This window comes from Epinephelus fuscoguttatus, linkage group LG8, assembly GCF_011397635.1.
Source record: "Epinephelus fuscoguttatus linkage group LG8, E.fuscoguttatus.final_Chr_v1".
In the NCBI taxonomy this organism is placed as follows: domain Eukaryota; kingdom Metazoa; phylum Chordata; class Actinopteri; order Perciformes; family Serranidae; genus Epinephelus; species Epinephelus fuscoguttatus.
Window position 1 is genome coordinate 30,949,078 of NC_064759.1, and position 288,358 is coordinate 31,237,435.

The window sequence follows — 288,358 nt, forward strand, 5'->3', positions numbered from 1 at the left end:
CAGCCAAAGTTCCAAATAATGTGGTAAACATATGTAAAAAATAGTCCCTGTTACCAAGATCCTCAGGCCTCAGACTGTTTTAAATACTCTGCTTCCAGTGTTTTTTTGTTTTTCTACTTTCGTGATGTCAGCTCATGACAGATTTATATTGTCGTCACCTTCAGGCTAACATATCCTTATACAACAGTTTGTATGATATTTGAAGAATTAATAGTACCCCACGAATGACGTCACGTACTTAAAAAGTTACATAGGTTAGGTTTAGGAAAAGAGACATGGTGACAACGTATGTTAAAATAACTCAAAGTTGGTTCACACAGGGCAAAAACACCATTCTACTGGGGGAAAGTCCTGTTTTGTTTGACTCATTCACCAGCCAAACCTATGGATGTGTGACGTGTGCTTCGGTGTATGTGGAGGGAAGCAGCTCTCTGTCTCATGGTGAAGACCGCATGCAGCAAAGAGTGATGAAAGTCGGCAGAACTAAGTGTCTAGATAAGCTCAGGGCCACTGTTTGACCTCACGAGAAAGCCATGTTTATTGTTTTGTGGTGAAGACTGCAATAAAGCCATTGTTAATGACAGCGCCCAAACGCCTCACCATCCTTCCTGCTGCAGAGTGGTCCGCGTCACTAGAAGTGAGTTACCAGCTAATAAGGAGCCAATCTGAATTAATGCCAATAGGCCGGTTTGTTCCCAACTACAGTTCTGAGACGGTAAGCCATCACTGAGAGAGGTAACACAGTGCTTGAGAACAACCTGTTCATTCATGCTGCTGCAAGTGTTATTAGTTATATTAGGTCTACATAGCCTACACTGCTACATGTAGCTACATGCTAACATAAGTTAAACATATAACCTTGGATGCTGATGTTAATATCTCCCATATCAGAGCAGACTGGGCTTTTTGGGGAGGAGGGCTTAAAGAGACAGGCGCTAAAATACAAGTATTATAGGTCCCCTTTAAACAACGTTTTCAGTCTTACGTCAAATAGCTTTAAATGTATTTCTATGTTGCTCTTCACCTTCATCTGTCTTAACTTAAGCTTAACTTTCACAGTCAGCCTTGTTAACATCAGCTTGATGTGTCAAAAACACATCATTACCTCAATGTCATACCTGTGACTGTGGGCCAAAGGAGACTGTTTACCATGAGTGTTGCTCCCCATATGTGTTTGGCTAAAGTAAAACATGCTTTGACACGTCTTTAACAAACAAAATGTGATGATGTTAAACTTGCTGGTAGCTATTTGAAGACAGAGCTCAATACAAAATAATAACACATGCCCCTAATTGGGAAATTGTTGAGGAGAAGCTGTGGCTGCTTTCACATTGTTGACTGATGACTACTGAGACTGTGAGAGAGTGAGCTGATATTATTAAAAATTACAAAAATCTTAACTTCTTTGAACATTATCGATAGGCAGGTATATTGCAAAATATTGTTTTAATCTTTTAATATTGGTAATGCAACTTACAATTTTGAAATGTGACCTGAAATGACTGATTTATTTGTCATTTGTATTTATTGATTGATTTTTTTTTAATAACATTAGCTGACAGCTGATAGAAGTGGGTAACATGGATAAAATCCCCAACCACATCATAACAAATTTAAAATCTATTGAGAAACTTTTTATTATAACATAGATCTGAATCCCATCAGTTAAACCCTGACACATTAAGATATTCATCACACTGATGAATAAATGATATAAACCTCCAGTACCACAAAGCAGTGTGGCTCATTTTTTCCCTACTGTGTTCAGCATACCTCCAGATATATTTAAGTGATAGCCAGCATGGTACAAACACTATGACACTTACTGTTTTTATTTATTTTATTTTATTAATTTAACAGGTACAGTGCACCGCTACTTAGCTGCACCAGAGTTAGCTATAAGCTAATTTTCATCCGTAGTCCCTGGGCAGGAAACAGGGAATAATTTCTCTGCTGAAAGACAATATTATATAAAAACACAATTACAAAACAGAACATATTCTTGACACAATGGCTTCAGCAATAACAATAGCATGACAACACAACATCAAGTCATTGCAACAATAACAACAGCAACAACAACACAACTACAACACAAAGACACCACAACAACAACAATAAAACTGCAACATTAAAATATAACAAGATTTCATAATGTTAGATCAAGTGTTTGAGTCCACACGTGATGGGTGCAGGACTGGGTTGATTTTAGCCATGATTTCATCTTAAATATGAGAACAACAAAGCTGTTGTCTTATCTCACTTTGCACTGAGTTCAAATAGTTTGTAGCTCTAACAGAGAAGACTGATCTAAACTCAGTAGTAAACACAGTTGGAGACAAATTTAGATTATCTCCCGATATACTGTCATATCATCCACCTTCAGCAGCTGGTATTAGTGTCTAAATATTGTATATACAGTCTATGGTCTAAATGTTGTTCTTTTTTTTCTCTACAACAATTAATTAGTATGCATGGGAGAAACGTGTGCAGAAGCTTTGATTTCTAAGAGACTTGGTTTTTTTGTAATATTATGGAAAATGAGAAAGCCTTTTATTTTCTTTAACACAGAATGTTTTGAGTCTGAGAGGCAGCACTGCTTTGTCCGAGTTGGGGGAGCGATCGGCCCTCCATCTTTCGATGAGCATTTACTATGTACTAACCTCACTAGTTAAGAGAGACAGAGGGAGGGAGGGCGGGAGGGAGGGAGAGAGAGCGATGGATGTATCAAACAGCAGCCCCCTGCTGAGCGGGGAATGGAAAAGCTGCTGGCACCAACATGAATATTTCAGCAGATAGCTACAGCTCTCTGTACCCCCCTCTCTCTCTCTCTGTCTCTCACCTTTTCCTTCTCTCCACTTCCCTCCCTCTTAACCCTCCACCACCATCCACCCCCAGCTCCTCTCCCTTTACTCTCTTGTGGAGTGGACAGTGATAATGAAGCGAGTGATAGAGATGGAGAGAGCGAGACAGAGAGAAGAGAGAGACCGAGAGACCTGCTCGGACTGAATTCTGGGTAGCCAAATCAGAAAATGGCTCCTGAATATAAATCTGGGAAAGCAGCAGCAGCAGCAGTGTTGCCTCAACTTGGCTGCTTCCCCAACACACACACACCCCCCCTGCTAGACACTTGTGATGGTTTGGCCTGGGGTAGTTAGACAATAAAAACAGAACGAATGGAACAAAACAAATATCAGCAGGCAGGGAGTTTCTCTCGAGACCTAAATAGATTTTTAACTGCTATTTTTTTCAATAATTTAACAACCCCCTTCCTTATCTGCTCTTTATTTTTAGCAATCTTGTTATTTTCTCAATTTAGAGTGTGTACTTTGTGTTCATGTGCCTGTAGAGCTGGTCTGTGTGTTGGGACGATGATAAAGACTAATGATTGATCAATAGAAATCCCTTGATCAGTAATAAATAATGTTTCTGATAATTATTAAAAGCAACAATGCAAAATTTGGATGTGGAGCACACAATAAAGGTGAGCTGTTGCCTGGAGGAGCAGTCTGTGTGATCTGAAGTTGTTTTTGCAACAAAATAAATAAAAATAAAGCGCTGCTGTAAATTTGTCTAGAAAGTGTATGTTTTAAGTTTGAGTAAAACAAGTCACTTGAGATTGGCAAATTCATTTGAATAATATTCAGACTTGATCCGTGGAGCAGTGTCTAGCTCGTATTTTTGGCATCATACCCAAAATAAACAAAACCCCTGGGTTGCCAGGAGTTTGTCATCAGAAACTTTTAGGGAATAGGGGATTTAATGTGTCTCATGCATCACATTTAAAAAGCTTCTGCCACTGATTTGTTTAGTCCTATGAGTTAAACCATCGCCCCCAAAAATGTTAATAATAGAGTCAGTTGTTAAGGATATCCATCTGATTAACTGCTAGACAGCAAAACTGATATTTTTCCATTTGGAATCTTTCTATCTAAAGTTGGGTATAATGACACCTGCAATGCTTTAAACCTATAAGGAAATTGGAACAGCACTTTCGGCCATAATGGATCTATTCCCCTGCTCAGCTTGTTTTGTTATATCAGCCTATTGTATGGGCTAATTCACTCTGTTTCTGTTGGGGTTGTAACAGAGGCGTTGCTGATAGTGCCAATATTAGCAGCCAGCCAAATAGCCTCCAACCTCGATATACTGTACAGATACTGCCTCATTATTTCTATTTGTTTATCTTTCTCTACCAGTGTTTGAGCCAAGGCGTCAGAAGCTGGCTGACTGTTATTTGGATAACAATAAGTGGATCCTACACTTCCCATGATGGAAATAATAGCATCTTTTCTCTCACTGACCTTACATGTCTAGAAATGCCCACATCCTTCAAACTCCACACCAATAAATCTGTCGTCTCCACGCTTAAGGCAAGACAATGCTGATGATGTCATCTTTTCTCAGATTTTAGAAAGCACCAAAAAGTCACAGAGACAAATGGAGAGTCCCTTTAAATATCAACAGTATCAGTCGATCAAATTTGGCATGTGGATGAGCCTTTAAATAGTGTGTGTTACAGTGAGGAAAGCATGTATGAACTGTATGTGGATTTGAAGGAAAACCAGAGGCGTGAATATAGACAGTGCAGGCAGTGCGGTTGCACTAGGGCCTGTGGGTTTGGGGGCCCATAGAGAGTGCAGGCCCTCCAACAATGTGTTGGGCGAAGCACAAGCTGTTGTGAGTTACTGAGATTGCCACTGTGTTCTAAGAAGATCTCATTAAATAAAAAAAAAGTGCCGTTTGTTACACATTCCCTTCAAAAGGCAAACCCATCTCCATCATGATTTTCTTTCTTTCTTTCTTTCTTTCTTTTTCTTTTTTTTGTAAAACAACCAGTTGCAATCTATAACAAAGTCATATGTTTATTCTACATTAATGATACAACTATATGTTAACTATTTTTTTTTTAACTATTCAATTACATGAATAATTTCTTGTTTTCTTTGGTATTTTTGTCATAAACATGCAGTGATGACTGCTGGGTAAAATGTATGTTGACGCTGTACAATGTCAATTCTCTGTTTGATCGTGTGACGTGCTGATATGATACACAGTAGCATGTTAGGCACAAATCTGTCAAGACTGACAAGCTAAGCTGTGTGTCTGCTTTATAATAACTAGCATGCACTGGGTCCTGTCGTAACTACCTTACACCACTGAGGGAAACTGTACCTGTAAAATAATGAAAATAATGTATTTTTTTCACACACAAAAAATAAATAAAATGAAAAAAAAAAAAAGCTTTTGCAGTTGATTTGCACATCAGATTTGGAGCACAAATAAATTCTTCTTTTGAATATACCAAAACCGTGGCAAACACATAGAGAACACATTAAACATAATTGTTTATATTATTTTATGGTACAATGGTGACATCATCAAATCTTCAAATGAAAGTGTGAAAGTTTTATATCTGCTGTTTGGAAACTGGTGAAAACAGTCTACATCTGTGTGCATTATGTGCTTTAATTTGAACTATTCTTTAATTTTTATTCAAAACTCTTGATGATAAAAATGATTGTGAATGTTTTGAAATATAAGCCAGATTTTAAAAGCACAAGCATTCGCCCAACATGCCCTACCTTGCTCCTTCTTTCTATCTGCCTATTTTTAACGCACACCTACATGGAGGCAAAATAATTTCAGATTTAAGCAGCGTAGAAGTCTTTTTGTGGCCGTGCTGGCCTTGTTTTTGTTCGAATCGTCTGCCAGTTTTAATGAATATCGTTTAGAGTCTCCTCGCTTGTGTTCCCAGAGCGGTTCTCTGATTCATAGTTAATAACATGTTGAGTTTGCATCATGCAAAATGAAAAGGCCCACATTGCTTCTCGCATTAATACTGAACAAAAACATTCAAAGGATTCTGCAGATGTGCTGCAGAACTCACTCTTTAAATAATTAGTGCAAAGGCAATAATTAACTTTTGATAGAAACTAATCCAAAATTAAGAAGACGTGACAGCAAAGGGTGGAATCAGCTGAATTTGGGAGTACACTGATGAACAAATAGTTCCATAAGTATCCTCCTTATTGTTGTGCTGGACACTAGCTCCAGCTCCACAGTGCTGTCTGCAGTTGACCCTGCTCCTGACCTTCCTGCTGAAGGGTACAAGCTTAAAGAGAGTTTCTTCACAGAGCCATCATTGGGTCCCAACTTGGTATTAACAAAGTGCTGTGTGTTTGAGTGTGTGCTGTGTGAGGCTGAGTGGTGAGGCTCTGGCTGGTTAGTTTTCCATCTGCAGATATGCCTGACATCATACAGGCCCAAAGTGCTTGCCCCTGGCCAAGATATGGACCAATGGTGACCTCTGATAACACTGCTGCTAAATATGAGAACGTGTGCATGCATGTGTGTGTGTGTTGTGTGTAGAATAACAGATAAGAGTGAAAGTGTGTGTCTGTAACTGGAAAGGATGGCCATATGTGTCTGTTTCTGTGCGCGTGTGTGTATGTGTGTGTGTTTAATAGTCTGCTTAGTGTTTCATGGTGGTAAATCGTTCGTTCTGTCTCATCTCACACACCGCTGGACAGCAGAGTCTGCACTACCCTGATAACACACACATGCGCACACACACTGCATACACACACAAAGTCTCACATACGAGCAGTATAGCTTTCTCTCGCACTCTCTCAGACACACACACATATACAAACACACACATGCACCAAGGCCATGCACCGCCTCCCTCTCCCAACTTGACTTTACAGACCAGTAAATACTGCAGCGTGTAGAGTATCAGCCAGTCTATTTGTCTGTCTGGTTACTGCCCTGCCTGTCTATCCCCTGCTGCCAAGGTCAGTATTGTTAGGAGAAGCTTTTACATCGGTTAGGCAGTGAAGTTCTGTGCTGCAGTGGGGTTGTGCAAATATAATGTAAGGCTAATACTCTGTGCTTTAACCAGCTTTAACCCAGCAAAAGCTGGTGGTTTCTTTACCTGACATTCTGCACGTGGAACAAAAACTTACACACATACATGAGCATGACTTTTTTAAATGAATTTCTATAGCACTTTTCAAAACCACCATTACCAAGTTAAAAACAATAAAATCAAAGATACAGGAAAATCATGGCTGAAACCAATGAAACAGACAAGGCTAAATGTTTAAATGTGCTTAAAAAGGTGATTTAAAAGAAGATCACAGCCTGGAACAGGTAAAGAAAGATCAACTCTAAGCTGGAGCTGGACATACAAGAGCCTGAAAGGAATACTTGACCCGCAAACCATTTGTGCATCAATAAGTCATGCTGTGTTACCTTGAATTTGTGAAGAAAACTTTGTTTTTCTTGCATGCCTTCACAGAAAACAGTGAACATATTTATCAACCCTGTTTAACAACAGTAAAACTATATCAAAATTTCAAACAACTCATACAGTATAATCCAAGTCTCATTTACCCAGTATTTACCCAGTTGTATGCACAATATTTCTCAAACACATGTACTTTCACCAAAACCTTACCATTTTAAACTGAACCGAAAGTGAAATCTCTTGGACTCCAGTACAAAGTCTTATAGCATAGTCTTATGCATGTGTTTGGGAAGTACAGATGTACAACTTGATTAAAAAAAACTGATTATACTGCACAAGTTGTGTGAGAGTTTGTAAAAGGATGTTTTGATATAGTTTTGCTGTTGTTAAACAAGGTTCCCCAATCAGTCCCTAAACCAATATGTTTACCATTTTCTGCGGAGGCATGCGGAAAAAAACCCCCCAGTTTTTATCACAAATTCAAGGTAACACAGCATGACTAATTGATATGCAAATCGTCATTTTGTGGGTGAAGTGCTTCTCTAAAAATAATCAATAGAATCTGAAAATCACTCCTAAACCAAACAGGCAATCAGTGCAGTGATGCTACACATGGAGTAATGTAATCTGTTTTCCTGGTGTAGCAGCCACAGTTTGCTCTAGTTGGCACCTCTAGTTAAAAGCTTTTCAGTTTTTTTTTTTAAAGATCATTGTAGTGGTAAACCAAGGTATGTACTATATGACAACTTCTGTGTCTTAAAAACTTAATTTTGGTCTAATCCTGGTTAATTTTTAGATGGTAAAATAGGATGCTGTTGCTGATATGTCAAAACATGTCAAAAAAAGTAGGCTGTGATCAAGATATGTTATTAACATTGAGACACCAGGAAAGAAAGAAAGAAAGAAAGAAAGAAAGAAAGAAAGAAAGAAATGGGAAAGGAAACACATAAATGAAGAGGAGAGATGGGAGGATTGATAGGAGCAGGGGAGGTGGAGATGGAGGTGGAGAGTGGCCGGCTGCTCGGAGCAGACGATGGAGGCAGGAGCAGATGAGAGAGGGATAGATAGGTGGGCAGGGGAGAAAGAGAGAGCAATCAAATCTTTCCAACACAGAGGTTATTAAGCTATTGAAGTCACATAGAGCAGTAATAGGCGGCAATGAAGCGTGCGTGTGTATTGAGCGAGTGTGTGTTGTATGTATAATAGGGGGTTAATACTGCTGGCTCTTAATGGTAATTTTGGCCTGTCACTCTTCTAAAGGCCATCGCTGTGGGCCATCAGCCAGCCACACACAACCACTGGCAGCCTGCAAATGTCACCATTATCACAGTGGGCTGTGCATGAGCGTGTGTGTGCTTGTGTGTGTGCCAGTGCGTGCATGTTGAATTACTTTCCTATTTTCTGCCCAATAAGTCCTTGTTTCTCCGGGTTTCTCCACGTGTCTGTCTGTCTCTTTGTCCTTAACATTCTCTCCCCCCTCCTCTCACTGTATTGACGAGTCAGGCTGTAAATATTTACATGTACCGAAGCCCCGTCGATCGATCTCTGTCAATTTCTGTCTCAGATTGTCAGAGATCAGTTACATTCCCAGTGCTCTCGGTAATTGGCTTTTTTTTTTTTTTTTTCCTGGCCGGTGTTCATTATTTATATTGTCTATGTTTCCAAGAACCATGGCTGCAGTTTTAACATTTCTTTTAAGTAACTGACAGCCAACATTGTGTCTTATGTGTAGAAAATGTTTTATCACCATGGGGCCGAGCTAAACCATTGATAATGCATGGGAACATGCCTGTCAAGAGAGAATTCAGTTTTTCTCTCTGGGAAAACGTTGTTGTTTAAGGGTATTTTTGGAAACCCATGGTTTCTGCAGAAAATGTATGGCAGAAAGATATTTCAGATGTCTCCTTTTCCAACTTGAGATACATATTTTTGCCATTTTATGAAGCATTTTCAGTCGTCTGTTACCAGATAATAAAAAATATTCACATGGCAGACGTCTGTCTGGAGGTTTTGTTCTCTTTAGCCCACCTGATTTTCTGCCATTTATCATTCATCATAGAGCCTTGCCATGTGTCACGAACCTTGAACATACAAATAAAACATTTAAAACAGTGTGCATGGGTCTCACTTTGAGTGGTACATGGTCTGTATGGTGTTTTAAAAGAAGTTCTTTTTGAGGCTTTCTCACTTGGCTGAATCATAATATTATATTTCAGCTTGTACTCAAGAACACACTCCCACATAAGTGTCAAGATGTATCCTTGGATCAAGGTTGAAAAGGAAAGATTTTAATCAAACAAGTTTGTGCAGGTCCGCAACAAGTGGCTCGTGCTGTCTGTTTCTCCATAATCAGTGTTTCGTTTAAGTCGCTATGTCTGATATTTTTAACACAGACTGTAGGGAAATTAATTTGATGTTAGAGAGAACTTATATTTGAGTTATGTGTGTTTAAATTGGTATACATGACAGGAAAACACTGGAATCCAAATAGGAACAAATCAATGGTTTAGGTGCATTACAGTTTTATAACTGCAGGAAGATTATTTGTCCATTCTGTGATTGTCAGAAATTGCACAAAAGCTAATATACATACTGTTTAGGCAATGTATATTTCTGTGTTCAAAGGGGGATATAATAAAGATAGGAAGAGACATGATGACAAAAGTCAGAGGTTTTTGTTACAAAAGTTACCTTGTCAGACTTGAGAAAGTAAAATTGCTAAATAAAAATGTCACAACTACCCCTATGAGTGAGTCTGTGAAGAAAATGAAGAGGATGATACAAAAAATATAATTGCTTGCTTGCTGGATGACAATGTAGACTGCCTATTTGTGTTTAACTCAGAGAGGCCACTGGCTTAAAAATGTTAAAAACATTAAAAACTGCAGCCTTTTTGTTCACCCAGACTAGCCTATACATAAACTCTGCAAAGTGATTGTTTTAACTTTGCCTCCATAATTAAGCAATATCACACGAGAGGGAGTGCTGTTGTACTGATTATCAGCGCGGCCATGATTCATTCGTAAGCACAAGGCTGCAGATAATCACAGATGCGCTAATAATTAGCGTAACAGCACAACCTTGGGTATGATCCTCCTTTAATACAACAGTTGTACAAATGCCATTTATTAGTTAACAGTTATAAGAGACAACAGATTATAATTGGTTTGTTTATTGAATCATTTATTTGGCTCTGCCAACACATAAAGTTCTGCAACTGGACTGTTGCTGAACAACACATAAACTTTCCTGCACACTAGCTTGCTACGTAGTGTACGCTAGGTTGAGACATTACCACAGGCTTTGCAATTTTGTATAATGTAAATTTATCTGTATGTTTTATTTGTTGTGCACCAGTGATGTAAGAGTGTCAGCTGCTTTGGTGGCATATGTGCCATTTTGATGAGTTAGCAGCTCGATCAGACAGTACGCTGTGACATCGGCTAATGTCATATGCTTGTCATATGATCCCTGAAACCTGGAGGTTTCAGTGAAGTATCCAGGCTTCTTTCCTTCCAATCGTCCTCTTCTGATGACCATCCATAATTTAACAGAAATGTCATTTGTGAAAATATGTTCATATTTGCAGTGCAAAGTTTGATAGGACAACCCTTAATGTAGGCTAATTGATGGTTAATGTCATTAACAGTTAAACACCTGTAAAGCAGAGTGATACGTGCAGAGTTAAAACAGAATACCTCTTGTCTGACTATATTACTTGGCCGGAACTAACTGTTGTATAAATTTTAATACACGAACATGGAGTAGATGCTGACAACTTTGCAGTCTGTGTAATGAAATAGTCATGAAAATTGTGGCTTTTAAAAGCCAAAGGAACACATAGGGGTTATGTAGCCTGATGTGGTGTGTGGCATGCTGGGTAATGCTTCCTGACAATGACTCTCTATCTTCTATCTGACTGAATAGGAATTAGACTCTATTCACCACCACACCCAAAAGGTCTGACCCCGGTGCGTGTGTGTAGGGCTGGTGGAAGCGCTGCAGAGGGCCCAGTATTGTATTGTCCTCTGGGAGATCAATGACATTCCCCTCCTTTGAGTCCACAGATTATCTGTCTGCCCGCCTGACTGAAAGTCTTTCTGTCTCTCCGCCTGCTAAGCTTTCTCTCTTCTGCACTCTGGCCGTCTGTCCTTCATTCTGCTTTTCTGCTGGCAGTATTTGCCTTCCTGCGTGCTTCAGTGACAACATGCCCATATTTTCAGACCACTTGTCAATTTTGTGAGGATTGGAAAACTTTTTAAAAAGGTAAACAAGGCCAGCATTAAAGACAACTTTTAGATACCATAAAAATGATGCTAATGTGTAGATTTAAGCAAACAATGTACTCCTTGCAAGTTGCAGGTATTATAGTAATGTAATGTGCAAACACTGGCCTGCTGACAAGTATTTCTGGTTGATTTTTATTGTGTCTGAATTAAAGGTGTTCCTTTTGACTTGGCCAAGGTGCACACGGCAAAAGTTTCCCCTTGTGACTGCATGATAATAAAAACAACAGACAAGAATGGCTTCACCCCCATGGAATATCCAAATATGATCCAAACACCTTACAGACCTCAAGTCAGACAAGACTAAATCTATATCCACCATTTTACAGGGCAAAGATTCATGGGTGAAAGAGATCTAAAGTGGGTTGTTTTTTTTACTTTATTTTTCTACTGAGACGTTACTGTTTTGCTGGCACAGACTCAGTAAGTGATTGTAAAAGTTACTGACATGGGTGCTAAAAGATAGACGAGTGGTTTTGACCCCTGCTTCTGCAACCACATGTGTTCTCTTTCCGCCCCGAGGATCAAATCCCTGTTGCCCACCCCCTCTTCTCTCCTGCTGCCTGAGTTGAGAATACAAATACCAATAATGACAAAATAGCCCAATTTTGTGAGGAAAACAATTGTAAACAACAAGGTCTTGAGGTGTATTTAAGTCGCTGACATTCTGAATTGTAATGAAGCTGAAATGTGATGTCAGAAAACACTACATATGGACACATGCGGCTACTCTAAGACTCTAAGACATGCAGGCATGACATGGTACAGATATTCCTCACAAGCCTGAATACACGCTCATTATAATTGCCCAGTGATCTAATTCACATCCTCACTTTTCTCCCTGACAGACACGATCACTGTACAGGGGCATATGATTCAATTCAAGCAGCAGCCATTGATTTCCAATACACTCACTGGTCACTGTGTAGAACAATATAAAGTCTCTGCATGTTGGATGGGAGGTGGAGGGGCGATGATACTCAGCAGACTACAACAAATATGTAATAAAGATAATGATGTTTGTGTGTGATAAAGAGAATAACATCCTGTGTTTGGGAAACACCTAAAGGAAGGAAAATATTGTGCCCCAAATTGGTTCTAATGAAATGTAGCTTCAGAGTAAAGAGCAATTAATCATGACTGTTTGTGGGGTCTCTTTAAAATTTAGTCAAATTCAAGCTTAATGGAAGATCAAGAGCAGCTTAAATAACAGTCTAAAGGTCAAGATCCTATTTTTCTATCTGTAGTGTTGTGGAGACAGATAAAAAGGATCCTCACCTTTTACCATTTGGTAATGAAAGCACAAGGACTGTCCTTTATATAAGGGCATAATTTCATGGTTTCACAGTTTTATTAGGCTGCTGTAGAGAGAGGCAAGACTGTAAGAGTAGAGATGATGAGAGAAAAAATAAGGTTTAGAAATGGAGCCTTTACTGTTAATCTGATGTCATTTTGCCTGTGTGAATGAGGAATGTAATTAAGTACATTTACTTGAGTACTTTTCCCAAAGAGATACTTTGCTGATTTTCAACCAGCTATGTATCATAACAATTTGGGTAGTATGTGTAAATGAACTGTGGTAAACTTCCCTCCATCTAACCAGCACCCAGATCTCCCTGCTCATCTCTCAGCTCAGATCTGCTGGATGATGTGGAACGCATCATCCAGTGTATTTTCACTGGCTCTAAGGCTGTTGCCTAAACTACAGATTGTACTTTTGCGATCTAACATGCCCACCACTGCAGACACAAGACACAGATTGAGAGCCCCTCTCTCTCAAAGTCAGACCAAAGTCTGATCATACTGTAAAACTAACGAAGTGCCGATTAAATATAAACCAAGATTCTGTTACTGAACTGTCTATTTCTCACCTAGAATCACTGTAGAATCGTATTTTAGTGCACTGTTTAGCTGTAATATAAGAATTTGTGAACAGGATGTGGGTGTTATGTTTCCTGTGTTGTAAAAATGGAGGCTGAAAATACGGTAAAACTGCAGTGCTGATCAAACATGAACCAAGATTCTGTTACTGCGTTGCCTTTCTCTCAGGCTAATTTTTTTTTTTCAGAAACATATTTTTACTCACAGTTTTCTGTAATTTGAGATCATTTGTTAACAGTCAATTTCCATGTTGTTTTCTGTGGAAAACAGCCAACTTCCCATTACATCACCCACCAGCGGGAACGTTTATTGGTATGGTGCAGCGCAGTGCATTCTGGTAGTTGTAGGTTTTCTACCTCTTGAGCCATAGTCCTTTCCCTCTGTTTTCTCTGATCATGTAGCAACAATTTCAAATGTATTTGCATCTTTCCACTGTATAGACAGCCCAGTGTTTTTTGGTTTTTTTTTTAAAGACCACCTTTTCAGCAGTGAAATACTTCTTTAAGTACATTTTTGAGGGCTTGTACTTGAGTATTTCCATTTTATGCTACTTATACTTTTACTCCAGTACTGATTGTGGCAAATATTGTACTTTATACTGCACTACATTTGTTTGATAAGTTTACTTACTGGTTACTTTGGAGCTTTAGATTTGTCATACAAAGTACAAATCAGCTAATCCTCCTCTGGAATGTAGATGTTTACATCTGTATGTTTGTGGACAGATCTTGTCAATGCAACAGCATCTCAACCAGATTCAGTCACAAAACATTACTGGTGTGTAGCTGAGATCAAAATGAAGGCAGAAGATGGGTGTGGTCCAAAGGCCTCAACTTCACACCCCTGGCCAACATTTACTTTAAATGGTGGATCGCTGTATAGCAGCTGGAGTGATCCCATCGCAAGATGGTGTCTAATATTTAATATTTGTGGTCCTCTAATGGAGCCATTGAGTATCCACTGTAAACGGAGGATTTATTCACATGCAGCTAAGCAAACCATAATATTTTAAACATCATCATCTGTATGGCAAGTACAGAAATGTATCTCATCCATGTGTTTATTAACCAATCCAGCATGTGTCAACAGGGTTAAAGGAGGAGGTAGACTGATAGTTAGCCGGTTGGCTTTGGTAATTTTTGACTAACTCAAAATTATCAACCAATATCATGAGTGGACATTTGAGATGCTGTTATCAGAGCATGTTTATTCACATTCCTAACAGAGCTTTTGGTCAAGAACATTTCTGAATATCATTTTATTCCCATAAAAAATACAAAATGGTAATAAATGTTTTTGGGCAGTGCTATTTCATTCATTCATTCATTTTCCATAACCGCTTATCCTGTTGGGGGGGGGGGCTGGAGCCTTACTCAGCTGACACTGGGCGAGAGGCTGAGTACACCCTGGAAAGGTCGCCAGACTATCACAGGGCTGACACATAGAGACAGACAACCATTCACACTCACAGTACCCAGAGAAAACCCACGCTGACACGGGGAGAACATGCAAACTCCGCACAGAAGGGTTCCCCCACCCTAGGTTCGTACCCTTCACCCTGGGTTCAAACCAGTGACCCTCTCTCGCTGTGAGGCAATAAGCTAACCACAGTGTCACCGTGCCGCCAGATGCCATTTCAAATGGATTTTCAATACGTTTTTCTTATTTTCAACAAATTCCATGAAAGACCAAAACCAACAATGAACCTTTCCTACCAAACAAGTATTGTCTGTGTAGCGAAACCCTGATACAGCCTGTTCCTCTGTGCCATATAGCTCCATTGTTGTCCAAAAACAAATCAATGAACCACAACACTGCTCTGGTTCATGGGTTTCATTACGATGAACATGAACACTGGAGTTTATTTTGAGTCAGTACCACATCCTGCTGCCACAAATACTCACTAGCACACCACATTTGCAGCTCAAAATAGTCCCCCACAAATGCACCATTAACTCCTTTGAGTAACATTTACTAAAAACTGCACTCCACAGCTGTTTTGGTAAATTGTTTAGCATTTGTTTTAAAACTGAAAGTATAGATTTGTGTGGTGGTTTACATCTTCCGTAGAACAATTGGGCTCAGGGTAGTGAGACACAAACATGCTGGGGAAGTCAGAAATTATTGAGAGACTAACACAGTGCTGGTTTTGTTTTTTTCATGGGATATGTTGACAATAAGATAAATATAGAAGCATTATCCTTTAAGGTGTTGTTTGTATAAACAATAGCAGCTGCTGGCTTGGCTGAAACATGCAATTTATTCAGTTAATATTATGGAATATATGTTTGAGAGGACCTTAAGTGAGACAAAGGGAAGGATGGAGGGATGAAGGCGAGCTGAAGACAGGAAGACAGGGAGAAAATAAGGAGAAAAAGAGAAGGAGGAAAAGGAGGAAGGACAGAGGGCATCTCCACAGCTGATGCTAGTCTCAGCCAGAGGGTTCCAGAAAAACACACAAAGTAGCCTTCGCTATGCACATGTGCAAAGACACACACACACACACACACACACACACACACACACACACACACGAACACACATATTAGCCTCTTCTCTACACAGACACACACATAAACACACAAACACACGCAGGTGGGACTAAGGAGTATAGTGTGCCAATTTGTTGTGCCCCTGGTCCCCTCTCAGGAGGCTCACAGACAGGCATCCAGCCATGCCAAGACTGGCACTAGTCCCGCTAACACACACACACACACACACACACCTCCACTCTTACTACTACACTGTGGCTGCAGGCACTGCAGTATCAGCGCTTTGTATGTGTGTGTGTGTGTGTGTGTGTATGTGTGTGTGTGCTTCCACTTTTCTCCATTTTCATAGACCACAGGAGACAAATGCCGAAGAATTGGGAGCATGTGAAAGACACGGCAGCTCTTTTCACACATGGAAAATGGAATATTGCTTACATCAAATATCTGTGTATGGTTGTGGTTCACACTTTAGTCTCCCATACGTTCAATTTCGCCACTTTCACACATGGCTGTTGTGGATAGAGGGTTCTTTTTTTTGCTCCTGTCCATGGTAGCAGCACTGTCAGAGAGCGGCAGCGAGTTGGAAAATAATGCCATGCAGGAAAAAGGGTGCCTTAATTCTGTCACATGCTGCCCCAGGGACAAATTTTACAATTTATTCAGCAGTTGAATTACTCTTTATCTGCATGCATTCGTCAGTACTGAGAGGAGGCTCATCCGCAATTCAGTAAACGGGCGTTCAGACCGTCAACAGCCTTCGGATAGAAAAATACAAGTGGCTAAGCTGGTGGGGGCGTGCTGCTTTAGGTAACAGGGACATAGTTAACGCTACATAGTTACGTTTGGGCAGCACAGCAGCGTTTAGGCACCAAAACTACTTGGGTAGGCTTGAAATAGATCATGTTTTTAGTTAAAGTAACTCTGCTTGTTATGAATGGAAAGTAAGTGCATCGTAAAGTGAGGTAAGCATGGAAAGTGATGTAATTTCATAAATGATGTGAGTACATTATGTTAAAAGAAGTCCGCATTGACTTATAAATTCATACAGGACACGTACTGTGGTCTCCAGGGAAAAGTTGATGTTTGTTAATCAGTACACCACCCTGACCTCGTTTAAATCTAAATAGTGGTGCAGGAATGAGTTCCAACACGTGAAATTGAGTTAGCTTTTCTGTACTTCAGTTTCCCTTGTGTCTTTGGTTAGGTGCCAGTAATAAGGTCTACGGTTAACACAATGGCATTAAGGATAGTGCACAGAAAAATGAAAATTCAGCCATTATCTACTCACCCATATGCCGAGGGAGGCTCTGGTGAAGTGGTGAGTCCTCACATCACTTACGGAGATCCGAGGGAGAAGTGGCTAACAGCACAACTGTACACCTAATGGCTGTCCGCGACCCAGATTAAAACGTCCAAGAACACAGAATTGAAAACACAAAATATCTCCACACTGCTCGTCCATAGTGATCCAAGTGTCCTGAAGCCCCGACATAAAAAGTTGTTTGGAAAAACATCATTTGATATTTTATGGTTTCAATTCTGTGTTCTTGGACGTTTTAATCTGGGTGGCCGTCAGCCATTAGGTGTACAGTTGTGCTGCTACCCCCTCTCCCCTCGGATCTCTGTAAGTGTTGTGAGGACTCTAAAACTTTACCTGAGCCTCCCTCAGCATATGGGTGAGCAGATAATGGCTGAATTTTCATTTTTGGGTGCACTATCCCTTTAAGAGACTTTCATGTTTTGTTCTACGACATAAAATACGTCAATACGCCATTTGTGAATTTTGAAGCTTTTATGTATCTTAAAAAAGGTGGTTGTTAACAAGTGACTAAGTGAAAGTACAGAACATCATTACGCTAAACGCAGCTTTACAGCATTGTTGTGGTGGTGACGTTAAGTCATGCGACTGTAGTGTTTTAGTTAGACCATTTTTACTTTTGGCGATGGCATTTACACTTCACAAAATCATACAGGTGGAGTCCGTTCGTTGTGAAGATTATCTTACTGAACAAAACCTGTAACAAAATTTTTGTCACAAATCTTATTTTCTGCAATAATCCAAAATCCAGTGGAAAAATCCCGTAGGCTTTGAGAACCAGGGTGACACTAACTTTCATGTCAGCATACCATAAAAGGTAATTCTTGCAACACTATGGAATCGTAATATTGCGTCACATTATGAACCAGGAAATTCACGTCTAATACCACAAAGGATCCTAAGTGACTTTCTATTGGCATGTAATTTCAGCACAGTATGTGCTGCCACCACGTAATGCAGTGTTAAGCGGCCATGGTCATTTTAAGTATTTCTGAGACAAGTTTGATCCAGTGAGTCAGACCTGAGAAAGAGTTAGCACTTATTAAATGCAAAATTACAATACCATGACACAGGATTTTACATCTCTGGAGGGTTGTCATGGCAGCAATCTTTTCTCGTCACGATCACCTGGTAAACAGTAGGTATACTCAATATGAAAAAGAATATAATAGTAAGGATGACAGCATGTTTCTGTATGCACAACAATTGATTGGCTCATTTCACCATGTTTTATATTTCAAATCTGCAGCACTTGCCTGTCACATTGAGTTTGTCCTTCACAGGAGAGACTTGACAATTTTTCGGTGGAATATCCCAACTGACAGCCTCTCCATGCTCCAACTACAGGTTCAGCTCCATACTCCAAACGTTTCACCATTTTCTCCTTCAGGGACACTTCACCCTCTGAGGACGTGGTTTGCTGATCCAACAAGACAGGTTTTCTGCTGCTCAAACGTAATTTCTGAAACAAAAACCATGATCCGGCTCTTCTCTTCAGTTCTTTCTCACTGCGCTCTGTGCTGCTAATGTCATTGTCACTGTCCTCTGGGCCAATTATGAAGCATGCATTGTCTGATTGGACTACATATTGTTTCAGCAATCAGTACCACTGTGTGACTGTATGTGTAAGGGATTGTGTCTACGTGTGTAAGTGCGTGTGCATGTAATTTATTATCTGATGTGATAAGTATCTGTGCAGTGGAGAGTGGAGAGGATGGCAGAGATTGGGAGATTAAACAGAGAGAAAGAAAGACCTGACTCCTGCCTTTCTGTCTTTTCAGGGGCCCAGTCTAGCTCTAATCAGGGAGCCACAGGGCCGACTGCACTCAATTATTCACTCATTAGTCAGCAAACAGGAGAGGCCACTGAAGCTGTGTTCCCTGCGTGCTACTGTTCACAGAGCACATCCCTCTCTTTGTCTTTTCATCGCTCTGTCACTTTTCAGACATGCAGAGTACTTGTTGTTACATTTTATAGCTTTAGTTTCCAAACCATTGCGTCCCGGCTTGGACTTGAGCAGTACAATAGCTCAGGAGCCTCAGCGATTGTAAATGCCAAAACTGAAATGGATATTAGATGACACTGCCAGCTGAAAGCACAATCTGATGGCCCTAAATCTGAACAAAATCTGTTCCCCTTCTACACATATTTTACCAGGATGGGGAGACAGCCAAAAATCAAGTCCTATTTGTCTGTTTTTGTTTGTTGTGAGAGGCTTTTTTTTTGTTTGTTTGTTTGGGTTTTTTGTTGTGTTTTTGTTTTGGCTTTGACACCATCACAACTATTCAGGGGAATATAGCGAGACAGTATTGCCCTCAGCAAGGATGGGATTGGCAACTCAGACAAAATCAATGTCTATAACACAATGGGTTGTAAGGGAGCAAAGTATCATGGAAAAATACTCTTGGTCATAATCGTTGGCTAAATTGCCCGTCTACTTTGGCTCCAAATGTTGTCTGGGTGCCATAGCCTTGACTTACCGCCTGTGGAAATTGTTGCTAAGTTGGCATCTCTTTCGTGTCTGCCACTCATTTAGTTGGCATGGTTTACTGAACCCCATAGGATTCAGAGGATAGATGGACAACAGAGGATGTGTGCTGGGCCCTCTGAAGCACAGCCTCTTGAACTATGGCCCTGAAAAAATATGTCAGTGCCCCGATTGTGTTATTTATTTAGTTATTTATTTATTTATTAACTGTTGAACCCAGAGATTCACCCAAAGGAGCAGAGCAACAGAAAAACAAAACAAAAAGGCAGAGATTGCTTTGCTTTCTAGTATTTAGAATTCTAGTATTTTTCCTGTATAAATTTAGACCATGATAAAGGTATATTATACAGGAATTGTTGGTTTCTGTTTGTAAACAGTATTGCCTGTGAAAGGGAAAGAAAAAGCCAACTCAAGCTTTGTCTGCTCTGCATTTCTTCTAGCTATTTTTGCATTTTCCAGCTCGGTGTCTGCAGTTTTTGTAGCTTCCAGTTAGATGCATGCTGCTTACAGTTTGGGACCTGGTTGCTACCCTTTGATAATGTCCAGACCTCACCTGTGCACTCTGCCTTGAAACGTCCCGATCACAACAAAATAAGAAGAAAATATGAAAATAATAAATACTTAAATACTAATTGGAATTTTTTTTATTATAAACCTGTGCAAATGTGTCCACACTAACATATTCAGGTTTCTGTTGTAAACAACCTCAAAACTTAAAAATGACAGCAATCATCTTGGGCAAGTGGGATCGACGCAGCCCACAGAAGGCCATTTTATGCATTAAAATTACTCTGTCATCAAAACGATGTGTTACCCAACCATGCCCAAAGGTAAATGTGTTAACACCTGATTAAAAACTGCCACACTCAGGGTGAAGAGTCTGTTGTCATAGCCTCCTCCTGCGTAAATCCTAATGCCATTGTGATTTCTCTCCAAGAGCTCTGTGTCGTCTGTGTGTCTTTGTGGTTTTGACACAATTAATTATGCAAAAAGGGATAACAGCACACACCAGAAAACCTTGGTTGTCTGAAATTCTACCTACTCCTCAAACATTTGAAGGGTTGAGAAGGATAAAAACTGCATGTTGTCTCTAGACTAAGTAAATTTGCTTCAGTGCACTGAGTGAATTCTGCCTGGTTGCATTGTGTGTTTTTTCTGAGGCCAGCATTGCAATGGGACTCAGGAGCACAATGTATTTACAGAATGCAACACATGGCATTAGAATGACAAGGTGCCATTCTGTCCATTGTGCACTGAGCGCTGCATGTTTGGCAATTTTTTTTGGTCACCACAAGTTGAAAAATGGTCATTAGGTGAAATTCTGAGCTCGTCACTGTCACTTTTTACCTAGCCATTGAATCATAGTGGAGGAGGGGCGAGACAAATACCACAAAGACCAACCATCACATCATGTATGAGTGCTGAAAAATGATTACAGAGAAATTGATACTGCTGGCCATATAGACTAGTGGATCTGTCCTCTCTCCCTTCATGCTTCAGCCTTCTCTTCGGCAAGTATTCTAACTTGTCCACACATTTTCACTTCTGCAGATATTTTCTATCATAGCAACCAGACACAACGGACGTATCTCAGCTGGAAAAAACACCACACCTCAAAGTGCTCTGTCATGCTAAGCTAACGACTGGTGTTGATGAAGCTTTGATGAAGACACACCCTTATGAAAGTAACACAGTTGTCCTACCAGTAAGACTATAGTCAGACAAGAGCATATTGACCAACAAATCGACCAGCCAACAGGAAGGTGTTAGTCATACTGACCCAACATATAAGCCAAAAACATTTTCTTGCTCTCTGGTTCGATTCTGTGTCATGTGGTCCCACTGCACATGCCTGTCAGTGTTTTTTGTTTTTTTTTACCGGGTCCTGCCCTCGGCCCATAGGCTTTACATTGGACTGATGTCACACACATAAAATAACTTTTTTAGGCTCTGCAAAAGTGTTGCAAATAACATTTTCGGCTGACTGGACGTGCCAGATCCAACTCTCTTAATACATGTATGGGCTGTGCACATGAAAAGTGATACAAATAAATGTGTAAAGAATTCTTAAAATGAGAGCTTGAGAAAGGAAATAATAACCTGCCTACATTCACACCTCCATACATCTGGCCAATCACTGTGTAATGATCTGTATGATTGTTGATCATTGATTTTTGCACTTCATCTGAAGCATACTTCAGCCTATTCTTATGTTGATGTTAAAGTTTTAAGAAAATACAGCTGCTTTCTGACCTGTGTGTTGTTGCCTCATGAACTACAGTCACTGACAACATGTGTATTCATTGTTATTTTTAAAACAGCAAGTAGATTTTCGTCTGAGTTATGGTGATTTAGATTCATCATTCTTTTGATATTCAGATAAAGTATTTGTAATATACCTTTAAGGTGCTTACAGTAGGTGTGTGTACAGTTCAGCATGTTTTTTCTTTTTTATTTAGGATGGATATGTCTGCCTTCTTGAGCCAAATGTTGTCTGAATGAGTACATTGTGGTCCTACGTGTATTAATCATTATTATTCATCTTCATTCACCTGCATGATCCGTCTTCTCTGTCATCATGAATTAATCTCAACTCTCACTGTCAGGTCTCACAGACTCACTGTCTTTGTCTTTCTTAGTTTTCTGTCTCTCCACCCAGCGTTATCTCGCCCCTCTGCTTACTCTTTCAGTCTCTCGCTCCCTTCTGTGCATTCACCTGCACATCCTTCGCAGCAGAGCTGTCAGCAAGGTGTGTTTGTGTGTGTCTGTGCATATGCGTGTGTGTGTGTGTGTGTGTTAATGGAACTGACAAATCCATTCTTGCTACTCCACCCACTCCAAACCAGACCTGAAAAACAAATGAAATATGCATGCTCAGCAATTTGTTTCCTATCCTCCTGGCAGTGGCCTTCTGCAGAAGCTTTTCCAAAAAAAATTACACTTTAAGACAGTATGTTGCTGCGTGCCTTTCACATTGTACCACGCATTATCAGGGGTTTGCCTTCATTCCAGTGTCATGAAATGATATTTACATGTTACAGTGCTCATTTTTTATTATTTTTATGTAGCTTTTATTTTCTTTATAGGGAGATAATATTAACTTTCATCATGCAGAAATGAAAATGTAGACAGTGGAGTCTTTTCTGGATGGTTTGCAGACTTCTTTATCCTTTCAATTTCAAAAGACATGTGCTCATATTGAAAGTTTATCCATATACTGTGCAATATACACCAGTCAGTCAAAACATTTAACCACTGAGAGGTAAAGTAAATAACATTGACCATCTTGTTACAGTGCAATGTTCTGCTGGGAAACTGTTGGCTTTCATGTGGATGCCACTTGATGTGCTTCACCCACCCAAACACTGTTGTGGACAGTGGCCTCCAGGCAGGACAAGTCACCATGCCACACTACAGAAAGTGCTCAGGAATGGCCCGAGGAAGGTGAAAAAAAAAAAAACCCTGGTCTCCAAACACCCCAGATCCCAGTCTGATCTGTGGGATGTGCTGGTACACCACCTCACAACCCACAGGTCTCAAAGGGGAACCTCTGGGGTACTGGCACATCCCACGAATGCTTGATTAGATTTAGGTCTGGGGAATTTTGAGTCCAGGTGGATGCCTTAAGCTCTTTGCCACATTCCTAGGGCCTTTCCTGAGAAGTTTTTTGCAAATGACATGATACATTGTCCTGCTGGGGGGGCCATGGCCATCAGGGAGTGCCATTGGCATGAGGAGGTGTACTTGGTCTGCAACAGGGTTTGGGTGGGTGGAACATGTCAGGTGGCATCCACATGAATACCAGGACCAAAAGTTTCCCAGGAAAACATTGTACTGTCACAAGATGATCAATGTTACTTAAGTCATCTGTCAGTGGTTTTAATGTTTTGGCTGATTGATGTACTATATACTACCTTCAACATAAAGATATTCCTCTGGCTACAGGACACATCGTACTCTTATATTACTGTTGGAATTTTAGAGGTCACAGTCAGAGCTGGAAACTTTGTCAGGACCGGATCAGATGTCACCCATTGTAGCAGTTACACAAGTCCAGTCCAAAACTGACAGCAACTTTTCACTGACATTGCACTTTTCTACCTCCACCAGACACATGCCAAGTTCTCCATAGTTCATCTCAGCTGTTGGTTTTTACCCTTGGTGTATATCAATGTCGCGTTTGGAGGCTTATGGCTGATTTTTATTCTCCTGTTTTTATACAGACATACTGTATGTGCAGAGTCATTTTGCATTTTACAGTGGAAACAGGCATATTTTTTGTTTTAACATATCATAATGAAGTAAATGCTGATTGCACAATGTAATAGCTATAGAATAATGACATCATTACAATCAGTGTTGGCCGATATTCACCTTGTTGACTGCCATCAGCCTGTCGGTAAATAAAATGACTTTTACCTGTGTCTATCTGTTGTGTTGTGCAGGCTAAATGTTGTGTTAATTATTTGCGGGTGGACTTGTACAACAGTAGCTAACGTACCAAGCCTCTGATTCTCAGAAGAAGCCACTGACTCTGGCATGAGGTTAGAGGGCAACGGGTGTCACATGCACATGTGCTTTGTTTTCACGTTCTCACATGTTGAATGAGAAAGAAATAGACTGAACTGTAACCAGAGAGATATGTTCATCTTTGTGAAGGAAAACATGCATCTTACTAAGAAGTAGGTTATGGTACCAGTGAGTTTTTCTTGTAGTCATTAATATTCAGACTAGGAGGATATAATAAATAAACACCAAACAAAAAACACCGGTATTGACATCAGCTGTCAGCCAGAAATTGTTAAAGATTGGTATTTGTATTGGACCAGAATTTCACAGTCAATTTATCCCTTGTTAAGATTAGGTCCCTTCAAGTCTCACTTTAGTTGTTCTATCTGTTACAGGGTGCAATCTCCCGGGAAAGAAAAATGACGGCTCGATTGACGGTACAATGAAAGTTTGTCAACCATCACACCAACCAACCAAAACAAAAAGAGGATAGTGCTTTTGTTTTCCTCAGTAACTACCTGCAGTTACCAAAGAGTATCAATTTAAGTTCATCACAGCTACGATCCCCAGTAGTAGAAATGGTAGATGGTGGAACGACCAAAGTAACTGTGGAAACTTTACCTGTCAAGAGAAAATGAGCCTCATTGCTAGACTCTGAGGAAAATGGAAAGCAATGCGGTTGTCTTCGCAACACCAGCACCAACAATAATACCACTTAAAAACACAAATTGAAGTTATCCATCAGAAAAATGAGCAGGCTCATATTTCCAAGGAGAATGCAATCGCCAATGTCAGATACTCATTCACACAGCAGCACATAGATGCTTTCATTAGATTGCACTATAAATTTCTCGCCTAACAGATAAATAACAAATTGATTTATTGCTTTCGGTCATAAATATTCCACACTACACACACACCTTGTCCGTATCCAAACAAAAACACACACTTTCTCCCCTCAGCTATGCACTGTCAAACACCTGTGTGTTTGTTTGTGTGTGTGTGTGTATGTGTGTGTATGTGTAGAGGCAATGCGGAGGTCATGTCTAGCCCCACGGCAGTTCATTAAAATGCATGTGTTTTGGGGAATGTGTGTGTGTGTACGTGTGTGTGTGTGTGTTACTGCTCTGTTCACATAACTGTTTACATAATTGATGAATATGATAATGACACAAGCTGGCACTGCGCTCATGTGGGCATTTGTGTGCACGCTTGGGTGTAGGTCTGCATGTGTGTTTGTGTGTATATGTTTGTGTGTGTGTTGGATGTTCAGGGCTCAGGCAGAGGATGCCCTCGTCGCATCACACGCCCATCATCTTGGCACTGACAGTTTGACCATTGACAGCACTTTGTTCTGTTGGCAGACAGGCAGGGGGACAGACAGACAGGTAGACAGACATGCTGACAGCATATGGTGCAAGACAGGAGACCTGTGGACCCATGTGGTAGTTAGAAAACACTTCTCTCACTCTCTTTCTCTCTTTCTCACTCTCTCTCTCTCCCCTCCCCCTTGGCATATGTTGTGTGTGGTTGGCTGTGCGCCACATGCCGATCCGATGCCCTCGGCACTGCCGGGGCTCCGTGCCACCTGTGCCACTCTCTCCCACAGCAGCCCCCCAGCTCCCCATATACACACACACACACACAGATACACACACACAAACATATACACCCAAACACTAGCTCTCAGTTTGCACCTGTGTCTGTGGGAGAGGATTTCAGACAGGAGAAACACAGACATCATATTGTCCTCTTGGTGAGTTCAGCGGCCTTTCTGATGGATTTTTTGACATAAACTTGTCTTAAAAGATCTCAGATGGACCAGGTTCAATTTTGAACCCTTTCCACTTTTCAAAATTCTGTATAAAGGTGACATAAGACCTGGAAAGTTTTATAAAATAAAGCCAGAAAAGCACATTGTCTAAGACCAGAATATACAGTACAGTCCTTGCTCTTAGGGTGCTTTATTTTGGGTTTTATTCTTAACAAAAAAAAAAAAAAGTTAAGGATTTTGTCCATGTTGTCGTCAGTATTTAAAGGGTGTTTAAAAATAATGGATAATCCAGGTTAAATAATGATTTTAAAAAGTGAAATCTTTAGTTTTTTCTCCATTTTTCTTTTCACTTCCATTTATTAGAGGCAAGTTCTGAGTGATGACTTTAAATTTACATGGAAATGGAATATTTTACAAGAGGCTTTGATGATATGCACAGATTCCTGCATCAATAAATTACATTACATACTGTATCTCTGCCCTGATGCAGTATCTTTAGGTTATTCAACAAATACTGTATAAGTTCACTGAAGGCTGATGTTGTAGCTCAGCTGCATTCTCCATCTAAAAGCTAACAGCCAGTGCAATATGAGACAAGGTTGCATGGCAGTGCACTGATGCACAGAAAGTACTCCCTGTGCACTGTGTTTTGGATGATTACAACATCACATTGCATGCTGTGTTGTGGCCTGATTTGTTTTTGTTTTACACCCCTTTGTGCTGCAGCTCAGCGTGTTCTGACTAATCACAGGTTGGCTCGGAAATCTCAACCAAACTTATGCAGGACATTGCATCCATATTAATAGTGAGTAGAGCTCCAACTATTAATCAGTTAATTGATTAGTTGTCAAGTGTTAGAATAATCACCAACTATTTTGATAATCAATTAATCAGTTTGAGATATTTTTTTAAATGAAAATATTGTTTGGTTTCTTTTCTTCTCTCCTATAACAGTAAACTGAAAATCTTTGGACTGTGGACAAAACAAGACGTCATCTTGGACTTTTGAACATTTTCTGACATTTTATAGACCAAACAACTATTTGATTTATCAAGAACATGATTGACAGATTAATGACAATGAAAATAGCCATTAGTGAGGAGCTCATACCACTTCATCTCAACAAATACATCCTGTCTATTTGATATGATCACACCCTCCAGGAAAGGGCAGTTTTGTACATTTTACAGTTTGCCGAAGTGTGTTCAGGAAGCATGTTTCGCAAGGTTTTGTTAGAGAAACGTGTTTGTCAGTGTATGTGTGTGGTATGTCTTGTGGTGTGTGCATGTAACTGTTGGCATTGTAGAGGATAAGTCCAGTAAAGCCCACTGAGCCATGACTATGAAATTTTAAAAAATATCAAATCAACACAGTGGCATTAATATCTATGCTTTACCACTTCAATAACTTGTACCTTTTTTTATCAAGTAAACAATGATTCCACCACAAAACAGAATCCACAGCATTTATATTTGACTGTCCGTGGGGACTTTGAAAACCAACATATCTGGCCAAGAGTTTCGGTGTGGATTGTCCCTCGAGTTTCTGTGTCAGTCCAGATGTGCTGCCAACAGTACAGTGAGAGCATACAGTCAGATTATCAAGGATTTAGTGCGCACACATCTACACACAAACATGCATAGATATTCACACACGCTGACAAAGACACATATATTAGTGCGCTAGATGATGGAGATATTTCTTACTGGGTCATGATTTTCCGCTCATATCGTATAGATTAAAGCTGGTGACTTGTTTTTTTCTGGCGCTCCTCTTTTGCTGAATAAAAATTCAGCTCGAAAAGGCGGTTTGTTTAGGAAAGAGGAGTGTGTGTGTGTGTGTGTGTGTGTGTGTGTGTGTATGTGTGCGTCAGAGAGAGAGAGAGAGAGAGAGAAAGAGAAATAAAGGGAAAGATAAAGAGATAAAGCAACAGAGCTGCAGGTTGCAAACTGGGCAGCTTAACAGAAAGGAACAAAAAGACTTGTTATCTTGCAAGCACTGCGGTCTGTCAGACACACACATGCACACAGAGTAACTTCAGGCTACACCTTTGTTCAATCACTGTGTTGTAGAATAAACTCTGGTGGGCCCACATACGGCGTCACACAGCAGTCATGTTAGCCAGTCTTCAGTTGCAACATGATTCATCCGGCGAGCCTCAAGCAGTTGCACAGAATATGGTTATTATCACCTGCCTTGTCTTCGTACTCATCGACGGACTGAGATGGTCTGACCTGCCATTTTGTCATCATCTATCAATCCCACGCTGTAAACACTAAGTGTTCCAGATAAATCCAAGCTAATCCCCAAATTCTCAGGTCAGCTACCACAGCTGACCCACACACATATGCACACACACATTCCCGGCCAGGTTTGCTAGCTAGGCGGGAAGTAGCACACCTGACCCCACTCTGCTGTATCCCAGGCCATGCCATGCCAAGACTAAAGATTACCCCTTTACATGCGCTTGACCAAACACACACACATTTTCTCCCTCTCGGATTCAGTCAGAATCTATCAGGGCGGTTTAGCTAGCCTGGCACTACCACACCTGACACACTCAAACACACTCAGGTGTCTCTGCGATAGTCTCAGTTGGCCCGAGGAATCTGCAGAGAGTTAATTGCATCAGCTGCTAGGTGAGGAGACTGAGAGCAAGATGGACATGAGCCAGGATAGACTGAATGAATGAGGGCTGAATAGAAATGAGGTTGTTGAGAGAAAAACAAGCTAATAAGAGACACACAGGTTTGGAAATGGCAACACATAGAACTTTAATGTGTCAGCGTTGTTCCTAACTCCACCAATTTGTTGTTAGATGACTTTTCAGATCTGTTGGCAACAAAATGTATCACAGGGATGTTTTTTTTTCTTGTGTCTTTTCTTAAAAGCATCTACAATCAAATTGGTAATATGTTCATGGTCTGACTGATGACGATGATAAAAAAGCAATACTTTTCTGAGTAGAGTTTATGAGAAAGTTTCTTATGTCTTCAACTAGACACATGGCAGCTTCTCTTGTCACGTTTGACAGTTTCTCTAAACATTGCAGCAAGTTTTTACCTGAAACATGAGTCTTTATATAAAGCTTACTAACTGCCTAAGGACCATCACATTACATTAGGGAACCATGTCTCTGAGATATTGCATTTGTATGTTACTGAACTGCTTTCTTAATTATGTTGTTGTGGCAATGTACTCGCCTGCATTGTATTCAGAGAAATGTTCCTTTCAGGTAACGAAACACTACTTTCATGGATCACACAGGCTTCGCAAGGAGGTGTTTGAGGAGAATGGTAGGTGTACAAAATGCAGGACCTTGGCAGCTAAACTTTGGGTTAACATCCAGACTCCTGTCTTAGGTTTAGGCAACAGCAATTTTTTGACTAAGGTTGGGAAAAGATTGTGATTTCAGTTACATTCTCATAAAAACATAGTAGGAAAGACACTTGTCTTAGTTTAGGCAACAAATGCACTTTGTTAAGTTTAGGGAAAGACCATAATTTTGGTGAAATGTCAATTAAAAAAGTAATAAAAATGATGCTGTAGTCACTATGAGTGGAAACTGTATTGCAGATTGCCTATTTTGATGGAAAATAATTAGAATACGTTGTCAGTGAACATTTGGCTGATAAATTCATTATCAACATTTTTTCAGCTTGCCAGATGTGTTGATTAGCAACACCTCCTCATTATGTCAATAGAAAACATTCACCCGAAAAACATATTTGCTGTTTCAAATTAGTCGTCAATAAACATAATTTCTAGGAGACAGGGCTGCATTAAGTCAGTTAGTCAGTCAGTTTGTCAATCAAAACAACAGCAACAAAAAACAAATAATCAAACAACCACCAACCAAACTCAATACCAAAGTAAATAATCGGCACACAAAATCAACTAAGATACATACCTGATATTGTAAATAAGGTTACTGCACTTATAATACAATATAGTCATAAAAGAAAATAATTCAAAAATCCTAAAAAGATGGAGATGCTGTCTTTAAGAGGGAATCATCTGAGTGTCCATACAGACCACAGTCAAAAAAGTGCTAACTTTCTTTTTATGATTTATTTCTGTAAATTAAAAAAACAAGTGACGTGATGTGACATATAGAGAAGGTTTAGGATGGTTTTGCATTGTTAACCCTTGAGGCACTTGAAATCTAGGCTGTAGTGATACACTAGCCATGCTAACACTTTTAAGATTGTCTACACACACCTTTTCCTAAGAAATTAGACATAAGAAGGAGTTTATTGATGGCTCTTAATGCTATATATAGTGGACTATCATTAGAACAGGTGGCTACAGCTTTTTCATAATGCATAAAGGGACCTCAGTCTCGGGAAGTATAGTGAAACTTTCATTTGTAAAAGGATAAGACAGTATAACTTCAATAGTATTCAGGTATACAATAACAGTACACCTGAAGACAAACCAGAATTGTATCATTTTGAGGGCGAGTTGGAGCAGAAATGTACCTTTAACTGCAATGCACCATCACAACTGCAAATTCAGTTGCAAATCATTGTGTACTCATAATTAACTAACTCTTGTTATTTGATGGAAAGACTATTTATTTCAGTGTGGATGAAAATTCCTCATCATTCAGAAGAAATGATTTCAGCGTACGGCCCTCTTTCTTTTTTGAGTCACCTGCAATTACCTTGTTTAGAGAACCTCAATTCATTTCGACTGATGTTTAATTTCACAGTTGCTTGTTTGTATTTCTCGTGCCCTCGGGCCAGACTGCATTTCTTTTTACAGTCTGTATAATTGACAGCAGAGAATTATTGGGTTTAACCCTGATGTGTGTGCGTGAGCACATACATGAACGGACAAAATGCACAATACCAGGACCATGAAACTGACCATCATTCATTTTATTATTTACACTTGTGCTTTTCCTGCTGTGACATGTCAAAATGTGTGAAAAAGGGCTTATTGTGTAACAATAATCTCCTCTGGTCTTGCTGTGTTGTCTCATTTTATTCCTCCCTCACTTCAATCTGACTTCCCTATGCTGTCTTTAAAGTACAGTAAAGTGTAAAATCCTACACACACACACACAAGTTTAAACACACATCGACAAAGGTGGACACGCATGGAGAAGCATCACAGCTTCAAGGCACTGCTCAGCTCCTGCGAGCCACCATCCAATTAAATTACCCCGTTTCTGCTGCTGTGATTTATCAGCCAATTAGACAAGTGGACAGAAAAAACATTACGCTCATAAATAAAAGCTGAAAGTCTATCAAAATGTATCAATATAAAAAAATAAAATAATAAACTTTATATGTGGCAATAAAATTTATCGATGAAACAAATCTGTAGTCCGCTCCAGGCTGAGAGGGCAAAAGGAGAGAAGAAATAGAATGACATTGCACTGCTATATATCCATATACAGCAGCGTTAATCAAATTTGGAACCACTAGAGCAAAAAATACCCCAGCAATTGAGTCTTAGCATTGGATAATCAAGTCTTTATGGTTAACATGTTTGCAAACACCTCCCTATGCATCCAGTAAGATAAATAAGATGAAAATAGAGTGCTTTATTAATCCCACTGGGGAATATGAGCAACAACATGAAGATATGCCAAGAAAAAAACAGAATAACAAAAACATAAATAACTCAAGTCCTTACTAGAAACTAACACTTAAAACTGGGATCATATTATCGAAATATGTACAAAAATAATGCCTGGTTATATTCGGTAAAAGTCTGTGTAGTGTATGTTATTGATGTGCCAAACTGCTTCATTTGGATTGCATCAGTATTGGGACTAGCATAACTATAAAATAACTTTACAGTAATCTTAGAAGAACTCTGAATGTAAGTCAAGAATTTACTTGCATTTTAGCTCTAATTCAGTCTTCTCCTGGAAAATTATCTGAGTATTTAGTTTGCTACTTTCTCAACCCATTTTTGGGCCTCTAGTTGTGCAAACCATGGATGCATCAAGAGGACAGGAATACACTGCCCCTTTAATTTTAATAAACTTTTTCACCAGGCACATACTGCATGCAAAAAAGTTGTTAAGGCTTCTGCATTTTGGGGGGTCCATGCATTTAGGATGGGGACTTAGATAATGTGAAACTACCTGGAGGCCAACCGCTTCTTGCATGATTTTTTAAAAAAGAACAACAAAAGAAAGAAAGAAAACACAAAACACGCAAGATGAAGGCAACAGTATAATCCAGAGCATAAGTAAAGCAAACTAAGCGGCTGTTTAGGGCCCTGTGGTAAGTAGCACTTGAAATGTCCCACAAACGGAGCCGGGCGGCCGTGGTCGACGCTCACTACACACGTTGCGCACTCTTCGCAAATTACGCAAGTGCTCCTCCTCCCCCTCGTGTCAAAGCGAGTGTCGAGATAAAATCAACCATCCTTCTTGTCAAGAAAATAAAAAACACCATGAGAGTGAATTACGAAAAAGCAGTCAGGTAAACTGCGTTCTCTCATCTCTAACTTAAGTTTAATGTCAGTAACGAGTCACGTGAAGTTAGTGTGTTAGCCTGTCTGTCCTGCTAACCGCTGTGCAGTGACTCTCTCGGTCTGTCTGTATCTTGCTTGCTTGCCAGTCACATTTGGGCAGGTCTGTAACATTGTGCCTGACGGAAGTGAGAGTTTATTACAACTATTTATAACGTTTGATAAACGCCAACAGGCAAACTGCGTCACAAGTGAACACGCGCGTCCATGAAATTAAACTCATGCTCCCCAGCAGCAACCTCTGTGACCAGCGCAGACTAATATGAGGGTGATGGCACTCCTCATAGGAGCACATAAATTTAAAACAAGACAATGATAATCTTGTCTCTCAGTGAAGGGAGGAGACAATGGATTGACAGTGACTATTAATTAGATATTAAATTCAAACTGTTGATTATGTGTGCATACAGGGCAATATGGATGCACATCTCTCTGTTAATAATAACTATCAAGCATTTAGCCAAGCCATAGTATTGATAGTTTAATATTTAAAACTGTATTAAAAAATCTGGGGGAATAGTATTAGAATTTACAGCTGCTATGCTCCAGTTTATCAGTGGAGGAGATGCTGGATCATCAGCCAGTAGGCCTACTAACAGCCCAGTACAGCTGGCTTCAGCAAATACTAACACTATTATAATGTTTACTGTTGTATCTGTTTCTAGAAATGTTTGCTCTTTGTAAGCAATTTTATCTTAACATTTTATGTAAACAGTGCACCTTTTGTCTTTCATTTTGATTACTGCAGCAGATCTTACACAATATTGTTAGATATTTGTATTTATATATGTTCTTTACCATGTGGTTGGCCTGGCATCATGTCTTTTTGGTTGTATCATATAAGCCCTCTCTGATTAGAACATAATATTAAAATATGCATCAAACTTTAACCAGTTCAAGCAAAAGGCTCTGAGAGGGACCATTCATGGGGTTATAATTGACAATACTACAGTATTTACTGTACTAGATTTAAAGATAGTGCTGTGTCAGATAGGTCCCACTTTAGTCTTTACATGCCTATTTGTACAATTGCTACAATTACAAGTGCTTCAACTAATATTTACAATACACTTAGTGACATATGAAATGGAAACACGTTAGTTTGAGGAGGGCCCCCAAACCAAGATCTGTTCAGTTCCTCCGTCCATTCCAATGGACAGAACATGGATGTCTATAGCCATGTTTCCATCAGCCTGTTTAGATGCGCATCTAGAAGTATCGCATTGGAAAATTATGATGGAAACACCAAAATTCGAATTAAAATCCCCTGATTTGCACAAACTAAAATACGCTGGCTTTAGCTGGGTTTTGGTTGATTCGAAAAAATGTTGATTTGCAAAACGGGGGATGGAAACAGTTATGTTCGACTTAAGTCTGATGTAGCGCACCTCTCTCCATGGTGATATCCACACTCCGGGTCAGGAAGGTGGTAATGCATTTACAAACTAGTTGCCAACCGCCAGAAAACGTAGAAGAAGAAGAATGCGAGACTTGTTTTGTTTCTGGTTCTGCGGAAAACTCGCGGGAGTTCGTAGTTTTCACCAAAGTCCATACATTTAATGGAAACACACAGGATTCGTATTTCTTTTAATGCGCATTTCACGGTGATTCAAATCACTTTTGGAGGGAAACATAGCTTATGATTACTGTCATCTGACTCCATCCAATAAGCTCTGAGGCAAACAAACGTTTATGATACTTGTTTTGTTCAGCAAGACAGTCTTCACAATTGAACACATACGGTTTTTAAAGCCTAAATGCAATTGCTAAAAGAAAAAAGCTAACGTTAGGCTGTAAATGATAAACACTACAGTCGCATGACTTAACGTCGTTTCCACAGCATGTCTCATTTAGCCACTTGTTAGCAACCATCACAGAAAGCTTCAGAATTCATGAGTGGGCTATTTAACGACACATTTTATATCATAGAACAAAACATGGAGGTCTCGTTAGCTTGTATTAACCACGCCCTTATTTTAGGCATCTCACCAAAAACCGGTTAAAAAAAACCATTAACTATGAGACGAGGGAACAAGGAGGCAAAATGCTAACTTGTGCTAACTCATTTCTGGGTTTTAGGACTCATTCCTGGAGCACTCTATAGTTTGACCTAATTAAAAGTGAGCGACACAGTGTTTGGGTCTGGTTTCACTTGCTAACAAACTGCTAAAGCTAACGTTTTCTTTTTTTACCTTTTCCAGTTTGGTTACAATGCTAACGAATGTGGGTAAATCATCTTGGAATACTGCTTCAGTGTTCCCAAGCTGGAATAACAGAAGGTTTTCCTGTTCTTCCCACACTGCCAACATGGAGTGAACGCAGCATTGGTCAGGTAATTGCCTTTTTTGTTGTCTCAGTAGCTGTCATTTCAATGCTAATGCTAGAGGTGACTCAATGCAAGCTGGATAATGGCTGACTGCTATAGCTAATTCAAAAGAGTCCTTACATGCTACAGCTCGTTAGCAGAGGCAGGAAAACACAGGTGTAGCTTGTAACGTTAATGAAGGCTTGTTTCTACTTTTGTGCTGGCATGAGCAATACCAATGTTCCTGGGCCTTGAACAACAAAATAATGCAGCCTTTATTAAATGTTATTAGTTACCCTGCAGCTGAAACATCTTAATGTCTCCCATGAGAAAGGTCTGTTTCAACAAGCTCCTGAACAAATCGCTGTACAGAAAATTGTACACTACACTGCACTACACTACACTACACACACTAGCGAGCATGTCATCCTCCAGTGCAGTGAACATTTATTCAGAGATGATATTATTTGTTCAGGTGGACAGTTTTTACAGTGTAGAGGAGGAAGGAGAGTCCCGGGAAGAAAGAGTAGATTGAAGACCAAAAGCATAAAAGGGGAGGAAAGTGTTGGGGCAGAACCTTTTTATGTTGTACCATTTTTCAAGAAAATAAAAGCAGTGAGAGAGAGAGAGAGAGAGAGAGAGAGAGAGAGAGAAAGCTGCAACACAGACCAACACACAAACAAATCATCTACACTTCTACTTCAAAAAAATGTGCTGAATCATGAAAATGCTGAGATCAGTGCAGGTTTTGTTGTCAATCACTTGTTTACTTCCATGGACACAAACAATACAAAGATATGTGTCTGGAATAAGTAAGTACATTTTTCCAAGTGACTGTGGAAAATATCTGAACTCGACTACACTTCTCCACCTTTGCAGTCTTACCTCTCTCTCTCACTGTTACAATTTCTCTATTCATTTTCTTCTTCAAGCCTGTACATTTTTCTTAAATTCTACCCTTACTATTTAGTAAATCTAGAAATAAAGTTTGTAATTGCATAAGCCTTTTAGCAACCAACTGTCATGATTAATTTCCACTTGTAACAGGGCAGTAGCAGAGCAGCTGGTGTTGTGTTCCTCACTACATCCGAATATCCGTTTGACCAGACATTCAACCAGAAAACAGCAACAGCTGTGAGAGTGTGTTCTTTCCGGTGTTGGGGTTGTTGCTTAAATTAGTTGTTACTTAACAAAAAAACAAACAAACAAACAGTAATGCATTACTTAACTTATTTACTCCTTTTAGAAAGTAATTTGTGACATTACTTTTGCATTACTCCACAATATTACCAGAGAAGCATTGTCATGTGATTGCAAGTTAACAATATAACGTTAAACCTTATGCCCACATATCAGCACAAAACACTCAAGGCTATAACTGCCTCAAAATAAAACTACAGTTTATCCAAGAGGATTGGCCTTCCTAATACTCCTATTACTCATATTGATTGCATCCCTAACACCATTAGATGATGACTAAATGATGACTTAAAGGAAAAAAAATGTTTAATGACATATACACTGCATTTAACAGACCAACAATATATGAAACCATGGCCCTATAGCAGACTAGACCAGCTTATATGACGTGTTTATAACTAAAGCAGTGGTTATACTGTACCTAATGAGCAGGAGTCTCTTAAACCGTTTGTCAGATAACCTGTTCCTCCTTGAAGTCAGCACAAAAGTGCCCAGGCTGAAGAGCTTTTCCATGGGTGCAATGGACATCATAGCTGTTATCACCGCGTTTGATCATTTTTTTCTATCTGTAATGCGATTACAGAATTGAGGAACAGTAAGGCGCTATGTTACTATGTTACAGACAAATGTAATGTGATTACAGTAATGCGTGGATGCATTTTAAGAACTGGATACCGGATTCCAAGATGTTGCCTGTTAAATCTAAATAGAGTTTCTGGCCAGGGGCATATGTCAAATGAGTTTCTAGCTTTTGGGCTTACTTCTGGATTACGCAGCCCATTGAAAATGCACATGCAGTAATATTTCTCCAGCAGATGTCACAGATTTTCAAAAGTTTTACAAAAATAAAATATCCATGGTTAAAAAATTATAATAATAAGATTCATAATTGACCTAATTTGTGGGTCAAGGTGTCCTGACATCTTTTTTTTATAATGTTGGTCCATGGGGAAAATGGCAATGTGGCAAGATAAATAGTAGAAATATGGCATTCAGGTTACAAAGTAATCTACCCTTATCTACACTTTATTCCACTGGTTAGTGCAGCGACATGACAGATGACATTGCTTTGCAGCAAACTGACATCTTCAAAAAGCTTGTTATTTCGGACCAACAGTTAAAAATAGAGATTAATAAAAACATAATAAACAATAAAAAATTCTGTCAATTGACTAATTCATTGTTTGGAATTAATTGTTTCAGCCTAATTCCCACATCAAATGGCAACAAAATTAGTAACATTGCGGCCACTGGCATCATAACCAGGGTTTGTTCCCAGGCACCAGCAGAATGGTTATTATGGCAAAAAAAAATGCACAGGATGAATATTTCTATGTCTGATATAAACAGTAAAAGACACAGTTTGTGAAAAGACACAGTTTGTGAAAACACACACGTTGAACTAAAATCACGATGACAATCAGTGAGGCAATTAAAGAATGACAGGGTCTTATTCTGAATTTATAATGTTCACACAACGTGTCCGATAAGGCCCAGACGTATCATGACGTTCTCATTACTCACACATATCTCACACTCCGGGGTGCTCATTACCCTCTCAACATGCCTCTCTGTCTGCTCATTAGGTTTCTGTCTGTTTGTACCCATCACTGTTCAGTTTCTCCTCTTCCTCTCCCTCTCTTTTTATACAACATACCAGTGGAGTCAAAGTATCATACCAACACCTCAGCTGAGACACACTCAAGTCACACACACACGGCAAAGCACACACACAAAGACACACGCATGCACACACATACACACAACACCTTCTTTCAAGATAGTAATGGGTCTCTCTGATAGGCCAACCACTAGACTTAAAATAGACACACCTCTTACAGTGTATCAGCTGACAGCGAGCCAAGCTGACACTGAGCAGTAATTCACCATCACTAAACCAGGACTATGTGCTTTTTAGTCTTACAGCCGTAGAAACAGAAGGGAAAAGCTGTCAATACTTTGTAAGCTGTGAATTCAGACCTCTGCGTAGTCTGAAATCTGTATACAGGGTTTTCAGAAATCTCAGCAATAAAGCTTGTAATATGGAGAGTATATGAATTTTGAATTAAGATACATTTTTGATAACAAATCACTAATTAACTGGAAAAGTGCAATGGAAGAGATGCACTGTTTTGACACAAAGAAACTCGTGCTCATGGATACACACTGTAAATTGCTTTGTGTCTATTATCTGTTTATTAGTGCTATAACTACTGATGCATTGTCTAGGTGTTTCCATCTATTCAGAATAACGGCCATTATTGCTCCCCTCCCATTTTCCTCAGTGTTTCCTTCAGAACAGGTGCTTCACAAAGGAGCTAACAGTATTAGACCCCCCATTTGTTTTTCTGGGTTTTCTCTCTTGTATGGAAAACTAATTGAAAGGCAGGGCTCCTCTGTTAGAACATACGGTCTCACTTCAGCAACACGGTGGGCTGCGGTAATTACAACAAAAAAAAAAAACAACAATTTTGCTTGAGATATTTTTGGATTCTGACTTGTCTCTCAGTCCTACTCTCCTGTGGGAAAAAGACAGAAAACCAAACTGTTTCTAAATAAGAACATTTTCCAGACTGAGGTGTATAATAAATCCTGACCTTTAGGTAGAAAGGACATCCGTTTAATTATGCTATCTATGTAGAAAATTGTTCTTTATTTATTGGATTTTTTCAGGCACTAAAGAAGCTTTTAATACTGTCTGAACAGCAGTTCAACATGGCAATCTTGTGTTTCTAGCGCTTAATACAGTCATCTGTCCCTGACCTTTATTTAAACTGGTGTACCTTTTGTGAATTACAATAACAAAACCATTTGTAGCAGTTCCTGAACACTCAAACAGCATCAGTAAGCCTGACTGTGGTTGTCGAGATATTTTATCAACTATCATTTCCACACTCAGAACTGACTGCCATGATTGTGGTATTGCAGCAGCATGTAATAGACCACACACTTCCCAAAAAGAAATTAAACTTCTGACTGCAGACATTGTGGAGAACAAGATCTCAAATAGTAATGGATAATCAGTGTTGGATCTAAAAGGAGTAGATTATGTCTTTTGTGATCCTTGTATACACTTTTTGTTCTGCAGTTTGGTGCCATGCATGTTTCCTACTGACTCCTACTCTGCTAACTTAATCATTCTTGGACTTAGACTCCTGTTTGAACTGTATTTGTTAATCATATCAGTAGTTCTGCTTGAGTGGGCGTGTGGTCAGATAATATTTGTTAGTCTGATGTGGTGATTTCTTACAGCTAATGCATTTATGCATAGTTCAGTATAGAATTTAACCTCTTCATTGTCCTACCACCTCTGCAATAGATTGATGTGTTATGTATCAGCAGGCAGTGCTGTGCATTCATTATGCTGTGCATTTGTGATAGAGAACAACAGTTGGCCAGAAGCTGTGCAATGACTTTGCAAGCAGTTTCCACATAAGCCCCACAAGCTAGGCACTAGTCATTTTTCAGGACTTGTATGTCAGCTATGGCCAGAGCCTACATACCTGCAGAGCTACTAAATGTGTTGACCACAGCACTTTAAAGGGAAACTTTGGTATTTTCTAACCTTGACCTTATTTTTGCATGTTTTTGTGCCGAAGTGACTATTGGGAACAATTTTTGAAATTGGTCCAGTATTGGTCAAGAGCCCTGCAGCCGACAACAGCAAGATGGGCTACAATGTAATGCTCGGTGCACTAGTGGACCATCAGTGGACTATATGTCCATTAAAAGTGCGTGTTTTTCCACTGACAGGCTCAGATTGTTATTGAAAGTATTTGACAACATTATGGAAAGGATCCCTACAGAGAAATAAAATGTTTTTCTTGATTGTTTGCTTGATTTGTGTGTTTGTTATTGTCTTTCTGCAACAACTCGTCTTGGGAGACTTCAGAATGAGACTTCTCCTTTAGTGAGACTTGGACTTGGTTAGACACAATAACAAACAGACTAGATCAAGGGAAAGGGAAAGTAAATATGTTTTGTCTTCTTTTATAAAATAACAATCTGATCCTGTCAATGGCAAAAACAAGCACTTTTTGTGAACATGCATTGGCAGTGTGCTATATTGCCCCGAGTATTTCATTGCTGCAGCGCTCTAAATCAATATTAGACCAATTTTTAAAAAACTGTTGTTTCCATTAGTCACTTAAAACCTTTTCACACACAAAACGTGTTATACTGCTGCTTCGAAGTCACCTCTTCATGTCACCTCTGCATTTTTACTCAGAACTAAACAACAGTGGAATCATGCTGCTCCATCGTGTGATTTTAGACAGCATGCCGGCATGCAGAAGCAAAAGAGGCGTGATGGGCAAGACATGTAACACAATAGCATCAGCCTCTAGTGTGACATATAATTTACATGTTGGCAGTACTTTATAAACAATAACAATGGCTTGATAACAATTCTTTATCTTCTCTGTTGTATGGCAGGTGATCTCAATCTCTGCTCGGAGGTTAAGGAGCTCCTGGACCTCATTGTTTTCCCAATTTGCAGACATTATTGTTCACTGTTCTCCTTCTTTGAGTTAGCTGCTAACTGCTATTAGCTACTTTTTAAATCTTCTGTGGTTGGTTGCAACACCTTACTCGTGCTGCCTATGATCCTGTCCTGCCGGCTGTCCCTTTATGTAGCCATTGTTTCGGCGCTCTTACTACATCCAATGTAGGCTTAAAAGTGAGACAACTCTGTCCAGTCCATCCATTGTACCTTTTATACAGAGCCACGGGGCGGCTTAACGGCTTGAAATTCCCACCTTGAAGAGGCAGTGTAAAAATGGCTTTAGACAAAAACATGGAAAAACAGGGTCCAGGTTGAAAAATACCAACGTTTTAATTTAACATAGAAGAATAATTTATCTGTAGAAATAAGTATGGCTTTAAAGTATAACCATACAGTCCTACAAGCCATATAACATTGTTAGTAATTGCAGGTGATGTATTGGAGGGTGTTGAACTAGACTGCGCAAAAGTTTCATCAGGTTTGACTGATGAGCCTTTGCACACTTTGTCAGTGCTTCCTTATAGCCAAAACCCTGCCATTTTACTTGTATGCCAAATTTGAGTTTGATGTTTTGATTTGTTGTTTTGAGTGTACTGCCAGCCTGAGCAGGCTGCGTTTGTGCTTACTACAATCTAAAGCTTCTGGCTCTGGAAAGTTGCCTGTTTGCAGGGTAAACAGTGGAATTAGCACACTAACGCTACAAGCTACACACTACAGCGTAATCTACCTGGAATGGTCACATGCTCGTATTTTAATTGGCTAACAAAATGTGTTGCTGGAAGATGTTGCATTGCGAAAGCCTCAAAGGCTGAAGTGATATCAACTATATTGTCGAAGCACTGAGCAGCATCACCTTCGCTGTGCTACAGCAATGACGGAGGAGGCTGCGATCTGTGATGCAGGGCTGCTGCCGGTCTAAACATGGCCTGCAACAGAACAGAATGGGTGGTTTGTGTTTAACCTTGGTCTCAATGTCACTCACCAGCCTCATGCTTCTCCACAACCCAACAGCCCTCCCCTCTTCCTCCAGCCCACAACACCACCACCACCACCACCACCACCACCAGCCCCCACCATCAGTTGGTGTGTTTGAGCTTCTCAGCAGGGGGCCTGCAGTTCCAGAGATATGTGGGGGTGGTGTGCATGTGTGTGAGTGTGTGTGGGTGTGTGAATGTGTGTATACGTGCATATGTGAGTGTGTGTGTGTGCACAGGCGTGTGTGTGTAGCCTTTCGGCTTCTCCCTGGATGTGCTAATGTGATAATTGAGTATTCCAAGTTCTGCCTGCAACTGTGTCACCATGCACACAAACATACACGCACACACACACGCACGCAAACACACACACACTTCACACACACACACACACACGCGCGCACACTCTCACACACACACACACACACACACACACACACACACACACACACAAAACATCACATAGCTAGTTTGTCTCAGAATAGCTTCCACACTTCTTGATGACATTCTTCAGCCTCAGCTTGAGTGCTGAATAGTTAGTGATAATACGTGCAGAGATTAATCTGTTCTTTATTTGTTGGTTTAGTGTCTTAGATACATATGTCAGATATTAAACAAATAGCAATGTATTTATTTGCATTGCATTTCTTAAAACATGAACATAGATTGACGGACATTTTGATCCTTCTTATGTTAAAAAATAACAGGGATTTTATGCGATTTTTTTGCATTGTTAAATGTAATTATAAAGTCCAGAGAAACACGTAAGACAAGAGAGACAGCACAGAAAGTTTAAAGGAGACTGCTCGCCTGCAAATAGAACATAATGTGCTCTCTCCCTCTCTTTCTCCCATCTTCATGCACTGTCTCACTGCAGGAAAGATAAAGCAGAAAGATGTCTCAAGAATCCCTTTAAAGGAGCCACCAGTGTGCCCAGGGACCGATGAGCAGCATCCAGAGACCAGCACTCGTCCCCTGCCCGGAGTCTGAGGAGCAGTGAACTGAAGAGTTGATGTGTTCAGAAGCCAGTAGGTCATAGCTGTACTCGGAGGCTCCAGGCAACACACATCACAGACAAACCAGAAAGGCACTCTCTGGCTTTCAATATTGATCACTTCTCACACATTCACAAACACACACACACAGACACACATCACATGTCAGAGAAATCAATGAACAGACAAATTTACACTGGCTGTAAACCAAGTAATTCTAACAGTATTTGTGTTTTTAGCTTGTGTGAGATATAGTGTATATGCATGATGGAGAAACAAGAGGAGAGAGTTGAAAAGTTGAATCCAGAAAGTTCTGTGAAGATTTTTCACAAATGATTGTGGCGGGGGGTACTATATAAAGAGGAGGAGAGGAGGCGTTAAAGGAGGCGTTGACGAGGCGTTGTCGGAAGGAGAAGAGAGGAGGGGATTAGGGTTGGCGGTTCGCTGTCGAACCAGCATCGATACAACGGCAGCATTTGCCTAATCCCCTGGTAATGGGAGCTTAGCAGCCTCCTCGGACACACAAACACTCCCACTGCCTCCTCCTCCGCTCTGCTCCTCTCTTCTCCTTTCCTGCCCTCTTCCCTCCTCATTTACATAACATTAGAAACATTAAGGCGGCTCCAACAAGGCCCCATTATGTGCGTGTTGGTTTTGGGTCCCATTGCGTCGGCCCCAAGGCTTTGGAGAGGAGAGGAGCAGAATGAGTCAGGACATCACAGAGGCTTGTCCACTGTTTTGTCTGCTGGAGATGGTTTGTGTGCCTCTAAAAGACTTATTGAAAGGAGAGAGAGAGAAAGAGAGAAGGAGAAAGTGATTAATGCTTCTCTGAGAGTCCAGAGCTGGTGATCTGATTGCAGATGTGAGTTCGACACATCAGCTGCAACATCCTGAAAGAGCGCAGGCTTCAGTTTAGTCAGATGTTGTCTGTGTTTCTGATAATTAATTAGGCTGGAGTGACATAAAAAGCACCATGGCAATGATGTTTCATGGACGGTTCTTGGCAGCAGAGTTGTTTTTCAGAGCTGAAGTTCAGATATCAAGGTGACAGAACTGATAAACAGAACTGAGCCATTCACCTAACAAAGCCACTGTTTACTCACACACACCTTTATTACCATGAAACCATTCAGTTTTCTATTAAAGGCACCTTTCAAACTATGGCATTCTAGCTTTATGTTTGACATTGATAAATGTAAAGATAAATTGTGCAAAAGTGCTGCAAAAAACTCATTGAATAAAAGTGAAAAAAGACCATAAAGCTAAAACTTCCAACATGCTGTGATTAAAAAACACACCCATACATTATATATTTATGATCGTAAAAACAGAAGTCCTGTTAGTGGCATTCTCTATAGCCAATTAAGATATGTATAAGACTTGTACAAAATAATATAAGTACTACGTTATGTACACCACCATACTGGAGATTTATCTAGAAATAGATAAATGAACAATATATGAAAAAAGAAATCAGAATGACCTATTTCATAATCCTATTTCTACTGTTAACGTTCTCAGTAGCAAATGATAGAGGCCTTATGTAGAAAAGAACGTGGCCATCTGAGTCCAGAAATTAGGAGCCAACATTTTCTTTACTAAAAAGGCAAAATCCGGGGTGTCGGTGACTTAGTGGTAGAGCAGGCGCCCCATGTACAAGGCTGTTGCCGCAGCAGCCCCGGGTTCGAATCCAGCCTGTGGCCCTTTGCTGCATGTCATCCCCTCTCATTCTCCCCTCTTCACACTTACCTGTCCTGTCCATTAAAGGCAAAATGGCCCACAATATATATATATATATAAAAAAGGCAAAATTCACATGATTAACATTTGTTGGGGCAGCGGAAAGAGTTTCAGTGCAGCTGATACTCCCTTGTCATGTTAGAGTGATAGAATTTTCCCAAATACACCATAAATAACAGAAATAGACACACCGCTCTCACATTATGCACAACAGCATTTTCCCACGATCTTTTACTTCCCTTATCGGCCTGTCTACAGATTGTGATGCACGCAAATATCAGCCATGTAGATCATGATAAAATTATACAAATAATACACAGTCTATCACAGTCGTCAGCAAGCGAGAAAAGACATAATTCATAACGCGCACATTTTTCACCTTTAATCATCATTAAAAAAAGTAAAGAAAAATAGCAGCCAGGGTTTTCTTCTTAATATGTTTTACATAAAACATGTTAACAAATGATTAGTTGAAACAGTAGAGCTAACATGATTTAATAGGACATAATGTTATTAATTGATACTCTTAACTAGTAACTGGAACATGGTGACAATGAATTGTGTCTAAGATTAAAAAGTAAATATGCAATAACACAGACCCAACAAACTGCAGTGTCACAGTGTACGTGCTGACATCGTATCAAAGCCCTCACATATATTTGCAAAAATTACAAACAGCCTGCAATTAATCATCAAACTGCACACAAACTCAGAAGCATGAACCGGCAGAGCGAGAACAGCAACAGTGTTTCTTTGCTTTTTTATAACTTTCCCTTCTTCCTCGCTTTCATTTAGTCCCATAAAGCAGAGTTTTCAGTTGGCTTCAAAGCTCTGTGTAGAGCTCGGTTGGGGGCCTTCAAAGCCCCCTGTCTGTCGGCAGGTTTAGGCACAGAGAAAGCTTCTTGTTCTTTAAGGATTTGGCTCACAAATAACGCCCAGCCAGGGCCAAGGCAACTAGCTTGCACCCTGACAGGATAGTAGACAGATTTCTGCATTTTAGTGATGTGTTTTGGGGGCTATTCCTGCGTCTATATGAGTGAGTACCTACTCTGTTTGGTTTTGTTCTGCTCTGTTCTGATGTTTTCTGTGCTCTCCTCTTCTTAGAAATGTTGTCTACTTACAAGAAAAAAGATCTTGTGTTTATATTAACTGTAAGATGTTTTTTGGAGACTAAAGAAATACATCTAAAACCAGTCTCTAATTTCAAGATGTGATTTTCTCATTGCATTATTATTTTATGTTAATAACAAATGTAAAAAATAAAATCTGCAATTAAATTAGCTCTAAGTACATTTTAAATAACAAAACTATCTTTGAGGAATCATCACTACTACCTTGATGAATTTGAAAACATCACTTTAATGAGTGCATTGCATAAGCATTGGCCGATATTTAAATTTTTAGAGCAGTGCTTGGTGATAGGTTGTTCGATATGAGGGTTTTAAATAAGTCCCAAAGTAATTATAATACTTATGAGATCTTCTCCCAACGATGTAACAGTATGGTTTTATTTTTTACACTCTTAACTCCTTAATTAATACATGTGTGTAGCGCTGTGATGGCAGCTGATATTAGATGTAGACAGCATATTGCTAAAGTGATACATTACCATTTTAATACGCCATGGGTCAGAGTGCTTCTTCTATCTATCTATCATTCATTTCATGCTTCAGGTCTCAGCTTAATGGAAACTTGCACACAAACAAAACAACAGGTTTCTCAGCTATATGAAGAAGGGAGGAGACACAAACTTCCTCTGGCCAATCATTGACGGATTCAAGTTCGGCTAAGAAAATTATTTTTAACAGGGTGTTTTTTTTCTGCCAGGCAACGTGTGAAATCAAACTGTTGACATTTCTGCAGGAAAAAAGAAAGAGAAAAAAAAATTATGACTCATTTTACCTAGAAAATTGTTTGCGGTTATAATGTAAGTATTAATGCATTGACATTTAGTCAGTTAATCTGTTTTTTTCAGTAGTTTTCTATCACTCTGCAGAGTTTGTACATGAATGTCTTTATGAATTTGTTGGTGATGAAAAGATGTTCTTCATCACATGTAAGTGATTATTTTGCAGGCAGTGATTTCTGTGTGTGATGCATTTGAGTTTTAGTGGAGCTGTTACAGAGTGTTAGGTGTCTCATATTTGCATTCTTGTGCTGAGAGACTGCGTCACTCTTTGCTAGTGTACATTTACTGTATGACCGGCAGTCTTTGACGCAACAGAATTAAACAAATGAAAATTAAAACAGATAAACACGGATCACCACTTTTCTATTTAGAACAGTTTTTATGGCATCTGATCTGTTTGTTTTCACACGGTTTAGTGTGAATACTATATAGTAGAATGGTGGAGAGTGAATTAAGTGATACAGTTGGTGGAAAAATCTGTAAGTTTCTACTGTCACACATTAGCGCAGAATATTAGCAACAGCACATGCTTCGTATTAAGAATGACGTTTCCTCTGGTTGTGTTCTTGATGTTTAAAGATGGACTCAAAATGATATGCAGATTATAGTGAGTGCTTAGTGTTAATGCAGCTTGACCTTGACATAACCTTCAGCGTGAGTGTCATTATTTTCTAATTGCTAGCTTGAGAGAAAAGGTTGGTATATTTTGGCCAGCATCGGACTGATGTTATTTCTTGGACCAATATTATTCTGTGAAATCTGATTAGTATGTTTTACTATTAACATATATACCACTAATACTCTGTATATAAAACATGAATAAAATCAGTATATAGTGTATGTCACAACATCACGAACTGGTGCAGTAGGAGGCCCACACTTCTGTAAACATTTAAAATTATTTGTCAGGAATCATTTACATCTGAAAAAAATAAATGGAAGTCACTTTTTATGATATCATTATGCAAACACGAACACAGGACAACCCGTGCTGTTAATTGGAGCTGTTAGTTTGCTCTAGCCTGGCGAGGTTTTTATAAGATCAGTTCATTTGTTATTAAAATAAAGCAGCTGTATTAACAGTGTTTAAATGCAGTATCACTTTGCTTCCTCTATTCATGGGACATGTTGATACATACTTTTGTATTGTCCTGTTGTCTCGTTGTCGTCTCTGTGTTCCTTTCACTTGTTTGGCACTGCACCTGTTCTGAAGTTTCTACACATTGTGTGTTTACCAGGCTGCTAAGGATCACAGGATTCACAGACACTATGGCCGTCTCTACCGCTGCTCTTATTGTCAGTCGCTTTGGATAAGGGCGTCAGCTAAATGCCTAAATTGTAATTGTAAATGGTAGGCCTGCCCACATGTTAGCTCCCCAGTCACAGCACTCTTAAGAAAGCAGTGCTGAGAGGCTGACGGGACGAGATCGAAACAGGCAGCCATTATAATCAGTCATTCAGCCTTTTGGAGTAGACATTCACTGTTTGTGGTTTGTTCTAAATTCAAAGGGAACCTCTGTGACCTGCTGGCTTTCACATCGGCCCTAAAACCTCTCCGCTCTCCCTCCCTCTTGTCTTTTCCTGCATTCCCTCATTCTCTCTAAGTCTCTGTTTCTCTCCCTCACTCCCTGCCATTCTTTGTCTGTCTTTCTTTTTCTCATCTCATTTAGAAATACTCAATCTTCTTCTAAAGACGGACTTTTCTAAAGTTACATTGAAGTTATTTGAAGTTATGACTTGTGATTGCATCATCGGTTGATGATATTGTCATTGTCAATATTTGTTTTCTTTCATATCCAGTATAGTTTCTGAGTTGTGCTTTGTCAAAGATTCAGCAGTTTCATGATCACAATAGTCTTTAATTTAACATCGTTCTCAGTGGTCACTGAACTGTTGATTAGATTTTAAGCCCTTTTTTCTATCATTGTTTTTCCAATCACAGTTGTGTCTTTTTTCTTCTTGAGAGAAGGGTCCAACTTTGTTAATCTTTCCTTTAACATATTTGATAGTTGTTTGTATTGCTCCTTTTTTTATTACTGCAGTGTGCAGCTTTGTTAAACAGTCTGAGATGGAGATTGGAGCTGTGCACACAACGTGTTCCCCTGTTCAAATTTAAATATGGACAGGGGTTATGTGAGGAGAGTAGTGGGAGGTTGTGTTGTATGAATGCTAACCAATGAACGAAGCCCGGAACTACATGCACAGTATGTTAGGTGGAGCCATAAAAAAAACCATAACAACAACGTTCTGATGAAATATGATTGCAGTATTTAATGTTATTCAATTTTTACTGCAGAAGGAAAATTAGAAACATTGCTTACGGATCATTTTATAGTATTTTTGTCACCTGTATTACCTTCAAAATATATGCGTATTTCTGAATTTGCTGCTCAACAGATTTAAACACATTTTTCGCTTTGTGTGATGACACATTATTGCGATTACTGACTCTTTTGGTCGGTTTCATTCCTATTCACGGTCACAGTGGAGGGGGGCAGGGACTAGAGCTTTTCCCAGCATGCATTGAGCAAAGGATGGGGAAACTCCCAAAGCAGGTCACCAGTGCATCATATGGTGAATATGGATAGACAAACAGTCGCGCTAAGGGGCAATTTAGACTCTCCGATCCCCCTGATCTATGTATGTTTGGGCTGTGGGAGAAAACCTCCGCGAACACAAGGGGGGGATCGTACAAACACTGCACTTAAACTTACTAAATGAGCTAACCACTGAGTCGCTGTGCTGCCCTGGTATTATTATAGTCACACCCTGCCTCTCTGTCTCACCTTTCCTCTCAGCACCTTGCAGTGGGGGGAATATCGCCAGTATGTGTCACTTCTCCAGCAAACTGTGGTTCTCAGCTCTCCGCTGTGCTAATCATATTTCTTCTGGCAAGTTGTTAGCTCTAGCAGGAGGGAGAGAGGAGAAGGAGATGTGGTGGGGAAAGGAATAGGGAGAGGAGAGAAAGCACATGGGAAATGAAGAAAGAGAGACAGAGGAGGAGAGGGAGGATACAGAGTGCTGTAATTAGTCAAGTTTTGCAGTGGTTTATAACTCAGAAACATTGTAGAGATACTGTATGTTGTTGAAGGATACCTGAATCTCTCCCTCTCCCTCTCCCCCCGTCCTCTCCTCTCGTCCCCTCTCCCTCCCCTCCCGTCTGCGTCTCCCTCTCTACCTTTAAATAATGCAGTGTGAGAGATGGTTCTTACATACTGAGGAGGTGTCAGCAGACAGTTATGGGAACGTCAGCACCATTGCACCTACCCAAATGACACATACGCGCAAACACATGCACACATGCACACACCTCTGTCATCTCTGTTTAGTGTGTAGCTAAACTCTGCCACACTGAGTCAATAATTAGACGGGCTTATGCTGTTAACGTATAACATTAAGGCCCAGGAACATCAAATAAGTGGTAATGCCATACACTTATACACAAACACAGGCTGAAAAACACACTGGAAATGCCAAATTAATTTAGATGTATTGCATTTAAAACTAGGCTGTTACAGTAACATGTTTGCATTATTTGACAATTTAAATATTTACTGTTAAAATGAATTGTGGTTAATGGCATGATCAGTGACATTAATGTATTATAATATATAATATTATTATATATGCAGTGCTCTATTAAAAAGAAAGCAATGTATTAATGTATAAACCTGACAGCTTGGAATATTGAGTACCCTATAGTGTGTAGTATGATGTGTTTAAAATACGCTGAATGTCAAACTATTTTATACAGTATTACAAAACAGCATCTGATTGTCTTAATTGGATAAGTGCTGTATAATTGTCTTTACAGATACAGGATAATAAAAATAGTGAACCATCAGCCTGTTTTCACTCAACATTGTTAACACTGAAAATATTTTATACTTTAAAATAAATGTCATATTGTGATTTGACAGTAGAAATGCTCAGCAATGTTACAAACGAACGCCTACACCTATATGCACAACAGAGATGGAGCGGAGTCTGTGTAGAGAGATATGATCAACCGTACAGCTCACAGTAGTTAAATTTAATGTCAGTCTGAAGCATTCAGGAAGGCCATTTTATTCACAGCTGAAGATCTAAAAAGCTTTTGACATGGAAAGTTATTATCATCCAACCTGTGGAGAATTGGCTGAAAATGAAAACAAAACAAACAAACAAAAAAGAAAAATAAATTAAATTTGTCAGTGAGATATGTTTTTTTCATATTTGCAGGGCTCATGACCACAATGACAAGATATTTAAAAAGATAATGTGAATAATTATTAATAATATCAGATTATATGTGATGAGGGGTAAATTGCAGAAAATATTAAATCTCTAATTTTGTTTAATTAACAAAGATGAACTCAGAATAATGTGGTCATTTTTGCCTGCCGGGTGACTGGGATAAAAATGTTAACATCAGCCAGAATTTAATGTGATTTAATTTCTGTACAATTATAATATGGCTGGCTGCTGCCAAAATAAAACAGAACAGCCTTTGTTTCATTTTTAGAGTCATTATCAGCCATTTATCAATACCATAATGCCCACAGGCTGTTCTGCCCATTGGCTCACCTACTACCTACGATATGGAAAGTGCATGCAGCCATAATGTAACCCTCCAGTCAACCATGTTTAACTGAGCCTGTCGTACAGTACAGATTCCCCATGTATCTGAGCCTCTCTGGGCCTCCTCTGTTTTATTTTCACTTCTAGGAACTGCTTTTTTCTCGGCAAATATAGCCAGACACCTTTTTCTGTCTGCCTGTCAACACTGGAGCTGTTGCTACTTCAATAATCTCAATGTCAAATTTGTATTAGACAAATATCTAATAATAGCCAGTCTGTTAGATAGATGTCTCTTGCCAGGGTTTAGACGCAGAGAGCTGCTTCATACTGTCACACTGTCAAGATCCCTTGAATAGTGAGCTGATGAAATGGCTGCCTGTAATACAATTTGGACTCAATTTAATAAACAATAGACATCATATTGACATTGTGTTATATTTTTGCATGCCTATTATGCACTCTCTTTGTGGGGATGTTTAATTGCACCATGACCTTGGAGTGACACAGTGAGGAACATTAAGAAAAGCAAAGTCAGCATATTATAATTACATTCACCCCCACTGCAGTTTATTAAAGGGCAGTGCTGGAATTTGTTCTGTGTTTCTGTGATTAGGCTCGGAGTATGAATACAATGTTTCATCATTTATGCAAATGTTAATGTGAGGCACACAATGCACAAATGTTTTCTGAAATAAATTTGTTAATGGTTCCGTGTTCAGTGCGTACGGGGGGGGGGTTATTAAATGTGTGGAACACCTAGCAAATCACAAATCTCCGAGACGGTAATGCAGCAGAGAATAATGTGGTAGAATAGATTATTATATTATTAATACTAAGGGGATATTTCCCATATCATTTGAAAGGAGAATATCACCCACACGGCTTTGTACCCACAGCCGAGGCGAGGCTGCCTTTATGCATAATTCATATTTCCATATCGTCATGGTGATCATGTGCGATGAGTGTTTGCTCTCACAGCAGGGGAGCTGGTTGGTGGTGGTGGTGGTGGTGGTGGTGGTAGCGTGTGTGTGTGTGTGTGTGTGTGTGTGTGTGTGTGTGTGTATGAGGTGGGCTACAGGAAGGGTTTGTGTAAGGGGGGGATCAAGGTGTCAGGAGGGACAGAAAAGGAGTGGGGAAAGGAGAGGAAAAGTGTGACTGGTAAAAACACCGACTCCGTATTCGCCTTAATTATCCTCCATCTCAAAGCGGCCCATTTCCAGATTTTTCTAACTACAGTTATTTTTACACAGTGGAGATAGGCAGCAGGCAATGGGATGGGGAGGCTTCGAAACAGCTCGTAAATAGCTTGTGAGTCAGATTTATACTCACAAAGCTTCACACCTATGCCCTGGATTTGTAGCAGGCATATTAATTGATTGCAACCCACTGCTTTCTAATTATATCTGAAAAAGTCTTATAATTACAACTCCATCTTGAGCAAAAATTAAATATTCTATTAAAAAGCCTCTTTTAACATAAAAATACACTGTGTAATAACATTCAATATGAACATGTGTTTATATACCTCCCAATTACACAATACGTTTTATAAAAATGGAATTCCTTCAAAACAAAATCTCCAAATTGGATATCTCCACACTTTTAAATTTAGAATGTGTCGTGTTTTCATACTGTTCTTTAATTTTAGGTATGATTAGTTGTATTCACTTATCTACAGTCAACTCCATGAAACTGGTGTTCATTTTTTTTCTTGGTTAGCTTCACAGGCTGTTGCATTGCTTAATACACTCCGACAGACACGATAAAAAATGGGCATGCTGCAGTTTTTACAAATGTCAACTAAACAACAGTATGCAAAAGTGTTAAAAGACAAAAGAATTAAATCACATGTTCTGGATAAGACTTAACCGCAATACTCATAAGATTAAAAAAGAAAAGAGGAAGCAGAAATAGTGGTGAGGCTCAACTTCCTGTTTGGTTTGTGGTGTTTTCCCATAAGAATTATGTTCTTCAGCCTAGCAGCCACTCCACTGGACACTGGGATGTGCGTGTCTTTTTTACTTTTCTCAGAAAAAACAGCTCATGACCTTTGTTGCACAACACACCCCTCACTTCTGCATGATTCTTGCTGCCGGACACAAAAAAATGCAGAAATGCCGTACGAATCATACAGAAAACAACTGAAAACCTTCACTGACCTTCACATTGACATCTCGGGTACCATGAACCATCAGTTTAAATACACCAAAAGATATGTTAGTGTGTCTTTTCATTTCCAAAATATTAACCTTCAAAAGCGTAATTAAATGTTGAATCAGCTGTTGGAATTTAAAGGTTTCTTGGGCCTTGAGGTTCAAAATGTTCTCAGATGGAGTTTAGTGAAACAGCTGTGATTTCAATCCCATGACTGGACAGGAATATGTAGGAGGGAAAAGTGAATGAACAAGTCCTCCTTCCCTCAACAACTACTGGCCAAGTGCCTTTGAGCATTGCATTTAACCTTCAACTATTCCACCAAAGCTACTCAGAAGAGCAGAGAGAAGTAGTATGCAGGATTGTGGTCTTTATGTTGAAGTTAAATGTTCATGAAAAATAAATAGTAAAGGAGCGAAAACAAATGTTTATCATTAAATTATTAACATTATGAGGGAGACATGGTATTCTCACTCTCTTATTGTCTTTAGCTCTTGTCCGCCCCCCCCTTCTCTCCATCCTGGGTGAACTTGAATCAATCTGATCGCTGCTCTGAATCCTCTTGAGAAGCCTCCCTATACACACACACACACACACACACACATGCACACACACACACGCACGCACACACACACACTCTCACTCACATCTCTTGCTCAATCTTGGTATTCCTCTCTCCCAGTGGACAAGGTGGACTAGAATTAATTAGCCCCACCCGTTATGGACACACACTCACAAACAAAACAAAAAAAATGCACAAGTAAATACACACATTCACCCTTTATGTGTATGTGTGTGTGAGTAATGTGTGTGCACTGTTTATACACCGAGGAGGAGTGTGAAGTTGCTCATACTTAGTATTCCCTTGGTGTCTCACAGAAAGATATTGCAAGGCGTGTGTGTGTGTGTGTGTGTGTGTGTGTGTGTGCGTCAGTGCATGTGTGAAGGCTGGAATTCAGAATGGTATTGATTAAACACAGCAGGGGGTGAGTGTGTGAGCACTGCAGATAGCTCACTCACCTGCCACTCTGCAAACACACATCCACACCAAACACACACACAAACATCAAACTGTCCGCTGGCTTCATTAGAAAGAGGCTGCCTGGCTTTCGATATGATGAATAAAATAAATCAAGGAATTCAGATTCAGCTTTGAGGTACAAATATCAAATTTGTATTGAAAATGTGTTTGCGCACCGTTCTCTGTCCTTCTGATGGACAATGCTGTCGTGTGTGACGGGTAAACACTGACAAAGAGCAAGTTTTCCCTCAGACAATCAGTACCCCAAACAGCCAATGTGGTGATCTGTTGAAGGGTCTGTGAGCAAGGCATTGAATCAGTGTTCATTTAGCTGTTAGTCAGAAAAACCTTGTACCTTTACTTTTGGTGGTTTTCATTTTAAATGATTATAAGGTCCATTTTAGAGCTTCTCCTTCCTCTAAAGCTCATAAATATACACACAGATAGACTTTTTGTGTCTGAACAGTGAAAACGTTAAAGATAATAAAGACTTAAACCCAACACCAACAGTGCACTAACCAGTAAACTCACCCAAATTTAACAGCAGCCAACTAGAAAGAGGTGAGAAGATTTTTGCTGCAGTGTACTTTTTGTTTGCTCTTTATTGGATTCCTCAGCCACCTAGCTCAACTTTTAAAGGTGATGACATGACTGTTTTAACCAGTATTGTGCAAATTACTGAAAATCTGTGGTTACAGTTACTAGTTACTTATATCAAAAGTAACTGGCTTACTTTAGCAATTACTGCATATAAAAGTAACATGTTACGGGAAGTAACTGTTGTGTTACTTTTTTTCCACTTATCATACATACTTCATACATAGAGACAAATCCCAATGAGTTCGTCTTTACACTTCCAAATTCTTATTCAGCCACACCAGTTTTACTTCCTCAGTAGACTCCTCAATTAACAAATATTGAAACCAAAACTCCAGTAACATGCATCAACCAAAGGTAAAAAATAGTCAGGTCTGAGTTCCCAAATAACCCTCCCCCAATACAATTTTCAATAATTAAGACAAATAAATTGTTCTGTTTGTGATTTACCCTATCCTATTCTTACTATTATCTTTCCTCCCTTTAAATCATTGCTTTTTATAGTTGTAAAAATGTATATATGTGTATAGTAGTTGTCTGGAGAATGTCTCACACAGGTGGGATTTTTAGCAGAAAATGCTTGACTATATGCATAAAATGAAAAAACTTAAATAATGCAACAAAGGATGAACATAAGATGAACAGAGCCAGTGGGAGTAAACTAGTCCAAAATCAACAGAGACAGCGTTACTGTCTATATTGTTGTCTTTTCGTTTTGTAATTTAACCATTTCTTCCAGTCCGCCATTGTTTGTGATTGGAAAGCTAATCATTTCACAGTTTTTGTTTACTTTACATATGGCTATTATGCCCCTTTCTGCCCATTGCTTAAATCTGGTGTCAGTTCTTCATGGTTCAAATCTATCATCAAATGCAATCCATTTTAATAGGCCGAGTTGAATGTTTGTGTTATTTTTAAATATCTGCTTCAATTCTCCCATTAATGCACACATAGCTATATAATGTCAGTGTTGCTGAAGCACAGTTTGGGACAAGACACCTGTTAAATATGTCTATGATTGTACCCGTTATCATGATGATGAAAATGAGCTTACATTAGCTTTGAAGTGTGTTGTGTTGCTAGGTGCGTCATAAAATTAGTATTACTACTTTTTGATGTGGATTAGGGCTGGCACAGTATCAGATTTTCACTTCACAGTTGTCATGACCAAAAAAAGTTCACATTTATAATAATACTATCAGTTAAATTTAGCCTTAACTTTGTTAATGGTGCATTTTGTCTCTGTTTTAGCAAATGAATTACACTGAAAATACGAGTGTAGGAGAGGCAGAGAGAGTCTGTAACTATTAATGAACAAAAGTGTACAAAAAGAGCAATTACATTTAATAGAGAGTGAAAAGGGAACCAGATGGTTTTCGGTGAAGAAGACAAAGCAAGAATGGGAAGAAACATTTAAGAGGCAGTGCATTATTTACTCAGTATTATCATATGTGTATTATTAACATGATATCAATATGTAATTTTAGATATTGCAGTTATTGTCAGTACCACCGTATTGCAACACCACTAATGTGGATTAAGTCCTCAAAAATGCAAATAAACTACATTTCCTCACTATATTTTTGTCCTTGATCACGAGGGAAAAATAATGTCCATATTTTCAGGACAGCAGGCTCAGATTGCCTGAGCTGTGGGCCATTGTGTGCAGTGTCAGTCCAATGTTGATTGATTGATTCACGTCATTCATTGCGCCACTGTCAGGTCGGGTGACGTTAGATTGTAACCTAGGGAATAGGCAGCGTGTGTCTGCCACGATCAAGACAAAAGTAACGAGTAAGAAGCCCATTTAAATTTCAGTAACTGTAATTGTGTTTGTTTGTTTTTATTTGTAAAAGTAATTAGCTACATTTCTAGCCAAAAGTAGTGGAATTACAGTAGCGTGTTACGCCTAACACCAGTTTTAATGCACTCTGAAATGTTTGTGTCTAAGAAGGATGTTAACATTTAACGTCTAAACTTATCACTTGTGTTTGTTGACATAGGTTTTTGATTTTATGTTTTCATGTGCAGAATTACTCTCAGAATTTATACATGTGTTAACCTTGTTCTGTTTAGAATTTGAATTCAGCAATTTAAAACCCAACCTAGACAAAAGCAAAGGTTAAAAAACATACACTGAAGCAGATGTTGTCGCTTTAATAAATTTATTCTGTTACTGTGAAAGTAAGTAGTACTTTTAATTACTTGACGTGCAGCATGGGTGGATTTATTTCAGTGTTTGCATCCCATGTCAACATGTGTTTTCAATTTGTGATGCAAAGAAATTTCTAAGCCTGCAAAAATACCACATCATTCTCATGTAGGTACACCAGGAGGCTGATGTAAATGGTTCCTCTCAGTAGGAAGCATGTATTTATGGTAAATCTGACATGACACAAATGTGGCACGTGACTTCACGTCATGAATTGAGAAAAAAGTGGTGGCTGTATCATTTGCAGAGTAGACTGGTAACTGATTTTTTCCATTTCTTTGTGACATGACTTCATCACAGGTTATTTGGCTTGGTCATAGGAGTGTTTTGAATAGTCTTACATGGGTCAGCTAGAGGAATAATAGATGGATCTGCAGTTCTATGTGTGAACATGAACCGGGTTTCTTAAAGCTGAAAGAAAGAGACCATATACTCTAACCTGTGATGTCAGTGAGAAAAGCCTTTTCCTTTAGCATTGATAATAAATGAAGCATCATGTTTGTGCATCAGCAGGTGCATGCAAAGAATACTAACACTGAGACCAGTTCAGCCACAGCTTATGTGAACATAAAGGGGTGTACAAAGAGTGAAACATACACTTGTGTTACTTTTAATAATAATAATAATAATAATAATACATTTTATTTGAAAGCGCCTTTCAGGACACCCAAGGTCACTGTACAGAAAATATAAAAACCAAGATAAAAATGCAAGATAAAAAGACAACAAACAATAAAAGGGAGGGGGGACCGTGTGAAGCAGTTTAGAGAGAGTAAGCAAGTCTGAACAGATGAGTTTTGAGTTTAGATTTGAAGATGGGCAGGGTGGCAGAGTTATGAAGGTCAGGTGGCAGTGAGTTCCAGAGTTTGGTAAATTCTGTTACATTACTGTGATTAACATGTTATTAACACCTGTAATATCTGTGATGCTAATAATGCTAATGACTGAATTTGATCATCTAATTATTGTTGCTGTATTAGTAGTTGTACTTCCACATGTTCCTCCTCTACCTCTATCTCTTGCCCTTTATACCTATCCAGATTTGGAAATTAACTTTTTTTCACCTGCCTCTTTTTTGTTTGTTTTGTTTTGGCTGGTGAGTGAAGAAAATCTAGCAGCCACTTGGCTGGTGCTAATTTCCATCCCTGATCCTATCTTTACCTCACTCATTTGCTTCCTTTTCCACTTCATGTCTTCTCTCATCTAACACCCTCTTCTCATATCCCTACATACCTCTCCTCTTCTGCCAGCGAGGGGTAAGGAATCTTCGGGAATCTAGCGATTCGATGGGATAAGATTCTTTGGTGTCTGATGCAATTCAAACTCGATTTTCGATTGAATAAATAGCGAGAGTGAGACTTAATTTTCAGTCTCTTGCTCCAGTAGGCTATACTGTGTGCCAAACCATTCACTTGTGTCCTTATTCTTCCCAAGTACAACATGGAACATAACTGGCTTTTAAGATAAATGGCCTGCTGCTTTTTTTTTTTTTTTTTAAAAAAAAACCTCAACTGCATTGATTATTGAATTTATTAAGCACCCTACAGTCCTACTTGTATGAGAATAACAAAATGCTGAAGATGTTATGTCTCCAGCAGTGGAGAGCAGCATCTGTGCTGCACTATTAGCTCAGGCGACAGCCAAGACACTGAGCAGGCGCAGGGTTTTTAAAGTGAAACAAACTGAGCATTGGGTTATTTTCTTCAACTCAGAGTTGGTTAAAGTTGTTGAAGGCTGCAGAGTGTGTTGGCAGGCTGTTCTCATGCACTGTTTGTATGTTTTCCCATGAAAAGTAACACACCAAAATTTGTACATATCCTACGTACTCATGAGCCAGTAATTTGTCTCCCTGAAGACAGATGTTTGAATGTGTGAACGTGTGAGGGACGTCATCACCGCGTTTCTTTTCCTAAACACGGTAACTTTATTTGCCGAAATCTAAAGATGCCCAACCATGTTGCTTTTCCGAAAGAAAATGGTTGTAACTTAAGTACGTTAAGTACATAACTTTACGTTATTTGAACGTTACTGCTGACCACTGCTGACACTCCATTAACAATAATCTCTCTAAAAAGTACAATATACTTTATGTTTGTCTCAATATTGTTATTAGAAGACATGAAATTAAACATGCTTGCAACCACTGCCTTTTGTGAAGATGAATTATAGCTAACTCTAGCATGTCCACACCGTAGACTGCCTGGGTGCTCCACTGTCCTCGCAGTTGGGTTCCACCTTTTTGGTTCCGTCAACATCACATTAGTAAGTAACATTTAGAAAATCAATTTTTGATATTTGCGAATTGAAACCCAATCTTCCACGTCGGCATTGCAATGTGACTAAGAATCAATTATTCTCCCACCCCCACCCACAGCCCTCGCTCATGTGGTGAATGCATGCAGTTCATCGGCTCAGAGATGCAGCTGCCTGTGCTCCTTGATGCAAACAGTGAAATATCTTAAAAACAGTCCTGGTGAGAGAAAGATACATCGATGCCATTCCCTTGTTGTCGTTCAGCCCCTCTCTGTACTTTCTCTATTCACTCTTTATTATTTCCTTTTCTCTTTGCAACATGAGTCATGTGAACTCATTGTCCATGGTTAAGCCAGGTGAGGGGGGTGGGGGGGTGGGGGTCAGAGCTAAATGGAGGAGAAGTGGGAAATGCAGAGGACAAGAGGTTGCAATTTTGGGGCTGAGCACACACCCAGTGTCTGATTCTGTGTGATTATACCAGTGAGAGGGGAAAGAGGGTTTCAGTATGCATACTGTACATTCACATTAATCCCATGTCATGTCTTCCTCTCTATATATCTCCACTGAGCTTTACATGCAAAATATATCATGTTGTTGAGCAGAGGTAGCTGATGGCTGGTTTAGTCAAAATGGGCTTTGATGGACTATTTTTTTCTTAACGATGTGCACTTTGTTTATTATTATCTGGTATTATCCTACTTACAATAATGACGGTGGTTATTTTGAAGCAAATGCACTAATGTTTACAGAGACTGTGCTCGGGTTTCACATATAAAATTGCCAAAGCCCATTTCCTAAATTTTTGACTCAGGCTGTCCACAAATATCACAAGTACAATTCTGTAGCATTTATGGGAAGGGCTGTATGTGTAGGAACACGTTTGTGTCCTTGTTCATTGTTGCTCTGTCTGTCTGTCCATATCCCTTTCTTTTTCTCTCTTCCTCCCTCTCTCCCCTCCTCTTTCCCACTCTCTCTTTCCACACTACTGGGTTTTAATCACTGCTGTAATTGGCAACTCCCCGCTGTGCATGTGCACATACACACACAGACTCACACTTACGCTCTGCCTAGCTGCTGCAAATCCCTCTGGCAATGTATATGTGTGTGTGCGTGTGTTGTGGGGGCAGGAGAGAGAGATATGGAGAGATAAGGATAATGAAAGAAGGAGAGTTTCAGAACTGCAGGCCAACTCACCAACTCAACAATCTGTCTGCTGTGAAGCACTGTGAGGAAGTGGAGCTGTGCAGCCAAATTGTAATTATCTGAGAGAAAAAAGACATGGCTCAAGATTTATTACAGAACAAAACATTGTGTCGGAGTTACTGGAGAACCTGATGCTGCCTCAGCTTAGTCAAATAATTAGCCTTGTCATACTGAAAGTACGGTATGCCACATACTGTTTATATTGGAACAGAGACTTGAGGGTCTAATGATAGAGGGTGTCAGGTGTTGTACAGATTGTGAAGCCCCTTGAAGCACATTTTTGATTTGTGAAGTTGGGCTATATAGATAAAAACTGACTTCACTTGACTTGGCTTGCATTAATAGATTGCTATAAGGGTAGCAATCTATCACAGATGAACAAATAAATAGGAATATTACTGGGAGCAGACAGATTTCCCATGAGTTTGTTTGCATCACATAAAATGTTCAATGACTATTTCTCAGAGGTGAGTATTAACGCATTACAGTTAGTATTTTTTTAAGGAACGAGTTACATGTTACATCCCCTCGTTTTAATTCTTTACTCAGGTATATTTCTTAGCCAGTAATCTACTTTTTACTTTGCTACATTTGCCTTTCATACCTTCATTAAAACTGGTAAATTAATCAGTTGGTGCATTCATAAATCCAATCTGACACTCCACATTAAAATGAGAGCCCTGTTGTTTGAAGAAATACAGCATTCATCACATTCACTGCTCTTGGCGCTCTGCCGCTCTCAGAGTGTGGTGCTCTGAATAAACTAACAGTAGTAGCAGTGTCCATGTTGACGAACAGTCCAGTTTGTGCCATAGTGCGCTCATTATATCAACGATTGTCGTAATAAACTTTGCACCACAAACATGAATATATTTCTACAAACTTCACTGCAAACTGCCAGGTGTGCTCCTTCCTATAGCATCAGCTGATGTCGCAACCTACTGTCTGATCAGGCTGTTAACTCATCGGTATCACACGTATGTCACCCAAATGACTGTCAGCAGACTCTTATTGTACTGGTTGCACAATAGCTGGAAACATCCAGATAAATGTAGGATGATACAAAGTAGCTGGCCTGCAGTAACGTGTAGACCTACACTAAGTACCAAGCTAGTGTGCGGGAATATTCATGTGTTGCTTGGCAACAGTCCAGTCGCGGTCTAGCTGCCAAACTATGTGTGCTGTCGGAGCCAAATATATGATTAAATTAACAAACAAATCATAACCTGTTGTTGCTTATTACTGTTAACTGATAAATAGTGATTGTAGAACTGTTGTTTAAAAGCAATATCACAGTCTAGGTCATGCAGTTGTACGAATATCAGCACGGCTGTGATTAACTTTGGCGCTCAGCCAAACTTCATCTTGTATGATGATGCTTAATTGTTGTTAGATGTAGTGCAGCTTACCTGCTCTACTTCATCCAAAAAGATATAATATGTGACATGTTTTTTCAATGTTTTGCACTGGCCCACACACCCTAAAAATAGTAGAATAGAAAGTAACTTGTACTTTGAGTAATTTATTAAGTAATGGAAGTAATCGTACTTTTACTTGTGTATAGATTTTATAGCACTCTACCCACCATTGTTATTTCTACGCTGGAGCACTACAAGCTAATGATCAGATTTTTTCACCGCCAAAAAAAATCTAAAGTAGATACAGACAAGTGGACCCATTTACAGCCCCCTCAGTTATAAGTGCTTGAATTAGTAGCACTTATTTAACTTTAACTAATTTTCCATTTAAAAAATGAAGTGAAAAGCAAATAAAAAATACAGTTACATCACCAAGAGTCCCTGTTACGGTCCCAGTTTTGGGTGAAGTAAAGTAGTTAAGTTGTACTAAAACTATGTTGTAAATATAGAAACATCTGACATGGTACACCATATCAGAGCACTCCCAGTGTGGATTATTTGTATTCTGAATAAAAGCAGTGTATCAGGACAGTTCAGTTCTATTGTTCAGGGGGCTTCATTTTCAGAAACCTTAGGGCCTGGGGCTCAGACATTTCCCTGAGCTGTTATTCTGATTATATATGTCGCTTGACACAATGCGCCACATTTTCAAAACTTTTATTTTGCTATACTGCAAACAAGCCTGCGACAACAGCAGCATTTGGAGGAGGGCTTTCGTCATCAATAATGCATACTGCGGTTGGCTGATACTGACAGCATAGGAGTACTCTGCTGGTTTAGAGGTTTATGTTGTGACCAAATGTCCCTTATTCATGTGATTTTTAGTCTTCAGATTTTAAATTTCATTTAATTGAAAAAAGAACTGATCGGTGGCCAGTCTGGCTTTTAGGTGGGCCGACATTGGCCCACAGGCCACTGGTTGAATAGGCCTGCTGTGTATTGATTGCATTTGATGATATTCCTGGTTAGATAAGTCCATATTTTCTTCTTGCAGGGGTGCATGTTCTGGATGCACTGTGACCCATCATGGTTCTTGAACACTGGCTGTATTGATTTCCACAACAGCATTGTGCTTTTTATATAAGAGTCCTGCTGTGTATTATGTCTTCAATGAAAATATGCTGAACTGTCTGTCAAGTAATGCCACACAAAAATACACACATTAAAAGTCAGTTTGCAGTGACAACTGTAATTATTAAGGGACATTTAGAGATTACAGGAAAGACAGTAACCTTAGTTTTAGATGTTAATTGATATAAAATGTCATCAAAATGCCGCCATCAATCATTGTAGAGAGACAAATCACTTAGTGCACATGTAGAAAAAGGGAAAACTTGCTTCCCAACAGTTTTAACAAACTTTGAGATCAGTATGGGGGGAACAATAACAGGAATACCTGCTCAGTATTCAATGCAATGCAGTAATGCTTGCAAAAGAAAACCTCGCCTATTTCATGAACTCATTTTCTGTGGAGACTGTGTCAAAGAGGCCTTAATTAGTGATTTTTAAGGCTATAGTTTGTTGTGTTGTTGCCAGTTGCATGTGTCTGAATAAAGTCCATATTCCCAGCTCACCACATACTGTTCCTCCCCATCATATCACCACAAACCAATCAATGCTGACAGAAGTGCAGAAATGAGCATGTCATGTGTGACTTAATAGTGGTAACACGAGCTAAAGTACAGCAGAAAACACAGACACTGAGGAGTTTTCACTGCAAATGAGCAGGAATAATGTGTTTCGTCAGTGAAAAGAGTTTGTTGGATTTGTGCTCAATATATTGAGGCTTATTGGACCAGTGGTCGCCTACCAAATCCTACACTGTGAGAACCATGTGACAATGGCCATGCTAAACCCAATGCTAAAGAATCTCGGCTTTATGGTTATCATGCCACATTGGCCGCAAAAAGGAAAGTTTCATGCTTGTGTGTGTGTGTGTGTGTGTGTGTGTGTGTGTGTGTGTGTGTGTGTGTGTGCGTGCGTGCGTGCGTCTTTTATGTGGGTCACCCCACCATGTCTAATGGCCCCTTGCTGCGTGCAGCGTCCTGCGCTGAGCTGCTCCCTGCTGTCACACTCACACACACAAACAAACGCATACACGCAGCGGGGGAGATTTTGGGGTATCCCTCGCCCTAATACCCTCCACAATACACCACCACTGCATCTGTTGCTCCTGTTCTCAAAGTTGAAAGTTGATCAGGGAAGTGCTAGCATGTCTCTGCTCAGTCTTTCTTAGAATCCCCTTTCGTCATCACCTTCTATCTCTGTCTACTTTGTATCACTCTCTAATTTCAATCTACACCAAAGATTTTTTTTTTACCGTTTTTCTCAACATTTAGGCTCCTGTTTCTTTATTTTAACCCTCAGTTGACTAGGACGGGATTTTAAGGATTAGCTGATGACCCATTCTTTGTGTTTTGTCTGTGTGAAATAGATGTGAAGGCTCGGCCCTCTGCAGGCCTCCATCACAGACACACAGACAGTTCAAACTGCTAGCAATTGCCTCAAACAGGTGAGCATCTGCACCACACACACTTAAAACACCAATCTGACTTATGTATACTTCTTCTAGTATTCAGGTTTTGTAATCCATCAATTGGTGCATGATGGTAAATTATTTGGTGTATTTGTGTTGCTGTGTGTCAATGTATCAGTGTTAATGCTTTACTGTGAAGTAGCTCCTTAGCATTGTTAGCCAGTGGCTAATACCAGACTAACAAATGAAGCCATGGTGTCACTATAAACAGCTTATGTGGCATATTGTAATGATATGGGTATGTTTTATTAGAAGTATCATTACTGCTAGTTGCATGGAGACACGTTTTATGTGCATGTCTAAATGTATGCAGCCTGAATGTGTGTCGTTTCCCTACAAAGACGCCAGTGTTATTAGTTCCCTCTGTGTGTCTATCCAGGCTGTAACCAGACTGTAGGGAAGAAAAAGATCATCATTAAAATTCTAGCACTGCAATTTTATTTACATGAGGAGAGAAGAGGAGAGGAGAGGAGAGAAGAGGATGAGGTACATAGGGAGAAAGTGGCAACGAAAGAAGAGCGAACACTCAGATGCTGAAAATTCAGACTACAGCTAGAACCTGCCCATCCCCACCATACACTTGAAACACACACACACACACACACACACACACACACACACACATGAGCATATCAACCAAATGAAGACATACATGCAGAGACAATAAGTGCTCCTAACATTCATGGAGACAAACTTGCTGCATACTCAAAAGTAAAATCGCATGAAGCATCTGCACATGTGCTCCCAGAAGTACACTCTGAAATATAGCAAGCACATTTACTTCGATCCATAAAGCACGGAAACATGCTCATACACACACATACACACACACAGACTAAATCTCAGCCACAGAGAAGCCAGCTACGTCAGTATATTTTCACACTGCGGTAGTGTCTCTTTGTCTGCCTGTCGGCCAGCCAGCTGTAAGATGGAGGGCGAGAAATATGCTTTTAGCGGACGGCTTCGTAAGACAGAAGACACGGCTTTGTCATTATTGTTTCTATGCAGCATTGTTGTAATATTGATTTCTGTCACGCCATTATTTTAGTTTGGCGTTTGCTGTTGTTTTGTTTTTCTCCGTCAGCTAGTGTATGTCTGATTATGTGTACACCAGTTATGAGGGCGTGTGCATGTGTGTGTGTGTGTGTGTGTGTGTGTGTGTGCGCATGTCGAACAATGCATGTATTACAGCTACCAATTCTGCATTTTACAGTTATGTATGCTTAGTGTGTGAGATCTGTGTCCATACAATCCAGGTATGCGCCAACACATACCTGGTGTGTGTTAGAATATTTGTGTGCACATTAACGGGGGATGGCGACCCTCCTTCCACCTGTCCATGGCATCAGCTGGTGTTTGTGTTGATACACATGCACACACTCCCACAGAATTTGCTCTAATCCCATCCTTGTTGAAAAGAAGAGCTGCAAGTAGCCTAGCAGTTCATATGTACAGGGCACACAGAGACATGTACACACACATAGGACATGATTGCAATATAATGCATCCCAATAACATGGCCCTGCTGTAGCATGCCACCTTTGTGAAGTCTACAACATGATAAGCACTACATTTTGAGACAGCTGGATTCATCTATTTTCTCATTTTTGTTTTTTAGTATTTCGTATAATGTTCAGCAAAGTGCCATAGCAGTTACTCATCACCGCCGTCGAGTCCTCATATTCATATGAGCATATAAAAGCATACTTGTAAACATATATGTCATCACTTCTGCTCTGCTGTTTCCATTTTCAAGCTAGTCTCAACTACTTGACCCACCTCAACAAATATACAGCAATGTCACAACACTGTTAGATGCAAATACAATAAGTACTTTCCTGCAAACCAGCACGGCAGCGTAAAGGGTGAAGGTGCCTTTTTACCCAGTACAAGCCCTACAGTCATTTGTTGTGCAGTTGACAGTCATGCACTGCCTAAAGAGAAATCCACTTCAAGGGAAAAGCATCGATATGTAACACACACGGGCACCGAATGAAACCCCAGAAATGCATGGTGAGGCAGAGAGAGACACAGAGCCGTAGAGAATGATTCAGATGTATAGAAGGCCTCGGTGAGAGAAGGTTTGCCATTGTGTGATAAACACAAACACAGATGCATTTAGGCTTTGATTTCAGGTTGCTTTTCACTGCTCGCAGTGGGAGCTGTCCTAAAGAAACAACCCTCACACACACACACACACACACACACACACACACACACACTCTCACACACACACACACACACACACACCATGGGCCGGACTGATAGGATTAGAGACTGATGCTATAGTCACACTCTCTCTTTCTCTTCCTCTCTCACCCCCTCTCTCTCCCGAGCCTGCCAAGCCTTGATTATTCACAAGGTTAGTTCCTGATTGCCTATAGCAGTAGCAGACACAGGTTCATTATCTCTCCACCTCCTTCCCTCTCCCTCTCGCTCTCTGTCCTTCTTGCAGTATGTTAATGCACAGCAGTTGAGTGAAAAGGCTTGACTCGCGCAAAAAACTAAAATTTACAATCTCACAAAGGATCCACTGAAACGCGGCGTGGCTGAAATGTTATGTGTCAATTTTTTGCATTTTTCAGTTTTAACAGTGCAAAATTGAATAACAGAGCAAGCAAAAATAGAGCGTCTTGTCAATACAGTCTTCAGTTTTCTCCATCACTGTCACTATTCCTGCAGTCATTATTTTCCATTAGTGGATACACTAAATCACGCTTTTGATGTGATAATTAGGGAATTTGATCGAGGATGAAAAGAACGATTTTATTGTTCAAATAATTAAAACATTTATTCACCCTGCTATAGAAAAATCTATCTATCTATCTATCTATCTATCTAGCTATCTATCTATCTATCTATCTATGTCAATCAGACACACATTTATATTTTATCTTCATATTATCAGTGGTCTATGTTTTCTCCAGATCCACAGAATATTATTTATGCATTTGAGGATTGATGCCAGCTGTCAATTATCTCAATAATAAATACAGCACAACTGGAGACAGGCAGGTTTTGTAGACTACTGATGACACTGTATGTGTACGTGTGGTGGAGGATATCAGTGCTGTTGCAGCAGGCTTCAAAAGGTAGCCGTCGGCTAGTCCTCCGCTGTCACAGAGGAGCTGTCGTTAGAAAACCTCCACCAGTAGTTCAGATATTTTAATAAATACAGCGTACAAGGAATGATTTTAGTTAGACGTAGCTAAAATTAAAATTCCAATATATTTGTTTAAACATTTTTGCTTGTGAGAGTAATTGTGTCGATATTTCGTTGCAGATATTCTAACAATGACTGAGGCTTTATTTATTTTGTTCCTCATTTATTGTCAGGATATCGAAGGAGTGTTAGTTTTTCCCTCTGTCTGTGGGACAATGTCCCCATTCTGAGGCGAGTGTGAGTGTAGTGTTGACACATGTTAGTGCTGGCTGATTAGTCGACACATAAAGGAACACGCAGCTCCTCCATCACTATTCAGCCATTTTGTCTTCCTGTCTGTCACACTGGTGGAGTGGATGTATGTGTGTGTGTGAGGCTTTTGTTAAGGTAATGCAGAGGAGAGAGGGAAAGAGCAAGGGAGAAGACACCGTGAAAAATTACACAGACCACAGCCGAGTGCCGGTGACCCAGGGATGCTGTTTTTTCCTTTAATGTCTACAAATCTGAATCACACTATTTCAGTCATTTTCACCTCCAAACTCATGATTTGATGATTGCAGGGAAACACTTGGAAGTAAAGTGTTTTAATGATAAATTGGTAGGAAGGTGTTGTGTGGGTCTGCGGTCTATTGTGTCTTAAGTGGATTAACAGAGCGGTCAGTGAGACAGACAGCCAAAGTGGCAACCATAACCGTTGTTTACAAGCTTGTGTCGCCTCTGTCGCTTCAGATTTTCATACGATACTGATTTGGTTTCTTGGACTTTCCCACATTAGCGGGGTGGAGTTTGTGCAAAATCGTTGTGTAATCTTTTGGAGTAAAGAAAGCGTGCAAGTTGACACAGTCACATCTCACATATTTACAGACATCTTGTACATTTTAAGCTTCCCCAATATTGCTGCATGTGGTCACATGGGATTCTGTAGCTTTTATTTTAATCTACTATTATGGATTTGTGTCAAATTCATATGCAAAATTCCAGATTTCTGATTTACAAATATGCTGAATAAAACAAAATACAGTAAGTGACTGTGCCTTTCTGTATTTTATATTTTAAAATTAAATCATCGTAAAATGTCACAATGAAGTCTCACTCTGCAGTGACTGTTTTGAATATCCTCACACCATTACACCTCACAATCTCAATTTAATAATCATATTTCCAGAAATGCACAGTATTGATGAATATGTCATTTTAGTATTTTATTTATGATATAATAAATTGTATAGACTTAAGTTATAATGTTCAAGGCAAAGTCACTCAGTAATCCATCACAGACACAAGCAAATTATTTCTTAGAAAATAAACTCTGTTTATTTACAGTTTATTAATATCAGCATAGTTTAATATCAATTAAAATCTAAACGTCATGGAAAAATAGTCTTTTCTATTACAACAAATAAATATGGCGCTACAAAATCAGATCATTTTCAGAACATATTAATATTTTATTTTTCTCAACAGTGGACCATAATATTCAAATCTGTTGCTTCATTGAAACGTGTATTGTTGGAAATATGCTGACAGACATAGAGCTGATTATAAGTATTATTATTAGCTTTATTTAGTCTGCATGAAATGTTGTAGATAATTAATATTAAGTAAAATATTTTAGTTTGAAATACAACCTTCTGATTTGTTTGATTAATAATAATAATAATAATAATAATGATTGTTATATAGTAATTATGATTATAATGATTAGTATAAATATAATTATCATTATTATTGCAAATATATGTTACATAGATGGGCATATTTAATTACCTCGCTGACTGTTTTTACAATTTTTGGAGAGAACAAAAACAAATAAATTGTATCTAATAAGTCGACTTTACGTGCTTGAACAGCATAGCTCCCCCTCTGGCTCTCAGGTGGCTTAACACCTTAACTGTGTCTCTTTTGATGGATCCAGTTTGTGTGCAAAGTCAAATGAATGTTGTGATGGCAAAGTGTGAGGTTCATTCCTTTTTTCAATTTAGGCTCCTGTATTGCTTTTATTTAAAAGTTGTAACGCAGAAGAGAGTTATTTTAGCTGTGCAGCATATAATTAGTATTTATTTATTGAACATATTATTTTTCTCTTACTTCAAGTATGTTTGTTCTTGTTGACAAAATCATGTGTGATTATGTCAAACATTATGATAGTTTCACCTCTAACATGATTTTCATTTCTGTCTAGGAATCAGTCATATTTACTGCAGCTATATTAAGAGCCACAAAGCCATGTATTGACGACAATTGTGATGAAGAATACATATGTTCTTCAGCTTCATATCAGACTACTCAGAGAGACTGAAATTAAAATCATTTTAAGTGAAGCGTCTTTCATATTTATCATCATGCTGCATATTTCTTATCTCTACAGATAACAAATACATCTTTCAGATATATTATCATGCTCCTATTTCTTATCTCTACAGGTAATATATACCTCCATATGTATACACTTAACCTTGCCTACAATAGAGCCAAATGATAAGATTTCTATAGTGCCTTAAGTGCTGTGAATTAGATGATGGTGTGATTTACCTTCAAGGCCTTGAAGTCAAACAGCGTGTTTAATTCTTTTTATTTCTCTCATACACTTTTGAAAATGATTTGAATAGGCACAAGCTGCTCAAGGTTTCTGTGTATGATGGCATGTGTTTGCATGTATAGTTTTTGTTGGAAAATACAGCAGGGCTGTTCTACCAGTAACAAAATAATTAAATGGGAGATTTTTTTTGTAGTTCTGCATCAAAATTCAAGTTTCATCATTTAATCTATTTAATTTATTTCAGTGTCACCCTCAGGAGTCATGTTTAAATGGGAATTTCACTGATTATTACCGTCACTTTTATTTTGTCCTTGCATGCAATATTGTGTTGAGGCTCATTAGATTTAGAATCAATTTAGATTCATGGTGCCTGCTTAAATGGTGAGACAGAAGATAAATAAAATCATCCACCTCTCCACTGGTGTCTGGAGGCTTTCTTGCCTTCTCTTTTTCTTGTGTTATCAAGGAATATAAACAACACCGGTTTTTTGTTTGTCTCGCAGAGGCACTGAATGAGTTGTAGAATCAGAGATTAGCGTGAAGGTGCGCGGAGTGTATGACAGCATTAAGGCAGCTGTGTGTTAAGCCAAATTATCTTTTAACATTTAAAAGGAGTGTCTTCTCCTCGCCATAGAATCTATCAGCTCCATTCAGCCCTGTTAGCTTTGATTGAGGCCTGTGCTATGAGCTGCTATTCATGTCCAACCGTCTATGTAAACAGAAAAGTGTTGTGACGGTGTGCGTGTGTTTGTGTGTGTGTGTGTGTGTGTGTGTGTGTGTGTGAGTGTGCCGCAGCCATTTAGACAGAGGTTTAGCATGCACAATAGTCCTTCTCTGCTGTCTATTTTTCAGTCTTTCTTTTTCTGTCCATGTCACACATTCTCTGTATCATGAACACACACACACACACATACACACACACAGCGAGTCAGACCTACGGAGGATCAGTCATGGTAGAGGTCGTCTATGGGGCCGACTTGACATTGTTGTCTATAAGCTGCTTTGGAGCAGGAGAAGTTTAAAGGACAATTCCAAACAGTTTGTACAAGAAAAGGCTCTCTCACATATAGCTGGGTGTCAGTGAACCAGGCTTTGTATGGGAGGGGGGGTCAGTTCATTCTCGGTTCAACCCTTTCCAAATGTGAATAGAAACCGCAATTGATTTGCTAATGATAGAGTTTTCACTCTTAATAAGATGGCTATAACAACCTTGTCCTTCTGAATATTGGAATGTTTGGAGGAAAAGTGGCTTCCTAAATTGATTAAACTGAAGGTGAGCTGGAGCCAGCCGTGCAGGATGTTGTTTTATGCTGCAGAAAGATGATTTGAGATAAATGCGATACAGCTGTTTATGTCAGTTTTGTTGCTTGAAATTGTTGAGGCTAACCAAATTATGATTATTGAATGAGTGGAAATATACGCTCAGTCATTTATTAAATTAATCTGAATGTAATCAATGCTCTCAGGAAGCACTCTCGTCATCTCACAGGCTGCCAGTGTCACTGTCATCTTTTGAAACAATGTTTTTACATACAGACTTTCACAGGATTTAGTTTTACAATTTAAATAACATAGTACCTGCCTGCCTCAGTTTCCTGTATATGTAACATTTCCATTTATTTTTATGTTGTAAGGGAATTTCTAATCTCAGTATTTTTTATTTTATTGTCAGTGTTTTAATGATATGTTATTGCTTGAATTGTCAGATTAAAGTGGCCAAATAATATTAACCAGCGATTGTTTTCTTTAATGCAATAAAAAAGACAGTTAATGATTATTGTTTAGTTAATAAATATTGTTTATTTCCCACTTTTCCGCTCCTATCAGACATGGAACAGCTGCTGTATGTGCAGTACTGGCTGGCATCATTTTATTATAGCAGGATTTATGTTCTCTCTGTCAAACTAAACCACATCTGCTGCACCCTGAGTGGAAATCACTGCACTATTTGAAATTGCACGTCCCCTGTTATTCCCCATCAAACTAACATATACACTCTTTTGGCTTGTTAAAAATTATTCCTTAGTTTGTAATGATATGACCGTAATAATGACAGTAGTTTGGGACGTGCTGCGTATGTGACACAAATGGCATATAAATCCAGATGTGACTGGCTTTAATGAGCAGCTGTTGACGATAATCCAGCTGATAAACGACTTTTAGAAGCTTTAAACCCTTCAGCTCCAGTATCCCTGCATGTGGAGTTTAATTTTGAACATGACATCATGAGATGTAATGAAATATCAGGGAGCAGTGTGGTAGCTTAGTGAACCAGCTGCATATTCACAGTGTCATGTTGATTGAAATCCAGGGCATGGCCTCCCTCTCCCTCCGCCGCTCTTGTATTTAATAAAACAGAAAAAAAGTGGCATATAAATTATCTTTAAAACAGCGGTGAGCACAATCTGTGGCCTCCCCTGTCCATAGGCTCGCTGTGCCAGTAGTCATGTTGTTGCTGTGCAGTAACGGAGTGATGGATACAATGCAAGAAGTCTCAGCATGATTTTACAGGTAGCTCTCAATGCTAACACGTCACACAGCTGCACTGTGTAACTGTGAAAAGCTGTCATTGGGTTTCAGCTGTTTCAGACTCTCAGACCCTCAATTTCCTCTAGCAGAAATCGGTATGAGTGCTGCCTCTCTGTCTGCACAGGATGGATGCGGGATGGAGGACTTTTACCATGGCAACCACTAATGCAGTATAGATGCAGGGACTGAGCCTTGGCTGCCGTTGTACTAATACAGGATTCATGGCAGGCAGGTGAAATGTCATCCGGGCTGTTGTTTTAAATGAGCAAGTGGTGCTTTTGATGTCTGGTGTGGTCAACTCTAAATCCCACTTGGCTCTGCTGTGGAAATGAGGCTCCTGTATTAGTTCAGCACCACAGCATCCTTTCTGTTCACTTTCCTTTCAGCAGTTTTTAGACGACAAAAGAATCTCTCCTCCACATGGCTTCCTATATTGCATTATAGCACCACTCAATTTTTTTATGTCAGCTCTGCCAATATTGTCAAGTGTCTCCTTCACATTGTTTCCTATATCGGCTTATACTGCCCAATCCTCGTAATCCCATTGTAGTCTGAGTCAAATATCTGGTTCCTGCAGTGTCCTCTCACCTTCTTCTAGGATGTGATTTCTGTATCCTCCTCGTCCTCCTCTCAGCACACTGGATTACAACCGAGCAACTTTGAAAAGTGACACCTAACAGGTTAGCAGGGAGTTTTGATTAAAGTAACTGTCTGGTTGATAACTGCTCATGTTTTTGCCGTCCGAAAAAATCATAACAATTTCACCACTGTATGTTCTGTGGTGAATAAGGTGATGTTTAGATGATGCAATGTTTGCATGTCGTGTGTAAAAGAAATTCACAGTGCGCTGAAACATGCAGTATGGCAAACTAAATAAACTAGAAGATATGGAGATGTAGTGTTGCTTCATAGTTGATTTAATCCATATTTTTGTGGATAATTCATTTACATTGTACATGGAATACACTAGGCCTCATTTCTCTTGTTTTCCCAGTCAAAATCAGTGAAATCTAATATTACATTCATAACCAAACTGGATATTTTATCCTGAGAAATGAGTTCAGATTGAGACATCCACAGCTCAACAGCTTCTTGAAAAGAAATAATGTTTGTTTTGCCCTGCTGTGTGAGACCCATTTTGCAAGAAGGCCATAAGTCACAACCCTCTACATGAGAGTGAGTCCAAAACAAACATTGCTTCCATGTGGCCCTGTCTTCAGCGCTTCCCTGAGCTGCGCTGTTGTTGCCGTGTGCGTGTGTCCCTGTGTGTGGGGGGGTGTTTGTTTTGTCTGCCCCTATCTATAGCTCTGTCCTGCCCCTTTCTTTCACAGTCAGAGAAAGGAACCACACCCCTCAGGCCTTGGCCTAGTGTATGTGTGTGTGGCGTTTCGCTCTCTTGGGATTTGGGGATTTGTACTGCAGTCTCTGTTCCTCAGCATTAGCTGTGCAACACCAAATACATATACCTCTGCATAATAACATGATCATAGGAAGTTCTATTAGAGGTATCATTTGCATTATATAAAGGTACCCAGGCACACATACAGTATATATATACAGTAAATACCCACATTTGGGCACACATACACTGCTATATCCTTTCCCTACTCTTTGTACACAGAGCGCACACATCCATAGTTTTAAAGGAAACACATTCAAAGATAGAAACATGAGTGCACACACACACACACACACACACACACACACACACACTGTATTTTCACATAAAGTAAAAGTCAATACAAGCCTATACACAGACATAAGATTATGTACACATACACACATGCGTATGTAAACACACCAAGCTGTCTTTAGCCAATAAGAGCAGAGCTTGAATGTGACCTGTGCTTCCCTTGTGAATATTAACCCCCAGGGAGAGCGAAACCTACCTGTTTTTACGTGATTGTGTGTCATTCCTGTTATCCGGGGTACTGTGTTATCATGGGCTCGTCCTCTGTCGAGTGAGAGCAGACGGCACATACAAATGCATGCAGGTTCCTCGCAAGCATGTGTTAAGCTGGATGAGCGCACGAGTCAGTGTAATTGTTGGTTCTGTCAAGGTGTGTGCTTGTGTGTGTGTGAGGTGCAAGCATGCATGTGTGTTGTGTGTGCTGGTCTGTATTCTAATTTTTTAATCTGCTTTTGCACGTTTCTTTTTTAAAACTGTAAGACACACATGGAAAACACTGTGTTGGACCATTTATTCAGTCAATATTAAAACCCTGATAGTGTTTAAAATAAGAATATTCTTAGACCAGCTCCATAGATAAATTATAAAAGATGAAGCCTCATCTTGAACAGGTTTAGCTGATTACTTTGATGTTGGATAGGAGCCAAATATTGAGTCACTATATTAAATACATCTAGAAATCGATTATAACATGTCCTTCAATGCAAGCTAGCATTTGACACATGTAGTGACTACTTAGTGTAGATGTTTTTCGCATTATATTGTAAATAAAGTTTAATATTTTACAGGATTTTTATGAACCACATTTATTTACATGCAAACAAATTTGTCACTACAATTCCAGTATGCTTTTTCTAAAACACGCTGCGTTGATGTTCATACCAATCTGTGTTTATCAATAAATTGCAGGTGTAAATACTCGTCCAGTGAACGCCTCATTGCTGCCACGATGGAACACGGATCCAGCTGGAGGAACAAGTGCTGTGTGGGCTCCCTGAAGTGGTGCAACACTGGGTCACTGGAGAGCCACAACGTGTTTGGGAACAGAACAGTCTGTGTTATTTCAGCACAGCCTGTTGGATGAAGGGCCATTTCACAGGCATTATGGATTAATCTTTGGCAGGATCTCCCCAGGATCAAACAAAACTGGATGTTTAACCTCACGTGTCCTAGAGCTGAGAGGTCTCTTGTGATAAACCAGGATAGAGAGGATTGAGTCTGACCCACATTGGGTTAAACATCACATACTTGTAAATTTATTTAAACTGACTCCTTATGAAAAGATGAAAATATAATGTGTATACACATCCTTCCTGAGACATAATCCAAACCCTGAGAAATGATTAAATTCATAACATTATGCTCCACTAGTGCCAAAGAAGACAGTGTTGTCTGTGTTTTTCCACAAATCTACTTCATTATTTTTGTTATAAATAAAATACAAATGAATATACAGTGGTGTTGTGGTTTCTGCACATCCCCCTTTTCACTTGATGTCTAACTACTCCTCTACGAACAAAAAACCCCAAAGCATTTTGTGAGTTTTGCGCAATCCATGCGATCACCTAAAGTCCTGCTCAGGTAAGAAGTGACCTTTTTAAACATACTCCCTTCCTGTTCATATCAGGTACGCAGATTTAGAGCTGCATCCTGCCATCTCTTCCCTCACTTGTTACAAACTGTTTGTTATATTGGGCTGAGTGTAGAAATATAAGCAAGTTCAGTGTGACAGGAGCAGTGATCGATGGGTCCAAATTTAACAGCACAATTTAACAGATTAGACTTCAGGAGGATTTTCACAGGCATTAAATCAGATTTATGACCCTGTGCTCTTAATCCAGGGCCAGTGGTCACAGATGGTCACAAAACTAGTCCTCACTAAAACTTTATTGTAACTAAAGTCCAATTCTGTAACTGCAGTGTTGCATCATGTCTGGAAACACTTTCAATCCGCCACTGTCTTTGTTTAAAGGGACATATTTCAACATGATTTATTCATGGGGCTTTTGCTACAAGTACAGACATTGTGTGACAGAAATAACATACATACAGTTTGAGTTATAAATAAATGTATCACAGAGAAATTTATGTTTGAAAGGCCTGTAAAAGTGGAGTAAAAGACATCTGCATTCTGATTTATGATGGTTTATCACAGTTGGGAAAACCAATATGAATACAGTCGATAGAAATGAAACATGCTCTTCTACTCAAATAAATGCTCTTCTGATTTTTAGACATTTGGGTAAGCAGTATTTCACACATAGCCACTTTTATGAAGAAATGTATCTCTATTCAGACATACAGTTTTATAATCATATTTTTTTTTGCACCCACCACCACAGCAAGTGTTTGGTGTTAAGACTGTGTATTGGAAAAGTTTGAGGCTGAATTGCTTCAAGGGCAGTCTTTAGTATTGAGAGGGGAATAGTCTGTGTCTTATTCAACTCAGATTTCTACAGCCATATTTGAAATGCAGACCAACAAACTACTGCTCCTCCACTGATACTTGTATTGGAATATAATCAAAGTATCTGCATCCCAGAGTATTATGTCATCCTGTTTTCTTGAAGTCACTCGCTGTGCCATGAATTTGTACCTGTTTGGTTGTATCAGCATGCTCCTGTGAAATCACATGACTGCATGAACGCAGCCATTTGATTTCACAAATCATGGCTATATATCCAAGTGACTGACAGCAGTAATTCCCACTGTGGTTTGAAAGCCATTCAAAATCAAATCAATCACTCTCAGTTACTGTAATTTCTCCATGTTGCAATCTAATGACACAGGGTGGACTCATTCCTGGTGATGTGTCACATATTGTGTATTCTGGCTGTGTTGATATAATTCCCGTATATCCCATCCAGGGACTGCTGCATTGACTGTTTTGAATTAGAGTTTGGCTTTCAGTAACCTGTTCCTCCCACATACTGTAAATAACGGTAATGAAATAGCCTGTAGGCAGATGGCAAGGGAGGATTTTACCTTTGTCTTCCCGTGACATTGATAGCTGTAGAATGAAGGGACAGTATAAAGGTAGCATTGTCTGCTCTCCACCTTTCATAACACAGAGATTAAGGGACCAAACACTGACGAGAGGACCTGTAATGCATATTTAAATTTCCTATGTGGCCTATCCAGTAACTTACTCATAATTGAGCCAAACAGAAAGTCATCTGAAAATTAATAGCCACAACTCTGTGATCTCAGAATAAAGCGGAGATCACACTATTCACTTGAAGGACCTCAGTGATGCCCATAGATCACTAATAATTTTAATGAATGAATCTGCTTTTTAATTAAGTCAAGAAAAATGGTTAATCTAACACTACTGTATTTTGAAGAAATAATCCTTTTAGCAATGCATGCATTGTTTGATCAATTAAGTCTATAATGCAACTGCCTGAACTCAGATTTTCTCTCACTCAAAATATGGCAACAGTAGTGATTAATCATCTCTGTGAGATATTTCCTGAGAATGTGAGATTTGATCTGACTCACAAACACAACTGAGTCTAAGTCAGTAATCAACAAGTTCCCAGGAATCACTGACAACTGCTCACAAATGCATCACTTACACAAGGTACGTGCTCCAACCTGCTCAGTGAATTTTTCTTTGCCTGTAGGCCTAATGGTACACTTTAGGAAGCAATACAATAACAATTTAAATTGACATCAGCATAAGGGTTAGCTCTTGATACCATTGTTTGTAATAGTGTAATGAAACAACCTATCGTTGTTGAGTTTTTATTGTCTGCAGTGTTTATTATTGTGTCTGATTTAACATAATTTGACCCTTGGCATCACCTATTTGATTATCAAATTAATGTATGTGTAATAAATGAAACCCAGGTTTTGTGTCTTTGAAATGACTTTCTATTTTGTGTGTATAACTCATAGCCTATTGTGGAATAGTTTAACCTGTTTTAAAATCAGCAGTGTTGTTTGTTTGTTCTGTTTGAGTCAGGGGACTTCTGGTGATAGGAGTGATGCTGCTTGCGGTGAAACTCTCACTGTCTCACCATGCATAGGTGAGGGAAATCATCAGCTTTTTTCACAGTCCAAGAGGTTTAACTTGGGGAAAGGAATCGGATTTCCTTTTTGTAGTCTGCCGGAACTTGATTCAATTGTGTATCCATACTCACGCTGTGGACACTGATTTTACCTTGCTTTACTTCATTAGATCGATTTAAAAATCCCAACCAACGCATGTAGTTATTATGGTGGGTAAATCTACGCGGGGACACGTAAATGTGATATGAATAAAAGATGTATCAGGTTTTTGTTTCTATTTTATTCGAACGCACGGCAGGATATGTAACCACTGGAGGTGTTCTCCGGTCTATATAGACCCGCCGCCATCTTACATTTTCCAGTCTCTGCTGTTCCGGCCAAGTCATTATTGACTGACTGCGGAGGGAGTGGACGAGGGCTCCCCGCTGACGCTCGCCTTCACATTTTCCTTGACTTTTTCCCTTTCTGAGTGGTTTTTACTCCCCGGGATCCGAGTGGACGGACTTGCTGTGTTGACAAGGGTAGGCTCCAACATTCAAACTATCGGCTCCACTCAGTTTCTCCCTCTTTTCCTGTCGGGCTCTCCCTGAATGCCAGCAGGAATGGAGACGGTTGTTGTGTACGGGCCGGCCGGGATGCTGCTGCCGCAGCTAGCGAGCCAGCTGAATTCACGGCAGATATTTGGGATATGCCAGCCACCGCCTAATGGGGACGTACCTATTTTACAGATGATAATCACTGACTTTATGGTAACGTTAGCACGGGGTCGATGTCTGGTAAGGCAATAGTTAACAATTAGGTAGATGTGTCCGATGGATTTCATCGCCTTCTAGTTTATTCGGAAACGTTATTCGGGATTTGGGAGTAAACGCCGATGTTGTGCCCTCGCTTTTTTTGAGTAGTTAACGTTAGCGAACGATGGCTAAGGTTAGTTAGCTAAACTACTATTAGCCCACTTATGCTGCTGGCCACATTCCACTATTCTGACTCATGTTTGCTCGACTTGAGTTTCGCCTTTCTGTCGGCTGTTTTTGCAGCTGGTTTAGCTGAACAGACACTTAATGTGGGGTGAAGATAAGCGCGTGTGAAGCTCGGTGTACCGTGGCCATGTGTTTAGTTTTACATGTTTAAAACTTAAGTTAGCGGCCGTTAATTAACGTTAGCCAAGTCACGGGAAACTGGTGAAGGAGGTTAACGCGAACAATTCGCCGAAAGTTTAGCTGGAAGTTCGTAAAACTGAACACCATTAGAAACTTTAATGTTAAATGGAGCTCGCTGCTAGCAGAGTCGCTCTAAACAAAAATTAATGGTTTATATTTAAGTTTATTTTAGGTCAGAAGCCCGCGAGAGTGTGTTTTTCTCTAGTCCTTTTAAACAAAGACCGACAAATTCCTCCCAGCCGTTGTGCTTTGGGAGGAAGACGAGGAGGAGCCAGAGTGTGAAATTTGAGTCAGTGGTGTTGGAAAGTCAGGGGCACCAGCAGCTGTGAGGGAGAGGGGTACCGCACACTATTATTTGGACGGTTAGTAAGTGTTGATCTGTTTTTATTAAATGTTATATTGGGTGTTTACTATTCCGCCTGGTCCCTTTGCACTGCCAGATGTGTGTGTGTGTGTGTGTGTGGCTGCTGGAGAGAGACATGCGGGTCACCACGGGGTAAGTTGGATACCTCGCTGCTCTTCGCCATCCTGCCGATACTGAAAACAAGCGGTGTGATGGCTTCAGCTGAAAAAAACTGTTGTGTGTGTGCGCTTTAGTGGCACAAGACGAAGTTGTAGTGGTGGTGAGATTTTTTTGCACGCAGTTGACTATGTCTTCGTTTATTGGTAAGAAGAAGATTGAGTGAATAAACTGGGTGGAGGGTGTTTACGTCTCATCTAGCGGCTTCAATTTATTAGTCACGGAAGCTCTGCAACTAAATCGGTTTATTTTAAATAATAAGATCACAAGATCAGAGTCGAGTTTTGCACATTACTAAACTAAAACCACCAGTCTCTGGTGTTTTCATGCCCCAGAAATCAACGCATTGTCTTTGGCGTTTGGTTTGTTTAAAAATGGGTTCAAATTCATTCATTTTGTTTGTCTGTCTGTGGTGCCTGAGTGAAATCCCCGATCAGATTACACAATGGAAGAAAAAACAGACAATCTCGTCAACAAAATCTCGCATTTACATTTTTTGAACGGAAGCGTAGGTGTGAGCTACATCTGAGCTACATCTCAGACCTGTAGTGGTTTGTTTTGAGGTAATCCACTTGTAAGAAAACTGCTACCAAGAACCTTTCCAGTGGTGTTGCCATTACCTAATACTGTAATATTTCTCTTTCCAATAACCCACCTGCGTGTCTGCATTTACATGGTAATTTTTACACAACTTGCAGATCTAGGTAGATTTTGAAATGTGTAAACTTGTGTGACAGTATTGCTGTTCATTATGATTTCATCAGAAATATATATCTGATAAAAATCACCTGTGTCAAAAAACAATGAATAACTTTGTATAAATAAAGGCTCAGTTTAACATCTATTGGTGATAAATTATTCCAAGCTTTGACTTTGAATTTGTATGCGTTTTTCTACTTCTCTTAACCTATTTGATCTCATTTTATCCCTTTTAAATAGACTGACAATTATTCGGTAGAATAAGGGAAAAGTCATCATCATGGAGCTCCTGTTTCTCCATGGACATCCATCATTTTGCAGTTAAAAACCCAGACCAAACACTGCAGCGGCTGCAGGCATTGAGCTCATTGTATTGTTGGCAGCCAGCAGTGAGTGCTGCTGACCCTGCACATTACATGGCTAACACTGATGCCTGTGGCAGCTCCTGTCTCTCTGCTTGAGCCTATCATACAGCTTGTTTGGGTCATTAACTCATATGGATGTACTGAGCTTGGTGTTTTTTTTTCCATTTGTGAGGAAATGGTCTGTGCAGGAGTTTAGATGGATTTGGCTCTTTGAAGTCCTGTTCTCAAGAAATACATTTTTTCTTTAACCCAAGCAGAGTGTATTCCCTCTGACAAATTAATTTTGTATAAGTTATTTAAATGCCACAGTATGCTAGGAAGAGACTGTAAAATTAAGCCATGCATGTCTGCAGGCCAGATGAGTGAAATGCAATTTAGAGGATGTGTGTTTCACAAACTGATTTATTTTTTGTAATTTTAATGTAATACTGTCATCTTTACGCAAGGTAAACCTTGAGGCTCACCTCATCTTGACTTTGTGCCACACTGTGGCTCAAATTTGCTGACAGACTGGCTATTTTTTCTTTTCTTTGAGAGGAGGTAGGATTGGAGAGTTTAGATTTGCTTGGCTGCTTTAAATTTGTTTATTGAGCAATGTGACTGGGGATTTTTTTCCTTCGTGTTACTGCATTTGCTATTAAGATTTTTATCAGCTTGAATCTGTTTAGAAATGCAAGATTTCCCACATAGCTTACAGACTTCTTTCACGCTTGCTTAGCTAGCTTATGATGTCTTAAGACATTTGGTTAAACTTGGGCATATTAGATTGTGTAGGTGTCACCATGGACCTGTAATAACCCACTGGTCACGTCTTATTTTGTTCGTGGGGGTTGGAATGTTATCTCCTGATAGTTGTCAGTCATCTGGCGTTGTGCCTAATCCTGATTGAATTGCCCTCCGTGCAATGTAGCAAGATATACATATGGAGAAATCCTGATGGTTCAATGTTTTCTACTTCCTGCCCTGTATGTCAGACAAATCAGGCCACTCGCAGGACATTTATTACTGGTTAGAAGCATGTTTTTGTTATTAATATATTTATAATTTTCTTTCTTTGTGTCACTATCAAGGTCCTAGCTGCCCTTCATCTAGCTCTGTCTATGAATGTTAGGAGTTGTATTCCCTATGCTCTGAATAGAGCCAGAAAAATGGACTGCATTGGTAACCTTTTCTGTTTTGTAGGGGGCGTAAGAACCAGATATACAGAAATGGCTGTGTTGTTTCGCCTTTATCTTCTGTTGCTTTATTTTTGTCATTCACACATTAATGAACTCCGGTTCCCTATACGAATGCCATGTTTTTCATGACTATACTCAGGGCAGTGAAACAGACCGAAATACACTATTCCTGGCCGTCCAGTTCTGTGCTGGAACACTAAGCCTGTCATTTGAGTGTTGACCTGGGACAGAAGTACTGTGATTACACTTCACTTCATAGGGCTTTGTGTGTGTGTGTGTGTGTGTGTGTGTGTGTGTGTGTGTGTCCCTGAGTGCATGCACATTACTTGCCATTTACATTTATGTGGATAAAGAGATAAAATACCTGTTTGATGGACCCATCCGATCATAGCTACATGTGCTTGCCTCTTTTCATCCCACATACTGCATTAGACAGCCTTCTGATTCTTGTAACTGGTGTGTCACTCATTAGTCATCTGGTTTCAATTGTATGGCTTTTATCTGGACCAGGCACAACTCTACATGTTGGATTTCACATCTGGCTTCAAAGAAACCTCTTGCTCAGATTTTTGCGGCCAGGCTGCTAGCCTGATATCAAGGAACTCTTACTGTAATGATTTTTTTGTTTGTGTTAATGGTCAGAGTCTGACTTTAGGGTAAGGCTGCCATTTGTGTGTCCCAATTGGAGACCAGACTTTGCTTGTTTGCCCATCAAAAAAACTATCATTGGCTCAGTTTCTGAAGCCAGATGTAAAGACCCACATTTTCCACCAGTGTGAATAATAAATGGTTCCACTGTGTGCTTTGATTGTATGTTTGATTTGTATGCAGCCTTGTATGGGACATATGGCTTCCATTAGGGCAGGGCTAGGTTATATGAGGGCATGCCTGCAAAGCTTGGGAGGATGGTGTGTGAACAGTGAATTTGAGTTGGTGCATTTGTGGTTAGAAGCAGCAATCTTGGAGCCTGACTCAAGATTGTGTTTTAATGACACAGCTGAGCTCGGGTGGTGTGGGTGTGAGGGGAGGGAAGTAATTCAGGGCAGTAGTTTAGTTATCCTTGAGTGTATTTACATATTGGCAGCCTTTTAACTTCACAAACTCCTACACATTCACTGGCACCAATGCCAGACTGATTTTTTTTTTTTTTTAACCCACTGCATGTCTGGCTGCTGTGTTTTTCTGTATGTCCACTTCTGTTTGTAGGCCATTTAGTCTTCTCTTTTTGCTCTTTCAAACTTAACGATATTCTTTTTAGGTCAACTTAGAGTGTATTGCAGGCAGGATATTTAAAGCCCCAAGTCAAAGCTATTAAGCTTGCAGAACAAAGTGAGCAACTGCAATGGTGAGCTTAAATATCTGTTGTTTGTTCAACGTTTTTTAGCATAAGCTCCTTGAACAGAGTGTATTGAAACCTTACTGGACACTCCAACAATTACAAATCTGGAAGGATGTTTTTTTAGTAAGTGGTTGCCAAAATTAAAAAATTGCACTCCTTAAAAAGGCCGTCACATCTTAAACGTCAGTGGTGAGTTTTCTAATTCAACAGGTTGACCACAGGATCAGTCATAGTTAAGCAAACTCTAAGCTGTTGTCAGCTAAATGCACTCTGCAAGCCACACTGTGTGTCTTTTATCCTAGGGTCGAAAAGGTTTAGAGGGGGAACAAAAAGACAGCACTGAGTCTCATTTTGATATGTGAAAAGATAGTGGACTGTGTTTTTGTGCTCAGGAGATGAGATGGATTAGTCTGTAAAGTACCTATCAAAGTGATCACATCACATAATATTCAGCCTGTTGACAGCCAGCAGCCAAGGTTGATATCTCTGAATCGGGACCTCTGAGATTCAAGGTAGTGATGTTGCATTTCCTGTCAGTATGTAAAACCAAACCGAGCTTTTGCCTCTGGAAAGAAAAGCTAAAATTTTAGGGGCTGACACCCAGATATCATTACTTTTAACATTATTGGCTAATGTTGATTCACAGTCTCTTGCTGCCTTAATGACTTCCTGGTAGAACCCTGTGTTTCCTGCACAGAAACTCGTTTCAAAGCTTATGGGCTATTAAGTTGGTAGAGGTGGTGTATTGTGTTTTCTATTACAGCCTCCAAAATCATATATATAATGTCCTTTTCTTAAAAATTCAGTTTGCATCTCTGTTTCATTGCCATTTTTTTCCTTTCTTTAAGACACAGACATCAGAATCGCTGCTGTCACTACATCTGACCTCACAACAGCACACAGTCACACACCTGTTGCATCAAGCCTTGCGGCAAGAAGGGGCCACTCAGAATTTTAATCTAACACATTAACTTTCCACAGGGACCAATGACAGTGCTCTAAATAGCCCTTTTTTTGTAAGAGACGGGTCGATTTTTTTATTAGTTCATTAATAACGTTAGTTGCAGACACAAGGTTGGAGTGGCTTCAAGTCTTTGGTCTGAACATAGTCTGAAAATTTCTTAGCCTCTAATACTGCAGTTGCTTTGTAGGGCAAGAACATCATGCTCATGTTAGAGCAGTTTATGCTTCCTGTATGTTACAGAAATGTGTATATATACAGTGTATAAACTTGTTTGTACTTTAATCCATGTGTAGTGTTAAACTACAGTTTTAATGTGTTTCCTCAATGGACGGTGCTAAAAAAATGTGAGCACAACAGTATCCGTGTCAAATGAAGGCTCTTGGTGTTCTTTTTAACAATGTGTGGTCTTATATATTTTTGTGTGGATTATAGATTATGTGGAACAGACTTAATGTACGTAGGTTTGCGGGTTTAACTTGGTTAGTTAGCGGCAGGAGAGTCTGTCTCATTGTTAGTCACCTCTGCTTTTCTCTTGTAAGGTATGAGTGTGTACCTTTTTTGTTGCAGTACCCTGATTTTCCTCCAGTGTGCCTGTTAAGTTTTAAAGCATGTCCAGACTGGTATGCCATGATTGAAAAGGATTTGGTCTTTATTTTCCTGTAGGATTCATCTTGGAATAACTGCAGCTGTACTTTTGAAAGGACTTGACAAAAGGATTTCTGATTGTATGGATATACACCCCTGTTTCTGTGTCTCATTTTAGCCTGGATTTTCTTCTGCAGTTTTCCCATTTCCTGTTTTTGTGCATTACTGTCATAACATTTATCTTTGAGTATGAATTGGAAGTACCTCTGTTTCAATTTTCCTTTTTTTTTGTGAATTAATCCCCCTCTCGCTCGCTCTCCCTCTCTCCTGCCATTGCCAGTGTTTACTTTTCTGCAGAGTGTGGTTTCAGCTTCAAAGCCAGCGCAAGAATGCATATGCCCTCCTCCCCCCTCCTGCCTCTTTTCTCCCCACCCAGTGCTCCACTTCCCCCATCCTTCCTCACCTAAATAGTTGCTAGCTGCTACATTTAATGGTGGCTTTGTGTGTGAGCTGCTGTTGTTTGCATGTCTGGCTTTAACAGCAGAGGAAATCCAAGAAAGGGAGGTGGCAGGAAAGGAAAGAAAGCACTGGAAAGTCGCTTGTCTGGACTGTTTGTGAACCAACACTGCCATTTATTTCTAACGGGCCACAGTTACCTCTGCTGTGATCTTTCTGTTAAAGTCAAATGGCTTACGTTTGACTGTAAGGAAAGACAGCTGGCAGTGAGCAGGGTCAGAGGGCAGGAATGATGGAAGGCGAGATGCCACTGAGGCAGTTTGACTGACTGCTTTTTTTCCCTGTTCCAGATCAGGAAGCTGTGTCGGCCGCGGTTTGAGAAAGGAACATGGCTTCCCAGGGTGAGTTAATAGTTTTCAGACACGCACTCAAACTCTTTCACCTCCTCACTCTCTTCAGCTTCTGTTTCATCACTTGTCTGTCTCTCTCCATCTCTTACTTACATACACATGCATTGGCTAGTGTGTTAGGCTTTGCTGCATTTCAAAACTGACTCTTCTCCTGGTGCAGATATATGTTCTCATTAGAGCAAAGTGAATTAGTTATTGATTTCAATCTGAAACTAGGAGCACAAGTAAAATCAAACTTAATGCTTGAAGAGACCTTTAGTGGTAAATCATGCATCATTAGAATATAAAGCTGTAGGAAAATAAGAGCATGGGAAGCAGGTTACAAATCCATTTATTGCAATGACTATAAACTTCAATTAGGATTCTGAAACTGAATTACTGATTGCAATTATACTTCTTGTATTAAGGAGAGGTAGACACACACACATCCGTATTACCAGGTGCCGAGTCGTAAAGACGTGATCAGGAAGAAAGAAGACTTGCAACACTGTAGCTGCTCCCAATAAAAAAAATATATATATACTTTATTCTATCATCATAGTATAAAAGGACAACGTTTCGAGCCTACTGGCTCGTCATCAGGTCACTTGTGTTGAGACATTTCAGCTCGTCACATTCATAAAATTAGTGGGCAATACCCATGGGTGTGGTCAACACATCAATAAATCAGTCAATCCATATAACAACAAATACATCACAACAATATTAGAAATAGGGGTTAATCCCGCATAGAAGTCGGCCTTAATAATCCTGAAAAAACAAAATAACAACCATTGACAGCAGTAACTCCTTAAAAAGGAAACACAGAGAGGAGGCTGATAATAAATCTAATCTAAAGCCTCATAATATGTGCGAAGTGTTAGTGCATTCGAGTAGGATTATACTTCTTGGCAATAATTGTGTAGCTATTGTTTAGATGCTTTAAACTCAACAATTCTGAGAAATGACGATGCTGACCAAATTGGTTTTGCTGCATTTCCTTTGACAAAAAGTATGCAAGAATCTCATGTCGATCACTAAATTGCAAATGTTGATTTCTTTTTCTTTTGTTCTTGACTACTGCTAAGTTGGTTAGGCTGACCTTTCTAAATGTTTTGTCCTTTAGTTGATTTATATTTTCTAATTCCTTGTCTCCTTCCAGCTGATCTGATGGAGCTCGACATGGCCATGGAGCCAGACCGTAAGGCGGCGGTCAGTCACTGGCAGCAACAGTCTTACCTGGATTCAGGCATCCATTCAGGGGCCACCACAACGGCTCCCTCTCTCAGTGGGAAGGGCAACCCTGAGGAAGATGATGTCGACAACCAGGTCATGTATGAGTGGGAGCAGGGCTTCAACCAGAACTTCGCCCAGGAACAAGTACAAGGTAGGTCATAATGCTGACAACTTGTTGGTCTTTTGGGGAAGATTTGTTTACTGCACTTAAACATGAATGAGCCAAACAGCAGCTTGAATCCTAATATAACAAAACAACTGTTTTTCTGTCTCCTAGACATAGATGGTCAGTATGCCATGACGCGTGCCCAGCGGGTGCGTGCAGCAATGTTCCCAGAGACTCTTGAGGAGGGCATGCAGATCCCCTCCACACAGTATGATGCAGCAAACCCCACCAATGTTCAGAGGCTGGCAGAGCCCTCACAAATGCTCAAACATGCTGTGGTCAATCTGATCAACTACCAAGATGATGCTGAGCTGGCAACCAGAGCCATACCAGAACTCACCAAACTACTCAATGATGAGGACCAGGTAGATACCAAAGGAAACTGTGGCTCCAGATTGTTTATGATTTATTTGTTTTCATTAGTCATTCCCTAATGTGTGTGTCTCTACTCCAGGTTGTAGTAAATAAAGCAGCAGTGATGGTCCACCAGCTTTCAAAGAAAGAAGCCTCTCGCCACGCCATCATGCGCTCTCCTCAGATGGTGTCTGCTATTGTCAGGACCATGCAGAACACAAACGATGTGGAGACAGCTCGCTGCACTGCAGGAACACTCCACAACCTGTCCCATCACAGAGAGGGTCTGCTGGCTATTTTCAAGTCTGGAGGAATACCAGCTCTAGTTAAAATGCTTGGGTATGTGAAAGAAAGATGGGGTGATACTTGATTTGTGTTTTTCTTGGGTTTCCATTTATTTGATGTAATGCAGCTCACCAGTACAGGAAGGCACTAAATGATGTGGTGGGATGTTTACACTGTCTCTGGTCAGTAACATTGTGCTGTTTGGGCTGTTATCCAGAGTTTTTCAACAACATAAGCATAATTTTGTTTGCTTATTGGTAAATAGCTATTTTTTTGACACAGTGGATTTGTAGTTATGATAAGACAGACACGAAGGATTGTAACTGGCTGTTAACTCATCAAAGGCAGAGGATGTGGAGAGGAAGGACCTTTGGAGAAATCTCAGTGCATCTCTAGTTGTGGTTAATTTCCAGTGGGGCAGTAAACTAAGAAGCCTCTGTTTGTTCTGCAGGTCACCAGTGGACTCTGTCCTGTTCTACGCCATCACCACCCTTCACAACCTCCTCCTGCACCAGGAAGGAGCCAAGATGGCTGTCCGTTTAGCCGGAGGTCTACAGAAAATGGTTGCTCTACTCAACAAGACCAATGTCAAGTTCTTGGCCATCACCACTGACTGTCTCCAGATACTGGCCTATGGAAACCAGGAAAGCAAGGTGAGGGTCTAGTGGAAGGGAGGAGTGTGTGGTAAATTGGTCTGTTATGGTGCTCCTCAGGTCATAGTGGCCATCATGACATTAAAACCCCTAACCTCATTGTACTGTCTCTTCATGTGTAGTTGATAATCTTGGCCAGTGGTGGCCCCCAGGCCCTGGTCAACATCATGAGGACTTATACCTACGAGAAGCTGTTGTGGACCACAAGCCGTGTTCTCAAAGTCCTGTCTGTCTGCTCCAGTAACAAGCCTGCCATTGTAGAAGCTGGTATGTCTGACATTAAAGTGTTTGTAATATGAGCTTTAGTATCATTATACATATACTGTGTGTTCATAGGTGAGGTTCTTTGAGCTTATTTGAAATGCATTTATAACAGCAAACACTGCGATGGAAACAGTGCAGTCAAATAACAGGGATAATTTAGTGATTTTAAATATACTGTGAGTTTTCACAGGTGCAGATGACACTTTTTTCCATCTTTGTCCCTCTGTCTAGGAGGTATGCAGGCTCTGGGACTCCACCTGACAGACCCCAGCCAGAGACTGGTCCAGAACTGTCTCTGGACTCTCAGGAACTTATCAGATGCTGCCACCAAACAGGTGATGAGAACCGCACCTTGTACCAAAATTAAAATATTTTCTTTTCTTTAAAAAAACAATTCTCAGAAGGAAGACATTAAAGGATTTTATTGTTTAAATCTCTCTCTACCCATCTGTCCTTTTTAATGCTAACTTCACAATTTTTTTTTTTTTCTAGGAGGGAATGGAGGGTCTCCTAGGAACTCTGGTCCAGCTGCTCGGAAGTGACGACATTAATGTGGTGACCTGCGCTGCTGGCATCCTGTCTAACCTGACCTGTAACAACTACAAGAACAAGATGATGGTTTGCCAGGTGAGTATGAAGAAAAAGTAAAGCCTGCTGAGTTAGTCCTACTACTACTACTACTACTACTACTACTACTACTACTACAACAAAAGTTTAATAATGACGTTCGATACTACTTGGGTCTTCGTCAGTGGTGAGTATACAGTTAAATACGCTTAGTGACTGTTTTCAAATAATCATCTTTATGATTTTTACTAGCATTTTGTGTCCTGTGTGAATCCATACTTTAAGATTTTTTCCTCACTCATGCTTATGCTTTAATATTATCCACACAGCAAATGTGAATCTCTGATTAATCTATTCATCTGTTCTCCGTAGGTTGGAGGTATTGAAGCGTTAGTTCGCACAGTGCTTCGGGCTGGAGACAGAGAAGACATCACAGAACCAGCAATTTGTGCCCTGCGTCACCTCACGTCTCGACACCAGGACGCCGAGATGGCACAGAATGCTGTCAGACTGCACTATGGCCTGCCCGTGGTTGTCAAATTACTGCATCCACCATCACACTGGCCACTCATTAAGGTATACAATCATACTGTCAGCTACTTGTGTCTGTTGTTATAATGGTGTTCCCAGTGAAAATCACTTTGCACTTGACCACGCCTCGAATCTAAAATAATGGGCCAAACCTGGCACAGTAGTACTTCTGTGGAACGCTGGCTATTAATCCATTTTGGCAGCTTTGGGTCTCTCAGGACTGTTTTGTTGTGCATTGAGAATGCAGTGTGATACTGCTGGAGGCTGCATGAAACACAAGCACATCTGCAAATCTTGCTTCTTTTTAGGCCCAATCCAGTGTAGAAGCAGCATAACACCAGACAGACCAGTCTTGGCCTACAGTATATTATAGCGCATTTGTTTTGATGGACACAGAAAACTTTTGTACAGCTTTGAACTCATCTAGATTGAGACAAAACCTAGTCCCAGATTACAAACACAAACCACTTGGAGACTATCCCAAGGAATTACTTTTCAAATTAAAAGATGTATACAAACAATGCATTTTTAAAATATGTTGTGCATACAATATGTTGCCGAAAACAACTTTTGGCTGTGATTCTTTATCAGATGTGACTAATGGCTACCCGAAGCTGACATGTAAATATGTTTGTCTGTCTGTCAGGCTACAGTTGGTCTCATCCGTAACCTGGCTCTGTGCCCTGCAAACCACTCTCCTCTGAGGGAGCAGGGAGCTATCCCCAGACTGGTTCAGCTGCTGGTCAGAGCACACCAAGACACACAGAGACGCACAAGCATGGGAGGCACGCAGCAGCAGTTTGTGGTGAGAGCAGACACACACACACACACACACACACACACTTCTGTGAACTCACACCTTCACAGCAAACACTAACACAACATAACTCAAGGGACACGCAGCTCAGTGGTGCCATGCGTTCTTTCCACTGAGCACTCACACAGTACCCACAAAATTTAAAGCATGTCAAACTGATGTCAAATTCAGTTGTTTTTTGTGACTTCCCACCACGACCTGATTATCTGTGGAGAGTCCTGAATGGCTCCTTCAGTTGTTACTTGACTAATTAAGTGTTTGTGTCATTAGGAGGGAGTTCGTATGGAGGAGATTGTGGAGGGCTGCACAGGAGCACTTCACATCCTGGCCAGAGACGTCCACAACAGAATAGTCATCAGAGGACTCAACACCATTCCACTCTTTGTACAGGTAAAAGAAAAAATCATCTCACGTGTGCTCTGTTCTTGTGATGTCATGTTGGCTAAATGGTTTTAGGTGTCATTTTGGTTCACATAGGGACCACAGATATTACAAATGTCAGTAATTTTGAAACAAACAAAAAAAAAAACCCTTAATTGCCATGGTTGGCCCTGTGGCTCTGAAAGGTTACATTTATTGCACCACCTGTTGTGTTTTTCCTGACACAACATGAATCTCTGCTGTTGCGTCTTTTCAGATCATGTATGAGTACTCTGGAAACTGAGAATCAATTAATCTCTCTGTCTCTGTCTCTGTGTTTGTGTGTGCAGCTGTTGTATTCTCCCATAGAGAACATCCAGCGTGTAGCAGCAGGCGTCCTGTGTGAGCTTGCCCAGGATAAAGAGGCTGCTGAGGCCATCGAGGCCGAGGGAGCCACCGCTCCACTCACAGAGCTATTGCACAGCCGCAACGAAGGAGTTGGTATGTTCACAAAAACATGCTCATTTACATAATGGCTACTCTTAAGCGATGCAGATGTTCAGAAGGTCTAGTCAAACTGAGAAATGAGTGATTATGTACGGGATGATGTACAGCAGGTGGGTCATTACTGCAGAATGGACCCCGACAGGGTGATGCAGGACACTGGCACAAAGTGGAGGGGTCTTGTATCACCCTGGAGGAGTTCATTTTACAATGATGATCTGCTCCCTGAACAGTATCTTGCTTACTACGCAGCGGTTTATTAAAGAAATAAATAATTTGTCAAAAAATGATCATTAAAGATTAATTTTTTTGCTTCTATGAGAACTGCATCCATAGCAATAGGCTGCTATTCAAAAATAACAGACCATTCAAAGACCAATCACAATTGAGTATTCAACAAAGCACAGGCACTTCACAATAACTGTTTTCCATTTAGTGATGTGAATTGAAACAACATTTCTGTTGTAACTGTAATCGGGGATATACCTGGACTTTTGGTTGTCTCTTCTCTGCTGCAGCACTGCTTTATTCGTAGTAAGGTGCTTTTTGACTGACCTTTCACCCCTCCATGTTCCCTCAGCCACCTACGCTGCAGCAGTTTTGTTCCGTATGTCAGAGGACAAACCCCAGGACTACAAGAAACGGCTCTCTGTAGAACTCACCAGCTCGCTCTTCAGGACAGAACCAATGGCCTGGAACGAGGTACGAAGCACTCAAAATCAGCTATTTTTAAATCGCTTATCAGTGTATTCGTACACCAAACACAGAGACGCTTGTGCAACAAAGATAACTTGAAAATAAAAATTAACTAACTGTGGTGTTATTGAAAGTGCTGACCCCTGCTCATCCTTGTCTCTCTCTGTTGCTCTGCAGACCGGAGACCTGGGTTTGGACATCGGAGCTCAGGGAGAGCCTCTGGGCTACAGACAGGAAGGTAAGTCACCTCTTAACCTCAAGCAGGCTGGGAAGCTCCCAGGACAAACACAGGAGGGGACAGGGAGGTTACAAACACCAGAGCAGTTAAGCTGCAAGAAAAACAATTTGAGCTGATTTTTTTTTTTTTTTTTAATTACACGTCACCTTCTCTGTTCTGAGTGATTGTGTCCTTCCTGTTCTGTTAGTTTCTCTAAACCCACGGACCGCCTCTGTCTCTCTTGAGTCGATAAACAACTAAATATTGTTACAGTCCAACGACTGAGCTCCTTCTGTCCAGCGTTATTACTGCTGCTGACAGGATTGGCTGTTAAAGGTCATGATACACAGGCAACTTGACACTGATGAAGGACAATAACCCTTTCAAGCTAAGGATGGAGATTGATTTTATCCCTGATGTTGGTCAGGATAAGAGGGATGGCTCTTAGAAATACGATACTGCTGCTTTTACTTATTGTCACAGTTGGCCATCTAAATGTTTCCAGTGTCCCAGGACCTTGGTCTGATCAATAGGCCAAGAGGCGAGGGTTGGATGTTTATTTTTAATTTGCACTGCTCTCCAGTCCTCCAGCACTAACTGCTCTAACTGGCTCTGGCCCAGCCACATGAAAACAAAGACTTTAAGTTGGTAGATACATTGGATGACACTGGCCACTGCAGATGGATATCTGTTGGTGGGACCAAACTCAACACATTGAACTGAGCCACGAGTTCAGCTGCATTTTGTCTGCTGGAGGATGGACCGTGTGCCGTGTTGCTGTGTAGTGTTACGTTTGAATGATCATACTACTGTGTGACCGCTTGGTTTGTTAACATGCTTCTAACAACTGCTCTGCTTCCCCTGCCTCCCCTCCACCCACTTCCTCCTCCCCCAGACCCAAGCTACCGTTCCTTCCATTCGGGAGGTTACGGAGGGGATACAATGGGTATGGAGCCCATGATGGACCATGATCTGGGCGGGGGCCACCACCCTGGCCAGGACTACCCTCCTGTAGAGGGGCTGCCTGACCTGGGACACGCCCAAGAACTGATAGAGGGCCTGCCACCTGGCGACTCCAACCAACTGGCCTGGTTTGATACCGACCTGTAAATACCAAGACCAACATTACACTACACTTTCTACTAGGTAAGAATATCCTCACTGCAGCCTTGTGTTAGCAGAAATGAATGAGAGGCATTTTGGGGTGAGATCTAAAAGTAGAAGCACAGTGGGGAGTTTTTCTGTCTGACTAAAATGGCTGAGGGGGGAGAGGAGAGTGGATTCACTCACTGAGGCTGCTGCATGTTCAGACTGCTCCTAATTGCAAAGTCGTGTGATGTGGTGTGTGTGATGTTGCTCCGTGCAAGATCTTTGTGTGTGGTCTCAACCAACGCCTGTGCCCTGTCTCCTTCCTCTCACCTCCTGTTTTTCCCCCTCATTCCTCCCGTCTTTTTTTCACTCTCCTTCTCTTCTCCCTTCGCAGCTGTATCATGTGATCTGGATGAACCTGCATCGTGATTCGCCCATATGGAGGAGGCGGGGTTTCAGAAAGTGCCTGAAGAAGACTCAACAACAGCAAGCAGAGTTTCCTGTCTATGGGAACTCCATTGGGACAAACTAGATTTAAGTGCGGTTCTGTTCTGGTCTCAGCCTGACGGAGGGCTGACTTCAATCCTGACATGACACGGATTTTGATCTCAACAGTTGATTTTTGAAAAAACCCTTTTTATGTACTTTGTTTTTCATTTTTACTTCATTTGGTTGTTTTACTTTTTTATTCTTTTTTTTCCTCAAGTCTGTAATGGTACAAACTGATTCTAGCTTGCTTTTTTCATTATTCTCAATTATGATATTCATCTCTTGTTTTTGCAGTCCCTTGTATTTTAAGTCTCTGGTAGTGTTGAGTTTTTTAGTGGTAATGCTCCATCCAAGTAAAGAATCTGATCACATTTTAAATGGTGTCCAAACACTAAAGTTAATCAGTTGAATTGTATTCTGATGATCAAGTGTAACATTGTGTAGCTTTTGTATAAAAAACATGAATTGGAAATCATGGTCCAAATATCAAGCTATTTTCTTGCTTTAAAGGTGGACACTGATGTGTCTCTGCTGTTCCAAAGGGGGTGTAGCTGACCTAGCTGGATGGGTGTGGCTGTGGAAGGACAGGGGTGGAGGAGGGCTCTTATTGGTCTGCTGTTACTAAGGGGTGGGGTAGTGGGAGGAGCTGGTTGCTGTAGCCTGCTGTGTTCTGAAACAATAAAATGGACTGTCATTTCACCTGGATGCCTCCACGTCTCATTTTAACACTACCTTAAAACACAACCGTGTAACAAAACAGTTTAAGTCTAGTTCCAGGACATGACTTTAAGTCTCTGCTATGGGAAGGCAGAATAAGGAAATGAGTGGGTTTGTGCTCAACAGTTTTCAGACAGCAGACGAGGATGACACAACAACAGGTGTGACCCTCAGTTTACCACAGCAAGTGACACCAAAGTATCGAGGTGAGAAAAACCAGTGATCCACCAACTGTGAAAACAAATGTCCACATCCACCTGCGGAGGCCATGCAGTTTGGCAGGGTGCCAGTTCAGCTGGCTATCTTTGTCAGAGAATGTGTCAAATTGCAGTTAGTGTAACTTGGTGGATGATATTACACAACTGAACAGTGACAGCTGTGTGTGATGCAGCTTTAGTGAGATTAGTAAGATTTGCATAAAAAATGAGAATCTGGAGGGAAGAACTGAAAGCCTGCAAGTGGTGACCGTGTGTGTGTGTGTGTCCAAGATTTTGTTTTTTCTATTCACAGGACATGTTGCACGGAGGAAGGCTAGGCTGCCTCGAGGGCTCTTCTCAACACACAGGGCCGTAACATTTGGGGGGGGGAAGACAACCGTTTTTGATGTAGACCCATTGGAACCCAACCTCCCTCCATGGGGCTGTTTTAAACTCTCAACATCTTAACTGACCAATGTAAAGCTTTTAGAAACAAAAACCCACATCAGAGGTTCTCAAAGTTTTGATGACAAAGCAATTTTAGGGAGCCAGCAAATTACTGAGGGCCACTCAGGAAAGGAACTTTTTATGGCGTTTTCATAACATGCTATACTTTGACTTTTTGGCTGTTATCATGTACTATACTGTATTTTTAAGACATAATACACTGTGGGGTTTTTTGTCAGTTATCACGTTCTACATTATATTGACTCACTGTGTTACGCCTTTTTGTGACATTTTTGTTCATTCTCACATACGATACTATATTATAACATATACTATGATTTTTTTTTGACATTTTTATATACCGTGACTTTTTTGTCTATCACAATTTTTTATGACATACTATATTATTTTTTTGTCAATTAACATACTTTACTCTTTATGACATTTTTCTCAGACAATACAGTATTTTTTGACTGAATTCTTGACATTTTGATAATATACTTATGATGACTTTGTTAGATATCACATACCCTTTTTTTATGACAAACTATACATGACTTTTTATGTCATGCTATGAGTTTTATGACATTTTTATGATACTAAGACTTTTTCATGACTTCAAATTACATTGTCATTACAACACTATAACTGACATTATCTGATTTATAATACAATAACCTAATAATTTAGTTTTTATATAATACTATACTTGGACTTGAATAATGTACTTGACTATGACATTTCTATGGCATACTAAACTGATTTTTTTTTTTTTTTAATGAAATACTGTGCTAGGACTTTTTTATGAGATACTACACGATATCTTAATGACATACTATACTGTGACTTTTGAATGACCTTTTCAAAGAACAATATTATGACTATGACTGTTAATAACATTTTTATGGCATACTATACCATACAACACTATACTACACTATACTGTGCTATAATGTTTTTTTTTATAGCATACTTCACTATGACATTTTTGTGTCATGTTTAAGACATAGTGCATTATGACTTTTTTGACTTTTTAAAATGACAATTATTATGACATACTACACTGAATTTTTAAGGCACATTTATAACATACTATACTATAACCATTTACGACATTTTTATGACATACTATGACTTTTTATGACATTTTTACAAGATACTATACTATGACTTCTTCATGACTTTCGCCCCAGTGTCAATGTGCTGTTCAGATTTCAAATATTACAAAAACAAAGTCACTGGTTATGTAACCTATGCTTTGCAGTCTCAGTATCACTAGAATCCGGTCTCGCCTCGACCCAAGCTAGCAGTGATTCTTTCTCCTTTAAATCCAGAGTTAGAACACAAGTGCTTTCTCATTAAATGAGCTCGAGGGTCACCGTTGTGCTGAAAATTGATTGGCAACTAATTTTAAGCACATTATATGAGCATAAAAATAGTCTGAATTAATACATTATTGAGAGGAACAAATTTGATACGTAATGAATAATGGGGGGTACTTGTCCCCCTAAAGTGTATGGTGATCACGGCCATTACGAGACACACCTGTTTCAATGCAGACACCCTCTGTGATGATAGATTATTCTATCCCACCATGTTTAATGTATGCAGTTAGGGACACTAATGGTAGATACCAGATAAACCTGGGATCAGCAGCATGACTTACATACGTTGGCTGTAACCTGTAACTTACAGACACAAGTTGTGATTTCTGTACCATCAGGCCTGTCACTGTAGAGAATTAGCTCATTGTTAAACTATATTCATGGCACTGGTCCCTGCTGCCACCATGCAGAACATCTTCATTTGTGTGGCACCATCATTCCTGACAAAGAGACACATTTCAGTGTGTGATGCATTAAGGGAAAAAGAGAAGCTGGCAGTAGTTGAGCAGTGTGTTGCTCATAGCTACATTCACCATCAGGCAAAGCAGACATTTGTGATTATGTCACATTATATATGATGGCAGACACATGAACTAATGAGCTGATGCTTCAAAATTAATGCTGACTGGAAGTGTCTCAACGAACCCAGAGGCCAGTGCTGTGACGCCTGTGACAGTCTGAATTAACTTTCATGCTGTAATCCTGTGCAGTCTGATGGACACTGGATGGAAGTTTTGATTGAGCTGTCAACAATATTTATTACTGTCACTGATCCAATTTGCACATTTAATGAGTCATGTAGAGGGATACAGTGTGCTCTGACACCACTCGGTCAGTTTTACTGAGGTCTCAGAGCTTTAAGGAGCAGCTATTTAAAACAAAAATGACCAACAACATATTACATTATTGTGTACACACATTCAGTCCAGTGTCTACTAAAAAACTCAGATCGACAGAGAGATTCAACAAATAAATAACTGATGTCGGAAGACATTTTATGCCAAAACTGACATTTTGAAAGAACAGTCCTCCCTGATGATTCTCAAAAAAGTTACCCGAAGATGAAGAGAAATTCTAAACAGCAGACCACCAATCGTAAGTATCTTTACAGCTCTGATGGTGAATTGTTGGACGGTTCTGGTCTGCTTCAGGTTCAAACCTCAACGATGAAATGCTTTTAAGATCCAGAGATCTCCTGGAGGATTTCAGCAGCCAGTGGAACCACATCGACATGACACCTGGGACAGAGAAAGAATAAGTTACTGACAGTATAACAATTATATTACTTACCTAGTGACATAGACAAAGTAAATCTAGTTTTCCAAAAAAAAATGGTGCAAATTATCAGACATCCCTATACCAAATAACCACACACAGTTTGAGGCGAAGATATGAGCTGCATATCATACCCCTCTGTCTATCTCCATCCACCGATCTATAATCTTCAGTCTAATAAAGGCAAAAATGACAAAAACATAATCCAAAAAAGTGCAAATGAATCATGTACTGTACATATTCTCTAAAATACATTAGTTCAAATAATTCTTAGAAGTCTTTGTACAGCTCTAATGTGGCTCCATATTTCTCCCACCTACTTCTGACTCATGTTCTCCAGTAAAATCACAGACTAATATTGAATATGGAATTCATTCAGTATTATCCTGTCCAAACCACCTACTTGTACATCAAGAGGTGGTTCAGCTTTGGATAGAGATGTACTGGTTTTGAACTGCCTGTGGGAAGAATGAACATGTAAGAGTCTGTCCACTCTTGATTAAAAAGCTGTGTTGTCGCTGTCTAGTCGTCTCTCTTTAGAACACACCATGTGAAATCACTTTCCTCTGACTCAATAACACTGAACAAAAATTTAAATGCAACACTTTTGTTTTTGCTCCCATTTTTCACAAGCTTAAGTTGAAGATCTGAGACTTTTTTTCTGCACATTTCAGTCACAAATTTGGCAAAATCCATGTTAGTGAACACTTCTCCTTTTCCAAGACAGTTCATCCACCTGGCAGGTGTGACATATCAAGATGCTGATCAATAACATGATAGCTACCCAAATGTCTGTTGGGATGGTCACAATAAAAAGCCACTCTAAAATGTGCAGTTTTATCTTGGAAAAAGACATTTAACAGGGTTTCACATGACTAGCACCACAGAAATGCATTTTTTTTGGTCACAGATTCCCCAAAGAATCAGTCAGTATCTGATGAGACACCATTTGTCTCATGCAGTGCGACACATCTCCTTCTCATAGAGTTGATTAGGTTGTTGATTGTGGTCTGTTGGAATGTCGGCTCACTCCTCCTCTATGGCTGTGTGGAGTTGCCAGATATTGGCAGGAAGTGGAGCATGTCGTCCTACACGCTGATCCAGAGCATCCAAACTCAGTGGGTGATGCGCCTGGTGAGCAGGCCATGCAAGAACTATGATGTTTTCAGCTGGTGCCATGCATTGTCATGGAACATGAGGTCATGGCGTAGGTGATAGGCATGACAGTGGGTCTCAGTATCTCATCACCGTATCTCTGAGCAGTCAAACTGCCATCAATAAAATATACCTGTGTTCCTTGTCCATAGTTATGCCAACCCATACTATAACCAAAACGTTAACCGCACAATGCCACACATGCCGTCTGCCATTTGCCCAGTACAGAGTAAACTGGGATTCATCTGTGAAAGGAACATGTCTACAAAGTGCCAGACGGCATTGCAGTTGCCCACTTAAGTCAGTTATGACAAACTGCTATAAGGTCACAACCCTGGTGAGAACAAGGAGCATGCAGATGAGCTTCCTTGAGACAGTCTCTGATGGTTCATGCAGAAATTCTTCAGTTGTGCAAACCAATAATTGCATCAGCTGGTCTTAGGTGATGTTGGAGGTGGACATGCTGGATGTTGAGGTCCTGAGCTGGTGTGGCTACACATGGTCTGCGGTTGTGAGGCTGGTTGGATATACTGCCAAATTTACTGAGTACATCTCCATTTCCAAGATTTTTTTTGTTCAATGTATTTCTCCTACTGTTGTCTCTTGTCTCATCCCTCCCCTGTGTGCATATCTCACTCGAGTTGTAATGCTTGTCAGAGAGCACAGATTTGAGCACTGGTATACTGGTAGATGTGCAGCAGTCCGATTTCCGTTTTAACATGAGCATTTTTTGGAAAATGTGTTCACCGTGCTGCCTGACCTATATTACAGCTGGTACAAACTTAAAACCCACAGTTCAAATGTCTCACTGACCAGTGTGCTGCTGTAAACTGCTCTGATGACCAAGCCCGTCTCTGTCAATTCTTTAAGTGCCTTAAGAGCCTTCATGTGTAAAAGTTGTAACCTCTCAGGTATAAATTATAAACTCAAGGCCACGAGTGGATGCAGAGCTAATTTCTTTATCTGAATCCATTTGTCTGTGGGATCGATTTTGAAATGAAAACTAATTCTGTTTCATTAAATTATTTCCTTGAGAGTGTTAAGGCCTCCTGTCATACCAGCTAACACGTAGCTGTTGTCATACAATTCTAGAGACCATGGAGGGCTTTTATTTTTCTTGAAAGTTGATGAATCCACCAAGACTTCTCCCACCTCTATCAGCATCACCACTTACAATAAGCCACGTGGCTTAATGAATGTGCCTGTCCTGTGAATGAGAATGAAAGGGGTGCAAACTGCTGAAGGTTTATTGCTGGGGGAACCTTACTGCATGCTGCATGGTACTGAGTGGACTGAATAAATAAAGGGAAGTGAGACTCCAGTCTGGTTCTGTACTGGTATTTCTCTTGTCAGTAGTCTTCCTGAGTTGCCTTCTGGCTGGCCGATAATCATCTCTACAACTTCAATTCTTTCTTTTAATGAGCTTCTATTTATGTTGCTGCTAGGACACAGTTATATGGCAATGATAAAAATATCACAAGGCATTAAATAAATATTGTTGGACATTCAATATAGTATAACAATGTACTGTAGCAGAGTCACATAAATTTGTAAATCTAAAAATACAATGCAACACTTAAAAGCTGTAACCAATATAAAATGTGATATTTTATAACAACATACATTTACAATATTGCGGCTTGGTTAAAACATCCAGTCTGCTCAGAACCTACAGGCTGTCTCTAATCCTACCTCTCCACTCTCTCCCTTTCTTATCTCCCTCCTCCTCTCTCCTCTTCCTCCCAGGTGTCTTTGAGGGCAGCCTGAGAGCCAGGCCAGCAGAAGCCCACCCCCTTAGTTGATTAAAACCTACACAATTAACCTAATTAACACAGCTCCCAGAGGCCTCAGAAATCCTTGAAAGTTTGTGAATATAGGAAACATAAATTGGATCCATAAAAGTTTTAGGACAAACTTTGGAGTTTGGTTTCTCATTAAATCCCCTGCACTTTCACAGTCCTAAATGGACACTCAGCAGCTGCTCGGAGGACAGCGGAAAATGAAATAATTGGTTTTAGATTACAGTGAATGGCTATTACAGAACCATATTAGCCTCACACTCGGCTTACACCAACACTTGGGGGATCTGTGTGGAATTTATGTGTTTTCCAGCATTTGCGATGGAGCCAAAGAACTATCAGAATTCAGTGGCTGACGAGGTCTCTCACTCTGTTTTCTTCATTCAAATTCTTCATCTCAGTGGATTCTTCACAGAAATAAAGTGGACTACCTCATTCTGCTGTCAGATAGGAGTTATCACCATCTCCTTAAACACTGGTTCTCATTAAATGCCCCCCCCCCCCAAAAAAAATGATCATTTATATCAATCAGTTACTCACCCTGTGTTACCTTGAATTTGCGAACAAAACATTTTTCTTTGATGCCTCCACAGTGAACGAAGTGAACGTGATTCATCCAGTTGTATGACTGCGACTTTCCAAACAAGCTGAGCAAGCTGAACTCTGCACAATGAAGTGCACGAGCAGAATTTAAAGGCACAGCCTGCCTGGCCCCTCTCGTATGTGGAAGTGTTTTAAGTAATAAGGTTTTAGTGGAAATGCATGTCTTAAAGGAAGTGAGTTTATGGCTGGATTGAAAATGGATTATACAAGGGCTACTGCACTAACTGCAGTACTGCAGTACTGCAATACTGCGCTACTGACAAGCCAACTGCAGAGGAAGGCAAGCAATCACCACAACCACTTTGTTCATGCTTTTTCTTTTTTCATGGGAGCGCCACATATTTACTGTAAATATGCTCCAGATTCAAGCAGCGCTGAGCCACTGAGTGTCAATTCTACACTAAGCATTTCAGCCAAACCACGTTTGCCGTTTTTTTCTGGCTGCTGAGAATTAAAAAATATTCAACTTAGGGTTAAACGCTGAGGCTGCTCACAACTGTCACTTTTATCCCAGCCATCCAATCACAGTGGGGAGGGGGGGGACAAATATAACAAAAACCAAGTAGTAAAATAAGTAAAGTAAATTTATTTATATAGCACTTCCCACAGAGAGGACTCACAAAGTGCTTCACAAGTTAAAATACAAAAAATACAATAACAGAAACAATGCAAATACACAAGAACAAATAAAAAAGTAAAGTGCAGCGAAATGCAGAGATGATACAATGGACAATTAATGGAATGCATGCCTAAACAGATGTGTTTTTAACTGCCTTTCAAAAATGTCCACGGAAGAGGCCGCTCTCAGCTCATGAAGTAATGCATTCCACCATTTTGGTGCAACAGCCTTAAAGGCTCTATCACCTGGTCTTTGGTCTTTAATCTTGTGTGAGGGACAGTAAGTAGATGGCCCTCAGCAGACCGCAGTGACCTGACAGGACAGTGAAAGGACACCAGATCCATCAAGTATGCAGGTGCTTGACCATGGAGGGCTCTGTAAGTGATGGTTAAAATCTTGTACTGGATCCTGAAATTAACAGGGAGCCGGTGTAAGGATGCCAGGACTGGAGTGATGTGAGTGAACTTATGAGATCTGGACAGAAGCCTGGCGGCTGCGTTCTGGACTAGTTGGAGGCGGTCTAATGAAGTTTTATTGAGATGGGTGAAAAGAGAAAGAGTCAGGTGAAAAGCGAAAGAGAAAAAACCAACCGTCACATCACTAAACACTGGAGGATCCCGACTTGGACAAACAAACAAAAACTGGAAATAAAAACCAAGAAAAATAATCCCCACACTGTAAAGTGGCTTCTGTGCTTATAAATGCAAGATTGTCAGATAGACCTCATCAGTCATTAACTACTTTTCCACTCTACAGTAGCAGAAACAGTCTGGTATTGCTTTAAAGAGATTTTATGTGATATATCATTATCATCTGAGTAAATGGCAAAAAATAGCCTACTCACTCTGGGCTATATTTAAGTCGTATATAATAATACCTACATGTATTTGAAGTTTTGGCCTATTTCTTATTTGTGTAAATTATTTCTAGTGTTTCTATATCTTCTTATTCTGTTGTAGGATTATAGGCTATTGTTAACATGTCACTCAGATGACTTTTCGCAGTTCCAGAACATCATCGCAGATAATTAGTATCACTGTTTCATCTCATATGATATAAAGTACTTCATTTATGGTTCTGATGATGTCACTTGTAAGTAATAACCCCACCTCATTCAGATGAACATGCTCGTGGCTGAAGAGGAAAATCCAGAATTGACTAAACTAGTGAATGACTAGCTTTGTGATACCAGTTATCCAAACAGCCAATGTTAGGGTTAGTAAAGCCAGATAACCAAAAGATACCTCAGGTATGTGTAACTTGCTTTGTAATACAGGCGTCAGCTCTTAGTTGTGACCAGCTGAAAACATAAACACACTCCCAACACGTTTTACACACATAGACAAAATAAGGAGAAAAAAATGCCTAATAATGTGACATTAGTGTTTTTGTTGGAGTGATCAAATATAGAGCAGTTATAAAATGTACCTACAGTAGAGCTGAGCTATTCCCAAACCAGTGGTCCCCAACCTTTTTTGTCTCATATACCCCCTAACTGAGTTTAAGTACTCCTTTATCAACTCAATTTATTCTTTTTAAGACAAACAGTTATAAAAAAGTAGATAATGTTAAAATAATTTCTTCATTAAAGACATGATCCTGGAGTTTATTCAGTAAGTTAGTAGATATTAGAGGGCAACACTACTGACGGCTTCATGTTTGACTGAACCCAGCAATAAACTAAGGATCAGATTTTGGGGCTTTTCTTTAAGATGGAGAACTATGAGTGACGCTCCTCCCTTCCCCTCTATACTCACTCAGGCTTGAGGTTTGAAAAGGCATTCCTCAGGTTGCCATGGTAAAGGGTGAATGACATCATTTGGGTTAGGATCTCAGCCCAGACCTTCCCTCTCCTTCCCACTCTTCTTCCGTCTCCTCTCTCTGCCCCAACTCCTCTCATCCTCTCAATTAACCCCCCCTCCTCCCCTCCATCCCTCTCCTCTTCTCTCTCCTCATAACTCCTTTCATCTCCTGCCCTTTCTCCTAAAACCTCTGCTCCCCTCCTCCTACCACTAAACCAGTGGGAGTGTGCCAGTCTCAGCCACTTCAAAGGCTGGAGCTGATCTCTGCTTTCATCTGCCAGAGAGCGAGAGGAGAGAGAGGAGAAGAGGGGAGAGGGAGAGCACAAGAGAGAGAGGGAGAGAAAGAAAGGGGTGAAAAAGAAAGAAAATGAGGAAAAGGAGAGAAAATGGAAGGGGGAGAGAGGAGGAGAAATGGGTATAGAGGGTGACAAAAAGGGAAGAAAAGGGGTGACCAAGAAGAAAAGAGGGGGAGAGGGAGGAGGGAATAGGAGAGGCCTCTATAGCAGGACAACAATACACCTTTATTATTGATCTGACAGGGTGTGTGTGTGAGATTGAGAGACAGGCAGTTTGTATATAGATGGGGGTAAAGGGGCCATTGTGTGTATTTATTGTGTGTGTGTGTGTGTGTGTGTGTGTGTGTGTGTGTGTGTGTGTGCGTGTGCGTGTGTGCACTAAGTGTATGTACGTCTATCTTTGTGAGAGCCGATCTGAGTTTCAGACATTGAGAGTGAGGACATTTTTGGAAAGTGAGGACATTTTGGCAAGTCCTCACCTGCAGACAGACCTTCAAAGACCTGTTAGTGGGTTCAGACTTGGTTTAAAGGCTCATGTTAGAAGTAGGTTTAGGTAAGGGTGAGTGTAACGGTTGGTGTTCGGCATTTAGTTGTGATGATTAAGGTTAGGGTAAGGGGCTAGAGAATGCATGATGTCAATGAGTGTCCTCACTAGTATAGAATTAAAGGGTTGTTTGTGTGTGTGTGTGTGTGTGTGTGTGTGTGAGTGCGTGTGTTTGTGTGTGACAGGTCGCTGGTCTCATACATCAAGAGATCAAAGGAAGCATGGTTGCTACAGGGACAAAACCCTCGGCTCAAAGAGGGAACACACAATCGGCCCACATACTCATAAAAGGCAGCCAGATGCAAAGATACAGGTGCGCGCGCACACACACACACACACACACACAAACGCCTAACCTGCAGACACACACTGCATTTCAGACTTGTTGGCCTCTCTGGTAAACATCAGCTTCAGAGATAAAACTGGAAAGTTGTCTTCGGTTTTATAACAATGTAATATATTTTGTGTATTAATCTAAGAGATAAAAGGTGGTTGTAGCAATCAGTGGCCTGTTTCTCACACACACACATTTTGTGTGTGCAGATTTGTGCCACAACATGAGAGGGTTTGCTCCAGCTGGTGAACAGTGCTTGATGCATCACTTGACTATTTCCGAGATGGTGGCCGGGTCCCAAACTTTCTTATTTTACAGCTAAACAGTACACTAAAATATGTTTCTGAAAACATTTAAGGGAAGAAATAGGCAATGCAGTAACAACATATTGATTCATATTTGATCAGCACTGTCTGGTTTGAAAGTTTGACTACACACAAGCAGTAATTGATATGACTGACAGCTGCGTTAGAGACTCCTGGAATCTGATTGTTTTTTTTCTGTGAGCTGTGGTAGATTCTAGTAAATGCCATCAGAGGCAATAGGGGGAGGAGGAGGAGGGACAAGATTTTTTTTACAGACCATCTCATGTACTTCTTTCAGAATATAGTGACAGTTTCAGCAAATACGCCAAAGTTCTTTTCATAAAAGTTACCAACTGCAGTTTTAAAGCAAGCATTACATGCAGTAAGACATGAAACAGAGAATCACAGCTGAAGCAGTGTTGCCTGTACATTTCGCGTGGGTCAGACTGTATTGATCTTGGTTCTGAGTTTCCATCATCGTTACTGTCTTCAGACTAACTGCACAGTTCCCAAACTCATAAATCTTAGAGGGAAGCTGTTACTTTGTCAGGTGTGTGAGGTGGTGCAGGTTATGTTTCTTGCCACTGATATGAAATCTCATGAGACTTCCAAACAAAGAGGAAGTTTTGTTTTTAATATATGTATGCATTTTATCTCTGTGCTCTTTGTGAGCCATTAAGCTGACAGTGTCCTGCACAAGCTTACATCCTTTCAGTTAATAACTAGGAAAAGGTCAGTTTTGACACATGTAATGCAGACATGTTCAGACATGCATAAAAATAATAAGATGAAGGAGAGGGCTGGAGGAGACATATCTAAATCCACAATGACTTGTTACTGGTGTCCTTTGAGGTATGGTTTCAACTGATGTGCAGACTACTGACAGAAATGAGCATCCTATATAGACAAATCTAGAAAGCCCAATTTGCCACATTCATGAAAGAAAAATATGACATTACATTCTCTGTTATTTATGCAAATTGTCTCTCAAAATGAAATTATGGAAGAAGTATTCCATAATAGATTGATATTTTATATGACGCACACAAATGCTTTTAAAAGGCAGAAACACCAGCCCAGTCACCAGAAGAAAATGTTGCCATTATGCCTTTCTGCAAACCATGAATATGTTTCGTTTGCATGTTTCATAGGTATCATATCAATGTTTCTAAAGTGACAATATATGAGCTGACAGTAAATGGCGTGTTGCCAAGGAAAGATGCCTGCCAAGCTGCAGACCACTGCTCGAGACCAACAAACAAGAAAACCAGTCATTGCTGGCTAAAACACAAATGTGGCTTTTCAGGCTAAACATGGATGTTCTGTAGTGACCAGTCAGCGAGGAAATAGCCATCAAAAGTCATCATATACACAGACATCGCTGCTTTTCCTGCCAAGATTGTGCCCTCCAATAGGTTTTCATAGGAACAAATATGATCTTTTCCTAACCATAACCAAGTGGTGTATGTACCTAAAACTTATCTGTGAAGATTCTCAGTTATCCAGGTCATGGTAATCATAAGTGCTCATATTGTAGGCAAGTGGACTTGCTTGCGTTTCTTGAAGATGTTTCGCCTCTCATCCAAGAAGCTTCTTCAGTTCTAAATGACTGGTACAGAGTTGCAGGCTATAAACCCTGTGTGGGTGGGAACCCTTGCAGAGTCGTAGGGTCACGTGAGCTCTTAGTTTCAGAGTCGTTAAGGTCACAACCTTCACTACTACCAGTCATTTAGAACTGAAGAAGCTTCTGGGATGAGAAGTGAAACGTCTTCAAAATGCAAGCAAGTCCAGTTGCCTACGATATTAGCACTTATGATTACCTAAAACTAACCACACATTAACCACAGCATAGTTAAAGATTAGTTTCAACATATGCCTTACATAATAACGTGCAGTTGTAATGTATCCGTGGTTTGCACAAACACTCAATGCCAACATTTTGTTCTGGAAATTGGGTTGGAAACACACACCTGTTGGACATAGTTATGTCCTGCAATAGACCAATTAGCTCCGCTCCTTCAGGACACTCTGACCAATCAGATCGATCTGCAGTCTGCACCTGGAGGAAGAGGGACAGAGTGAGACAGACAAAAGGTGCATTAGTCCTCAGTTAAATGGCAGTGGTCCATGCTTAAAAAATGTGATGACGTGAGTCTGACATACTGTGGGTAATAAATGAATACTGAGCAGTATGTGAGAGCATTGCTGCTCTTTGTAGTCTGCCAGTGTAATACATTAAAAAAAAAAAAACAGGGAGACCACACACTGTTATAATGACCTCAATTTCAAAACAATGCATCACGGTTTCTGTGCCACCCTCCAGCTGTGCTGATTCACACAGTCAAAGTTGAACAACTCTGAACTTGTGGAATAGTGCAGCATGACTTTAAATGATGTCATGTCCACACACCCTGTACACAGGACTGATAAATGATAACATGACTGTCTTTCAGTGGTGTTTATCACTGTCATCTCAACAAAAGCCCTGAAACTCTACAAACACGCAGGATGATTATTTTCTGTCCTCTTTTACAGGCCATTGGACAGATTCATCAGAGGAGGAAGACAAGCAGCTCTGACCATTGCTTCACCAATAATAAGAAACCAATGATGATACATTTGTACATTAAAAATGTAATTTTCACATTCTTTATCTTTTCACAGCATCACTTAAAATCATCCATGGGAAACTACATTACAAGAACCACTGGTCTGTGTTATCATCACAGAAATATTTTTTACAAGTTACCACGACCCACTGCTGAGTGACATCACATTCATTTGTCAATGCCACTTCAAAGTAAATTGATCAAAGAGCTAATTTGCCCAAAATCCAGTTGAACGCACACATGCACACACTCCTGTTAGATTAGCGCTTTTTCACATAAGTGTTTTTTTTTCTTTGCTTCTTTCTACAGATTGTCATTTTGATTTTTGAGCTCCTTACTGCTCCTCAGTTGTGGTCATAATTTTGTTGCTTTAATTCTATTGCTGAACTTAAACATCACTCTCCATTAGAATGTCAGCTAAAGAGTACTCCCCTCTCTTCCCTCACTGAATTTCCTATCTACATCATTTGTTTCTTCTCTTTGTCATGCCTGTGTTTTCATTCCTGTCCTGACATGTCTCACCACATCCTGATGTCGAAGCTCCACACCCACCCGGGAACACCTGGTGTACAGACTGCTGTGCATGGTTGTGTGTGTGGTTCACTTTGAAAAGTGGCATTTACAGAGTTTAAACTAAGTTAAGTAATGTGTTCAGATCTGAATTAAATATAGGGTGACAGCTTGATGTGGAACAAATGTGCTGGAATAAATGAAAAACACTGAGTTTGCCTATATTAGTGCTGTGCACGGCGTATGTGTGTGTGTGTGTGTGTGTGTGCTTGCGCGCTAGTGTGCGTCCGTGTGTTTGGTGAACGTGTTCCCTCTGATGTAAGGTGACATCATCACCTTTGTCTCTGCAGCGACACAGCATGGTTGTTGCTAGGCAACGGGGTTAGGAGGAGACAAAGACGTTCCCTTCGCTGGCTTACTTTTCTCACAAACACACACTTCGCCTTCCCCATCAGAGTGAGGGGACATTTATAAGTGCCTGCCAACCAACCACTACACACATACACACCTACTTATCATCCCTTCTCCATCCCTGCTCTCTACCACGTCTTCACCCCCTCTCCTCCTTTATCCTCCTCTCTCCACACCTCTACCTGACCAACACTCTGACTCCATAACACTGAACTCAAAATCAGATGAGAGGTGCTTAGACAGACACACAGTAGAGGACAGACAGACAAGAGGAAAAGGGACTGGAGCACACTGGTTAACTTGTGCAAACAAAATTTTGCACAATTAAAGGCTGTAAGTGAATCGGTGTGCTGCAGTCCCTTTTTTTTCCTTGGAAGTTTGCTAGTCCTCAAACTCAGAGGCGCATGATTCAGCTGCATACCGCTTACCGGAAGACATGCAGACAGACAGACATACAGACAGATTCAGACATGTTGCCGCTCAGAGAGACAGCACAGGGCTGTCATAATAAATATCAACTTCAAACAAGAGACAATGTAGTTGACAATATAGGAGAGAATAGTACATTTACTAGAATAACTTGCATCATGCATGAATTAGACAATCTATATATGTATGTGTGTGTGTGTGTGTGTTTGTGTGTGTGTGCGTGCGTGCCTGCGTGTGAGGGAAAGAGATAGACAGACAGTGAAGCTATTGAGGAATGATTATTTGTATTATCACGCGACTCTGCCCGCTTCGATGATGGATAAAAACCTTTCCATGTTTCCGGCTCAAACATGTGAAAGGTTACAATAATTCGACATAATATGCTTTGACATTTTGGAGACTCTGCACTGAGATATTTCAGCCTCCGGAAATGAGAGAGGAAGAAGCTTTTAGAGACAAGAGACAAGAGTGGTATTAACAAGCAGTATGAGGAAAAACACAGGACAACATCGACAACAACATCCTCCCTGACCTCACGGATCCAGGTTTGCCGTAAAGTAAGTAAACAAAATTTACACTAAAAAACTACATACTAATAAACATGATTTCTGCCTGACCACTTAATAGTACAGATTTATGTGCTTTTGACATGAATTGTGCATAAATATTAAGGGACCCATCACTGAATGCCAGATGCAGACCAAGTTTAAAAATGTTGTACACTGACAAACTGCTTTAAAAGAAATAATAAATACTTATTTCTCTGACAACTTCTTATGAGTCCCTTTTCATTTAATTAGCATTCTCCTTTAAGTCTTTCCAAGTTGTGTTTGTTGAAAGAGGACTAGTTGAAAATTCCACTAATTCAGACTTGATTCATTCTCCCTCTCTCCTCCTTTGCAGTTTCCAAGCTATTAGCGGGATCTTTGATTGAGATTAACAGAACCCTGAAATCAATGAAAGATAATTAAAAACCCTTTGTTGAAGGGCAGGCACTTGTTTGAGTGTGTAGGTGTGTGTGTGTGTGTGTGTGTGTGTGTGTGTGTGTGTGTGTGTGTGCTTCTGAGAATGTGTGAGTCATTGTGTGTCTGTGATGGTATATCTGTGAAAAAGTGCACGCTGTGGATGTTAAATGTCTGTTGCATTCTTTCAAAGGCGCACTCTGCCTTCTGCCAGCTGATTGGCTGTTTGATAATACAATTCAAGAAGACTTAACAAACGGTTTGACAGTGTTGATCTTAGTTTGTCTTTAAAACTTTGCTGCTGGACCCGAGTGAAAAAAAAGGTACAAGGTGGGAGAAGAGTACTGCAGCGCCACTCTGAGGGAACTTTACTATTTAAATCTTTTAAATTAACTAATGTGCAATGAGTTGAATGACTGGATGTGCAGAATGGCAGATTGGTATTTTTCTGGGCAAATAAATTAGTTCTGCTCCTAGCACTGAGCTGCTTAGTGACTCATCCACTAGCTATGAGGAAATGGCTGAAACACAGTTTTGTGTGTGTTGCTCAGGGTGGTGAGCAGGATAGAGAATACACACCCTGATGCCACTGTAGCTGTTAGCACAGGGGGTAAAGAGGGAGCTTTCACACGAGGACAAATTTGTTACAACAGACAGACAGATACACACAAAAAGAGAAAGAGGATAGTCTGTGAGCTCGTGTGTGACAGAGTTTGTGTGTGGGTGGTTCAGGTGGCTGGAACTAATTAGTGAAAGGAATCAGAAAATACACACACGCAAACTCTCTCTCACTAAGACACACACACACACACACACACACACACACACACACACACACACACTACAAATGTAGGGTAGCTTCCAGGCAAAGCCTTCAGTCAGATCATATGATCTCAGGGTGACAGCTGACCTTGTGTCCCACGTGCAGAAACTATTTCATGACCCTACGGCCAAGCCAAAACATTAGGAATGCATTTTACATAATTCATAGGGGTCTACTAAAAATCAGTCAATTTTTTTTCACTGGTCATGTTGAGTTTTTAGGATAAATTTTCACTGGGCTGCCCTCACCAACCCTGGCTCTCTTTTACCTAGCTGCTGAAATTACAGTTGAACAACTTTGCAAAACTCTGGATTAAATTAAATGACCACATCTTTTAAACATCCAGTACCAACATTTTTAAAATAACTTATTCCTGAAGTATCTGTACCAAGACAACTTCAGTAAGAGTTCTAGTTTAAAGTTAGAGAAAGGGTTAAAAAGTGGGCATTGATTGTTGTCTTGCAACAAACCCTGGTCTTTTGTATCTAAATAAAATGATTTACTTCCACACACTTACTTGTCTCTGTGCTACATAAACAGCACACTGCTTCCCACATTGCCACTGAGTGTTGGCACTGGGCATGAATCTTGTACTGCAGAATCATTCAATATGAATTTATTTCTTAGGAAAGCTGGGCTGCAAATTACATACCAGATACATTGTTTGACTGCATCATAACTGGCCTTGTCTAATGCAGTATGACTCTTTGATCAGTTTAGTTAACTCTCTTATTGGCTTTGCCATTTAATACTTTACTTAGTTGAATTACAGCATGCCTCAGTTTAATTTCTACCTGAATTAGTGAATTGTAACAGCGTCATTTTATTGTTGTGTTTGTCTATCTAGACAAGAAACTGCCACATTGTTGAAACCTTGCTGATTGTTACAAACGTTAGCTGCAGCTGCTTCAGTTCTCTCCATGAAACCACATAGAGCTAATGCTGTTTGGTATATTCGGGCAATAGAAGCTTCACTAAATCTCCACTTGCTTTACTGCAGTGTGCTCTCTTACAAGTCAGTCGTCTTTGGCCTGTACTACAAATCATTTTGACTATCAGACAAAATTGGACAGACCCTCGAACAGAGAGTGACAGGCAGATACAAACCAACTCTCTTTCTCCCTCTCTGTCTTGCTCCCTCTGTCAGTCTAGTTCTGGTGAAACTACACTCTATTTTCAGAACAGCAGCACAGCAGGGCTGTGTGTGTGTGTGTGTGTGTGTGTCTGCACTGAGTCTGTTTTCATTATTCCAATATTTTCCTTCTGCAGTGGCTGCAGTTAATATTTCAGCCCCCAAAAAATACAAACAAATACGGGGCCAAGATTCGTGAATCATACAGAGAAACATGTTTCAGTGCTGTGATGACTAATCTGGGACCTGATTAAATCTCATACAAGCTATGTTGACATGCGTGTGAACACTTCTGTGCATAGATGTTGGTCTTTTTGTGTCCATGTGTGTCTCTGCATGATTAAATGTGCACTGTACTCACCAGTCGTTTGAGGATCCTCAGGGTTGTGCGTTGGACTCGGGGGGTCTCTGTGTGTATTTGTGTACGCAGCACATGTGAAAAGCTTTGCAAACAGGAAGGTGACAGGCAGTCATAACCCTCTCCTCCATACAGCTGGACCAGTAGGGACAGACACTGAATAGACTCCTCCCAAACTTCCTGGTTTTCAGTGGACAGCTAAAAGGGGAGAAAGTAAATAAAACAAAGAAATAACTCTGTGCACCATGTTTCTATTTACGTCATTGTGGTTACTATGGGCCATAGGTTCTCCTTCCTCTAGGTTTACTTACAATACATATCATAAATAGATATCTGAATTAAAAATCTGAAATTTACTTAAACAATTTAGTCACATTTTTACACACACACACACACACACACACACACACACACACACACACACACACACACACACACACACACACACGTCAGCAACAGAAAGTTTGCAAATACAGTGGGGAGTCTGAGCAGTCCAGGATGAGACCCTCGACGCTGCCTTTGGTTGGCTACATTGGAGTTGCTAAGTGGTACCTGTTGGTCTGACTAATGGTAAATTGGCAAGTCAACGAATGGTTATTTCATAAGAATGAAATGACATAACATGAATAAACATAACTAAACACAATGTGAATAAAACTTGAACACGTTTCCTTCTCTGTAAACATGAATTCTGCCTGGGTCACATCAGATGGATTTTCTTCAGCAATGGTTGTTTATCAACGAAGACAACAACTTCCATGATTCCACGCTACTTTACAACATCATCAAAGTCCATCTTTGGTTATTCTTTTGATTAGGGTGTGTTCCAAATCGCATACCTTGTCTTTTTAATTTTAGTAGATACTGCAGATACTGTTAAAAAGTAGGTTTTGTTGCATGCAGCATACACACAACAGGAACATACTGCTTCTTCATAACATTGCGCCCCTAACTTTGACCCTTTTGCTTATACATCCCTTACCTTGGAGATAGAATAAAACCCCATTCACCAAACTCACCAGAGAGAGGTCAACCCAGAGAGCTTTGCTGTTGGTACTTTGCAATGCGTGTTGTTTAAACCCTAGATTCTAACATATTATAATCACAACAGTAAAATTAGAAATGCATTTCTCTCTCATTGATATTTTCATAATTATGTCTTTATGTTGTTGGCAATTTACAATTATTATTTTGTTCACTTAAAAAATCAATATTCCTATTATTACCATCTATTCCACTGGTCATCAGTTACTTCAATGTGCTGTCATTTGTCACTGGGGGTTCTGACAGCTCTCAATCAGCCATAAACCTGTCATGTGTTTGTGGCTCAGTTGATGTGACACATCTTCTGCTGTGCAGAGAATTGAGGGTCAGAACTGCCAGAAAAGCATGCTGGCTTACAAACGGCAAAATGTGACAAACTGCAAAATGTGCATCTGTGGATGCAGAAGAACATCCTTGTATTTTTGGCATACTGCATTTGACATACTATATGATATACTAAATCTTTTTACATCGTACTAATTAGTATGGCTGTATGGGTAAGGGAATGCACAGTAAGAGACCACTACCACAAAAAAAATACACATTGTGTGTTTAACACCAGCAAGTATTGCAGTTTTAATGATATTAGATTCAGAGATCATATTGACGCTGCTGCTCTTTCTATTCCACTAATCTCCCACGGGGCAAAGGGGCTGTGCAGAGGCCGGGGGTGTGTCAGCTGCCCCCTTAACCCTCTCATACACAACCACACACACAGACGCCCACCCAACACTCAATGTGTCAAGTATAAGTAAAAACCTCTATTGTGTCCCTTGAGACCTCCTCTTCTTCTCCTCCCATTTTCCGAGTCCCCCTCCTTTCTGTCCTCAACATCCCAGAATGCCTCACAGCACCCTCTCTCCTTTGCCCTGATTCCCTCTATCTTTCTTCCTGTCCTCTCTCCTTGCCTGTGAATCTGACTTCATCCTCTCACCTTCATTTCATTCTTTTGAACTCACAGAAGCCCCCACCTTCTCTTTTCCTACTACTGACCTTCCTTATCCAACTTACTGCTACTGTTTTGAAATACTTAAACATATTTATGTTTTTCAGTGTAAAGAATGTTGCAGAAGGCAAAGACAATCATTCATTAAGCAGTTACATTCAATTGTCACTGTTCAGATGATTCTTCTCACTCAATGACTGACTCAATCTATGCTCCTATAGTGAAAAATCATCTATTTACACCATCAATTTATAGACGGAGGTTTTGATATTTGGGTTAGAAGAGGGGTCACCGCAATAAGTTATTGCTTATTGCTATTAATTGATAACAGCTTTTAAAGTTTTAACATCCCCCCTCTCACTTTTCCCCATTTTCGCAACTCCATTGTTTTCAATCGACATCCTCCACTTATTTCCCGTCACAACCACCAAGCTCTGTTTAAGATTCTTGGATTCACTGGGAGAGTTCACCCCTTAAAAAAACTCACAAAATTTGGAACACTTGACTTTGTTAAGGAGTCAGTGGGAGGAAAATTCGGGGACACAGTTTTCTGAGTTTGGATGAAAACTTAAGACACAAGACATCTCTCTTCAATTTGCTTACAATATACAATTATCCAATTCAAGAATCTGCATTGTCTTCACAGTTCCAAAATAACGTTAGCTACATTCACACCCAGTGTCGATCCTATGTGTGACCAATACAGGCAAGCACCAGCCACCCTTTCACATATGTTGTGGCTTTGTCAAAAACTAGTTTCAATTTTTAAAACCTTCTCAGATGTTTTGGAGGTAGCCATACAACTTTCTGCCACTACTGTAGTATTTGGAGTAGCTCCACAAAATGTACATCTTAGTCTTCAGGCAAAAAATATTATAGCTTTTGCATCTCTTCTAGCTAGATGGCTTATACTACTTAAATGGAAAGACATTTTTTCTCCAACCTCTAAACTTTGAATTAATTATGTTATACATCATCTGACTTTGGAGAAAATGTGATAAAATGTGTGCTCACAAATGTTCTGCTATATGCTATTTTTTAACTTAACTTAACATTTATTTTCTGGAGCCTATGCCAGTTGACACTGGGCAAGAGGTGGGGTACACCCTAGGTTGCCAGACTTTCGCAGGGCTAACATATGGAGACAACCAACCATTCACGCTCACATTCAGACCTATGGGAAATTAAGAGTCACCAATTAACCTGCATGTCTTTGGATTGTGGGAGGAAGCTGGGGTACCCAAAACTTTGGCAGGATCATTTACAGATATGGCTTATTTAAAGTTATCAAGGAAATTTTGATACGTCAACCCAGTGTGAAGTAAATCTAAATTTCCAGACATTTCACACTCCAAGCTTAAATAAAATCATAATAAATGATCAGAAATTCAAAACTGACACACACACATTCTTCAGATATTAAATACCACATGTTTAAAATGGTGTTCATATCGGTTTAACAGTTAGCCTGCAGTGATATTCAATATCTTGTTGTAATTTGTACAGTATGCACAGTATTTTTTATTTCATATCATTTTTAACAAAACGTCACCAAAATATTGGACAATACACTTGAAACCAGCAGAATGATGTGAGATTTTTGTTCAGAATTTCATCACCAGTGTTTTGACTATTGTAAGTGCTTTAAGCCTTAAAGCCACAGTCACCACGGTTACATGATGGCTTCTCATTCGGAATGAAATAAATCTGAATGAAATCATTCGGAATTAAAGTGTTTCCAGGTAGTTTACATGGGAAATATTAATTCCGAATGAGGGTTTACATGGGAGATCAGTTCAGTCGCCTTTATTCAGGTCTGCGCAAGGTTTGGGGCAGGGAAGGTTTCTGATTGGACAGGGGGCGGGGCGGATGTTACGTGTTTACGTTTACCGGAAGAAAACACTGTAGTCCTCGCTCCGGATAACAAGATGCTTGACGACGCCATTCTTAGTGCCTTTTTCGGGCGAGTTTTGCTTATATTCTTGAAGCAGCAGTACGACAACAATCTTGTTCTGCTAATGCTTCATCTGTTGAGCAGGAGAAGGGAGGCAGAAGACCATGCTGTGGCGAATGGAAACCGGTGAGTGCAACGAGTCCGACTACTCTACCTCAGCCCGTTGCTATGCAGCCCGTTGCTATGCGTGCTATATATGTCATTGCACCAGAAGGGCAAGGAAACGAGCATGTGCAGAAAGACCGGAATGAACTTAAAGAGGAATGAGTGTATACATGCACACAAAATTCTTTCATTCGGAATGACAAACGGAATAAACCACCCCCTTTAATTTTCAATCGGAATGACCGTTTACATGACCACTTTTAATCGGAATGGCCTTTCATTCCGATTAAAAGTGGAATTAAACTGTCCATGTAAATGTACTGCTTGTGCAGGAATTTCTCCCATCTAACACTGAAATCATATATTGCATTCAAACAGATGGCGCACTCTAGCGCCTCACTGTTTCAACACTGTAGCCGCTGTGTACCAAAAAGCTATGATAACACTGATAAAACTATGTCATCCGATACTACATGTAGTATTCATTCAGGCTCCTACACAGACACACACGACGCGAGTTGACACACCCCCTCCTCACCATGCTGGCTGTGTTTACAACGTAGGACTGTTGGGGCGGATGTAAATTGAAACAAACCAATCATGTCTTGTCCTTTGACAACTGACAAGTGGCTCAACCTCACACACCTCATCCCTCTCCTTGCATTACTGCGCTGCTAACAGCTGTTAGTGGCCAGTGGCACTACTGCCGCATAACAAAGTCCCACTCTTTGAGCATAATGCAGGATCACGTATTATGCAGCATCACGGGAGACGGAATCCTCGTCGCCAAGAAAGTGCAAAAGGGAATCAAAAAGGCAGCGTGACCAGCGAATTAAAAAAACAAGGGTCAGCACTGGGGTTGCCTTTCCCAGGTGGAGAGAGCTGCTGAAGGAGAAAGGTAATACAATCACAGGCCAGCGCTAACAGCGGCTACCGGCTAACAGCTAACAGCGGCGCAGTGATGCGAGGAGAGGGATGAGGCAGCTAACAGCCAATAGCGGCGCTGGCCTGCGATTGCATTACCATTCTCCCTCAGCAGCTCTCTCTACCTGGGAAAGGCTACCCAGATGTGGGCCTTCGTTTTTTTAATTCGTCGGTCACGCTGCCTTTTCTATTCCCTGCTGCGCTTTCTTGGATTCCGTCAAGGATTCCGTCTCCCATGATGCTGCATATGCATGATCCTGCATTATGCTCAAAGAGTGGGACTTTGTTTCAAATTTGCCAGGGTAGTAGCGAAGCGCCTCTTGCTCCTCTCCTTCGGCTCCTCAGTCATGCAGTGCTGGCCTGGCTCTCAACGAAAACGCCGAAGGCGGTGCTGTATGTCCCTTGCTGGTGGGTGTATTCTCAAGATGGTGAAACGTAATGGAGCCCCACAGACGACTTACCCGCACAATGTACGAACAAATCCGAAATTCTCCTTTTACGAGAATAAGTCAGATTATTGGTGGAGGTAATAGTACACCAGTGATGACATATTTATGAATGCAGACATCAATTTTTGCCAATAAACAAATGAAAATGTTGCACAATGCCCCTTTAAACAAAAAAACAAACAAACAAACAAACAAACAAACAAACAAACAAAAACAGTTTTGCGCATGAGGTATTATTACATCGAGTTGTCAGAAGGTATATAAGAAGCCATATCTTTCTGGTGGTGCAGTGAGTAAGTCACCTGCTCCAGGGATACTGAGGTTCAAAGTTCATATTCCCATGTTGGTGAGTATTACACATTTTGAACAATTTTTACTTTGACCACACTCCAGAAACAAGCAGACTGGTGTGTGATTTTTTTCAGGATTGTTTCCCCAACAGTTAAATTTGTTGTGAATACTTTTGGTGACCTCCCTCTCTTTGCTTTCTTCTTTTGAGGCAGGTGAGGCAGGTTTGGCATCCTGGTCTTGGTGGCCAGGGTTGGAGCGGTCATGGGGAAACCACCTGCACCTGGGTAGATCTTATGTTTATGCCCATCTAATGTGAACTATTGTGGTTTAAAAGACATGGCATGCAATATCCAGTGCTATTTTATTAATTTCCAAACTTAATTTCCCAATCTTCTTTGACAAATGTCAAATATTCAATATATTTAACTCAAGTAAAAAAATGTAAGGTTAAAAGTTCAAATCCCACTTTTGCCATCCTGCAGGTGGTCTGAACATTTGCATTTTCAAAACAGTGGGACTGTTTGTGTATCAATTAATGGACATAAGATGCATTCCAGATTCTGAACAAAAAAACCCAACAAGAAACGAAATGTATTCATGTGAAACACGCTTTTACAGAGGGCCATAAGCCACATCAAATGTTTGGTTTGGGGGTGTGGGGGGGCTTGTATTGTTATATTGTTTTCCAGTTTGTAATTTGTTGTATTTGTATGACTTTAAATAGTAATAAAAAAAAAAAGCAAAAAAAGTTGTAATATTTAAGTGCTTCAATTATGATTGTGTGATTCTGACTGCAGATAAAGAAGGAAGTTATTTTGCATCACATTATTCTTTAACATCTGATTTTAATCCTCAGTAGGGTGTATGGTGTCAGAAGGTGTGGATGTATGAATGGCTACAGCGATAACATTGCCACATTTCTGTCAGCAGAAAGATTGCTCTCAGTCTTATCTTCCTGTTTTTCAGACTGCATCACTGTCTGTGCTGGGACTTGTAGATGTAAGAGCTTTTTTTGTACATTTCTGGGATTAATATTTGTTATAACTGTCGTATAATTACTTCAGTGAACTAGAATAATCATCTGTGTCAAACAGACAAGCAAAGAGCAAGGAGCATATTGTAGTTATACAAAATTCCTACACTTATGTCACATATAGCATAGTCAACACGTTGTATAAAGCCTATGTAACCTGTATTCTTGGATACTTTGACAGAACCAGTTAAAGGAACTGGACAGAGGACACAGAGTCCATGAATGAAATTGCATTACAAGCATTTTACTGGTCTCTCTGAAAATAGTTTACGTTTGTGTTTATGCACACTTCTTTGAGGGAGAGCTAATAAAGAAAGAACTTTTAAATGAGCTTGATCAGTAGTGTTGCTGCTTACAGTGCAGTCAGATGTGGGAGAAGGTTTGAGAAGTAGTCTTGAAGGAAGCTGTAGATCTACCTACAGCAACAGTGGCAGATGCTTTTACAGGTCTAGCTAGATTCATTTGGGTTTAGAGAATATTAATATAATTTACAGAAGTGGTGTTGATTCCTTGTGAAATCACTGTTTTACCTTTAGATGTTAAAGTTATTTTAAATGTCCGCAAATTTACCCACAGAGAAGCACAGAAGTGGAGTTCAGACTAGCTTGTTAAAAGCAGTTCAAACTAATCTATGGGTCCCAACTGTGAACTGATACAGCTTACAGGATCTCTAAGTTGACACACTCTCCCAGGTGTATGGTTAAAGTGATTATACTGGCCACCAGCAACTGGTGAAAAGTGCTGCATAAGGTGTCACTTTCAACAGCATCCTGCTGCAGAGCTCCAGGCTCAGGCTCACCTCTGGCACTGGGAACCATCTCTATTGCCCGGACCCATGGTGGAAAATCAAGTGATACCTTGTGTGTTAAGATTTAAAATCCTGTGTGTTTATCGCACTTCCTAATCAATAAGTAATGTTTACATACCACAGTAGCATAGTTAACTGTTAACGTATACTTTAACGTTAATAAATAAAGTAGCCTACTGAGTGTATATTTCATACATTGTATCACGTCCATGCCATTGTATAAGTAGGCCTATTATAAGCTGACCGATCACATTTGGTTTTTGAATATGTATTTGTCATGCTTATTTTTAATAAATAAAATGATACCATGTTTTCATTAGCCCTTCACCTATAACATCAATGTAAACAACAAAATACAATTCAATATTTTGAGATCATGACCAATGTCATTTTAACTAACATAACAATTAGTTTGTTAATGACATTGGCATAGCTAGCTACAGTAACCATCTCATACTACAAGTTAATTGCTGCTTAACGCCACGTTACCAAACTTGAGAAGTTACAATTATATCAAAATACTAGGTTGTATTGTGTACCTTATTGTTATTGGCAGAGGGTGTGTGATATACTCAAACTAATGAACACAAATCTAAACAGTTGATTTCAACACCAAACCTTTTTTTTGTCAGTACTTGTATTTTCTACTTGTATCACTCAGCCTAATAACTAATACAAGTATTACTTACTGCCTGACACAACATAATGAAAAACACACTGAGAAAAGTAGACATGTTTTCTCTTTCTAAATCTCTCTCCCTGTCTCTCTTGCACACACAAACACAAACACATGCACGTACACACTTCCTTGCATAAATAAGAATACATACACAGTTTGTCTCATTGAATCAGGCATACATTTAAAAAATACAGTACACAAACATGCATGCAGCAGCAAACCCAGAAAATATTTATATATGCATGCAAGGCATTTACACAAGCATGCGCACATACACACACGCGGCTCTGTGAGTGTTGGTCTCACCATGTGAATGAGGGGTGTGCTGAGTTGGCTCAGGGGTCTGTTTTCCAGGAGCAGCTTCTCTGCTGCCTCCATCTCTACTGCTGGACAAGATAGCCTCTGGCTCTATACACACACACACACACACACACACACACACACACACACACACACACACACTCATGTTAAATCATTTATAGAGATTTGACAGTCAATAATGATGGATCCAGAGACCTGCCAAGACAGATTCTGACAGACTGAGACAGACAGAGAAAGACACACTGATAGACCAAGAGAGGAAATAGTTTTTCTGCATACATTGTGTCATTTTAACCCTTCTTTCACACTTTAAGATGTGCTCAGGACAGCACAGGTTGAACACTTTTCTTTATTTGTCACATCAAGTTATTTTTACATCTCATTAAGACTTCAGCCTTCTCACCTCCTCCCTTTTTTTCTACCCCCCCTCATTAGCACCTCTGTCCCTCACTTTGGCTTATTCTAGTTCAGTTCATGCCTACAGTGGAACTTCAGGCCAATTAGCTGTGGAATAATGTGATTAATACTGGCACATATTTTCTCTCTCTCTTCCCCAAAGTCACTTCCTCTCTGTTATGCTCTCTCTCTCTCCTTCTCTTTTTTCTTCTGTAGTATATATAATCTCTGACTCTCTCTCTCTCTTGACCAATGGAGTAATAGTTTGGGGAGAGCGGTCTAGTCACGTCCTCTCTCCTTATCAGACCTTATTACCCAAATGAATTTGGTTTGGGCCGAAGTTTTCTTTTTAATGAGCTTTGCATTTCTCGCAGAATTGATTTCCGCTGCACATTCTGCTTGCTCCCTTTTCCAGCTCTGTCTCTTCCCCTCTATCATCCATCCTTCCCTCTCCCTCTTCTGTCCTTCCTCTTCCACCCAGTCTTTTACCCTGCCTCCCCTTTAGTCCCCCCACCCCCCTGTCCAGGCATTAATATGTATGCGTTGGGCTGGGGTGCACACTATGGGGAGACGGGGGCTGGTGTGAGTGTATGTGAGCGTATGCGAGTGTGTGCGCGTCTGTGTGTAGGGAGGCAAGCTGAGGACAAAGCCAGTGGTGATAATGAGGCCGCAGGGACATAGCCAGACAGGCCCCTCTGTGTATCCTGTGTGTGTGTGTGTGTGTGTGTGTGTGTGTGTGTGTGTGTGTGTGTGTGTGTGTGTGTGTGTGTGTGTGTGTGTGCGTGTGTCCCAGGGACTCGGGACCTCATCCGCTTTCTCCTGAGTCCACAACTTCAATATTGCAGTTTCTTAAACCTGCTAGCTCCCACTGCACACATCAATGGACACACACTCACATTCACACACACACACCTTTAGGGACATAATACAAGGGCAACATTTTGAGGGAACTGACTTTGTGATTCTGTTGGTGATTCTGTGCTCAACAGAGATAAAATTGGTGAATAGTGGTGAATCAATGTGGGAAATACATCAGCCTTTAAGGACCAGTGGAACATGATACAGCCAAACAACTGACACAAGCTAACAATCCTTTAAAAATACATTTGAAAAATATACAAGACATCGTTGTTCTTTAAGGATTTCTTTGCACGGACTTTAGTAACAGTGATTTTTTTTTAAGTATATAATCAGTGTTGGGGGTAACGTGTTACTGACAAAAATGGCTTTTTTCTGTCCCTAAATGCAGTAATCACATTACAGTTACTAATCAAACACAGTCGTCACTTGCATTACATAAATTCATCATTAAATCTTCCCCTTACTTAAGAGTTAGTGACGACAGGCTTCAGGCTGTTGCCAACGGGTCATCTTCCGTGTCTAGCCAGTCACCGGTGAACACAGATGCGGGGACAAGCCAGAGGATGGGAGAGTTTCTGCCGCAAACAAGCACCGAGACCCAGAGAGACATGGGAGCAGCTTCATGTGTTTACAGCCGATAGCAGGAGCGAGGACAGACGTCTCATTCCGCTACTCTGTGCTGCAACCACATACCTTCAGTTTATAACTGTAACGTCCATCGTCCTACTAAGTGTTGATAACACGTTTAGTATTTAACAAATTCGAGTTTTATTTATTTGATGAATGTGGCGCTGATATGCAAAAATGAACTAAATGACTGTGGGGCAGTGGACAAGTAATATAATCATAACACCTTTACACATGGTAACCACCCCCCGCCTGGCATAACAACTTCTCTGGCGGAAACCCTGCAAATACTTACAGTGCCGTAACGGAAACACGTGGTTTGTAACTTGCAAGAATAGTAGCCAAATATTAATATTTGCTCCACTGATCCATTTTGAGGGAGTTAGTAAAGTATAAAGCCACAAAGCTGAGATCACATCCACCTTAAAGTCTTATTAATTGACATTACAATTAAAGCTATAGTGCGTAACTTCTGTCGCCTCCCAGCGGATAATGCGTTATTACAACTAATAAGCCGGCGGCACTTCCATGTACACAGAGTAACACTTGCCAGTCGCCACACACCGTACACAGAGTAACACTTGCCTTAGTGGTAAGATCCACTTCTGAACTGTGTCTCGGCCGCTTCTCCGCCATGTTGCTTTCTCTTTCTACCTGCGCTCTACCTCTTGCTATGACACTCTCCGCTCTTCCTCCCCCTCCCTTCTTGTTGTGAGGAAGCATTTCCTGTGTGCCAGCGAGGGAATGTCGCCGGTCGACACGCATACTAAAAATGATATATGTTGAAAAATACCGCGAATTGTTAGAGGAGCCGATCGGCTTAATCAGCATTGTGTCATCTCCTCTAGTAGTGGCTTGGGTGAAACGGACATTTACGGACCTGTAGAAGTTACGCACTATAGCTTTAAAGCTAGGGTAGGAAGTTTTACGTAGTTAACGTTAGCGAGAGTCTAAATTACAGTGTGCCCTCTGCATCACTCCCTGCAGTTGCAGACCACCTCGCCGGGAGGAGAGTGGGCAGTAGCTTTAGAGACAAACTCCCAGCCAGCAGCCCCAGCAATCCAAATTCACCCAGCACCAGAGGAATGGACCGCTCCAAACTCTATTGCTGCCGTTGGACCCAGCGCTGCTGCTGGCCACCAGCCCACTGTGATGGCTGAATTTGAGCTGCTATAGCCGCAAATCTTAAGGTCCATCCCCGCAGCCACTGCCTGCCCTCCCCCTGGCGAAGCAGTCTACAGTGGTGGTGTGGGGGGGTGGGGGGGGTGGGGGTTAAGTCTGAGAAACTGTGGGGTGCTAGCGAGATGATTCTTGTATTATTTATGGTCTGATAAAGAGAAAGAACTCTACGTAGAAATAAGATATATAAATCAATGTATGTGAAACACCAGGTTACTGTATGAAGCGTGTGCATATGCCCATGGCTGCCTGGTGGGAGGGACTTAAGATAAAAAAGGGGAGAGCTACAGGAGGAGGTTGATTATCAATTTCTGCCCTTTTTATTCAGTTTCCAGGAAACTGCATACCCCAGCTTTAATGGCCATTTATGTGCCTTATCACTCGGAATTCATTCCTAAAATGCTGCAAAGCACAAGACAGAGGCTTCCATTTATTTTTGTTGAGTTACTCAAAGAGCCTCAATAATTTTACTTCTGAGATTTTTTATTTCTTACAGCACTGCACTGTACAGCTTATGACCATAATCTCTGTTGCTGCGGCAGGGCATTTTTGAAGTACAGTGCTACTACATTTAAGAACTGAAAGATGGTGCTTGAAGTTAAACTGTTTGGGGTTTTTTTAGTACACTTTCTGATTTTTTCTATGCCTTGCTCAAAGGCAGCTTGGTGACCAAGAGATGACAGTGTGTTTCTTGTTCTCATTAGCTGTGTTTGAGTAATCATACCTGCAGTGCAGAGCGGACAACAGCAGATGTTTGTTTGAGGATGTTGTGAAGCAGCTCCAGAAGGGCTTGTAACACAAGATGGCTGACCTTTCTCCCAGCATGCCCCTCTCTCTCATCCAGGTGGACTAGAGCAGCTTCTGAGAGGGTGCTCACCACCACCTCCACTAGGCCTGTGCAGTACAAGAAAACTCAGGATAAAGTTACTGGATTTTTGGGATACAGGGACTTGTTGGTACCAAAACTTACACTATTTTTACACTGGTGACAGACTACACAGTCAAGTACATGAAACATTGTACAAGTTACATCAAAAGACACTAAGCACATGGTCATGTTAATAAAATAAGGCATCAGCTGGAAAACATGAAGCACTACAGCGGTCTGTCTTTCCACTCTCATGAAATATCAAATTTACAAAAAAACAAAAACAGTTTGCTCACAAGCTCATTGATTCATTAAAGGAATACTTCACCCACAAAATGACTATTTGTATATCAACAACATATTGTCTGTTACCTTGAATTCACGAAGAAAACTTAAAAAAAAAAAGAACACTCTTCTTAAATTAAAGTAAATGGGGGCTATGTTTAACAACAACAACATAACTAATTAAAACATTCATTTATAAACTCTCACACAACTTGTACAGTACAATCCATGTCCCATTTATCCAGTCGTATGCTAGTACTTCCCACACACGCATTTTTGCGAAAGCCTTACAATTCAGTGCATGTCACTACAAACCATATCATCCACAGCCGGAGCAGAGATCATACTCACACATGTGCTTGGGCACGCTCAGGGCTGCTACTCATAGACGAAGTAGTTTAATTCATAATGTGTCAGTGAAAATGCATGTGTTTGGGAAGTCCTGAAACTGGATAAATGGCACTTGTATAAGAGTTAATAAACAGATGTTATGATTTGATAGTTTTACTGTTGTTAAACACAGTCCCCATTTGCTTCAATTCATGGCGAATGTTCACCTTTTTGAATTCTCCATTCACTGTTGAGGCAGAAAACAGTTTTCTTCAAGCATTAAAGGTAACACTCGGTGAGTAATTGATATAGGAATGGTCATTTTGCAGGTTAAGTATTTTTTTAATATAAACTGAAATCACAGATTGTAACCAATCAAACCAAGACACTTCTGCATTTCAAACAACCAACACACCTCCATCTCTCTTCAACATGTATGTCGGAAGTGTGAAGAATAACAATATACCTGAGTGTGACCTGAGTAATAGTCTGCATGCAGGCTCTGGTTCGACTTCACTGTGGATCGATAGCTCCTGTACAAGATGAGAGACACTCTCCCTCTAAAGTCGATCAACATTTCACTGTCACCAATTTGTCCAAGGGAGAAAAAGAGCTGAATATGACATTCATTCAACTATTTTAACAGAACTGAAAGCCTTGCTGGTTGAATTCATTTGTGGAAATCTGGTGGCATCACCACAGCCAAGACCACAGAATGGTCACAAAAACAGCTCAAAAGACAACTCAATTAAGATGCTCATCTAAAAATACATTCTGCTCTCCTCTTCATATCGCTGTCTCTTCCCTCTCACCTCACTTTATCCTTCCCTAGAAAACTGTCCATGTAGAACAGGTTGTAAAGCTGCTAACCCTTGCTAAGCCATGAATAAATAGCTCTTACAAAAGTGGAAAACCATGTTCTTTTGCTCATTAAATTTAACATGACATAGAGGATACTCTGCATTTTGCAGCTTGATCTATGTAGTTATTGTAGGCTTCTGTCCCTGAGGTGCTCTCACTGCACATCTCTGTAAGTGAAGACTAGATAGATTCTGCTCTCACTAGGTTGTCACGACACGTGCCTTCCAATATTGTTCACTGTGCCAATACTTTGGCTATCAAAAACTCCAAAGTTGTACTCTATTTTCATTTCTGTGCACAAGATGGTAACAGTTAAATAACTGCCTTCACTGGGGAAAACACACCCAGTGTTATTTTCTATCCCAACAGATCTTTATTTAGAATGTAGACGTTGAGTGTGTTTATTTTTGTGAGTGAAAGTGCAACACTGCAGACACTAGAAAGCTATCAAGCTAGCCTGCTGTCAGTGAGATGAACTGTTAGTTTGTCAAGCTGCCTCATAATTAAATAAACAGGCCTGCTCTACTTTGAACTGTTCAGTCAGACAAGGACCTCTCCTGCTGTTAATGTGACGTGACAATGCGGTCCTGTTCAAATAAAAACTTTATATAGTTGCTCATGTATATGTTAATAATCTTATTCTGTTGATATCTGTTGAGAATAGCTGCCATCAGTATGCACAGCCATCTTTACCGAATAAAAAAAAAACCACACCAATATAATCCAGCTAATAAATTCTCTGAACGTTCCTGATATTTTAGCCACGTATGAACCAGGTGTTATATCTGCATGATTACCATCTTACTATTTGACACACGCATTTGTTACTAAAAAAGCTTAGTATTGGAGTTTGGCTTTGAAGAGAGCATATTTACATTTGACCTTCAGTTCAGTTTTGAATAGTAAGGTTTTAGCAAAAATGCATCTGAAATGAGACTTGGATTTCACTGCACAAACTGTGAGAGATTGTTCATGGATGTTTTGATGTGATGAGTTTCCTGTTAAACATGGACCCCACTCAATCAACAAATCAGTATGTTCGCCAGTATGCTCAAAATGTTGTCTTTACAAATTCAAGGTAACACAGCATGACTACTTGATATACAAATGGTCATTTTGGGGGTAAGGTATTCCTTTCAAGATATCTGCAATTAATCTGCAAAGGTCACACTATGTATTGATTTGAATTGGACTACAAAGACAAAGCAAAGTCTTACTGGAAGAGGAGGGGTACAATAGTTCTAAGGAGGTAGTGAAGAGCTGGGAATTGGAATAGCAATGTGAAGCACATCCAACATTATTTCCAAATGCATCCAGTGTTTTCAGTTGTTAGTCACACACTGGGAGTATTGTGTGGCTTGTCAAATGTTTTGATTTAGTTCCACGTACAAAACACAGCACAGACCAAAGATACAAATCACTAAGCATGTACATAAATATTTCATTTGTGCTCATAGATGCTTGTTCTTACTATGATGGCATTCATTTAACTGAATTTCACCAGCAACTGTGAACAAAATGCAGTAAGGTTAAAGTTCAATGATATGAATAAACGACTGACTTGAACCAGAAGCGACAATTAGATCTACATCAATACTATAAAAGGAATGTGACTATGGCAACAACACTTGTAAAGCAGAGTTTGTACAGCATTGCAGGATGCTTGCTGGCTGTATAAACCCTTAATTCTCAGCTGACTGAATCTCTAGTCATCCGGAAGTCACAGGACAGTTAAACATTTTCCAATTGTGGCCTGCAATTTATATTGTACGTTTCCAATGGACAGTTCCCTTCTGCATGCTTGACCCTTTGTGGGTACCCTTGATTAAATCATGCACAACAAAGTAATAAAGTAATGATCAGTATTGCTGTGACTGGCAGGTACGGGTATATACCTCTCTAGTTTGGGTATGTGTGTGTGTGTGTGTGTGTGTGTGTGTGTGTGTACTCTTGTGAGGTGATGAAGTGTAATCAGAGGGACAGCATCCTCGTTCAGTTGGTACTAACAAGTCGATTTTAAAAATGTCACATACGTACAAATGTGAACTTGCTCATTTTAAGGAGGAATAATTTATGAGTGAAAACCATTGTGCTCTGTCCTATTTTGGAGTTTGGACTTTAACTAGGTTAAAAATAGACATTCTTTCGCTTTGCGGTATTATCTATTTATAAATCACTGTACAATGAGTTCTATTGGGAATCAACAGGATGGATGGCTCAGAGCATCACTGTCTCGGCAAAGTGAGACAATTTTGTGGGGACAGAAAAACCTACTGAACTGATTACACATGATTAATGGATAATGTTTCAGCTGATTTAAATAAAGTTCAATTTGAGTGTGTACATGGTTTCTTTAATGTGACTTTCCCATTAATGTATGCAGTGTCTGGGTTAGTCTTCTTCAAAGATAGAGTGAGGCACAGTATGACTGAATCATGTGTGTGCTTAATGTGCTTACTGAATAACTTAATGCAAATGGTTTTACTTTCCAGGCCCAGACCTTTAGCTGGTAGTTCCTGGACAGGATACAGCCTGTGACTGATTTTGGGGAAGCCCTTTTATTGATTCCCATGATAAAAATTAATAGAAAACATATTTGATTTATTATATGTTGTTTGGAATGGATGCACCCAATTTTGTTTAATCCCACCTATAGCTCATAGAAGTATCATATATTCATGCATCAGTCAAGAAAATAACCAGACTACAGGAGCAAAACTGTAAACAAATTTGCACTCATATCAAACCTCATACCCAAACAATGAAACAGGTCTCCTGTCAATGCCCTCCAGAATCTCCACTATGAATGTTAAATGGTATACATATTATCAGCCTTTTCTGATCCACGACCCCTGAAGTTAGTCTGGTTAAATTTAGGCAACTAAAATAGTGTTCAGAACACTTTTTTCCCACTCCTGTTTTGCACAGGTCTGTGATTAAGATCTGAGACTTTTTTCATGTATTAAATAATATATTTCTCTCAAACACATTTGTTAAAATCCGATCCTTCTCCTAATTCATCCACCTGACAGGTGTAGAATATCAAGATGCTAATTAGACAGCATATTTACTAAACAGGTGTGCCTTGGGATGGTCACAGTAAAAGGCCACTCTAAAATGTGCAGTTTGATCACACAACACAATGCTACAGATGTCCCAAGACTGACATGCTGACTGCGGGACTGTCTGCACTGCCTGTGAAATAGATGTTCCATTTCACTACCATGAGCTGTCTGCAATGTTGTTTCCATTAATTTGGCAATTCTTTCAACCGGCCTCACAACTCCTGACTACATGTTACCATACGAACCAAGGACTTCCATACAGTGTTTTCACCTGCAAGATCTTCTACAACCAGCCACCTGAACAGCTGATGCAACAACTGATTTACACAACCTCAGAACTTCTGCACAAACCTTCAGAAACCATCTCGGGGAAGCTTATCTGCATACTCATGGTCCTCAGTAGGGTCTTGTCTTGACAGCACTTAGTCATCTTAACCAACTAGTGCAGCTTTGAGGTCAGTTGTATGTACTGCCAAATACAGGGAAATGACATTGGACACGTCTTATGGCAGTGAAATGAACATTCAGTTCACAGGCAACAGCTCTGGTGGACAATCCCGCAGTCAGCATGCCAATGACACTCTCCCTCAGAACTTAGGACATCTGTAGAATTGTGTTGTGTGATCAAACTGCACATTTTGGAGTGACCTTTAACTGTGACTATCCCAAGGCACACCTGTGTAATCAGCATCTTGGTATGCCACACCTGTCAGGTGGATGGATTATTTTGGAAAAGGAGAAGTGCTCACTAACATTTTAACAAATTTGTGACCAAAATTTGCATCTAAATTTTTGTTCAGTGTATTTTTTTGTTCAAATGAAATACCCTAAAATTACAAATCTCTATTGATCCATAACTTTTCACTGCAGCGCAAACTAGCACGGGTATCATTACAATCTATGCACATCATAAACTCAAGACACTGCAAAATGTCTTGCATTTACTGTCAAAAGGTCCTTATTGATTACTGTTATGTAAAGCTGTCAATCCAATGATCTCCTGGGTGCTAATAGGAAAACATTAATATGGAGGATAAATCTCTGTGGTATGAATTATGCCAGGGGGCATAATTGATTGGGTAAGGGTGTGGACACGCTGTGAGAGAACCACAATAGAATTTTTCATACATCGTTTGGGGAAATAACCTGAACCCAATTTCAAATGGCAATTTATAGATGCAAGTTCCATAGACACTAGATAACACTGGCACAGAGGCAATTACATAAAAAATCCTCTAAGCTTCCCACAGAAGGTCAGGAGAAATAACAAGGATTGACAGTGGATCAGACACAGAGAGGAACCTCAGAGACCTTAATTTAAGATGACCTATCATGCTTCTCCTTGTTTTTCATCATATATATAATGTTACAGTGTCAGAGCAGACTGTTCACACTAAATGTGAGCAGTTTCAAAAAATGAAGTAAACATATTAAAAGTAAACACTGAGCAAAACCTCAAGCTTCAGATCGTCCTAAATACTCTGTTTCAGACACTTTTGTACTACTTTTGAGACAAGCTGACAAGTCAGATCATGATGAATTTCTTAATTTGTCATCTGCTCCAGGCACGCTACTGCAAATGTTTACATTATGTAGCCTATACTGTTACATCAGCTACAAGCTAAAGTGCCATTACAGTCATTCTGCTGGCTGCAATGATGGTGCAGAGCAATGAGACGTCGAGATATGAGAAGGAAATGCTGACCAATAACAACAGATTGAGCTTTTCGGGAGGGAGGCTTAGTGAGACAGGCGCTAAATTGGAGCATAGCAGACAGAGAGTGAATACAAGTGTCCCAGCACAGACAGTATGAGGAAAATAAGTGTTTTTGTTTTTTTAAATGTTTTACATTAAAGCATGTAAACATGTTCTGGCAGAAACCCAAAATACAAGTATGGACTTGAAAATAACAACTGACACTTTGTCAGCACCCTTATACCAAACTCAGTGGTTGCTCAGGATGCAAATAGTCCTGAACTTTTGGGGTGAATTTTTGCTGCATTACATGCTCTAGATGTGTCCATTTCCTTATCAAATCATGCAGCCTTCTTGTCAATGTGCCTACAAAATGAGTCTCAAATTAAACTCTAGGAAAAAAAAAACTTCAGGCTTCTATCCCTTATATATCCAGATTACAACCTAGACTTTCTAAATGAGTCTGCTGTATGTTCACAAATTAAGACCGGGCCATTCACAATCATTTAAAATAATAAGAACTTTGTTTAGGAAGCTTTTCTTACTCCCACATCAAGTTATTCTTCCCTTCCTGCCTCTCTCTCTCCCTCTATCGAACTGTCACTCACTTCAACCTCAAATTTTCTCCTCTATCCTCTCATCCCTCCTCCCCATCTCCTCACCCAAATGCACCACATTCTCTCTCTCTGTACCCTATTCTTCCTCTCTGTCACCTCTTTGCTACCCTTTTTACCTCCCATTTTGCTTCCCTGGCTCTGTCATCTTTTCCCTCTCGCGTGCTTTTTTTGCCATCTTCTTTTTCTTTCTGTTCCGTTCTCCCTCCCTATCTCTGCCTTTCTCTCTCTTTGCTCCCTCTGTCTTCATTCCCCAGGGGGTATTATCTCAGTCGGAGGCAAATCTGCCCAATTATAAACCTCATCTCCTCTCTCTCTCTCTCTCTCTCTCTCTTACACACACTCACACACACATTGGGCGCTCCTGCATCCACCGCCCCCCATATAACGCACACACATCTCTCTGTCTCACATATACACAGAAGCATAAGCACAAACACATTCACACAAGCACAAAAAACCATCTCCCTATTTTGCTCTTCTTCACTGACTATTTCATTTCCTCCCAACACACACAGACATAGACACACATAAACACACACACACACACACACACACACACACGCTCACACACCACCCTTCCCCTCCTCTCTCTGTCACACCTTAAAAAGCCAATTATACACGCTTCCTCCCTTCTCCTCTTCTCTCCTCCTCTCCCTCTCCCTTCTTTCTTGCCATCGCCACACTGATCTGGAGTAAACCACAACTAAAAAAGGAGGAGAGAGGAGAGGAAAAGACAGAAGAGGAGCCCAAAATAGAGGACAGGGAAAAGGGGAGAAATGGGAATAGAGGGAAGGAAGGAGAAGGAAGGAAATGATGGGGGCAAATTGTGAGCAAAGTAGATTAGAAGTGAATGGTAGGAGAGGAAAAGGAGGGACAAGATAAGCAGCACAAGTTAATACAGCAAACAGGAGAGAGGAGAGGAGAGGAGAGGAGAGGGAGATAGCGTTAATTGCACGGCCAGTATTAGTGCTGGGTTGACAGTTTCTTGTTGAGAGGGGAGCTGATTGGACGATAATGATGCTGACTACTGAACTGCCGCACTGCTGACCCAATGGAAATAGAAGGAGAGGAAGGGTTGATAGGGGTGGTGGTGTTTTTGGGGAGGCAGGGGGTGCAGAGGAAAAGATGGATAGACAGAATGAGACACAAAATGATGACTGAAAGATAGAGACAGAAACAGAGAGAAATGAACACAGTCCAAAATAGGAAATTAAGAAAGGAAGTATTATTGTGTGCATTTTCATTGCCACTGAGAGTTACTATTACAGCACTGAACTGTGGGTCCTGAAACATTTACATATGCACATACTCACACATGCAAACACACATACACACAGGCACTTACGCACACACACAGAGGCAGCAGTGTTTATAAATGTTTTCTTGCAAGCATCTTTAATTCACTGCATTCATTCTCTAATGTAAGACTGAGGCTACATCTCTACATGCCAAAGCATTGTGCCTTACTAGTCCTTCTATCTAATTAAAGTCCTAATCCCAAACTACCTCTTGGGTGATAAAACAGGCCTGAAATGACCCAACTTGTGGAAAATATCCTCACTCCAAGAGGACACACACCATAAATTTGACCCCCCCGCCCTCTGGAATCACTTGCAATTGACAGGAAATTCTAATATTACTGAGTTTCACCATAGCTGAAGGACAAAAAGCACTGCCTTGCCTCACGCACGCACACACGCACGCAAGCAAGCACGCACGCACACACACACGCAGCCAAGGTTGCTGACCAGAATAGGCATTATGCTGCAGCAGGACAGCAGACTGGGGAAAACAAGATGTCAAGAAGTAACATGACAATAACACTGCTAGCAGAGTAGATAGATGATACTGAGACTCTTTGCAGTAGGATCAATGGACAGACTAGCCTCTTGTACTCACTTAACTCATTCACTAATAACAGAACTAGTGCAAGAGACAGTACAGAGCAAGAAAAGTAGGGTCTTTAAAGTTAAATCTTTCCTCCTCAAGCATACTGCATGTAGACATACATACAGTAAGTATGTGTACCTTGTTGGTATTGTGGCTCCAGGTCCAACACTGTGTCTCCACTGAGATTACACAGCAAGGCAACTGCATTTTGGACCATCCCACTGGTAACATCACTACTGTTAGCCTACAAAAAGTAAGGGGAAGAGACAGGATTAATAGGTTACCAGTCAGCTAACAAAATCTTGTACTGCACAAATAGTCCACAGTCAGAGCGTTTCTGTGTAGATTCATTTACATCTACTATCTAACAGCAAAATAAATGTGATGACTTAAAAGTCTGGTGTGTAGGATTTAGCGCCGTCTTGCAATGAGGTTGCAGATTTCAACCAACAAAAACTTGCCAAGCGATCACCTATTGATTACGTCCTCCCTTGAATGACACTTGAATGGCATACTATGACTTTATTTCATGACATTTTAATGACATTTATATGGCATATTATACTATTTTTTTGACTTATGATACTATGACACTCTCGTCCTACTCATCACTCACCTACTCTCCCTCCCTCCATGTCTCCCTGAAATTATGAACGAAAGGCTTATAGTAACAAGGCAGGGTCAGGGACAGCTGGGTTTCATCTGATTTCAAATAAACTATGTCTTAGCTTTAATAATATCTGAGCTAGCCTGGTTCTAAGCAGCTTAGCATCATGTATCAAAATATCAATGTGTAACGATAAACTTCTGTCAATATGGATACGCTACACAGCGTTAGCTTCAGATTTATTGGGATGGTAAACGAATAAAAAGCATAGTTAACATAGTTTGAATATTATTTACTATTACTGCCAATACGTTCCCCTAAATCCTACACACTGGACCTTTACAATAGATAATGGAAATAGAATTAACGTGTAGAACTTCCACACCATTCATCAGTAAATAAACATTTTGGCCATAGACTTTCATCACACTTTAAACTCAAACACAGTAGACACCACTTTGATACACACAGCCATGGCTGCAGCATGAGAGCCAGAGGGAAGCATTGTCAATCTTCTCATTTACCTTCAAACTTATAGCATTGAACTTAAACACTGAATCTGTTTTGAGAACATAAATCTTTCAGCCCACTGAATATATCACAAAACTACTTGCACACAAACCAAGATCCAAGATTGGAAGTTTTAGTTTCAAATGACCAATATTTATCCATTTAGGTAACCTTTAGTCTCTATATACAGACTCTACATTCAGTGAACGTAGAGTCTGTAGGCAAACCCCGGAGATCTTGCCTCTGGAAAAAGAGCGGAAGAGCCCTGGTTTCCATTTGTAGGCTGTTTGTAGTCCGCGTGATATTGATCAATCACGTTTGAGCCAGCTGCAGTTGTTGCCAGGTTAAACGCTCCGTGCGGTGAATTAACGAGGCAGAACATAACTGGCATCACTGCAAACTCTGAATCCATCGCAATGGTTCAGCGTATTTACTTATATATAAACGGAAGTCGGAGACGGAAATTCGCCTCCTCCGCCCAAATCAAACCGGAATGCCAAAAAAACGAGGGTCTACCCCCAGAGGCTGTATCGCCATCTGCCGGAAGTCAGATGCCGAATACAGCCGATGGCTTCCGAGAATGGGTAACCTTTACCAACGCAGAGAAAGTTGCCCGAATACCATCTGTTCTATATGAACTTCAGTGATACAGTGAGGGGTTTTGGGCCCAGTGCTTGCACCTTGAATATGTTACGAGAGCTGGACACGGCATGGCAAAGTCAGCCTTGCTAAATTTTACTCCACACACAACACATTACAAACGAGGTCAATATTAACTGGTGCGGGCCACTGTGTTGGATGTGCACTGACTGGATTTCTTCCTCATCATTTTGTCATGCAAATGTACATTTTTGTCCTGAAAAATCACTAATTTAGCAGTACAGTAAGTCTCCAGTTTACTGGACGTAGGCCCATGGCATGTCTTCTTACTACTACTGAATATCTGTAAAGCTGCTGTATAAAAGTGAGCAGCTGTCTTTCAAAAACTTTATGGATTGAATGTCAAAGTTGTCAGCTAAAATAAGCTATTTTCAAACGGTAATTTTGTCAATTTTGCTAATTGTTACATATTGGAAAGGCGCTCATGACATTAGCAATGTGAGAAGCACAGCATTACTTCCACATATTTCTTCACATGCGAGACACAGAGGAATCAGATATTTTATCTGAGAAGAATCAAGTGTTTGCCTACTGTGAAAATTGTTATTGGGGCACAATGTTGAGCAAAGGATAGAATTAATTCAGTCTATCACAGCATAGTGTAGTTATGACTTTTGATAATGAATTGGTTTTGAAGAGAATAGGGAGCAAGGCTGTAGTCTCCACTTCCCTCTTACTCCTATCTCCTCAACCTCTCCCTTCTCCTCTTTGGCTTTTTCTCCCCTTACTGTCTTCCTCTTCTCTATCTCCTCCTTATAAAACCTTGTCTCCTTCCTCCTGCAGTAATTCACTTCTACTTCTCTCTCTTGCCCTCATTTCACTATTTGATCCTCTCTGAGATATACCAGCTCTGCCTGCGGGGTCTGTGCGCATCAGTCTGATCTGTGTACAGGCCGATAAGCCTGGCTGGTACTCATCATGTGCAGTAGCCTGAGGCTGAAGACAATGACATCAATTCACACCTAGGACAACCTGCCTGTCAGTAACAAAAAACAGTAAATGACAAAGCCAATTTATTTTGATCTTTATGGACTAATGAGCTGTGAAAGGATTATCGTGTACATCACTAAAGCAGCAAAAATCTGACAAAGAGCAACGAGGAATGGCAAACCAAAGTGAATTTTAACTTAGTGACTCATGGCTCTGCACCTTAACTCATTCAACACGTATTAGTGGTGTATTTACAGAATGCACTGTATAAGTGAGGCAGGGTGTGTTAAAGTATTTGACTGCAACCCCCTCTGATCAGTCTTCTGCCTCCTCAGGCACAACAACCAACCAGTTAGAGAAGAACGCTCCTGTTGGCTTCCTGATGTCCTTTCATGTCTGAAGCAGAACTACTTCATCATCTAGACAAATACAATTAGGTGAGTTTCTCCATGACAAGTGTGATCAGCGGTGGCAGGTGTAATCAATCCAGATCACAGTGTTTCAGGCAGCATAAATCAATCCAAACGTGAGCAATACAGACGACACTAATGGATCCCGACATGACTGCTTCAGACAGAAGTAAACAATCAGGAGAGGAGTTAATCAGGCTGTTGGATAAGAGTGTTTAACATTCTGCATCAGCTAGTCGGGGCTGGACAGGCAGCCATGCAGAACGCTGATTATTTAGTGAGTCTGTGTGTGTGTGTGTGTGTGTGTGTGCGCGCGCGTAAACCATAAATTGTTTGCTCCAGGAGAAGCGTTTTAGTTTGCTGAAAACAGATTGTGCTGTTTGTGTGTTCATTAGATTGTGCGTATGCAAAAAGGGTCAGGTGCAATAAATTGTTTACTGGAAACATTGTTATGCTTCGCTGATAACAGACAAGTGCTGTGTGCTTGTGTGTATGCGTCTGTGTGGGATCTTAATAGTGGAGTCCATATTCTCACTCTATTAACCCTTCCTCCTCTCGATGGCTGACCTGCCAGTCAATTACACCAGCCCTCTAATAGGTCAACACCACTCAGACTAATTTACATAGCTACGAACTCTACAAGGGTTACATGGAGCGAGTAAGAGAGGAAAGAGAAGGAAGGAGCCAGAACACAACTCAGCTGCAATTATATGCAGAAATGTCATAGAATAATACAGATTGTGATAACTGACTTTGATTAGCAGAGTGTGGGACTCTTTAAAAGACTGACTGATTCACTGACTGACTGAATGACCAAGTGGTTTGCTGATTGCTGAATAAAAATTGATCAATTGATTAAATGAGATTGGTCTCTTACCATAATGAGCTGAAAGACTGTTGGTAAAATCCTACTGTGTTTAATCAACCTGGAAAGGAAAGAGAAAAATACATATTGAGGCAGAGGTAGAAAGGCAAGGGTGAGAAACATATTTAATTTAGAGGCAATTCACTGCACTGTTCACACATATACACACACACATGGCCACATGCACACAAACTGGGCTGTTTCATCTTCATTAAGGTTGGAGTTCCGCTACAACAACTCCTGTCTGGTACCAGTGGAATTGGTGAGAGAAGAGAGACGAAAAGAGGAGACGCAATGAGAGCCAATGAAGTGAGAGGAGGTGAGAGAGGAGAGGGAAGGGCATGGAAACAGGAGATGAGAGTCAAGGAGAAGATGAGGTAAGAGAAGATTACATTTGAAGAGGAGAAAGGAAGGTGAAGACAGAGTAGTGGAACAAATGGATAGAAGAAAACATGAGCAATGTGGATGAATCCACGTTGAAAGACGAGAAGAAAAACTGAGGGCAGAAGAGAGAGGGAGAGAGAGATGAATGTCTATATCAGCAATGACGTTCTGCCTACTTGCTGATTAAGGTTCTTTGATTTGTAACCAATTACTGTGTGGCTGCAGTGTCAACACATATGCACGCACACACCTTGGGTGTGTAAGGAAACAAGAAAGCATTCAGGCTGTAATGGGAACAAAGCCAACTGAAGTCAGACTGGTGTTAATATGCTGAAGGTAACAAAGCCCGTCCACTGATTTAAAAATCTGTCTTCATTTTAATTATGATGTATAGCCTGTCTGGCAGGCACTAGATCACTTATTGAAACCTGTCTGTAGACTTTTGAGACGCATACACTGAGGACCGAACTTTCGATAATGTTTTGTTTTTCGAGCCATCTTAGAATGATGGTGTATCAACGGGAGGCTGTCTTTGATAAAAGTTTGATGTTCCAACAGAAATGTGTCTGGTCAGCAAAAAAGTAACAAATTGCCACCAAGTCCTCCTAACTTTTAACATTCCCTTTGTACTGCTCAAATGTTTTTCTTTCACTGGTCTATTGACTACTTTATGTTCTATAAGTGTGTTGGGATACATTTTGTCTTCCCTACTGTATATGATAACTTTTGCTGCAGTCCTGTAACCTACTTATACACAAAAATCAATGCCAATTTCATTTCATCTTAATGCGTGCTGAGAAGAAATGCCCCACACCATTACAGAAACTGTTATTTATTGGTCCAAGCAGTAGTTCCAGGCTTCAGGGGGTCATGCACGAAACATTTTTATGCAATCAACCTACCTTAACATTAGAATTGTTACATTAAAGGGACAATTCACCCCAAGAGCAGAAATATATGTTTCCTCTTACCTGTGGTGCTTTTTATTAATCTAGATTGTTGTGGTGTGAGGTGCCAAGTATTGGAGATACCCAACCCATTTCTAATTCCCAGGTCTTCAAATACTGACGCTTTAGCCTTAGCATATCTATGTGACACACAAACTGCATAAAATAATTGGCATAGCTACTGTGACATCATTCACTGGTTTGTGGAATGCTGTTTTGAAGGCTCGAGTTCAACATTTTGGCCATTGCCATCCTGTTTGTTGTAGCCAGAAGTTACCATATTTGGATGAGAGGTTAGAGCCGTGGTGAAGCAAGGGGCATTTTTGACTCAAAGACTGTGGTGATGCCTTGCAGACAGCCTGTCATTCAAGCAGCCCTGCACTTAAAATGTGTGTTTTCCTGCCTTGTCACTTGGTGACACACAGCTGTAACACTCTAACATGTAATTCATGTTGTAAAGGGACATAGTTAGGTTTAGACAACAAAACTTCTTGGTTAGGTTTAGAAAAAGGATCATGTTTTGGGTTAATATCAGTACGTATGTTTGTTATGCAACGTGGCACAAATACATCATGAGAGTAACTTCAGTGCAAAACTGTACCTAAATTGTGAAATGGAATAATATGTATTTTTGATTTTATGGTGTGGTGGTTAGCACTCTCGTCTCACAGCAAGAGGGTTGCCGGTTCAATCCCGGGTGTGGGAGCCCTTCTGTGTGGAGTTTGCATGTTCTCCCCGTGTCAGCGTGGGTTCTCTCCGGGCACTCCGGCTTCCTCCCACAGTCCAAAGACATGCAGATTGGGGACTAGGTTAATTGGTAACTCTAAATTGTCCATAGGTGTGAATGTGAGTGTGAATGGTTGTTTGTCTCTATGTGTCAGCCCTGTGATAGTCTGGCGACCTGTCCAGGGTGTACCCCGCCTCTCGCCCGATGTAGCTGGGATAGGCTCCAGCCCCCCCGCGACCCTCAAGAGGATGAAGCGGTTAGAAGATGAATGAATGAATGAATGTGGTTTTAACCACTCTGCCACATATGGTAGATGAATGATGAATGAATGAGTCTCCCTTATTTGTTTTATACCTTACTCTGGAGTTAGGCCATGACTGAGTGGCTGCAATCAGCAAACTACTGATCTACTGATCTAACAGTATTCAAATGCATTAAAAACATGTTTCCTTTTAATCAACCATGCCCATCTCTATCATCCATACTGAGAACAGTCACTGTCTGTAGGACCAGGTGGCTTGTAGAAACATGGAGTTGTGGCCACTAATTACATCTCTGTAGTACTTGTTTTTTACTTACCATGATCACTGAATCCAGAGATCAATGATGCACTTTATATTTAGATCTGTACCCTATGTTAGGTCTTTTATGAAGGGGTAAATGTAAGTGTGCCTGAGCGTGTGTGTGTGTGTGTGTGTGTGTGTGTGTGTGTCTGTGTCTTTAGTTGTGTTTGTAGATGTGATGGATGGCCTCCCATTAGGTAGGTGACAGGCTGAGAGATGAGAGGACAGGCCAGGCCAGCACGACATGATAAACTGGAGCACCTTTAAACGACCAGCTATACATCAATAGACACAGTGCACAACACCAGACATTGAACAACCCAGAACACAACAGACCACCTATAATAGCACAAACACAGATGAGACAACCGTTACTGCATTAGTCATACATCATTAGTGTTATCTTTATAAAAGAGAATATAAAAACTATCACACTATGAACAACCACTAAACCAGATTAACCTCTACTCTGCTAGTCACGCAGCCCTGCTGTCAGCTACACTCAAAGCTTAAACACTTAGGCCCCTAGTTTCCCGACGCTGCGCAGGGTGGCGAACCCCGTGCAGAGCTAGTTTCGAGCAGCGCAACCTGAGGTGCACCCAGCTTGGTAGTTTGATAGACCGAAATGCGCTGAGATGGGTGTGGCAGCGCAGCAGGGGGAGGTGTCGACAGATCCAGCTTGGCGCAGTGACAGTTTCGTGCCAAAAGGCTTCGCCGAAGGAGAGCTAAAAGCTCGCCAGCTGAAACCAGGTCTACTGTCAGCGCAGGCGGAGCGCAGCCGGTGTAGTGGAAGTTTGGCTGACTGGCGGACAGTGCGTACACGTCACCAAAACCTCACAGGCAGGTTTCCAGAATGTCAGGCACATTAACAATAAAACAATTACCCACAGAAACCACTATTCAATGCAACTATCTGCAATCAGCACATAAATGTATCTCTATATCGACAGTCCTGTCACATCTGATGTCAGATCAAAGGGGATTGGCACCGTTTGGCACGTGTAATGGAAACCCAACCTGATTTGATTAACACAGCTGCAAACTAATGAGTTCACATCCCTCTCAGCCAACCACAAACAGCCACAGCATCCGATAGGGAGTATATATTCAGCATCTGTCATCTTAGAAAAGTCAAAAGAAAAGAAACAGAGTGAGACTGCGAGAGAGAAAGAGAGAGCGCGCACGCACGAGAGAAACGCAACATTGATTTACAATTGTGGTGACCTCCTCCCAGGCTACCTTTGCATCATCAGCCCGTGGAGGTCTGCTCACAGTTCCCGTATATTCGGACACTGCGAGCAGACCTCCCGGACCAAAACATTAGTTTTCTCCTGTGAGAAGTTTGGCAGCCTGATGCCGCTGCTCTCTTCTGCCATGGCGAATTGAGTAAACTCTCATTACGCCTTCGCACAGTGCATTTAAGGGCGAGGAGAGGGGCTCATTTGATTGGTGTGATGTGAATCAGATGTGTAAAACCCACTCCACGCCTTCTCTCCTCCCTCTTTCCGACTTGCGCAGGTAGGAGGGACGGAGGTAGGAAAGAGGAGTAGCTGCGCCAGCGCGCACGGTGTGCCAAACTTGCAAAATCTGCCTGGCCACACCCAGTTGGCGAAGCGCAGGTGTGCTGCGCCTTCGCCGTGCCCGGTCTGCGAAACTACAGGCCTTAGTCTTGAATGATTTTAAAGGGGCATAGTGGACCTTGTTGTTTCAAGTGACAAGACAATAAACACTTAAGTCAAAAGGTTACATCTTAGCATTTGAAAGATTTAGTCACTGAAAAGTTCTTCCCTAGAGGATGGTCCAATTATTCCCAAATGACACACCTTAACCCTATGGGCCCTAGGCCTTTTTGGGGTATTTTTACTGCCTTTACTTTTAAGCTCATATCACAGCCATTATAAAGACTACATCCACATGCTATGTAAGTTTTTTCCAGGACAATCTGGGCTATCCAGATTTGCCATCATTACATGTCCTTCTATGTGCCTGTATTTTATATTAATTTTTATATCAATGAAAAAAAATCTGTGTGACTAAATTCTTACATTTTTACATGTATCTCACCATAGCAAGTTGGAAGTTGACATATTCTGCCATATATGAAGAGGGGAGACTCTCTGGAATCTGGCAATATAAGAACCATGATGGTGGGACATTCTGTCACTTCACAGTCGTCCAAAACATGTGGTTTGTGCCAGGTGGACATAATTGCCAGGGGGCGTGGGCGTGTCCCCCTCAATGTATATGGTGACTACTGCCCTGTCAGCATGCATAATTAGGCTACAGTTGTCTGTGTGCGCAAAGGTGAAGTGGCTGGTCTTGTCATACAAAGTTTGATGGAGTGTCAACTGGAAAATATGGAGATATTTGCATCTTGAAAGCCGGACTACAGATGTGGATAGACAGGAAGAAACACACGCAAGCCTAAGATGTAGTAAGATACTATATTCCTCACTATATGAAGTGACTGATAACAAGATCTGTATAATGGATTGTAAAGAAATTCGTCAGGTTTTTATTTTGTAGACAATTGATCTGTATTTACAGCATGATGGGATGACAGCACAATGATGTGTGTGGTATCACTGGAAAGCTCTGGTCCTGCGCTTTCATGTGCGTCGTTCGGGCCCATAGGGTTAATGAGTTTTTTTTTATCATCTAAAGAATATTTAAAATTATTTTTTTATGTATTCATTCACAATAGAGAACAGCTTAGTAAAGCAGGCTGGTAAATGCAATTACAGACTACTGGCGTGTGAAAACAACCACCTTGGTGCTGATAAGTCCAGGGACTTTGGCAATGTGACGATGTAATGGTTTTGCAATGCTGACACTGTCAAGCTTTTAACTAATGATAGAAGAACAGAAAAACACATAGACAAGAATTATAAGTCGTTTGAGATAGAGATTCTTCTACAAACACAATGCAATGGCAAACACAGTCAATGCCAGAGAAAATACTACGTGATACTTGGTTGACAAGTGTGGCATGTGTGAACGGGCTAAGCCACATCAGCACACATTGGGCAGACAGACATACATTTGAGTACATTGAAACATACTTGGGCACACAGACATGTAACCACACAGCATAAGGTTCTTTGGCTAAAGGTCATAGTAAATGTAGTTGTTTGAAGGTGTGCCTGGGCTGTGATAATGCAGAGAGAAACAGCAGGCTGCCTTCCCAACGTTAATGTCCCCAATTTACCATCTAATTACCGCTCGGCTGGCTTCATAGCCACACTTATCTAACCAAGACCCAGGCAATTTAATTTCTGATTGTATAACCGCAGCGATGGAGGGAGAGTTGTAGAGAGAGGGCACAGAGAAAGAGACAACTAATGTTAATAAATTAGAGATGGTGAGAGAAAGAGAACGAGGGAGACAGAGGAAAAAATGTAAAATATTGTTAATAATGTCAGAGGAAAAAGAGTGAGAGGAAAAACAGAGATGTAGAGAGAAGACTGCTGACACCAATTTGAAAAGTTCACGTCCATCTACTTGTGTCAAGGAAAGAAGGGGATGAGGAGAGGTGGAGGAGGAGAAGGATGGAGACGAGAGGGGGTAATATTACTGATAAGAGAAGTAGGGGCGTATTCAGCCATGAGGGTGAACTCTGAACTCTCGGAGGGGGTGAGGGGGTGGATGGAGATGGAGGGAGAGTGGGATATTAGTGATAAGAGGTTTGTTGAGTTAGTGTTGCTGAAGTAGATAAAATAAGTGGATGGAAGCCAGGTAAGAAATGAAGGAAGGACAAAACAGAAGGTTAATCATGGTTGTTGTAAATTAATTCTTAGTATTGAATAATGAAAGATGAATTTTAGAGCAATGGATGAAACTGTTCCCCTTTCTCTCCTAATTTTTCCTGCCTTCTCTTCAGAGCAAGAAGGTGATGCATATCGATTCCTTTAACCTCATCCATAAACGCCTTATCCTTACACATATACGTCTCCCACCCTTTGTTAACATTTTGTCTCCTTCTCAACTCAGTCTCCCTGTCTATCTCTTTCCCATACTTCCTTCTTAGATCCTTCCTTCCATCCTTCTATCCACTCCTTGCCTTTCCCATTCTCTCTCCCTGCCTCCTCTTTTTTCACTCTCGCTTTGTTTCTGTCAACAGCTGAAAAAAGAAGACGGATGACCAGAGAATCAAGACTTACTGACAGCTGCTGTCAGAACACATCTATCAGACACACATATACCAGTGCATGCATGAGAGATTGCACGCATGTACACACACACAGAAACACACAGACACACACAGATGAGTCATCTCATGGCTAGACTATCAGCAGATTCTCCATGCAACCAAACCATCATTATCTCTTTTTATTTTGGTGTCAGATGACTATGTCCTCCAGACATGTTTTTAAATTCCCGAATAGTGATTTACCTCTACATTATGCGGTAGTGAATTTTACTTCAACACCAGCAGTAATTTTGTCTTATATTTAAAGAGTGTGCAGTACACTTTTCAACAAGGCTTTTCAGGAGTAGCTAGTGTGCAAAGATGTATCAGCACAATATGTCAGGTCTTTACACATCTCGGCTGATACAGCACCTCAAGCCTGCCACTAAACTGATTACTTATTTAGAAAACACTGGCTTTAAGAGGGGTGAGAAAGATCACTGCAGATAGTAAGCATGAGTGTGTTTGTGTGGTTGTGAATAAAAAACAACTAGTAATGATTCACAGAGCTGAACTGGGAATGACTGGCCTTGGCATTAAAACATTACACAGAGAGCACCTAAAATGTGCCTGTGTGTATTTGTGCGTGTGCCTGCTAAGACTGCAAAACCCTTCCCAAAGCTTGGTCTTGGATATAAAAACAGAATAGTGAAGTCAAAAGAGTCTTCAGCTAACAAGCGAATTGTGCACATACAATTTCAGGAATTATGTATGTTTATGGATCCATGTCAAGAAGAACAAGTATGTTTGTGCTGCTAAACACAGGACTACTTGAATGGACGTGTACTACACAGTTTTCTATACTCTCCAGTGTACTTTATTATGTTAAAGGGACAGTTCGCCCCATATATCAAAAATACCTATTTCTTCTCTTTCCTGTGGTAGGCACTTAAAGACCGACAAGCGGAGTGCCATCTAGTTCTACCGTACTCAAGAGAATACTGACACCTCTATGGCAGATATCTCCAACACTCTGCAACTCACACCAAAACAGTCTAGATTGATGAATAGCACTACAGGTAAGAGGTAAAATATGTATTTTTGGTTTTGGGCTGAACTGTATCCTTAATAATACTTGGGTTGATACTGTAGGATAAAATGAGGATGCATTTTAGTATTACGATACCTCAACAGTGTCTTGTTGTGTTTGTGTGTGACTGAAGTGTGTGACTAATTGCGTGCCTGTGTTTGCAGTACCTGCAGATGTGCATGCTGTGTTCAGTCATCGATACCAGCAGTTTGAGTGCGTAGAGTGGGATAGGCTCTGCTGCTCTAAGAAGAGCCTCATACCTAGACACAAACATGCACGAGTACAACATTTGGCTTTCATAGTGTTAATAATTAATGTACTGTTCTGATCATTAGTAACAGAGTGTAAACTGGAACAGATCTGGGGAGAGGGGTGGAGGGGGGCGGGGGGGGAGAACTAGAGGTATAATAGGAGACAGAGAGAAAAGGAAGAGGAGCAGAGGAGAGAATTTGAGAGGCAAAGGGGGAGAAATGGGGGTGGAAATAAAGGTGAACAAGAGGTAACACATGAGGCAACCATGAGAGAGAACATCTTAAAAAGACAGATATAAATAATAACGATATAGGAGGAGACAGTATAGATCCACATTGAGGGTATAAAGGAAAGTGAGAAAAACACACCACAAAAGCCAACGTCTATTTTGTATTTTTGGTACTGTCATGATGTGAACTCTCTGCTCTCCACAGATTGTACGCTTATTTGATGCCAACACTCATAAAGACAGATGCTTGTCAGTTAGCTGTATCTGACAAGCATGGGACGTGAACCCACAGAAGCAGGACACAAGACACAAAAGACTCTATATATTCCATTTTAAAGTGCTTGACGTATCAATAACTTATTTACTACATTACTGGTATCCATAACACAGCATGTCACTTGGTAAGGAACCCCAAGAAAACCAGTTAATCATCATAGAATCTATGATGGTTGGACATCCCTGTCTTATTTCAAGAAATCAGGGCCTCACTTTTTCTCATACTCAGCTCTGACATTATCACCTGCTGTCACTGAGCTACAAAGGTTTAAGTTATTTTTGACCACTGTACTTAAGCTGTGTTGGCTTTGGTATGTATCTATGTAGATCTAGTATTTACCAAAAAAAGTGGGGCACTTGTATTAGTTAAGGACAATGTTGTCAAAGGGAGGTGAATGAACTGTTGTTATAATAATTACGAGAAACATAACCAATAACAATACCACTGCCACAAAACAGATGGGAATCATTTGGACGATGATCTCATTTACACTAATTGTCCTGTAGCATCACAACTAATTTGGCTGCATTGTATTTATGTCAAAAATTCCACTCAGAAGACCTATAACTCTTTTCTGTTCCTATGGAAACAAAATATATAGGAGGAAACCTGTGACACTGTCAAGCTGATATTTAAAGAAGAGTCAGACCAACCTTGGAAGTAGAGATTTAGTGATGAGAGAGAAGATTTGATGACAGCGGCTTCCATCATCTCCTCCTTCTGCTGTCCTTGTTCCTTCCTCTCTTCTCTCTTTCTTTTCCTCTGTCTCCTCATCTTCCTCAGTTCCATCACTCTCTTGGACCAGCAGGACAAGACTGAGTTCGGACAGCACCCTCAAAACAAACACAGAGCACTCCACTGGAGCACACAGAGGAGGAGGAGAGTATTAAAATAGTGTACTACAAGTGCTTAGAATACTGTATGTGTGTAGTCAGTAGTAGCTTTTGGCTAAATCTTGGCTGAGAGAAGGTTTCTTAGTTGTATTTTAGTTTCCATGGGGACCATTATATGTATGTGAAATTTGACAACTGTATGACATCATTTCACTATTACTTTACTTGAAAATTGTTGGTTTAGAGGCAGCACTAATGCCAAAGTGTGAAATTCAACTTCAGGATGTCAGTGAAGCTCAGGACTGAGGCAACAAGACATTCAGTGACAAGTTTTTACCCGTTCAGTGTATGAAAATGATTGTATTTTATTCTAATTTTTTCCTTCTGAGCTAACTAGAATTACCGCCTTGCTGTTGTATGCCTCTGCCAACCAGTCAAGTTGCAGTTCACATGTAGGTAGTGATTTTTTTTTTTTTGGATGGTTCCAACAGATTAGTGTCACCAATTCAGTATCTTACCAAATGTCTGCCCTTTTGTTCATGAGTTATTTTGTTGAAAAATAAAAGAAATGTGTTTTTGCAACTTTATGATGTCACAGTGAAGTTGACTTTTGACCTTGGATACATAATGTCCCCACTTCCTACTCGACATCTGCATGAAAAGTTGTCATAATTTTCATATGAACTCTTGAGTTATGGCCAAAAACATGTTTTTTTGGGGTCACAATGACTTTTGACCGTTGATCATCAAAATCTAATCTGTTTATCGTTTTGAGGCTAAGAGCATGTTTGTGCCAAATTTGAAGAAACTCCCTGAAAGCCGTTCTGAGATACAGTATTGTGGTCATGAGAATGGGACATACGAATGGACAACCTAAAACCTTAATGCCTCCAGTCATGGCTGTAGCCAGCACAGAGGCATAATAAAACAAACAACCACATAAACTCAATTTAATAAATGCCCTGCCAAACAAGTACATCGGTGAGACAGTATAACATTTTACAACATAACAGTATGTTGTTCTATAAATACATAGATGCTAGAATATCTACATACACACAGAATTGGACTCAGAGGAGAACTTAAGCTCTTTTAAAACAACATGACAACATGACAACAAGGAAACACAGAATCTATGTTGCACACAAAACAAGGATGTCATTTTACCCTGAGAATCTTGCCGTTGCATGGTATGCACCTTACCTATTCAGCTTAACCATGCCTCCATCTTTCTAAACCTTCTTTCCTACTCTTTCCCATTTGCCATTTCCTCTGTTCCTTTTTCTTTTCACTCCCTCCTCCCTCACTCTGACATTTGCTGCTATTTCCACATCTCCCCTCTCTCATTCTCTCTTCCTTCTCACAAAAATGACCCTCCATCTCTCTTACCATTTCTGCTGAAAGCCAGTGTTGTCAAAGGAGGCAGGATGGAATCCACAACCTTCAAGAGACATAAATAGACAAAAGAAACTTTTCACATGTCGCACAGCATTGGTCTCTGACCAGGCTTCTATGCAAGAAGCTGATTACCTACTCTCGTAAAACAAGGCTACAATCTGGCACAATTACAGTCTGGAGTTATATAAATCCATCTGCAGATAATGTATCAGTGCCATGAACATGAAACAACTCAGGTCAAAACAGGCTGAAATTCTGATAGCAGTAGAAAATTACCTTGTAGAAAATCTACCAGCAAAACTACTGCCAATGTGCTGAGGGATTTAATAGGTAAAAGTTTATATTCAATCTTACTGCTGAACATAAACAGTATAAATATTATCAAAAGTGCATTTTGGTCCCGAGTTTTCTCATTTGAAGGGAAAAAAAGTATATCGACAAAAGCAATTTCCGCCTTTCCTCTGAAAAACTACTTAATATACAGCAAATCTGAAAACAGGATATATTTTTAGATTAAACTGAATAGAAGACACTGTACTATATTAATTCAGTGGGCATAAACCACACAGACCACTGTCACACAGGATCAAATTACTATGGAAATGCACTGTTGAATGATCTCTTTGATCAAACACACACACACACACACACACACACACACACACACATGTACTTCCGCAACTGTCAAAGTCCTTATTTAGGCATGAATCTGTATTGCATGAATTTGCATGATTACTAATATTACCATAGAAACAACACTAATGCTGAGTGAGTGTGTGTGAGGTCATTACATTGAAAGCCAGAGCGAGGAAACTACAAAGGATGTTGTCCACCACTTAATGGTGTGTGTATTAATATCACAACCATCAAAAGACTGGGCAGAGTGTGTGTGTGTGTGTGTGTGTGTGTGTGTGTGTGTGTGTGTGTGTGTGTGTGTGCGTGTGAGAGAGACGAAAGGCTTGGGGCAATTTATCTGAACTGTGAACTATGGCTGACATGTCCCCTCACTGTCTGAAATCCTTTCTTGTCCTCGTCTTCAGTTTTTGCTCTCTTACTTAGTTACTTCTCAACCTATTGTGCAAGTTGTGCAAAAAAGACCTATTTTCGTCCTATCACCACAGTTATAACTAAAGATGAGTTTCCTTCAGTTTGCTTTGCAGGCATTTAATCTGTATTCTCACAGGACTAGAAGAGATAAAATGTTGTATATACTTTTTATTTCACTTCTTTACCATTTGCAAATCACAGGCAACAGCTGGTTCTACGTCTGTTACTTCTGGTAAACAAACCTCATATGTACATAGTTGATTAGGTAGTGCACTACTTATTTTTTTTCTTACAATATACCTGCTGTGCTGGAGCTACTGTATATCATTAATTCAATGGCCAATATGCTATAATTAGTATACAGCTCCTGGATACAGACAACAGGATAGAACACTGAATGGTTTTTGCTGCAGAGCCAGTTGAAAACAGGTTGATAGTTTCTCTATTTACCAAAGTATCAAGCTCACGTAATTTCAACCAACTTTGCTAACTGACTCAACTTAATATTGTTTACAGTTTTTCTTTCCTGATTTGTTAGAACATTAACAGTGATTCTTTTTGAAGCACCGTCAATGAAACCATCAACACTTGTAACCAATGCATTCACCAACTGTGCCAAATTGAAGGAACGTTTTCTGTTTCACAACTTAGTTTGTGATTTTATAACATACTTTCTGCAAAACTATAAACACAGCTCACTTCTTTACACCCAGTTTGCAATTAAACACACCTCTAGTGAAACTGTACGCATTGGTCTCTACTTTGCAACACAATTACCTTTCCAAATTGACACCTGTGCTGCATAGCTTCAGACAGTATTGACTGAGATATGGATAAAGTCTTAATGGTCAGACTCACAAAGAAAGCCAGATATAGTGTGTTTCTGTGCTCTTTTCAGACAAAAATGTTTCCTGCTGCACTTTTGTTGCTTGAAGAGTGTTAGAACATTTTGAGAAAATAACTTTCAGCCCCTATTGGCAGTGACATTGTATTATGTTCAGATTACACATTTTGATAACTGTGTTGGTGTGTTTATTACATGTATGACAACTTTATTGCAAACAGCTATACCCCTGTTTTTTATTTAAACATCAGTGTGTCGTTGGGGTTTCATGTGCTAATTCAAAATGATAGTTTGTTTGTCCTGTAAAAACACATTTTTTAAAGAGTTCGCTTCTGCAAGAGATGTTTACCGTTTTACTGGTTTGGTGTAAGGTTTTGTGGTTAGTGTGAAGAGTTTTGCAAAAATAGCATATAGTTTCAAGGTAGTGCCTTAGCAATTAGACAAACAACTGCAATATTAATGAAAAAACAAACCATCAGCTTTTTCCATATTTAATGGGCGGGGAGACAGGGACAGAATTTCATGTCTCTGTAATTTCAGGCTGAATGGCAATACACAATACATATCCCGGTATTTTCTGTGAAGTGAGCTACATGTTCAGCTGCAAACTGATCCACGGCTAAAGTTAGTTTTGCTGCATGTGTTTTTCCACAGCAGGGCAGGTAAAAGAAGTTTACCTGTTGGAGGTGAGCTGTTTGCAGAGGTGCAGTAAGAGCCTGTTGTCTGCAGCTCTTCATCAACATCTCACTGTGGCTGATTTTGCTTTTACTAATCCTGTTTGCTGTATTATTATAGGGATGCACCGAAATGAAAATTTGTGGCCGAAGCCGAATATTATTAAACGCTTGGCCGAATACCGAGTACCAAGTACCGAATATCATTGTTTAGTTTTTCATTAGTTTTTGCAGATGAACCCCCTCCAGATTAGTGTTGTCATGGTACCAAAATTGGGATCCACTGTGCGATACCAATGAAAATGTCATGGTTCTGAGTAGTATCACGATACCACAGCGAAAATGAGGCAGATGTGCCTTTTGTCATTTATGAAAAGATAAATCACTTTTTTATAATACGTCAATGATACTTCAATGGAATAAATTACTTATTGACTTATTCATACTTCAAAAACAGCATCAATAAGTGATTAACATGGGGGGATCAAAATAAAATAAATATTATTATATTATATATTATTATTATTACTATTATTATTATTATTATAATAATAAATGAAATAAGAATCAACCAGCCACCCTCCTCCCCTGACAGTCCCTTCATAAGTCACGAACAGTCCCTAAAGTGCGGTGAGGTTTGTGGGCCGTTACCAGCCACTGAAAGACTAAAAGAGAGAAATGTGAAAGGCTCGTTTCTCCTCTGACACATCACGTACGGTCTGTGTTCAGCTGGCTCAGCTGTTCAGGTACTTCTGGGCAGTCATGACGCCAAGAAGAGGATATTATTGGAGCCGACTTCTCCTCGCCGGGTAAGCCGATGGCCACCGTATTTGACAGGAATACATTAACGTTACTGTCTGTATCTGTGACCCCCGTTCAACCCACAATCGGTGGGATTCGCCTTTCGTTTCTGCTGCTGGTTGAAATCTGTAGGCTGCTCGCACAGCGTGCTGAATGATTTAAGCCTATTTTGCTTGCTCAACTATTTTTAGTCGCAAATGCGAGTGCAGTGACGGGCGGATCGCCACACTGCCGACATTTTATTCCTCCCGTCAAGGCACGCCGTTTGATTGCGTGATCAAAACACGCCGCTATTATTCGGCCTTGCTTTTAACTTATTCCACCGAATACCGAATGTGTGTTTTTTTGCAATATTCGGCCGAATATATTCGGTTACCGAATATTCGGTGCATCCCTAATTATACTTATTTTAACTGAAGCCACTAATACGTTTTGCTAATTCGGTAATAAACATATTTTAATTCCTATAGAGTCTTGAAAATAAAAGCCCCCCATTATTTTGTTGTTGGAAAACTTTTATTGTGAAGCCGCAAAATAAGGAAATGTTGAGTTTTCAAGTAGCGACTTCACACAACGCAGGAGAGAAACTAAACTCCAAACCACAGAGATTCAGTTAGAAGCTACAAAAGACTTTTAAAAATGACATTCTCTCTGGTCTCCTGCAGACAGAGGTGAGGAGAGTCTTGCAACACACGGCTTATTTGAGAAGGAGAAAAGAGGCCAGTCAAGTGTTGACTGCGGTTGGCTAGATGCCACTGCTAACCTCTTGAGTGCGGGCGGCCCGGCTTTTGGACCTACTCCGGAGAAGGAGTAAGTGCGCAGCTTGGCATGGCAGCGCGTGTCTAAACTGCTAACAGAAACACAAATCGGCGCAGCATGGCTTGACTGGACGCAGCTTAAAGTTACAGAGGAGAAGGCCAACAGTATTGTACGTGTGCTACTGCTGTGACTTCATTCATCTCAGACTGATGTAGCGTAGCTTGTGCAACATATACAAGACCAATGTCGCACCATAGACTAATTAACAGACAGATTAAACAGAGGAACAGCTCTGCGTCTCTCTGAGTGTTGACGGAGAAACTGTGAGGGGGCGGAGCTGTGCAGACAGTGTGAGAGAGGAGAGATGAACACTGGTATGTGTTATGTGACGCAACTTGACCCTATATAGATATAAACAGTGTTGTCTAAATCTATATCCTGCTTGAAAATATATCGATATATTGTAAAAAATCGATATACCGCCTGGCCCTAGTATCTAATTAATTGTTTGATTAACTGTATCAGTGTTTTACTCCTCTATGATTTGAATGTTATACATAAAGTTTAACACTTGGCTTCCATTTCTGAATTTCAAACATAGCCCAAAAGAAATTAACCAACTTTCGTGGCTGAGTGTACATTTAGTGCAATAACATCATGCTCAGTGACTGAAGTCTCTTTTTAAATTGTTTGTTTACAGCTGTTGACTCAGATTTTTAAAATGTCTGTGTCAAGTGTGTGGAGCCTAATAGGGTGTTTTAACTGTTTTTCATATCACTGTTCAATGACACATTAAATTATAAGGGAAATGCTTACATCTCTGAAATGTTTAACTTTTTAGGATGTCTAAAGAACACATTTAACATTTTCCCATAGAGTAAAAACAACTCTCAACTGTAATATATACAGTCAGGTCCATAATTATTTGGACAATGATACAGTTGTTGTCGTCATTTTGGCTCTGTACACCACCACAATGGGTTTTAAATCAAACAATGAATACCTGCTTAAAGTGCAGACTCTCAGCTTTCATTTAAGGCTTTTTTCAAAAATGTAGTATGAACCGTGTAGGAATGACAACCATTTCTTCACACAGTCCCCCAACTTTAAGGGCTCATAAGTATTTGGACAAACTAACATAATCATCAATTAAACAGTCAGTTTTAATACTTGGTTGCAAATCCTTTACAGTCAATGACTGCCTGAAGTGTTGGACACATAGACATCACCAGTTGCTGGGTTTCTTCCCTGGTGATGCTCTGCCAGCCCTTTACTGTAGCCGTCTGCACTTCCTGCTTGTGTTTTGGGTGTTTTGCCCTCAGTTAGGCTTCAGGAAGAGAAACGTATGCTCAATTGGATTCAGGTCAGATGATATGACTTGGCCATTGCAGAACATTCCACTTCTTTGCCTTAAAAATGTCTTTGCTTGCTTTTGCAGTATGCTTCAGGTCATTGTCCATCTGCACTGTGAAGCATCGTCCAGTGAGTTTTGAAGCATTTGGTTGAATCTGAGCAGATAATGGTGCCCCAAACACTTCAGCTTTCATCCTGCTGCTCTTGTCAGCAGTCACATCATCAATAAACACAAGAGAACCAGTTCCACTGGCAGCCATACATGGCCATGGCATAACAGTACCTCCACCATGCTTCACTGTTGAGGTGGTGTGCTTTGGATCATGAGCAGTTCCTTCCCTTCTTCCTTCTCTTGTCTTCTCATCATTCTGGTAGTTGATCTTTGTTTTATCTGTCCATAGTATGGTGTTCAACAACTGTACAGGCTTTTTAGATGGTTTTTGACAAACTCTAATCTGGCCTTCCATTTTTAAGGCTAACCAATGGTTTGCATCTTGTGATAAACCCTCTGTATTTATTCTAGTGAAGTCTTGTCTTGCTTACAAGAGCAGCAGGATGAAAGCTGAAGTGTTTGGGGCACCATTATCTGCTCAGATTCAACCAAATGCTTCAAAACTCACTGGACGATGCTTCACAGTGCAGATGGACAATGACCTGAAGCATACTGCAAAAGCAAGCAAAGACATTTTTAAGGCAAAGAAGTGGAATGTTCTGCAATGGCCAAGTCATATCATCTGACCTGAATCCAATTGAGCATGCGTTTCTCTTGCTGAAGCCAAAACTGAGGGCAAAACACCCAAAACACAAGCAGGAAGTGCCGACGGCTACAGTAAAGGGCTGGCAGAGCATCACCAGGGAAGAAACCCAGCATCTGGTGATGCCTATGTGTCCAACACTTCAGGCAGTCATTGACTGTAAAGGATTTGCAACCAAGTATTAAAACTGACTGTTTAATTGATGATTATGTTAGTTTGTCCAAATACTTATGAGCCCTTAAAGTTGGGGGACTGTGTGAAGAAATGGTTGTCATTCCTACACGGTTCATACTACATTTTTGAAAAAAGCCTTAAATGAAAGCTGAGAGTCTGCACTTTAAGCAGGTATTCATTGTTTGATTTAAAACCCATTGTGGTGGTGTACAGAGCCAAAATGATGACAACTGTATCATTGTCCAAATAATTATGGACCTGACTGTATAACATATATATACATATATATGTATACATATATACATAAAGACATATAGAAAAAGAGGGCTGTGGAGGCAAAAATTTAACTGCAAACTTTTCGTTGTAATAAGGATTCAGAGACGTAAACTAACTCAAACATGACTGTGTCCTTGTCCAGCGGGCAATAAAAGTTAATCTGAGCTGGCTGGTGGTAATTAAAGTGTCTTCCTGTGTTATTGACTATCAGCAGCAGCAAACCTCCTCTTTGCTTCTTTCCTCTATTCCTCATCTCTTTTCTTTTCTCTCCCTCCATCCTGTCTGCTTCCTGCTGCTTTCCACTTCCATACGTCAATAGTCATTAAACACAATCTCATCGTCCTATTCCATGCACATACACGTTCGCACACAGATCTGACGAGGCTCCGTTGGTTCAATAGTTGATTAGTGTCTTGCCTAATAGTGCATAAGTCCACCCTCTGTCCTCTGACCACTAATGGACAGGTTTGGTAGACTGGAAGATATGCACTGAATATAAAACCAGGAAATGGACAAAAACTGGATATATTCAAGGAGGCACTTTAACACACACCTGACAATTCTTATAGCCCTCACTTGTTTTCTGCAAGCTTTCGATCACAGCAAAACGACTTATGTTTTTTTGAATGAGTAAACAGTAAAACATGTATGGTATAAATCTGGCAGTTGGAGAAGTATAACAGAACACCGGGATAATGACAGGTCGTCTCCACAGTCCCATCCTATATTTCTTTCCTTAACTCTCTGCAAACAGTCTGTCAATCAGACAGACAGACAGGTAGCCACTAAGACACACACAAACACAAACATTCAGTCAGCTGCTGTATCAGGTAGACAGACAGGAAGCGAGGTGCATATTTGCTTGCATACATACTTACAGCACTATGATGTGGAGTGATGAGAACATGGTGCTGACTCAGGACTTCCACAACAGACAGAGACGTCCTAATCAACTCTTCACATACTGCTGCACCTAAGAGAAAATCAAAAATTCAGCTCTACTGAATCATCTCCTCAATAAAAGCAGGGGATGATCCGCAAGCTGACCAGTAACAGAGCTCCCTGCAACGATGGCTGGGTGTATTCCAGTTGATACTGCTGCCTTGAGCAAGGCACTGAAGCCGCTTAACTTCTGCAGGTGCAGTGTACTATGCACGCTGTCTCTTCAAGGCTATACGTATCTTTGGCCAAATAAATCAAATATTGTGGATTTTTATTTAACATGTGTAAATATTTTAGTAATTGAGAAAGTAACTCACCCAAAGCACCAGCCAGATTTGTTTCATTGGACTCTATAGAGGTGATATAGTTCTGTGAGAGAGAGAGAGAGAGTTGACACATCAACTAATCACTACAGTGGTACTTTTTAATATACATTGTAATTAGTGATTAGTCATTTTTATTCCGACATGATCACTATGTGCTGCTGTGCGGTGGCACTGGTTCCCTGATTTCTTCCAGCCTAAATATAAAATGACAGCAATAGATAACAGCAGTCCTTTTTATGATATCCTAACTGTCTCAGTGACTTACATTTGTTGGAATATCACTACTTAAACATGGCAAACAATTTGAAAAAGTGCCGATGAACCCTGGTTTTAGCACTGTCTTTTGCCTTTAGTTGGTAAAACAATCACTCTGCTGGAGACACAAATCAAGAGCCTTTATCTGAACACTTACCAGCAGCAATCCAATTTGAGCAAGAAACTCTTCAGTTACAATTTGAGATCTGAAGACCTGTGAGAGGACAGAAAGTCGGTCACACAGACAAACAGGGGATGAGTGAGGGTAGGGTGAAGAACAGGAATACAAATAACATTATTTTTCTGGCAGGAGTTTTATACACAAACCCAAATGATGTTCAGTGTCACCTTCTTGAGTAAGGTGTTTCTATCTGGCCCCATGTACATTATAACATATGCTGTATTTGCTAACAGGCCCACACACCCAGGCAACAATGAAAGTTGTATTAATATTTAAATAAAATAAATGACTTTTTGAGGAAAAATGGGCAATGCTGTGCTTAACAATGAGAATACGTACTGCTAATTCATGCCAACATCTATGTAGATAACATCACAGGCAATAATGATGGAATACTAAAATCAATAACTGAGGAAAACGCTTTTAGATCCAAGTTACCTGTGATGAAATGAGATCCAGCACTACAGGCAATGTAGGCAAAGTGTGTTTAAGCTGCCTGCTCTGAGCTGTGGATGGGTGTCTCCTCCCGATCACACCTCGTAATGCAGACAAGACTTCCTCTGGAGAGAAGAGAGGAGACAAGACGACGGAACCCAAGAGGACATGAGAAGGGGTGAGAGTAGTGGGCTAATTGAGACTTACTTTAATACAAAAGTAGTTTATTTAAAATGTACTGTACACAGTTAAAAGAGAAGAGCAGACAAAACACAATCACAGTTTTTCTTTTTGTTAACCCTCAAATGTTTGCAGTTGAATATTTTGTATATCAAAAAAATGTTGAGCAAATTGATTTGCAAGTTCATTAAAACATGTAGGCAAAAATACACTAGAAAGAAAGCACACTCATGCAGACAAGCAAAGACGTGTGTGTGTGTGTGTCTGCATGTGTGTGTGTGTGTGTGTGTGTGTGTGTGTGTGTGTGTGTGTGTGTGTGTGTGGTGTATATATGTCTGTACCCAGTATCAATGGTGCAGTGCTACTCAGATATGCAATCAGTAAATCAAGACACTGAGACAGGTATCCTGATTGGCCAGGGTTCTCTCTGAGGGGAGTGGCTTTGCGCAGGTCTCTCTCCAGGTGCATCACAAGTCTAGACAGAAAGAGACACACATGTATTGCATGTCACAAAATCTATGTAGCATTATACTAATGCATTCATATTTCAAGGACGAAAGATTTTTTTTCACTCTGACTGCTTTTGGGATTTCATTGGTTTTACTGCTCCACTCATTTTGAGTTGCTCAGAAGTATCGACTTAATGACCAACATGTAAAAATGATGAAATGATGAAGACACATTAACAATATGATTCTGGTCAATGAGCTATGAAATAATGACAGGATGCATAAAAAGAAGGGGCAGGGAGACTGGCCAAAAGAGAGAGAGACAGACAGACAGGCTCTGAGTTTGAGAACATTTTTATTCTCATCAGACGGCATGTATCGAACAGTAATCAATAACATTCTATTCATAAATTCATAGCAGAGCTGAAAGGTTACCACTGCTAACTGATATTCATTACAAACACACAAACACACCCACATGTGTGCACAAGCACACAGAAGCACATAAAGCATGAATGTAGAGACATGCAGAGATATTCAGAGAGGTCATATTAGTTAACAAATATTGATTCAAAGCTGTGGGATTGGTGCGGGGGGAGTGAGGGATTACAAATTCAGTGTTTTTCCTCATAATGTTGCATAAAAGATTAGCAGCCATGGTTCACAGTTATATGGAATCCAACACAGCTACTGTTACTATATTAAGGATAAAGTGCATTTCAGGGAAGCTTTAATAGTAATTGCTGGATTTTCCATGATTGTTATGGGTGTAGTGGGAAATAAAAACCTAGTTGGTACTGTAGACCCTCAGGTATAAAAACAGTTACTACCAAGAAAACCTTAACAGCATGTTAAATACTATGAAGAATTGATAATGATAAGGCAAAATAACAATGCCACAGTACTAGTTCTGTAAATGTTTTTCTTTGTAGAGGGATGCTGCGGTTACAACTAGAATTGGCATGAAGAGATGAAATGTATCAAGTCGCCTAATACATGCCATGCACATTATTTGGAAACAGTGGTTTCAGGAGGAAAGGAGCAGGGAGAGGGTTTGGGGTTTTTTATTTTGTTTTGTTTTTTCATTTTCAAAATGTTTACTTATTTTTTTAAAACTACACACTAACATTTTAAAGAGTCGCCTTATAGAAGTATTTCACTGCTGGAAAGCAGTGTTTCAATAAAACTGGTCTGTCTATGTAGTAAACAGACACAAATACTTTTGAAGTTTGTGCAAAACAGAGAAAAGGGGCTGTGGCATCTGATTTTGCTCAAGAGGTAGAAAACCCACAAATAACAGAGTTCACAACATTGCACCGAAATCATAAACCCTCCTGCTGGTGGATGACATAATTGGAGTTTCCCTTCCGAAAACAATACGGTGGCAAGCTGTTGACAAACAATCTTGTAATATAAACAGTTAGCTAAACATGTTTCTGAAAAAATATGAGGTGAGAAATAGGCAATGAAGTAACAATATCTTGGTTCATATTCAATCAGCGCTGTTTAGTTTTACTGTTTGATTTGAATGTCTTCAGCCTGCTTTTTCAATATGAAGGAAATAGTATGGTACGCACTTCTTGTTTACAAACTCTCACTATTACAGCCAAACAGTGGATGAAAATATGTTTCTTCAGACCAATTTAGGTAAGACATAGGCAGTACAGTAACATAATCTTGGTTTATTTTCAATCAGCACTACCCAGTTTTACAGTTTAATCTGAATTTGGTTTAAGTTTGAGAGTGAGAGTGAGAGAGAGAGAGAGAGAGAGAGAGAGAGAGAGAGAGAGAGAGAGAGAGAGAGAGAGAGAGAGGAGGTTTTTGATCCACTTCTACATTCTGAGGCTGTTTAGACCTGGTATTAACATGAATTTTAGGTGATCTGATTAGAAAGGGACAGTGCTAAATACAAGTGCAAACGACCACCAAGAGAGATCCAGTCATTCGAACCACTTGCCAAGGTTTGTTGTTTAAACACTAATGGGTTGTGATGCGTCCGCAACAAGGACTACAGGATGTGGTGATTGTTTTAGTGACAGCCCGCTTATGCTCTATAACTTACCCATTTTATATCGTAAGTAAGGTGTTAGTTATCTGGCTTTATCCTCTGGGTGCCATGAACATAAAATTCCATGGCAATCCATCCAATAGTTGCTGAGAAACATGTATTACAGTTGGGACCACAGTGGTGGACTGATGGACCGGTAAACTGACTGTCAAACCAACATTTCCTTCCCCAGAGCCATGCTGCTAGTGTATCTGAAAATAATCTTATTAGATTGTTAAATTGTATTTCACAAATTATGTATGATACAAACAAACCTTCAGCTCTAACAGACATTATTAAGTCCGATTTAGCTGCTGTTGTAGCCTGAATTTTCTTAGCCTGTCAGTCGAGTTACGAGTGATGGTAGGTTCATGAACAGAGTGTGTGTTTCATGTCTGGTGTCGGGGTGACCCTTTATTTATATTTGGTTCAAGCATGAATCCATCTTCAACAACGGCAAAGTCAACATTATCTGATGACCTCAGCAGCTGGAAATATAATGCAGCATTTCCTCCTAATACAAAATGCTTATCAGGATATCTTCCAATCTACTCTACATGTCTGTCTGTCTGGGTACCTGTCTGTCTCTCTAACCAGCTCTAGGCTCTGCTTCCTGTCTGTCTGCCTATTTGTCTCCCTGTGAGACTTCTGCCTGTGTGTTCCTCTTTAAGTCTTGCAGCCATTTTTTCCAATTGCTAAATAAAGAGAGACAAACTTGCCACCTCTCTGTCAGTCGCTGTGGGAGACTCACAAAGTACTCACACACAACTGACCTACAAGTGGCCTGCTCTGTGTGTGTGTGACTGTGTCTGTTGAAAGCCATCACACTTCACTCCCAGTGGCAATCTTGACACTTCCTCAGTGAGGCCTGCGCAAGTTTATCTCATACAGACAAAAACACACGCGCGCGCACGAACACACATATTTTCACGCCACTGAGGAGCTAATTAAACACAACGTGCCTGGGTGAGAGCAGGACTGAGAGAAAGACGTGTGTCTGTGTGTGTGGTAGAATCATGCAGAGTGCTCAATGGGAGAGAGACAGGCGGGTCAACTCTGACAGCTCTAACACTGTGAACAGAGGGAGAGCGAGGAGAGGGATAGAGAGGGAGAGTGTAAGTGTGTGTTTGTGTAGGGGGGGAGAGAGAGAGAGAGAGAGAGAGAGAGAAAGAGTCATATGTAAAAGGCAGTTGTGTGTTCAGATTTTCAGGAATTTAGTTGTGTTCATATCAAAATATAATAAACCAAAGCACAGCATGAGATGCTCTGGAAAATGGCTGTGATGTCAAAGCGAACAGTCCAAACAAAAATATCCTAAATGAGGAAATAAAATTGTTTGCCCAAAATTGATTTCCTGGATCTGTCCAAAACTAATTTATTTTAATTATAACCAGCTGAAACTATGCAACTCTGCAGCTCTTTATGTCCTTTGTGCACTGCATTGTGGAACATCAGTGTTCATCACTGTCACATTTAAAAAGCAGGTGAATTCATTACATATGATGACACAAGGACATATATTTTTGTCAGATATTATATGGACTCGCTGCTTGCTCAAAACCCATTTAGTTCTGTTATGTAGGATATAATACAGACACAGAATATAATCTTAAGTTGTGAATAACTGTAAAAATAATTAAAACATTACTTGTATTTATTTGCAAAATATAAAGCTACATTGATGCTGACATAATAGAGTTCCTTAGCAGCTGCCAAGAAGAGGTTTTGTGATTATGTCATTCAAAGGAAATATAATAGTGTATTCAGTTTGACACTTTGTTGGGTAAAAATCATTCTAAATAATAGGCTGTGTCAACAAGCCTAACTCTAACTACTCTTAACCTTACTCTTTCATGGAAAAGTTAGTCTGGCAATTCACAAGTGTAAAATGTCACAGAGCAATAACTGAGAAAGAGAGGGAGTCTCAAATTGAAAGAGAAAGAAAGCCAAGTGTACGAGACAGGCATTTCAATTAAAAAAAACTGCAAGTGAAAGAGAGAGGGGGAGAAGAAATGGCAGGGAGAGAGACAGTTATGAGGATCCATATGTCAGTAATCTAAGGCATCTTTTTCAAACTGAAATACCAACTGGTCATAAATTACCAGGGGAACTGGCTGTGTATATGTATATCATGCATATGCATCTGATCATGTGGGCTATGCACACTCACAGCTGCGGTGGAATTTAGTGTGGGGTGAAACATAGGACAACCAGCTAATGAACCATTTGAAGTTCCAGTAAAGTTACAACATACAGCAGCATAAACTGAATGTCCAGGGTACATACATTTATATTATGATTCCCACGGCTGCTGTGCTAGTTAACGTAAAGGTTACACAGAGTACAAGTGCCTTGCTAACAGCCCCAGGCAGCATTTTCATGAAGGAAGCCTCTCTTCTAAAAGCAATCTGCTTTAAATATCAGATAACTGTGATGAAAAGTGATCTCTGAGTGCTTCTATCAGAATGTGAACCCTCTGCTTCAAGATAAATCACTCTACAAAAAGCATGCATGACAGAATTTGTTAGTTTAATAATCCAATAAATCTCGTACGCGGTGTATTGCATAACATGACCACAATAAGTCAATATGTGAAAATGAAGCCTTTTCTCTCTGTCCACATTGTTTTCACACCAAAACCAAAGCTTTTCTAAAGTGCTCTTCAGTAAATAAATCTGAAAGTGACAGTCTTGCATTTTAGTGTGGACAGGAGTAAACAGATCTTTTGGAAAACTTCGATACAAGCATGCTCAGACATGATTACCTGCTGTGGTGCACTACAGTTAAATGTTCAGCTTTCTATTGCCTTTTTTTAATTTTAATTTCTCAAACTAAGTGGTAATGTGCCACTTTCACAAACAGTGTTTTCTGATTTTGTCTATTACTGTGGACTCGTGTATCAGTGAGTAATGCTGCATCACCTTGAATTTGTGAAGAAAGTTTCACTTTTCTCATTGTTGTAAAAACAATGAACATATTTATTTATTGATTGATTGGTGACCATGTTTAACAGCTAAACTATATCAAAACAGCTATATATTAACACAACTCCTGCAGTATAATCCAACTGAAAGTGGAACTTATCTATGCTCTCTTCAGAGCCAGACTCCAGTACTACAGTTTCAGCAAAAATGCATGTGCTTGGAAGTACTGAGCATTTATTACTAAATGAGACTTGGATTATACTGCAGGAGAAGTTGTGTGAGAGTTTGTAAACAGATGTTTTAAAATAGTTTTGCTGCTGTTAAACATGGTCCCCAATCAGTCAAAAAATCAATATGTCTGCCATTTTCTGTAGGGATGCAAAAGAAACAAAGTAATAGCATGAATAACTAATTTACAAATGGTATCTTTATGGGTCAAATATTCCTTTAAAGCCCAAGTGCACTGAAAACTAAAACTGAAGCACCTCACTTGACATCACTCCTGTGGCACACTGGTGGCATCAGATTTGAAATGCTAACATCACAGAACCAGAAGTATTTTGGGAAAGGGTCACTATTTAAGGCTAAATTGTTGTATATTTAGATACCCCTATTCATTTTCCTACATTTCTATTTGAGGGGAGTAGGAGGGTACCTGTTGGATCCGTGCTGCTGTTTCCGTTCGTTAGTCGGCAGTAGAACACTAGTAAATCCAGTGGGGACCAGCCCTCTCATTTCATCTTTGATTTTTTTCTCCCAGGTGGGTGAAAGTCACATAAAGCACAGCTAATCATAACTTTATACAATAGCAATTAATTGTTATATTTATGTAGCAAGTGAATTTGTTTGACCAGTCAATGTCAGTAAACATGACAGATGATCCAGTGTGGATCTGTTATGCTAACATCTCTGCTAGTATCTGATATGTGACAACACAACAGTTAGGACCTATGGTAGTATAGCTGTTGGCAGTATTACAATTGCATTGCTCATGAAGTTTTAAGCTAAGATAACGCAGCTGAGGTCCGCTGTCAGCTGTTGCCAAAACTGGTGTGCATTCTCACTGCACATCTGCCTCTCTGTCTCTTCACCTCTCCTCTCTGCCTCACTGACTTCGGTGGCGGGATCCTCATCTGATGCTACAAAATCGAAACAAGGTTGGAGCAGGGGCATCAAAGCAGTCGCACTTTGACGTCCCTCAATATAATACTGGTACATGTTCGGCCATTTCAAATAGGTCTGCTTCAAAACACGCGCTTCAGTCACTTTCAGTGCGTTTGGGTCTGTTGTCTCAGAATGGGCTACTACATACCAGAATGAGAAGCTCTTACTTAAAGATGTGCAATCTTCTCTTTCAATCAATCACACTAGGCTTCAAAACAACATTGTTTAAGATACACCAAATGAACAATTTAAAGTAATTGTTGTGGTAGTTACTACAGTTGCCAACTTCTTTCAGCTGAATAATACCATAAAAACAAAAACCTGGAGCACAGTTCTAGATTTGCCTCACCACACCTTATAGTGAGGAGGGAATTTAGTTTTAGCTATAGCAGAGCTGAGCAAGAGAATACACTCTGAAAACCACAGCTAAATAATTAAAGGGGAATCCCACCCTGAAATGGAATTCACAAATGGTATTTGTTTGTTCTCTGACAGTTCAGTCTGTGTGTGAACATGGGCAACTACATTCCACAGAAACTAATTATCCAGTGGTCTGACAGACTGAATGGAGTTATGAGAAAGCTTCACTGGTCCAAATCTCAGTACAGTCAGTCAGTAAGAGGGTGCAGGGCGTACACTATGTGGTAAGATAACAGTTAACCACACACAACACCCTTGGGCACCCCTGGTATGGTGAAGTAAAGTTAAAATAGCGTAACTCTGTAATCAGCTAGATGAAATTAGATTTGAAACTTGTAGCTTTCTCCATAATAAACAGGACATGATTTCTTGTGTATTTTATCATATCTGGTTTATCATCTATTCCAGAGCTATTTCTATGCTGAGAGGGGTCACATAGAGTATTACTTTCTTCTGACCAGCACACAGTTAACGCCAAATCTTAATGTTGTCTTTCACAATGCTTTCAAATGAAATTAAGGTTTTCTAACTCTAAGAGCTGTTTATGAGGAGCATCAGATATTCATCAGATTAGACATATGAGATGGGTTAGTTTTATTTACATATAATGTCTGCAGACCTTGCCTATGTGAATGAGTGCATGTGCATGCCTGTGTGTGCTTGTGTGTGGGCGTGAGTGTGTATTTACCTGTGTTGACAGCAGTATAGCAGCGTGTGTGTGTTGTCCTGTATTAGCAGAAGTAGTAGTAGTAATGCTTTGGCTCTTGTTACTGTGGATGGACTCTCTAGACAGCGCAGCACCTTCAAGACCAAATCCTACAAGAGACAAACACACAAATGAATGGAGTGAAACTGACTGTGAACTGGCTGTGAATGTTTCTGTTGGTGTACAGTCCAAGACACTGTGCTTTGCCATGCAAATACACGCCAGTTATGTGGAACAGACTTTTAACACATCAAAGTTACACTTGAATGTCTGCATGGTTACATCCCAACGAAGTAGGTTAATTCAGAGTACGAGAAAAAAAATGTTCTCAGTTTATCTTATCAAAATACATTACTGCAATAAATTCAAATAATGTATGCGAAGAAATAAGAAATTATTCAATGTAATATTTTCCCTAAGGTGTTCATGAAAAAAAAAACTCTGAAAATGTGTCGTCTAACAGGCTAAAACTTAATCAGCTCAGACTCCACATTATCACACAACATGCACACACACACACACACACACACACACACACACACAAAAACAAACTTGTATGCCTACAGCTACTTTAGACATCCATTCACTCAGCATAAACTCTGCGGCAGTAACTGGTTGGAAAAATTTGTGACTGGCCAACATTCATTACCATTATCATTATCACCAACACCATGCGCTTCTAACTGTGTGTGTGTGTGTGTGTCTGTGTGTGTGTGTGTGTGTGTGTGTGTGTGTGTATGTGTGTGTCCGTGTGTGTCTTGTGTGTGAGTTAATGTGAGAGAATGTGCATGCATGTGTGTTTATGAGGCGACACACCAAGTTAATTAATTTCAAAGCCCAGTAGTGTGTGCCTAGCTGATAAGTCCCTCCCCACTACCCATAATGCTCTGCTGAAGTAGAAGGCTGCAGCGCGTTCATTCAGCCAATTAGCCCAGATACTGACACACTCTACAAATTAGCGTATGTGCAGACACGCACACACACACACACACACACACACACACACAGTCAGTCTCTAACATGCATGCACACAAACACACATACACTAACAGAGTTCTGTGTAAACAAACTCTTGGACTGTCTGTCTTTGTGCCAGGGGAGAGAGAGAGGGGAGAGAGAAGGGGGGTAGGGGGGTGAATGCATATCAGTGTATAATTAGAGCAGAGTTGAAGTACTAAGTTTGTATGCTGGTGTTAAATTGGAAATGCTCAATGCAAATAAATTCAGTTCAGAGTCAATTACCAATGCTAGACTCCAAGTTAAAAACCTTCAAATCAATTTTAGCCCCTCTGCCTTTCCAAGATTAGCACTTCCTATACACTCTAGATGGGGTGTGTTATGAAAAATTAAATAAGTAATTCATCGCAAATTAGTTCATGCACAGTTCAGCGTTAGTTCATGAACTGCAAGGAAGTAAGAAAGAAAGAAAGAAAGAAAGAGAGACAGACAGAAGAGAGAAAGTAGAGATTTGGAGAATTTGCAGCTAGTTTCATTTGTTTCTCATGTTGTTGTGTTTTCATCCCTCAGCCCTTGTGTGAAAATCTTCCCATTAGTGACTTTCCCTTGTAAATGTCTCTAAAAATCAAACTCTACAACAGCGATGTTACCACCTAAATTTCATGTAGAATTCATTTCTAGTAATATGTATAAAAAAAACATTATTTATTTGGGTTTTCGTCATTCAGCATTCGCAGGCATTTCATAGAATATACACATACCCTGCTCTGTGTGACGCGGTGTGTTTGGATGCGTGAGGTGAGTAGGGCAGTGGCCATAGTAGTGAGCAGGTGCTGCTGGACCCGGGCCCCTGCTGCACCTACGCCCTCCAAGATGGCCGCAGGGCCACAGGTGTCAATAACTGCCAAGAAGACTGCTGGGACCACCCGGGTTAGCCTTGAAAGAGCCTGGAAACGTAGAGACAGACAGATAAACACAAATATACAGACAGAGGTAACAATTCAGCTGTAATGTCATGCTGCACTTGATGTCCTTGGTGGTAAGCTGTTAGATAAAAAATAAATAAATAAATAAATAAAAATAAGAAGCAAGTCCTCACTGGTACATAACATGGAGTGACACATAATTTTCAAATGCATTTTGTAATTCCAACCACTGCGCCATTAATAAAGAAGTTAGTATGATTTGCAGTCTGACTAGGAGGGATATACACTGTGTGCACAATTATTAGGCAAGTGAGTATTTTGACCATATCATCATTTTTGTGCATATTCTCCAACTCCAAGCTGTATAAACTTGAATGCTTATTGGATTTAAGCATATCAGGTGATGTGTATTTGTCTAACGAGGGAGGGTGTGACCTAAGGAGATCAACAGCCTATATCAAGGTGTGCATAATTATTAGGCAGCTTCTCTTCCTCAGGCAAAATGGGCCAAAAAAGAGATTTAACTGACTCTGAAAGGTCAAAAATTGTAAAAAGTCTTTCAGAGGGATGCAGTACTCTTGAAATTGCCAAGATATTGGGGCGTAATCACAGAACCATCAAACGTTTTGTTGCAAATAGTCAACAGTGTCGCAAGAAACGTGTTGAGAAAAAAAGACGCAAATTAACTGCAAAAGATTTGAGAAGAATCAAACATAAAGCTACCAGGAACCCATTATCCTCCAGCGCTGTGATATTCCAGAACTGCAACCTACCTGGAGTGCCCAGAAGTACAAGGTGTTCAGTGCTCAGAGACATGGCCAAGGTAAGGAAGGCTGAAACCCGACCACCACTGAACAAGACACATAAGTTGAAACGTCAAGACTGGGCCAAGAAATACCTGAAGACAGATTTTTCAAAGGTTTTATGGACTGATGAGATGAGAGTGACTCTTGACGGACCAGATGGATGGGCCCGTGGCTGGATCAGTAATGGGCACAGAGCTCCACTTCGACTCAGACGCCAGCAAGGTGGAGGTGGGGTACTGGTATGGGCTGGTATTATTAAAGATGAGCTAGTTGGACCTTTCGGGTTCAAGATGGACTCAAAATGAACTCCCAAACCTACTGCCAGTTTTTAGAAGACACTTTCTTCAAGCAGTGGTACAGGAAAAAGTCTGCATCTTTAAAGAGGACCATGATTTTTATGCAGGACAATGCTCAATCGCATGCGTCAAGTACTCCACTGTGTGGCTCGCCAGTAAAGGCCTTAAAGATGAAAAATAATGACATGGCCCCCTTCCTCACCTGACCTAAACCCTATTGAGAACTTGTGGGCCCTTCTTAAACGGGAGATTTACAGGAAGGAAAACAGTACACCTCTCTGAACAGTGTCTGGGAGGCTGTGGTTGTTGCTGCACAAAAAGTTGATCGTCAACAGATCAAGAAACTGACAGACTCCATGAATGGAAGGCTTATGACCATTATTGAAAAGAAGGGTGGCTATATTGGTCACTGAATTTTTTTTTTGAAATGTCAGAAATGTATGTTTGTAGATTTTGGGTTGTTTGTTTATTATTCTCACTTTAATAGATGAAAATAAACAAGTGAGATGTGAAAATTTTCATTTTTCATTTAGTTGCATAATAATTCTGCACACTAATAGTTGTCCAATAATTGTGCACACATGGATTTTCTCCTAAGAAAGCCAAAACCTCACTTTTACTTTCTTAAATATTCAAGTTTGAGGTTTATTAACATTTTGGATTGACCAAGAGCACTGTAGTTGTTCAATAATAAAATTAATCCTCATAAATACAACTTGCCTAATAATTGTGCACACAGTGTAGAGTGCTTCATGAGTGATAAGTCAATACATGTATGTGAAGCCCATCTAGATATTTGTGGGGTAAAGCAAAAACAAACAAACAAACAAAAAAGCCACTTCTTGTGATTAAGCATTAGAAGGCCATTCATTTTCATTTTTTGAGGTCGGTCAAGAGATATTATATTACAACAACTTTTCCATCAAAAATCACAAAATACAAGCAATTCAAGCAAGGAGCACATTTACTTTCTTTTACCTTCAAACAAGTATGTCTAACTTGAAAAACATATTTTTTTCAATTTGTACCAACAGCTTACCTTTTCAGTGTGAACTACTCTGGTTGACCACCATGTTATGTGTTTGATGTCTTTTTGTGTTAGTATGTCTCACAGAGATGTTAGTATGTGTATTTGTATCCATACACAGTCCTGCCTGCATGATGGTGTAGGTGTGAGTTTTCAGGCGTGTATACTTACAGATATGGCAGTGACTCTGACAGCTTCCACAGTGGAGTGAGTGAACAGGTACCACAGGGCGGAAGCTATCTCTGTGGTAACCAGGTGGTGGGATGGGCCAGAGACAACAGCAGAGATGTTCTCTATGGCTTTTGCAGCCATGTGATGAACTATGGAATCATCCTGTCAGAGAGAGACAGAAAAACTTTGAAATAACATAAATCCACTTTGGCAAAAAGGTATACATCATCAGCTGAAATGAATTATTTATGTATCAGGGTATAACTAGAACAAGCAAACCAAAAAAACAAAAAATAGTATAAATGCTCTCTATTCTCAACACGAGAGAATAGAGATCATCTTTTACCACAGGAACATCTGTACCCAGTATGGACTCAAGTACCCAAATCCTGATGGGACACACCACCAAAGGTGGTTGAGAACAACAGGGCTTAGATCCTGTGGGACTTCCAGTTCCAGACTGACAAACAGCTTCTGGCTAACCAACCGGACATAGCGGTGGTTGACAAACACCAATAGATGGCAGTGGTGGTAGATGTGGCAATACCAGCTGACATCAGAAAGAAGGAACACAAAAAGGTGGAGAAGTATCAAGGGTTGAAAGAACAGCTGGACCGGATGTGGAAAGTCAAAGTTGATGTGCTCCTCGTAGCAGTAGGAGCATTCAGGGCAGTGACCCCCAGACTGGGAGAGTGGCTCCGGCAGATTCCAGGAACAACATCTGAAGCCTCAGTCCAGAAGTGTGCAGTCCTAGGAACAGCTGAGATACTGTGCAGAGCCCTCAAACTCCCAGGCCTCTGGTAGAGGACCAGAGCTTGAGGATGACACAGACACCACCCAAAGAGGGTGATTTTTTGTTTTCTATATATATGTGTGTGTGTGTATTTCTACTATATATACATGTACATATATATATTTTTTCACTCTGTTGTCACATACACAAAGGCCCAAAATACACACACATGCACAAACAGGACCTACACATGCATTAAATGGAAAGATGTCGAGGGGGGCTGCCCATGGACAGGCGCCCCGAGCAATTGAGGGTCCGGTACCTTGCTCAAGGGCACCTCTCCAGCTACCAGTCCACACACCATATTTGGTCCAGATGGGGAGTTAATTCAACTTTCTTTCCCATTCTGATGCTCAGTTTGAATTTCAGCAGGTCGTTTTTATCATGTCTACATGTCTAAATGCATTGAGTTGCTGCCATGGGATAGGCTGGTTAGCTATTTGCGTGAAATAGGTAAAATCGTGTTTTATGTAGAGCTTCACTCCATGCTTCCTTGCCCCACTGTCCCTCTCTCTTTTTCTGAGACTACATCTGCGGAGTGTGACCATCTGCCCTGGGGAACAGTTGGTGAGAGTCTACCTGCTCACACATACATACCAACAGGGCTTCCTGGTGGCATCAAATGGCTAATATTACCTAATGTTTATTAATGAGTTTAACGAGAGAGTTGAGCTGTTTTGGTGTTGGTGTTAGTTTGCTGGTACCATTAAACTCCTCGGTGTCAGATGATAGCTGCTGCTGTTGTGTTAGCTTATGCTACCAGGCAGATTCTGGGGAGAATGGCTGGGGAATGCAAGTACTCGAATTTGAAATTTACATAAATTACCCATCTCTAATAGTATGGTATAATCCACTAAGTAAAATAAATACTACACCTATAACAATATAAAACATCAAGTGTGCTGCCCATGCACTCAATATATTAAAACTATCTGAAAATTAAACATTTTGTTTTCCTGTTCCATCCAAGACTAATGTTAATGGAGTCCATTTAAGAACCATCCTGTTAAAGGATTTGGGACCATGAGTTGGTCAAAAATCTTGCAGCGTGAGTCCTCAACACCATATATGTCACTGACCCGAATTACCCTCCTTGGCATAGTCAGCAAGCATAGAGATGATACAGACCAAAAGAAAATAATGTTGCACACACTATGTGCTGGAAAGTCACATTCACCCACAGGGTCAGTAACACTAGAACAGCCAAGTGGTGGATGTGTAATATCTATACTGGTATCAAGCACAAATTCGCAACATGTTATGGTCCGGCTCTAAGACCATCACAAATAAGGAAACACATGGGGAGTTACATAAAAATAAGTAATTTATTTAAACAAAAATTCAAGAATAAACAATATAACCGAGTATTATAATGCAAACTAAACTATACAAAAACTCAAGTAAATGCAATCAACGCAGCATGGTGCCAGGGGGGAAAAGAAGAGGCACCAAGTTCCCAGGAGGGCAGATTTTAAAGAACTGGAGACAGTGGCCAGCTGCCTCCAATCACCACGACCAATCAAGCCACCAGCACTCTGAAACAAAAGAACATAACACAACACCAACACTAAACCCTAGTGGAGGCTCTGGGGCCGTCACATCACGTACATGCATGCATCCAAGCATGCACCTTTTTACCAACTGGCATGCGTATTTAATTAGCTGTCCTTTGGTACATGAACACTCTTCCCACAAAATCTGTCTGTGAATCCATTTGGAAGTTATGCACTTTACAATAAGCCATTCCCCCACTTAGCCCACGGGCATGAACAAAGACGCATCCTTCACACACACACACGCACACGCACACACACACACACACACACACACACACACACTACTTGACCTCCATGCCTAATTTTAGCCTCCTAGGGCAAAAACTGTGGACACCAAAGGCTGGGGAGATTTTTGTGGTCCGACCAACAGACAGAGCAAGTAATAGGGCTGCCAGTCGCAGCTAAAAAGATTAGCTTATAAACTATACTTGTGTGTGCATGTGCATATCCAACCTAATAGCAGGGCGTACCATAGTGTTTCCCTTGTATAAAACATAATGCCATTGGGAGCAACACATTTTGTGGTTCATTGTTAAGTTACAAGCTCAAAACTCGATTACTGAAAAATGTCATACACCAAAATGAACAAAGAACTAATGCAATCACAAACTGACAATTAGATTAGCTCTCAACATCACCTCAATACAAAAACGAGAGAGAGGTTGCGTGTGTCTGTATGAGTTAGCGTGCAAGTGTTTGTGTGTGTATGCTTATGTGTATACTGCATGTGCCCACACACCTTTGGCTGAGTAGAGAATAGTTGTTTGTGTTCAGACAATGGGGCCAGGCTAATGAAATCTCTGTGGCTGAGGAAATGAGTTTTTCCAGGAAAGTCATTGTGGAGAAAGACAGGAAGTAGAACAGAAGTGATTGCCTCTGTCAGGTTATTATTGTGTTTCACTGTGTTACATCACTTCAACGCTACTCTCCCTAGATATGAGATACAATAGAGTCTATTCATAAAACACAGTTAACTACATTTTATGGCAAAGGTTCATAATAACAGCTGAAACACTAATTTCATCATGGTAATTTATCATGGTAATTCTGAAAAGGGGTGCAGGTGACAGATAATTACATTATTGCCCTACTTAATTGTTGAATGTTTCACACATGACTGCACTGACTGTCCTCACATTGAGTATATGTGCACTGCAAAACATTTAGGAAATGAGAGATTTGAGACAAAATCCAACAATTAAAGTGATACTCCATTGAAAATCTGTCCTTTTAATATCAAATTCACTCCCTTTAAGCTTGAAAACTGGCTGTACAAACTTTATAGTTTGTTTCTTATCACACAAATGCAGCTGCGGTCAGCTTGAATTCATGTCAATTACAATGGGCCCAATGACAAATTTTTCGCATACTTTTCTGCTGAAGAATAGCAGTTCTGGTGAAATATGGTTAAATAAACTGCTTATGTTTCATATTATCTTATCTATCTATCTATCTATCTATCTATCTATCTATCTATCTATCTATCTATCTATCTATCTATTATATTATCTACACCCCATTTTCATTTTCACAGAAAGCTTAACATCTGCCTTAACATATGCACTAGACAATAATAACAAAATAATGTCCCTGCTGCCCTGTAGGAACATTATGCCCAAAACAAAATGACCATTTTAGAATCGAGAAAAATCTCGGTTTTGTTATTTAGGCCAGAATGTACTTTCAACATTTAACAATACATCAGTGGTCAGGCTGTGATCCACAGTTATTTAACATTTTATAAAATTAAAGACACAGCCTATTCAACCACATGGGAACTCTAATCATAACTGAGAGCTAAAATGATCTACCTATTAATCCAATATAGGACATCATATTGTGTATTCAACACCAAGGGACTACGTAGCATGACAACATAATGAATCCTCTGGCACCCCTGCGGGAACCAGTAGAATGGTCTGTTCCAGCATTCCCCAGGCCGTGTGGGCCAGCTCACTAATGAGCCCACGGGGGAGCACCCACTGTCTGTGTGTTTAATAGACTGTAGCCCTGCCAGGAACTACACAGAAAGAGACAGAGGGGGAGACTGAAAGACAGAGAAAGAGAGCGAGAGATGCATTGAGAGAGATATCCTTACATGTGGTGAGAAACAAGTAGCTCATGCAAGAAACTCCATCATTATGATGCAGAGAGAGAAATGCAGGAGACAGAGGAAAGAGTAAGTTATTCTCATTATGATTTCTCCCAGTATGAGAAACAAGTTCATCCGAGAAACACACTCATTATATTATACTCAGTGTCCTACTTAAACCTCAAATCTCCAGAAAGTCAACTTTAAAGAAATTAAGGTAAATTTTTTTGCAACTGCTTTCACGATAACTTAGCTACAAGGTCATCCAACACTTTTTTGACTTTGCACACAAGACTTTGCCAAGTTTGAACGTCAGTGATGAGACATCTGTGATTTTACATGACACAACTGAAATTATACAATCGTGTTACATTTTTTTTCTCACAATACCATAATTTCTTAGAAGCTGAGAGGTGGCCTATTCAACCAAACAGACCATTTTAACATGTTAGGAGGTTTTAAAGGCATGTCCGGCTTCTTGCTCGCTCTGTTTCCACAGCACGCAAACACATTCAGATAATAGTTGAGCAAATATTAGAGCAAGATTTAGAGTCTACAGTCTATGCTAGCTGCTCGGTGAGGCTGCGCTGTGAGCTAAATGCTAACATCAGCATGCTAAAATTCTCACAGTAACTATGCTAATATGCTGATGTTTAGCATGTGGAGACATTTTGACATGTCACAGCTGAAAGAGCACAGGTGCACTCGATAACTAACTAACTATTGTGTATGCTGGCTCACTGGTATGATTTTGACTGAGCCATCATTAGCCAACTTTGATTTACCTGTTGATGGAAAAGAAGTTAGTTTGCAGGTATTTGGTCATAAAGATAAGTAAAGACAAACAACGGAATAAACTGAAATTTGGGCTCATCAATAGTGCTAGATTAAACTGAATTAAATAAATGTGACTTTATTAAGATTTAGCCTCTCGAGACATTGAATATCTCTACAAAGTTTTATGGTAATCCATCCAATAACTGTCAAAACATTTCACCCAAAATCAAGAATGTCAACTTCATGTTTGTGCTAAAAGAAAGGTCAGGGCCCTGTTCCTTAAAATAAAATAAATCTGAATCTTAATGATCAGGATTTGGGAATCCAGTGTTTTGCCATCCAGGCTGCCGCCTGGTCCACTCAGTATGAGTTGACCGACTGGTCTGGCATCATGACATTAAACAGCAGTTTCTCAGTTTAAAAAAACAACCACTGAGTGCTGCAGTGGGACTTGATTAGCCAATTAGCGCCACAGGAGGGACTGACGCTGTTGTAACCGATGATGAGTAAAAACATCAATGGTGAGCACTAAAGACAGGATAGATGCTACTATCAGGGCTGTTCTAAATTGATGTCTTCTCTTTATTGCCGACACTTTTTTTTTTTAACCATAGGTATCCCAATCCTACTAAGTTTCAGACAACACTGGTTTGATCCAATGCGATTTGATTATTTCCAAACAACTCAGCCCCGGGGATCAACAAAGTCATCAGGTTAGAAAAATATTGTATAGTAGGCCTTATCTTCATCAAGACTTATTTTATGTATTAATATTCAAAATCAAGTCCTAACGTACCTGAATCATTTTAGAGCTGACTGGAGTGACTACACTGCCCCTTGTCTCCTTGTGACTTCACCTTTCAAGACTCAGTCTCTGAAGCTCTCACAGCGCTCTTGTACTGTGTCTTCTAGAATATCGATAGCATGAAAATGTTTGAAAGCATCTTGTCCAGTGTTTCCACCAATGTGAGGGACATTTGTTCAGGTGGAGATAAATATGTTTCTAAAATTACAATAACAGTAACTGTAGGGGGGGGGAAGTAGAAAAAGATCAAACTAATCAAAAAAAACATTTTTAGGATTCATGATCTAAAAATGACTTGATGCTCACAGAACTAACTTAAAGGTATTGCAGTGTAAACATCCTCAAATTGAACTGCAGAAAATGTTTGGACATACAATAGTTACATTAGTTATCTTATAAATGAGAATTTTTTTCTTTTAACTGTTTCTTCCACTCTGTATCTCATCCTCACTAATTTGTGAAGATTTTGAAAAGAATCAGTAAGGGAGCAATATTTGGTGGATTTAGAGCATGACGTTCAGCCTCGCAGAGGTGTCATGGGGCAGATCTAATTAAATGACATACCGACTCCAATACATCCTCACTTCAAAACATCCAGCCATGATTTCTGAGTAGGTACTTATCCTAATTTAAGACTATTAAAGATAGATATAATACTCTGGCAAAACATATATTCTTCAATTTCAGGTTTCCTGGATCTGAATTTGGCAGTTGCTAAAAAACATTTATCTTACTGGTGTATCCAGTTTAAATAGAATTTCCATCTTGTTCGTCAAGTTTCAACAAAACTAACTAGCTTCCTGGCAACAGGGTTGAATTAAAAAATCTCCCTTATTCTGTAGCTCAGGGCTGACAGATAAGATTTACACACTTTGAACCCCAGGCTAAAAAAAGCTGGAAAAACCTTTGTTTTCAGATGAAAAGAGTTAAAATGCTGGGCAGATATGGAACAATAAAATCCTGTCTCCAAGTGTCGATCAGTAGATTAGTCTTATATCCAAACATGTTTGCACCTGGCCTCTGAGTCTCAAGTAGAAAGAGATCACATCACAAAAATACATCACATGACTTGACACAGGATTTGTGTGTATGCCTGTGTGTGCACAAGTGCGCGTGTTCACATGTCTGATGTGGTTTCTCTCTGTAATTAAAGTCCTTTAGAAGCCAGTGCACCTGGTTCTGAATGAGCCCCTATGGCAAAGACACAGACACCATCTATCAGCCTTACACAGAACATCTAACACCCCTAATAGCCACACTCAAAGAGACAGACAGACTGTCTGATTAACTGGCTAACAGACAGGCAATGGGGTGTGAAGGAAAAGGAAGAGACAGGAGGACAGAAAAAGTAGAAAAGAGCAACAGGTAGAGATGCAAATAGACAAATGGTGAAAAAGACTAACCAGTAGACAGACAAACACATGAAAAACTAGAAACCATCTTGTGATGGAATCACACCAGCCGAGATAACTATCTTAAAATAAATGTGGGCCATGGCTGTAAGGTGGGAGGCCAAATGCCCCTTCCCTACTTCCTACCCCCATACTTCCGGTGCCCCTGCACAGACCACATTCATCTCTAAACTCTGCCTTCATTTTGTTCATTTTGATCTCAACTTCACTTCACTTTCTCTGAGTGTAAGATGTGAGCTTATTGGACATACTCAACTGCCCCACAATGCATTGCATCTCTTGGGACTGCAGAGCTTTTCAGCCAGGCTAAAAGCTGCAGATATGCCACTTAATTAAGTTTTGATATTTTTTTCTGGTGAGAAGGGAACGATTAACATTCACAATATGTGGTGAATTTATCCAATTACTGCCTGTTATGAAATTTGTTGTGATGTTTCCGGAGATGTGAGAGTCGCTGACTGGGTCAGACCAGCCATTAGTGACTGCATCACATGACTGTGTTGCTTGTGCATACGTAAGTGTGAACAGTCTGTTGGTAATGGCCTACATAACTGTAACCAGCAAGCAGTAACTCAACACAGACTGAGTTTCTTGGAGGCGGTGTGTTAGTGTGCGATTCACAGTTACAGGCAGGTGGACAAACAAGTGCACTGACACACAGTGTTATTATTAGTCATCCCCCATGTGGAGTGGTCATCTTATGTTAGAGACACAGGGGTAGGACCCATGACTGTCTTGGAGAGTCCCCCTCTGTTCTCTTCTCCTTTGTGGAAGATAGTGATAAATCATTAATAGACTCAGAGAGTGTGTGTGTGTGTGTGTGTGTGTGTGTGTGTAAGGGGGATTTCTGCCTTGTGCCCCCTGGCTTCTATCACTGTAATACTGTTCATACATCATTTGCTGCACACACACACACACACACACACACACACACACACACACACACAGCAGAAGCATCATCTTGTTCAGACTCATAAATAATTTCCTGCAGCTCAAGTCTGGCCTGGAAACCTGCCTTTCACTCCATGCCATCCACTCCCCCTCTCCAAGTACAACTCTCTCTCTCTCCCTCTCTGACTCCCTGCCATCTCCTCTCCCTCTCCCTCTCCCACTACACTGATCCGTCTCTCTCTTCCTCTCTGTCACTCCCTGCCATCCCCCACTATCCCCCTCTCCACTGGTAAAACCACCATGCTCGCTTTGGCTCTGTGCCCCCCCCCCCCAGTCGACCCCTTCTTCTACTACAACGATCTCTATCCCTCTCTCCAGTGCTTTACTTGTAAATCAGGAAAACTCTCAACAGCAGCGGAGGGGGCTGGGGTGATCCAGGGGGTCAGAAAACGCATCAAAATCACACTGCCTGGAGCGCATTAGACAGGGTCTTGGCGCTGTATCTCAATGCTGTCATGCAATAAACAGTGTGTGGCACTGGATTTACATTTAGTGCACTGGTAGACAATCTCCTTCTCCAGACAACACTACATGAGAAATGTATCACTAAATATTGGAGACACCACTAAAGCAATAAACTCATAATAATAAGGATCCAGCTGGTAACTTATCAAATCAGACATTAGACATTGTAAAAAGGTCTTTACTGATCAGCCAAGAGTAGTTCAAACAAACTTGTTATTCATGCTCATGTGCTTTATGAGATAAATTTTATTTGAAGTAATTTATACTCTGCTCATGGATTCTTCAGAACTGCACTGAATTACAGTGAGGCCACAGCAAACTGCTACCGACTTCACATCCCCTACATTGTGCAGCAGTTAACAAATATTTAGTTTTTAACCCAAGGTCAAATAAAACCAATAGAGACAATCAATGTGTCTGTATCTTAAATGGCCCCATCCAATATATGGCTTATCTTCTGAGGGCAGTTAGCTTGCTCAAATATTTTATTTATAGCCACCCTAATCAATATTTTCATATTAACAATGGATCAAATTAAAACGTGTAATGACGAAGGTGTTGCATATTGTGACAGACCCCCAGACAATTATCACCCATCTCTGTGGTTCCCCTCGGCTCAGTTCTACAAAACTATATTGGCTTTTAAATGGGAAAATACAGCAACTTTAAAAACAAACTGTACAACAGCTTTGCTATAGTGCAGATGTTCTTCTTGCTTGCTCTCTGCTTTACTTTTATTTTTCCTATTTTTCTCTTTTGTTACAAACTCCAACAAATTAAAGAGGTTTCCTATAACTACTAAATCATTGGGAGGATAACTTTTGACAACTTTGGGTAAGCACTTGTCTACTATATCTACAGAAGACACTGCAAATGTATATTGAATATTGTATATTGATGTATATTCTGTTTAGACGTGTGTAGACGCTGAAAAGATAAAATATTTTCAACTTTTTGAGCGTCAGACACCAGTAGCTAGCGCACAGTGAATAAGCGCTTCCAGCGTTTCATGTGTCTTTGACGCGTCCGTGTCTCTAGCGTCTCATTTCTGTGTGATCACCCCCTAAGACCAGCAGGAGTTGCTGTATGAACAAACTCTGTGTGACAAGAGTGTGTTGAATCCTGCAAAATCCACAACAGGCTCATCATGTCAAAACTGTCAGATATAACCAGAATGCTACCACTAACCAAAGTAGTGTTAACCATGATGCTACCTCAAATATTCTAAACCTGGTTCATACTGTGTCTCACGAAACTTTTTTAAGCGAGACTCTAACAGACATATACCACTGCCACCTTGCATTAATTTGGTGCAAAGAAAAACAAATTCTGGCATCACAGGAAAAAATACAGCATCGCCAGTCATACGGCTCAAAAACAAATATCAACCACTGTCTGAACTAAGTGAGAACGAGCTGGAAAGCAGTTCTATGAATGGAAAACAGGGAATAAAGAAGATCTCATTCACAAGGGGAAAAGTGAAATTAACGCTGGTATACAGAATAAGTACAAGGCACACAAGGACAGAGAATCTGTGCCAAAGGTGAAGGAGAGAGACATCCTACTTGTGGGAAATGGTGCTATCAGTACAGTAAACAATGAAAGGATCATTACATGCAGCTATCCAAGAGCCATTGTTAGTGATATCATAGGACTTTTCTCCCAGGCACTGTCAAACCACCCTGGAATCAAACATATTGTTGAGCATGAGGGAGCTGTTGACATCAGGAAAGGAGAATCAGAAGTTTAAAAAATAAAAAAAATAAACATTTTAACAGACTTGACAAGCTGGAAGTATAATCATTGATCAGTGGGCCTTTCCCAAATATTGACACAAGGTTAGATAAATTCAACCGCCTACTTGCACTGAATACATGACTTTCTAATACCTGTGAGTTGCAAAGAAGAAACTTCATTGATAACTTAAACCTATTTTGGGAAGAGCCAGCCATAGGATAACAACAATGACACTGCTCCACCTGCCCTCCCTGTGGATTCTCCTTCATCACTACCCCCCACGCCCCCACTGCACCTGAATCACTCTCCTCTGACTCTCTAACATTCATTCCCTCACCTCTTTAGTTTCGAAAGCCAGATGGAGGACTTGGTAAAGTATACAAGTCTGGGATGGAAACAACCCACCAGCTAACCTGCTCCCAAAGCCCCCTAGGTGCCCTGCCCCTCCCTCTTCAACCCCCCAAATCGGGCCACCTCGTCCACCTCTGCCTCAACCCAGACCACTGGCTTCTATGGCCTTGGAGAGCACAGGGGTATCTGCTATCACTGTCGACAGGAACTAGGACACCCTGGGCCTCTGCTGTTTTCAGAACTGTTATTCATTATCTGTCCTTTAGCAACCCAAGGCCCAGGGAGAGAATAACCATCCCAAGTACAACAGCTCCAGTGTCAAGGCAAAGATTAGATAAGAGGGTGACAGTAAGATCCTCCAATCCCCCCAATCTACTTCAAATTACCTGTAAGCAAAGTATCTCAGGCCCTGCTCTAACTTGGAACTAGCTGTATTTAATATCAGGTCCCTGGGTAATAAGTAACTTTAATCAACGATTTCATTACCTCTTATGAGCTTGACATTATGTTTTTTATGGAGATTTGGTTGGACAACAAGAATGGAAATGCTGCTCTTATCGAATCCACCCAACCAAATTTTAGATTTCAGTTTGAAGCATGACAGAACAAAAATAGAGGTGGTGTCTGTGCCACAAATTATAGATACAGGGATAGATTTCTTTTCTTTTTTTTTGTGTATGGATGTATAGAACAGACAAGTGTGAAGGGGGGGAGAGAGGGAGTGACATGCAGCAAGGGGCCACGGGCTAGAGTTGAACCCAGGCCGCTGCGGCAACAGCCTTGTACATGGGGCGCCTGCTCTACCACTAAGCCACCAGCGCCCCATAGGATAGATTTCTTTTTAAGAAGCTATCATTTGGTGAGTTCTCAAATGAAATTCTCACCATGTATCTCAAATATAGTTATTTACAGGCCACCTATATACCCTTTTCTTGAGGATTTTACTGAGATGCTTTCAATTATTTGCACTGAATTTGACTGTGTAGTCATTATGAGTGATTTTAATGTACACATAGATAATGTCTGTGAAAAAAATACCAATGAACATGCTGCCATAGATGACACATTTGATCTTTCTCAACATGTGAGAGAGCCAACCCATAGAAAGAGGACACACTCTGGATTTATTCATGACTAAAGGTGTTAATATGTCAAATGTCACTGTGCTTGATGTTACGCTATCAGATGATATTTGGGTATTTTTTTTTATCTGCCAGTAACTCCCCATATTATCAATGGATCAGCAAATGATGAAAAAAGACACTTTATTGAGAATATCAGAATATGTTTCCCATCAAACTGAAACTGCCACAATCAAAATTCATATTGATGATCTACTGCATTCCTGCACTTATAAAACTGCAAATGTAATTGATGCCCTTGCTCCTGAGAAAGTGAAATTGGTCAGTAATAAGCAAAAGGCACCATGGAGAAACAATCATTCTGTAAGGGTCAAGAAAAGGGAGTGCCAGAAAGCTGAATGAAAATGAAAAGGTCCACATTCACTTTGAAATCTATAAAGAAAAATTACGCATTTACAATGTGACCTTGAGAAGTGCAAGGCAATCATTTTTTCTAGACATCATCAACGAAAAACAAGTAACAACTCACACACCTTATTCGCTACTGTGGACAGATGAACTGACCCTCCGGTTCCAATATCTCCAGAACTAGTTTCCTCCAGCAAATGTAACAAGGTTGAAACCTTTTATAATGATAATGGTAATAATTGCTGCAGTGGTCTGTTCCTAGGTCTTTCAAAACAAGCTGTTCAGCAAGTTCAACTTGTTCAGAATTCTGCTGCTAGGGTCCTGACAAAAAATAGGAAATATGACCACATTACTCCAGTTCTAAAATCCTTACACTGGCAACCTGTCACTCTGAGAACTGATTTCAAAATGTTGCTGCTTCTGTGTGAATAACTCTGTGGCTTAGCGCCCAAATACATCTGACATGCTTGTGACATATGAACCTTCAGGACCCTCAGGACAAATGGGGCTGACCATCCCAAGAGTTATCCAGCACAAACCTGGAATAACCTACTCTGACCACTTTTACTGTAAGTCAAAGCTAAAAATGTTCCTTTTTTACACTGCCACTCCACCCTGTGATGACTGCAAACTTATTTTTTAACTTGAAAAATCATTTTAAACAAACTTTATCTTTGCACCTCTTGTCAACACAGCTATTTTTAATGGTGATTTTTGTCTCTTTAAACTGTAAATTATATAGTAATTATTTTTACCTAATATATCTTGTCTCTTTACTCTTTTATCGTAAATCTGTATCCTCTATTGTGTTTTATATTCTAATGCTCTGTAAAGCACTTTGAATTACCCTGCTGTATGAAACGTGCTATACAAATAAAGCTGCGTTGCCTTGCCTAGAGAGCTGGGTAGTTCCCCCAAGAATTGGTGGGAATCAATATTGAGCTAAAGTATACATTCCCATGATCCAAAAGACCATATGCAAGGATAGAACCACTTTAAATAAGAATGTTAAAATCAAATTAATACAGCATCTCTTAAGCTGGAAACAGGTGGCACCAGATTAAATACACTTTTTATGAGCAACCACAATAAAGGCTGCTTGAGACATTACAGAGCCTTTAAATACATTTTTAGAATAACGTGGAAAATGAATACATGTTTATGGTTTAAAAAATATGTCTAGTTTCAGTGGCAATTTAGCACTGCAACATTCTATAAAGTTCTGCTCTGACTGCTTTAACGATAAAATTATCAAGTCAATATGTTAATGTTAAATGGACTGCCATTGTTTTCTTGTTGGATCAGCAAATAAAAACATTTCATAAAGGTTGCATGGAGGTACACTTTGGGGTGTTGGCTCTCAATGGGATTGGCAGTTCAAGCAGCCTTAAGCCTTGGGCTATTTGTCACACTATTTGACATAATTTGAAAAAAAGACAAAAAAATTCTTTGTCTATTCCCCCTCCCCCTCTCTCTGTCTCTCACACACTCCTCTCTTGCTGTCAGGGATGAGCAACTTTATCTCTGCTGTCTTTCTGACCAGATGTTCAACTCTGTATAACCCATGGCTGGATTATCCAGGCGGATCACAGTCTGAGTCCTTCATGTGCTCTCTTCCCATTGGCTCTGTCACTTCTTCACCTCAGTCAGATCAACAGCCATTTAATACAGTCACTTCTAATTAATGTGCAACATAAAAATCTTATTTAAGTATTTCATCCAACACAGGATGTTTAGTTTGCGATTTTAAAAAATCATATTAAAATTCTGTCATACTATGCATTTGTAACAACATTGTGAGCTCCATATGACTCACACCTTGCTAACAACAATAACTTGTTTAGAAAAGATTTATGCATGCTTTCTAATTCAACCTATAGGGGGAGACTTCACTCAATGATAACTTACATTGATGGAAATGAAAATAACAATAACTGCAGCGCCCTTACTGTGCAGATGGACCACGTTGTTGTGGCTGTATACCTGCTATGCTATGCTAAACCATTTTTTACATACAATTACAATACAATTTTTTAAAACATTTCTAACTTTTAATTACTGGAAATTACTTGTGATCCAAAAATATCTTTGAGAGAAAACTGAAAAGTATGAGGACTAAGGACTGCATGTGTTACTATTTTATTTATTGGAAAATATAAATTATGCTTGTTCTAAGTAGCAATTCCCTCGATTTGAATCACTCGGGGAGACAACTCAGGTGACTGTACATTCATCAACTTGCAGTCATTGCTAGCAAGGGTTGGTATTAATATACGCAACAAAGGATTAACTAGATGATTTTTCCAGTGCAGCTGTATCCAGTAAAGCACTAGTAAAAGGCCTCATTCTGACAAAAAATATTGTGACCATTTATAGCAGGATCACATTAACGATGACTTTAAGACAAGCTCAATTCAAATGGCCACCAAACCTTCAGTAGACCTCACATTTGCAAACGTAAATGTTTTTGCAAAAACTATTTGAGGAGAATACTGATTTCACATTGAATTTTACGGTGAATATCTAAAGATGACTGCTCAACAAACTGAGGTTTGTTGGAGGTGTGGCAAATACATGACATTGTGTCAGCATATGTAAAGCATTTGCACACCCCAAAGCGATATTCATTTGTTGATCTATCATAACTGTATATTGCACATGTGGATGATCTTCCTATCATACAAGTGGTAACGCTAACATAGTTGTCAAAATTATTTTGTGGGGCCATTTCCCCCAGACCCTCAAGTGATGGTGCTACTAGCACAGGATGAGTGGCTAGATTATGGAATGATTGCCTTTTTGCTGTTTATCCATATGAATGGCCTTGAGGATGCAGCCACTGCTCTGTTTAGGAATATTATAAGACAACAAGATAACAACATTGCTGTTGTCAATGACAATTTCAACAATGGTGATTAAGTCCAACCAGCCATAGACACTGCTGATAATGATGAAGATGACAACATTGCTGTTGTCAATGAATATATTGGTAACGGCAGACAAGTTCAACCAGCCGACGATGCTGCTTCTGAGGCCAAAGTTGACATAGAAGTCAACCAACCTGTAAGAGACACTCCACTGCCTGGAGGATCCAGAAAGAGGGCCAGAGAAGAAGACAATGATGAAGCTCATGAGAGGAGCAGCAAGAGAGTCAGGCGCTTGTGCTCCAACAGCAAAACTGAAGAAGTATACCCAGCATCAGTGCCCTCCTCTGGACCAGCGCCAAGTCCTGAAATGAGCAACGGGCAGTTCAGGTTCCTGTCTGACATCATCACCATCAGCAACACAGACAGCGACGTTGAGGAGGTCAACCCAATGTCAGTGCCGTCCTGTGGCCCGGCACCAACTGATGCAATAAGCAGCAGGCAATTCAGTTGCCTGGCGATACCATCTCCATCAGCAACACAGACAATGATATTGAAGATGTAGACTCAGCATCAGTGCCCTCCTCTTGCCAAGTGCATGAACAATCCAGGAAGAGGTCCAGAGAGAAGGCGGAGGAGGAGGAGGAGGATGAAAAAGATGGGAGAAACAGCAAACATTTCAAACACTTAAAGTTTGCTGACAGACATTTTACGGAGACTTACAGAGCCTGTAAGAACCATCTCCAGAGAGACCTCATCTAAAATGTTTAATTATCAAAATATTAATGATAAAAGGGTTATCCCTTATTCTGATGACTCTAATGCCATATTACTCTTTTAAATACATCTGTGGACATTGTACTTAGTCATCATTTCTTAGCTTGAATCAGTTATACTGTCCTAAAATGCTTGAGTTTCTAGAGATTTCCATTGTTTACTTTTGACAAAGGAAATAATAAAATGCTTGGCATAAAATTTAAAGGCGTCCCACACATTATAATGACGGAGTTATACTTTGTGTTTGGTTTATTGAGTGAAAATATTCAATTCTGAAATGTCCAGAGCTGATCAAGGGTGGATAGTTGGGCCTTTAAAGTCTTTAAAAAAAGAAAGGGCATAAGTTTGATATCAGAAGAAGGGGGACGCAGAGCAGTCATGGGATCTCCAACTCGTGAAACAAGTCAATACACAAGTTCGTTACTTCATAGGCTGTGAAATCTGACACAAATTCCATTGTCCGGTTCAGATTACCTCTTATTTTGCCCTTATGGCTAAATTTCAGTAGAGAGCAGAAAGCAAAATGAAGCAGAATGCATTAGTTGACCTTTGGGTGGATTATCACAGCTGATCGTATCTGATGAGTAAGTGCTCAGAAAGAGACACAGAGAAATTCATGTACACTTTCTTGTGAAATGTGTGGTGCTGAAAGCTTGGTGACACAGTGACTAGCTGCTGTGACCGGCGCTTGAGGTACTGTAAGATATACTGCAAGCTAAACACTAACATGTTAGCTGGCAGGGAACATGCTAGCACTGGACAAACACATTACCCAGGTTAAGTCGCTAACTGACACTAGGGCTACATTCAGACTACAGGCCAATCAGATTGTTTTTCAAATCAGATCTTGAAGACAGACTGTCTGACTGTTATTTTCAGGTGATCAGATCAGATCTGCGTGTCCAGACATCACCAATCTATCTGCATGTGTTGCTGCGGTAACAACGTAGGCATCAGTAACTACATAGCTATGCCGGTGACACAGCTTTCCAATGCAGAAGCATGAGAATTTTCACCCTCCAAACAATTGCGCTGTCAAGATACGGTGCAGGACTTCTCTGTCTGTGTCAGACTGTTATTCTACATGTTGTCCTCCATGGTGCTATACAAGTAGCAGCATGGATTCTGCTTAACACTGCTGACACTCTGGATTTGACATTGTCATTGTATGTTGTTATGCCAGTGACACAAAAGAGTCCGATTTCAGCGGACGGAGCGTGGGTTGAGATACATCTGTAGAAATCTGTTTACAACCACATTTCACACGAACTCCAAACGTGGTTTGGATCCAATTTTTTAAAACAGGCATTTCATGTGTTTTTTTTTTTTTTTTGCCGTCCAGACTGTCTAACATCTATCTGGATACAATCTGGATATGCCTAAAAATGGATTTTGGCTGGTGGTCTGAACAAGTTCTAAGTTACAGTAACACCGGTTATGTTAGAGACATATTATATCACCCTCCTGTCTCACAACTTTCTGCAAACCACACCATTTGTTTCTGGGAGGAAATCCAATAATAGCAGTGATTCATTTTCAATGTAATCAATTGATTTTTTTTGTGCTGGTGTGGCTTGGAATGACTTAGACATGGTGTCTTCCTGTATTCCTAAGATGTTCCTCAAATATCTGGCATTTCTGCATTAGGAATTATATTTCAACGGTGCAAATATTATGACTGTAGAAGTATAGGAAGCTATGGTATAGTGTGACCACATTGTTAACTCCAATAAATCTAATTCCCATGAGACAAAGTTAGACTATTTAACTGCTCTGTAATATAATAGCAAATATACCTGTGAATCCATGGTAAAAAAAAAAACAACCAGTCAGGGAGAGGGAGAAAGAGAGACGGGGTGGAGGGTGGAAGGGGAGAGGAGGGAGAGATGGAAAGAGAGTAAGGCAGGTTGGGTCTGGGGATGAGTGTCTGGTCCCTAAGGCTGTGTGTGTGTGTGTGTGTGTGTGTGTGTGTGTGTGTGTGTGTGCGTTTCCATCAGCCTACTCTCACAGCTCAATAATGATAAATAAGTCAACCTCCTCTCTCCTCCCCTCAACCCCTCTCCCTGCTCCTGTCACACACACCCCGCCTCTGTTCATCTAACCCCCCCCCCAACTACACTCCCAGTGGTAATGAAGCAACAGTAGGTACTAGCTGACAACTGTGCAGACCACAGTTTCATCTATATTCATTCTGCTATAGTGGGCCGCCACAGTAAGACCCCTTCTAGCTCTGAGAGACAAAACAACATCTATCCATCCCCTTCTCTCCCTCTACCTGTTCACTGTATCTATCAGTCTCACCCCCAACTTATTTCGCAGTACTGGCCCACCATGAATGAACACGACAAAGAACACATTATATCTTACGATGTGATATGGAAGCGCTGTACACAATTCTTCCACTTACAATGCTTTAAGGAGGAAACACTGGTACCTAACAAAATTAGACCTAAATGTCAGTAGCATGATGCCAACACTGACACATTACCTGTATATTTCTAAACACATTTTAGGACACAACTTTATCACTGGAGACATATGTGTCATTTTGTTATACCATTATACCAACCAAAGTCAGAACTTATTATTATTCTTTTAGTGACAGACTAATAAGGGGAAACATAACACTATGAGGGGAAACATAATTAAGTATAAAAAGATAGGAAACAGAGAGAAGAAAAAAGAAAGAAAATGAGAAAGCCAGCAAAAAGGAAAGAGCTATCTATATTTCTACTTGTGTTTCTGCTCTATCTACTGTATGTGTGTGTCTGGAGGGTCCTAATTGCTGCTGAGGTCAGGCTGCTGAGCAGTAAAGGGTTGTGTTTGATGCAGGTAAGAGGGTGTGTGCGTGCATGTGTGTGTGACTGCTCTGCATGCCCTTGACTTGCAGCTGGCAAACAACGCTTTAGGCCCCCACAGCTGCCTCATCATTACTGTTCACAGGGATCCCCTGCCACACACGCACACGCACGCACACACACACACACACACACACACTCGCAGGCACACACAGTGAGAGAGACTTAGTCACAGCTACACAGGCACAGACACAAAAACAGACACACGCAGACATACACAGAGACACTCACCCCTTCCCGCAGGCTCCTCATTAAGCCAGTGTAGGCGGCAGCGGGAACGAACCACAGTCCCTCTGGGGAGCCTCTCTTCTCCTCCTGATAGAGAGACATAGAAAAGACATGGAGAAAGGGTGAGAGGAGAGAGGAGGGGGGGGTACAGATGGGGGGGGGGGCAATGGCGGAGTAGAGTGGGAGTAGGAGAAAGGCAAAGAGATAACGTTGCAGAGATGCAAGAAGAGAGGAGTGAGGAAAAGGGCAAGAAAGGGCCAAGGCGGGGAGGGGAGACGAGAGCAAGAGGAGCCATGACATCTTGATTACTTGGTTACCATGTCTGCGCCTGAATATGCTTTCCTAACTATTCAAATTCAACAGATAACCTTCTTTGTTTTCTTCAAAATATTGATTTTCCTTATAAGCATAGTACGTGTGGGCACTTCACATTTTTTCCTTAATTTTGCTTGTTTGCGTAGTCAAGACGTCTCACTCGTAATTACATAATGAGAGGTAGAAAAGGGAATTCACGCTTTCACCATACTCGAGATAGTTTTTATTAAAATTGACAAGACTGCAAATAACAAGGATTTTCATTATCAATTCATCTCTCAACTACTACTTCAACAAATAATCCAGTAATCTTTTAGTCTGCAATATGTTAGACCAGAATTACTGCCTCTCGGTTCTCTGCCTTCACCAGCCAGTCAAGTTGTGGTTTACATCCATGTTTGTCCAGGGTCATATTTAACCATGACTGCTGACAATACATCAACATATTCTAGAACATGGATGCTTTAAACAAATCATCATCCCTGCAGCACAGAGGATCTATTCAATCACCACAGTTTCAAGGTGAACACTGAAGATGAGTGTCACCAATGAAGTATCTGACCAATTGTCTCCTTTTCTTTTCCTGAGTTAAGATGTTGAAATAATGGACATTATGAAAAATTTGATGTCACAGTGAAGTTGACCTGTGACCTACTGGATATAAAATATCATCATTATATCATATTCGAAATGTGTGTGAAATTTTGTCACAATTAACAAATTAATTCTTTAGTTATGGCCAAAAACAGGTTTTGTGAGGTCAGAGTGACAGTACTTGTGCCAATTTTCAACCAGGTCTGTGTCACCATGGTGACACAAACATGCTTGAAAATCGGAAAAGTATCCCTTTAAAGTGTTCCTGAGATCCACTCACAATTCATTCACGAGAATGGGACGGACATACAGAAATACATGATAATAAGATAATAACCAGGCCACGGCTGTCGTCAACGCAGGGACATAAAAATAGATTTAAATGCTCGTCGCATTTCCCAAAGACCAAGGCAATTGCTTCTTTTGTCCAACCAATAATCCACATTCAATGATGTTCCATGTACAGTTACATGAAACTGGAAAAAAAGCAGCAAATCCTCACATTTGACAAGCTGAAACAGAAAAAAATGGCAGTTTTGCTTGATAACTAATTTAAATGTTTATTAATACTGTTATCAATTCATTATTTTTGAATTGACTCTTATGATCATGATGGAAACATGTGCCTCTCTCCTGATACAATATGCTACATATATATATATATACACTCTGAGATACCAGCACTATCTTACATCCCAAAAAACTCTGATTATTTCAACCAATATTTTTATCTTTTCATGAAACAATGTCCCATTCCATTGCTACTGTGCTAGGCTCTAGGCTATATCTAACCTTGAGGATAAAGACAGCACTGGAGGCTACAGCTAATCGTTGTCATTGACTGGTGCTGCAGAAGAAGAGAGGAGCAAAGCGGCTGATTTTAACTGGGGACACTTAAAGGACCATTCCCCATTAGTCAAAATATAACTTCCTCCTGCTATTAAACAGACAAAGTGATTCCACCTGTTGGGATGAGTTCACATCCTGTGTTTGGGACTGTCATTAGGACTGGTTGTAATGAAGACATGAGCTACCACTGATGCTGTCCAAAGAAGGTCAATATTATTGTGTGTTACTGTATTCTGTGAAAGGTCTCAACATCATATGCTGTATATTACGGCTCAAAGAACTGAATCAGTATGATCATCAATGGTGTTTTTTAAGGTCATGTACTGTTTCAGTAAACTTTTTGTTTTTGTTTGTTTATGTGCTATCTTAAGAAAAATGTTCACCAACTGTGCCCAACATATTAGGAACAGTCTGATAACTTTTTGTTTCAACCTTGAAACTATCTGTCCCAGTCCAATAAAACTTATTTTTTGTCATTATTCCTATCTAACTTTGAACTCAGAGGCAGTAATGCAGCTTATCATTGACCCTGACCAGTAAATGCACCCGACAACCAACGACCCAGTCCGCCAGGAGGCTCTTAAAAAACTCAGCTCTACAAATTAAATAATTGCTTGGCTTTTACAGCTATCAGTTCCTTTACTGGGGCTGCTGAGAAATATCAAATTCTCCAGTCTAAACTGAAAGAAATGGTAAGTCTGAGACAGAAGCCCACGCAGAAGTAAAAGTTGTGCTAATCAGTGTCATCCAATGAAAAACAAAAACACCTGTACATTTTTTAAATCCAATCAGCAATCCAAAGCAGACAAGCAGGTAGCATTATAACAAGAAGGTGCTACTAACCTCTAACTAATCACTACCATCCATCACTTTACATAAGAAGTCTGCGCTAAGTGCTCTCTAATCTTGACAACAGTGCCAAAGATAAAAATTGGCACTGAGCTTTTCTGGGTTTATTTTAAAGTGCCAATTCTAAAAAAAAAAATAAAAAACAGAAAACCTGAAAGGCACTACAGCAAATCAACATCACAGAAAAAAGCAAGCCAGAGTGTTTAGGGACTACCCACCTCTGTGTGTGTGAATGTATACAGGTCATAGCAGTATATAGCTGTCTGTGGTTGTTAGAGCTCCACCAGTGACATATTTTGACAGCATATCAACAATACAGTAAGGCATGAGTCCATGAAAAATATTTCTAAACAAGTAATAGCATATTTTACTATGTATTCTAAAAATATCAGCCATGCTCCTTCATGTGCAGCAGTTCTAACTGCATTGCAGACTATTTGGACAGACCTAGGAGTAAAACATCATAGTGGTTTAGCCTTCTTATTATCAAAGTATGCAGTCGTTTCTCTGTGGTAGGGAGAGAAAAGAGAGGCCTGAACTTCTTGATGTTCCTAAAAGGGATACTTTGCCAATCTTCAACTAGCTTTGTATTATAACAATGTGGATAGTAAGGAACTTGGTAAACTTCACTCCATCATACCAGGGCCCAGATCTCCTTGCTTATCTCCCGGATCCTGGGCTGTTGCTCAAACTACAGACAGTACTTCTGCATGTTCATTCACCAACCACCACATACACAAAGAGAATAAAAGTATATCGAGAGAGAGACCTGCCCCTCTCTCTCTATTTCTCAAACTCACACCAAACTATGATCAGCTGTAAAACTAGGCAGTGCTGATCAAATATTAACCAAGATTCTGTTACTGCATTGCCTAAGTCTCACCTAAAATGTTGCCATATTGTTTTCTGTGTCTAAACAGCCCACCTCACATTACGTCACCCACCAGCACAAGTATTTATTGTGCCGGTTGGTGCAGTGCATTCTGGTTTTCTACCTCTTGAGCAAAAGTGAATGCCACAGCCCTTTTTCTGTTTTTTTCTGGTCATGTAGCTCCAATTTCAAAAGTATTTCTACTGCATAGACAGCCTTGTTTTATGAAAAGCCCATTTCACAGCAGTTAAATACATCTTTAAATATAATAACACTGTTTGACTTCACTCCTAAGGTACAAATATACTTAATGTTTTACAGTTACCAATACCTTGAGGTACATCCTTTATTACTCCTCAATTAAATCCTCTATCGCACTCTATTGCACTTTACACCTCTTTCACTAACTTGCGGAAATACTCAAATCAAGTACACTTTGTCACCCTAAAACTTCAATGACAATGTCAACAACACTGTCCGCAACATGCTGGAACAAGCTACAGGTTACTGTAACTGACTGACAAATATTTACACTTGTAAGGTGCTGTTCAACAAAGGACCCTGAAATCTGAGAGAGGTACAGGAATCAGTTAAGTATAGCGTTATTATTCATTAAGAACACACTGGCATCCTTGGAGAAATACCAGCTCTGGCAGGAGCAGAAGAGTCAATTTATTAAGAGCTTCTACAGGGCACTGATGAGATTTCCCATGGCTTCAAGAGAGTAATAAGTTTAATCAGGTGGGGTGATCGATTTTTGAAGGTTATCCATCAGTCTTGTAAATAAAAATCTTACACTTAATCGACTTGCCTGGCTAGATTGAGGTTAACCACAAATAAATTGGGATCACCTTTTCTAATGAAATCAAACGAGGCCTCCTTCACTCTTTCTCTTGTAATTTTCAGGGCCAGAGGTCAATTCGCTTTCAATTCAATTTAGTCAGCATGTAAATTTAAACTCCATTACCTAATGACAGAGCACTCAGTTTCATTCATTTCACTCAAGATTGGACTTTCTCACTGAGGTAATAAGAAAATGTGTTTTGATCTTTCTGGCATCTGGCATCAGTGCTGTGCTCAATTCACTTTGATTCATTACTCGAAAGAAAGGAGCCATTCGGCAAATAATTACTTAAGCGTTTGTAAAAGAGAAACTTTTCTCTGAAATCTGATTACCATCATTCACATTTAAAAAGCCATTTCTTGGGGGCCTAAAAGTGTAAGGTCCACCCTACATAAACACAAGTTATGGCTAGTTTGTTTTAAGTGTAGTTTGCACATTATTTGGAGAGTAAACTAGATGTGAGCCACTTTACAGTCTGCCATCCTACTATTGTTTGGGGTTGTGATTTATCAGCAGGGTGACCAGCAAGTGCATCACTGTATTCATTGTAGTTCTCATGTAATAATATGAATCAATCAAATAATTTAAAGGAATACTTCACCCACAAAACGACCATTTGTAAATCAGTTCGTCATGCCCTATAAACTCAAATTTTAAGAAAACTTTATCTCGCATGCCTCTACAGAAATAGGCCAATATATTGCTTTATTGACTGACTGAGGACCACATCTAACGACAGCAAAACTACGTCACAACATCCTTAAAAACTCTCACACAACTCGTGCAGTATAATTCCAGCTTTCATTTATCCAGTCGAATGCTCAGCACTTCCTAAACACATGTAGAGTCTTGTTTTGAAAAAGAACATAGATAAGTCACACTTTGAATTCAGTTTAAAATAGAGAGGTTTTATCTAAAATGCATGTATTTCATGAGAATACGACTGGATATATGAGACTTTAATTGTGTGAAGGTTTGTGAGCGAATGTTTTGATGTAGTTTTGCTGTTGTTAAATGGGTTCCCAACCAATCAGTAAATCAATATGTTGACCGTTTTCCATGGAGGCCTCTGAGAAAAACAATTTTCTTCACAAATTCAAGGTAACACAGCATGACTAATTGATTTACAAATGAGTCATTTATAAATGATCATTTTGTGGGCAAAGTATTCCTTTTTCCAAGTATTTTATTAACGGGTCCAGTATGTATATTGGCCTAAGCAATACTGACAGTACTTGTCTAAGATTTAGTTAATGACCCTGCCACACTACAGAATGTCTATTACATCAAAATGTTTGATATAAATCAACATTCTCTCAGAGGCCCAGAATTTCAGCACTGATTTCTTCTAGTGTGGTCAGCTTAAGTGAGTTTCAAATCGGCAAAATGCCAAATTCAATACCCTAATGAGGGTAATAACAACAAGTCACACAGCAAGGAATACTCTACCAAAGATTTGGCACAATGCGCGGGTCAGTGAACGATGACTACAGAGGTTATTCTCCATATAGCTCGACCGTCTTTGATTTTTTTGTCAATACTCCAAACTACTGTACATCACATTACTTATTTCAAAGTGTGGTCTTGCAGCCATACTAAATAAACTGGGGATAGGTGATATATGTTATTCTTGTTTAAATTGAAAATGACTGCAAACTTATTGGTTCATGGAAATAGCATTAGGTGTTTTCTTTTGTCTTCACATCAGTGCATTTCCCTGAAACATTTTTTTAACTTCACAGCGGTTTTCATATAGGCCCGAGTTCAAAAACAGAAATATTGCAATTCTGAACAGAAACCTTTATCATATGCCAAAGTCCATCCTCTCTTTGGCCTTGTCTAAAGAAAAGTCACCTTCAAAGGAAGGGAACAACAAACAACGCCATGGAACTAATGTAATCCATGCCCTTTGTGTGCAAGCAAGCAAGTGCACATAAGGACCCATTTCTTACTTAAATAGTGTGTATTTGGATCCATTTGAATGTTTAATTGCAGTATCTCCTCTTTACACACAGAATGTCTCCCCATACTGGCTTCTGTGATGCAGTGTCTACCTGAGAGGCAATGAGGTAGAGGATCTCCCCGAGTGGTGGCAACAGGAACTGCTTTATTTTACTGTTTCTCAGGTTATCCCTCAACAGGTCTGTCAGTGTGGACACAGCCTGGAAAGAGAGAAGAAACATAGTTTCATCAGCACCTCTACTTCATTGTTGCAAAATCAAATGAAAAATAATATTCAAAGCTAGACTTTTGTTTTAGACTAGACTCTGAACTGAAATTTATGGCAAGAAAGTTTACCAATCAACAGCTCTCTAAGACAGTGTCAATAACATTTCACTGTGTCATGTAACAGTCATAATTTCACCAAGGTAGTATTTCGTCATATGTGGTCTCAGAACAGACCTGGATTTGGAAAAATTGAGATGAACTCTTATAAACTTATGCTTAATATGTGGTTGCAAATATATGATTACAGTATGCTTTAACACCTTCAGACATCACTACATAACCTCAAACTACTGAATGCTGACAAGACAAAATGTGTTTGATTCTCAAGAACACATGATTTCAGCTGAAATCTACCTGCCGTCCATACACTTAATGGTACTGGAATTGAAACTGTCCAGTCTTGTCAATACCTGTGAATTTGGCTAAACAGTATTCTCTCTAAACAGCATGCGAAACAACCAGCACAGAAACTTAAGATAACATGTTTTTGTTTCTTTATATAGAAATACAGCATGCCTCTATCTGGGGGAAAGGAAAAAGACTGTACAGTCACCTATCATGTCTGTGTTTGACTGTGGACTTATTCTCATGGTGCTCAGTTTACCATAAAAGAGCATGTGCAGTTTATCATTGTGCTTTGTGTTTCACTTCAGGAGATAAATATTGCACTCATCGCTGTGTACCAAATGAAAAAGTAGGCTAGTCCTCACTAACAACAAGAGAACTATATTCTATCATTTTCATTTAGAGGTCTTCTACAGGAACTGCCTCACTCTATCACTTCTCCCCTTACATTTAAAACCACCAAACCAGATCTCAGGCCTGTTTAACTCTTGTTACCCACTCAGGTAAGTAAATACTGAACTTGGGAAGACTGCCTTCCAATTCTTTACTTTATCTTTGGATCTATTTGGTCATGTCTGTGATTGTTTTGCTGCACTGTCCTAAAATCGGGGAAACATATCAAATCACACTACAGGAAGTAGTAGCAAATAAGAAAGTAAACCATGGTCTGACCATGCAACACCAACTCCTATAGGCAACGTCTCATCATTATTTAGTTGTAGAAGACTTTCACGTCGACAGAAAATACACTATTTAAAATCAAATTACTGGGCTGAATCTTTTTAATATGACCACAAAATTAGAGAAACTTCAGAGAGATTAGGATAAAAGCAGATAGGGTAAAGAATGAGGAGGAGAAGGTAGAGCAAGAAAAGGAGGGTGAAACAACAAGGAGGAGGGAATGCATAAATTAAGACAAGAGGGTGAAGGAAAAGAGGAGGGATGTAGACACAAGAGAAATGGGGCAAAAAAGGTTGGGAAAGAGAAAGAAATGAGCTGGGCAGCAGCAACAACAATCTCTGACAAACCACTAAAATTCATATACACACGCCAAAATACATGGCAAGGGACACACACAAATGCATGTATACACAAACACACATGTATTCAGGGCATTAAGTATATGCACTCACATAATAAGTACACAAATTCATGCAATCATATGCACTTGTAAGAAATGCACACCACACTCACACACACACAGTTAAGTATATGCGGAGACAGCCTTGCTGGCTGACTGCTTCCTGGCATTAGCATTACTGCCAGCTTCCCCCCTCTGTGATCTGATGCAAGTTCTGCCTCACTCCTCTATCTCTCCCCCTCTCTCTTCTCCACTTTCTGGTTTTCCACCTCTCTGTGTTCTCTGTCTCTCCTTCCACTATTGTTTTTCGCTCTACTTGTATCTTCTCTCTTCTTCTTGTTGAAATGCCCTCAATGTATGTATCACATATCTCATACTCTTCCCCCTTTTCTTCCTCACCTACATCTTTCTCTCACACTCGCTTGCTTTCACTGTCTCTCACCTTCTGTCTCTCTCTCTCGTTGTAGGGTGAGAAGTGGTAACAGTCTGTTTGTCATGTTCTCTCTCAACATATCTTCCCCTTTCCCAGAAGAGTTCTTTTTCCTTTTATTTATGCCCAAGAACCGTAGTGTATCCTCAAGCTGAGCCATCGATGAGCATGGTACAGCATCAGTTTGCAACTAGAATTCTGAGTAGGTCTGAACGTTATTACCAACACACTTTGAGTCTAGGACAGAGGCCAATATGTTTTGGTTGACCTAATTTAAACGTATTTCTACATAATCTATAAACTCATATCATGTAGTGTCACTATCAACCAAGGATGTGAATGGTACATATGTGCTGTTAAAGAAACTGCTCTTGGTTTTCTGCCTCTTTCCCACATTATTGCTCTCTGTTCTCTCTCACTCCTTCCTGAGCTAAACCCGCTAATAACATAAATGGCTGAGTGGGGAGCTGAGATTCTGGGGTGTGTTTGAAACTGGTCACGCAGCTGCTCTCAGGCAGAGGGTAGTAAAAGGCACCGCTGTGCAATGTGCTAGAGTGGAAAAGCAAACATAAACACGCGCGCGCACACACACACACACACACACACACACAAAAACTATTTTCCCTCCCAGAACACATTATCATTATCTCAGCATCAACACTCCCTCAGATCAAATAATGCACATGAATGCACAGAAGGAAACATAAACATATGCACTTAATTAACATGCATAACAAACACTCTTATAGTGGTGCAGAAGAAAAAAAAAAGACGCCCCAACACAGCAGACATAAGTCTTGCACATACACACACCAACACGACACATACAAATAGTACATGAAAGTAGTTACTGGATGTCTACACTTGGGACAGATGTGACAAGAAAAAATAGAGAACAGGTTGGTGGATTACTGGTGCTTCATAGAAGGAACTGCACTTTACTTTACAGCTAATACGAGTTTTTCTTTGCTGAGGTAAGAGAAGAGACTGATGTTTTAAGCAGTATTGCAGCATTGTAGTCAGAGGTAACCCTGTAATTTTCAAGCACCCAGCACTTTACTTAACTTTCTTAATTTCCATGCTAGCTTTTACTGAGATGTCGTAAGATCGATCCTTGCAAAATGTGCAGATATAATAAAGTGTCCAGTGGCAGACATGGCATCCTGTATGTCGAATGGTAAAACAAGCCAACAAATGCATGGCTCAAATACACAAAGAACATAATGTTTTAAGATTTACTATGCAGGATTGTCAGTAACTGTTTGTTAACACGCTCACCAACAAAAGTGAAACGTAAAAGCCAACTCCACATTCACTCTCGTTTGGTGTTTTGTCTCACTATATTTGCGTTTCTTCTGCACTGTGTCTCTTGGATGCCTGTTGCTTGTGGTCTGGCACCTGGTTGTTATCTTTTATAAAGTCCTGACCTCACCTGAGCGCTGTGGGGGTACACGCCCATAAACATCCTGAGCACAGAAAATAAGAAAAAATTGGAAAATACAGGCAGAGTGCAGAATCTCTGCAGAAAAATACAGCACCGCAAACTTATATTGGGTCTTAAGTGACAACTGAGAGGGATTACTTCTGTATGTGTCTATACATTGTTTTTTTCAAACACCCAATTTTGCAGATGTTGGACAAAGATTAGCACAGGCTCTGAAAATATTTTCACAAAATATCTCCAGGAACCAATACCATGATATTTTCTGTCTAACCGCAACATGTTGATCTGTGGTCTGTACTGTAGTTTTCTAATGTTTGGGGATTTTTAAATCAAAATGCATTAATAGTCATATATTAACACAAGTGCTTCAAACTCTTGTCTTTTCCTTGCATTATTCACAAACGTTTCAAGTAGTGTCTTCCTGGAGCGAATGCCCTCTGAATGTGTGTTCCTAAAGATTGCTGTGAGCTTTTAGAATGCGTTAAGACTCCATATCCCCATGAAACACCCTGCACAGTGGAAGCTTTACCGGCTAAACCGCTGTAAAAGCCACAGAAAACTTTATAAGTGATGATAAGTGAAGGGGAAAATGATATCTAGTTGGTTTTGAAAGCACAGCTTCTCTACGTTGCATAAGGAAAGCAGCAAGCTTGCGTTAGTAACATTAACCCAGAAAATTTTATTCTCATTTAATTCTATTCGAGGAGAGAGACGGTGAAAGTGAGGGACAAAGACAGACGGACTAAAGGGAGAGAGGAAAGACATAGCGGACGGACAGACAGGAGAGGGTGAGACAGAAGGAGTGACATAGACAGACAGGTGCGTGCGTGCGTATGCGTGTGTGCGCATGCATGTTTGTAAGTGTTCATGTTTGGGGGGGGGTTTGAAGTATATGGCAGTTACCATGGTAACTAAGCCCAGCCCTGACACTCCAATCAGCAGGACTGCAGCAGGAGAACCCCTGCTGAGACAACACACACACACACACACTCACACACACACACACACACACACACACACACACAGACACCCACACAAAATGCAAGTATGTGCTGTTTTATTGGTCATCTGTTAGCATTAATATAATGTAAGAATACACACAAACACAGAACATTACATTTGCATGCACACACACAAATAGGCAAACAGAACACAGATACACAGAAAACTACATACACAGGACCCCTGCTGAGTGCACACACAAACATGTCTCAAAAAAGCCCATACACACTTACAAACACACACACACACACACACAGAAAACCCCTGCTGAGTCTATAGAAGGACACACACACACACACACACACACACACACACGGTCATAGACACAAATGGACAGACACACAAAGACACACGGACACAAATGTACAGCTTTGTCCTTTTCTTAACAATTTGTCATCCTACGGTAGCTGAAGGGAGGTAAGGAGGGGTGCGGAAAATATGTTCCGCCATTTGTCTTTAACAAGTGCACTGAAAAAAAAAAAGAAAGAAAGAAAAAAAAACACTGCTGTGCCACAGTCGGCCATTTTGTAAATCGCCGTGACGACTCAGTAGCAGCAAAGTGTCAGAACAAGTGGAGACAGAGAGAAGAAAAGGACAAACCAGGAAAGAGAGCGGATGTGGGATCAGAACTATTTTAACCGGAATGGATTACATTCAGAATAAATAGCTGTGATCGAGCAGATGAAGAGACAAAGAAGAGTAGAGACAGGAAAAAGGGTGTTTAGGTCTGTTTAGGATGAAAGACCTCACCTCCACACATACTGCTTTTACACTGAATTAGATCAACACCACTCTGTTTGAATGTGTCTGTGTGTGAGTGTGTTCAGGTGGGCTTAGTAAAGTATCTGAACTATCTATGTTTGCCGCTGTCTAAGAAAATGTGTGTGTAGACGAGCATGTCCTATTACCTCATAGCACTTTCTTTAACATGATTTTGAGTATTACAGTGATGTAGCTGCATACAACTCAGTTTACTGAGTATACCTGGATAAAACTAATGCCCAATAGTCAAGTCAATTTTATTTACACAGCCCAATATCACAATCAAATATTTGCCTCAAAGGGGCTCTAAAATCAGTCTGTCCTGGAGGAGGAATCCCTCCCACATTACGTTTTTTTTTTTTTTTGGGGCGGGGGGGGTTCCTCATTTGAATCAAGGGTCTATGAATAGAAGGTATCGTTGGCTGAGGAAAACGTCTGACTTGTGATATTGGGCTTTATAAATAAAACTGTTTTGACTGTTAGGCTGCATTAGTTTTAGCAAGGTGTACCTAAAAAGCTTGCAACTATATATGTGTGTATATGTACAGCACTTTCAAGTGCATCATCACTAGAACTATGATCAAGAGATTCCATCTGTAAAACCACCGTACAACTAAAAAAACTAAAAAATCTACAAATGCAATACAGACCTGTAACTACTTCAACAGTTACGATAAGAAATTATAGTAGCATTGCAACCACTTCCAGTTGTCATATTAGCGCTATTATAGGCTGGAACTCTACATCTCATCAGTTTATGATCACGTGAGGAGTATTGTTGTTATTTTACTTTACTATAATGTTTGATTGTAAATAACAACCTTTCGGAAACTATTTTATCAAACTAAAAAATAAAACCAACATTTAGGAGCGATGTACTGTGTAGGCAATACATAAACTAGTAAAAGCCAAAAAAGATTTCTGCATGTTTGTTGGGGTGTGTGAGTGAGTGGGTGAGTGAATCAGTTAGAGAGTGAGCAAGCGAGACAGAGAGAGAGAGAGAGAGAGAGAGAGAGAGAGAGAGTGTCAGAGGTAACCCTGTAATTTTTTAATATCTCTGAGGCTTGTAGGTTTTTAACGCCACCTGCTGGTAATTATAAAGTTAGTGTACACAGAATATGTATTCCTATCCACATCTTGTTTTAGGATTAGAGTTTCCCCTTCATGATGGGCTAAAACATTTACCCTTATATTCAAACCTTTAAAGTCACTTATTAATATAACCTGCATGTCATGTGGGTTCAAACTGGGAACCCTTTTGCTGTGAGGCCACACTAACTATTTAAGTCATTTTATGAAAATATAAGTTTGTGTCATATTTGCTGAAATTGTCACTATATTCTAAAAAAAATGATGAGACAGATAGTCTGTGAAAAATATCATGTTCCTCCTACTGCCTTTAATAGCATTCATTAGATTCAGTCCGCGGCTCAGCAGCAACAACCAATCACAGCCAAGAAGTCTCAAATGCAGTTGTCAATCATGGCATATCACTCCATGAACTGCTGTCAAACTGACAAAATATGAATCAAAATTCTGATACTGCATTGCCTATTTCTTACTCAAATGTTTTCAGAAACATATTGTAGTGTACTATTCAGCTGTAAAATGGGAAAGTTGGTCCGGCTGGTGGACGGTGCTTGGTATTGACATGACAGCTTTCAACATAGCAGCTGGGTCACAATCATTCTCATATTACAGCTAAACAGTTCACTACAATGTGTTTCTGAAAACATCTGAGGTGAGAAATTGACAATGCAGTAAAAGAATCTTGATTCATATTTGATCGGCACTGCCTAGTTTGACAACAGTTCACAAGTAGCGACTGACAGCTGCATTAGACTCCTCAGTGTCCTCCTCCTCTGATCTATTGTTTTCATTGACATGCAGTAAGACCATTGGAGATGCTATAAGGCAAAAGAGATGGCAGATGAATTTGATGTTTTTTTGCAGATTATCTGTTTTATTTAGTGCTGTGTGAATATACTGATGGTTTCAGCAAATACGAAAAACTTTTTTTAAGTTACCAACTGTAGCTTTAAGAAAGGACTTTTTATAAATAGAAAAACACTTAAATACACTGCATGCAGTACTACACTCATTGTTATGTTTTATTTTTTATGCAAAGATGTGCATTTAGACTTTCTGTTCATCTGCTGGTACATACTGGCACCTCATGGTGTAAACTGGTATTGCAAGTATTAGGTCCTCAAAACATTTTGCAAAGGTTTGGGAATTCCTGTTTAACTGCTTGTTTTGAATACTTTAATATGACTTTAACCATTTACTGTTTTAAAGTAAAAATGACAACAGATTTTTTTTAAAATGATTTGTTTTGTGCTTTTTCTACAGTGCCAGGGTTGGACTGGAACTAGCCACTAAAGACTGAACGAACAGAGACATGCTTTAACTTTATTCTGAATGAAATTCAACACTAAATGGAGATTGCAGTGGAATCAATATAGAATGAAAATTCCTATTTATTTACATAGAAATGACAATGTGTGTGTGTGTGTGTGTGTGTGTGTGTGTGTGTGTGTGTGTTCCAGACCTCAGAAACAAGACTGCCCTCTCCCAGTTCAGTACAGTGCAGAGCCAGGAGACCCATCACTCTGAGAACCTTGCTCCGTCTAGAAAACATTTTTATTTTCATTTAAAACACAAAATGTGAAAACTGCTGATTTCCTGTTTTCATATTAACCTGGGACTTTCCAGAAAAGTATATTTAATCACTAACATTATAAAATCAGTCCTGATTAAAGAGAAAATCAAATCCAAACAAAACTGAGAGCACCTTTAGAAACACCCACATTGTTTGAGCTTTCAGAGAACATGCTATGTGTTGGTGTTAACAGCAGTGACTTGGAAGCACAGTTCTGTAAAACTGCAAAAGAGAGAGAGAGAAAGAGGGAAAGAAGGAGAGGGAGCAAGGACACATCCTTAACAGTGTGCTGTCCTCCAAGTGCTTGTCTGCCTATGTTTGTTATTTTAGTCCAGCCAAAAAAGTAATTTGGCTGCTGCATCTTAGTGCTCTTCAGCCAGAAGTCTTTCTTTCTTTTTCTTTTTTTTTTTTTTAAGATATTTTTTGGGGCCTTTAATCGATAGGACAGTCAAGTGTGAAAAGGGGAGAGAGAGAGGGAGTGACACGCAGCAAAGGGCCACAGGCTGGAGTCGAACCCGGGCCGCTGCAGCAACAGCCTTGTATATGGGGCGCCTGCTCTATCCACTAAGCCACCGACGCCCCGCCAGTAGTCTTTCTATCATAGTTGTGCCACATCACATGCATCTTGGGTATCCACATCTCAGTAGCTTGTAGTTCAGCTCCAACAATGATTATTTACCTTTACATCTTTACTGTGGATCAGTAGTAACCACTTCGCCAACCTTAATGCAGGGTGCACAATCATGCTCCCTGATTTATACAGAGTATATTTATATATGTACTTACACATCCCAGTTAGGAGCTTGTCGTAATTGCTGGGTCAATACTGGAAGCTGAATGAAGGAGGGAGGAGATAGAAAGACAGTTAAAGAGAGAAAGAAGAAAGACAAGATTAAGAATCTTATCTGTAAGAAATTATTATATGACAGCAAAATATGTTTTTTAGATCCATTATGACTTTTAATAAGCTTGTTCAAATGTATTAAGTTTGCCCATACTTGAGTAAAATAATTGCAGTTTTTTAAATGTCTGATGGGTGAATAAAACAGATGAGATATTTGGAGAAAACTATCATCACACTATCTTATTATACCAATACTGATGTCTTAAAAGTAGTCAAAATATCTTAAATTGTTTTTTAAATGTTTTATTACAACTAAAATTATTTTTGAAAAGTATATGTTCTCAGGCTTTGGTGTTTAAAGTCAAACAAAACAGAAGTAGCCTAGAATAAATGGGACTGGAATAATGAGACTATGTCCTTGTCACTGCACTAATGACTCGCACTTGACTAATGACTAGGCGGAAACAACAGCAAGAGACTCATGCATTGTTACATGTTCCCGGTGAAGGTGTTTGCTGACAGGTAAAAATAAATTGCTGGCAAATGTGTCACAGAGGGAACACAAGGACTGGGAAAAACAAAAAATGATTACATAAAAAGTTATTTGTACTTGTTTACTGTTTACAGCAAAATAGAGGAAACAGCCACAGTGTCACTGAGCTGAGAGCAAGAACTCCCATGCAGCTATGCAGTAATAAACTCTAAAATATTCACTAAAACTGCAAAATCATCTTGTCATACCCAACCACTTGTGATGCAACAATATTTCAACAGGGAATCATAAGTAAATAAATGTTTTTCTTACCAATGTTGAGTTCATCAGCTTGTTAGCAATAACTTTATGTCCAACCACACAGCAAAGGTAGCACAGCAGGTTGAGTTTGGAGCGAGTGGCTGTGGAGTGAGGAGGAGGAGGAGGAGCAGTGGAGGGGTTCGGTTCTTCAAGGGGTGAACAAAGCTGTAAGATGAAGACAGTCCAGTCTTCATCACTCAGGGACTGCATCTTCTCAACTGAAGGAGAGAAGATGAGAAAAAGTCAGCCTCAAGACAGACTGGGGCCAATGATCCTCTGTACTTTCTATAGGACTCTGATACTGACTCGAAAAACACAAGTACCACAGTACCTGAATATGCTGGTACACAAAGGGTTTTGGGATCAAATCGCAAAGGAGGGCTCTTAAGAATCTGGCAAACAGAGAGAGAATACCACACTGTGAGCCTAACTGTGAGCTGTCTGATCTTCATATCTCATTCCCATGAAACTGTTGTCATATGAAAACAGTATATACTGTTTTCATATTCATCATGCAAGCATTTTTATTACAGTGAAAATGTTCCATAAAACTTAAGCAATATTGTTGTTTGATACTGTCTACCTTACACAATCTAGTTTTGAAAGGGGCTTAATATAAAACATTGAAACACTCCTCACAAGGACATTTACTATTTAAGATTATTCTAGTCTATTTATAGATTTATTTTAAGTATCTGAAAACACCCTGAAATCTGAAATAGCCTTCTTCCAATATAATTGCCTGTCTGTACCTTGGGGTTGTCCATGATTGGGGTGACAGTCAGATCAGAGTCAGTATGGAGAAGAGCTTTCACACAAGATGTGATGTCAGTACCAGTGCTGGTCTAAGATAGAAGACAAAAGAGTCGACTTGAGCAAAGGAGGTGAGAAGTATTCTCCAGTAGATGGAAGCAGAGGATAACATGCCTTTAATGTCAAACATATAAAATATATTTGACACTATAGTTAAAAAAAAAAAAAAAAAAAAGACCTGCAGTAGTGTGATTGGGTTATGCATAGTGACTACGTTGTTATTATATTAGTATTAACCTCTCCTCTCTGCTGTTAACATGTTGTGAAAGATTTCAGAGTGTATGGTGGCAGTAACCTGAGGTGGAGGGGTCTCATTTGGACAGTTTGAAATACTGCAGCTTCTCCTTGAGTTGGCACAGGAGCTAGAGGAAAAATAGGATGATGATTATATTAAAATATTCTGCTTTCTTTTTATGGCTAACCGTTGGATAGGGATACATGAGAGTGATCCCCTGTAGGGTACAGTATTGCTGAGGATAGATGTGTAAATACCACTGGGGCCACCCTAAAATCACACTTTACAAATTACAGTACTGTATTATACTGTGTACACCCCTGTAGAGTATATTGTAGATGTGTATGTGTCCAGCATACAAGTTTGGACGGAGTACAATATTTTGTGTAACTCTTTCAAGATTCACCTTCTTTTCAGAAAGAAGAAAATAACGGATTTTATGCAGGATTATCAGTAATTGTTTGTAAACAGGCTCACCAGTGAAAGTGAAACTAAAAGCCAACCCCAGATTCCCTCTCATTTGGCATTGCGCCTCACTATATTTGCATTGTTTTAGATGTGTGCTGCTTGTGGTCTGGCACCTGGTCGCCAGAAGGGCACCTGGGCACCTGGGGGGCTGCATAGTATAAGGCCATCATTTAGCTTACTGCTTTGACAGGTAGACAACCCTGACAAAACAGCTATAATTCTGTGACCCCTGAAAAGTCTGTCATAACAAGTAGACGGGCAGCAGTTGGACTAAACTGAGTACCTCAACAGAAAAATCGCTTCAGTGTTGTCCTCATCCACACCACTCTTTGGCCGGAGCTCTGACACGTTATCTGGAGGAGAAAAGCACAAAAGACGTGAAATCTAATTTTCTGGGGTTCATTACAACACACAGTATATCTGAGACACATATCTAGTAATTGCCACAAAGGTGAAAAATGGAGCACACATTTTAATCAGGGATGAGATTGCACAATAGCACCTACAGCAAACACTGATCAGCCCAAATGTTTGCAGTTGAGGGGAAAAGAATAGAGCATAACAAAACTGGCTTATCCAGAAAACCTGATTGCCACAGCCAGGTTCATACATCTGTTATGGTGAAACATAACACAGAAAAATAAGTTGTTAAAGGAATGAAAACCTCACTTATTATTCTTTGTTTATGCTTTGCTGATTGTGCCTGTTGTGTCTGTCCTTCCAACAATATCAAGTTGCAAACTCTCAGTGGTGCTGCTGAGAAACAGCCTGGCTTAGAGGTATGATAATTGGTTTCTTTTCTTCCCATAAAAAATACAGTAAATACAGTATGCAAAGTCAAATGAACAACCTTAAAAATTATCAACCTCCATCTCTCTCAAACACACACACACACACACACACACACACACACACACACAAGGTGCACATATACAGAGGAAGGGCTGTACTGAATAACTTTTTTTTTTGCATTTGAAGCTTCTATTGAGATTTTGAATTAATTATGACTTTACAACTGTAAAAAAAAAATTAAAAAATCATCAAGTATAATCCTGACTTTCAATAAAGGGATTCATCAGATTAAATTAGTTAGTCTTCTTCTTTTATCAAATCATTTTTTCATGAATAAATGTAATTTATTGTGTGTTTAGATTGTAGTGCTCTGTTAATACAGGTGCATGCCTGACCTTACGTGCAGCAGGCAGTAGTGCAACCAGTTTTTGCAATCGCAGAGGAAATGTTGTCCCTGAAAGGCTTAACACCAACAAATATGGACTGAAGCTGAATATTTTGTTTGATAAAAACATGCTGTGAATTTCTGAAGTGATTACATTTATCTTTTATATAAATACATTTTGACATTTGGACTTAGACTTGGACCAGTGCTCTTGAATTGTTGGAAATGTCTGGATTACGAGTCGCAAACACTCCTAAACAACCACAACTGGAATATAATTCTAGTATAATTCTAATGATATCAGTGTAGACTAGTCTGTATCTGCAGCTGTGCAGAAATAGCAGGTTCAAACAAAATTAAAAGAAAAGCAAAAAAGAAAAAAAGCTTTGCAACATTCAAATTCAAATTTCAATGTTATAAATTAAGCTTCAGAGTTTTCAACAATTTGATACAACCCTATAAAGAGGACATAACTACTAGAATAAGGTGGTATATAATATTTCAAAACTACTATTAAATCCAAACTAAAATGTCTCCCCTTCTGTCCCTCAGTTATGATGTTGAGTAATGGCCATGAAAGTGTTTTATGCAGAATATTTTGATGTCACAGTGGAGTTGCCTTTCAACCGTTTGGATATAAAATGTCATTACTTCATCATGATATCCTCTTAGGCATTTGTGTAAAGTTTTGTCACAATTAGCAGAAGAAGTTTTGAGTTATGGCCAAAAACATGCTTCATGAAGTCAAACTGACCTTGAACTTTAACCTATTGCCACCAAAATCTAATCACTTCATTGCTGAAATCAGGGGGATGTTTGCGCCACATTTGAAGAAATTCCCCCAGGGCATTCGTGAGATATCGCACTCATGAGAATGGGACAGACAGAAGGATAGACAGACAACCTAAAAAACATACTGCCTGCAGCTACAGATATTGCCGATGGGGAGGCATAATTACACAGACATAGAGGAATATGTTACCCAGTATAAATGACGTATTGGGCTGCAGTGTGTGGCAAGCCTGCTGGGCACCAGTAAGCTTGGGGTCATCTTCTCTCGTTGCATCCCCATCTCCTCCTCTCTCCTTTCTCATCTCCGTTTTCAAGCTCTGGCTATTCCTTAAGGCTCCAGAGGTTGTGTGTCTGACAGCTTGTTGGCAATCAGTCCTTCTGTCTGATGTTCTGTTAATCGTTGCAGTTGCTGTCTCTGATGAAATCAGGTTCTTAGAAATCCTATGGGCTGGCTGGGTGATGGCCGAATGGCTGTTGGGAAGCTTGTTTGTCTGTCCTGGAGGAAAAGGGTCAGGAAACCCTGCGTTTCTGTGGAGGTATTGAAAAAAAAACACATTAACACAAACTACTTCAACTGATGGAAAAAATGTAGCATATGAACTTGTTTCATTAAACATAATTGTAATTCTGCAGGCTGTAAGCTGTGCTGTTAAACTGTATTGCATCATATTATAACGTGTTTCAAAATACAAGGCTTCTCCCAGGCGATTAAATAAGACTAGACTGGACTTAGATTACACTTTGCCATGTACATCCACTGCTGTGTGCATTACTATTTTCACAAAACGGATTTGTGTGCAATAAAACAAAATGTCTGTAAATGCTGTGGGTACTGTACAATTAAAAGAAAAAATAATAATATACACACCTCAAGCTAGCTGAACCAATCCCTTCACACTTGATTTTTTCCTCCTGATCCTCTTCTTCATCTTCCTCTTCCTCTTCCTGCATTTGTACTTGTTTCCAGAAAGGGTGGTCCAGTAACTCAGGCCAGTCTATCCTAATAATTAAAAACCAAAAAAAATAAACATTAGGATACAGAAAAGGGACACTAAACTCAATATGCAAAAAAAGCAGCTTAGAAACTCTCGAGGTGTCCACTTTCACTTGAGTCAGGAACTAGACTTCTTTTTAATGCAAAGTACAAGATAATAGCCACGATGTTAAGACAAAGGGATTACGTGTGCATGTGCGTGTGTGTGTCTATTAATCTGACCTCTTATCTGGGTTTTTGTTGAGCAAGCCTTGGAGAAGATTCTGGAAGTCCTTACTGGCAGGACTGGCTGAAAACACTGTAACAAACAACATAGAAAAATGCCTTATAATTAAAACAAACCAAAAAACAACCTCTCTAACAGCAATATACAAGGAAAAGTTGCCCTAAACAAGGCATCATATTGCTGGTAATATTTCTTCAAGTGTGCAGCAACAAAAATATTTATCAAACATCATATCTCTGTGTGATTGTGTGTACGTGACAGAGTGTGTATCACCTGTCTGTGTGGGAGCCGGTGGTTCCTGATGTAAAATCATCTCTGTCAGTTCAGTGTCGCTATCAGAATAGAATGGAGGTTTACCTGGGAAGCAACAGTTTGGATTTATGTTTACAACACAGTACAGTAAATGACATAGTATAATACAGTATGTTGGGTCAGCATTAGTATCTTATTTCCTGTTAAGTGCTGTTCTGTTTCAACAGATTTACACCTTAGAGTTTTAGGATTCACTTGTAGGTTACAGTACTCAAATTCTGTAACTTAAATATTAAGATCTTTTCTTTTCACCTCAGTTCATCATCAGTAGCATCATCATAAATATCATGAATTACAGGTAACCAACAGAGTAAGATGGCTATGTTTACATGCACAAAATATTTAAGGTTTTTACCCTTATTTTGAAAAAGACTATATTCCCACTAAGCTGTTTACACAGACAGCTGTGCATGTCATGACATGTAGCTATCACATCAAAACATGGAAAAGTGGAACAGCCAAAGCCACTTGTGCCACTTTGCTTCTTTGCATCAAAATAGGATTTTTCACCTGGTTGAAAAGGTCTCCATTGTGATATGTGCACAAAGTCGACCATAAACAGGCAAGAGCTTGTATGTCAAAACTGCCATGAAAACCACAACTTAGGTGGAAATTCCAAAAGCGCTGTAGACCGGTCCAAACAAAACCACTCCAAACTAAAACCAGCCTAATACGTGCATATCCCACATTTCTTAATCTGGAAATGCTTCACGCGCAAAAATGCCTAATTCTGAATATCCAAACAGAAAATGCTGTTTACATGACAAAAATTCAGAATATTGTCCTAATCCGAATAATACTGGAATGTTACTGTGTATGTAAAGATAGTTAATGTGTTTATGTTTGTTTGTGTGTGTATGTGCATGTGTGAGAAACAGTGAGTGTACCAGTATACATGTAGTAGAGTATACATCCCAGAGCCCAGAGATCAGAGCTCATACTGGTTTCTGATCCCTGCAAAACCTCTGGAGCACTGTAAGTTGGAGGACCTGAAAATAAACACACATACAGTAATTAGGAAAGACAAAATAGTTAAAGAACAGCTTTAACAGCTATCATAAACAAAAGGTCATCATGTAATAAGGTGTCATGAATAATCAATATGTTTGCTAATGGCAAAACAATTATTTAAGTTACTGAGTGACAGTGGACTTCTTTAGATCACTTTTCATACTTTGTCCACAATGTATAACATGTTCTCATCATTTAGCTCCACCATCCCCTTGTTCTCCCTCCTCTGGCTCCTGCCCTTCTGAAACCACCCACATAAGAGGGTTTTTTTGTAACATAAAACATGACTCCTGTTGTTGCACACCTAGCTATTTGTCAGCTGCCATTAGTTTTCCTCTACGTGCATTTTCACCCTCCCTGTCACAAAATAAAAGCTGCCTGCTTGTTTCCCAGCTGCAAATAAGTTTCTCCCAACTTGTGTCCCAGATCAAATGCATTCGTCAAAACTATCCACATCTTTGGACTCCTCTTGGCTAATTGGCTGGATAGCTTATCCATTAATCAACAAATATACAGAACCAACATGATGAAAAAGACAGTAGTCTTACCATGTAATTTTTTCCTCATGTTGTTATAGTTCTCCTTGCTATCTCCTCCCCCTGCCTCCTCAGATGTAGGGAGCAAGGTGAAGAAATCCTCCAGTGCCTCTCCATCTGCTTTGGACAGACAGAAGTTCCCAAACTTCAAAGTCCCGCTGCCATCCAGTAGGATCTATGGGCAACAAAAGGAGAGTTACTGCATTCATATCATGATTTTGCTGTTATATTGACAGTCATACAAACACATGAGCGGAGATGCAAACCTTAGCAGGGGTCAACTGAGAGAAAATGATTCCTGAGTCATGGATGTGTTTCAGTCCTTTGACCAAGTCCCATCCAAACCTCCTCACCACATCTTCTGACAGACACCCATCATGACCAATTACAGACTCCAGGGAACCACCTGACAAACAGATGGATAGAGAGACAAAAGAGAGATTGTCGTCCGAGAGAATAAAGAGAAACAAGAGAGCAATCAGTACATGAAAGTGAGTATCTGTCTATAATCAAATAGACCAGAATATCAGGATATTTTCCATTTAGGAAATCTCATCAGTTTATTGCTGTAGATGCATTTCTCACTCCATATCTTGCAATAGCTGTAAACCAGCAGTCAGTTATTACATCTAATCGTGTATTATTATTTAGACGGGGTGCAAGAAATAATTACTGACCTGTACAGAGCTCCACTACCAACCAGAGGTGGCCACTTGTCTCATACCACTCATAGAAGCATACTATGTTCGGATGATCCAGATCATGGCTGAGACGTACCTAAAGGGGGACAGAAGCAAGACATCTGTAAATGTGTACGGTATCTATTTTTTATTGCAAGACTCAAAAGCAAACATAATGCACATGCAGTATCCCTATAAAATTGGAAGTGTTTGGTTGACAATGTTGATAGAAATGTGGGAAACTCATTAGACTGGAAATAGAGCCCAAATCTCTGATGTCTGGTTCTTGGGGTTTTTTTTCTGATGACAGCATAATTAGTAGAAGTGTAAGTCAATATAACTGTTGAAAATCTTCTAATCATTATTTCATATTTGGTGATTTCAGGCTTCCTTGGGGCTGCATTAAACAACTTTATCATTAACATATAAAAATATAAAAATGTAATAGGTCTTAATAAGTTTGTAGTTTAAAGAAATATATTACATGGTTAGTGATCTCAGGTCTTTTGGCTTTGTCAGCGCAGATGATGGCTACATAGTTGAGATTGCCCTTCCTTCTTCCTTTATAGACAACAGAGCTACTGCCTGCTCCGAGCTCCTCATACAGGATAAAGTTCTCCATCCCCTGTGGAAAAGAAATAAAAGGTCTAGTCATAATCATAAGACATTTTCAGAAGCTGAGTTTATAAATCAAGAGAGTAGTTTGTCATCAGTGAAGAAAAGAAGCAGAGGTACATCAAACATTTAACCAAACAGTACTTTAAGACTGTGGCATTACTTTAAATGTTGTGCATTTTCTGTAATGTTATTTACTCTGACAAAAAGAAACATGATATTGTTTATAATTACAGTTTAAACAATTACTGAATTGCCACAGCATGAAACCTTATCATGTTGTCATCTGTATGGTCTGGCATTGGCCAACATCAGTTTTTATAAAGAAATAACAGGACCACATTTCAAAATGGCGTCATGAGTTTATTTTATCAAACGTCAAAGAAAAACAGATACATGAACATAAATACTGTATTTTGTTTAATGTAAAGGCTGAAGTATATCGTATTGGTCCTGTTAAGTTAACCATATGAGGAACATATATTTAGTAAACTATAGGCTTACATTTGCCACATCTAATGCTAGCTACGGTATACAGTTTGCTGCCTGTAAAATTTACCAGGTGATGTTAATTACGGCTGATTACTTGAAGAACACCTGTTTGACTCAGGGCTCCATTTGAGCAGTCATAAAATAGTTTTTAATTTTCAGCTGGCTATAAAATACAGCTGCTATAATTATATCAAATTGGCATGTTTAAGTAGATAACTTTCGGGAGGTGAAAAGCATATTATACGTCAACTTCAACTGTCAAATTAGAGGCTAACGGTTACGTTAGCTTGTATTGTATGTGGTCCGCTAACGTTATCGTCTGTTCAAAAGTACAGGCAGTTTGTTCGCTTGTGACAAAACAGCAGTTTATTGTAACACACGCGATAAAAAAAAAGTAACGTAACTACATGAAAATTGCATTCACCTATGCAGAGAACCACAAAACACTTAATTACTTATATGTTAGCCATTCCTCACGTTTATTACCAAACTAACTTACAACTTACCTCTTCAACGACCCGCTGTTTGTTGGCGGAAGCGTAATGGGCCACGAAATTCCTGCTGGAAGAGGGGAGTCTGGAGCACTTATGATAAAATGAAGGCTGCATCTTCATACCAAAGTCATCACGTTTATATAAAGAAGTGTAGTTTAGTTTATGAAATATTTCTACAGACACATGCTTTGGAGAAAGGTTGGCAGTATTGTAACGTCAAAGATTTATTGGTTTTAACTTGCCCATCTTCACATGGTATGTTCCTGCGTTGCTAGGATACAAGGGTGCACACAACAGACAGCGCATGGTTGGGCTCAATGCTGCAACAATCACCATAAAATGACTGTATGACACTTTAAAAGGTATATTACACACCCTTTACATTGCATATATCCTTGAATTTTCTCTTGAATTGAACTGTAATACTTTTTATTGTTATTTCCATCTTTTGCGGTACAGCCAATGTTCAAATTTTCATTTCCAAAAACGTTTCTTTTCGTAGTCACTTTTCATATGGAGAGTGAAGTTTCATCAAAATAATATGGCGGTGTCTGGAGAGGAAAGGCCACAGATCAAGCCCGTATTTCACTTTTAAAAGATTAATATAGTAACTACTCCTCCTACCTGCCTGCTATACATTTTGGTTTCAGTCTTTGTCAGCTCCTGTAATGCAGTTAGTACATACATTTCAATGAGCAAAGAAATAGAGTCATTTAGGCTTCTGTACAGAGTCCTGATTGACCTGTTGGGGAGCAAATCTGTTGCTGGGTCGCTAGTGACTGGCCCACCACCCTCTGCACTTTATGTATTCTTGTCACAAAGTTCCCATTAAGTCCAGAGCAAGCAGTCCTCCTTTGCTGGAACAACGCCATTTGAGTGGGAATTTAATTAAATACAACTTGAATATCCAGCATGTGATCTAAAATAATAAAGCTCTTAAAACTAGATTGTGACTCATGGTCTTATGACATGTTTAAAAAAATTAGCTAATCATTTTAGATGTGCACATGTGCCACAAATGAATGCTCCATTTACTGCAAACACTGCCCCAGATTATGTAAAATAAGATAGAAATGCATGTATGCATAGAGCCAAGAGAGTGTCAGGGTTTGGGCATAGACCTTAATCCTGTATGGTTCTCCAGTGTCCATAGATTAACAGCGTTTGGGCCTGCTGTGTTGCAGTCTCCCCCCCAAATTCATTTTGGTCCACTTTCAGAAACACAAAGCCTGCATTTAGGAATAAGTTAAGACTCCAGTGAAAGCTGATTCTTCAGATTCACCAAACGGTGTGACAGACAAGGACTCCAGTGAATGAGACCATCAGCTCCCTGAAATGTGGGCTTGCTGTGAATATAACTTTGTGCCAACCGTCTTCACTTGCACACACTTGTCTCAACAGACCCGATTGCTCCCACTTTTCTTTTTAGTGTTACATTCAGAGATGAGCCAAAAATATTAGTGTCCTTTTTTCAGTTTTAAACAATGGTTTTGTGAAAGCTTACAGTCTGTAACTCCAGAACTTTGTCTCCATTACTGTTATCTGCTGGCAGAGAGAACATTTAAAGTAACACCACTTGCCTGCTAGCTGCTTTTTGGAGGTATTTTGTATTCATCTTTCTATTCATGAATTGTGAACCAACAGAAAAAAACACATTTAAAATATGCCAATATAAATTTAAGACATATCAGTGTAAATGGGAATTGTCATGTATTTGATCATATGCTGAACATTTAAAGGATTTTCACTCAACAGTACAATTCTACATGTATCCACAATGTATGTGTGTGTGTATATATACATACACACATACATACATATATATATATATATATATATATATACATACACACATACACATACATACATACATACATATATATATATATATATATATATATACATACATATATGTGTGTATAATATTTTATATATAGAGATATATTTTAGATATGTAAATAAATATAATAAATAGATATATACTTACATATATATTTATATGTAAAAAAAATATATATATATTAATAAATAAATGAATATAAAATAAGTAAATGAATATAAATTTAAATAAAAATACTAAAAAAACTAAAGTTGTATTTTGCCATAGATTCAGTCACTGACTGCTGTTTTCATAAAGACTTTTTAACACCACTTTAATATTTACTACTGACACCGGCGGCCAATGATGTCACTTGTGACTTTCCAGAACTTAATAACTAAACAGCTTTTCCTGAAGTTAGCTGCATTTTGCAAAGCAATAAGCCTATTTTAGCACTGTACTTTTTTTAAAGATATTTTTTGGGCATTTTTAGCCTTTATTTGATAGGACAGACACGTGTGAAAGGGGGAGAGAGAGAGGGAGTGACATGCAGCAAAGGGCCACAGGCTGGAGTTGAACCCAGGCCGCTGCGGTAACAGCCTTGTACATGGGGCGCCTGCTCTACCACTAAGCCACCGATGCCCTAGCATTTTACTTTTGAGCGATAGTTCAAGCTAACAGTATCAAAATTGCACAATGGCTTGACAACCAGCAAAACAAAGAGTAGTGAGGAAGCAATAATTTCTACCGGTTCATTTTGAGTGACATATGTTTTTAGGAAAGTGATCACTAATGGCATACACGGATAGAGTCTTGCATGCAACTACACATCCTCTGTCCTAACCCAGACCCTTTTACAACATGCACAGATATGCTCACTCACAAATTGGCTTTCAACATGTTCATTTATTTATTTCTTAGGGTTATCATGTCAAAATTGCATTGTAGTAAATGCATTTTTTTATTTGTTTATCATATCAATAGTTGATGTTTCATAGTTTTTATCGGTTCTTATACCCTTGCATCATATATCAAAAGTAAACCTTTATGGATTTAGTGGAACTTTATTTTTTCAAAGTCAAAAACAAAGTTTTAACATTTTACAGTTACATGGTGAAATGATTATGATATTGGAGGGTCAATGTAGACCTATCAAACATATGTGGTGTCTTTTTCCATGTTTTTGGGGTACTCCTACCCAACAACAATTTTTTGCCACATTTTCCTCTTACAGTTTGTGCCACACTGCTCCTAGTATGGGTGTATCTGCATCTAAACTGGGTATAAATCCTGTATATATTTTGTATCTATAACGTCATCATTCATTGTTAGTTTGAGAGTTATGTAGGGGACTGTAGTGCAGGCGAGGTGAAAAGTTGAATAAATTGCAAAAGCAACATGAAATGCTGTGCCTCATGATGATGTACCAGAAAAATCCTGTATGTCTTGGATGGGAGAGGAAACACATATGATGCAAAACTTCTATTTGTTACAGTCGAAAACAATGTGGGAAATTGCTGGTGATCGTGTTTTATGGGTCCAGTCCGTGCACCCACATCAGAATTTTCACTTACTGGTACTATTTAAGGTAGCAAATTCTAGTTTGGTGTTATGAAAACTTTTTTATCTCTAGACAAAATTCCAAGTGCAGCTTAGTCACAGACATCCAGTAATGTTACTCAGTGCAGAAGCTGACGACGTGAATCAATCAACACACCTTAAATATTCCATATGACAACTTTGACAAATGCTGTAGTTTTTATATGACATACGCTTTTAGTAATGAGTGAATCTTCAACCATTTACATATATTAATTTCGGCCAGGTTACATGAACTCAGCTGCATATATTCTAATCCTCACTTGGAGAAACAAAGGGTCGTGTAGCATCAAGCTACGGCAACACTAAACTCAGAGCTTGCCTCAGAAGAGCTAAATGCACAAACCCATTATTTTTAAACATCCCATGGAGAGATACTCTCACCGCAGAATGTTTTACAGTGAATGCTGGAGCTCGTGACTGGGTGAAATCTTTGTGAGGACACTTCAGACCTTTCAACGAGTGACAATCAATAAATCAATCAGTCAATTTTATTTATAAAGCCCAATATCACAAATCACAATTTGCCTCACAGGGCTTTACAGCATACAACACCCGTCTGTCCTTAGGACCCTCACAGCGGCTAAGGAAAAACTCCCCCAAAAAAACCCTTTAACAGGGAAAAAAAAACAGTAGAAACCTCAGGAAGAGCAACTGAGGAGGGATCCCTCTTCCAGGACGACAGACGTGCAATAGATGACGTACAGAACAGATCAGCATAATAAATTAACAGTAGCCTAATCCACATGACATAATGAGACAGAAAGAGAGGCAGAGAGAGATGCAGGACAGAAAGTAATGACAGTAGCCTACAACAACATTAATGAAAATAATGATATTATAATAATATTATAATTATAATTCTGGTTATTGTAGTACAATATGTTGAAAGTATATATAAATGTCTGATAGTATACATATGTGACAATAATCATATGTGTATAATAACAGTAGAAGTATGACTATTGATGACAGCAGCAGCAGGAGGCATTTGGCAGGACCACAGCAGCAGCACAACCTCACACGTCACACCATCCAGGCACCGCTGTGAAAGAAGTTAACCTGCGAGACAGTGGAGCACAAAGGCTCCGGAGAAGATGCCAAGTTAGTGACATGCAGTACAGCTGAGTTAGCAAGATGTAGTAACAGGACATGAGAGAGAGAGAGAAGGAGAGAACGTGCCCGGTGGCGAGAGAAATCTTTGCAAGATGCAGTGCAATGGAGTCTTCAGAGGAAACAGGAGGACAGATAGCAGCCCAGAGTTCAACCCCTGGATGCCGCATTAATGCGACGCGATGAGCTTCGTAATCAGGTCCAATAACTTCACAACTTGTTGCACAGACAGAGACAGGAGTAAAACCAACTTAGCCAGAAATTAGTCGAGACAAAACAACAGCTGGCAAAGCAAAAATTCCTGAAGGAGATGTACATCAACAGGGAAAAGGAGTCCAAAAGAGAGTTAGAGAGGGTCAAAAAATACGCTGACCCTGAGACTCTCAGTACATACAACATGGCTGTCCAGGTCAACAACACTGTGAGGCAGAAGAAGAAGAAAGACCTGCACAAGGACTATGAGCAGCTGCGAGCGGCACATACCATCAGCCAGGAAAAATTCACAGCTGAGCTCGACATGGAGAAGCAAAAAAACAAGCAGCTCCTAGAAGAAGTGGAGAGGACCAGGGTTTCATACCATGACATGACAGTAAGGTATGAAACCCAAATCCTCACACTGCGACAGCAGGCAGAACTTTATCAGCATGAGTGTGACATCGAAATCCAGGCTCACGCAGATAGGGTGGCATCAGACCAGCAGATGATGCAAAACCTTAAGTCTGTGCAGGACGCCCTCGTGGACAAAATGGCAGAGGAGATGAGAATCCTCAAAAAAAATGCCCTGGCGGATCAGACTTCTTTCCGGACACAGACGGAGGAGCTGATGTCGCAGCTAAACAGTCAGATCTCTCTCAACCATGAGCTCTCAACGGAGCTCAAGGCTGAGAGAGAAGATGATTGTTGTCCACCAAGGAAAAGGGCCAGACGAGAGGAGGAGCCACGTGATGAGCAACGCCAACAGGAGCTTCTCCCTCATGGTGTTACAGTTGAAGACCTGGACCAAGCTGAGGTCTCCAATGACACAGTCCCACCTGAGGCAAACAAACAGGAGCCTATCCCTGAGAGATCCATGACACCTATGGAGACGGATGACGTCTCTTTGATTTGATATCTCTGAGACACCAAAGGGGCAGCTTCGTGTTGGTTGCAGAAAGTACGTTGCACTTCACAGCTCTTATAACTTTAGAACATAGGCCTGAGTTGTCCTTTATAAGGCACACACATTTTTCACTTTTTACTCTAATTTCATCTTTGAAAATACCTTCCCATACATTTCCACACAATATCTGTTCACTCAGGTGACTGATGTTCCATTTGTGTTTACACTTTTCCCTGTGCCAAAACAAAAAGATACTGGTAGTGGTACTTTCACATTAGTGAAATGGGGTTCAACTCCCTACATTGTCATTGCTAAAAGCCAAACACAAGACATTACAACAACTTCATTCAGCAACAACTGATTAAACATATACACCTCAATCTGTATCCATATCAATCACAGACACATGTAGCCTTTCATCTTTCAACTGACGCCTCCTTAAATATATGCTTACTACGGCCACTGCACTAGTACTATACTGTGACGTTTGTAATGACATTTTGATGACATACTATACTACAATGTTTTTTATGATGTTTGATGCTATACTATGACATTTTTAAAGATATTTTGACGACATACTTTACTTTGACATTTTTTATGATATTTGGATGACGTACCACACCGTGACTTTATTTTATGATATTTGGATGACATAATATCCAAAGACATTTTTAATCAAATTTTGATGACATACTGTACTATGACATTTTTAACAATATTTTCATGACATACTATACTATTATGTTTTTTATGATTTTTTGATGACATATTATACTACGACATTTATAATGATATTTTCATGACATACTATATTATGACGTTTTTTGATATTTTGATGGCATACTATACTATGATGTTTTTAATGATATTTTCATGACATACTGCACTATAACAGTTTTTTATATTTTGATGACATACTATACTATGATGTTTTTTTATGATATTTTAATGACATGCTATACTATGACGCTTTTTTGACATTTTGATGACATACTATACTATGATGTTTTTTTATATTTTAATGACATGCTATACTATGACTTTTTTTTAACATTTTGATGACATACTATACTATGATGTTTTTTTATATTTTAATGACATGCTATACTATGACTTTTTTTTAACATTTTGATGACATACTATACTATGATTTTTTTATGATATTTTAATGACATGCTATACTATGACATTTTTTTGACATTTTGATGACATACTATACTATGATGTTTTTTTATATTTTAATGACATGCTATACTATGACGTTTTTTTGACATTTTGATGACATACTATACTATGACGTTTTTAATGATATTTTGATGACATACTATTTTATGACATTTTTTATATTTTGATCACATACTATACTTTGACGGTTTTTATGATATTTTGAGAACATCCTTGTGCAACCTGATTTCATAGAAATACATGAAATGATCATGACCTCTTAACACCGCATTTCGTGGTGGCAGCATGTAATGGGTTGAAATTTGCTCTACCATTAAGCCACCGACGCCCCAAAGTAAAGGTACTTTTACATGAGTAGAATTTTTCAGTACTTTTTCCACCTCTGGTAGCGATATATATATTGTAAAAAGCCTCATAAATGTAATTGCTTGGCACTGAACATCATTCAACACATTCACATAAGAGATTATAGTTTAATAATCCCCCCCCCAAAATAATAATGTAATGCAACCTGATGATATGAAAATACAGTGCCTTTTGATTTTTCAAAATACAAGTACAATCAAATGCAGAAATAAACCATGTCAACATGTTGGAGGTTCACACTATTTCCCCCAGCACTCCGTCCATGCAGACAGTCTGCCTGAGTTGTGGTGCAGCTACAAGGACAGCATTTTAACCAGAGCATGATCCTGTCATGTCATTCAGTGTGACTTGATCAGTTCAATTCAACTCCAATTAATTCATAACCATATACATAATTTCAGTTCAAAGAAATTCAAATCAAAACAATTCAAAATAAATTCATTTTCAAATATTTTCTAAAAAATGTCCTTCAGTTAATTCAAAGCGTTTCAAATAATTTCCAAAAAATTCCATTTAAATGAATTTAAGAAAGTCAATTCGGTTAAATTTCAAAAAATTCAATTCAAATAATTCAAAGCAATTTAAATGAATTAAAAGTAAGTTAATAGTAATATGACTACAGCATTAAAAAAGTACTCTGTTAAGTCAAAGTATATGTTTTTATATAAGTACAAACATCTGGGCAATGCACATCACTTTGTTGTTGCAGCTGGTAATGGTGGGGCTAATTTTACTTGCTGGTATTTTATATACTGCTGGGTAGATTTGCTGATAATAATATATCATGATTTATTAGTTTTTTTATATTTTGTATTAATAATCTAAATCTGCAAAGTGATTGTAGTGGAGTATATTATTTGCCTCAAAATTGCAGTGTAATAAAAGTATAAAGTAGCATAAAATGGAAATACTCAAGTACCTCATAACTGTACTAAAACACAGCAGCCTATTTGAGTAAATGTACTTAGTTACATTCCACCACCGGTGTGCACTTCCAAAATTGCAAGCTAATTGACTGCACAGAGTCCTGGTTGATTTGGTAGAGGGAGAAATCTGTTGTTGGGCCCCAACTGAGTGCATAAAAATGAAAAGTGAACAATAGCCGAACATACAAATCCTCTCACTGCGCACAACTTAAAACCTATAAAGTTAACTCTAGACGCTGAGTGTACCATTTCCTGTGAGCGCAATTTATTCTACAGAATAAAAGCATGAATTAAGCTACATTGATCTTAAAACATTTTCTTACAACTGTATGTGAATAGATAAATGTAATGACCATGATTTTCAGAAGTAGGCTGTTTTAATGACTGGTGACAAATTAGAATAGTCCTTTTTGTGTTGTGATCGAAAAACAAAAAAAACAAAAACCAAAAGGTAATCTTGGGGTGTCTGAGTGGCTGCCACTCAGACACCCCAAGATTACCTTTTGTTTTTTTCTGGTAAGGTTTTTGTTTGTTTGTTTGTTTGTTTAACTCTGTTTTGTTTTTTGGTAACATATCCTCCCTTCAACTCCAGAGAGCTGACCAGCAAAGCTTCAGTTTCCTACTTCAACCACTGACTGCCACCATGGCCACCATGGAGAGCAGAACAACAGCGACACATGATAAACACAGATAATGTCAAAGATTAAAATATTTCAGATGTTGCTTTGAGTTGGTGTTAGTGTTTATGTTTTTTTTATGAGGTTATAGTAATAATTTAATGAATTAATAACTAAACTGATAATTGGATTTTAAACAAACAAACAAACAAACAAACACCACTCTCTAAATGTACCTTAGAAGTTGGATCAATTTTACCTCAACATGTCATCAGAGTGAGGTTAGGGGTCTTCATGTGTTTGAAGGTCCACAATTTCATAAATATTTTACAATATTGGCAATGATTTTAATATGAATAGCAGAGATACATAACAAGTTCTAAAAATAACACTTAAGATAGTCTCCAGAATTTGAGGTGGTTTTCTTGGTAATCTACCAAAAAGCGTCCCAAATTATTTGACTTCACCCACTTTGTATGTACTTCCCAGGCAAGAGGAAAGTTTACATCTTTCTTTTAAGATATCTATTTCATGTGCCACACGTTTGTCTATCCAACTTAATATGTACTTTGAGCAAAACAGACCATTACAAAGTAACATTAATGTATTTTATTTTGAAATTCATCATACCGGATGTAGCTGCATATTTTTTCTACCTTGACACAACTCTACTCAGCAGCTTTGTTTCCATCACTTCTGCAAAATAAGCCAAAAAAGCCACTGACGGCTGGTGAACAGACACGGGACTTACTTAGAGTTACGTGTTTTTGAATGCTCCGTTCACCTGCAGTGTTTTCCGGCTGACTGTGACTTTATATTCCGTCACCGGTGTTGTGTGGGAGTGTGTTTCCCGTGGGGGTGCCCCCCTCTGTGGAGTGGTCAGGGTTTAGGTAGGGTTATGGTTGGGCGTAGCAGAGATAACTGGTTAGGGGTAAGGGTACGGTTAGGGTGAGGTTTACTTTCTCAGAAGACGACAGGTTGTGGTTTGGACTGAGGTTAGGCTCAGCCAGGTTAATGTGAGGGGACACACACGCGTCGACTGGGGGGGCAGACTTTGACACAACACCGGCTTCATGGTAACGTTAGCATTTTGGACCAGCCTCATTGTGAGAGCGGAGCGCTGAGTGTGAAGTGTACCGGTCAGCTACTCGTCTAACACAGAAAACGGAATTACTCTGCCGCTACAGGAAGCCTGGCACGGTAAGAAGTCTTATGTGAGTACGTGAACGCCTCATATTTTAAGTTTGGTGATAGTTTTTGGAGCAGGTGCAGAGCAGGCTACCACATGGTTTCACTTTGACTGCGGTTACTCATGATAGGACAACCGCTACTAGGCTATATAACTTTAACTTCTTTGAACTCCATCAGTGAATTCATGTCGTTTCCTTGTCGAGTTAGTGTTACTCAGCTGTGTGATAGATTGCCCATGTGGTGACTTATCTAATGTTTGTCTGATGTGGTGAGTTTCCTGTGTTTCCTGCACACTCAGAAGTGAAAATGTTGAGCCTTGTGAGTTTGTCACAGCTTGTGGGCACCTTTTAATAAGATTGATTTCAGATTTAACCAGGACTAATCCTATCAGAGTAAACCTGCCTGCACTCATTAAAAGTGACTGAAGTCTCCACAAGCAGCCTGGGTAATTATCACACCTATACTTCTTAGAAACTGTGAACAAACTTTTGCCTTTAGTGTCAAGTGATATGTTTATTAATACTCCTTGTCAGGGTCATCAGGCTTATTAGTCATCTTCTGTCTTTTTAAAGCTTTTGAAAAGCCAGTACTTTTCCAATTATACCCTCCATCACCATAAGCTGTTATATTAAACATATAAATGATGTCATAGAGCCAAAGAAAACAACCTCTGTGCACTGTGATGCATTCATGTTTATTTATTTACATCTTTTCATGTACTGCACATTTGCTACAAGGATTTTTTTGTCATTAAATACAATTACTTTGTGAATTCAAATTAAACCTGTTATACCTTATTGATTTTCTTTATTATAACTAATATAGAAATAGAATGAGCTTACTTACTTTCCCATTACAAACCAGTTACAACTGAGATAATGAGCCTGAGGCCAGTTAAAGAAGGTTTGTAAAGCATAACAGAGATGTGGATTGTGCGAAGGGGCTGCAACACAAGATCATGAGTTCAGCGTGAAAGCTATGGAGGGGTCAGTGTTTTTTTTTTATTGCTGAGGAGGAGGGTGTCTCAGCCAGGCCCCAGAAGCTATATAAGGTTCCAGCTAGTTTTGCCAACAAACAGCACATGATCTGTGGAAGGCCCATGTCTCTGCACGGACACTCAGCAGGCCTCACTGTTGACACACAGACTTCTGAGAATGTTCACACAGCCAAGCTGGACCTGAACAGATAGCTCGAGTGTCATACAGATACTGTAGAGTGACCGACAGATGGGCGGCGGGGGGTCGTTTGTTCTTATCTGACCTCTGTGACTCACTCTAAACACACACACACACTCAAAGCCGGGGACATATGGTAAATCAGTTATAATATTCAGATTTGCGTTAATTTATTCCGGTATGATGTCCTATAAAAAACAGACAAATTTATCAAGTGATGACAGTGAGTAATATGTTGCACATGGGCTTTTATGTAAGTGTGCTAGAGACTGATGACTGAGGCTGTATTGGCAGAAATGTCTTGAAAAGACAGGAAAAAGTCAAAGGTTGCTTTTTATATGGCCCTCAGTATTAACTTCAAAGCTCTTTTATGGAGCACTATCACTGTGGAGTAGCTTCAGTTCAGTTGAAAAATTACAAAAAAATATCAGATGGAAAAACAATAAAAATGTAGCACAATACAAACTGCAAGACGAAGGGCCTGAGTCAGCGTGTGTGTTCAATAAACACTGTTTGAGGAGTGAGGAGATTTTATCAGCTGGCTGCCTTTGGGACTGACTGTTGTTTGGCTGATCATGACTGACAGGGACTGGACTGATATGCCGGCCCGGCACACTGATATTACCATACTGATATTACTGCCATTTATTTCTGCAATAACAATAACAGCACCAGAAAAGTAGTTTAGCCACAGTAAACTCAGAATAAATGCTAAACAAAATCAAATGAAGGGGGAAGACAATAAAATATGTGGATCATTAAAGTACACAAACTTCACCACAACTGCATTCAAAGTGACAATCCTCCAGTCTGTATGATGTGATACAGAACAATTTAGTGTTACATGATACTGTTAAATCTAGTAGTAATTTTGATGCAATTAAACTATTTAAAAACAAAATAAAGCCTGTAAATTTGTAAACAGGATGAGTTATTTTTAGTGTCAGTGTTACAGTTCACTGAACGATGAAATGCAGTTGTGTGTGAAGCATACTGTTCAGACTGGAGGAGGTTATAGTGAATCATGCTGAAGTGTGTCTCTGTCAGACTTGCACCTATAAACAAACTTTAATGTCTTTAATTAACAAGGAATGACAGATGTGAACATACCAGACGATTTACATACAGCACTGCAGTTGCTTTGAACCTTTTGTATTGTATTTCAGGCAGCCTACGTAGAAAAGTATTTCACTACTGGAAAGATGATCTTTTCATAAAACTGGGCTGTCTGTGCAGGAGAAAGATGCAAATACTTTTGAAGTTGATGCTAAATGACCAGAAAAAAACAGAGAAATGGCTCTGGCATTTGCTTTTGCTCAACCTACAACTACCAGTATGCACTGCGCCACACCAAACCAATAAACACTTACAATGGTGGATGATATAATGCAACTTTAGCATCTGAAAACAATATGGCGATGGGCTGGTATCAAATGATCTGGAATTACAGTTAATTAGTAAGCTAAATATTTTTCTGAGAACATCTTAGGCGAGGAATAGGGCTGCCCCTGACTAAGAAGTTTCCTAGTTGACCAATAGTTGTCATTTAGGGCCATTAGTTGACTAGTTGCCCACATATTTACGACATTAATTTAATTATTAAATTATATATTTTGGGTGGGGCAACACAATGGTTTGAGTTCAAGGTCTGAGAAAGAATGAAATGAAATCTGGCCAACTAATGACCTTTCTGGTCGACTAACCTTTGGTCAACTGTTGGGGGGCAACCCTTAAATAGACAATGCAGTAATAGAATCTTGGTTTATGTTTGATCAGCGCTGTCTTGTTTTACCATTTGATCTGAAGTTGGTTTGAGTTGGCAACATATTCTCACTCCCAACTTGTCAAATACTGACACTTGGTCAGTGCCCCTCGGCATCAAACTAGGACCCTTTAGGTTCCCCTCCTGTGACAGGGATGGCATGTCCAATTACGTGCATTGTGCCTTTTCAAAATAAACTTCAGTTTTCACAAGAAATGTACAGTTTCTGCTCATTAAATTCACACAGTCTCTTTTCTAAATAAACTTAAACATTAGTCTTTAGATTTACTCTCTTAAGTTCAGGCAAAAAAACATGAAAAAACATGACTTAAATAACTATGTTTCTTACCAAGATAATGTCACGCCACGTGACATTACTCATGTGACATGTCACTAGCATAGTATGCTAAACATACTAGCACACAGCGTAGTTATTAAAATAACTGGATTGACTTTTGGTTTCACACGGGACACAAACAGCACACTCCAGGTCAAAGTCCTGAGTCCGAAGAGGGGTCGCTCCTTCTCCTCTTCTCTTTTGTCCCAATGCAGCAGTACAGCCTGTTGTTCGAGCAACAGCCCTAAAGCTAGTAAAAAACCACCAGACAATGTGTTTGAGGTGAAAGATGGGCAGGGAGATCTGGGCGCTGGCAAGATGGAGGGATGTTTAACAGTTCATGTACACATACTACCCACATTGTTAAGATACAAGGCTGGTTGAACATTGGCAAGGTATCCCTTAAATGTGGTTGCCAGAAGTTTTGTTATGTCTGTCTTTCTCTTCCACATGCGGGAAATCATCTTTATGGAATACGTAAGGACAAAACAAAACAATAGAAACTTTAACCCAGGTCTTGTTTACACTGTACCTGCTGCATGTTTGATAAAATCAACCTGACAGGGCTGAAGGCTGAGAGATTTAGCAAGACTCCTCTGCTGTGCCAACTTTGTTCGGTTCCAACAGAATTAGCCATACAGCCGAACGCCTTGTACGGCTTTCTGAACCGTAAAGAGTGTCTGTGCCCTCTGCTGTGTTTTTTGGCTTTTCTCTCCGTCTTCCTGTTGTCTTGCAGAATAACAACTCCACTTATTTTACATTACTACCTTTATTCCTCCATCCCTCTATCACTCTCTCCTCTTTCACATCTTTCTTCCCTCCACCATCAGGCCCTCCACCACTCTACTGTTTTATTTCACCCTTCCTTGACCCTCCGTTTCATCTGTCTTCTTCCCGAATCTGATTTCTTCCTCTCTGCTCAGTGTGACATGAAAGCAGGGACAGTCTATCCAGCAAAGCTTTCAAACAGGCTGTGCTATCACACATACAGTCATGAACATCCATCAAGTCTTTTCCAGTTTACTTTGCTCCTGAGGAACAAAGAACACAACACTCTCCAGCCAGGAGGTGTCCTGACATTACATGAAGGGATTTATAGGATTCTGGAAAGGATGTCTCAACTTCCTTCGACTGATCATGTGACTTGTTGGATTTTAAAATCCACCAGCAGCTTCCTTCTTCTAATCTCACCTTAACTTCTCTCTTTTGTCTTCCTCTTTGTCTCCCCTTCCTGTGAGGACACTTGAAGTGAGACTGTGTGTGTCTCTGGGAGTCATGTCAGACAAAAATCTGGCTTGATCTTAGTTTGTTGGAAAACAGAGAACTTGCTGCCATGTGATTTGTCAGATGCACTGAATAGGCATTCTATGGGCTGGGCGATTTCAATTTGATTTTCAATGACAATTTTGGCTTCAAACGATTATGAAAACAAGATAATTGAGATAAAACAATCATTGAGCCATATTTCATTTTGCAATGATGCTCTTGTTTTGTCTTTTGTTAGAAATCCAGCGCACCCCTTTCCTTTACAGCAGTGTTCTTTAGCCTGTCCCTGAAAGCCCAAACTTAATCGCAACCGGGCTGCGACAAGTTTTGTCTCACCTCAAACCTGTTGAATTATATTTAAAGTTCAAGAAAATCCACCATTTTTTTAAAAGTTCAATAAATGCATGATGTTTCCAAAGCCAATGAGTAATAATGTTAAATAACTGTGAACTCAGTATTGACCAAAATGATCATGGTTATGATTTTTCACACACTGCTGAAACTGCACAGCGCTACAAAGGACAGAAGAGATTTTCTCTTGTATGCCTGTTCCTTTTCTTTAAACCCTACTATGCTCACCATCAACAAATCACGTCACTGAGACCAGAATTCAAACATGCTTTAGTGACGCAATCGGCCTGACAGGACAGAGCAGGTCTTTTTTTGTTCAAGTTAAGGTAAGCAGCAGACTTTGTTTAGTTCACTTTGTATGAGATACACCAGTAATTCTTGTTTACAATGATAAAACTTTCTTAAAAATTGTTCTTTTTGTCCTAGTTTATCAGTGCTGGTTGTGTCTGGCCTTCATTTATCTTGAAGGGTCAAGAGTTCTGATCAATGAATTACTGGGAAAGTGACATGTAATTAGGTGAGTCCTGTGATTTAAAAAAAAAAAAAAAAGTTGAAGACCCTGCACATGCACACAGGTGTTTTCAATTTTTAGCTCACGAGATGACTGTGTGGTAGAGGGAGATGTCAGTCCAGCTCAGCATGAGAGAGGTCATCTGATTCGTGAAAGTGAAAACACCTGTTGTGGGTGTGCCATGTGTGGGAAAGACCTTTAATATTCTGCTTTATCTTAACATTGTGTCCCCACATAATAAAACACAAGTAATAAAATAAAGTGCTCTGAACTGGCATACAGATAAGGACGTGATTAAATAGGACCAAAAGGCGCCTAATGATTTACAACATTTGTTTGTCAAACTACTGCTACTGACTAGAGAATTAAAAAAATGAGACACTCAAGTCAATGAAATAAATTTGCTTGTTTGGAGACCATAGTGGCCAAAAAATAGTACCACGTATTAACCATGAAATAATAATACAGTTAATGCAATATAGTCACTGATGCACTTTTTCAACCAGAGGTTAGCTAAGCTAGCTAATTTGGCATGCATAGCGTGAAACAAAATCCAAACAAAAATATCTTGTGAAACTCACACAGTTTTGCAGATGTAACGCTGGATGTTTGTCTTCCAAAATATAGCGTCAAATTATATGAGTATCCTCATTGAAAAATGACAGCATTTCTTGAGTCATGTATTAATCAATAACCCAATAGCATAATATCCTTACACTGGCACAAAATTAGATACAATTAATATTTAAATAGAAGCAAAAAATCTTAATCCTCCCAGCTGCCTTCTGTGAGTTATCCTTGAGATCTGAGTTGTAAAAGGGAAAGCAGAGAGAGAATGTGTCATACACTGCAAAAATAATTGACACTACCTGTGATGTCACCCATTGGTTTGTGGACTCCCGTTTTGAAGGCCGGAGTTTGGCATTTTGGTCGCCATCTTGGTTTCTTGGAGCCAGAAGTGACCATATTTGGGCCAGAAGCTGGAGCTGTAGAGGAGCGAAGGGTGAATCTGACTGAGAAGCCAAGGATACTATGGACAGACAGCCTGTCAATCAAAGGCACTTTCCCTTAATTATGCGTAACTTTAAGCCTTGATAAAAATGTAAATGGGTGAGTTATACAAAAATTCAACCCTACTACAGTTGCAATGAATAGGGAAATTAGCAAAAGAGACCAAAACTGTTTTTTGTACCAGCCGTAAACATGTTTATTTCTGCTGTTAAGTTGGGCATTTTAACATGGGGGTTTATGGAGAGTAACTCGCTCTTGGAACCAGCCTTAAGTGGCCATTCAAAGTACTGCATCCTTTGGCACTTGTATGTTGGCTTTATATTTCAGCCCTGGAGGTTGCGTGTGTGTGTGTGTGTGTGTGTGTGTGTGTGTGTTACTGAGCCCTCTGAAGCTCCATGCATTAAGTGTAGCGAGTCAGTTGGGAAAAAATGAATGTACTGTTGAAGACAGTTAATGTAAGCCTCTAGGTGTCTGTCACACCAAGGTTTTTCTATAGCCTATTATCAGCTCTGTATTACCAGTTTCTTTTGTGAGATCCATCTCTGATAAATCTTTGTTTGCTCCTGAGTAAAAATATTGATCGCTATTGATTGTATCCCTGGTCAAACAGAGGAGTATTGATTGGATCCATTGATCATAAAGAAGCCGACAGGAAGCTCTGCAGCCTGAACTGACCTTCATTTACAGCCTTACTCAATGATTTGTTGGATGTTATGTGCAGTTATGTGATCATATTTAACTGGTACTGTTGACTGTGAGCTACATTTTATAACAAACACTGACGCTACAGGGTCATGCAAACCCTATGATACTACTAGAGAACTTTTTTATACACATTTTCATCAATATTTTGCTTTGTTAATATCTTTAACCTACAGTAGGGCACCCTGACAAAAGGTGTTGCAAAGACTGAGGGGCTTTCACATGGAAAGAGAAAAGAATGGGGGATTAAATGAAACTCAACCCAATCATGCCAGAGGGAGTTTAAGAGAAATCTGAGCCCGGGCTGAACTCATCAGGTCAGTGTGACCTATAAGGTTCAGGCTGAGAACAAAATCTTCTCCACTTAAAACGATTTATCCAGCAGCACCTGAGCCTTTGTGCTTTTATACATAGCTACTGTATAATTATATTTGTGTACACAGGGTAATGATGACATTGCAGTTTTCAGTAGCAACCGATGTTTACTCTCCTGATCTCTTTCAGCTTCTAATAACAGGTGATTTTATGGCGGGAGATTTTTGTGTTGATCTTCTCACCATGGTGATGTCAGGAAGCCAGTGTTTACATGTTTAGAGCCGATATGGATTTCTAACAACTGAACAGGAGTATGGATCCCATCTGTCGCTGAGGCCCTAACCTGTTTCACAGTGCAGACGGAAACACAGTGTCTATAACATGTATTGAAGCTGCTTTGAGATTCCTGATCTCTGGCACGAATCCTACTGAGTGTTTAACAGCAAAGAACATTCGGAGGAAGTTGTTTATGGTGTACACAGTGTTTCTTGTGTTTGACCTGAAAGCCAGGCAGTCACCGCATGTGGATACACTCTTGCTCACAGACAGATGACCACTGGAAACAAGTTATCCACCAGCATGTCTCTACTATAGTCCATTAGTCAGGACGGACACACACACACACACACACGTTGAACAACTCTACTCCGAGTCAAAGTGCTTCTAAATTATCAGCTGTTGAGAGTAAGGAAATCCCCTCTGGCAAGGACAAACCTCAGCACTCAGCTGCTGAATAGTGCTGCACAGCACAGGCATGTTTTGTGCATTGATGTATTTGCCGCAGTAACACCCAGCAGCAGACAGACTATGTTTCAAAACTTTTGAGCAAGCTGGCTACAAAAGGTTAGCTCATAGGCTGATTGATAAGTGGATACCCATAATTAGTTGTCCTGTGCCGACTCATACTTCAGGATAGACTGCTAAAACATACTGTGGATTGATTAACTCATATCACAGCGGTGCCTGGACAGCGTGACGTGTGTGGTTGTGCTGCTGCCGTAGTCCCGCCAGATGCCTCCTGCTGCTGCTGCCATCATTAGTCATTAGTCATACTTCTTCTGTTATTATACACATATGATTATTGTCACACATGTATACTGCCAGGTATTAATACATACTTTCAACATATTGTACCGCAGTAACCAGAACTATAACTATAATATTATTACTTTCATTAATGTTGTTGTAAGATACTGTCATTACCTGGCTCTCTCTCTCTCTCTCTCTCTCTCTCTCTCTCTCTCTCTCTCTCTCTGTGTCATATGGATTATTGTTAATTTATCATGTTGATCTGTTCTGTATGACATCTATTGCACGTCTGTCCGTCCTGGAAGAGGGATCCCTCAGTTGCTCTTCCTGAGGTTTCTACCATTTTTTTTCCCCGTTAAAGGGGTTTTTTTGGGGAGTTTTTCCATATCCGCTGTGAGGGTCTTAAGGACAGAGGGATGTCGTATGCTGTAAAGCCCTGTGAGGCAAATTGTGATTTGTGATATTGGGCTTTATAAATAAAATTGATTGATTGATAGACATTCAACTATGGATGAACTGAAAAGGTGCAGCAGGGTGTGTTCTCAACAAGCGCCAACCTCTGGGGCTGAAATATGAAGCAAACACGAAAGTGCCAAAAACCTCTGTTCACTGAATAGCCACTTGAGGCTGCCCGATACTGTCCTCAGCTTCTCAGTCAGGTCCACCCCTTGCTCCTCCAGAGTGCCACCCTCTCGCCCAAATTTGGTCACTTCTGGCTTAAAAAAAACAAGATGGCGATGGCAGGAATGCCGAATTCCAGGCTTCCACAAACCAATAGGTGACGCCACCGTAGTTTTGTCCATTATTTATTCACTCTATGGCTCTTAAGCCTGATTGATTACTCAATTGATAACTGTTTTATTCAATATAAAATATACACAGCATGCATAATCATCAAAATATATATTTTAGTGTAGGCTACAGTGTAAATCAGCCTAGCTGTGGCTGTTGTGTCTTGATCAACAGATGGTAGATACATTTGAAACTCCACTAAACTTTTTTGTGAGGATCAATCAACGCAAGATTAATCTTAATCCTGGAAAACTAAATAAATCTCGTGACGCTGCTGTAACAGCTCTAAAAGGATAAACCATAGCATAAAAACATCAGATGGTAAAATCGTAATGATGGATATTGATCGCCTTTCTTTACACTCTTAAACTACACTACATTATTACACATTTGGGGCGGCAGTAGCTCAGTCCATGGACTGAGCTACTGCCGTCCATGGATGGAGCGTGGGCTGGTAGCTGGAGAGGTGCCAGTTCACCTCCTGAGCGCTGCCGAGGTGCCCTTGAGCACCGACCCCCCCCAACCGCTCGGAGCGCCTGTCATGGACAGCCAACTCTGACATCTCTCCACTTAGTGCATGTATAGGTCCAGTTTGTGCATGTGTGTGTTTGGACCTGTGTGTAATTGACAACAGAGTGAAAAAATTGAATTTCCCCTCTGGGATTAATAAAGTATATAAAATTTAAAAATAAAAAAAATTAAACTGTTAATTTATATTGTTACATTAAATGGCTTTCATTCCTTATCAAATAATGTATCACTGAGGATTTACTGTAGCTCAATGCATCCATAGAGGGTATACATTTCAGGATGGAAAGAGGAGAACACACAAACATATACACCTCTGTATTACTGTGAGTTTACATGCTGTCACATCTGTCACAGAACATCAGGCACACTGTTGTCATTACAGCTGTAGGGTTCACATATATTAAAACTCACTTGCATGTGTGTTGACAGGTTGTCGATGTGATCAGGTTGGGCTTGAATTTCTCTGCATGGCGAGGTGTGATATCTGTTAGTCTGTGCATGCATCATGCATCAATTATTGCATGATGACATGAAGATGTAATCTAACTCGAGTTTATATTATCAGTTAGACCTCACTTAAGTGGATTTGGCCCTATGACCCTGGAAATCCATTCAAAATACACTGCAGAGTTTGAAAATGGATATCGGCCTGCTTTAGGTGCTTGATGTATGCTGTTTGTGTGTCTACATTTAAAAGATGATAGGGTCTTACGATCTTATGGTCTTTAGGAGATCAAGTTGAAACACCAAAACAGTGAGCTGGGCTTGACTCAGTCTTCATAGGGTTTTGGATGGAAAGAGTTTGACGTGCTGTTACTGACAGAGGTTTAGGTGGTGCAGCACTGCTTTCCATTTAGGAGGTCAAACTGAATGTCTGTGGTCTGTGTTGTAATGTCCATATTGTCAGAGTTGAAAGGAGTAACTGATGAACAGAATGCATTGAGAAATCATCCGTGGGAGGGATACATTCATCATTGTTTGAGAATCTCCTCAGAGACACTGGACTACACAACAGACATGGTATTTTGTGGGGTCATTAAGAACAACTGGGACTGTAACTAGTGGCTCTTCCCACCCATTACATCACCTGCCATATGTAGTCTGTGTTTAGATGTGTATCGCCGTGCACTAACCCAGTTCAGAAATACGTTGCATTGGTCAGGATCTGCCTCTGACATCTGCCTCTTTGGACCAAGGATCCAAACAAATTGAAAGGCGGGGCGAACCCAACGTATTGTAAACACAAACATTCACTGAAGCAATATAGGGAAAAATGTTTCAAATTGGAATTTCAAGAAAATAAACAGGATCAAAGTGGAAAACCACACCTTGTCCCCAAGAGGGTGATAACAGTTACTGTTGTTCTTGAGCAGCGGCTCAGTCAGCCCACTGAAATCTTCCACTTCCTTTAAACTCAACCCAATCCTGTTATTGTAAGCCTTGCTGTGGGACAGTAAATGGTGGGAATGTTGTGGGCACAATATATAAGATCCTGGTACTGTTGATCCTGGTACTGCTGAAATTTAATTTGGAAAAATACAGTGTTGTTTGGTCAGCATTACTGTAATTGTAATGACATCATTGATTAAGGGCACTGGCTTTGAAGTGTTTCTGTTATAAAGAGCTGTAAAGACTTTGTTCTTTATCAGTCACCTTCTGTGATTCCGAATTAGGTTTGGGGTTTCAGATTAGATTTTCAAATCCATAAAAATCCTGTTTCTAACTTTTCCAGCCTAGTATCCACCATGGGACTTTTGCTTCAGTCATCACAAAGACTCTGTAGAAGAAATATGTCATTGAAGCCTGTCATATGTTCTGCTGAGACTGTATGGTTTGTCGTCATTAGCAACAGTGTTTGGAGGTCCTTCACTCCTAAATAATGGAAACTGTGACCTAAATTCTACTTCCCACAAGGCACCAGGACCTGACTCAATATGTCTAAGAGGAGGCCTGGGTGGAAAAAGACAGATGAGTGTAGATAAAAACAGGAGACAGAAAGATGGTACATAGGAAGTAGAGAAACAGAAAAACCACAGCTGTGTTTTTAATGATGGCAGAGAGGAGAGTCCAGCTGTACATATCAAGCAGCTTGTCTTGGGGGTTGTGTGTGTTTCAAGAGTTGACTATTAATAGAAACTTAGCCAAGTTCCTCTTCAGTGCTGGGCAGGCAGGCTGCTGCGCAATGTTATCATGTTGTACTTTTGTCCACGTTTTAGCCTGTTAGACATGTTTTTTGTCCTATTGACACTGACACTATTGGTTGTTCTTAATTTTACTGATAGCTGTGTCTCACTATAAAGGGGTTAGTTAATAAAGTGCATTATACCTTCTTTGGCTGCTCTTGAATCATATGCTTAATAAGATCTGCTGCATCCATTTGATGCTCATGTGCTTTAGCTGACTATATTCACTGGCTTCTTATTGCATCGTCTCTGTGCTGTTCCAAGTGAAGAGTTGATTAGTTGCACCTCACAACAACATTGAAATAAATCATCTTTGTGAAGGTGATGTGTTCGGTTTTGGTCGTCAGTGTGTCAGAGAGGGGTTGATTCACTTCTGTGGTCATTTGGAGGCTGTGCTTAGTGGTAGGATTACAGATATATTATGAGGTTTTTCTGATATTATGTCGACCCACATTTCAAGTTTGACAGTAGAGCTGAAATGTGTAGTTAATTAGTCGAAAAATATTCAGCAACTGTTTGAATAATCGATTGTTTCAATCACTTTTGATTGAAAGCGAAAATTGTGGAAAAATTGCCGAAAAAATGCCAAACAGTCTCCAGATCCAAGCTTGCCATATATCACCAGAAACTGAACATCTTTGGGTTTTAGACAAAACTCAATTTAAGACATGACCTTTGACTCGAGGAAGTTGCAAAAGACTTTTTTTTACTTTTTCTTTTCCCTTTTTGTTAGATTAATTAAAACAAATTATTGGCAAATTAACTAATGAAAATAAATTGTTAGTTGCAGAACTGATTGACAAAAACACAGCTCAGTCTGTCAAAGTCAGATCAATATCACAACCATTATTGCACTAGAAGACAATACAACAGATGCAAGGCTGTTGTGTTGTATTGTGTTAGACTATACACATGCAGTAATAAGCTCATAACTCAGTGTAAAGTGAAGTTGTGTCTATAATTATCTACGCTGTAGCTTACAGTCTGTTTATGTAGCCATCACGCAGATGAGTTTGACACCATGTCTATAAATACTACTGCAGGGCCTGGTGTGGGTGAGAAAAAGAGAGGGTTGTTTCACTTAAATCCTGCTGTTTCTGTTCTGTCATTAGACAGGAACATGTTTGTACATGATAAACTTATGTTACACTTATTGTCAATTGATTAAAAAAATGCAAACTAAGTCTTTTTTTGTCTTTTGCTGTCTCTCCTCTTCCTCTTCCAGATGCTGTGAATAACCTCTGTACATCCTCGTGTGTGGCTCTGGTTCTCGGACTCCCACCTGTCCTGTGCTCGAGACATCCTGACCAGTCTTATCTGCTCCATTCCAATAATGCACTTGAGACAAATCTAATTTGGTTTTGTCCCATTCCTCTTTTGGCAAGTCCAAGTTTTGTCCATGGCTGGTCGTGTTTTAAATCGGTAACCACTCAGCGCCAAGCTGGACCCGAAGACTTCGCCTCCCCGCACCTGTTCCTGCTCCTCTGCCCCGCCCCCTAAAAAGTCTTCAGAACACACAGTGCAACTTCATTACCCAGGGCTTCGATTTGCCGGTGAAGAGGAGGAAGAGGAGGAGTATGTCAGTGAAGGGAGTCTGCCGGCTGCACTCCAGGAGTTCACAGCCACCTACAGAGATGCAGAGACCATTACTGGTAATGTTGCATGCATACGTTATAACCATAGGTAGACAAAATTTACTGGAATCCATTTGGCAGGGTTGAGTCAGCACAAGATGACTAGATAACTGTCAAAAATGCTTCCATCTGGTTGCATTGTCTGACTCAATAAAAGATACATATCAAAGACTTTCTTCATCAGAATTTAATCCAATTAAAGTACACTAATAAAACCCACCATCCATGATGGTTTTGAAATAAGCTGGGAGGAATATCGTGGTCTGAGAAAGATGGCGTGTGGTGGTAAGAATGAGGCATGTGGAGCTGTGAGAAACTGTCCCTCTGTGTGACCCTTTTCTAATGTCACATCCTGTCAATAAAGCAGCTCCAGGGGACTTCAGCTCTGTGTATAAGCCAGCATGTGAGAGGAGCTCCCAGTGGACTCTCTCTGTCAACTCTTTCACTCATCTCCCCCTCTCTTTTTCTCTTATCCTTCTCTCCGAGGGAGCTGAGGGACACTAATGTCTCGTCTCCAGTGGTCACAGTTTAGCTGTGCTGTGGCCCATCTTCTGTCTCTCTGCAGTCTGCATGAGCCTGTCTGGACCAAGTATCTGGCAGACACTTATAACAACTGAAGTGATAAAAGATTAATGGATATTGATTCTCATTTTTTTCTTGCAGTCCTAATCTCTCAGCAGTCTAGATTGTCCCAGAAACAATCACTGAGGACAGACACATCTTTTAGAATCATAATATTATGACTCCAGAGCACCAGGCAGAGCTGAGACCGTACAAAACATGGCCATGACACTTACTGATGAGTCCAGCACACCATCTTGTATCTCTTGTGTGTTGCCCCTCCCAATGTCTTTGAGAATGTTTCAGCCAGTCTTATCAGGCAGCTAGCTGACATGGGAGGGTCGTTAACCTGTGTGGACTCCCTTCTTGTCACATACTCTGAGCCAGTTTGTGACACTTGTGAGGAAACTTCTAAAGACAACTGTTAAATGCAGCAGCACTAAGCCACTGTTTAACAGGGAGCTTAGGACCCTGAGGGACAGTAAGGAAATGGGGCCCAGAGGAAGGGAAAGGAAGCTTGATACAACCTGGCCAAAAGCCACTTCAACAAGGCTATAGGGTTTGCCAAGCACTTGTACAGCACCAGACTATAGAGTCAGCTGAGCAGTGATTGAGACTATGGCAGTTTCTTACACACACAAAAAACAGGAAAAGGCCTCTCCTGTAACTTCCTATAGCACACACCGCCCCACCCTTGACCATGTCCTAGGTTCCTTGTATTATTTGAGCACCCTTCATCCTCTACCCTGTAACAGCTACAGAGCAAGGCATTAAGAAATCTGGAGCTTCTGATGGAGTCTCTCACATTGAGCACATAGAAACTTGGCTCTTTTGTTCATCATCCATGTACTGAGTTTGCAAACCAGCTTATCTTCCAGCTTGGTCCTACAGCGCTGGAGCCTACCTCAGTATACACTGAGCAAGGGGCAGGATACACTCTGGAGAGGTCATCAGTTTATCACAGGGCTAACACATACAGATAGATTACCATTCACAGCTACAGGCAGTTTAGAGTTATTGATTCCCCAATCCGATGAAACCAGATCACCTGGATTTCCTGTCTCGTTGTCTCCAGGTTGGAGACATCATTGATGTTCAGTCCAACCACAGCCAAGGTTTGCACACATGGTAATCCCACAGAGCTGGAACTCGACCCTTACTGCAATTGGTACAATGTCTTGGTTTACTGTCTTCACTCATACTTCTTTTCCACCAACTTGGAACAGGTTCAGTTCCAGTTTCCACATTTAATTTTGAACCATTCAGAGTATATAAACCAAAAATAAAATGGGTCCGAACCCAGAAAGATGGGACTTAGCTGGCACCAAAAATAGTAGATTTTTCTTCACCTAAAGTGTGAACTGTGGCACTATCAGTGGGTGTGTCATATTCTACAGACTGGGAAGGGAGGATGAAAAAGACAACAGTGGAGATGTCAAGTGAGAAAATGGAAAGAAAGTAGCAGCAGTGATCTCATTAAAACTAAATATCTGTACCAAAAGCTCACAGCTTATTATGCGATCTGCCATTTTGCTACTGCTGTTTACTTCTGTTTTGCCCTCTGTTGATTACTTCTCCTTGATTATAATGGTTCCGCTCAAAGCTGGTAGAAACGCAGGCTGGTTCGCTAGATACAACCAAGGTCCAAGGCTCCTGAAAGGAACTGGTTCAAGAACTGGGGTATCACCGGGAGACATCTTGGAAGCAGAACTGCATCTTAATATATGCATCTTAGCTTCACCTCTCAGCTGTGGTGGTGGTTGCTGCTTACTTACTACAAATAGTAGTAGGGAACCTCATTGTGCTTCAGTGCTATCATGCTATGGTTGATTTTAGCTTTATTTTGAGCAACAGAACACCAGAGCTTCTTCAGGAGAATAATTTGCTGAATGTTGTGTGTATCTTGAAGATTTGATGTCACTGCACTGGAAGGGGGCACTAACTTTTTTTATAGTCACTGGATCGGTGCGATAATGGCTGCTTCCTAATGCATGCCAAGGCTGTTAAATGTAGGCTGGGACACAGTCTTTGACACCATGGCAGCTATGGGGTATGACACATGTGCAGTGTAACTGGAGCTGCAATGTTGATGGGTCACAGTAGACGGCACTAGATAAGGGTGGTGTCTGCTCAGGTGCTGTTTGGGTGCACTCAGCCTGTCAGAACTTTTTGGGTATGCTTGAATGGATGGCAGCCAATATCCAATGGAATATTGTCAGATAGAAGGCATTTGCTTATGGTGTGTGACTGCAAATGCATCCACATGTTCTATGAAAGTGTGCCAGCCATTGAGCCTTTTGGCAAGTGCAGACCACACTGGAACAGAATGTGTTGTACTCCAATAATGTGATGTGATATGACCTGTGTCCACGCCTCTGTTTAATAGCCTTGATGCATGATGCTCAAACATGCCTAGGTAAGTTGGAGGTGGACAAAGTAAAAGAAACACTGCATGGTGCAGTATAGTGTGCTGTATTGTAGTTTATTAGAGTAGCCCTGCAAAGCTTATTTTAGTATATTAATTCAATTTTTGTTTAAAAAGTGTCTGAGAAGTTTTGCAGGAAACTTGTTTGTGTTGTATTATAGTGTAAACTGTTATTTGTTAGTGTTGAAGAATATAAAACTTTTAATATTTCTGGGAAAAGAATAACATTGCAGAACTGGTTCAAGAACTTTTTTCTTTCTCTGGTGCTGAAATGATATTTAAATTCTTGGTTCACAAGCATTGCTTGTTGTTTCAAATCTTAACATTGTTCATCTTTCATCTTTGTTTTAATGTAATATTCTATTTCAATGTTCTGAGCTCTAAAGATTTGTATTTGACTGTGTCAAAGGAAAAAAAAATCACATCTGAATTTCAGCTTTGTCAAACAAACTGAACAGAAACAGACTGGCAACCTGTTAGTGCAACAGCAAACAGTGTAACACTTGTTTTTTGCAAAATCAGATGGTGAAATGATGACATGCTGGGCTATTATCACTGTAGTCATGTGTCTTTCAAGGGCAGAGATGTTGAGCAAGTCAGGTCAGTGCTGCCATCTGCTGGTATCATACATTACCATAAAAACTTTTCATTATTATCTGTTGCTTTTAAAGTTCTTTTTGTCTCATTTGCTTCTGTCTCTCTCTCATCCTTCTCTGTCTGTCACATCTTCCTGCCTAAATCACTAGTTGAATACTTCCTCGCCAAGAGAAAGTTTGTGTGTGTGTGTGTGTGTGTGTGTGTGTGTGTGTGTGTGTGTGTGTGTGTGTGTGTGTGTGTGTGTGTGTGTGTGTAATTTCACCAAGTCTAGAGGATGAATGAACACAAAGAGCTGAATAGAGCAGCTCATTGCCATGGGGCAGTTCCTGAGTGTGAGGTTAATTCTCCGTGGTTACCAGCCAGCAGTGATGTAAAGAGTTGAGTAACTGGGAAATTATGGGGTGCTTGGTGAGGAGGGAGCGATCAGGAGCAACCAGGCAGACAGAGGACAGAGCACTTTGAGTGAGACAGAGGCAATGTTACGTAAGTGGTCAAACGGAGTAGAATCCAAAGTGCTGAGTCTGCTTCCTGACTCTGATCAAATCACGGCATGTGAAAACATCCATTGTGCTGTAATGTTCAGACCAGAGCTCGGTTCCTGCTCACTGTTTGCAATATCACACTCACATACACACACAGACAGACAGGAGCCAGGTAGCATGGGAGTGAACCTGTGTTGACCCAGTGATGGGTGGAGAAAATAGCTTCTGTGAGCTGTTGCAGGCCGTCTGCGAGTGTTGTCATTTTGTAGGATTTTGAATGAACTTGGGGTTCGTCAGATGTATGCCACATCTGACAGTGTTGCCATGGATACAGTGTTTTTTGTACATAAAAGGTCTGAATCATCTAATGTAGAACAGACAGCAAGGAGACTGGCGTGCTCCTTACTTGACAGAACAGGCTGAACTGGCTGCATTAGTTGCATTATTGCAGAAACAATTCTGCCCTGCTGCATAATAATAATGAAATTATTTACTGGTTGATCCTTTGCATCTGAATATAAGATTGAAAATTGATTTTGGTGACAGAGTTTGTGAAAATGAAGCCAGATTGATTTTGCCCTCAAACAGAAACACAGACAAAGAGGTGCACAGTTCTTGCTTGTTTTCTTTCTTTGTTATTCAGGCTCATTTTTTCAGCCTCATGAAAGGGGTGTTGTTGGCATGTGACGATGCATGTTTACATATCTGATACAGCCACATGTCCTGTCATGTCCGCACCTTCTTACAGTACTTGATTGTTTACAGCTCTTGTATCTTATGTTACACAACAGAAGCATTTTATTGCAACTTTTCTGCCAGTTCTCATATTATCTTCCATTTTAAACATTTATTCTCCTCTTGTATTGTCATACAAAAATATGTTATGTTACTTTTATTGGTAAGCTCGACTTATTAGATACCATAAATCCCTCCAATAAAACTATCTCTCTCTGATATTCCGTTTATATTTATAATGACCCCTCCCCACATGTTCAGCTTGAAAATCATTAAACAACCAATCACAGAAAACAAAAGTCACACACTCTGGCTCCTTATGCATTTCTTTTATTTAGATGATGCTTTGGTCTTTGGGCCTTCTTCAGGAGCAACAGTCAGTTTTATTGATTGCTGATCTTCAAGAGGACCCAAAGACCAAAACATCATCAAAATAAAAGAAATGTATATGGAGCCAGAGTGTGAGACACTTGTTTTCTTTAATCAAATCGACTGCCAGTGATCAGCGTTGGGTATGTTACTTGGAGTGCGTTACTCCTATATTTTAAATAATAACCAATCACAAACACCAGCTTACACAAATATGCAGAAAATCTGAATGTTGAAGTGATTTTGTATCATTTTTTGGATGAGGTCAATCGGTCAGATTCACTTAAATCTTTGTCCACACTTGATTGTCAAAACCAACACCGAACCATATCTTGAAACATCATAAAATACTGAAATCACATGTACACTATCTCTGTAGGTTTGTTTTGTAATTGTTGATCTAATAGCAATGTTTTTGGCAAGTTTTGTAATGCAGTTTTCAGAAACAGAGAAGATAATTGTCTGTTCTATTTGGGTGGTGTAAGTTATTGGGCAACTGAATGCCCAGCTAATACTAGAAAATAATCACTTGGTATTTGTCATTCTCTTTAAAGTTGAGTTATCTTTAAAATGGTGGTCAGATTTATTATAATTGAAAACTACAGCTGCAATAGAACTGGACATCCACTCTGACTCTAGGATAAGTGGTTATTGTTTTTGAACAAGCTATTATATACAACAACGATACACACACACATACTGGAGTCAGACATTTTAGCACCATAGTACAGCTTCACGCACGTAGCTCTTGTAGGCTGCCAGTGATATCTGACCACCTTGACGTACTCTCCTGTAGTTCATGTGCTTACCCTCTGTGACCGGCGGCAGCTTTCAACTGTTGCCCAGTCTAATTCTGGACAGGGTTGTGCTACAGCTCCATGAGAACCGCACTGAAGTATTTGGTGCAATGGGTCCAAAGGAGGGAACTGGTTCTAAGTATTAGAAGATTATAGTTTACAGTCTGGCCATTGTTTTTATTTACGTTTGTCATGAGAGGTGCACTGAGAGTCTCAAAAGCAACATGGACCTGCTTATACAGTGCTGAATTTAGAGTGTCCAAAATATGATCTTTACCAGCCACAACAATTTCACAACAGCTGGTATTGTTTTCATCGTGTGTGTGCGTGTAAAGCCATGGGGAAATGTGGTCCAGGTGACGCCAATCATAGCTCGAGTATTTTGCCAAGTTTATATGTCTGTTTGTCTCTGTACAGATTTTGTCAACAGTGTCACAACCATGCAAGATACAGTAGTGTGTAGATAGTGTGTAGCTCACTTTAAAGATGGGAGTGTGTCCGAGCATAGGGGCTGGAAGTATCTGGGTAGGAAGTGGGGAAGGGGCCACTGGCCACCCCACTTTTCACCCCTGGCCCACATTCATTTTAACTTGCAGATCACTGCATTGTGGTCAATTTGATACCATTGCAAGATGGTCTGTAGTTAATACATTATATCACTTTAAATCAAAAAGTGTTTCTAAATGAAATGGACACAATGAAAACATCTTCAGGAATCCACCAAGTATCTGAATACCCCAGAGAGAGTGATTAAAAAATTCATCAATGCCAATTTTCAGAGTAAATTAAGTCATGTTGTCTCTCTTCCATTCAGAATAGTTTCCAAAAATTCATATAAACACTTCTAAATTAAAACCTTTTGATCATTGATTTTTTGTTCTACTTTTTATGTGTAAACTACTTTTGAAGCACCCTAACCACTCAAAACGGGAAGTGTTGTAACTAGTAATTAGAAACAGATTAGTTTAGCTATTAGTCAAGACATTTATACACAAGCTTAAAAACAAATGTACTCATATCAGGTGCCATTCAGTGCCAAACACGCTGGCATCTGTAGGATTACATATAAAACACAGTGAGTGGGGTTTTGGCAGTTGTTCTGCTGCAGCTTTGCTCGTGTTGTACACGCCATGATTACTGCTGAACGGACCTAAATCTGCTTCATGCTAAACCTGTTGCTCTGGCAGTTAAGAATGATTTTGCACTCAGTGCATAGTATCTTTCATCAGGTCTGTGTCTCCCCATTCAAGAGTTAAATGTTGACAAATGGTAAAACAACAAGAACAGCTTCAGGCTTGCCGTTAGCTGCAGTGTGTTTGTACTGAGGCAGGATAGGAAGAGAGAGAGAGTTTTGTTAGTACAACTCGAAGGAAGAGTCCAGCTGGTTTTGTTGGCTGTCAGAGGAAGAGAGAGAGAGAGAGAGGGGGCAGAGAAAGCCGCGGGGCGGTCCATGTGGATATCGTCATTGGCATGTCAGGCATGACGAACCAGTTTGGCTCTGGTCTCTGCTCTCTCCTCTTCACTCCTCCCTCCCTCTTTTCCTATCTTTCTGTCTCTTACACCCAGTGCCGTCCTCCAAAACTTTTAGCACCCTCTCTCTTGTTCTTCCTGTCTCTCACCCTCCCAACGCTTTCTCTCTCTCTCTCTCCTCTCCGTGTTATTTCTTGACCTTGCCCTCTCCTGGTCCACTGGAAAATGTGATTGGAGGGCAGGAGAGTTGGTGGTTGTCGGGCTTCAGGCACCATGAGTGAGTACGCTGTGCACAGCATGGGTTTCTGCCAATTTCGTTTGTTTTCTAGTCAAGTTTCAGACGAGTCTGGCTAATATTTGGATAGATAGTGTGAGATAGAGCTTGTCTTGCTCTCTCTATCTCTTTATCTTTATTATGTTTGTTTGCCTCTTTCTGTCCGTCTCTCTGCCTGTCTGTGAATCAGCTGTTTGGACTTGCATTGTTAAGGCAGCTTCAGGGATCTACCCTCACGAGTTAACTGTTTGTATTTTCAAGCCTACACTGTAAGTCTGTTCATAGGTGTGAAAAATATAAAACTTTACACCCTACATTGTAAGTTCAAGGATTTGTTTTAAAAGGGCAAAAGTCTACAATGACTGTATTGTAGAAAGGTCAACTTGGCGCTTTAATCATCTCTCTGCCACAAGTAGCACTTCTGAACCTTAATAGTTTACAGTAGGCAGCCATGTTGGACATACGAGGTGTTGCAATAGGATTTAAACCATCTGATCTTTGGTGATCTAATTTGGGGTCTCAGTCCAGTGATACTACAGGTAGTCATAGTATATGTGCAGTGTTGGTACTTGTGTGGGGTCAACTGTTAGTAAGGCAGTGAGCATATATATTTTAACACGTTGTTTCTTTTGCAATTATGTAAAGTAGCTACTGTAAGTACATTTACTCCAGGGGTGTACTTTGTGCTCCACTACATTGATCTGACAGCTGTAGTTACAATTGTCTTCACAGATAGGGTTTAAAAAACCTATAATGATCCTATAAAAAACGATCCAGTCATTATACAATAAAGTAAGTCACACGGCAGACTATAAAATGACTAAAATTAGCTCTACCTTAGTCGGCTACAATGTTTAAATGCTGCTTGCATGAAATGATAATAATACACTAGTATCATGAAAAAGTACCACTGACAGAGCCCATTTTGGGGTGTTAAGAGCACTTTTACTTTAGTAAGGTTTGTAAAGCAGGACTTTTATGTGTAACAGAGTATTTTTTAAATTGCGACTTTGCCACTTTTACCAGTCCTGCACCTCTGCTAGATCTGCTAGACCTCTGAATTCTGTTTTTGGATCTGTGTAAATATTACCAGTGTATCCCAGCTTGCAGACTGACCTGATCTTGATTTTGACACTTGTCTGTCAGTATTTATGCCCTTCTGACTCTGTGTCCTTTGTCCATGTTGGTGTGTTTATTGCTCAATCTGACAGTGGCCTATTCTTACACTTGAACTTGAACTGTCTTTATCTGGTGACTTCTAGCTGCTGCTACAGTAAGGTCGGCACAACCCTTTAGGTTGTGTTCTTTGGGCCAGCAGTCTATTTTTACATTTGAATATTGAACTTGAACTCCTCCGGTCATGTGTCAACAGTGATTGATCACAAATCTAAACTGAAAGTCTTAATGAAGTCAAAACTTAAATTGGTTTCTACAATGTGCTCCTTTAATGCATTGATTCGGAATTAAGAGTAGAAAATAAGTAAATACTGTTACTACACCTCTACAAGATAAAAAGTAGCCCTTGAGTTGCTCATTACTGGTGAACTGTGTTTGATACAATGTGACACAGGTCATGGTCTCAAAGGAGAACGAGTCAACAACACACACCACATGCATACAGTTTGTTTGCTTTGTACTTTGGACAGTCCTTGTTTACTTTTTTTTGCACTCTTTGCAACTGTTTTAGAGACACAGTTTCCATTTCATAATTGAAAATAATCACCAGCTAAATAAAAACTAGATAATTCATACAGGCTGCCTCTGTTGATTTGACAGAAAGAGAAATTGCAATGTTTGTTTGACCAAATAAACACAGACAGGGACAAACACACTTTTGCTGTCTCCATTGACCTTTTGTCAGCATAAACAGTATAGAGGGGTTTGTGCTATAATTATCCTCTTCGACATCCTATCAGGACTCATACTAATAGCTGTAGTGCTTTGGTCATATTTCATATCAGAGCAGAGGAGAACTTGTTTGATTCCGACCAGTAACATCCCCATCAGGATCATTTGTGCAAAGATTATTCAAATCCATTTGGAGTTTCAGTCAAACAATTTTAAGATGAGTTAAAACATCCAGAGAGTTGACATTAAACTTAATAAGACTCGTGGCTTCACAGGGGCAGTTAGTTGAAACAGAGATCTGGCTTATTATCCTTATTATCCTCAAAATGTACTGATTTTGTTTCAGGTCTAAAGGTTTGGGATTTAACACTCAAGTTGTGTTATCCAGAAGGCAGACACTGATTCCATGCATTGTTATAAGACTGAGGAAAAAAGATCAAATACATGAGAATGAAACACACAAAAAGATGGCTTAAAAGGTTTGCTGTATATTTTGACTAGCAAAAAGAGTGATAATGTAAAGGAAGATTCAAACCAAATGAATGAACAGCCAAAGACTCCTCACACTATTCTCAGCAAATAAGTAAAAACCTCAATTAATGTTAAAATGTCCCTTTTTTTTTATCAGCACTAGCAGGAACTGCAGTTCAGTACTTACTTCTGTGTTGAAACCTCATTGGCTGTGCTTGCTGAATGATTCCCCAGCTGTTGTTATGTGTGTGTGTGTGTGTGTGTGTGTGTGTGTGTGTGTGTGTGTGTGTGTGTGTTTCCCCCTTTTTCAGCACAGTCCGTCATTCAGTCTGGATTAGCAAACTGTAAGAGACAGCATTGTTAGAGAGACAGACAGACAGAGGGAGAGACGGACAGCAGAGGAGAGCGACACAGACAGAAATAGAGGGAGAAGGGGAAACAAAGGACATTATTTTTTACTGTATGTTAATTCTCTTTCCATGTCTATGCTCATTCTGTCTAACCAGGAGCTTCTTAATTCAACATTTCTGTAAAGAAATAAGTGACCGAAACCTTAACTCTGTGTGTGAACAGTAAGAATGTGTACTCAGAGACCCTAAATGAATGCTCTGTTTAATAGCACACTAAAGTGGTGTGTTAACAGAGAGGCACATAGCTGAAAGCTTAGGTAAGATTACTTAGTTTTCCACAGCAGCACACAAATGTGACTCTCTGGTTGACTCAGTGGTTTTCAGTGGGAGGCTGCTGTTGACTTTGCTAAGGAGATGCACAGACTCTGTAGACCGGTTTTGCTGCCATGTTTGCTGTTTATTTGATCACTTGAAATGTACAGTTACTGTGTAGTGAATATTATCTGAGAATGTTTGCCTGATGGGACTAAAACCATGGGCTAGGGTTGCATTATTGTAGCCACTAACAGATAAGGTTGTGACACAACACACAGAATTCTATTTTAATTTGCTGCAGTCTGTCTTACCAAAAGGGTATGAACTGTACAGCCCCAAATCCAACTGAGCATTTGATTAATTTAACTGAGCATTCTGACACAAATGAACCTGCTCTTCAGGTGGTCTCCGTTTGTTAGTGCTGCACATTAGATGCAAGGAGTGGTTGTTCGATCCTCTTTTCACCACTAGAGGGCATCCTATACTTTCAGCTCTGATGGACTGTTCACATGTTTTGTTGGGACTGATTATAAATGAGGAGAGAAACTGTTACAAAAACCCAGTGATGACATTTGGCACTCTGCCAATCATGAATCATCATTCCTGCTGAAGATAATAATACCTTTTCACACTGCCTATTCATCATGATTTTCAAAAAAAGTTTTGTCACAGAAAAGAGCAAATACTGAACAGTGTCTGTCTTTCTCGCTGCGCAGATGTGTGTAACAGTACTGATTTGCCGGAGCTTGAGATTATCAGCTTATTGGAGGAACAGCTGCCAGTCTACAAGCTGAGGGCCGACACCATCTTCGGCTACGACCAAGATGACTGGCTGCACACGCCACTGGTGGATCCCGTCTCTGCCCTCGACCTGACTACTGAACAAATAGAGGAGACCCTCAAATACTTCCGTAAGTTCATCACATGCTAATGAAGAATCTGATTTTCTAATTCAAAAATGTAACTCTGTCCAGACCCCAGCATTTTAAGTGTTTAGTAATTCCACATCAGATGACTCATCGTGCCCAGTATTACTGCCCCCCTCTCAAATACTGTATTATCATCATTATAGCCAACATACAGGTGTCAATATTTCCCATAACTGCCATCTTAATACTCTTGATGCCAAACTTCTGTCTGCCTGGTGACACAAGTAGATTTCTAGATTTAACCTGTAGGAAAGTGTTATTGGTGAATGACATTGAGGATTTAAGACTGAGAGGTGAGAGATTTCAGATTTATTCTAACCTTGAGTGAGCAGGAATCACAGAGACAGACAGACAGATGGCTATCTGCCCATCAGTGCTGGTGCAACAGCTGACCATGGTTGCCACAACAAACATACTCGCTGTGTCTCTCTCTCTGTCTCTCTGCTGGTTGATGTTTTGCTCCCTCTTGCACTCAGCCCTCTGTTGTGTATATATGCATGTGTCTGCTCTCGTCTTATCAAACTAAGAGCTGCCTTGTGGTTGATGGCCGCACCAGCTGTAAACCACACACACCCACTTGCACACAATTGGAGGCAACTAAACACACACACACGCTCACATAAAACACGTGCGGCACACGACAAACCGAGGGAATGCAAAGTGGGTTTTTTCACCATCAATAATTCAGTTGTAATTCACGTCTGCTTGTAAAGTGACTCAGGGTAAAAAACGGAGTCTAAAAATAGATCAAGCGTTTTATAAATAGGTTTAACTGTAAACTGTAACTTCACCTTGTTGCCCCGCACTGACACGGTCACTTTGGCCCTGACATTCATCACAGCTAGCCCTGCTAAGAGATAATGACAAGGTCATGTTACATAAGAAGCAGTATGAGATATTCTGCAAGGGGTGTTTTGATATTAATGCAGTGCTTTATTATCACCTGTATTATCCAAATATTTTTCCCAGTGATCCTCACCCTGGAGGCATGTTGCTTCTCATTATTGTTTCAAACAGATGGCCGGGTATTGACACCCTGGGGGCCGTGAATGAGGAGGGGCGGGTCATATTGGTTTCATCCTGGTCATAAAGCTGTTTATGGATATTATTCCTCTTAACCATCTTGAATTAGCCATATGGCGATATTATTTATACATATATTTATACAGTTGTGTGTCCTGTCTAATATTCATCTTAACTCAACTGTCCAACCTGCTGCATGAGGACATGATAATGACATCACACCCACATCTCACTACACAGAGGAGACAGGTTGTTTCATTGATAGATGTTCTCATAGCCCTCCTAGTTATAAGGTATTTATATGGACAGTACTGTTCCTGCTTTTAGTCTTCGTTCTTTCTTTTTTTTTGGTGTAGCAACTGAAAACCTGATCTTCCAAAAAAAATAATATATAGTCAAACACAGATGTAAGCCTCTCAGTCATCACTTATGGCCCTATAGAAGTGTGTGTTGGTGCATTTTTCTGCAGAATCTCAGCCGTCTGCCTGCATTTTCTTATTTTCTTCTTATTCTCTTGCGTGTGTTGAGACATTTATGGGCGTGTACTCTCACAGCACTCAGGTGAGGTTTGGGCTTTTAGAAAGGTAGCAGCCAGGTGCCAGACTGTAAGCAGCAGACATCCAGGAGACACAGTGCATAAAATATGCAAATATAATGAGACAGAACGCCAAATGACAATGAGTCTGGGGTTCACTTTTGCCAGTGTGTTTGAGGACACTACCCAACAATCCTGCATAGTATACCTTTTAATGATCATTTTTATTGTATATGGTTTATTACTGTAATTACAAAACATGGAGATATGTCATTGTTATCCAGTAGTGACCATAAACAGTATGTATTCCTATACATAGTGACAAATAATGACCTGTAACTGAATCTGTTATGGAGGTGATGTGACGTCACTGTATCACACACATAAAATGTAGAGCAATTATATGTCACATTATCATTTAACAGTGTGCAAGTCACTTTATTAGCAGGAATTGTGTTAAAGGCATATTATTAAAGCCAACTGACTCCCTGTAAGCATCAGCTGTGAGTCTGCCTTTAGCCTGATAGCTTCTGGTTGTGGCCTTGTGTTAGCTTAATTCTGCAAGTATGAGAGTGTGCAGAGCTATTTCCATCATATGCATCGTGGCGGTCTCTGTTAGCATTTTCAGGCTGGTTGACATTGAATTGAGCTCCTATTGTCATTGAAATGATCGTATTTTGCATTTTGCTTTTGCCCTGATGAAACATCATTGTTCTGTCTGCCATGCACAATGCACGTGCTTATTTTTTAGCCCTCCCCAGATAAAATGACCAATCCTTGAATGCCCATTCATTTTTGGCAAGCCACGTCACCTCTTCCAACACTGCACTGCTTTCCTGCTTTCACATGCTACGCCGCTCAGCGTCAGGCCTTGGAGCATGAGCCTGTTACTATAGCAACCTCACAGAAGGACAAAGTAGAGGAGAGGAGGGGGGCGACGCTTACATACAAATGGAGGGCGGGAGCAAGCTAGTGATACTCTCCCCTCAGATTGGCTGATAGGCATCCTCAAACACCGCCCACCCCACTGTGTCATAGTTATCATCATTTCTGCTGCAAAACCCGTGACTGCTGCTGCTCGCTCTCTCTCACTCGCTGATGCTCTGTGTTTATTGAGTCATTGTCAGAGATGCGGTGGGTCCATGTGTAGATCTAGTGCTGTCACTGAGCAAGGAATGTTACAAAAGAGAAGACAACTGGTATAATATGACCTCAGGGAGACTCGGCCAGAGGACAGACTGCCGGGAGCACAGGAAGATGAATTGACAGAAAGCTATAAATGGATGGAGACGTGAGAGGATAGAAGCTGGCACGTTTGCTGAAGCTTTTGAGGGACTGAGGAAAACTAATGGACAGAGAAGATAGAAGACAGATAGAGACCAAAGGATAAAGAGACAGGACAGACTAACAGAAAATGTCAGATTACAACTGACACATTTTGCTGAAACAGTGGGGATTTAACAATGGACAAATGGATGATAAAGTGACAATGTTTTTGTCTGCTGACAAGCGATGACGCAAGTAACAGTTCTGGGGGATGACACGCAGAAACGGCACTGGCACCATCACAGATATGGAGCATATTAACTTGACAGTTTGCTCTTAATGAGTGTGGGACAGAAAGGACATATGATGAGAATGGGCAGACTGTCACCATTAATGACTGTGTGCCAGCTGGTAACTGCTAAGCATGCTGGGATAGCAGAACTGGCCACTGACTGACTGAGTAACGGACAATATCAGTAACTAGGAAGATCCCAGGGTCAAATGGTTGTCTCAAAGCATGCTGGGACATTGGATTTGCCAGAGATGTTACGGCTAAGTATGCTGGGACGTTGGAAACAACACAGCTGTCTGTCAGAGCAGTGAGGATGAACAGACGAGGCCAGGTCAGAGGTCGGAGGTTTGTCAAGGCAGACTACTATGAACTGGACTGGTACTATGAGGAGTGTACTGATGGTAAGACGATGGTTTCACGCATTGACACCTAGTTCTTGAAGAGCTGACGCAAACCACTTATACCTCTGATGTTACTGGCTATGTAGACATGGTACTTTGTGTTGGATAGTTGAACTGAGATATCCTAACACAACAGTGATGGCTTTAGTGTAACTTCTGTGATATTCTGATGGTACCAGAGGTAGACACAAGCTGTCTAGAAACTACACTGACACAACAAGTGAGCTGCTTAGTTCATTAGATCCAGATCACAGCAATAAAGAAACTGAAACAGACTTTATGGTTGAAAGTACTTCCTGGTAGGTAAGTTTGGGATTTCAAAATTCTGCGTTCATAGATGTGAAGTGATATTTTTGATGTGTGTATGTTGTAACACTGTTTGATAACCACTGGCCAGGTTGTATAATGTGTCCCATGCTGACACACAGGCTGAGGTTAACATGAAGAGAGGTGGTGATGGGATTAAGCCTGGTCAATAGGCAGACACATACTCCCAACGTATGAGAACAAAAGTGGATTATAAGCTACTTAAGTTCAAAAAAGATAACAGGCCTTTAGCTAACCCCCCAATGGAGTCAGACTAAACTGATTTCTTTCTGCTAGTCGCCATCAAAGACTGTCCAGAGAATGTGACCTTGTGGAGTGCCACTCACGACACAAGAAAATAATGATGTAACATTAAGGACAAACACAGCAGCATTAAAGCTGTAGCTACAGCAGGCATACAGAAGGTGTTGTAACAGGTGCCCTGTGGTAGCTGAGTCAGTGTGGCTTCTAAAATAGAGCCACAGAGTGGCTTATATGTCTAGCTGTGGGTGTAGGAATTACAAATGGGGATGGATGTGATTCCTGTTTGCAGGTTTTGAATCAGAATAAGAGGGTTGTTTGTGCTGATGTCAGCTACCTTCTTATCACAGCAGCTGAGAACAAGGGAGATACCAGCTGACCTGTAGAGAATCAGGGAAGTCACAGGTAACAAACAGTTTACTGTGAGAAGAAATAAAGATCATCATAAAGATCTTGGCAGCTGGTGGACTGTCTATGTGACAAAGGTGCTGAGAGAAAGGAATCACAGTTTGTCGAGAGACAGTGAGATCAGTGTAATAAACTTAATATCAGGGCATGACATGTTAATGTCAGTTTGTTAGGACTCTGGATTAGCTAAGGTACCGTTGGTGGTTTATCAGGGAAGGGGTGAGGTTGGGGTGTGACTTTGTTATATCCTGACCCTCCCATAGCTACAAATATTTTTCCTTGAGCCTCCCTGGGTGACTGGGGAAAACACATGACCCTTGCTCCACCATAAATAACCAACGACATTTCATAAGCCTACAAATCAATCAAAATACATGCCTGCACACACACACACACACACACACACACACACATCACAGCGTGCACACCACCATTAGCAACATGCGCATATAATGACTGTTTTTCCAAATAAATCATAGCTTAACGCACGTAACAGTGGCAGCAGCGGCCAGAATTATATCAGTAACTTGACAAGGCGGCTGATATTAGATTTAAGAACTTATCCTTTGATAATTGAAAGTTAAAAGTTGTAAATGAAATCCTGAGTGCATAATTATTTTTTTGTTTTTATTTATATATATATATATATATATATATATATGATCTGGTGAGTGGGCAAAATTTTAAATAACACTATTTTAAGATTAGATTTGGTTTGTTTCCATACAGGAGCAATTGTTGCACATGATATGTTCAAGTACTGTTGGAAATTTAAAAATCGACAGATGATTTCTGTTTTTAGAGTTGCGGCTTTGATGAATTATGTATTCTTGGCAATTTTTAGAGAAAGCATGCCTTTCAAACCCACTGGCAATTTGGGGGATTACAGCGTAGTTAAAATTATGACAGAATACAACCTTTAAAGTTGTATGTCCCTCCCTTAACCTGAAATAAAAAAACAAAAGTCCATCCCCAGTAATTAAAAACTTATTTCATTTTGTACCACCTGCTTTGCGCTTATAAATAATGACTAGTCCCCAAAACAAAACTGAAAACCCCACTTATGTCAAGAAAAACAACAACATCATAAACAATAATGAATGAATGAATAAGTATAATGAATAAAAGATCGCTGCAAATCTGTAAATTTGCTCATTAATGGTACAATTTGGTGCAGAGATGTGCATTATGTAATGTACTCCAGTTTCTTATGAGAGCCTGTTGTGTTGTCTAGCAGACCAGCAGTATGTAACCTGTGTGGATAATGATTCTACAGATTGATACACACACACACACACACACACACACACACACACACACAGTCAGGACATGTGGGGGGACTGATGGAGCCTGGTCATGTGACAGCTGTGACTAACAGCAGGCTATAGCAGAGCTTGGTTTATTACCAGCCTCTTGGCACTGTCTCTGGCTCTTCCTGCCTCCTCTCCCGGTACACCTTTCTACTGCTGTCTGTGTCTGTCTCTTGTTGTATCGTGAGGCAGCTTCGTTATGCTCCATGTACTATTGTGCTATGTAATCCATTTCACTCAATGCAGCTATAACTTGCGATAATTGCTTTCCATTTGGCTGGACACAGGTGCATTTCTGTGAATTTGATAGTAGTATCTTTTGGTAGAACAGATCTGTGCATTCTGTGGGAGAGAGTGTGATCTATTAGTTGTTATGTGCACTATATTATGCATTTGTGGCAGGGATGCTCTGTGGAGATTCTTACATAACAGTTGGAGACAGCTCAGCACCTCCTTGATGTGAGCTGTGCAGCTTAAACGTCTGCAATAGTATTTAGCCGAGGCAGCTAGCCCAGGTTTGATTTCCAGTCCTTGGTAATTCGACTTATTTGAAACAGCCTGTTCCTGCTACACACTGACAACAGATTTTATAACTGTAAAACGATGCTGAAATGATCAAATAACCAAATGGCGAGGGGGGTTGGGGGGGGCGGGTCTTTGATAAATCTTCTTGTGAAGTGTGGAGGCAGAAATAGAAAGCAGCTGGTTTGGTGTTATTCTGAGGTACGCATGGGAGGGATGGGGAAGTAGGTTGGCTTATATTTAGCCCAAATGATTTGCATGCTGCTCTAAGCCACCCTTGTCGATAGCAGCCGGCCAAACATTCATTGGCACTTTCAGCAGTCTTCAAAACAAATGGCTGGATGGGTGGAGGGCAACCAGGGCAGAGAAAGGCTGAGAAAGAGGGCAGACAATTCTTCCACTGGGGATGTGACGGGGAGGATAATTATAGGAAACAAGAATGAAGCTGGGAGACAAAACATGGATTTTTATGTCAGCGTTTAATTTGGTTTCAGAAACCAGCACAAATTAATTGTTTTTGAGTGTATAAAGGTTATAGCTTCCAAATTGTAAACATCTCCCCTACATCACATGAGTTTGCATTTTCTTTAGAAGTCCAAACTGTTCACCGGAAGAATTACCCGATCTTGGAAGTTTTGTCACTGTATTTCAGCAACTCAGTCAGCAAGCAGGACGGATAGTAGTTCCCTAGCTTTTGCTGCTCTGTTGGTAATGTTCCTACAGTTTCTGTGCCAAAACACTGAATAGGAATCCAAGAGGTCTGAAGGACAAAAGAAGAGGGATGTAAAGCCTTGGGCCATATCAGACAATCTCGTTTAAGATGGGTGGATTTGTTAATGTAACTGTCAAAAATGTTGTTTGTCGAAATAGCTTGTCAAATTTTGTAATTTTCTCCCAGACAGTTGTACAAAGCATGTCAACAGAGACATTTCAAACAATTTAGGTGAGAACTGGGAGAGTGTATGAAAGGGACAACGGAAAACCAAGTGGAGTGGAAAGAGTGAATGTGACCAGAAAAGCAATGGGAGAGGGAAAACAGTACGTTGAAGCCCTGAGCGGTGTTTGTCCAGGACTCCTTTGTTGCCTGCAGCATTGCATCCATAGGACCATTGAGCGGAGTTACTCAAGCATGCAGGACGGTACTGAGCTGGCATCAGTTTTCTAGACCAATTACAGTAATTATAACACTTGAGCAGTGACTAATGAGCAGAAAATTGGGTTGCTTTGATGCGTCCCATATTCATTTATAAAAGATTGGGTCCTGTTGGTTGGACTGGCTCATCTTAAATAGACATGTGACTCCAACATACATTTCTTTTGTCATTATGCATGTGAAAGCCAAAGTCTTGACAATATGAAGGTGTATTATGGTAATAATTCTCAAAAACAGTAACATTTCTTACAGTTTATTAAAATGTACGTAGACCAGCATGCAGGATGATACTCAATGGTGTTTGTGAAACCGTTACAAAGACTCAACTCATGGTTCCATATATTTAAAGTTGACTGTCAGGGAGACTGGCTTGTGGATACAGGTTTAAAGTTTGACATTGAACTCTTCATTTTGTGTCCATTTTCCATAAGCTCCTACTGAAGGTGCTGCATGGTCCGGCCAGTCTTTTCTTGCATTTAAAGTTGATAGTAACAGTCTTTTTGCGCCAGTTTTCAGGGCAGTGGTTTTAAAAGCTTTTTCTGTATTCAGTATATATGGATATATATGGATTTAGAGCTTTAAGATCTATTCATAGTCTCCTGAGAAAGAAAAGCCCATTTTCTCATCACTTCAGTTTAGCTCAGTGGTTGACAGTGTGCACTCTTGGCTAGCAGGTCTAGGATTTGGTTTTAAACTCTGAGAGCATAAAGATAAGTGTACTCTCTAAGAACTAAGGATGAGGGGAAAAATCGGAGCAGCATAGTATTGCAATATTTTTTCGTGGTGATATTGTGTCGAGTATTGATTTTTTTTTATCATGTATATTATAGATCTCATGAATACTAATTCAACTTTTAGTAGCCTACTGGAATAATAAAATCAATTGCTTTTTCAGTCCACTACATACATACACATACAGATACATTTGCTGCAATAAAAATGAAAACTGAAATAAAAACTTTATTTTCTTAGATAAAACGGATGATGACAAAGTTTTCCTTTGGAGACAAAATTTGCAGTTGATAAAAGGTAGTAAATCGCAATATACTTTATCACAACACATTTTAAAAAATTATCATGTCGTGGTGCCTCTAGTGATTGCCACCCCTACTCAGAACCCTGCCTGTGTAACGGCTGCTTCTGATCTGGAAATGGTTCCTGCCAGAACTCTCCAGGAAATGTGTTGGCATTTTAGCACTTCTGGTTCCCTCGTCCTTTTGTCAATGGGTTCCCGGAATGGGTTTTTACTTAGATGCCTGAGGTAAGGACTGTGGTTTACACAAGCTTAAGATACTTTCACATTTTGTTCTACGACATAAGATATGTCATTAACTTCCTGCTTGACCCACTAAAAAATGTGGGTGTTCCTGCACCATTCTATTTAGGCTTCTATATCTATTATAGGAATTGTATGGTAATTATATTTTTCTGCACACAATAAATGATTGTTTATTTTTTTATTCAAGAGTAATTGGGGGGAGGAAAAATGCTTAAACTGTCCATTTTATAGATGTTTGTCTGTCGTCATGACTTGACAGTATGGTGCATATTGTAAAAGCTTTGAATATCCCATTATTCATTTGATGGGGCTTCAGCCTTTTAGCCCCGATTAAGTTTGCTGGCCCATAAATCTCACCTGATGATACAGGTGGGAGGTGAAATATTTGTAAAAACATTCACCGATAAAGGTTTTGCTGTGACTGGCACACCCTGGAAACAGGTGCAGGTCTGTTATTGTTTGCTTTGCCCTATTGTCACCATAGAGGCCTTGCCAGGACTGTACCAAGTTACTTTCACTTGTGGGGGGGGGGTGTAAAATGACATGCTACCACTGGACTTGAAGTTCACCTGAGAAACAGGTGTCTCTCTCAGCCCTGATTGGCTGCTGTTGGTGCCAGCCTAAACCATTCCGACCATTTAAGTGGAAAATGTTGAAATGGGTCAACAGGTTGAGGATTATAGGGTTAAAGATAAATATCGCAGATTACTATTAATGCGCTCATCTGTTGTGTTAAATCTATTTTAACCTAGTTTTGTGACTTTAAAGGCTAATGGGCAGCCTCCTCTGTAGTACATGTCCGTGTCCAACCCCCTGTCTGCATTAAAGTGGAGTAGGCCATTTACTCACCAGTCACAGAGGAGACGGGGAGGAGTCAGGTTATCTGGTTTTCTCGCAGAGCTTCCTCAGGGGACAAATGACACACACACTTTTAGAAACTCACTCAGCAGACACTGTATGGCACTCGACAGATAAACACAGACAGACCTTGCCAGTGATGTACAATGGAGTGTTTAGAGAGACACATTTTATGCACACCTACTGTCCTCTTTGGAACAAACACTTTGTTAGATGTGGACTTTCACATCTAGGCACACACAGATTAGGTATTGATTCAAGATTAAAACACACACCCACACCCACAAATGCACACAGCGCAGGTAGGAGACATGGCATTGCACCTGCAGGCTTTGTGGTTTAGTAGATAGCCTTAGTGCCGGAGTGGACGATGGCTCTGCTCTCAGCTGCTGGTACTGGGGACGAGCTGGAGTACTCCAGCCAGCCAGAGGAGGATGAGGAATTTCTTTGTCTACCCAGTCATGGGAGCATGGAGCAGGAGGAAGAGGAGGATGAGGAAGAGTATGTCTGTCTTCCCAGTCATGGAAACACAGATCAGGAGGAGGAAGAGGAGATGGATGAAGAGCAACAGGTTCTGTGTGAAGGTAGTTTGTGGTCTGCTTAGTAATCGAGGGCATCATCTCTATTGTGCTGTTCCTCTTGGTTCTCTGTAGTCTTTGTGCTAGCTTGCTCAATGTGTCTGACCTTCGTAGTGAGTTATTTTCAGTCTTAATTAATTTGTTATGAAGCTATGTAGATTGTGAAAGGAATTACAAGATACCTGTGTAACCCTTTAAATGGTTTACTGTCTCCTGTGGGCTGTGGCTATGTGCTGCAGGTGCACTACCTCAGGTAGCTGTTCTCAGCACAGCTTGTGCATGCTGTTTTGACATGTTCAAATATGGGCTTGGCTCTTTATCCCAGCTGTCACTTCAAAACCAAGTACCACAATTTGTTTAAAAATGCACAAAGATTCTTGCTTAGTATTTAGCTCGAGTTTAATTACTGTGGGATTCATTTCAGGGTTGAGTTACTATTCTGAATTGTTTACAGGCATGGTTAGAAAGACAGCTGAAAGACAGAGAGAGACAGGGGCTGATGATGACACAGAAGGACGAGCATTTTGAGAGATGTGTATACAAACTACAGGTGCAGTCTCATGCAGGTACAACGGAGGACTCTTCAGTATTTGGTCGACTGAAAATAAACTGCTAAAGTGAGATTTTATCACAAAATATGCATGAATAGAAGAAAGGAAAACATGATTGGGTCACTTTGTAGTATTTGTAAGAAGTATTTGGGTCAGTGCATGAGACACAGAGGTTACTGTGGCATAAACATGGTTTTATAGTGGCAATAAGGGTCAATATCAACATGGGTCCAATAAGGAAATGGTACTCAATGGTACATACTTGCATTTTATTACATATTGACAGTCCATTTTGAAAACCAGGCTGTATTTGGGATATTGATTAGAATAACAAGCTCCTTTCTGTCCGTTGTCTTGGTGTTAGTTTGCTGTCCTTGAACCGTTGTGTTGTCTGTTGCCCAGTAGCAACAGGGTAGCCAGAACTCCAGATGTTTGGCTCCATCAGCCCCCCTGCAGACAACCAAGAGTTTGCTAATAGGTCCTTTATTGAGTAATTACATTTCAACTCAGGACTCTGAGTTATTAAACTTATTTGTAAAGGCAGAACCCATATAGTTCACCTGTTGTGATCTGCACGGGTGCTTTTGAATTAAACTAACTTCATCGTCCTCCTGACACAAAAAGAAAGAGAGGGAGAGACGGTGAGTGAGTGCATCAGTCTTCAGTTACAAGCTCCTCGTATAAAACACCAAGAAAACATCCAGATCACATTCCAATATTAAGTTACACATCCTTTTACGTAACCTACATCTTCCTCCTCTAACCGGTCTTCACTTTTTCCTTCACCACCCATTTATGACCAAAGTGGAGTACTAACATAAATCAGTAAGAGAATATTGCATTACTTTGAAGAGCAGGGAATTACTGGATTTTATGGAATCAACCTGATTCCTTCTGTCTGCACATTATGTTTACACAGCAACAAGTAGAGGTGAAGTAAAATGTCCACTGTCACTATCAAAGCTCTCCAGTGGCATATAAGCATCCATTAATTATTTTTAGTTGGACCCTTATTGATCCAACTTGGGCGGAGGGTTACCATGGAAATAAATCAGCATGAGGTTCTATAGAAAGAAACCAGATACACACACACACACACACACACACACACACACACACACACACATACAGACAATGTGACAGGTAAACAGGCTGCACTTTGTGCTATCAAGTGTACAATCTCATTAGAGGTCAGATAGCAAACAGATACAAGTGATGCATTGTTGTGTGTATGTGTCTTGCACGTAAACATAATGTATGCATGTTTCCTGGCTGTTACCATGCTGGTTCGTTCCCTGGGCAACACTCTGTGCCCTAACAGGTCACCCAGGAGAGAAGGTTATGTGTATGGATGTTTTTCTGTTAGTTTGTTTTTGCATGGTCATGTCTGTGTGGCTTCACTGTGTGTGTCTGTATCATGGCCATATACTTGCAAAACTAAGGGGTTCTGGTGCTATTTAGCAAATGCCAGCATGCTAACATGCTAAACTAAGATGTTGAGCATGGTAAACATCATACCAAACAGACCTGCTGGCATGGCTGCAGATGATTTGTGCAGTCCCCTGTTTAACTAGAATTTCTGCATCACCTCTTAGGTATTTATAGTCCCGAGTTGTTTGATGAGTGATGGATTTATAGAGGAAAACTGCTCAGAAACCTTTTGGTAAAAATGAATATCAATCAACAAAATGCCTCTGTGAAACTGGTCAGTGTCATCTGGGCTCATTTGACATTGTCTTGTTGGAAAAGAGCAACCCATTTAATAATGAATAACGATGGGAAATATCATTAACCAAAGCAGAGCCAACTGAGGCCTTGTGTCCAGTAGCCATACAGTACACTGTCTGTGGTGTATGAGGATATGAAAATATATTGTTTGCATTGGCCAGCTCTGTTTTGCATTGTGGGAGGCCTCTGAGTTGGCTCTATTGTGTACGTGTTTGATGCGACATTTGTGTTTCTAAACTTGAGTAAAACATTAATCCTGTGGAAAGTGAAATAGTTAAATGGTTCTTTGTTGTCATATTATCTGGCTTTGCTTCCTGGTACTGTATGACACATCATGCTATGTTGGACATAACACCTCCAGACAGTGTAGCATCACACACCTTCTCTCTCCAACTGACAGTGTTAAAAGTGACTAATAACACTGTTCAAAAATAAACATCCTCATACTCTGGTATATCCCCACCCAGTCATTTTATCCACACTGACGTGGGAATGTAACTTCAAAACAACTCAAACCAATTGGGCAACACATTTTCTAATGGGCCAATAAAACCACTCCTAAGGAGCAGAGAAAGTGCTTTTGTTGTTTTCCTCAGAATCCCTGTCCCCGTCATAAGACAGGAGGCTCATACAGTTACAATTGTGATGTATTCTGACACTGTTTTAACTTCCAGTCGAAATTGAAGCGATTAAAGTCAGAGCTTTGTATGAGGACGTGAAGAGTTGATAATGAACTTGTGCTCATAGCTGAAATAGCAGTTCTGGGGTGTGGTTTCTCACCGTCACCACTGACTCGGCATTCAGTTGCTTATCTTTTCTGAGTCACCAGGTATGAAGGTTGATTAATTGTGGGCTGTAAGGTGTACTTGAGTGTTGCATGTAGGTGTGCACTTCTTGGGAATATTACAGGATTCACGAACTGACAACAGGAAAATAGATTGCAGGGTAAACAGGCACAAGCTGCACATAGCAATGTTTAGAAGCACTAAGCTTTTTATATAATCTTGAGTTAGGTAATCCAGAATTAATACTTAGATGACTAAAACTAATGCACTTCTTCCATTCTATATCAATGAAGACAGAATAAATATTGGAAAAAACTTTCTTTCTTTATCATGCAATACAATATAACACTAAGTTTATTAAAGCTGTTTGATCAAAAACATAAGATTATGAACTTAATAAAGATAGGATTTATTGTAGGGCAGTTGTGTTGGGCCACATAGGCTTTAGGTGGGAGACTTCTTAGGCAGGTTAATGCCGTATTCAAAAAGCTACACATAAGTTATTGTGTACCCTACATCTGTTGTTTCCAACTGGTCCAGCCATGGGATCCATATTTAGCATCATACTTGCGTTTGGCCATGTTGTCGAGCTAGTTTGCTGTCCCCGCCAAGTAGCTGTCCATTATTCACTCATTCAATAGCAAGAAATGGCACTTCAGATTAAAAACTCTGTGCTGGAAATTCACTGTACTTAAAAATGATGTGTGTTTTTTACAGACTTGATGTGTTTGTGAGTCACTGGTTGTCCATTCAGAATGGACTCGCGACCCACTTTTGGACTGCGACCCACCAGTTGGGAACCACTGCCCTACATTATATGCTACTACATGGTTTTAAATACTGTTTATGTGGATCAAAAGTTGATTTTTAACCATGATTCATGCATTTGAAAACCTAGTACAACTGAGTAGTGTTGTCAAAAATATCTTTTTATTGATTCATATTGATACTGAATATTTGAAATGGTTTCAATACCCATTTTCCACAGTATCGATAGACTGGTACCAGCTGAGCTTTCTCACTGTCTCTCATTCTTAAAGAGTTTACTACAGTCCATTCTGCTGTTCTCTGCTATAAACCAAGACAAGAAAAGTCTTCATTGTCAGGTTATACCCGTTATTGAGAATGGTATCCAATATGAACATTTTGTAGGTATTGTATCGAAGTTGAAAATGTACAGAGATATATCCTAAATTTTGTCACCTGTAGACATTACATATTGCATACCTTTTATCCCAAAATACATTGTGAGCCCATATGATTTAGAGTGCAGAAAGCTGACGGTGCTTCAGCAATGGGAGTCCAATCATACAACCTAAATACTGTAAAGGAGAGCTGAAGTCGCTGTCGCACCAACATGATGCCTGGGATGAATGTTAAATGGTCATGATTTTATTAAATGGTTTACTATTGTTATTTATCGTTAACAGAATCTGCTGCTCAGTAGTTTTCTGTTGGGAATTTAATATTGATCCTTTCTTTCTCTTTGTGTCTGTGCAGTGCTGTGTGCTGACAGAGTGGGCCAGATGACGAAGACCTACAGTGACATTGATGCTGTCACTCGGCTGCTGGAAGAGGTAAGATCATGTTGAGAAAGAGCAGTTAAAGTAGAAAAAACATTAAGTATATGCAGACCATGGGGCACATTGGTTAAATGTTATTATGCGGTCTGATAGTCTTAACACAGGCTGCTTCATGAGGCGCACGGCAAAGGATGTTTGATGGAACCACATCATAAAAGTAGCTGCCGACAGCTGATATTCAAATCTAAGTGAACCACATCAGCTGCCTGTGAGGAGTTCAGCTGGCTTTCTCTGCATAAATAAAAAATGTGAATGGTGCCATTGTTAAAGGAACCATGACGTTCAACAGCAAGCCATCAAGCTATTGACTAAACATGGCATTTAAAGATGTCCTAGTATCATCAAACAAACTGTGTACGCCCTGTTAGAGATCATTGTACTGAAGTTAACTTCCTTTAGAAGACAATGCATTAATATCCTCTATTCAGAGTTTTGTAAGCTAAGCTGAACCTCCAGATTTATATAGGTGTGGACTTTTGTGTTGCTCAGTAGCACATAAATGTCCAGTGATATTGTTATTGATTGCACCAAGACGTGCAGAAGAAGAGGAGTGCCTGCTTGGAAGTCTTTTGTACATGTTAATAATGCACTTTTAATTATAGTTCAGTGTGAGATGGTGGGAGTGTCCTGCGGCTCCAGGGTTTGCACTCACAATAGATTTGTGTAGTTGTAGGCAGTAAGATGTTGAGGTATTACTGTAGGTGTCCTTGTTAAAGGAGACTGTAATGGTTCTTGTTGAGTAATGTGTGGACATTATGTTGTGTCTCTGTCACCCTCTGTTGTTTATTTCTTCATTCCCAGTGGTTGCAGACTTGAGTCCACCCTCATGTTTTAAATTGGATGATGCAGCTTGTCCTACGCATTCATTATTCCCAGAGGACAAATTTACACTGCTGTCATTTTAAAGGAATAGCTCAACATTCGGGAACCTTGTTAGTTCACTCTCCTGGATAGTTAGATGAAAAAACAACCTATTGAATATCAAGCAGGAGCCAGCAGCCACCTCCGGAGGTGGTCTGAGTACAGCTTTCAGAGAACACAGACTTTCAGATGGGTCTCAGTTCTCTTGGAGTGCTCACGCACTGTATGTGGAGTCTGTGTAGAGGGCTAAAAAGGACCAAGTGTGAAAACACCCTAAGACTGGAAACAGGGAAACTGCTAGCCTGGCTTTGTCTGAAAGCAAGACCTGTATCAGTGTCATCTAACTCATGGCAAAAAAAACAAATACACATTTTCCCAAAAGGTCAAATTATTCCTTTAATATCTGTAATGTTTGTAGCTGTTTTGCTGTTAAAACACTTATATCTTTATCCCGGTGCAGAAAGAGCGTGACTTGGAGTTAGCAGCTCGCATCGGACAGTCACTGCTGAAGAAAAACAAAGCCCTCAGTGAGAGGAACGAACTGCTGGAGGAGCAAGTAGAGCACATACGAGAGGAGGTAGGGACACAGCGGGTGTGCTTCTGTATTTGGTGATCAAATATGACTTGTAGAATCGCTGTTTTTACTTTAACCATCCTCTGTCTTCATCTATCCTTCAATGTTTCCACGCACAGGTGTCTCAGTTGCGTCATGACTTGTCCATGAAAGATGAGCTGTTACAGTTTTATACCAGCGCTGCCGAGGAGAGTGAGGGGGAGTCTACCACCTCCACACCGTAAGCTTCCTTTCATTCACCTGTTCTCCTCACCTTTCCTCTTCTCCTGAGTTAAACATTATGCAGTGCTGTTATGTAATGAAATCCAAGTCCAGTGCAAACAAACACGCATTAAAAACACTCCCTACTTAACCTTTCATAAGCTGTGTGAGGCATAAGAACATGTACCGGTGATTTGAGAAAGCTGATAGAAAATATAAATAGAGGTATTTGTTTGAAACTACATTTTTATTTCCTTTCTAATTAATGTATTCCGAATTATGTATTCATTGTAAGTATGAGTGTCTTTGTCACAATTTACACACCATTTTTGCACACAGAGGCCGTTAACACTACTGAAAATAATGGGCATTTCACACTGTTTTGTAGCATAGTAATGGATGATTGATTGAACTGCTGATTAACGTTTCCCTCTCGCGTGTGTGTGTGTGTGTGTGTGTGTGTTTACAGTGTGCGTCCCAGTGAAACCAGTGTGTCAACTCCAGTTAGTTTCCCTCTCGACTCTTTGCAGAAGAAACTCAAAGATCTGGAAGAAGAAAACAAATCACTGCGATCTGAGGTACACACACTCACACATACACGCTCAGTGTTTTTTATGAATGGTTTATACATTAAGGAACACATTTTCTGCTCACAATAAATCTATATTAATGCATGTATTACTTTCTAAAGTACAATTGCATGAAGTTATTATTTTCTAAATCTATTAAAACCACATGTAATAGTGAGCGACATCAAAGTTCAAGCCATGAATAATGACCATTAAAATCTGATTTGTTTAATTTAGTTTGTCGGCAGGAGTACTGTTTTCATTATAATGTCAAACAGAATAAGCCTGACCTTCTGGATTTCCTTAAAGAAGAAGTTATTTATTATAATGATTAATAATCTCTGCTGTGTGAGGTATTGATTATTAATGTCTGTGTGTTTCTTCAGGCCAGTCACCTGGAGACAGAAACCATCTCCTACGAGGAGAAAGAGCTACAACTTGTAAATGACTGTGTCAAAGAACTACGTAAGTACTGGACTGTCTGGAGCCATATTATGCTCAATGTTATATTTGTCAGCTGCTCTCTCACTCTGTAAATGCAGTGAGGCAGTATAGAGGCATTTTTGTGATGGATTTTCAGTCGTGATTCACACCTGTTGATGTTTCCAGGTGATGCCAACGTGCAGATTTCCTCTCTGGCTGAAGAGCTGGCCAGGAAGACTGAGGACGCCTCCAGACAGCAGGAGGAGATCACACACCTCCTCTCCCAGATAGTAGACCTCCAGAAAAAGGCCAAGATGGTACAGTACAGTTTATGGGTTATCTATATTTTGTCTTATAAAAGGGGAGCAACAGCCATTTTTAAACATTGATAGCCAATCAGTACCTCTTGTTTTGGACCTGACCAAAAGTAAATGTTTTTTGTCGTGAGATTTATTCAGAACCATTGACTATATTTGGGACGACAATTATATTTAAGTGGGATGAACTCCTTTTTGATCTTTTACTTTCAACATCTACAAATATTAAAACAAAATACTTATAGGAATACTGAGTGTAGCTGCCAGAAAAGCAGTTACAAAGAAATGGCTTCAGCCAGATGCCCGTCTGTAAAGGACTGGTATGTTATCATTCATGAAATCTTTGTAATGGAAAGAATAACCTTACCAGTGAGGCTTCAGGAAACTAAATTTGAGGAAATTTGAAAGAAGTGGAAAAAGTATAATTACCCCAAATGCCCTTCTTTTGTTTAAATATGTTCAACTCTTCATTCGTATTCAGTTATCTCAAATGCATGTACTATGTTTGTTTTTTAATTTTTACATTTTAAAAAAAACTAAAAAAAAAAAAAAAAGGACCATACTAAAGATGACTGTGTGGCTGTTGCTTTTGGAAATGGATAATAATCTGGAAGCTCTGTAACATCATGGAAAAAATACTGCAGTCTGCTCATGTACACGCATATTCTAAGGGTGTGCCAGGAAACCATTGGTATTGGCAGCTTCATCACAGTAAACAGTTACTGTCTGTCAGTAGCGGTATGAATGGAGTATAGAATACAGTTTGCAATATAAACAAACAATGTTAACTATAAACACCTATAGGAGAGGAAACTGTCATATCTATCTGACTTCTTTCATCTTCAAGTCTTTATAATATATGCAAGTGTTGTCCTTTAAAACTGAGCAGCCAGCCTGTAGTTTCCACAGTCAGAACAGCACACCAGTTAAGGCATTCCTAACCATTTCCATCTGTGCTCTACATAATCAACAAACGTCTAATACTGTATCCATGGCATTAGGTATATCTAATGATAGCTTACACTATTATTACTTAGCTATCAAAGCATAATGTCACATCTGTTGCTAGCCACTATTCCCCTGAGTGGGAGGACTGATACAACATGCACTGAAATTCTGTCATGGATTTCTCTATACATGTTTATTCTTAACATAAAAGTGACAGCATGTTTGTTTATAATGCTAATACTGAAATACTACACTCCATTCATATTTCCACTGGCAAGCAGTAACTGTTTACTGTGACGATGCTGCCACCTGGTGGTTTCCTGGTGTGCCCTCGCAATATGTGCCTACATGATGAGGTTGCAGTATTTTTTTCCATCATGCCATAAAGCCTCCAGGATAAAATCAATTCAATTTTTAATGACCATTGCTCCCCTACAAAGCCTGTGTGCAGTGCAATGAAGCAGAGACTGAACACACTGGACTCAGTGATTTTCAGTTTGATCTTATTTCACCTGGGGTTTTTGTAGTATGCCGTGGAGAACGAGGAGCTGACTCAGCACCTAGGTGCAGCCAAAGATGCCCAGCGACAACTCACTGCTGAAGTAAGGCAATCTAACACATGCTGACTACTCACACTATCAATATACCGCGATAGTCGTGGTGCTATTATAGCATTATATGTGATATATCTGATATTAATAGCACAATCCAGATCATAATATAACAATTGCAGTATTGCTGTGTGGTCCAGTGTGTAAACTAGAGCTTCTTTGAATCAAACCTGTTCAACCATACACCAGTTACATCATATACCTGTCAGTTTCAGTTAATGTCTATACTTAAAACTACACTATAAAGTGCTTTTAACTAAATCCATAACGAAAACATGTTTTTCTAAGTTTCTTCTCATCTCTTTCCAACTTTTCCCCTCCTCCAGTTGCGAGAGTTACAGGATAAGTATGCCGAGTGCATGGAAATGCTTCATGAGGCTCAGGAGGAGCTGAAGAACCTGAGAAATAAAACTTTACCACTCAGCACACCGAGGCGTTTCCATTCTCTTGGTCTGTTCCCGATGGTGAGCTCACATTCTTTGTCAGCATCGCAGCGTCTCTGTGGTCTCAGCTGCTACAAAATAATTTCAACCTTTTTTTCCCCTCATTTTCTTTCCAGGACTCTCTGGCAGCAGAAATAGAGGGCACCATGAGGAAGGAACTTCAGATGGACGATCCAGATGTAGAAGAGCAGAGGTATATAACCTGAAATGAAATCACAGATAAAAGGTTGTTAACTTAATAGTGAAATGTTCAGGGGTTGATATATTAAATATTTAAAATGAGTACATACGCAATCATGTTTCTCCAGACTGCACCCAAAGCGAGTGTTCCAGACGGTGAAAAACCTGAACCTGATGCGTCAGCAGCGTTCATCGCTGGCCCCCTCACCCCTCAACATCCCAGGCTCCAACCAGACATCATGCCTCACCTCAGGGCTCTCCAGCAGGGTGGGCACGCCGCGCTCCAACTCTATATATGGTAGCGAGACAGGAAGTGGGATCATCCTGGACAACAGGACAAGCAGTATCCTGGAGTGTCCAGACGATGGGTATGGATCGGTAGACTCTGCAACACATGTTTTAGATTTTTGTACTGTATACTTTATAGTGTCTGGCTCTGTTTGTTTCCTGTTTCTTCTTCAATGTCTCCAGTAACGACAGGGACGCCATTTTATCATGTGTTTCTATTTTTATTTATTTGTGTTTGGTAACCTTGGTGTTTATTTCTACAACTCCTGCCTTTTTATTATCCAACACAACAGGGACTAACTGAGCTTCACAAAATAATGAAACAGAGAGAGAGAGAGACATACTGCTTTTAAAAATCTTCACTGAAACCCAACAATGTCAACTGTGTCCCCCTCCCCAGGTCAGAGGACTCTAACAAGCGGCCCCCTGGAACCCCAGGGACCCCGGGCAGCAGGGACCTGGAGGCAGCCCTGCGGCGTCTGTCGCTCCGTCGTGACAACTACCTCTCAGAAAAACGCTTCTTTGAAGATGAGAGGGAGAGAAAGCTGGCTTACCTGGCCAAAGAGGATGAAAAGGGAGGCGAGGGGAGTAGCGGAGGCCCGGGGACACCGATGGAGAGCCTGTTATCGCTGTGCTCGCATCCCTCATTAGGAAGTGTCTGGTCAGGGTACTCCTTCACAGCGAGATCCTACCTGCCGGAGAAGCTGCAAATTGTAAAGCCGCTAGAAGGTGATTATTCCTCTCAGAGAGACAAGTATTCTAACCCTCCACATAATGACAAACAGAATCAAAATCAGAATGCCTCGCACAATGAAAATGAACATTTTCAGAAGGCACAGAATTCAAACAGTAGATTTCTCCACACTCAGATGACTCAGACACAATCACAGATCCAACGCCAAGCCCTTCAGAACCAGCAGCAGAATCAGTATCTGATTTTTCATCACCGCAATCCGTCCAAAATCTTTCTGAGTGCCTCACAGGATCCAAAGATCCTGCAGAGGAGCTCCAGTTTGTCTGACCTGAGCAGCCTGCCTGTCTCACAGCCTCACCTCAGAGCTCCGTTGGCTTTAGTCACAGGCCTGCTGGAGGTGGTGGAACAACAGGAAGATAGTTTAAATCTCCAGCACTCATTTTACTTCAGACACACACAGCCACGCTGCTGGTTTGAAATATAGACGACAGGCTGCTGCTGTATGATGCTGGTTTGATGCATATACGTTATCAAAAAGCCATTAACACCTGTTAATAATTTATATAGAGAATTTTGCTGTATATTTCTTTTCAAATCAGATCTGAGTGGTTGTTTTTCTTAAATTTCAGAAATTTAAACGTGGCATTTTCTATATATCCCTGTGTGGTATGGTTTACAGTTTCATACCAATGTCAGCACATTTTACAAAATAGCCTGTTTCCAGTGTTACATTTATCACAAACCCAACCCAAAAGATGAGCACTTTACACTGTTTCCTGCAGTGAGTAGTCAGTGTGTGTGGTATTTTTAAAAAATGTGTATTTTAATACAAAAGGTTTTCTAATGCCTCAAATTTTGTAGAGGATGATTAGTATCATATGATTATTTATTTTCATACCATTTTGGTTGTGGAGTTTGTAGATTTGAATTGTGGATGTATTTGCTGCCAGAAATTTTTCCCACACAATGATATCCTTGTTACAGATACAGTACAGAGCAGACGGCAGTTAAGATATGATTGTGTCCCATTATATCCTAACATTGTTGGGTTGGCCAAAAAAAACAACTGACAGCCCTAAACCTAAAGATACTTTTTAATTGTACATGTGCAGTGTGTTGCCTTTCAAGCATTTATTGTAAATTATGTCCACTGGAGATCAAAAATTGTGGAAAAACTGCTGTCACATAAGTATTTCCTGTTTCGTGGCACCACCTAGTGTTCAAACTCAGCTACACAACTTGGTGCTGTGTCCAAGTGAAAGACAAATAAAGCATGTGGTAGTGTTTAATTCCAAGTCTAATGATGGTTGTATGTAAAATTCTCATACATAATAATTCTGGCCTTTATACTGCTTAAAACAGTCCAGAAATCCAGTAAAAACAAATCTAGCACAGGTTTTTACAGTATTTTTACTGTGTTAGCGTTTAATGAGATGTATGTACCGTCTCTCCCTTCACTCCTCTTTTGTTCCACCTTTTTTCTTTACTTAACTTTGGTTTTGTCTTGTCTTTACACTTTACTCCCTTTTCTGTTCAACTTGTCTGTTTCCTCTGTTGATATTTTCTTGAATAAAATCTCACTAATTTTCTCACCTTCCCTTTTCTCTCATTCTTTTTGTGTTGGTCTTATGAGTTTGTGTACTGACATCTCTCAAAGGACCTTTAAGGTATCATGAGAAAACAACCATTCATTGGACTTGAAATGAGACCAATTTACTAGGTGCAGGAAGCTTAATAAATTAAAACATTGCAGACTATGTAGTGTCACTGCAGTATGTTTGACAGTCTGTGTGAGCTCTGTGAAGAAATATTATAACCGTCTGAGAATATGCCTTTGCATGTCTGTCCTGTCTGTGTGAGTACATGTATGTGTGACATGGACTGTGGGACTGTTTATATGCATGACTTGTCCCTTCTGGTGTGTGTGTTGGCTATCTGCTTACTGTGTATGTGTTTATATACAGTACAATGTCTGCCAGTAAACAGCTGGAGTAGATGGAGTGGACTGATCTGTTTTTACACATTTAAATATAGAAGTGACATTTACTGAGCAGATATAACGGCACTATGTCTACATACAGTATAGTGCACATTTTTGGAACAGCGTTTGATCATGTAATGAAATGTAAAACTTATAGCAGTAAGACATTATCCTGTGGAGCTGATGTGATATAGGTTATAAGCAGTATTAAATTCAGTGAAAGCTCCCTTGAGCACGGCATTTAACTGCCATTTATAGTTGTTACACAACCAGAAGTTAAACATTGCAGGAAGCAGTCACGTAATTATCGGACTAACCTACTGTATACCAATACCAACACACCAATTTTTAGACCTAAGATTTTTTTAACCTAAGATAACACACTGATAGCAAGTAATTTAACTAGTGGTATGTACAGTATTTCAGGGTTGAAACCTGGAACATCTTTTGGTTTGACATTTGAAGCCAACATTTTCTGTGATTATCACCAACACTGCCACCACTCTGTGGGCCATATATCATTTTCATGAGATGCATTTGTGGCAGAAATCATCTTAAGACAGATTTAGGTAACATACAGTAAGTTTTTTCCTCTGACTGTTTTCCCAGGCTCTGCTACTCTCCACGCATGGCAGCAGCTGGCTCAACCTCACATGGGTGCTCTGTTGGATCATCGGCCTGGTGTAGTCACAAAGGGCTTTCGCACTTTAGCACACGAGCAGGAGCAGGAACAGGAAGACGGCTGGCACCTGGACCAACCAGAGGAGGACGAAGATTTGTGCGACACATTCACCGGCTTGTCAGGAGAGAGCTCTGCTCCCATGGATCTGCCTCACTCTACCTCCTCTCCCTCCGTCTGCTGCAACAAGATGGAAGACGCCGATGACAATAGCCAGTCGCAAACATTGCAAGGAGACTTGTGCAGGGCAAGAGAACCGATTCAAGTTAAAGACGGACATGTTGCAAACATGCCCCTTTCCTTCTCCTGCTCCTCCCCTTCTTCCTCTCCTCTCCCCTCTTCTTCTGAGATGAACGGGCACATGGACCTCAAGGAGCTCCAGGCCTTACAGGCCGCCGCAGTAGACCGTATGCCTGGTGAGGGAGCACTTAGCTGAGGTCACTGCACTGCATTCACCCACCCTTGTAACCCTGGAGCATGGGGATAAAGGGGAGGGGGGTGAAGAGAAGGGGTGGGGTGGTGAGGGATTGGGGAAGGCATTCACTGGACATCTCACAACCCCAATGTGACGCACACACCTGCACCTGATGTCACACCTGCACACCCACCCATCCCACCGGCAGCCCCTGTCTGTGCAACCATCGAACCCCATCAAGTACATGTTTTTTGCTCATCAATTTACTTCATTTACATCTTCATACTCTTCCTTCTCACTTCACATCTTGTTTCACTGCCACACCTTGCCTTTTTCCAACCAATCACACCATATCTATCCTCTTCAACAGGGCTTTAACTTTAGGGTGTCTTTTACAACTCTAATCATCTCAGTCTCTCTCAATTGTGAGAGAGAGTTTTTTCATACTTTGGTGTAATTCATAGAAATTTGACTCGGAAAATATGTTGGCACTTAAAGTTTTTACGTAATTTCTTCCAGCAGTCAACACTAAAACACCAGTGTACCACACAAATACACGTACACAGAAATATCATGGCCTGAGTCCAGTATGCGGGCACGTACGCATATATCAGGTGTTGTTAGTGCAGCTGTCCAAGTCACATGAACACACGACACCATGGCTGGATAATATAGGAGCTGACTTGTAGCCTCAATGCACGGTCACCTTCATACACATATGATACAAGATGTATTTATTTAAGGATTGCAGACATCTAAAAAAAAAAATGGTGGTAAAAGAAAAACACAAGATGTTCAGCGTGAAATTGAACCTGAAAATCCTGAAATCCAAATTAAATAAGAAAGACCCAAAATTAAAACACCTAAGTACGGCAAGGATTATTTGAAGGCTGCAGTAAAAATGACACTGAAAATTTCATTAAAAATCTGTAACCCTATTTTATGACAATAAACAGTATTAAGTGAGGAGAATAAAAAGGCAATAGCAGGATGTGTTAGTTTATGTCAACATCAATAGAACAGAGTGACTTCAGCTTCACAGCTTTGCTTTTCTATCTTAATGTGGCCGGCTTTTTATGTTAGTACATCTGTTTTTTTGGCATTGTCTTGCTTATGAATCACTCACCCTTTTCAGTCAGTACAATACACATTATGTAAGACATTGTGCCAGATGCATCTGACTAATAGCCCATATAATGTGTTTTATACCTCGCTTTCTTCTCCAGTGAATAGTCATTACATTCATTAACTATTTTCTTTGGCTGAACTCCAAAATACACTGTCAACATTTTTACACAAAAGATATGATGAATTTGGCCTTAAGCAAGACTGAGGATAAACAACACTGACAAAGTCAATGTCAAATGTAAATACCATAACACAAACCACAAGACTACACGTGTAGTTCACTGAAAGCATGAGCTCACAATTTTTTAAGTCTGTTTTAAAACTAGGGCTGAACAATTTGGAGAAAAAAACATATCTAATAATTATTTTGACAAATATTGCAGTTGTGATAGGACTCATGACATTTTAGGGAATGATTTGGGTCATTCTCATTTTTATTGGAAAATATATTAAAGTGATAATAGTGTAATTCTTTGCGAGGATCTGTACTAAAAAAATGATTTCTTGTTCAGTCTGTAGAATACAAGTTGTGTAGGCTGGGACATCTCTGCAGCACCACAATACCTAACTTAGGATGGTATATTTTGCTTTCACCATGCACCTCCTGCAATTTGATACTGCACTAGTTCATCTTGCAATTTCAATAAAACTGATTGTTCAGCCCTAAGACAACAGTCAAACATCCACTGCAACAGCTCGCTTGCTGTAATCATTACTCCTGTTCACACTGGCCATTAACAGTTCCCCCATGTGCTTCCAATGTAAGTAATGTCCTTGTTCTGTAAAAAAAAAAAAACAATTGAAAATGTATCTGACATAAATATAAAGCTTCAGCAGTCTGAGTTAATGAAAAGGAGGAATGATTACAGCAGTCACTGTAAGCAACAAAACAGTACATGCTGTGCGCACCTCTTCATCACTTCAGCGTCCTAGAAATTATGGAGCTAATGTGTGCTGGTGCTGGTGCTTGGGGCTCATACTATAATCATGGTCTGTTTTTCCTCCACTTTGTGTACAGTGATTTTTACAGTGTGTTGCTTGGCACACTTTGTCTCAGTACTAACGGCATTCTCCTCTGCTGTAATCTTCTGTTCCTCTCCTCTCCTCTAGTTAATTTCCCAGGGAAGTGTATGTCCCATACCTCCTCTACATACACCTTCACCACCTGCAGGATTCTCCACCCTTCGGATCAGCTGACCTCTGTGTCCCCGAGGTAAGCATATGAAATGCGTGAGTACTTATTATTGCAGTTGTACTGTACTCTGATTGAAAATATGCATTATGCATTATAATATTGTTTAGTTTTTGGTGTGTACCACTGAGTGTAGTGTACTTTCATGAACACATGATGGCAGATGTCTTTTCTTTTTTTGCATTAAATTTTTTTACCAAATGGCACATTAAGGAAAGAGCTGCTACTAAATCAACTGTAAACATGAAGCCCGTGACAGACATGAATGACAACAAACTGAACAGTTAATGTCTGATAGTTTAACCTTTAAAAAAAAAACACCACTGTATACTGCAAATCAAATAGCTGCTTCTCAGCCAAGGAGCAAATCCCCCTCTTGTTCCCCTCCTGTAGATTTTGAGGCAGGGCTACTTTGATGCCACAGCACCTGGCTGACTTCATACTGTGTGTCCCTGCTGTCTGATTGGCCTTGGCAGGTCATGTGATGAGGAAGATGAAGTGGAGTTGTATCATATGGTTGTCATGGCCGGAGTAGAGCAGACCCATTGAGTGCACCCTTTGGGGTGCACATGGGTGAGGCAATGCATGGGAGTGCATTCATAAAGACTGTGGGTGTGTGTAAACCAGAATAACATCAGTGATTTGCCCTAACTCTACAGACAGTCACAGTGTTGTTGGCCTACATGTAGTTTGCCTCTAACGTTCCCTGTCACCATGTTCCTTACTAACAATCAGCTTCTGACGACTCCAATCATTGATCAAATCTAAATTCATCAGGATTTGAGCGTAGGTGCTCTGTCTTGCCCTTTAAAAAAAACTATATTGGTAAAATAATCTAATCTGATCTAATCAATGTCTTGCCTTTCAGAGCTTTTAACCATACAGTTATGTTCACTCAGTGAAAGGAACTGGCTCAGGTGTCATCATGTAACTTTAATCTGGTCCTTCAGTCAGTTGATAACGAATTGTTGTACATGTAAGAGAGAGATTGTAACCCTTTGTCTGAATTCAAGGCCATTCAACATTTTAAGACCTCTGCTGGAATACCCGAAAGACTGGACAGACAATGGGAAAAAAGACCCAGGACCAGAGACTTAAAAGGGACATAATATGCTTTTCATTAATTTCTATCATACACATGATGTTACAATGTCGGATGTTCAATATTAAACGTAGCCATGGTTTCAAATAATGAAGTAAATGTATGCAAAATTCATCTCTGTGAGCAAAAACCTTTGGCCGTTCTCAAGAAATGGTTTCTGCTTTTTTCTACTTTTTTGACAAACTGCATCAGCTCTTGATATATTTCTACATATGGTCATCTGCTCCAGTCACACTACTGCAAGTGTTTACATTAGATACACTGCTCCATGTAGCTGCATGCTAAAAAGTGATTTTTTTTTTGGAACGGTAGAAAGTGCTGCTATACTCTTTTACCATCATTCCTTGGCTGCAATGATGGTGCAGAGATGCCAAGATATAGAGGACACAGAAACGCTGACCAGAGTACAGAGCAGATGGGGCTTTTTCGGGAGGGGGGCCTAAAGAGACAGGAGCTAAAAGAGAGGGTTTAGGACAGAGGGTGAATACAGGTGTTTTTTGACCATCAAAGCATGTAAACATGTCCAAGTAGAAACCCAGATACAAGTAGATACCTGAAAATGAGCATAACATGACGTGTCCCCTTTACTTTACTCCTGAATATGATAACAGCACAATCTGAACACCAGACCCAATACAGTTCACAACAGTGGCTGGGAGAGGATCATTTGCATCCAATGCCAAAGGTCTGCTTTAAATTGAGAGAGGAGTAATAACATCCTCCTTGTGTATGACTGCTTTACCCACATGACCCATTGACCAGATATAGGTTATGTGATGGCACCTGAGTGGGTATAATTTGCTGGATGAAGTGGATTTTTGTGATTTGTTTCTTTGTACTTTGTAGCTACTCAACTAAACTGTGTGTCAAATAATTGAATATGTGTACGCCCTGATGCTCCTCAATGTGATTATCATTTAAAATGTGTTATTTGTCACTGATGATAGGGCTGTTTGTGAAACCTAACGCAGTGATTTTATGCAGACCTAAACTGGGGTCCGTTTCAGAAAGGAGGTTCAACAAACTGAGCCTAACCCTGAACTCTGAGTTGAGTAACTCTGAGATGGGAAACTCTGGTTTACAGGTTTCAGAACAGGTGATTTCAATTGGTTCAATCAACACAGAGTTTGTTCGCTCTGAGTTAAGCGCGTGCACCACAACTTTAAAAAGCCATCATCAATGGAGCCCCGATACCACGATTCACCATGGCAACAAGCGACAAGAAAAAGTTCTGCATTTTTTTACTCCTCTGGAGTTGGATATTTTAATGCGCTCATATAGCGAATTTGAAGCTGTTTTCAGGAAGAAGAGTAACACGGCTGCAGCAGCGAAGGAACGGGAGTCGGCGTGGGAGAAAATTACTGCTCGAGTCAATGCGTAGCCTAAGTTTAAATTTATTTTATACATTTATGCAGTCACAATAATATTAGGCTACAGACGCAAACAGGTGGAATGGTGTTAAAGCTAAAATTTAGTTCACTTAGATACAATCCCGCCTCATTATTTTTCAAGTGAAAATGGTCTAAAAACAAGTTACTTTTAGGTGTGATTTGTTTTGACTAGAAATAAGACACATATTCTTGGTATGATTTTGAGTTTGTGCAGTGTGATGCTGTCTGACATTTTGAGACAGTCAGTCTACCTGCACATTAATGCTGTGAATGGACTTCATATTCACAGAGTCTCCTTCATTTTGTGAAGGAACAATGATGGGACTGTGGGTTCCATCAATGCACCCTATCACACCGGGAAATCCTAAAAGAAATTAAAATGACTAATCCCAGTCTGAGGTTGCAGCACCATGTCATTAACTGAATATGATTTATAATCATAAATTTTCACTGATTTCTACATCATTCACCTGCAATCCTGTGGAACTCCTCCTTGATGACCCTCACAAGTTTATGTCCAGGGAACACAACAAAAGAGTTTAATAGACGTTTCAGAGCTAGGGACACTTTTCTCACGCCTCTGCAGACAGTGGCCTTACTGATATTTAACACATCTCCGATATTATACAGAAAACTCCCGTTTGCAAAAAAACAAAGAGCAACACAAAGAATCTGGGCAGATGAAAGTGCACGTCTAAGGTTGGTGACGTTGGTTATGTCACGACGGATGAGGTTATGGATATAAATGATGGACTGTGATGTGAAATGGTACCGTTCAAAAAGAAAATGTTCTGGAAATGATAATACGTCAATTCTGGGCCTGTGAATAATCTCCCGACGAATGCATAACTCCCTCCTCAGTAACACTGCCTCTTCGTCCACAGGGTCCTCCAAGAACGGACATGCCATGGTCGAAAAAAAATAGATTTAGAACTAGAACACACTTTAGGATCCGACTTTACCTTGAGGACAGATGATCAAACTCGCTGAAACCCTCACAACACTAAACGAATGAATGAAGGAATCACACTGCGTGTGTGACATAAGAGGGAGGAGACAGCTAGAAACTCAAGGTTCATTGAAGAAAACCTGCTCCCGACCAGGTTAGGTTCACAGAGTCAGTTGCCATAGTAACTGACACCGAGCTTCAGTTACCTCTCTTTCTGAAATGGGCTGGAGTTACTCCGCTTTCTCTGGTTTAAGTGACCTCCCTTTCTGAAACAGAAAACCCAGAGTTTCCCTCATTTCAGGGTTAACAGACTCAGAGTTTTCACTAAACCTGCTTTGTGAAACGGACCCCTGATCTCCACATCTCTGTTGCCCAAATAGAAGAAAGGTTTAATTCCTGCATGATTATGTTTTAGGTCTTGTCCATGTGATTCTTAATGAGTCCTAACTGTCACTAAAAGCCAAGTGTTAAGACTTGATAACTCATGTCCACTCATTTGTGTCCCATCACCCATGCTGTTTCTCATGCTTTATGCACACCCAATACCCCCTGTTCCTCTGCTCTTTCCTCCTTCCTCCCTCTCTCCACTCCTTCTCTCCTCTTACTCTTCTATCTCCAGCTCGGCTCTGGCCTCTTGTCAGAGCAGTGCTTGCCACAGCACCACTACCCCTGCTTCCTCTCCCATACCCTTCTCTGCTCCAAATACACCTTCCTACACCCCCTGCTGCACCCCGCGCCGCCTCTCCCTCTCCCTCTCACTAGCTGAATCCTCCACCAACCTTCGGGACTCCACCAAGACCACCAGTACCTCGCTAGGCCTGGTGCGCCTCCTGCTGGAGCATGGGATTTCTGCCTCAGTGTATGACCCCCGCAGCTGGGACCGAGGGTTGGATGCCAGCGGAGCTTCAACACCTGTGGGAGGAGTGCAAGCACAGAGGAGCACGGACACACCAGGGGAGACTGAACACAGACGACTGAAGAAACGCCCGGATACCCTCCTTCTCCAACCATCAACCCCGCCTAACTCCCCTCGTTCTAAATCTGCTTCTTCTACTAACAACCGCCCAGTCTTTCAGTTCAGCCCTTCTGCTGATGACCCGCCATTTTATGACACCTTCCTCGCCTCTAAGCCGGCTCGTACCATTCTGAGGGAAGTGCTAGGGGAGGCGGAGAGGGAGCGAGGGGGGCAAACAGATGATGACGGCCAAACAGAGAAGCTGAACCTGCGACTTGTGGACAAGCTGAAACGTTTCCGCACTCTCTCCCCTCATGCTGGTTCTGTTTCATCTGGGAGTACTCTGTTAGCCCCCTTCAGCTCCACTGGACTGGGGAGCAGTGCCCTGGGTGGGGGGCTTCCAGGTTTGAATGCAGGGCTGAGGAGGAATCGAAGCTATCCCGCCATGGTAGGGGCCAGTATGGCTATGAAAGACCCAGGGGGCCCCCCCAGCACAGAGATAGTCATACCACATACGATGCAAACCCCACATACTCAACAGGCAGTGAACACACAGGAAATGGACAAAATGCAAACAAATCACACACTGTTCACACACATACCACAGACACTACATGAAGCAGTGACACCACAGACAATAAAGCAGAGACACACCAGGCCAAACTACGGGCTGTGGCACTCAACAAGCAATGACCAACTCAGTGATGACGAAACTTGGACATAAAGGGAGATATTCAGTGGAGTGGCTCATATTACATCTACTGCATATAACATTTCACAGTACCATACATACGACATTAGACATTTGCACACATACAAATTTATTTATAAAACCAAATATCATACACGACCATATAGACTTCCTGCAACTATAGAGTAGACCAAACAGCTACACTGATGAACAGTACAGGCCACCTACAGACTCAAGTAAGTCCTCTCTCCAAACCAGTCCAGACTCCAACTGATCTACAGTCACCAGTAAATGTAAACTCAATGAAACGGTGGTGAATGATCCAGTGGTGGCTGACACTGTTACACTGTGTTATACTCATATACTGTCAGACTAACAATGATGGAGTATGTTGCCTTCCTCTGTGTCCACTGTAATGGTATATTGTATGTGCAATATACTGTGTCATATACTGTGTAATATTAAAGGCCCAATCTGGTGGAAATACAGCAGAGTTTTCCCACAACCCCTTTCAGTCTCTTTTTCCTCCTCAACCTTAATGAGTGCACTTTTGGAGAAAAGAAAGGCAACATATGGATGAAATTTAATTCAAATGTTTAATTGTACTGCACTGGCCTGAATACAACATTGTTTTTTTTTTTATTGAGATTACAGGTATTTATGAAGGAGTGGGGGTTGTATATTCCAAGACTAAACCATCACGCATTCAATCAGCAGGTGTTACTGTTGCTGCACTTTAAAATAACACTGTGTCATGGGTCATCTGTAGCCTGAATGTGGCTAGGCTAGCAGGTTTAACCATGGTACTGCAACACAAAAATCTCCAGAAAGCATTAACAACCAGTAAAAATGACATACATCTGTGGTCTTTGGCTTCAGAATTGAATTTTTGATATCTGTAAAAATGTTGTCAAAGTGCTCAAAGTGACTGAGTAATGTCATCCCAGTGTTCAGTCTGTGGTAACAACTAATAAATGTTAAAGCCCACCAGGAAAAGACCAATATGTCTCTCCCATTGTAAAGATACAGCCAGAGTTAAGTTGGCTGCTAGGCCTGAAGGGAGCCTTTTACCAGAGCCTTTATTTTGGGGTTGTATTTAAGCCTTTAATTGCATTGGAGATAAATGGAAGTTATATTGTCACATGCAGTGACATTAGCACTAGAGATTAGTTTCTACCAGCAACTTTTTTTTTCCTATATATATAATCCATATAAAAAAAAAAAATATTAAAAAAAAAATCCAGATTGGGACTTTAATGTGTGACCTCGCTGTGACTCCCTGTTCTTACGTGCCTAAAAACAGCTAACATACTGTATCTCATTGGAGGATGGGTTTGTAATATTTGATTACTTTATCATTTTAATGCAGTGGAGCGAGTAAATGAGAATAACTGCAGATTAATGTATTTGCATCTGAACCTGCTGAGGGTCCCCACACATTTGTGTTTTCGTCTCGAGTAGTTTGGGTGAAGCACCCGCTTCAGTTATAATCCACAGGGACATGTAGCACATGAACAGTAACAGGTCCGGCTACACAGACACCAGTTCAAACACTGTGACTACAGACAACATGAGGCACACCGGCAGAAAACACAAAACTTGCTTTGTCAGATTCACTTTTTCCCATATTGCTTGTCACGTGCATACATAATGATGCCATATTATTTATTTTGTCAAAATCAAACAAATGTGTGGGTGAAAAAACAGCAATATTAAGCATTATAAAATGTGTATGTTTCTGAATGTAAATGTAAAAGGAGTGACTTGAAATATCCAAATGTTGGTTTTTAAGAGCAGGAGAGAGAGATTGTGTTAATTTTTTGCTGAAGGGAAATTTTTGGTGTCACTGACCAGTTCCACTGTCCAGACTCGGGAACACCCCTACGTCTTTTTATATTTAAAAAGAGAGCAACATTAAGTTTTATCAGTCCATATTTTGAATATGACCATCACACAAACACTTTACTGGCCACATTAACATCGATCCTTTGCATCCTCATGCTGTTCGTGTGTCAGTTAAAGTCTGAAGCTGGACACTGGGACTGGGCCACTGACTGTCTGACTGACACTGAATGAATGGACAAAATGGCTGGCTGTGATGCTGGCAGTGATCTGTTGAAATCCTTAATGATTAAGGGGTTGATGCTATTGAGCTGGAGATTAATAATCATCAAATATATTTATTAAATACTTGGATTATTAGAGGCACATGTATAACTGAATTGTACATGTTTAAGTGAAGGACTTTTGCAGATTGTATTTATATTTTTAACGGTCACACTGACATTTTGAATCATTTTTCATTGGCCTGTTTATGTTAAAAAATAAAACATTTCTATGAGGCTTTTAAAATGGCTTCATAGAAACATTTCCATTTAAAACAATGGGTACAGTTAGCTGTCTACAAGCTTACAGTGCAGTGATGCTGCCTATCGTAACAGTTGCACATTTGGGGGGAAAAAACAAAACAATTTACAGTATTTAAGAATGACATGAAGCGACAAGGAGTTGGTGTGTGTTTGCGTGTGTGCTTGCTTTTCTGTGTGTCCACTGAATCATCTGAATGTAAGTTATTACAAACAGTGAACCTGCTGTAGGGCCATTTATTTGTACAGTATGTTGATTTATCTTCGGTTTGTGTTGGGAACTATTATTGCATTGTAAATGTATGCAACACATATAGTCATGTTAACTTTTTTTTTTTTTAAGATGAAACTGTAACAGTAGAACAGAAATACAGGGAATTAAGTTGTTTATTTTCAGTAAAGAGGGAAACAAACTTTTCTGTTCAGGGAATGAAGTGTTCTATTCTACAGAACAGGCCGTAACGTTAATAAAAATAAATACATAAAGACTGACTTGTTTGCATCATTTGATAACAGTAATCATTACTGTGAGTTCAGCTTAAATTGACAGGATGTCGAAATTTTGCTGGTTCAAGGGATGTTGATGGGATCATACGCCCTTTGCTGTCGAGGTCTGAGAACAAGTTGTCAACCCTGATGGTTCATTAAGTGCCCATAAATCACTCCCAGTAATACAACTGAATAATATAGTGGAAATCAGTATCACATTAATAAGATCAATTTTCTGATATATGCCACAATATGAAAATGCATAAAATCATGATGCATAATGATGAATAACATTGAACTAGTCCATACCCATTGGTAGCTTTGTCACCTTCTACCTATGCCAATCCTCAATGCCTATGTGCAGTTTCACATAGATTGACCACATCAGTGAGTAGAAAAACGTGGGACAGAGAGAATGACTGACTGATAGAATGACACAGTTTCCGTGATTATGTACAGCATACCATACCATGACTTAGTCATACCAAAAATTAGAAAAAAACCCCAAACATTCGGCCACAGGGGCAGCCACAGCGATCGGCCGCATTTTAGCCATTTTTAAGCATTTTTCTGTTGTTATAGCGCCACCCAGTTGCCAATTAGAGTTACATTTCTCCAGTCACCTTGAGGCGTCCTGTTCTACATATCTACCAAGTTTAGTAAAAAATCGATATGGCGGTTAGGCCTAGATAAGAAATTAGCTCTCTAGCGCCCCCATTTTGTTTGATGGGGTCAATAATGGAGGGGTCCTCTCAGATTATGTGTGGTAATATGCCTACAAAGTTGCGTGGTGATCGGTGAAACCCTTGAGATGTTATACACCTTTATGTGATGAGCCACACCCTCCGCAATATTCATTGCCTTATAGAAGCTCAGTTTTAGTAAGTTTTCCAACTTTTGCCAAGAGGTAACTTTAGATATTGGTCCCTAGATTATGTTCAGCGAGTTTCATGCAGATCGGTCAAACTTCCTAGGAAGAGATCGATTTTAAGTGTTTTCAAAAAATTCAAAATGGCGGAAAATCTATATAAGCGGAAATTATGGGTTCTTGAGGCAAATTTGTTCCTCATGAGGAGAGGCATCTCATGTCTCTACGACATACGGGGCATGAGATATGCCCATTCAAAGTTTGCAGTTTCAATTGGTTGCTATAGCGCCCCCCTTTGGCCAACTGATGTAATATTGCTTCATTCGCATCCTCCCATGACCCTCTACCACTGTGCCAAATTTCACATGGATTGACCAAGTCAGTGAGGAGAAAAACGTGGAACAGACACACACAGACAGACACACCCACAGAGTTTTCGTCATTATATAGTAGGGTTGTCATGATACTAAAATTTCAAACTCGATATCGATACCCAGGAAAATATTCAATACTCGATACCATTTTCGATACAGCAGCAAAAAATTAAGAGGCATGTCATTTTTTAAATAAAGATCAGAACAGTAACATCAATGATAAATAAATAAATAAATAACAACCAGAAACAAGATCTGTCCGTACAAATGTATTTATCTACAGCCCTGTTTATTTTCTGTGCTTCTGGTGAATTGGCATCATATTTTCGTTGCTGATCAAATAGAGTTGGTAGTTTAGGCTCGGGATGCTCCTGTTTCTACCTCACACTTACCCCTTTTCCACCAAAGCAGTTCCAGTGCTGGTTCTGGGCCAGGGCTTGCTTGTGATCAGAGAACCAGGGCCTACGGGAGAAACCAAACGTTTTTTCAGCTTCAACCTGTGACTTTACAGTTAACATAACTTTTCAGACACACATAATTGTGTTGTCCTGTTAAACTAACATTGTCTATTAATCTTACAGACGGGCATGACTGATAAATTTTTGTGCTTAGCTCCCACATTAACGTTAGAAGTTACATTTAAGTTTGATGCTGGCGACAGCAGCTGCTCAGCCGCTAGTGAGGGGAGGGGCTGTACCTGCCGTCTGCAGCGTACCGTGTTCACTTCACTAAATATTTCCAAAGAGCGCTTTTTCCTTTCTCATTTTTGACCAAAACTGGCTGCTCTGATCCTCCTGCAGCCGCGCTGGCCATATTACAGCAACAGAAATGTGTGCATGCATGCACAGCGACGACAACAAGCCGGGTTGCAGTGAGGGGTCTGTGCCTGCCAGACGCTGCCTGCACAGCGCGTGTCCGTCGGACCCATCGCACGCACCCGACAGGCGCTGAGGTGGTGTGCACTGTTAGTATCGATACTTTTGTAAATTAGTATTGTATCCGGATACAGCGTTTGAGTATCGATACTTTTCAGAGTATCGATACTTTTGACAACCCTATCATATAGTAAGATTATTGAAAGTCTGGCTCATGTTCAACCTCACTAGCTTCTCTATTCATTACACTGGCTCCCTGTTAGAACTGGCATTTTGATATGAAGTACACCAGACTTTATCCTCTGACACTCATTTGCCTGCGATACCTCAATCTCTTTTGGGTACAATACTGTAAGCAGGAACATCTATCAAACAGTTAACAATGTCACAGTTCAAAGCAACACTGCTGTGCGGCCATGCTTGTGTCATGTAATACTAATTTCATCCTCCTCGGCTGAGCTGTAAGATGCACGCTTCTTTCTGCACAGACATATGGGTGGCAGGTGTAGTTTGGTAGAGAGAAAAATAGTTCCTAATGCCCAAAACAAGGTCTCTGGATTATCTTTAGTAACTACGTCATGATATCTGGAAAGAGACACTGCTGTTCAGCTTTTTTAAGCACCAAAGGCTGAGTGACATCTAGTTCCACTATATGAGAGAGAAGACAGACATCTCTACAGCCTATATCACCAACACTGGCAACTCGCACCAAAACTATCTAGACTGATAAACAGTACTACAAATAAGAGGAAAAATCTGTATTTTTTATTTTGGGGTGAACTGCCCCTTTAACAACAGCTGATAAAATGTTTCTAGATGTAAGCTATATACATACACCTGCTAATTTGTGCCTAAAGAGCAAGGTGGTATCATATCTGTGTGTACTGAGAGGTGGGTCCAAGAGCAACATTTCCAAGTGTACATCAAAACAACCTATTGAGTCAGTTTAGTTAGTGATTACACCCAAGTCTCAGCTAATGTTCGAGCAGTTCAATAAAATAATGTTGGAAATAATTTCTTTTCGTTTCTTTTTACTTCAACAATCAACTTGTTGTATTTTAGTTGTATTCTAAAAGCAGCAGGTAGACAAAACTGAGAACACTTTAATATCTGTTTATTTATTGCAAGTAATCTCATCGCGATATTCAACGATGTTACCGCATATTTTCCTCATGTCTTGCAGCCCTAATTCATAAACATTACCCTGTATATTGATGTGGTTATTGGTTCGTGTGTTTCCCACAGGAGACTACAGTGCATTGAGGAACTTCTGCAGCTCCATATTGCAGTTAGAGCTTTATTCCACAGGGTGGCAGTGTGTCTTGGAGAACAGGACTGACAGCTGGTGTAAACAAAAACAGCAGCCAACTCTAAGCCTGGAAAAGCAAGCAAACCAGCTCTGAGAGATTAGGAAATGCATCCAGTGTTGGTCGAGCAAACCCATATGTGCTCCCACTGGCCTTAAAACGAAGCTCAGCAGATCCTTCGCTCAGTCTTCTCCTCCAACCTGTCTGTCCTACAGGGTGTCTCAGTAAAGACAAGCACAACACCATGCTGAGTGCGCCACCACTCTCTTTCTCTTCAGTTATAAACTGTTAATGATGCAAAAGGAAACTGAGTTTTCTTTTGCAGCTTGTTATTGGAAACAAGCTTATAATGTGCTGTTATCTACTTGGTGTATCCTCTAGTTTTGGCAAACCAGATGGGGACAGAAAATCTGGCTGGACATTTTAATTCTGTATCAAAGAATGTGTCCTCTTTCTTAATACACTGATTCCCGAACCAGAGGTTGTAAAAGCAGAGAGACAAAGTGATAGATGATAGAGAAGCAACTCAGATGATGGAAAGCACAACCACTCTTTATCTGGATGACGGCGAGAGATGGAGATGAAAATGAAGAGAGAAGACAGATGGATACAGGCAGCACTGGATGGTTATGAAATGGTTTTTGATGCTTAGCGGAGGACTAGCAGGTGTGTGTGGTCCCACAGGGGAAATGAAAAACATTCTGTAGAGTTGAGTCAGTGCGGCCAGAAGAGTAAAGACGAGCAGGAAGAATGAGATGATAGAGGAGAGGAATCTTTTTTTCCCTGGCATGTATTGGTCAGCTTGTCTAAGGATGTAATTGGTCTATGCAGATTAATATTTGGGCAGCTTGTTATATCTTGTCATCTGTGGAGGAAGGTGATCAGATGGAGCAACGAGAACACAGCAGACTTCAAGATTAATGCTGCGCTCGTTTCATGTAGTCTTTAGATGGTGTTACTGCGAATTATCAAAGAGAAAACAAAAAAGTTTAAGTACCCCCTTCAAGAACTCTGTATCTTAACATCCATGTGCTCCATGAACTACCATTAGAATTGATTCATAGAAAGACTTTCAATTTTACAGACGTGTCCTGAGGTAAGGTAAGTCTGGATCTCTGCTGTGCTCTTCTGCTTTAGCTGCTTTGCATGCTTCAAAGCCAAGATTACTCAAGAGACTCTTAGGCATGGAGTAATTAACAGCAGCACAGAAAGGTCCACTTCAGTGACAGGATGTGCGATCATGTCCTCAAGTCGAGAGGTAAAGTATGATGGGCTGCAGAGCCAATGTCCTTCAGCAGCAATCCTTCAAACAGTGACCATAAGGAAGGCTTTTCAGCCTAATTGACCCACACACTGTCAGCATTTGCCTATCTGTTGTGGGCAAAACACTTGTCTTTTCTGTTATGTCTGTGGAAAGGACATTGGTCATTTAGCTTCCTCTGTCCCTCTGCTACACGAAGACTTGGAGAAAACAAATCCAACAAGAGCTATGAGGCTGTGATTTAGGTGAAATTTACTGAATCCAAAGACTCTATGACAGCACTCATCATTACTCTGATGATCCCCTGACTTTTCATCTAGCACCACCTGCAGGTCAAAGTATTCACTTATGAGACTGCTCAAAAACAAGACAGCACACTTAAGGGTCATTTCCTGTATCTGGATCACATGGATTTCACCACTGCCCCACCCCTTTAGGAGACTGAGCAGGTCCTGAGTTAATTCACTCCAGTGGGAGAAGTAAACATGAGCACAGATTATGACTGATTCTTTCGTCTCATAGTCAGTGAAGCAAATATTGGACCCGTTTCTTACAAGCCACATACCCTCTGAACAGACTGACACTCACATGTCATTTTTCAGACAGACAAATCAGGAGAAAATTAACTTTGTTTGAGACCTGTCTGTCTCGCAACGCTCTCTCACAAGACCTGGCAACAACCCACATGATTTCGTACCGGGCTGATATCATGGATGTATAAATAGAACAGGATACAGGGTTGGAGGCGGGTCCATGTTCAAGTTACTGAGTGGCACATGAAGCCAAAAAA

The 288,358-nt window shown here is 40.1% G+C and overlaps 3 protein-coding genes and 1 long non-coding RNA gene across 9 annotated transcripts; 3 read left to right on the forward strand and 1 right to left on the reverse strand.

The window, feature by feature from the left end:
• The first annotated feature begins 32,318 nt into the window (after nucleotides 1–32,318).
• LOC125893060 (uncharacterized) lies at nucleotides 32,319–75,365 on the forward strand. 2 transcript variants are annotated; one of them, XR_007449833.1, is made up of 4 exons: nucleotides 32,319–32,447; nucleotides 34,698–34,828; nucleotides 42,357–42,507; nucleotides 74,908–75,365. It is a non-coding gene; the product is annotated as an uncharacterized LOC125893060 (long non-coding RNA). The 2 variants fall into 2 exon arrangements; XR_007449834.1 differs by lacking the exon at nucleotides 74,908–75,365 and adding an exon at nucleotides 63,976–64,022.
• Nucleotides 75,366–78,371: 3,006 nt separating this feature from the next.
• ctnnb1 (catenin (cadherin-associated protein), beta 1) lies at nucleotides 78,372–94,594 on the forward strand. Its single transcript, XM_049583524.1, has 17 exons — nucleotides 78,372–78,533; nucleotides 85,629–85,679; nucleotides 86,830–87,054; nucleotides 87,181–87,434; nucleotides 87,524–87,762; nucleotides 88,160–88,361; nucleotides 88,484–88,628; nucleotides 88,857–88,960; nucleotides 89,118–89,252; nucleotides 89,565–89,768; nucleotides 90,370–90,528; nucleotides 90,811–90,930; nucleotides 91,251–91,401; nucleotides 91,985–92,106; nucleotides 92,278–92,338; nucleotides 93,213–93,463; nucleotides 93,801–94,594. The coding sequence occupies exons 2-16, from the start codon at nucleotides 85,667–85,669 to the stop codon at nucleotides 93,425–93,427; spliced, it is 2,349 nt and encodes a 782-aa protein (XP_049439481.1). The 5' UTR covers nucleotides 78,372–78,533; nucleotides 85,629–85,666; the 3' UTR covers nucleotides 93,428–93,463; nucleotides 93,801–94,594.
• A 2,621-nt stretch (nucleotides 94,595–97,215) lies between these two features.
• ulk4 (unc-51 like kinase 4) lies at nucleotides 97,216–213,420 on the reverse strand. The gene is made up of 37 exons (XM_049583518.1): nucleotides 213,388–213,420; nucleotides 212,341–212,481; nucleotides 211,854–211,953; nucleotides 211,443–211,582; nucleotides 211,189–211,351; nucleotides 210,517–210,618; nucleotides 209,591–209,674; nucleotides 209,314–209,389; nucleotides 208,966–209,097; nucleotides 208,288–208,625; nucleotides 206,412–206,481; nucleotides 205,721–205,787; nucleotides 205,365–205,457; nucleotides 204,944–205,004; nucleotides 204,625–204,830; nucleotides 203,762–203,808; nucleotides 202,865–202,943; nucleotides 195,075–195,182; nucleotides 188,702–188,785; nucleotides 169,543–169,704; nucleotides 167,078–167,263; nucleotides 165,342–165,469; nucleotides 157,991–158,124; nucleotides 157,473–157,594; nucleotides 157,011–157,067; nucleotides 156,590–156,641; nucleotides 156,209–156,303; nucleotides 148,639–148,690; nucleotides 147,070–147,274; nucleotides 145,826–145,918; nucleotides 137,831–137,879; nucleotides 133,975–134,080; nucleotides 124,949–125,118; nucleotides 121,147–121,248; nucleotides 112,611–112,805; nucleotides 107,344–107,432; nucleotides 97,216–97,879 (listed from the first exon to the last, which is right to left on the reverse strand). The coding sequence occupies exons 2-37, from the start codon at nucleotides 212,476–212,478 to the stop codon at nucleotides 97,819–97,821; spliced, it is 4,146 nt and encodes a 1,381-aa protein (XP_049439475.1). The 5' UTR covers nucleotides 212,479–212,481; nucleotides 213,388–213,420; the 3' UTR covers nucleotides 97,216–97,818.
• A 23,352-nt stretch (nucleotides 213,421–236,772) lies between these two features.
• trak1a (trafficking protein, kinesin binding 1a) lies at nucleotides 236,773–282,874 on the forward strand. 5 transcript variants are annotated; one of them, XM_049583523.1, is made up of 17 exons: nucleotides 244,467–244,687; nucleotides 248,385–248,579; nucleotides 263,354–263,430; nucleotides 264,758–264,874; nucleotides 264,991–265,091; nucleotides 265,542–265,650; nucleotides 266,028–266,106; nucleotides 266,251–266,381; nucleotides 267,857–267,931; nucleotides 268,267–268,404; nucleotides 268,500–268,576; nucleotides 268,692–268,931; nucleotides 269,252–269,580; nucleotides 272,136–272,621; nucleotides 274,859–274,961; nucleotides 275,417–275,513; nucleotides 279,002–279,139. In XM_049583523.1, exons 1-16 carry the CDS (start codon nucleotides 244,684–244,686, stop codon nucleotides 275,487–275,489), a joined length of 2,334 nt encoding a protein of 777 aa, XP_049439480.1. In that variant the 5' UTR covers nucleotides 244,467–244,683; the 3' UTR covers nucleotides 275,490–275,513; nucleotides 279,002–279,139. The 5 variants fall into 5 exon arrangements, with proteins under 5 accessions (XP_049439479.1, XP_049439480.1, XP_049439477.1 ...); XM_049583522.1 differs by lacking the exons at nucleotides 244,467–244,687; nucleotides 275,417–275,513 and adding an exon at nucleotides 236,773–236,992 and having other exon boundaries at nucleotides 279,002–282,874; XM_049583520.1 differs by lacking the exon at nucleotides 275,417–275,513 and having other exon boundaries at nucleotides 244,468–244,687; nucleotides 279,002–282,874.
• Nucleotides 282,875–288,358: the final 5,484 nt, after the last annotated feature.

Excerpts from the sequence above, each read along its gene's own strand:
- ctnnb1 (XM_049583524.1), top strand. Across the intron at positions 89,253-89,564 it reads ACAAGATGATGGTTTGCCAG|GTTGGAGGTATTGAAGCGTT; the intron begins GTGAGTATGAAG and ends TGTTCTCCGTAG. Across the intron at positions 90,931-91,250 it reads CCATTCCACTCTTTGTACAG|CTGTTGTATTCTCCCATAGA; the intron begins GTAAAAGAAAAA and ends TTGTGTGTGCAG.
- ulk4 (XM_049583518.1), bottom strand. The coding sequence starts at position 212,478 with ATGGAGAACTTTATCCTGTATGAGGAGCTCGGAGCAGGCAGTAGCTCT. Across the intron at positions 165,470-167,077 it reads ACCGCGTCACACAGAGCAGG|GATTTGGTCTTGAAGGTGCT; the intron begins GTATGTGTATAT and ends TGTCTCTTGTAG. Across the intron at positions 107,433-112,610 it reads TGAGGATCCTCAAACGACTG|GTGCAGACTGCAGATCGATC; the intron begins GTGAGTACAGTG and ends CTCTTCCTCCAG.
- trak1a (XM_049583519.1), top strand. The coding sequence starts at position 258,582 with ATGGCTCTGCTCTCAGCTGCTGGTACTGGGGACGAGCTGGAGTACTCC. Across the intron at positions 266,107-266,250 it reads TGACTGTGTCAAAGAACTAC|GTGATGCCAACGTGCAGATT; the intron begins GTAAGTACTGGA and ends TGATGTTTCCAG. Across the intron at positions 267,932-268,266 it reads AGCGACAACTCACTGCTGAA|TTGCGAGAGTTACAGGATAA; the intron begins GTAAGGCAATCT and ends CCCCTCCTCCAG.